Here is a 288,358-nt window from a genome sequence, read left to right on the forward strand (position 1 = left end):
GGTCCATTGGATATCAGAGGTGAATTTATAAAACTATACTTCCTTTTACACTTACTTTGTTTTGTTTTGTTTTGTTTTACTTGAAGTATAGTTGATTGACAATGTTGTGTTTCAGGTGTACCGCCAAGAGATTCAGATATATATATTTCTTTTTCAGATCCGTTTCCTTTATAGGTTATTACAAGGTATTGAATATAGTTGCCTGTGCTATACAGCAGGACCTCGTAGTTTATCTACTTTATACATAGTATACACTTACTTTGTGTGATCCACGCTGGTCAGACCACATAATTATTTTCACATCTGATATAATTTTTTCAGGTCCAACCTCAAATCTTTGATGAGAAGATATTTTAAAATAAGTTTAGCATGTGTGTGCTCTAAATCCAACAGTAGTTATTAGAGATATGATTTTGCACTAGGTATTCCTCTCTTTTTTGTTCTTGGCCAACCAATTGAAAATTAGTTTTTATTTTCTGGTTGGTTTGCTAGATGTTTATGACTATAATAAACGTGTTAAATTTTCTCTCATATCTTAAAGCACAATCTGAATTAGCAATGGATATTGTGCTGTACATAGGGGCTGTGATATAAATATAGTTTCTAACTTCAAAAACATATAGCCTAGAAGGGAACACAGACACATATGCAGCAATTATGGCAACTGCATCTGTTTACTAAGTGAAATAGTACTGAGATGCATAAAGTGCTAGCAAGCCTTGAACAGGCAAATCAGCTTCAAAAATAGATGCGCAGTTCTTTAAAAATCTTTTTAACATTTTTCCAGCTACATGTAGAATATAACTTAGCATAAAAACGGTATGGGTTTGAGGATATGGGGCGGGGGAGGGTTAAGCTGTGACAAAGTGAGAGAGTGGCGTGGACAGATATACACTACCAAACATAAAATAGCTAGTGGGAAGCAGCCGCTTAGCACAGGGAGATCAGCCTGGTGTTTTGTGACCACCTGGATGGGTGGGATAGGGAGGGTGGGAGGGAGACAAAATAGGGAGGGGTTATGGGGATGTATGTATATGTATAGCTGATTCACTTTGTTATATAGCAGAAACTAACACAGCATTGTAAAGCAATTATACTCCAATAAGGACATTTAAAATAAATAAATAAGTAAAAGAAGACTGACTCATGCAATTAAAAAAAAAAACAGAAATTCTCTTGTCCTGGATTCAAGAGAAGGGATGAAGTAAAAGGATGAGGAAGAACAAGAAGAGGAAATGTGAGTGTGGAGAGGGTAGGAGGAAGAGCAGAAGGCAAATAAGTGTATGTGCTTCCCTTGCCATCCCTGACTTTTTTTTTTTTTTTTTGGCGCTTCAGGAAAACCCAAAAGCCAGAGAAGAGCACGGAGGTGTTCACCACTGCATGTGAACAAAAAGGTGGAGAGAAGAGAATGGTGGTAATCTGGGCAGGCAACTGGAGGGTGACCTGAGTGCATCTCACCAGGGAAGAGTCCCGGTTCCATAGAACCCCTGAAGATGCCAGGCTCTTATGTTTAGATGGGGGGCCGAAGGCATCTGTGGGGTCACCACATACATCACTCCTGGAGGTGTTGTTGACATTGTGTTCTTTGTAAAGAGTGTCCCTGGTGAGGTTCCACATCTCCCTCTGCAGGACCCAGCCTTGCCCTCCCAACCCGCCGAGGTCAGCAGGCAACATCCCCAGTAAATCACCAGGTGTGGTGAGATATCTGAAGTGGCCCTGGTGCCCCGAGTTCAGGCGTCCTGGGGAAAGGGTGAGGAGGACAGAGGCACCGGGGCTTCTTCTCACGCAAGCAGACAGCTCACCTGGCCCAGCGCTGCTGCATCCCTGTGGGCACGCGGTAGCCCTGGCATCCGGTAGGGGACACTGCAGGATCCACACCTGGCTGGGATTTGCCCACCCCCTGGGACCCCGCAGTCTCTGTGGAGCCCCACTGAAGAGCCTGGGTCACTTCATGGCACCATTTCTCAACCTGAGGTTCTATAGATTTTCCATAGATGTGTAAAAATTGAATACAACACACACACAAAATGAAGGCAATTCAAAGCAATGCTAATTTAGGATGAGTTAAAGGGCCAGGATTCCAAGTTAATTATGACCTTAAAATTAGATAACAAATACATCTAGTTTTATTACACGCTGAAAAGCAGTGTCTTCTACAAACTTTTCATGTTGGGATACAGCAAAGCTATAGAATTTATGATTCTATGACCACAGCATCAGGATATTTTTAAATTAAAAAGCACAGGCAAGTTTGGCTGGTGTGTTAAAAAAAGAAAAATGATTATTAGGGGAAAAGGGAATATTGCGGTTCTCTGCCCACTTCCACTGTGCTGGTCTCATGATGGGCCGTGTTGCGTGTGGGCTGGAGGGACAGGGTCACTACTCCCACCTGTGTCATCAGACCTCCCACTCACAGCGCCCAGGTGGGAGGGACCCACACTTTTCACCCTGGAGCCCCAGAGCCTCCCCTTTCCTCTGCATCACTTTCACTGTTCAGGGGACCAATCACTTGAACGCCGCCCGGCCAAATGCCCAGGTTAAATCGCCCCTCTAGGACAGGTCTCTCTGCTACCAGAACACACTTGGCAAAGAGCAGCAAACAGGCCCCAGTGCCCTGGGGATGTGAGCCCTGGGGATGTCAGGGCCCAAAGTCACTTGCAGGGTCTGAGTAGCCCCCTGGGTCCCACACACCGACCCCAGGAAGCCCACCTCCCCACTGACTCCAGTCCCTGCCTTTGTGTGGCAGGTTCTGGTCTGACACCTGTGAGGACTGTGACCTGGAGGCCTCAGCCTGAGACTCAGAGGGGATGGAGCTTGTGCACTGTCTGGCAGCTTAAATGAGACACGAGGCCAAGGAAGGAGGGCCGCCTCTCTGCTCCCCCTCCGCTCCTGAGTCAGCTAGTGAGTGCCGGTTAGTTCCTGTCGGAGCTGTACAGATTTAGCATAAATTTTAGATATAGGTCTTATTTTTAACAGTGAAAGGCTGTTACATCAAGCAAAACTGATCTCCTCCTCGGTTTTTTTTTTAAACATTTCTATGTAAGATAACACACAAGTATAGAAAAGCACCCTCCGCAAAGGGAGGGCTCAGTGAATTACAGTGGGCGCTCCACTCTGGGGAGCAGTAGTTTTTCCCTCTGTGAAAGCCCAGATGCTTCTGAGAAGCTCCTCTCAGCTTCCTTACTCTGGCCCGACCTCCACAGCGGAAATCCCAAAGGGACTGGATTCTCCCAGCCCTCCAGCACCCTCCACTACTTTCTGATTGTGCTGCCACACTCATTTTGAGTTATTTGTGTGTAAATCACTGCACTTGGAATATACATGGAGTAACTGATTTCATTCTTATAACTGAATAAGTTAGCAATTATTCTTCTTCCCTTCTACAGGGGGCAGCCAGGGTGCTGGGGACGTCCTGTATATTGAACTGTGTGTTGGTAGCAGATGTGTTTATATTTACAAGAAACCATAAAGCTCTACGCTTAAGATCTGTGCCCTGTACAATACACCAAGTAAACTTCAATTAGAAAGAGATGCCAAAAAAATTTCCCCACAAAACAAACTTCAGGGCCAGGTGGCTTCCTCTGATTTCTACCAAACATTTAAGACAGAAACGATGCCCGTCTCCTACACACTCTTCCAGAGAACAGATACAGAGGGAACACACCCACACTGCTTTCATCGGACCAGGAGAATACTGATGTCGTACCCGCAGCAGATATTACAGGACAGGAGAAATTACAGGCTGAACACTTCTGAATGTCGATGTCAAAATCCGAAAGCAAATACTAGCAGTCTAAATCGAGAGGTTTTCAGAAAGGAAGGAAACGGATTTCGTGGCGGTATTTCCAGTGGTTGATGTGGACAGGATCACTGGGTGTTTGGGCGCTGCCTGGGAACGTGGAGAGAAGGGACAATGCCATCGTGTTAGTGGAATGAACATTTGGTGACAGAGATTAGGAGGGCCTGGGTCATCTTCAGAGACAGTCCTGGGATGGGGTCTCTAGGCTGTGGCTATGGAGGGGTCCCTCTAGAAGGGCATGGGCCTCTCTCCTGTGCCACTGCAGGGTCTAGGGATGGATGAGGAGTTTGTAGGGGCTGGATTTTGATGAGGAAGGATGAGCAGGGAAGGTGCGCCCTCAGAGCCAGTGCAGCCACGGCCCCTCCCCAGCCTGGCCGTAGCCCAGGCTACTCCGACAGTTGCTCACATCAATAGTCAGGCGACAGTGGGGCACGCCAGCTTCACCCACTAAACCACCAAGCACAGCCCAGCAGGCCACTGTCCTCATTAATCAGCACTACCTGTGCATCCAGGGCTGGTTGTTGAAGACCAAGCTAATTTGTTAGAGACGTGCCATGTGGGCAACTGGCTTGGAGAGACCAGGGCTCTGAGCCACGTGGAGACAAGCCGACCACTGGTCAGACCACCAGGAGGCTCACCCAGTGTGTGAAGACGCTGAGGGAGGAGGGACGTAGATGGGACCCCCTGATCCTTCAAGGGACCTTCTTTCAGGGATATTTAAGAGCTGTGGGGTCAGGGATCAACATGTAAGGGAGGCAGCGGGTCAGGCATGGGCCCTCCTGTTGGCTCAGACCCCTCCTGTCCTTGGAGCAACCATGGGGCAGGCAGGAGGATTGGGGTCATGGAGGGAGGGGAGCCCTGGGCTCAGGGGTCCAGAGCACCATCTAGAAGATTCAGGGGTTCAGGGATTTCTGTCCCAGGGAACCAACTACATTCCTGTCCCACATCCATCTGTCATCAGCTTTGCGACTCCGGGAAAGTCACTTACAATCGCAACATTTTCGTGCCATGTACCATAAAATATGGTTCACAGCACCTGCCATGAGTTCCCCACGGGGCTGATGTGGGGATCACAGGAGATGATGACAGATATTCTTCACAAGCTCTAAAGCATCACACCCATAACCTTCCCCACTCCCCTGCCCTGTGGCATCCAGGTCCCCTCTCTGGAGGCAGCACTACCACATTTCTTGCTTATTCTTCCAGACATTTAATATTTGCACACTTAGGTAGCATTTATGAAGTAACCATCATTTTTCATCAGGGTCTACCTGATTTGCTGTATTAAGCTTCATCGTGTAATACTAATAAGTGGGCCCTATTGACATTTCCATTATCACAGAACAAGGAACTGAGGACAGAGGGTCTGCATAACTTTCCCAGGTTCATGTGGCTTCTGGTATGATTTGAATCCAGACCATCAGGCACCAGCCCCCACTCTGTCGGTCACTGTGCTGTGCTCCCTTTCTGTATTAGCTCACTAAATAAAGTCATGTCTCCGTGCAGTCAGCCTGCTGGCTATTTTAAGGGCACACCACATTGCAACACCCTCTTCTCAGCCCAGCTTCGATTCACTTGACTCCCCTAGACTTCCCTAGGAGGCTGGTGAACAAAGAGAAGAGATGTGTGCCCTGGGAATGAATTGACACCTCTGCATGGTCTTCTCCCAGCAACATATCAATAGTTCTCTCAGTTTTTGTTGTGTTTTCCTGGATCATGACTCGGGTACCAAGAAGAAAAGGAAGATTATAAAGGAATCAAACACAGGATGCACAAGAATATCATCTGCGATCAAGATAATCTGCTGGCCATCCGCAGCGGTGGTTCAGGCACATCAGAATCAGCATCTGGCCAAACAACAGGGTAGGGACAAAAATAGCACCCCCACTAACTACTCCATTGAAGGTACTGTGGAAATAATACCAGCAAGTAGATTCAGGAGCAATGGCTGTAGTTTGTACAGCAGAGCCTGGATCTGGCTGAGGGAGGATTGGGCAGGGAAGGTGCCCACTCAGAACCCATGCAGCCCCTGCCCGCTCTTAGCCAGGCCTTAGTCCAAGCTGCTCAGATGATTGGTCAGTTTCTAGTCAGTGAGACCCTGGGGTCCTGTAAAGCTCATCTGTTAAGCCACCATAACAACAGCCCAGTAGACCCTGTTCCCAGCTAATGAATATTAACTGCTCATCATCCAGGTTTGATCAGTTGAAGATGATGCTAATTCTCTGTGCAACTGTCATGTGGGCAGTTGGTTTGGACTGTCCTGGGTTTTGAGTCAGTTAGGGAGTCAAGTAGACTACTGGTCATTCAGGGTGGTCACCTGACCACCAGGAAGTCTCACTGCAAATCAGCTGCTAGAATCAAGTGCTGAGGGGGAAGGGAGGGAAGATGCACACATATTTGGATACCCCGGTCCATCAGGGGGTCTGCATTTGGGGGAAAGACATTGTATTTGGGGTCAGGGATTGAAACGTAGAGCCAGGAGGTGGGTCCAGATTTGAGCCATTCTCTTGGGCCAGGCACCTCCTCCGAGTACCAGCTGTCTCCCTGCAGCATCCTTGGGGCAGGAGGATGTGGGAAAGGGAGTGAGGAGAGCTCTTGGTTTGTGTATCCAGGGCATGATCTCATGTCCATGTGTTCAGGAATCTCTATCCCTCCCCTGCCTCAGACCCATCACTCATCAGTGTTGTGACTCTGGGCAAGTTACTCAATCTGTCTCAATTTCAGTGCCCTGAACCATAAAATATGGGTCACAGCCCCTACTCTGCCCACCCCACAGTGCATCACAAGAAATAATATTCTTTCCATGAGCTCTAAAACTTCTTACTCATGTCATCAATGTGAAAAAGTAGGCTCTATCCTCCTGTTTGTAGCCTCCTAGGTGCCCTTTCTGGAGACGACCTACTTATTCTTCCAGGCATTTAATACTTGAACATTTATGTAGGTAGCACTTATGAAGTACCCATCATTTTTCTTCAGGCTTTATATTTACTAATTTTTAGCCTCAGAACATAATACAAATAAGCAGGTCCTACTAATATTTCCATATCCCTGGCCAGGGAACTGAGAAACAGAAGGGCTAAGTAACTAACCTTCCTAGGTACACGTGGCGTTCAAATAGTCTATCTATCTATCTATCTATCTATCTATCTATCTATATCTGGATATGTCACATTTTCTTTATCCATTCACCTGTTGGACACTTAGTTGTTTTCTAGTCTTGCTTTGCCTTATTTATTTTATTTTTTTACACACACTGCATGACATGCGGGCCTTAATTCCCTGACCAGGGATCAAACCCATGCCCCCTGCAGTGGAAGTGTGGAGTCTTAACCACTGGACCACCAGGGAAGTCCCCTGCTTTGCCTATTTTAGAATCAGATTATTTGTTTTTGTTTGTTTGTTTGTTTGTTTTTTGCTATGGAGTTGTTTGAATTCCTTATAGATTTTGGATATTAACCTCTTATCATACATGTGGTTTGCAAATATTTTTTCCCATTCCTAGGTTGCCTTTTCATTTTGTTGATTGTTTCTTTTGCTCTCCAGGAGCTTTTTAGTTTGATGTAGTCCCATTGGTTGCTTTTTGTTTTTGTTGCTTGTGGTTTTGTTGCCATACCCAAAAAATCATCACCAAGACCAATGTTAAGGAGTTTTCTCTTTATGTTCTCTTCTAGGAGTTTTACAGTTTCAGGTCTTACATTTAAGTCTTTAATCCATTTCAAGTTAATTTTTACAAATGGTGTAAGATAGGGGTCCACTTTCTTTGTTTTGCATGTGGGTATCCAGTTTTGCCAACACCATTTACTGAAGAGACTATCTTTTCCCTGTTGAGTATTCTTGGATCCCTGTCAATTAGTTGCCTGTATGTGTGTGGATTTATTTCTCGGCTCTTGATTCTGTTGCATTGGTGTATGTGTCTGTTTTCATGCCAGTACCATACTATTTTGATTACTCTAGCTTTGTAGCATAATTTGAAATCAGGAAAAGTGTTGCCTCCAGCTTTGTTCTTCTTTCTCAGGATTGCTGTGGCTTTTGAAGTCTATTGCAGTTCCATACGAATTTTAGGATTGTTCTTTCTATTTATGTAAAAAATGTCATTGGAATTTTGATAGGGATTGCACTGGATCTGTAGATTGTTTTAGGTTGTATGGACATATACTCTCCGAGTGAGATGTGCATGTAAATGATTTGCCTAAGACTTATTAAAGCAAAACAAAAAAAGTCAAAGAAACTGCTACATTAGAAAATACTAAACGTGTAGAGTATGGGCGGCTGGTGTGTGCTCGGGATGACCCAGCCCCCTCCAGGCCAGAGAAGTGGGTGGGAAGTAGCAATTACAACAGACAAGGATGACCCTCCCTGTTTACCCCTCCCTCTGGGCCCATTTTATTCCGGGCTGCATCATTTAAACTCAAAACACACTTTTAATATAGGGCCCTTGTAGCCATCTTGTTGTGCTACTCTTCACAACCCATGAGCAGGGTCACAGGAAACTGTAAACAGGTCTGGCTTTCCATGTTACCACTCATACAAGCCAGTGCTTTTCCACACTTGATCTACAGATCACAGACACGTGAGGATTATGCAAAAGAACAAGAACAAAGCTTTATTATAAGTTTCACATCGAAACAGGGTCCACACGAGGCCCAGCCTGGGAGGAGGTGGACACTGATGGCCTCGCCCCAAAATTATTGGCTCAGGCCAACTTCCTCCTCTTAAACCCCAAGGTAATGAATCGCGACCTGGAGGAGAATGACTTGGTCGATGGCCAGTGGTTTTTTGTCCAGCCAAGCCCTGGGCAGGTGATGAGGGGGCCCTAAGAGCAAGGCTGCACCTTGCTGTGCCCACTGCAGAGCTGAGGCTGATAGGAGTAGAGGCCGGAACCGACACACCCCTAAAGTCAGCCTTGGCTGGGCATGGGCTGCACCCTCTGCTGGAAGTAGGGGGGCCCTGCCTGGGTGTGCCCCCAGGGATGTGATGTAAGATGGGGGCAGTAGTGCCTCCAAACCTAGGCTGCTTCTTAGGGCTGGGTCCCATGGTCACCGTGGGGTGGATCTGGTGAGGCAGGCCCCAGGAGTTCAGGCCCATGCTGCCCCCATTGCTGTGTGTGGTGCTCGGGGGCCCCCTCTTTCTTGCCGTAACTCTGAGAGCTGCAAACATGCAGCTCAGATCTGCGGGGCCGCCCAAATCTGGGGGGCTTGGAGCAGAGGCAAAGGCTGGAGCTTTCCGTTTCCTGGGGAAGAGCTGGGGAGAGCTGCCCAGGTCCCCGATGGCATAGGTCTCATCCCGCAGCGCACTGTTGATGCGCCGGAACGCTGCTTCCTTCTCCGAGTCTAGGTCTTCGGCGGTGACCCGGAAACCCGGCTCAGGGGCTGGGGGCAGCCTCAGAGGCTCCCCTCGCCTGTGCGGCAGCAGAGGAATCCTGCGTTTTCGGGGCCTGGGACTGTCAGATGTGCAGGAGCCCTTCCTCCAGGGCCCTTTCTGCCCTCTTGCTGCCTCTGCATTTTTGTCAGGCTGGGTTTTCCTCTGGTAAACCACCGGAGCTGCAGATGGCGATGGAGGGCCCTCCTCGCCCCCTGTCTTTGCAGACTTCTGGGGCAGCCCTTGCGGTATGGCGGGACCCCTCCTTCTTTCCACTGGCAGGAAACCTCGGGTGGAGCTATATGAGCTCGTGATGGCGTTTCTTTGGGGGCAGGAACTCATACAAGAGGTCTGCTGTTTCCTGGCGGATATGTCCTCTGCCCACTTGGCGTGGAGGTCTCTCTGCAGAGGTCCAGGCCTGGGCACGAAGAAAGAGCCCCCCAGGGGCCTAAATGCAGATCGTGCGCCCCCGGTGTCATCGGGGCGGCTTCTCTGGTCTTCGTTCCTCCCTGTGACTGTGGGGACTTCCTCCTGCTCGGCCATCCCTTGCCCGCTCTCTTCCAGGGCCCTCAACACCGTCTTCTCTGTGCTGTAGTTGTAGTTCGGGACACAGCTGGGTGTCGTGGCCGGCACTGGCTGCCCCTGCGCCACACTGACAGTGACTGTGTCCACTGCGGACACTGAGCTGCGGGACGTCGTGGAGGTGCGAGCACCCATCTCTGCCTTCTTCCGATGGCCTCGCCTGAAGATGGAGATAAGGATCCCCATAAGGAGTGCAGCGTCTGCGGGATGGTAGAATGGGGTCTCAGAGACTCTGTGGCAAAGTGCAGATGCAGAGTCACTGGACATTTGTGGGCTGGCCTGCGAGTGGATAGCCGGCCATAGACAGCTGGGTGACCCGGGCCGGCCACGGGAAGTCGGTGGGCGCGGGGAGCGGGCTGGGGGCAGCCGAGCCCTCCTGGCAGGTGCTGGTCCCCCAGTGCCCGGTGTTAGGGTGAGGGGCAGGGCCTACCTAAGTAACTGCTCCTAGAGAACATGGGTGAGGTCGGTCCGTGGATAGAGAGCTGGGCTCCGAGCACTCTCCTTCAGCTGCCAACTCGGCCAAAAGCGGAGTGCGCTCTCTTTGGCCTGTTGCCTTTTTATACTCTGAAACCTGTGAGCGAACAATGGGCGTGCGTTGGCGGGGCGTAAAAGTTTAGGGAGGGGTGGCGCATGCGCAGAGTACACGTCAGGCCCTGGGGCGCACAGGTGAGGATGCGCGCCCCTGGACCGTCTAGCACTTCTGAATCTCCCGGGGGTCTGAGGGCTGGAGGTGTTTGCCTTGAGGGTGATGAGCTTCTTGGCAGGACAGCTGGCCCTTCTCCCCTGGCCGCGCCCCTGTGCTGTCGGGGTAACTAACTGTACTGGACGGGATCCCCGCCCAGCAAAGTGGAGCAAGGTTGCTGGCTGTGCAGCTCCCACAAGAGGCGGCAGCTTTGGCAGCAGCGCCTCTGCGTCCTCCTGCCCTTTCCCTTGCGGCACTGGAGGGGAGAGCCGCTAAGAACGAAAGTGCCCACACCATCCAGATCCTGCTGGGGTGACACCTGAAGTGGTGACCAGGGCTGGCTGAGAGGGCCATACTTACCATATGACCCAAAAACCCACTCCTAGGCAATTAACCAAGAGAAAAACTTTTCACAAAACACATATGTGAATGTTTTAGCTATCTTGTGCACAATTCCTAAATATAGGACTATTGAGGTTATCCAATTTTCTTGAGTTTGTCATTTTTTAATTGTTCTTGGAATAACACTATGTATACGTATTGTTTCACAGTCTAGAGTTAATATTTTACCAATTAAATAAAATTCAGAAGGCTTATATCCATATAGATTCTTTTACCTTCCAATCTTTGTTATAGCTGTCATATGTGTCACATTTATATGACGTCAACGCCACCCTCTGAGACTGTGGTATCCTTTTTTCATACATATACAGGGAATTGCCTGGCGGTCCAGTGGTTAGGACTCAGCACTTTCACTGCTGGGGCCCCGGGTTCAGTCCCTGGTAGGGGAACTAAGATCCCGTAGGCCACGCAGGCGTGGCCAAAAAAAAAAAAAGTCATACATATACAAAATAATGTAAGAGGATAATTTTTCCAGATACTTGCCATTTTTGTTGCCCTTCCTTTGTTCCTGAAGTTGCAAGCTTACTTCTTTCTTGTGTCATTTCACTTCAGCCTGAAGAAGTTCCTTTCATGTAATTATGTTATAGCAAATTGTCTGGTGATGAATTCTCTTAGTTTTCTCTCATCTCCATCAGACTGCATTTTGGCTTTTGTTTGACTTTCAGTCTTTAAGGATATCCTTGCTTTAAGGATATCATATCCTGGTTGGTCTTTTCCTTTAATACTTTAAAGATGTTATTCCATTCTTTTCTGGTCTCTGTTTTCTGATGAGAAATCACAGTCCTTCAAGTTGACATTCTGTGATGTATAACAGGTCAGTTATACAAGATTATTCTTCACCTTGGCTTTTTTATCAGGTTGTGTGTCAGGGTGAGGCTTTCTGAGCTTAGGTCTGTGTCTTGAAATCAGTGACGTTTTCAACTATTCTTTTCCTCATATATTTTCTTCTGCACCTTTCCTTCAGACCCTCCAACAGCACAAAAGTTAGAACTTGCAATATTGTTTCACATGTCTCTGAGACTTAATTTTTGTTCAGTCATTTATCCCCCTTCAGTTGTCACCCCAGCAGGATCTGGTTGGCTTGGGCACTTGTGGGTTTTTTTTTTTTTTTTTTTGCACTTCTGTTCTTAGCGGCTCTCTCCTCCAATGTTACCAGGTGGGAGGGCAGGCGGACGCACAGGCGCTGATGCCAAATCTGCCACCTCGGGCGGCGGCTGCTGAGCCAGGTACCCTGCTCTCCAGCTTTCCTGCTCTGGTGGCCGGGGACCCATCCTGTACAGTTAGAGCCGGCCGGGGGAGAAGGGGCAGCTGCCCTACCAAGAAGCTCATCACCCTCAAGGCAAACACCTCCAGCCCTCAGACCCCCGGGGAGATTCAGAAGCGCTAGACGGTCCAGGGGCGCGCATCCTCACCTGTGCGCCCCAGGGCCTGACGTGTACTCTGCGCATGCGCCACCCCTCCCTAAACTTTTGCGCCCCGCCAACGCACGCCCATTGTTCGCTCACAGGTTTCAGAGCTGCATCCCAGCAACAGGCCAAAGAGAGCGCACTCCGCTTTTGGCCGAGTTGGCAGCTGAAGGAGAGTGCCCGGCGCCCAGCTCTCTAACCAAGGACCAACCTCACCCAAGTTCTCTAGGGGCAGTTACTTAGGTAGGCCCTGCCCCTCACCCTCGCCCCGGGCACTGGGGGACCAGCACCTGCCGGGAGGGTTCCGCTGCCCCCAGCCCGCTCCCCGCGCCCACCGACTTCCCGTGGCCGGCCCGGGTCACCCAGCTGTCTATGGCCGGCTATCCACTCGCAGGCCAGCCCACAAGTGTCCAGTGACTCTGCATCTACGCTTTGCCACAGAGTCTCTGAGACCCCATTCTACCATCCCGCAGACGCTGCACTCCTTATGGGGATCCTTATCTCCATCTTCAGGCGAGGCCATCGGAAGAAGGCAGAGATGGGTGCTCGCACCTCCACGACGTCCCGCAGCTCAGTGTCCGCAGTGGACACAGTCACTGTCAGTGTGGCGCAGGGACAGCCAGTGCCGGCCACGACACCCAGCTGTGTCCCGAACTACAACTACAGCACAGAGAAGACGGTGTTGAGGGCCCTGGAGGAGAGCGGGCAAGGGATGGCCGAGCAGGAGGAAGTCCCCACAGTCACAGGGAGGAACGAAGACCAGAGAAGCGGCCCCGATGACACCGGGGGCGCACGATCTGCATTTAGGCCCCTGGGGGGCTCTTTCTTCGTGCCCAGGCCTGGACCTCTGCAGAGAGACCTCCACGCCAAGAGGGCAGAAGACAGATCCGCCAGGAAACTGTAGACCACTTGTATGAGCTCCTGCCCCCAAAGAAACGCCATCACGAGCTCATATAGCTCCACCCGAGGTTTCCCGCCAGTGAAGAGAAGGAGGGGTCCCGCCATACCGCAAGTGCTGCCCCAGAAGTCTGCAAAGAAAGGGAGCAAGGAGGGCCCTCCATCGCCATCTGCAGCTCCGGTGGTTTCCCAGAGGAAAAACCAGCCTGACAAAGATGCAGAGACAAGAGGGCAGAAAGGGCCCTGGAGGAAGGGCTCCTGCACATCTGACAGTCCCAGGCCCCGAAAACGCAGGATTCTTCTGCTGCCGCACCGGCAAGGGGAGCCTCTGAGGCTGCCCCCAGGCCCTGAGCTGGGTTTCCCTGTTGCCACTGAAGACCTAGACTCCGAGAAGGAAGCAGCGTTCCGGCGCATCAACAGTGCGCTGCGGGGTGAGACCTAGGCCACTGGGGGCCTGGGCGCCATGCAGCCTTCCTGTCCCTTCCTGCTGCCTGCTGCAGGGGCTGCTTCTCCGCAGAAAATGTTTCATAGTTATTTCTATTTTAATATGATCATGGTACATTAAAATGTATTAGTGCTTCCCTGTGAACACTAAGGTCACTTGACTTGTAATTTTCTATATTGTTCTATATTTTTGTGACTAAAGGCATTACTTGGGGGAATTAAAAGAATATCTTGAAGCGATTTTGGCTTTTGATCTGCCACTAATTGCTATTTAACCTTAATTCAGGGGTCGGATTCTTTGACCCAAGGAAACAGAATAGTATAAAAGAATGTGAGTGTCAGATGGTGGCAGTGATTAAGTATAGCGAGATACGCCTTTGCAAAAGTTACTGTTGGTCCCAGAAGACTCTCACTTAGCTGTGTGACGCTGGGCAAGTCACTTCACCTAAATCTCTGAATTATAGGGCTGTGCTGATGATTTAAAAGTGACTGAGCACGGTGGACACTCGGAAATCCTGGGTTCTCAATAAAGCCACTGCCCTGCTCTTTGGTCCTTTGGAATTACTAGATTAGTAAAATTTATACTTGACAGTAATTTTAGCTTAAAGTTTATTTTGTCTATTTCATCTCAGCCTTTTGGCTAAGATCAAGTGTAGTATCTGTTCTTGTCAATTTAAATAGCAAGAGCAAAGAAAGGAAAATAACGGGCATGCCCCCACACTCTTCAGACAATAGGAGCCTCTTAACCTGTTCCTTTGTCCAGAGACACAGGCCATTTCTCAGTGAAGGCCTCTGCCATCACTGAGGTTGCAGGGGAGATGTGGTAACTGGGGAGAAAAAGACCAATGGGGATGACCCCCTCACTCCTCAACATCCAAGCCCCCCACTTTCTCACTTGTCTGGCTAGAAATAAAAGGTTGATCCCATGGTTTTAACTTTCAGCTGTTGCTGGACTTTGCGTGCCTTGCGTAAACTGGGAGACAGAGGCAGGAAAAAACCCCACCATAATCACCCTGTTATGGGCTGTTATTCAACTTTGGACTTCCAGGCCCCATCTGCCTGTTAGCGTTCACTTCTTAGAGTTTCAAGTGCATGCTGTTTGTCCTCTATCTTGCCCCACGCGGCTCTCAAGCCCTCGTAATATGACCACATTTCTCGTGCCACATGTAAAAATTCTAACACTTTGCAGATACTGAATTAAAAATCTATTATTTACATTGACTTCACCATTTTCATTTTCCTGGTGTGTTCAGTAGAAAATTCAAAATTACATATGTGCCTGGCATTATGTATTTTTTGGTGAGCAGTGATCCAGAGGATGGAAATGTATGCCTCCTTCGACTCCTTAAACTTAACCCCACTCTGGGGCAATGTCCCAGCCAGGCAGAAACTGCAGTGTGTCTTGGAGAAGGTCTTTTGCATTGAGATAGTAGGATGCTCTTTTAGCTTCAAGAACTTGGATGTTGTTGAGTTTAACGTGGTATAAATTCAAATTAGAGTGTTTTAATTTTAGGATATTAAAGGTAATCCCCATGGTAAACACAAAGAAAATAGCTATAGAATAGTCCCAAAAGGAAGTGAGAAAGTAATTTAAATATTTTATTGTAAGAAATCAGCTAAACACACACAACGAAAGATAGGAATGCAGGAAATGAGGGGCAAAAAGCTTTGGGCAGATGGAAAAGAAACAGCACAATAGCAGAAATAAGTCTTTTTTTTGTCAGCAGTTACTTTAAATATAAATGGATTAAACTCTCCAATCAAAATACAGAGATTGGCGGAATAGGTAAAAACATATGATCCAACTATATGCTGTCTACAAGAGACTTACTTGAGATCAAAAGACTCAAGCAGGTTGAAAGTTAAAGGATAGAAAAAGGAATTCCAACCTCAGTGAGAAAACTCAAATAGTAACCAAAAGAGAGCAGGAGTGTCTATACCAATATCAGACAAAATAGACTTTGAATTTAAAATGGATGAAAGAGGTAAATATAAGAGTTAAACTATACAAAGTTCTGAAGAAAAAAAGAGGTAAATCTTCATAGTCTTGGATTTGGCAATGAACTCTTAAATATGATAGCAAAAGCACAGGCAACAAAAGGAAAAAGAAATTGGACTTTATCAAAATTAAAATCCTTTGTGTTTCAAAGAACACCATCAAGAAACACATAATACAACCTTCAGAATGAAGGAAAATGTTTGCAAGTCATATATCAGATAAAGCCTAGTATTCAGAATATGTAAAGAACACTGGCAACTCAATAAAATGTCAAATAACCAAATTTTAAGAATGAGAAAAAGAATCTGCATAGATACTGCTCCAAAGAAGAGACACAAATTGCCAATAAGCACATGAAAACATGTCCAAAATTATTAGTCAAAATCATGCAAACTGAAACCATAGTGAGATACCACTTCATACCCACTATTGTGCCATATAATTTTTTTAAAAACAAGGGTTGGCAATGATGTGGGGAAATTGGCACTTTCAAGCATCGCTGGTGCAAATATGAAAAAGAAAATAGTTTGGCCCTTCCTCAAAAAGTTCAACACAGAGATACAGTATGGCCCAGGAACTCCACTCCCAGGTATATGTCCAGGAGAAATAAAAAACATATGTTCACACAAAAACTTGTACATGAGTGTTACATTGTCGTATCATTATTCATAATAGCCAAAAAGTGGAAACAACCCAACTATTCACCAACTGAGAAATGGAAAAATAAAATGTGTTATATCCATACAATGAATATTATTCAGCCATTAAAAGGGTGAAGGACAGATACGTGCTACAACCTGGATGCACCTTGAATACATTTTGCTTACTGCAAAAGTCAGACACAGAAGTCCGTACATTGTGTGGTTCTTTTCATATGAAATGTCCAGCATAGGAAAATCAATAGAGACAGAAAGACCCAGGGCTGGGGTGAAAGGGGAGGACAGAATGAGAATGACTGATACTAGGTATGAGGTTTCTCTTGGGGATGATGAAAATGTACTGGAATTAGAGATGTTCATTGCAAAACCTGAGTACACTAAAAGCAGCCGAATCACACAGTTAATAAAAAATGTGGGGCTTCCCTGGTGGCGCAGTGGTTGAGAGTCCGCCTGCCGGTGCAGGGGACGCGGGTTCATACCCCGGTCCGGGAAGATCCCACATGTCGCGTAAGCGGCTGGGCCCATGGGCCATGGCCACTGAGCCTGCGCGTCCGGAGCCTGTGCTCCGCAACGGGAGAGGCCACAGCAGTGAGAGGCCCGTGTACCGCCAAAAATATATATATATATGAATTGATGGAATATGGATTATATCTCAATCAAAGATAATATGACAACATTTTTATAGTCATTACTCTTGATGAGTTTCAGGATGGAATTCCCACAGTGACTTCAATGGAGTGGCTTGTATGGGATGATAGTTGAGGCTCAACCCTTTGGGACTAGATGTTCATTTTGAGCTGTTGAATGACGGTGAGGGCCAGCCAGTATATTTTCTTCACGGAGGATCAATCCCCATATGTATCCTTGGTTTGAATCCTTGTCTTTTTCTCTTCATATTCCTGAAACAAGTTCCTAGGAAATACATTCACAATAGTGAGAGGTGTTGACATCTTCCTGGCAAAAGTCTTAACTTATTCACAGGTCAAACTTCAGAGCTCCTTATTACTAGCTGCCCGGGGAGTCCCCTGAAGCAAAGTAGGGCTTATGAAGATGGACCTTGCATTTGAGCGTGCACTTAAAATACCCAACAGGCTCATCACCGGGGGAAAATAACTTTATTTACATGAGACAAGTACAAAGTCAGCACAACACAAAGAGGGAGAGTATGGGTGCTGGTGCCTGATGGCCTGAAATCAAATCCTATTTGAACGCCACGTGTACCTGGGAAGGTTAGTTACTTAGCCCTTCTGTTTCTCAGTTCCCTGGCCAGGGATATGGAAATATTAGTAGGACCTGCTTATTCGTATTATGTTCGGAGGCTAAAAATTAGTAAATACAAAGCCTGAAGAAAAATGATGGGTACTTCATAAGTGTTACCTACATAAATGTTCAAGTATTAAATGCCTGGAAGAATAAGTAGGTTGTCTCCAGAAAGGGCATCTAGGAGGCTACAAACAGGAGGATAGAGCCTACTTTTTCACATTGATGACATGAGTAAGAAGTTTTAGAGCTCATGGAAAGAATATTATTTCTTGTGATGCACTGTGGGGTGGGCAGAGTAGGGGCTGTGACCCATATTTTATGGTTCAGGGCACTGAAATTGAGACAGATTGAGTAACTTGCCCAGAGTCACAACACTGATGAGTGATGGGTCTGAGGCAGGGGAGGGATAGAGATTCCTGAACACATGGACATGAGATCATGCCCTGGATACACAAACCAAGAGCTCTCTTCGCTCCCTTTCCCACATCCTCCTGCCCCAAGGATGCTGCAGGGAGACAGCTGGTACTCGGAGGAGGTGCCTGGCCCAAGAGAATGGCTCAAATCTGGACCCACCTCCTGGCTCTACGTTTCAATCCCTGACCCCAAATACAATGTCTTTCCCCCAAATGCAGACCCCCTGATGGACCGGGGTATCCAAATATGTGTGCATCTTCCCTCCCTTCCCCCTCAGCACTTGATTCTAGCAGCTGATTTGCAGTGAGACTTCCTGGTGGTCAGGTGACCACCCTGAATGACCAGTAGTCTACTTGACTCCCTAACTGACTCAAAACCCAGGACAGTCCAAACCAACTGCCCACATGACAGTTGCACAGAGAATTAGCATCATCTTCAACTGATCAAACCTGGATGATGAGCAGTTAATATTCATTAGCTGGGAACAGGGTCTACTGGGCTGGTGTTTTGGTGGCTTAACAGATGAGCTTTACAGGACCCCAGGGTCTCACTGACTAGAAACTGACCAATCGTCTGAGCAGCTTGGACTAAGGCCTGCCTAAGAGCGGGCAGTGGCTGCACCGGCTCTGAGTGGGCACCTTCCCTGCCCAATCCTCCCTCAGCCAGATCCAGGCTCTGCTGTACAAACTACAGCCATTGCTCCTGAATCTACTTGCTGGTATTATTTCCACAGTACCTTCAATGGAGTGGTTAGTGGGGGTGCTATTTGTGTCCCTACCCTGTTGTTTGGCCAGATGCTGATTCTGATGTGCCTGAACCACCGCTGCGGATGGCCAGCAGATTATCTTGATCGCAGATGATATTCTTGTGCATCCTGTGTTTGATTCCTTTATAATCTTCCTTTTCTTCTTGGTACCCGAGTCATGATCCTGGAAAACACGACAGAAACTGAGAGAAGTATTGATATGTTGCTGGGAGAAGACCATGCAGAGGTGTCAATTCATTCCCAGGGCATACATCTCTTCTCTTTGTTCACCAGCCTCCTAGGGGAGTCTAGGGGAGTCAAGTGAATCGAAGCTGGGCTGAGAAGAGGGTGTTGCAATGTGGTGTGCCCTTAAAATAGCCAGCAGGCTGACTGCACGGGGACATGACTTTATTTAGTGAGATAATACAGAAAGGGAGCACAGCACAGTGACCGACAGAGTGGGGGCTGGTGCCTGATGGTCTGGATTCAAATCATACCAGAAGCCACATGAACCTGGGAAAGTTATGCAGACCCTCTGTCCTCAGTTCCTTGTTCTGTGATAATGGAAATGTCAATAGGGCCCACTTATTAGTATTACATGATGAAGCTTAATACAGCAAATCAGGTAGACCCTGATGAAAAATGATGGTTACTTCATAAGTGCTACCTAAGTGTTCAAATATTAAATGTCTGGAAGAATAAGCAAGAAATGTGGTAGTGCTGCCTCCAGAGAGGGGACCTGGATGCCACAGGGCAGGGGAGTGGGGAAGGTTATGGGTGTGATGCTTTAGAGCTTGTGAAGAATATCTGTCATCATCTCCTGTGATCCCCACATCAGCCCCGTGGGGAACTCATGGCAGGTGCTGTGAACCATATTTTATGGTACATGGCATGAAAATGTTGCGATTGTAAGTGACTTTCCCGGAGTCGCAAAGCTGATGACAGATGGATGTGGGACAGGAATGTAGTTGGTTCCCTGGGACAGAAATCCCTGAACCCCTGAATCTTCTAGATGGTGCTCTGGACCCCTGAGCCCAGGGCTCCCCTCCCTCCATGACCCCAATCCTCCTGCCTGCCCCATGGTTGCTCCAAGGACAGGAGGGGTCTGAGCCAACAGGAGGGCCCATGCCTGACCCGCTGCCTCCCTTACATGTTGATCCCTGACCCCACAGCTCTTAAATATCCCTGAAAGAAGGTCCCTTGAAGGATCAGGGGGTCCCATCTACGTCCCTCCTCCCTCAGCGTCTTCACACACTGGGTGAGCCTCCTGGTGGTCTGACCAGTGGTCGGCTTGTCTCCACGTGGCTCAGAGCCCTGGTCTCTCCAAGCCAGTTGCCCACATGGCACGTCTCTAACAAATTAGCTTGGTCTTCAACAACCAGCCCTGGATGCACAGGTAGTGCTGATTAATGAGGACAGTGGCCTGCTGGGCTGTGCTTGGTGGTTTAGTGGGTGAAGCTGGCGTGCCCCACTGTCGCCTGACTATTGATGTGAGCAACTGTCGGAGTAGCCTGGGCTACGGCCAGGCTGGGGAGGGGCCGTGGCTGCACTGGCTCTGAGGGCGCACCTTCCCTGCTCATCCTTCCTCATCAAAATCCAGCCCCTACAAACTCCTCATCCATCCCTAGACCCTGCAGTGGCACAGGAGAGAGGCCCATGCCCTTCTAGAGGGACCCCTCCATAGCCACAGCCTAGAGACCCCATCCCAGGACTGTCTCTGAGGATGACCCAGGCCCTCCTAATCTCTGTCACCAAATGTTCATTCCACTAACCCGATGGCGTTGTCCCTTCTCTCCACGTTCCCAGGCAGCGCCCAAACACCCAGTGATCCTGTCCACATCAACCACTGGAAATACCGCCCCGAAATCCCAGTTTCCTTCCTTTCTGAAAACCTCTCGATTTAGACTGCTAGTATTTGCTTTCGGATTTTGACATCGACATTCAGAAGTGTTTAGTCTGTAATTTCTCCTGTCCTGTAATATCTGCTGCGGGTACGACATCAGTATTCTCCTGGTCCGATGAAAGCAGTGTGGGTGTGTTCCCTCTGTATCTGTTCTCTGGAAGAGTGTGTAGGAGACGGGCATCGTTTCTGTCTTAAATGTTTGGTAGAAATCAGAGGAAGCCACCGGGCCCTGAAGGTGGTTTTGTGGGGAAATTTTTTTGGCATCTCTTTCTAATTGAAGTTTCCTTGGTGTATTGTACAGGGCACAGATCTTAAGCGTAGAGCTTTATGGTTTCTTGTAAATATAAACACATCTGCTACCAACACCCAGTTCAATATACAGGACGTCCCCAGCACCCTGGCTGCCCCCTGTAGAAGGGGAGAAGAATAAGTGCTAACTTATTCGGTTATAAGAATGAAATCAGTTACTCCATGTATATTCCAAGTACAGTGATTTACACACAAATAACTCAAAATGAGTGTGGCAGCACAATCAGAAAGTAGTGGAGGGTGCTGGAGGGCTGGGAGAATCCAGTCCCTTTGGGATTTCCGCTGTGGAGGTCGGGCCAGAGTAAGGAAGCTGAGAGGAGCTTCTCAGAAGCATCTGGGCTTTCACAGAGGGAACAACTACTGCTCCCCAGAGTGGAGCGCCCACTGTAATTCACTGAGCCCTCCCTTTGCGGAGGGTGCTTTTCTATACTTGTGTGTTATCTTACATAGAAATGTTTTAAAAAAAAACCGAGGAGGAGATCAATTTTGCTTGATGTAACAGCCTTTCACTGTTAAAAGTAAGACATGTATCTAAAATTTATGCTAAATATGTACAGCTCCGACAGGAAGTAACCGGCACTCACTAGCTGACTCAGGAGCGGAGGGGGAGCAGAGAGGCGGCCCTCCTTCCTTGGCCTCGTGTCTCATTTAAGCTGCCAGACGCTGCACAAGCTCCATCCCCTCTGAGTCTCAGGCTGAGGCCTCCAGGTCACAGTCCTCACAGGTGTCAGACCAGAACCTGCCACACAAAGGCAGGGACTGGAGTCAGTGGGGAGGTGGGCTCCCTGGGGTCAGTGTGTGGGACCCAGGGGGCTACTCAGACCCTGCAAGTGACTTTGGGCCCTGACATCCCCAGGGCTCACATCCCCAGGGCACTGGGGCCTCTTTGCTGCTCTTTGCCAAGTGTGTTCTGGTAGCAGAGAGACCTGTCCTACAGGGGCGATTTAACCTGGGCATTTGGCCGGGCGGCGTTCAAGTGACTGGTCCCCTGAACAGTGAAAGTGATGCAGAGGAAAGGGGAGGCTCTGGGGCTCCAGGGTGAAAAGTGTGGGTCCCTCCCACCTGGGCGCTGTGAGTGGGAGGTCTGATGACACAGGTGGGAGTAATGACTCTGTTCCTCCAGCCCACACGCAACACGGCCCATCATGAGACCAGCACAGTGGAAGTGGGCAGAGAACCGCAATGTTCCCTTTTCCCCTAATAATCATTTTTCTTTTTTTAACACACCAGCCAAACTTGCCTGTGCTTTTTAATTTAAAAATATCCTGATGCTGTGGTCATAGAATCATAAATTCTATAGCTTTGCTGTATCCCAACATGAAAAGTTTGTAGAAGACACTGCTTTTCAGCGTGTAATAAAACCAGATGTATTTGTTATCTAATTTTAAGGTCATAATTAACTTGGAATCCTGGCCCTTTAACTCATCCTAAATTAGCATTGCTTTGAATTGCCTTCATTTTGTGTGTGTGTTGTATTCAATTTTTACACATCTATGGAAAATCTATAGAACCTCAGGTTGAGAAATGGTGCCATGAGGTGACCCAGGCCCTTCAGTGGGGCTCCACAGAGGCTGCGGGGTCCCAGGGGGTGGGCAAATCCCAGCCAGGTGTGGATCCTGCAGTGTCCCCTACCGGATGCCAGGGCTACCGCGTGCCCACAGGGATGCAGCAGCGCTGGGCCAGGTGAGCTGTCTGCTTGCGTGAGAAGAAGCCCCGGTGCCTCTGTCCTCCTCACCCTTTCCCCAGGACGCCTGAACTGGGGGGCACCAGGGCCACTCCAGATATCTCACCACACTTGGTGATTAACTGGGGATGTTGCCTGCTGACCTCGGCGGGTTGGGAGGGCAAGGCTGGGTCCTGCAGAGGGAGATGTTGAACCTCACCAGGGACACTCTTTACAAAGAACACAATGTGAACAACACCTCCAGGAGTGATGTATGTGGTGACCCCACAGATGCCTTCGGCCCCCCATCTAAACATAAGAGCCTGGCATATTCAGGGCTTCTATGGAACGGGGACCGTTCCCTGGCGAGATGCACTCAGGTCATCCTGCAGTTGCCTGCGCAGATTACCACCATTCTCTTCTCTCCACCTTTTTGTTCACATGCAGTGGTGAGCACCTCTGTGCTCTCCTCTGGCTTTTGGGTTTCCCTGAAGCACCAAAAAAAAAAAAAAAAAAAAAAAAAAAAAAGTCAGGGATGGCAAGGGATGCACATACACTTATTTGCCTTCTGCTCTTCCTCCTACCCTCTCCACGCTCACATTTCCTCTTCTTGTTCTTCCTCATCCTTTTACTTCATCCCTTCTCTTGAATCCAGGATGAGAGAATTTTTTTTTTAATTGGATGAGTCAGTCTTCTTTTACTTAATTTATTTTTAACGACCTTATTGGAATATATTTGCTTTACAATGGTGTGTTAGTTTCTGCCATATAACAAAGTGAATCAGCTATACATATACATACATCCCCATAACCCCTCCCTATTTTGTCTCCCTCCCACCCTCCCTATCCCACCCATCCAGGTGGTCACAAAGCACCAAGCTGATCTCCCTGTGCTAAGCGGTTGCTTCCCACTAGCTATCTATTTTATGTTTGGTAGTATATATATGTCCATGCCACTCTCTCACTTTGTCACAGCTTAACCCTCCCCCGCCCCATATCCTCAAACCCATACCGTTTTTATGCTAAGTTATATTCTACATGTAGCTAGAAAAATGTTAAAAATATTTTTAAAGAACTGCGCATCTATTTTTGAAGCTGATTTGCCTGTTCAAGGCTTGCTAGCACTTTATGCATCTCAGTACTATTTCACTTAGTAAACAAATGCAGTTGTCATAATTGCTGCATATTTGTCTGTGTTTCCTTCTAGGCTATATGTTTTTGAAGTTAGAAACTATATTTATATCACAGCCCCTATGTATAGCACAATATCCATTGCTAATTCAGATTGTGCTTTAAGATATGAGAGAAAATTTAACACGTTTATTATAGTCATAAACATCTAGCAAACCAACCAGAAAATAAAAACTAATTTTCAATTGGTTGGCCAAGAACAAAAAAGAGAGGACTACCTAGTGCAAAATCATATCTCTAATAACTACTGTTGGATTTAGAGCACACACATACTAAACTTATTTTAAAATATCTTCTCATCAAAGATTTGAGGTTGGACCTGAAAAAATTATATCAGATGTGAAAATAATTATGTGGTCTGACCAGCGTGGATCACACAAAGTAAGTGTATACTATGTATAAAGTAGATAAACTACGAGGTCCTGCTGTATAGCACAGGCAACTATATTTAATACCTTGTAATAACGTATAAAGGAAATAGATCTGAAAAAGAAATATATATATCTGAATCTCTTGGCTGTACACCTGAAACACAACATTGTCATTCAACAATACTTCAAGGAAAACAAAACAAAACAAAACAAAGTAAGTGTAAAGGGAAGTATAGTTTTATAAATTCACCTCTGATATCCAATGGACCAACTGAAAGAAAACAGAAACTACAACTTTCTAGGAGACAGGACATGGCCAGCAAACAAGGCCATTACCCTCGGTAACGGTCATACCTGCCAAAAGATATACAGACTAGCCTGCATTCATGAATACATAGGAATTCTTCATTTATCTGGCATTGTTAGGCAATGAGGTATTATATGTTAGGAGAAGTTTTTGTAAATGACAAATTGAAGAGGAGTTATTTTAACCTTCACTCGGTAATTTTTTTCTAAAATTAAGAAATGTATCCACTGGTGTATCATGTTTCCCGTGATAACTCGGGGTCATCAGTTCAATGAAGATTTGCATGAATAATGCAAATGGAAGCAAGACAGGCATGCTTACTGAAACTGAAAATGACATGGCACTGGCTGGAATAACTGATGAGAGAGCAAGAAAAAAGCAAAAATGAAAACAAATAGTGATCAAGAAACAATCAGTCAAGTTCTGACTTTCTGTACTTAGTTTCAAAAAGAGATACCACAAATCCCAGCGAGAGACTCCAGCATCATTAGCTGTCTTTCTCCTTTGTTTCCACCTTCCTTTCCTTTTCCTTCTACCCTAGATTGTTCCAGGCAGTGCTTATAGCTCCTTGCAAAACAATTTCTAATACTTGCTTTCTCTCACACAAACTTCACAATATTTCCATGTGGTAAATGGTGTGGAGGTAAAAGAGAATTCATCACAGGCACATCTCCTATGAAAATAAAATTAGAAACTAGCTTCTAAACATGCAGAGAGAAGGGCGTGGTGTCAGGCACTAATTTCCTTGCGAATTCCTCTCCATTTCTAATAGACGTTCTTCTTTACCAAGATCCCTTTTTATTGGTGTCCCGTTCCAGACTGCTCCACTCCGCCCATCCTCATCCTGTAAAATACATTCACACTCTTTTGTGACCCTATTTATTTTCCCATTAAATAATCACAGAACCGTCGGATTTAAATACAGAGTGAATTTAAAATACTGGAGTCACTTGGAGGGTTTAAGCAGCTCCACCAGAAAATACTGGGCATGGATTTAAAAGAGGCTGCGGGGGACTTGCTCTTGTCCAAGTTCTTTCTCAAGAAGTATCTGAAATAAGCCTAAATTCAGAGTTAATCAGTCTGGCCTGCTTTCTCAGGTGGACTGGAACTCATTGCTCTTTCCCCTCAACTCCCTGATGTCAGTGGCACTTTCCGGAGGGGAGGTGGACTTCTCTGCCTACTGCAGAAGCGCAGTTCCCCCAGGCCCACTCCCTGTCTGAATCCCACACTTGAGGCCAGATGCCAGCCTTCCCAGAACATTCGTGGTTTCCTTTCAGTTTCCGACTTGCTCAGATTGAGTCCCTGTAGACTCTTCCTCAGCTTGAAACCTGATCTTCAACCCCTTCCCTGACCTTGATGGTTACCTTCCTACTTTAGACCTCAGGTGCTTTAGCTATAAAAAGATATAGTTGCCCTTAATTCTAAAGTTTTCTTTCTAAAGCGCTAAAATGTGGTGGCTCTTGAAAATGTTTCTCTTTGCTGGTTTAAATTTTGTAGAGAATTAAAACCCCAGCCACTCTAAAAGACAGTAAGTTACATTGGATAAGGAAAGTGTGCTTTTGTAGTTAGATTAACAGGGATGGAAGATGACTTAATATGTTTTAAGATACTCATGATCCGTTCTTGTGAGAGTCGGGGGAAGAAGGGGAAGAGAGTTAATAAAATACCAAAGGATTGTGACAAATTAAGTTCACCAAGATGTAGCTGATTAGTTACTACTTGAATAAGCCACACAAATCCAATTCAAGTTGTCCTTTAATTTTCTAAGAAGGATCCCAGTGAACTGAGTCCCATGTTCAGTGACTCCACGTTCAATGGCTTAGTCTTTAAAAACTGTTATGTTGCTGGAAGAAGAAATATTGCCCATCAGTCCTAATTGATGTCTACCTATCATGCACATTTGAAATAAATTTATTACTTTGACTGATCTCAGTGTAATACATTCCAAAGGGGCAAAGAGCACATGAAAAGTTATGGAGTCTCCATCGTCTACACTGAAGTGTGCAATAAATTACATATTATTTGGCCGTGAAATTCACAAGCCATAGAAACCACACCATTACCATTATACAGTGGTAAACAGCAGGTAATGCGAATGATATAAAACAAGACAGACTGTGTATGTTGGCACTGCTGCCAATAAAACAATCATTAAATGCATTCATATGCATCTACGCTAGGTAAGCTCTTTAGGGCAATTGCTACGAGTTCTACATACCTGTCAGGATATTATATATAGCCCAGTTTCTATGGCCTTTATTCAAAGACGCTGAGAAAGGGTTACTCTGGGTAAATTCAGACCTTTTCTCAATATAGAATTTGGTCAACATGCGTTCTGAACAGCAAAATTTCACAGTGCTTTCAATTTTCCTACACTAATTCCCACCTCAGCAAATGCAGGATTAAGTATAATGGATTATAAGAAGTTAGAAAGGAAAGATGGAAGAAAAGAAGGAAGGTAGAAAAAAGGTGGGTATGGAGTACTTCAACATTTATGTAGAGTGGAGCTAAAACTAAACTGAGGTTACCCTGAACTATTAGCATACGCTATAGAAACTTAAATGAAAAAATAAAAAAAACCAGCAAGGGAAACTCAAAGATTCTTTGTTTCTTCACTTTACTGCATATACACGTCCATCTTAAACAATCTATATGCTTATATCCAATAAGAGAGCATTGTTTTGCAAGGCTATTTGGGTTCTATCAGCATGTAAAGGTCGGACAACTCAACTTTAGCAGAGTTAGCCTTCAGGTGAATAATTGCTTCTTTCAGGTTGCGAGCAGTTGAATTTTCCAGAAATGTTTCCCAAAAAATGAAAACTAAAAGAAGGGTCCTAGGACAGCGTCCTTTAGAAGTTTTATAGTATCAAGGCTTTTGGAGGAAGAGAATCCTTGTCGATTATCAACACAATGATTCCAAGCAGGTCAATTTTTGCTGAGAATATTATATAACAGAACCCACTTCACCTCCATTATACTGACAATGATCTTTCTTACTTCAACCTTGTGCTTCTTAGTAAAGTTGAAAATACGGAGCCAAGAACAGACAGTGACAATGCCAGAGACTCAGATGTACCTATAGGTGCCTTCAGACAACATCAGCCACCCAGGCCAAAGTCCTGGTTTAAAACATCCCAACATGAATGAATCTCAAAAACCATATGCTGAGCAAGTGAAGCCAGATCAGAAGGGCACCCACTGTATTATTCAACTTACATGAAATTCTAAACTGGGCAAAAGTCATCTCTAAAGATAAAAAACAGATCCGTGGTTGCCTTGGGGTGGGAGATGGGGATACTTTTGCAAAAGCCTAGGAGGAAACTTTCTAGGGTTTTAGGATTGTTATCTATCTTTATGGGGGTGGTAGTTAAACAAATGTATACATTAATTAAAAGTCACGGAACCGTTGACTAAAAATGTCTGCATTTTACTGTATGTAAATGATACCTTAATAAGGTTGATTACAAAATGAACCAAAACCAAAACAAAACTGAAGAAAAACCTCTCAAGACCTCAAAGGAAATACACTGTTTTCTTCCAGGGTACCAGACTGGAAATGAGGCATTGGTCTGTTCTACCCTCAGATTATCCCTAGGATTATCTAGTCTATTTTAAAGCACTAGAGTCCCCTATCAGGAAAACTCACCCCATGTTTAATTACTTTGATTTCTTCTCTGCCTCTTCTCCCAAGACAGTGAAGCCATTCACGGAAGAAAAGCCAGCTTTTTCCAACTTTGCATCACCACATATTCTTTCCAAAGCTATTATTAATGGAATGAAATTTGGCTACACTTTGTAAAAATCTAGCTTTTTGAGCCTTACAAATCTTAACAGTTAACCTATTGCCTCCACTGGAATTTGAAAAAAAATTATTTTGAAAAGGAATAGCAGAGACTTGACATTTTGTGTGTGTGTGATTTTCTCCTCCCCTAAGAGAGAAGTGAGTAGGAATGAGAAACACATACATAAAGAAAAATAAATTATCTTGCTGTCTTTGCATGGTTATAATTTATAGGAGGCCCTTTTCAACAATAATCTATTATCAGAATCAATAAAATATAATCTCCATGAAGGCCAGGCCAGGGTATTTGTCTCTTTTTCAGCAGATTGCAATACAAACTACATTCATGGATATGCTTCTTGATGATCTTTGTAATACTGTAACAGTTGACCATTTCCTCATGCCTCTTCCCCTTAACTTCAACCTGGTTTTTCACCAATGACCTCACATTTCCTTCTCTATCACTTGGTTGTGGGCCTCTTTTCCAACTCCAACTCCAACTTGCATTTCACTCTGGCACCAAAGGAAGACTCACACCTTCCTGCTTTTTAGTGATACCTCAAGGTCATTACCATATTGTGATCACCCTGAAGAATAGCCAGATAATTGTTATTTCAGAGCCATCTGACAGTTTGTAGCTCTAAAAATTAACTAAGGACCGCATTTGTCAAAAATATCCTAGTTTAAGATTTTGGTAATACAGCAACAGTAATTCCGAAGTCATTTATGACAATCAGTGTGGGAAGCACCCTCCTTCAGGAGATCCTTTGCCATACAATATTCTTTCCCTGTAAGGAAGAATGGCCGTGGAAAGTAACCTTTTGTGGAAAGAAATACTTGGCTTTGAGAAGGCTTGAAGTTCATACATTTTTCTTGAATTAGATTCCCCATTAATTACTTTATCCACAAAGAGGTAATTATCAGAGTTATGTAAGCAATTAAGGAGATGCTACTCCACATTCTTTCAGCTTGTTGACCTTTCTCACTTTATTTCATGTGGCCATCTGAAACATCAGTGATTTACATGCCTTTTTTTTTGACAGATTTCCATGTGTGTGTGTCCTCATGATGAAAACATCATTAAAGTAAAATATCATGAATAGACTCTTAAGAAGCAGAGTCTACTTAAAGTCCTGGAAAATATGAAAGCACTAATATTCATGGACAACTCTACACTCTGAATGTTACTCCAAATTTTGTTGACCTCTCTTTTGTCTAGGAGTTTTTCAAATTTTCTACCACGATCATTTGTTAGTTTTATAATTACATAATAAAGGTATTACATCATACAATCTTTTGTTATCCATTGCAGTTTTAAAACTATTCCTTTCCTTTCCTCAGCAGATATGTCATAGATTATTAGTACACAAGCAAAGACTTTCAACGTAACAGTACTTTATAGTGAGAAGAACTATACTGAGCTATCTCTATCCTAAGACAATGCACTAGGAAAGCACTAGGAATTCTTAAGCACTAGGAATACAGAGACGATCAAGGGGCAAGTTCCTTGCCTTCGAGTATACAGGATCATTATAGCAAATGCTTAAATAGCACTTAGTATGTAACTCACCACAGCAGACTTATTATCCTCCTTTTTAATAGGTGAGCAGAGGAAGCCACAGGGAAGTCATAGGGTAAAGCCAGAATTTGAACCTAGGTAGACTAGTACACTCTCCACGGCTTTAACTACTACATTAAATATATATATATATATATATATATATATATATATAATAGTTTCATATATATATATATATATATATATATATATATATATGTATATAACTCCAAGTATTCCAAAGTTACAAAACACTTATCTACCAAAACTCAAAAAGGAGCACACAAACTTGCATAGAAAATAAACATGTGGGCTTCCCCTGTGGCGCAGTGGTTGAGAGTCTGCCTGCCGATGCAGGGGACACGGGTTCGTGACCCAGTCTGGGAAGATTCCACATGCCGCGGAGTGGCTAGGCCTGTGAGCCATGGCCGCTGAGCCTGCGCGTCCGGAGCCTGTGCTCCTCAAAGGGAGAGGCCACAACAGTGAGAGGCCCGCGTACCGCAAAAAAGAAAATAAACATGTAAAACTTCAAAAATAAACCACAATATAACCTGCTCCACATAATATACTGACTGCAGTGTCCAGGGCCTCTCCCATCCTTAGGTAGCTGGAAATTACAACAAAATAATACTTTTCACCTTTGGAAGCCACACCATCTCTCATACCAAGCAACCAATTACTTCCTTAGAATTGGAAATTAACCTGAATATCATAAAATATATGTATATAGCATTAGTAATGTAGAACCTTTGTTTAAAGACAATAACTTCAATAGCAGAGGAAACTTTACCATTGCAGGCTTCAGATAACCTCTATATTTCTCAGATTTCATGCTAAATCATAAAATGCCATATTGTGTCTGAAGCTTTTTTTTCAATAGTCCATTTTCTTAAGTGGACTATGCAAAGCAGTAAATACTGAGGAACATTTTGGCTCCCAAATCCTAAAGCCATTCTGATTATGCCTGGGTGATCATGGGGACGTCATCGGAACTACCAGAGGACTGGCTGAAATACCAGTGTTCTGGCCAGCTTACAAATTAGAAATTATACAGAATCCAATTTTATTTTTTTGTTATGTAATTCCTATGAGGCTTTTGGGATGTCACTGTAAAGTCCTTTCATGTGTAATCTTTATCCATTAGATAGGGAACAATGCCAATCCCCATCATAAATACTGTCACAACCTGACACTGAAAATCCATTGCAGGGCATAGGACCTGCAAATAGGATATGAATCACACACATCCACTCATTCAGACAATCCACAAATACTCATTTTTAAGTCTACTATATGCCAATAATGTACCGGCCTCTCAGATGCTAAACCATGCTAAATGCTGAAACAGACATACTCAGTTCGGGCCCTCCTGGAACTTATTACCTACAGAAGTGCCTTCGTTGTAAATGGTCAGGTCTCAGCCAATGCTATTATCATCAGCAGGTGACCAAAGGATAGAGCTTGCTTCCCTTCAGAGGTACAAAACAGTTCTTACACCTGAATGGGATGCAAAGAATAATCTGACTTCTGTTCACCGGGGGATGAACTGAACTGTCCTTGCAGAAGAGATAACAGATGGTGTGAACCCCACATCCTAGAAAAGGGCCAGGCACACGATAAGTGTTCAGCTTTTCAAAAACAAATGAACAATCACTTCCTCTCCTAGATCTTTACACCCTTCCTCTGCTGGCTACTTTCTCTCAGCTTATAAACATCCTCAAATATACCCACTTAAAAAAACTCTCAGACCTATGATCCTTTGGATATTCTTGTGGATAACCTAAGTCTCTACCATGCCTTCAAACACCTGTCCTCCCAAAAGCCCACATCTGTACCTTGGGCCCAGACCTGTCTACCAGGCCCCTCTAAAGCACTGAAGATGAAGGAAGATCCTCTCGCCACCCCCAATCCCTTTCTACTGTGCTCTGTATCTCTCAAAAAGATGCAGCTGTAAACTGTCACCCACGCTTGCTGCCCTCCCTTTTCTAACTGGTCACCAGGCCTCACCCATTCTCTCTCAGATCTGCAAAACCCGGTCCCAACTTTTATAACTTAAGTGGGACCCTTAGATTACAATTCACCCTGCACCCAATCAACTGCCTTCCACATGGAGGTCCAAGTGAGTCTCTAAACCAGAATTCCATTTCACTGTTCTTTGGTGTTTCCTGCAGCCTTCAGGATAAACATCCAAACTTCTGACAGGACAAACAAGGCGCCTTTCTGTTGGGCCCCACTAAGTTTTCAGTATTAACTCTCATTTCTTTCCCAAACCCTGAGTTCCAGCCCTGTACATTAGTTTTGCCATATTTTCTTACATTTCTCAAACTTCAACACACACTGCTCTCTCCTGCCACCCCAGGAGCTTCTACATATCCTTAGAAAGGATGGCAGTTCCTCCAAGAATCCTACCCTGAACTTTCCCTTCCAAGTTTCTGTGCTCTGCAAAGGGGAAAGATGGTGGGGAGGGATACATTAGGAGTTTAGCATTAACATATACACACGACTATATATAAAATCATCAACAAGGACCTACTGCATAGCACAGGGACCTCTACTCCATATCCTGTAACAAACTGTACGGGAAAAGAATCTGAAAAGGAATGGATATATGTATAACTGAATCACTTTACTGTACACCTGAAAGTAACACAATATTGTAAATCAACTATCCTCCAATATAGAATAAAAATTAAATTAAACAAAAAAGAGGTTCTGTGCTCTGTAGCAGCAGAACTCACTTCTTCCAGAGCACTGACTCCTGTGCTTGTGTTTACTTGCTGCCCAGTAGAAGGGAAGATTACCTAGGGCAGAAGCATGGTCGCCAGCAGCCCTTGGTTCTGACATCTCATTCAAGTGCCAGGATACTTTACACACATAACCTGTTTAATTAATTCTAAGAACCCACAGAAAGAGTGATTTTTAATGTCATTTTACAAGTGTGGGGATTGTAGTGCAAAAGAAACCTGTCCAGGCCACAGAGAGCATCAGCCCTGGAATTCAAACCCTAAGCTGCCTTGACACCGGTGCTCTTTCCACTATATATGATACACCTATTGAAAAAAATTTTTTTTTTCCTGAGCCCTGTTTGAATGGAAAGGAAATGAAGCTGGGATATATCCATTTCCTAATCGCTTTGGTGTGTACCAGGCAAAGTCATTCAACAGACCAGGTAACATCTGTGCAACAATTAACGATGCTCCAAACTGTGCTAAGTGTTCTACTTTGTAGAGTCTAGAAGCATTAACACAGTGCATCCTTGTAACCGCCACAGAGGCTGGGTCCTGTGAAGCCCATGCTACAGATGAGAACACTGAGACCTTGAAGCCTTAAGGCACTCGGCCGGGGTCACCGAGCTGGCAGGAGTCCTAGGCCGCACGCCCCGTCTAGTGCACATACACCCGGGCACTGGGAACCGGTTCTAGTGCCCACCCTCCACCGTTAACCATTTAAAACCCCGCTTCTCAGCGCCCACACAAGGGCCCCTGGAAGCGGGAAGTACAAACCTGTCTCGACAAGCCGTGGCTGGAAGAAGCTCTGGATACAGATCAGGGGCAGAGGGTGCTCAGGAGCGGCGCCCAGTCTACCCGCGGAGGCAGAAGGCGTTAAGTCCAGCAGGCCCTCCCTCAGGGAAGCCCGCACGGAGGGCAGAGGCACCGAGTCCTGCAGCGCGCGCAGGTCCTCAGAGCGCGAGAAGGAGTCGGCCGCGCTGTCCGGGCGCAGCTTCACCGAGTGTTCATGGCCTGAGCGCGGCCTCGGGGACGCTGGCTGCAGACAGGATGCCCACACCCTCCTGTGGGTCCCGGCTCGCCTCCCGGCCCCTCGGGCGCCCACCGCCCGGCGGCTGCGGCCCGAAGACACAGGGCCACGGGCCCCAGCTAGGCCGGGCCCTCCATGCCGCGCTCCGGAGCCCACGCGCGGTCTGGTGTTGGCGCGGGCATCAACGCCCTCCCGAGCCGCGGGGCTGCGGTTTAAGCCTCCGGGCGGGCCCGTGGGGGCGGGGCTCGAGGACTTCTGCGCGCTCGCCGTGCGTCCGCACGCAGACCCGCCTCCCTTGACGACGCGGCCTGAGGAGCAGCACGCAGACCCGCCTCTCCTGACGACGCGGCCTGAGGAGCGGCGTCGGCAGCTTCGAGACTAGGGCAGCGCGAAAGGTAGGAGGTGTGGAGAATTTGGGGTACGTTTGCTGACTGATCCAAACAAAAGTGAGACATGGTTGTATCAGCGCATTTTAAAAGTAGTTAAACTCCCGCAAAGTGTCTGTGCTCACCCCGCCCAGGAGAGAGCGTGAACTCCGTGAGGGACACAGGAAAGGCTGAGTGAACGTCTGCCTGTGGTCCCTTACCTGGTGCACGGGTGTGTGAATTTCTGCGGAGAGCTCTTAATTTCTGTCGTTTCTGCTGACTTGACACGCTGGTTGGCAAACGGTGACGTGTTCCGTGCATTCAGGACATGATCGTGGTTCCTAATAATCACTTTGTTTTGTCCTGACACCTCCACAGAGAATTTACTACTGAATAACCACTTTAGAGAAGAGAAAGTGAGGCGTAGGAAGTGAAGTGACCGAGTAAGAGGAAGGACTCAGACAATTGGTGTTAGTAAATTAACCCTGCAAGGAGGCCGTTAGCCTGCGGTGGCTCTAGCGCTGCGGCCGCCCACTTAAACCAACCCAAATCGAAGCCTGTCAGCGCCTCAGGGTGACGAACACCGCTGAGGACACCCAGTCACAAACCACCAACTAGGCGTTAAAGCCATAGCAAATCACTCGTTTCCTTGCTTTGCTTCTGCCCTTTTAAAATAAACATCTGTGCAGCTCCTGTGGCTGGAGTGCTCCTCACCTCTTCCGCTTTGTGGTGCGTGAATTGAATCTATTTTTGCGCACATAAAGTGTTAAAATTGTAAATATGCCTCAGTTTGTCTTCTAGGATTGGCCGTAGAAGTTGGATTTGTGTCCAGTTTCTAGAGCAGTGGTCGTCCTCTGGTCAGGCCTTAGGCGTTACGTGTACAACGTTCCTCTTCTACCACCACCTTCTGGATGCCTCCACCCACTACCAGCTCCCACGCATCAGTTCCCCTAGATGTGGTCAGCAATGGCTTTTACATGCAGCGTGCTCACATTATAACATCGCAGACACTCCTCCGTCCTCCAGCCAGCGTGTGAAGTGAAACATTACCATTCCTGTTGAAGAGTCTCTGGTGTGACCACTTTCCCAAACACAGCCACTCCCCAGCTGACCCTGGGTAACCACTCTTCTGAACTTGGTCTCCATCAGTGGCATGGATGTCTTTCTATGTAGGCTACATGTTTAAGTATTCTTAAACTGCATATCGTATTCTATTTTGTTTTCTCTTGTTACTTGCTTTATTTAGCGTTATCTTTGCTAGGTTCATCCATGCTGACACGTAAAGATCTGTCTAGTTCATGTACTTTCCTCGCTACGTAGGATTCCCATGTAGGGAAATACAATAATTTATATGTGCATTTTCCTGTTGATGGACATTTAAATTGTTTCAAATTTTAAGTATGATTTCTTTTTTAAAAAATTTTATATCCTTTTTAAAGGTTACTTTACATTTACAGTTATTACCAAATATTGGCTATATTCCCTGTGTTGTACAATACATCCTTGAGCCTGTCGTACACCCAGTAGTTTACATCTCTCACTTCCCCACCCCTCTATTGCCCCCTCCTCCCCCTCTGCACTGGCAACCATTAGTTTGTTCTCTATATCGGTGACTCTCCTTTTTTGCTATATTCGTTCAATTGTTGTATGTTTTAGATTCCATTTATAGGTGATATCCTACAGTGTTTCAGAGTTCAAGACTCTCACGACAGAAGCCAAAAGGTAAGAGCCATTTTACATTGATAAAAAGCATTTTAACTATGTAGAAGCAGAAAATGAAAAGAAAGAACTTTGCATTACATTTAATAAAAGCTTAGGGAGATCTTTGTGGTATATTAGTGAACTTAGTTGTGGAAATTTAGCCATGTACATTGTGTTGGAGAGGCACCAAGAGTTCAAGAACTCTCACAATTTGAGTACACAATTGCCTTACTTGTAGGCATGGTGGCAGCCATTTACATAACAATGATTTGGAGGATGTTGTGTTAGTCAGCTCTTGCTGTGATAATGCTTTGGAACAAATTGACCCAAAACTCAGTTCCATAAAGAAGAATTGATTTTTCTTGGACATATTGGCTAGCTGCAGTGTCTCTCTTTTAGACCTTTAGATGGCTGGGTTTGCTCCATGTTTTGGGTCAGTTTGAGGTCTGTAACACACATCTTCCTCTGGAGCCCAACTGTGAGGCCGCAGCTCCCAGGCCCTGTCTTCTCACAGAGTTCACTGAAACATAAGAGGTGAGCCCAAGTGCACAAGCCCATTTAAGGCCTCTGCTGCTCATTGAAGGCCATCATGTCTGCTCACACTTCATTGGCCAAAACATGTCACAGATCTAAGCTGTATTTAGAATATGTGTATTTGTTTAAAGTTGGGTGCCCTCACAGAAGAATATTGCATTTTGGACAGTGTTACCTTAGCATTTTCATTGGCATTTGCAAACGTGATAAACGCCGTGTGCACTTTTTCACCTTTGAGAACTTTCTGAAATTGTGGGACCATTTCTATTGGAAAAGAGGAAGGTACACTTTAGAACTCAACTCTAGTTATAGCATTGTTGGGAGAAGAATTACTGAGATAAGTTCAATACAAGTGAAAGATTTGGGATCACATATATATTCATCATTAACATTAGCATTCTACAGAACATTCCTGGAGAATTGTGATACTTGCTTTATGTGATTTCTATCATAAATCATTAGAATTTGACCAAGACACTTCAGTGAAACATACATCATACAGCACATCGCATTTTAGTTTTTCCCACCACTCCACAACTTATCATCAATACTTCACCATAACTCAGAAACAGAAACTGAGTGAGTTCATTGTTAGCAGACGGGCTTCACAAGCAATACTAGTGGAAGTTCTTCAAATGATAGCAGACAGTAACTCAAGCCATACAAACAAAACAAAGAATGCTGACTAGAGCAGATGTGGAGGGAATTATAAAAGATACTGTAATTTCAAATTTCTTCTCCTTTTTTCTCTTAACTAATTTTAAAAGTAAGTGCCTAAACGATATGACTATATTTGGATTGTTCTCTATATAACAGAAAAAAATCATATATTTGATGATATGGCACAACGAAGGCAATGAGAACAAAGCTGTGTTAGGATAAAAATGACAGTAGATCATAAGCTGAATCCACAGGAAGAAAGGAAGAGAACCAGAAATGGTAAATAGATTAACCCGACAAACTCAAAAATATTTATTTGCTCAACTTTCTTCTCTAAGCTCTTTGAAAAAATAAGCTTGTGAGAAGTAATTATTATAATAATATGTTGTTAAGTATGTAACATATATAAATGTAATAAAAACAAAAAAGAGGGGAAGGCATACAGCTCTATAAAAGTACAGTTTCTGTTTCTATCTGGAATGAACCTAGCAAAAATCTGAAGAGATTCTTAGATGTATTACATAAGCCCTAGTGCAGCCATTACTCAAACAATGTGGTTAAAAATCATTAAAGGAATTACATGTTACAGTAGAAAATATCTACTTACTATAAAAGGAAACTGGAGGAACAATAACAAAAAAGCAAAAACATGAGACATGTAGAAAACCAAAGGTAGAATGATAGACATAAATAAATCCTACCATATCAATAATAAAAACTAAATGTAAATGAATTAATACAATCAAAAGGCAGATATTGTCGAACTGGGTATTAAAAAATGTTTACTATAGGAGACACTGCTTGGATTCAAAAGTCTAATGTGTACAAAGTAAAAGGATGAAAAAATATATATCATGCAAATAGCAACCGTAAGCATTGCTGAAGTGGCTATACTAATACCAGAAAAACTAGACTTTAAAACAAACAAAAAAGTTACTAGATATGAAAAGGGACATTTTATGATAAAGAAAGGGAAGATACAAAAATCTTTACCCTATTTGCCCTGAATAAGGTAAAACCAAAATACACGAAGAAGAAAATACCAAAATCCATGAAGAATTGAAGGAAGAAATAGATAATTGCACAACATTAGGTAGAGGCTTCAGTACTCCACAGTCAATAATGGATAGAACAGTTAGGCAGAAGATCAACAACGATATAGAAGACTTGGACAAGACTATGAATTAACAAGACCTAATTAATGTTTACAGAACACTCAACCAAACAGTAAAATACTCATCCTGCTCAACTACATGTGAAACGTTTTCCAACATAGATGACATGCTAGGCTGTAAGAGAAGAGATTGAAACGCACATACATTGCTGGTGGGAATGTAAAATGGTGCGGCCATTTTACAAAACAGCTTGAGAGTTCCTGCAAGTGTTAAACATAGAGTTACCCTATGACCCAGCAGTTCCACTACTAAATATATACCTAAGAGAAATAAAAACTTATGTCTGCACAAAAGCTTGTACGTGAATGTTCATAGAAGCATCTTTCTAAAAACAAAAGGTGGAAATAATTCAAATGACAACTGGATAAATGAATAAACAAAATGTGGAATATCCATACAATAGAATAGCATTCAGGTATAGAAAGGAACGATCTACTGATCCATGTTACAACATAGATGAACCATGAAAGCATTATGTAAAGTAAAAGCAGCCACTCACAGAAGATCACATATTGTACGGTCCCATTTATATGAAATGCCCAGAATAGCAAATCTGTAGAGACAGGAAGTAGATGAGTGGTTGCCTAGGCCTGAGAGGGTTGAGGAGATTGAAAAAAGCTTGTTAATGTGTAATGGGTTTTTTGTGGGGGGACAGAAATCTAAAATTGGATTGTTGTGATGCTTACCCAAGTCTTTTAGTGGTTACACTCAGAACCACTGAATTGTATACATTAAAGTGTTGAAATTATGGTATGTAAATTCCATCCCAATAAAGCTGTTTAAATTATGATAATTTTATATTTATAAATTTGAAAATTCATCAAAAATGACAAATTCTTTAAAAATGCAAGCTAACAAGACTAACCCAAGAAAGAAAACATATCTCAAAAACCTATATCTACTGCAAAAGTTGTTTGTATAATTAAGTACCTTTATAGAAAATGATTTCCAGGGATAAATGGCTTTCCAAGTAAATTTCTCCAAATATTTAGGGAAGAAATATTGGTAATCTTACATAAAAATCTTCCAGGAAACAGAAAAGTATATATTGCTCAAATATTTATAAGGCCAACATAAGCTTCAGATCAAAACTAAAAAGAATATTACAAGAATAGAATCACAGGCCAGTTTCTCTTTTGAACATGCATGCAAAATGTGTAAACAGAAGCACAAACTGTATCCATGGTATGTAAAACAATCATATATCACAATCAAAGTAGCTTTATTCTAGTAATGCAAGGTTGGTTTAATGTTCAAACATGAAACTGATCCCAGGAATGAATTAGAGTGGGGAAAAAAGTCATTTAAAACAGAAGTCTTGGGACTTCCCTGGTGGTCCAGTGGTTAGAACTTGGCGCTTTCACTGCTGGGGCCCTGGGGTCCCATTCCCGGTCAGGGAACTAAGATCCTGCAAGCCATGAGGCGGGCACCCCCCACGCCAAAAAAAAAAAGGAAAAAAAGAAGACAACCAGGAGAAGCACAAGATCGAATAAACATAACAGATAACACCTTATGAAAAGTAGGTGAAGATTATGGAATATTCTAAAATTTTAAAACAAAAAGAAACATTTAAAGATTCAAGAGGATGTGACAAATATTGTACATAGGCAAAAAATAAAATAAAATAAAATAAACGGATGATGGGAGCCCAAAAATCCAGATGCCCATGTCCTGTCTCTGAAGATTCTCATTCAATGGGTTATGGATTTCCTCTATGTTTAAAAACCTACAGGTGTTATAAAGCAGAAACTAACACACCATTGTAAAGCAATTATACTCCAATAAAGATGTTAAAACACAACCAAACAAACCTACAGGTGATTCTGATATGATGCACAGACAATGTAAAGCTTCTGCTTTACAGGAAATAATACCAGATTATTTTGTTATTTTATAGTTATAGTAACAGGTTGTACTATTGACCGGTAAGTCTGATGTCAAAATGCACTCCCCACTAGGGATATAAAAGGAACTAATAGTCTGTACGGCTACTTGGTGGCAGCATGCATGTATTGCAAGGGCAATTATTGTAGGAATCCAAATGAGTGGAACATTTTAGAATTGGAAGACTACATACAGATCATCTAGTCAAGCTTCCAACTATTATAGTTGTGAAAACTAAGGCCCATATAAAAGAAATGATTTATCTCCAAAGAGCGTTAGTGAAAGAGTATGAAATTAAAAATATCTCTGAACTTTTAATTTAGTGCTGTTTTTATTAATCTCATGTATTAGCTTAAACTTAAGTGTGACAGATTTGAGATTGAATTCTTGCTCAGATTTACTGATTGCGTGCCTTTTAGTAAGTTACTAAAACACTTTTTAAAAAAAAATATATTTATTTATTTATTTTTGGCTGCGTTGGCTCTTCCTTGCCATGCGCGGGCTTTCTGTAGTTGCGGTGAGCGGGGGCTACTCTTTGTTACGGTGCGCGGGCTTCTCATTGTGGTGGCTTCTCTTTGTTGCTGAGCACGGGGTCTAGGTGTGTGGGCTTCAGTAGTTGTGGTTCACGGGCTCTAGAGTGCAGGCTCAGTAGTTGTGGCTCATGCTCTTAGTTGCTCCGTGGCATGTGGGAGCTTCCCGGACCAGGGCTCAAACCCGCGTCACCTGCACTGGCAAGCAGATTCTTAACCACTGCACCACCAGGGAAGCCCTACTAAAACACTTTTAACTTCGCTTTTCACATATGTAAAATGGTGAGCCTTGGCTGATAGAATATGAGATAACCTAGCACTGTTCTTAACACATACACGTAGTTAACATTTTTTGGCTCTCATCCCTCTTAAACAGCCTCTATCCTCTTAACAATGAAAGTGTGTTTCAGCTAGCAAAGCACCCCAGAGCTGACCACATTCTGGCAAGAGTACAGGATTATTTTTCTTGCTGGTGGTTCTTTATACCTGATATTTGAACTGCACTGAAACATGAACATCTCTTGTTTATACTGTATTAATGGATTTGATAGATGAATTTTAAAAAGTAATATGCAGGAAAAAAAAGTAATATGCAGGAATTGAGCTGCCTTACTCTCAAGAAATATAATTCGATAGTGGTGGCTAAAACGATAAACAGTGTTTGCACAGGGAGTCCATATTGGATGTGAACTACCTGTACTCCCATTCGTCTATTAAGAATAAATAGAATCCTTTCAAAATCTGTTTTAAAGCGCAGTTATTTCCTTCTGACTCATTTAAGTTACCTGCAAGAAAAAGACAATCTCCTGAATCCTTGCTTAAAAGGCTTTTAATATAAAGCAGATAATTTTTTGCAACATTTCCCAAACTTTTCATTATCAAATTGGCTGAGGCTTCTCAAAGATTATCATTTCACCACAATATCTCCCTTTTCACCTTCTTTAAAAGAATTGGCCTCGTAGATGTGCCCTTAAAACAGAGCTTCACTCTCAACTTATTTTAAATTTTGTATTCAAACAGTATGAAGAAAACAGGATCAGGGAATTCAGCCATAAAAGTGAATGGATTACTGATACATGCTACATCATGGATGCAACTAAGTGAAAGAAGTCAGGCACGAAAGGCTCTATATTGTATGGTTCCATTTATATGAAATGTCCAGCAGTGGCAAATCCATACACACGGAAAATATTATACATTAGTGGTTTCCAGGGGTTTGGAAGAGAGGGAAATAGGGAATGACTCCTCAAAATGGGTGTATGTTTCCTCTTGGGGTGATGAAAATGTTTTGTAGTTGGACAGTGGTAATAATTGCACAACATTGTGACAGTAGTAAATTCCACTGAATGGTACAGTGAATTGTAAAATGATCAAAATGGTGAATTTTGTGTTATGTTCATTTTACTACAATAAAAAGGAGAAAGAATTAGGGAAAGACTTAGACTTTGGGAAACTAAGGTGAACTGGTCAAGAAAAAGACAGCTCTACTGTTCAGTGTTCTCTCAGCTCTCCCAGTGCATTAATCCTCAGCAAAAAGTAGCCTGAACTTGTCGATGATAGTCATTCAACACAGTCCAGGGAAAAGTAAATAAAATAAAACCCAACTCTTCTTCTTTAGCACATCTATGAAAGGTTAACTTGCTGCTCAGCCACGTGGACATTCATGAAATCGTTTCACTTTAGGTGTCCTCTACTTCAGTACTTTACTCACAGGTCATTCACACCTGTAGGCAACAGCATTCCTTAATTGGATGGAATCTGCAGTGCTGGTTGTGATCGGTCTCATGAAAAGAAAAGGGAAGGAGGAAAAAGCCTCCACATTGACTTGGTGGTCTTGACGAAATGGATGCAGAAGACAGCTTGAGTGTCAAACTGGAAAGTGTTATTTTCCTTTTCCTTTTCTTTTTATCTTTCCTATGAGGTCTTCTGCCCACTTCCCACCCCCTTCTCTCAAACAGGAAAGACACTAATTAGCTGCTTTTTTGTGTTTTTGGTAAAACACCTATTGTTTTGCGTTTCTTGTTGTTCGGTGAACATTATTGTTTTTACTGCCAAATGAGCTTCAGTGGTTGATGTAGGGGGTCTCTTGGGAACTTAACGTTTTCCAGTTTAAGTGGAAAAGCTTTATTGTTTGAATTGGCTTTTACTGGGTGCTTCAAGGTTTGCTCTTGGCTCTTTGAAGGGGGACTAAACAGCACTGTGTTTCCTTTGAGGTTCCAATGAAGAAAGGATCCTATGTCCTGGGCACTTTTTGTTGATTTTGCTGTGTGTCCTCTCTAGTAGCCAGATGCAGATTCCAGGAAAATGACATATAAATGAATATAAGTAATCTAATATTTTTACAATTTGCTTTGGCCATACTCCTGGTCTTATTCTACTTGTAGCAGATGGCTTTAAAGAGCATTAGCTATGTATATATTAAAAATAATATAAATATACCAATATTAAATATTATATTGATGTATAAATGTAATATACTAATATTTATATTAGTGTATAACAATTATGTATTATATTAATATATTTTTTTGCCTAGCATATATTATAGACAAAATATATGAGTAATGAAATGTATTTCTATCGTTAATATGTTCATAATATTAATATGATATATCCTGTAATATTGATTATAAAACAATTATATCATAATATATAAATATATAATTATTATTATCTGATATAATACACTATAGTTAATATATTCTATATAACACAATATATAATGTATTAGTATAATTGTATTATATAATATAAATATAATACATATATAAAACTATATATCTTTTGGTTATATATTACACATACGAGTATGTATAGCTAATTATAATTTTATTTACATAGGAATCTGGTCATCATAACAATTGATGTAAAAATATACAATATTTTCAATCAAATGGGCCTTAACCTCACTACCTACACATAACTACTTTTAAAATCTTGAACCCTGTCTAACTCATGCTTCCATATCTCTCAACCTGCTTTTCTACACATGCACGTAGACACACATTTCTACACGATATATATGTATACTACCAGTTTTCAGTTCAATGTATATAAATATATAATATATAATTATATTCCTGTGTATGTATACAAATATAAATCAAAGGTATGTGTATAGGTATGTATTTCATATGCTTATATAAATATATCATACAAATAATGTATGTGTATATAAATACATGATTGTATACATACATACACAGAAATACACTTATTTAAACAAAAGGGACCTAAATAAACATAGTTCTCTAAGAATAAAAGGTTATGTCTCACTCTTTCAATAACAGTTTATAGTTTGCTACTGTATGTTCTTCTATAATTGTTATGAACATTTCCCATTTTTGTTGAATGTTAAGTTGTTTTAATTTTTTGCCTTTTTTTGTTTTTTGTTTGTTTTTTTGGTACGTAGGCCTCTCACTGTTGTGGCCTCTCCCATTGTGGAGCACAGGCTCCGGACGCACAGGCTCAGCGGCCATGGCTCACGGGCCCAGCCGCTCCACGGCATGTGGGATCTTCCCGGACCGGGGCACGAACCCGTGTCCCCTGTATCGGCAGGCGGACTCTCAACCACTGCGCCACCAGGTAAGCCCAGTTTTTTGCCATTATTAATGAAGTTCTGAAGAATATGGTGGGCAAGATTACTTGAAAAACTCTCCTAAAAGAAAAGGGTTAGGTATGCTAGGTTAAATGTAAACAACTTATTTTTAAGTGCGTGGTTGATTTTGGAAGTGTGTAGTCGAAATTTCCAGTACACATGAAGGAAGGGTGGTCCATGTGTGAGAGTGATAGCTCTATTAAGAGTGGATTGAAGATCTTGATAGCTTAGAACAGAAGCTGGAACTCCTGTTTTTATGGAGCCAAATGGCAAATATTTTAGGCTTTGTAGACCAAAGAGGCAAAATTGAGGATATTATTTAGGTACTTAGGTAACCATTTAAAATGTTACCAGTTAAAACGTGAAAATTATTCATAGCTCATAGGCCATAAAAAATAGGCAGCTGTCTGGATTTGGAATACAGGCCGTAATTGAATGACACACCCGGTATAGAGACTTGTTTTTAAATGGCCATGACCACATGGGAGGCAGGAGGTAAGACTCCATCCCTACTAGATGGGAAGTTAGAACTAAAGCTATCTATCCCTGGCTTCACCTTTAATGAAAGGGTGTGCCAGGAGAAAAAAATATCTGCTGGCAAAGGGAGACTAAGAGCAAATTCTCTTGGCCTCTGCTCTGGGTAGGAAACAGGTAGGAAATCTTGAGAATTCTGAACCGCAGATCTGTGTTCACAGTGTTTGGGTTGCAAATTTATTTGCGGTCTTGCAAACAGAAGCTAAGAAATTAACTTACAATGCTCCCAAATCGGTGGTATTCCAAACACAAAACTAAACCCTTTCTGGAGAGGTAGACCTTCAACACAGGCCTATAGCGTTCCCACAGATAAAGTTTAGCTAAACGTGAGCTCATGATCTAAATTTACACAATAATGAAGAAATCAGCTACAAGTGGAGAGAATCAGCAAAACCAATCAATAGCAGAATTAGATTCCCAAGGCCATCCATCAGATGTTGGAATAATCAGGTGCCAGGCAGAAAATATACATAAAACTAGAACTGAAACAAGGAGCAAGGATGTTTTAAAAGACTGGGTAGGATCTTTCAAACATTTTTAGAGTACATGTCATTGTTAAAGCTAAAAACTCGAAGGTCGTGTAATACAGCAGATTAATCGTGGAGAAGAGTGAAATTATGCTGTTTTTAAAAATATGGCAGGTCAGATTTCCTGCCTAATTATATAAGTTGATTTATCTTAAAAAATACACAGTATTTTAAAGACTTATTTGCTGTAAAATAAGTTAAGGGTATTTCAAAGGGCTTCTCTACAAAGAAAAGTTAGAAGTAGCAAAACACAGAAAGTCGAGGGGAAAAAATGTCAATATATACATGGCTATAGGGTGAACTAAGCCTTAGGCCAGCAACTATGAGGAGTAGCTGACCCTTAGATACGTACAACTAAGCTGGAACCTTCAAAAAGTTCAACTATTTATAAGTCAAAAGATTTATTAAAATTAATAACCAAGTGTTTTAATTGACATCAGAAGAGTAAAACAATAAACCCTGAGAACATAGAAAAATAGACAGTAAAGATATGAGCAGAACTTAATAAAACAGAAAGAAGTATAAAATTGAGGTGATTTAGTAAGTCAAAGAATATTCTTTGAAAAGATTTAAAAAAACAAACTTTGATTAAGCAAAACAAAAATGTAAGTAAACAATATACAGAAAGAATCAGGACAATGTTATAGCAGAGAGTACAAACAGAGAATATATGAAATGCCAGTAAATTTGAACATTTCTGTAAAGTGGACAATTTCCTAGCTCCTAAAGTTTACCAAAACTGACACAAGAGGAAATTTGTAGCTGGAGTTCTTACACCAGTAAAGGAATTAAGTCAATAGTTTACAAGCTTTCACCAAGAAAATACCAGACCCGGCCAGATCATTTGGGAGGTGAATTCTATCAAACTTCTGTTAAACAGATAACATCAATATTAACAAAGAAAAACTTCTAGGGAGTAGCAAAGGAAGAATGCTCCTTTATTCATCTTATGAAGTCTATATAATCCTAATACTGAAAATAGATTAGGACTGTAAAGAAAAAGAAATTTACAGGTCAAATTTACTTGTAAATATAAAAGGAAAAATTTTAAACTATGCTATTAGCTACCCAAGTTCACTAGAGTAAGAAAAAGCACGAGCAAGTTAGGTCATCCAATGTAGTTTAATGTCAAGAATATATATCAATAGATTGAAATCACCACATTTTATTTCTTTCATGTGTCTCTTTAACAAATTGGGAAGTACTTATATTGATCTCTCTTGTACTAGGCACTGTGCCAAGTCACTTACATATTTACTCCTTTAAACCTTCTATCATCCCTGGGGGAAAGTTCTATTTTGCTTCCATTTCTTAGCTAAGACTCTAACCCCCAGGAAAGTAAAGCAACATTTGTAAGTTTTTGTGGATGGTCAGTGACGGGACCAGTACAGGAACATCCAAAGTCTGTGCTTGGAAACAGTGCCCCATGTTGACACTCACATTACAGATGAAAGGAAAGGAACCATGCACTTACCATATAGATTAAATCTCACATTACAGGTTAAAGGAAAGGAACCATGCACTTACATTATAGATTAATACCCACATAACAGGTTAAAGGAAAAAGAAACATGTGCTTCTCTCAAAAGTTGTAAAGAAGGCATATCCATTTCTAAATATATTTCCCAATTTCTTTTGCTTGTTTTCTGACCTTTGTAGTGCATTTTGCCATGAGGAAAATTTTAATTCTTATATAATTAAATGTATCCTTTTTTTCTTTGTATCTTAGAAAGGTATTCCTCATGAATAATTTATTTCAAGTCTCCCAGGTTTCTGATACTTTTACACTTTCATTATTTTTTAACTTTTAACTGGTTGCTGTATCTAGAATTTAGTAATTCTATGATAGCCATATTTTCCCACTTTTGTTGAATAAGTTTTGCTACTGATCCAAAATGTGAATTTTATTTTAATCTCAATTCCCTTACGCTCTTGCATCTAATTTTAAGATGCTTCCTATTCCACTGGTTGTTTTGTCTATCTAAAACAAAATGCTACCTTAAAAATAATGAAATTATAATATAATAAATGTCATTAGTAAACAGAATACAATATATAATAAATAGCATAATATAAAATAACAAAATATAATTTACCATATAACAAGGTCAAAGGAGAGCAAAAGTATACAATCACTTGAAATATCCCCCAAAAGATATTTTATAAAATTCAATATTCATTTGTAATTTAAAAGAAAGAGTAAAATAGGGATTGATGAATGCTTCCAAAATAAGAAGAAATTATATGTCTAAAAGAAAAAGAGGTAAGTGATAGACTTTAGTAACACTGGCAATAAATGCAGGACAAGATGAGGATGCCTGATATAATGTTAAAGAAAAAGTATTATGTAACATTGTGTTTGCAGCACTGATGAGTTCAGTGAAAAGAGAATCTCATAGAAAAGAGTATCTCATTCTTCTTAATATATGTACACTTGTCCATTGCATGAACATAACAGCTTATTTAACCAATATGTTACTGATCTGCATCTGGATTTCTAGGTTTTCATGGAATTTTATTATGCACAGTTGTTTCAAACACTAGGACTTCCTCTTATGTTTATATCTTTTGAAAGAAACACTATCTGCACCGATGATTTATCTGTGCTGGCTGCTAGCTGACTTTGGGTACTTCTCAGTTCTTCCCTTTACCTTCCTAGTCAATATGAAAAGGGAAGGCAAGAAGGTCTCCTGTTTAGAGACTGTAAAGATGGGTCTTGGTGATAAAGTCTTGGTGGTAAAGGCTAAAAGTATTAACCCAGAACAAATGTTTTTCCAGCTGTAACTGTGTGTGATTCCCTTGGCTTGATTCCATAGAGGATGTAAGACAAGACTGTAGAATCTGTCCTCAAAGTGCTTCCAGTAGGATGAGCTAAATCAAGTATGGTGGCATATCCAATTCAAGACAAAATATCACGTCTCCTTTTCTCTCCTGGCAAAACTTGGTGAAGTGAATGTAGAAGTCACTGTATGCTTTAAATTAAAGCAACACAATAAATCTTGTATTGGAAGGTGATTATTCTGGTCTGTTTGTGGAGATGAATTGGAAATTGTCTAGAAGAAGGAAAATTAGGTTAACCAAAATTAAGCTCATAAAAAATTGAGCATTAATTAAATATCTGTGGTCTATGTTTCTCTTTGATCATAATTTCTCCCAATTTATAGACCTCTTTGATACCTGATTAATCCTTGTCAAAGATGCAGTTAACAATGATTATTACTGTGTATTAGGTTTTGCCTGGGCCCTGAAGAAACTATCCTAAATCACCAGCTATGATTGTCACTTGATTTCCTAACAGAGAACAATCAGAACTCCTTGTCTTAAGTGGCTTGGGATGTGAAACTAGTTAGTCTCTTAGATACTGTTAGAGGACCCTACAGAGCCCATTGGTGAAAGTTTGGAAAACACTGGGCTTCTTAAAATTGATTCTTGTAGTGCTTCAGGAAAGATCACTGAACCAAAAGGATAATGGTGTTTCTGGTTCTGTTGTTAGTGTTCTCCATGGAAACATTGCTGAAGCTTCTGCACTCAATTTCCTTCCCCATGTGTGAATGTCACTGAAAATATCCAACTCCACTCTATCCCCATGTAACTTCAGAAACTAAGCAAAATGAAGACTCAAAATTCATTTCAAATAATGAAAGGAATATATAACGTAGAATGGAAGTGGGAAAATACTTGGTTTAAATTCTGGAAAGTACCAACTATACAATTCTGGATAAGTTGCTTCATCTTGCTTAGTCTAATTTAATGCCCATCTCACAGGATGTTATGATGATTAATTTAATATCTTTGTATAACGTACAGTGTTATGTAATTTCTTCTTGTTTTTCTTGAGTAAATTCATATCCTTAAGCAACTCACTGTAAACAATAGTTAGTTACTTGCTTAAATTACTCTTATCTTCTATTATCAGCTGAATTGTGTCCTGCTCTAGTTGATATGTGGAAGTCTTAACCCCCAATACCTCGTAATATGACTGTATTTGGAGATAAGGCCCGTAAATAGGTAACTGAGGTCAAATGAGGTCAAATGTGTGGGCTCTAATCCAATGACTGGTGTCCTTATAAAAAGAAAATATTAGGACACAGACATGCACAGAGAGAAGACCATGTGAAGACAAAAGGAAAACATGGCATCTACAAACCAAGAAGAGATACTTGAGAAGAAATCAATCCTGCTGACATCTTATGTCAGATTTCTAGCCTCTAGACCTGTGAGTGATTAAATTTCTTTTGTTTAACCTCCTCAGTCTCTGGTACTTTGTCATGGCAGCTCTAGGAAACTAATGCAACTTTTTATGGCCTCCTTGTCTCCAGTTGAAAGTTCAATATTTGGCATCATAGCTAGGAAACAAAAATATCATCTACATTCCTTGTTGTAGTCTTTCTTCCCCATTCTCATTGCTAGTAATTTCCATATTTGGGTCTGTTTTCTGTGCCTTGTAAACAGAGCGTTACGCTCATTTCTGGTTTTACTGCTAATATACAGTAAATGTGCAGATACTGAATAGATTTTGGAGAAGTGCAGCATATAGTTGACACATGTGTGTATGTGTGTGTATTCATATAATTTATACTTTTTCTCTATTTTCTTCCTTTGGTGAGCTAAGATTCTCTGCTTTTGTGACTAGTACTCCTGAATACTAATCCCTGAATTTAATTCACCAAAAATTGCCAAAAATAATAATAATATGGGGAAAGAGAGAGTGATAGAGGGAGAAGAACAAACAATCAGGCAAGGGCAGTACTGTGAATTATTAGGGTCTTATTAATAAGATTATATTAGTCTAGAGGAAATGACCGTAAATATCATCAGTGAGCCCAGTTGGTCTTTACTGACTGCTAGACACATCCCTGAGTTCTGTTCTTAGTCTCCAACTGTGTGATTACTACTGTCTGGAAGTATTATTTGAACAACTAAAGTCACTTAATGGAAAAGGAATATGTCTTTAGAGAATCAACAGTAAGTTTTCTATCTGATTACAAAGGAATGTTGACTGTCTGGAAACCTCAGTCATATTTGTAAGCAGGAAAGCATTGGCTATTAAAAGTGGATGATATAAAGAGATGAGCAGAAACTTTGGCGATAGGTATACCTGGATTTAATTCTCACTCCTACTGCTTGGCAGCTGGATAACATTAGGCAAGTTTCATACCTCCCTGAAATTCACTTAATTCAGTCTGTAAAATGGCATAATAACTTATTATAGCATCCTTTTAGGAATTTTAAATCAGTTATTGAAATAAAAGTACACAATATATAGACAAGTATGGATTCCTCAATAGGTGTTTGACCTTTCATTTCTCCAGTATCCCACCCGCATCAAATAAAGAAAAATACTTTTTAAACTTTACAAATATTTCATTGTTCTAAAGTTAAAGCCATTAAAAATAGAAATAATCAAATGGCCTACTATCATACCATTAGAAGAAAAAAAAAGTGTTCATGAGAGTTCCAGATTAGAATACAAATTTTCCTTAGGCACCTGTTGATGTATGCTATTCTGCTCTTTACAATAAATAATTAAATTTAAAACACTTAATTCCTCACTTTTAAGACCTTATTAGTTTACAAATTACATATTGACCTATGCTAAATTTTATACCGACCCATGCTAATGAATTCAATACAGAAAACAAAAAACACTGCACTCAAGCAAACTACATATATATATATATATATATATATATATATATATATATATATATTACCTAAATACATTTATATCCTACCATATCTCATAAAGCATTGTGGTAACTCACCGGAATACAGACAATCAAATATAATGGCAAAAGCACTTAATATAAACAGGGCCAAGGAAACATAGAAGATGAAGAAAAGATGAGGGAAATGTGAACAGGAGGAAGTGTAGTTAATCGAGTTGTATGTTTTGACCTTAAGATTCTCTGTGTGGGGACTTCCCTGGTGGCACAGTGGTTGGGAATCCTCCTGCCAGTGTAGGGGACATGGGTTCGGGCCCTGGTCTGGGAAGATCCCACATGCCGCGGAGCAACTAAGCCCGTGCGACACAACTACTGAGCCTGTGCTCTAGGGCCACTGAGCCACAACTACTGAAGCCCGCGTGCCACAACTACTGAAACCCTAGCGCCTAGAGCCCGTGCTCCGCAACGAGAGAAGCCACAGCAATGAGGAGCCCGCACACCACAATGTAGAGTAGCCCCCACTCGCCCCAACTAGAGAAAGCCCATGTGCAGCAACAAAGACCCAACACAGCCAAAAATAAATAAATTTATTAAAAAAAAGATTCTCTGTGGATAAAACAACATGTAAATAATTGGTTACAAAGCCACATTATTTGAAGGTGCCAGACTGCACATTAACAGTCTGACACAAAGGGACAGCACAGGAAAACTATTCAAAGATAAAGATTTTTAAATCTTTGCAGTTTGAAACCTTTTAGAGCAAGTATAATGAGCTCGACACACATTTCAACACTCCACGTGTTAATCACATGTTCAAAGCATGTCTCAAAGTCATTGGAAATAGTTGCTGTCTCTGTCTCTGATATGTAAAACAGACCTGTGATGTGTAAAACTCAGGAGGTATTGATATCCACTTTTTGGCATCTGAACAGGAAACAAAGTTGTTTCGCAGTGATAATAAAGAATGAAGTAAATGCACCAGTCAAATAAAAGACAAAGTACTGAGGGAATGTATTAACAAAACGAATCCAACTAAATTCTGGTTACCTGGGGCCTACGATTGTACACACTGCATGGAAATACCCCAGCCTAAATACTGGCATAGGAGGAAGGGTACTGCTAAGCCCATCACAGTATAATCCTTTTAAATGTCCCTTTCAAGGTTGTCTCCACTCAACACTGAGTATAGGAAAACTTCCCATCAGGCAGAAACACTGGCTGTGCAATGATTGACCAAGAAATTAACACACTAATGAATAAATGATGCTAATTTATTTCTATCCCTGACAACGGGAAACAGCACACACTCTGTGTCAATGGTATGTCCTCTTTCCCACTTTTCTAAATGGTCAAGTATGTTTTTCCCTTCATTGCTTTATATCATGTGTGGCAGGCATGATGGGAAATGGCTACCAATGGTTCTGTTATTGATTTCTACCTTCATTTCACTGTGGCTAAAGAAGATACTTTGTATGATTTCAGTTTCTTAACAATGTATTGGTACTTGTATTGTGGCGTAACATATGGTCTTTCCTGGAGAATGTTCCATGTGTACTTGAGAAAAATGTGTATTCTGCTGTTGTTGAGTGGAGTGATCTATATATGGCTGTTAGGTTTAGTTGGTTAAATGTGTTATTCAGTCCCCCTACCTCTCTACTGATCTTCTGTCTAGATGTGTTATCCATTATTGAAAGCAAGGTATTGATCTCCAACTATTATTTTAGAAGTATCTATTTCTTCCTTCAATTCTGTCAATGTCTGCTTCACATATTTGGGGGATGTTTCGTACATATATGTTTATAGTTGTTATATCTTCTTGATAGATTGAACTTGTTATCAACATATAGTGGCCTCCTTTTCCTCTTGTGATAGTTTTTGATTTAAAGCTTATTTTGTGTGATATTAATGTAGCCATCCCAGATCTATCTTCCTTCCTTCCTTCCTTCCTTCCTTCCTTTTTCTCTCTCTCTCTTTCTTTCTTTTTGTTACTATTTGCATGGGATATTTTATTCTGTGCTTTAACTTTCAACCAACTTGTGTCTCTTGAAATCAAGTGAGTTTTTTGCAGACAACAGATACTTGGATTATGGATGTTTTTAAAGTCCATTCTGCCAATATTTATCTTTTTATTGGAGAGCTTAATCCACTCTTTTAAAAATTACTGATGAGGAAGAACTTAATTCTGTCTGTTTCCTGGCTGTTTTCTGTATGTCTTATGCATTTTTTGCCCCTCATTTACTCCATTACTGACTTCTTCTGTGCTTAGCCGATTTTGTTGTAGTGAACTCTTGATTCCTTTTTCATTTCTTTTTGCATATAGTCTATTGATATTTTCTTTGTGGTTATCAAGAAGATTACATTTACCCTTCTAAAGTTCAACCAATATCCTTTGAATTGGAACCAACTTCAATAGCACACAGAAACTCTGTTCCTCTACAGTTCCATTCCTCCTCCTTACATTATTGTTGTCACAAATTACACCTTTATACTTTGTGAGCCCAATAACATGGATTTGTGATTATTTTATGCATTTGTTTTTTCAATCATGTAAGAAATGAAAACTAGCGTTACAAGCCAGTAGCACAATACTGGCTTTAGTATCTGCCCATGGAGATTTCTATTTCTTTATACAGCTTCGAGTTGCTGTCTAGTGTCCTCTCATTTCAAGCTAAAGGTTCAATTTAGCATTTGTCATAGGGCAGTGTTAGGAAGTTGTAAAACAAACGCCCTCAGCCTTTGTTCATCTGGGAATGTGTTAATTTCTCCCTAAGTTTTGAAACCAGTTTGGGCAAATATAGAATTCTTGGTGGACAATTTTTTTCCTTCAGCACTTTAAATATATATGTCTGGCCTCTTGCTTCCGTGGTTTCAGATAGGAAATTAGCTATGAATCTTTTTGAGGATCCCTGCTTTGTAACAAATTTGTTTTTTCTTTCTCCTTTGGGAGTAGAGATTCTTTCTCTGTCTTTTGGCATCTGAGAGTTTGATTATATTGTTTCTTGTTGTGGGGTTCCTTGAGTTTCTCTTAGTCCTGAAATCAGGCAAAGATTTACAGCAACCAAACACATACTGAACCAGGGAAGAGGCAATTTGAAAATGGCAGGAAAGCTTTGTGGCATTTTTACTTGCTCTTGCCCCATCTACTGTTAGTGTAGTGATGGTCTTAAAGTGGTGGGGTCTTAATGCAGTGATAGTCTTAAAGTAGCAGCAGACCATTCCTAGTATGGGACCCTCAATCCTGCTTCAGGAGGGAGCAGAAGAGACCATACTCTCGGATTATTATGTGTATCTGTTCTAACCTGTCTGGGAGCTACCTGAAGGACTGACACAAGATGCTTATCTCTGTCTTAGCTAACCTGGAACACAGTCTGGAAAAGCAGCGGTCATTGCTCAAAAAAAGTGCAAGGTGAACTAACAAAGCACAGATGGCTGGGGCAGAAGACTGTGCATTGAAATACAATAGACCACATAAGATGCAGGAGCAAAAGTTGGGGGAGATTCTTTGGGAACTTAGAACATACAAAAAGTACACATGTGTCCAGAGAAATTAAGAAAGCCGCAAGCATACTCAAGATAAGATGCATGTTCTGAAAACACCAGAGGAGTCTCTAAGCTTTTACCATGGGCTGAGCCCTGAACTCAGTGCAGGTCAGCTAAATGTTGAAGGAGTGATCCAGCAATCTGCACAATGGGGAGAGGTGTGTGGTTTTGAGTGTGCGTGTGGATGTGCTTGTGTATATTTGTTTTTGTTTGTCTTAGGTGCAGGAATTCAAGGACATCTCTGTCAAAACATTAGGTAAACATGAACTAAAGGAACAGAGACTTCAGTGCCTACATACGATAAGGAGTACACTCATTGCAAAACTAGTTTGGAAAGGTCCCCAAACAACGACTACTACAGCCTTCAACAATCCAAAGCCCAGAAAACCCTGGGAAAGTGGGAGAATCTGATTTCCATAGACACCACATTATAATATTTGAAAGCCAAATGTTCAACCAAAAAACTCACAAGGTATACAAAGACATGGAAAAGTTTGGTCCATTTAAGAAAACAAATTAATTGATGAAACCATCCCTAAGGAAGCCCAGAATTTTCTCCATTGCATATTCTTGCCTCCTTTGTCATAGATTCATTGACATAAGTGCATGGGTTTCTTTCTGGGCTCTCTATTCTGTTCCAGTGATGGATGTTTTTGTGCCGGTACCATACTGTTTTGATTACTGTAGGTTTGTAGCACAGTCTGAAGCCAGGGAGCATGATTCCTCCAGTTGTGTTCTTCTTTCTCAAGACTGTTTTAGCTATTCAGGATCTTTTGCGTTTCCATACAAACTTTAAAATTATTTGTTCTAGGTCTGTGGAAAATGCCCTTAATATGTTGATACAGACTGCATTGAATCCGTAGATGTCCTTGGGTATGATGGTCATTTTAACAATATTAATTCTTCCAATCCGTGACCATGGTATATCTTTCCAGCTGTTTGTGTCATCTTTCATTTCTTTTACGCGTGTCATATAGTTTCCTGGGTACAGGTCTTTTACCTCCTTAGGCAGGTTTATTCTTATGTATTTTATTCTTTTTTATGTGATTGTAAATGGGATTGTTTCCTTAATTTCTCTTTCTGATAGTTCACTGTGAGTGTATAGAAATACAAAATTTATATATAGAAATCTATTGTATCCTGAAAATTTACCAAGTTCATGTTTGAGCTCGAATAGTTTTTTGATGGTGTCTTTCAGATTTTCTATGTATCATGCCATCTGCAAACAGTGACAGTTCTACTTTTTCCTTTCCATTTTGGAGTCCTTTTATTTATTTATTTTTTCTTGTCTGATTGCTGTGGTTAGGACTTCCAAAACTCTGTTCAGTAAAAGTGGTGAGAGTGGGCATCCTTGTCTTGTTCCTGATCTTAGGGGAAATGCTTTCAGCTTTTCACCATTGAGTATGTTAGCTATGGGCTTGTCATATATGGCCTTTATTATGTTGAGGTATGTTCCCTCTACGCCCACTTTCTGGAGAGTTTTTACCATGAATGGATATTGCATTTTTTCAAAAGCTTTTTCTGCATCTATTGAGATGATCGTATGGTTTTTAGTCTTCAGTTTGTTACTGTGATGATAAGAGACCTAAGACAGCTACAGAGGCTAAGTGACCTTTCCTTCCCTGAATGGGTAGGTATCCTTGTTCTGCCTTCTAATTGAGTTAGTATCTGAGTAAAGAACTGCCAGGTGTCATTTAGTTCACAATACACTGCTGTGGCAATATAGAAATGAATTTGCCTGAGTCATTTGGCTTTTCTCAATTATAGTAAATGAATAGACTGAATGAATACTTCAACTTAAGGAAATGTTCTTAAAAATATGTTAATGTAGGCAACTTCAGTGGAGAACTGAAATCAAAACAAAACATTCAGGTGAAGGGTTGAAATAAAAGTACACTCAGTTGTATCCAGTTTCCTCTTGTAAATCTCTCTTTTTAATTTGAGTGGACAGTCACTTGAGAATATCTGACTTGGGGCTAAGGAAATCTAAGCCTTCTTGGCCACACTGTATTCTCTTATGTCATTTACTAAAGACACCAGGTGGGCTGCTGAAAAAAGAGTGGGAAAAATCAATCCCTCACATCCAAAGGGCGGCTCTTGAAAATATGTGTGTTGTTGTAGTTATTTTGCTCTTCTGGCCTCAGAAGTTCTAATCTTAACCTTAGCCCCTCATGGAGAGAGACTTTGTAAACCAATTCCCACATTACTCATTATGTGACCGTTGAAAAAGAGAAACCCACCTCTTTCCCTGTGCTTTCAACCAGTTATCTTCTTCAAAAATCTGTTTGGATTGTTATACCTTAATCTTGCCTGGCAAGGGACTTATGGGAAGGTTCTTATTGTTTGAAAGTTTGGTGCCAGTATCTGCAAAGAAAGAAGAAAGATGTGTTTATCAAACATCCCAATAGTGAGGTGTGTGAAAGCAACTTTTGAAAAAGTTAATCTGTCAGAGTTTAGCCGTATGATTACATTTTATTTTATTCATTGAAAATAAATAATTATCAAGGAATCCTTTCTAGATTTTCTAGTTTCCCAAAGTTCCCTGTATTCACATTCTAAGAGGAAAAATGGTATTTTAAGTCACTGCTCTCCACCTTATATTATTTATAATCACTCCTCGTGACTTCTTCCTTCCAAGAAACGTGATCCTGAGAAGTGTCCTTTATTTGTCTTTGTGGAATAAGTGATGAGGATGCGTCCTGGAAACCTGTGAGATGTTTAACTTGTGGTATAGTGAAACTAGGATGGAGAGTTCTGGAAAGATCTGGAAAGGTGGCTGGTAGAGTGTGGCCAGATGTGGGAGAAGAGAGACATACAGAGAGAGGGAGAGGAAATTTTCAGAGGGAGAAAATGAAACAAATAAATAAGTTTTGTTGTGTGGTGTGGGATGCAAGCCTTCCTCTCCCCCTTTCCTTCACAATGTCTTTGTTAAAGACTGTGTTTTTCATTAGTTTTACTAAGATAGGATTTGCCATTTTGTTTGGATACTGAGAATGGACCCATGGAAACAGTTATATTTGGGTTATCTTTGACTGTCTTTAATGAAGAACATAAATATGGGCCCCACTATCTATGCACATGCTATCACCATGCCTTTTTTGTTCTCTGTTCATATATCTAAGTCCTCTTCTTTCTTTAAGGTCAATCTCAAATCTCATCTGAAATGTACATTTATTGATAGATTCAACCCATAATGAACTGTCCCTTCTTTGTCCTCCTTAGGCTCTGATTATTTATAAAAACTCATTTTTGAACTTAGAGACTGTCCAATATGATATATTAGTTATTTCACCAGCATATGTTATATCCTCAACACAATTATACACTTTTGTGGGGCTGGGATCATACATTCTGTAATTTTTCTCAGTACTTACACTTACTTTGATAAAAAGCGCATTCATTCATCTAAACATCATTTATTGGGTGTTAATTACATATCTCAACTCAGTAAATATTGTTTGAATGAATGCATGCATGAATGAGGGAGTATGCAATAGGTAGACTAATGTACCGCCCAATGTGAGAAAACCAAAAACATAAACACAAAAGCAAGCCAAAAAGTGGACCAGGACTTTCTGTAAAATATCCTGCTTTTTGTTGGATGATGCCATGAAAATCTAGATGCTCCTGAAAGGTCTTAATAGCTGATCAAGAATAGTAAACAATTGAAATTCTCTCAGGCTTCTTCAACCCTATCACTGGACACATTTATACCTCTCAGAAATGGTATTAAAAGAAGAGATTAATAAAGCTTTTATAGATGAGTTGATAAATCTCTAAAGATTTAAGTCTTCATTGCCTCCTAGGTTTTCTCTATTTTGGGTTTCCAAAAGATTTCAATAAACCACAGGATAATTAAAAATTAGACATTATCTTTCTTACCTTGACATTTTTTGATGGTAAACACCTTTTTATTGTCTCCATAGTGCTGCCGAATTTCCACCAGTACAGTACTTAAGTGAATTTTGCTCTGGATGGTGGGATATATAAGATGTAAACGAATTGTTTGTATATGTTTTAGAATTCTTCAAAAGGGCCTGGCCATGGAAATGCATTGAATATTACTTAAATAACTAAAGTAACTGCCTCAGAATTATTATTCTATTCTGGTTAGGATATATCTGCTCTGGTTTGTTAAAATTTCCCTTTAGAGTGGTTTTAATTTTGTTTCTGATAGGGTCCTAGGATTTATTGCCACACCCATCCTGCATCTGTTTTTCTTTGAATTACTCTCCTTGCAGTTTCTGATTCATACAGGGCCTTACAGGTTAGTGACAACCTGGCCATCACAAGGCTGGGAAGGAGAGGCCTACTTTTCAGAAGTGTTGATGTCTTCTGTACCTGAAGGTTTTCAAGAGATATCAATCTTCCTCACCACCGCCCTTGGCCCTCTTAATGGACTAAGCAGTTCCTCATGAAATTTCTGTGGGATATCTGTACCAACTTCTCAATATTGTTCCATCCTGAGTCTAAATTCCTGGCCTCAAGGTAATGTTAGATTTCTAGCTCCAGCCCCTATTTACATAAGGCCTATACTAAGGAACGGAACCCACAGACATCAGTCCGCTCTTCTTTCTCTGGATTTAATTTCTCTGTTACTTTCTGAAACATGCAGGTGTTCCTTTCTTTCTTTTAATCTCAGCTATGTGCTTTTAACTTTTTCAAAATTGACCCAGAATTTACATCTGTCTCCAGTAAGAGTACATTAAATTGAGCTTAGTCTGCTATTCTACTGGCGTATTTGAGATCCAGATAATTTGCTACTTAACTGGATTCAATGACTTGTATATTTCAGGCATCTAAAACTCACCATGTTCCAAATTTCCCTCCTTATAGTTAGTAATTTTCTTGGGAATCTGGATGAGATTAAATGGAATAAAGTTAGTGAGTGGCCCAGGAATGCCTGAAAGTTTGTTTGTCAGAGTGGCCAGGGAAAGTTAAGCAAGGAAGAAAAGCAAATGAAAAACAGAATCCCATTATTATGGCTGAGTTTACTCCCAGGATTCCATGCAGAGCTCTCTGTAGAGCTGGGATGGGTTATAACTTATGCCAGAGCTCTATGTGGGGCTGACACCATCTCATGCCAAGCTCTCAGTTCTGGGCTCACGTCATCTCTGGTCCACTCTGTGGAGTGGAAACTTTGGAGGAATGGCCAATGTGTTCCGCAGCGTAGGAAGAGGGAACTTGTGAATGTGACTTTCTAATTGTGGAGGAACTAACCACTGTAAATGTGCCTTGAACTATGTTGTTTAATTTGACCAGTCAGATCAATGACATTCCCCTTGAATGAAATGCTGCTACGTATATGAGCAGAAAAACAAAACTGGTATAAGGAATAGATAGCTAGTGGGAAGCAGCCGCATAGCACAGGGAGATGCGCTCGGTGCTTTGTGACCACCTAGAGGGGTGGGATAGGGAGGGTGGGAGGGAGGGAGATGCAAGAGGGAGGAGATATGGGGACATATGTATAACTGACTTACTTTGTTATAAAGCAGAAACTAACACACCATTGTAAAGCACTTATACTCCAATAAAGATGTTAAAAAAAAAACTGGTATAAGGAGATAGACTGGGAGTCTTATTTTCCCACCAATTAACTTTGCCTCTGACCATGACCTTCCCTTTGAGTCTCCTAGACCTTGGGGATGATCGCAGCCCCTTGGGTTGGGTGACGGCAACCCCATCTTCACTAGAACCTCTATAGTTAACTTTGATTTTTCCCACTCCGTCTATCCATCCCATGTGTGCAGTCAGACATTTGATCTTGGACTTTTCCTGACAAAATGTGCTTGAATATAACCATTTCTTTTCACTCCCACTGCTACTGTTGTCACTGCCTTAACTAGGGCTTTATCTTTAAGTTCTTTATATAAATATATAAATATCTATATATAAATATAATATACAAACAAATAAAATATAATATTAATTCTGATGATTTTAAAGTCTTTTCTTGATAAAGACTTTTCCTGATAAAGATACACAATATCTTATATAAATATTTTTGTATAATCTGTCCTTTTCTTAGAATTTTAGCCATATGATTCTATCTCTTGGTTTGTCTGGAACTTTTTGATTGAATGCTGGCTATTTTATTTGGCTTTTTGTTCTTTTTCTCAGTGGAAACGTTGTTTTGCTTCAAAATATTTTATTCTACCTGGAAGTAGCAAATCTTCAAATTACAATTTTTTAAATGCTTTCAAATATCAATACTATAGGTGTCACAAAATCTAGAAAAATGACATTTAAAAATGAACTACTGCCAGATGTGTCTCTATAAAACTTTTCCCCCACTCTTTCAGCTATATATTCTTTAACTGCCTCCTCATACGACAGTTTATGTATTTTCGAAATCAAATTTTAAGAAATAAAATTTGTAGTTTATAGACATAGATTTCTTGTAACATGGTTGATTAGAATTTGCTTCTAGTTATTAATAGTTTAGAAAAGTTTATTTCAGCTTCACAATTTATTATTGATAATGTCACATTAATTTTCATTGTTAACTTTGAGCAAACCTCTATGGATTACTTCCTCATAAGTATTTACTATTATAAATGCATTACTGATTTCAGTACTGCTATAGGTTTGTGCATTACAGGAATTCTGATAAAATACTCATTCACACCATTCCATTACACACATTGTTGATGGAGTATATTCTTTTATTTATTTATTTATTTATTTATTTATTTATTTATTTATTTATTTATTTCTGGCTGTGTTGGGTCTTCGTTGCTGTGCACAGGATTTCTCTACTTGCAGGGAGTGGGGGCTACTCTTTGTTGCGGTGCACAGGTGCTAGGCACGCAGGCTTCAGTAGTTGTGGCTCGCAGGCTCAGTAGTCGTGGCTCACGGGCTCTAGAGCGCAGGCTCCGTAGTTGTGGCACACCGGCTTAGTTGCTCCGTGGAATGTGGGATCTTCCCAGACCAGGGCTCGAACCCTTGTCCCCTGCATTGGCAGGTGGCTTCTTAACCACGGCGCCATCAGGGAAGCCCCTGGAGTATATTCTTGACAGAAGAAAATTTCCGTTTTGACTAAGCATTGATGAAAACTGAATCTTTGACTTATCTTTCACATGCCTGATGATTGAAATAATTTTCCATAGAATAGCTTCTGGTTTTGTACTTTTCAGTTCTTTTTTTCTTCTTCAAACGCACATGCTTTGAGAGCTGTGAAGTGCAAGACATGGCTATATTGTAAGGTGGTTTTTGTCCTTAAGCTTCTGTGTCTTGTGCTAGTTAAGTCAGTAGAGTAGTCATTATGAGTACTGGAAGTTATTCCTGTAATGGGATAGTATATAGTCAATTACATATGGTGATATCTGAAAATCACATAATAACCTCACTTAAAACATCTCCTTAGGGCTCCCCTGGTGGCGCAGTGGTTGAGAGTCCACCTGCCGATGCAGGGGACACGGGTTCGTGCCCCGGTCCGGGAAGATCCCACATGCCGCGGAGCGGCTAGGCCCGTGAGCCATGGCCGCTGAGCCTGTGCGTCCAGAGCCTGTGCTCCACAACGGGAGAGGCCACAACAGTGAGAGGTCCGCGTACCACAGAACAAAAGAAAATCTCCTTAGCTAGATTTCAAAAAAGCCTGTGGCCATTCCAATATGATCCAACATAGCGGAATATGATAGAAGGAAAATTGGCAAAGAAAGAGACGCTGGTCTTACCTGATGGAAGTTAAAATATCTCACTTTTGACAATTTTGCAAAAACCTATAATTACATGAATTAATTTCTAGGGTTCTTCATAGGACCTAAAAAGGAACCCATAGAGTTGTGGAACAACCATAGAAGCTTCTGTGATGAGAAGCCCGGGCACCGCAACAAAGAGTAGCCCCTGCTCGCCGCAACTGGAGAACGTCTGCACGCAGCATTGAAGACCCAACGCAGCCAAAATAAAAATAAATAAATAAATAAATTTATTTTTAAAAAAGTAATACTCAGGTTTGAGGCATGAGAAATATGATGAGGAGAAATTAGCTAATCCTTTCAGAACTTTTAAAATATCAAACTCAGTCTCTAAGATTTTAGCATTATATACAACATCGGTTACTTATTAGTGGTTTGGGAAGGCCAATTTAAAATTTTCTGATCTTACTGTATTGAAATTCACGGCCCTAATGTTTTCCACATTGACTATATGAATGATGAAGTAAAGTCAATCATGTATTTCCTTTCCAACTGGGCAGAAAACAAAATTTTGAAAAGTGTTTGGACTACTGACTTTTGATTTCTTCTAAAGCAAGTGTATAGGTAATTTTTATTCCCTGATTAAGAGAAAAATGGTGGAAGAGGGCAGGGTTAAGAATGAAGATTTCAAGAGCGTGAGAGTTAGATGACCAACCAGAGTTCCTAAGTTTCGGTGCCTGTAACTGTCGCCGCCGCTTAAGCCTGCCAAAGCAGTGGTATGGCTGCTGCCCTCGTATTTGCTACCTCTAGAAACATTCTTGCCAGTAGTGGCGGCAGCGGGACTCAATTAGCCCCTTTTCTCACTCTCTGCAGACCCTCCAGATGGCGTCTTCTGTGGGCAACGTGGCCGACAGCACAGAACCAACGAAACGTATGCTTTCCTTCCAAGGGTTAGCTGAGTTGGCACATCGAGAATATCAGGCAGGAGATTTTGAGGCAGCTGAGAGACACTGCATGCAGCTGTGGAGACAAGAGCCAGACAATACTGGAGTACTTTTATTACTTTCATCTCTACACTTCCAGTGTCGAAGGCTGGACAGATCTGCCCACTTTAGTACTCTGGCAATTAAACAGAACCCTCTTCTGGCAGAAGCCTATTCGAATTTGGGGAATGTGTACAAGGAAAGAGGGCAGTTGCAGGAAGCAATTGAGCATTACCGGCATGCATTGCATCTCAAGCCAGATTTCATCGATGTTTATATTAACCTGGCAGCCGCTTTGGTAGCAGCAGGCAACATGGAAGGGGCAGTACAAGCTTACGTCTCTGCTCTTCAGTGCAATCCTGATTTGTACTGTGTTCGCAGTGACCTGGGGAACCTGCTCAAAGCCCTGGGTCGCTTGGAAGGAGCCAAGGCATGTTATTTGAAAGCAATGGAGACGCAACTGAACTTTGCAGTAGCTTGGAGTAATCTTGGCTGTGTTTTCAATGCACAAGGGGAGATTTGGCTTGCAATTCATCACTTTGAAAAGGCTGTCACCCTTGACCCCAATTTTCTGGATGCTTATATCAATTTAGGAAATGTCTTGAAAGAGGCACAGATTTTTGACAGAGCTGTGGCAGCTTACCTTTGTGCCCTAAGCTTGAGCCCAAATCATGCAGTGGTACATGCCAACCTGGCTTGTGTATACTATGAGCAAGGCCTGATAGATCTGGCAATAAACACCTACAGGCGAGCTATTGAATTGCAACCACATTTCCCTGATGCTTACTGCAACCTAGCCAATGCTCTGGAAGAGAAGGGCAGTGTTGCCGAAGCAGAAGACTGTTATAATACAGCTCTGCGGCTGTGTCCCATCCATGCAGACTCTCTGAATAACCTAGCCAATATCAAAGGAGACCAGGGGAACATTGAAGAGGCAGTTCGCTTGTATTGTAAAGCATTAGAAGTCTTCCCAGAGTTTGCTGTTGCCCATTCAAATTTAGCAAGTGTATTGCAGCAGCAGGGAAAACTGCAGGAAGCTCTGATGCATTATAAGGAGGCTGTTCGAATCAGTCCTACTTTTGCTGATGCCTACTGTAACATGGAAAACACTCTAAAGGAGATGCAGGATGTTCAGGGAGCCTTGCAGTGTTATACTCGTGCCATTCAGATTAACCCTGCACTTGCGGATGCCCACAGCAATCTGGCTTCCATTCACAAGTATTCAGGGAATATTCCAGAAGCAATTGCTTCTTATCGCACTGCTCTGAAGCTTGAACCTGATTTTCCTGACGCTTATTGTGATTTGGCTCATTGCCTGCAGATTGTCTGTGATTGGACAGACTATGATGAGCGAATGAAGAAGTTGGTCAGCATTGTGGCTGACCAGCTGGAGAAGAATAGGTTGCCTTCTGTGCAGCCTCATCATAGTATGCTCTATCCTCTTTCTCATGGCTTCAGGAAGGCTGTTGCTGAGAGCCATGGGAACCTCTGCTTGGATGAGATCAGTGTCCTTCACAAACCACCGTACGAACATCCAAAAGACTTGAAGCTCAGTGATGGTCGACTGCGTGTAGGATACGTGAGTTCTGACTTTGGGAATCATCCTACTTCTCATCTTATGCAGTCTATTCCAGGCATGCACAATCCTGATAAATTTGAGGTATTCTGTTATGCCCTGAGCCCAGATGATGGCACAAACTTCCAAGCGAAGGTGATGGCAGAAGCCCATCATTTCATTGATCTTTCTCAGATTCCATGCAATGGGAAAGCAGCTGATTGCATCCATCAAGATGGTATACACATCCTTGTAAATATGAATGGTTATACCAGGGGTGCTCAAAATGAACTCTTTGCTCTCAGGCCAGCTCCTGTTCAGGCAATGTGGCTGGGCTACCCTGGGACCAGTGGCGTGCTTTTCATGGATTATATCATCACTGATCAGGAAACTTCACCTGCTGAAGTTGCTGAGCAGTATTCTGAGAAACTGGCTTATATGCCCCATACTTTCTTTATTGGTGATCATGCTAATATGTTCCCTCACCTGAAGAAGAAAGCAGTCATTGATTTTAAGTCCAATGGGCACATTTATGACAATCGGATTGTGCTGAATGGCATCGACCTCAAAGCATTTCTTGATAGTCTCCCAGATGTGCAAATTGTCAAGATGAAATGTCCTGATGGAGGAGACAACGCAGACAGCAGTAATACAGCTCTTAATATGCCTGTCATTCCTATGAATACTATTGCAGAGGCAGTTATTGAAATGATTAACAGAGGACAAATTCAGATAACAATTAATTCATTGAGTCTTAGCAATGGACTGGCAACTACCCAGATCAACATTAAGGCTGCCACTGGAGAGGAGGTTCCCCGTACCATTATTGTAACCACACGTTCTCAGTACGGGTTACCAGAAGATGCCATTGTGTACTGTAACTTTAATCAGTTATATAAAATTGACCCATCTACTTTGCAGATGTGGGCAAATATTCTGAAGCGTGTTCCCAATAGTGTACTGTGGCTGTTGCGTTTTCCAGCAGTAGGAGAACCTAATATTCAACAGTACGCACAAAATATGGGCCTTCCCCAGAACCGTATCATTTTTTCACCTGTTGCTCCTAAGGAGGAACATGTTTGGAGAGGCCAGCTGGCTGATGTCTGCTTGGACACTCCACTCTGTAATGGACACACCACAGGGATGGATGTCCTTTGGTCAGGGACACCCATGGTGACTATGCCAGGAGAGACTCTTGCTTCCCGAGTTGCAGCTTCCCAGCTCACTTGTTTAGGCTGTCTTGAGCTTATTGCTAAAAATAGACAAGAATATGAAGACATAGCTGTGAAACTGGGAACTGATCTAGAATACCTCAAGAAACTTCGTGGCAAAGTCTGGAAGCAGAGAACATCTAGCCCTCTGTTCAACACCAAACAATACACAATGGACCTAGAGCGGCTCTATCTACAGATGTGGGAGCATTACGCAGCTGGCAACAAACCTGACCACATGATTAAGCCTGTTGAAGTCACTGAGTCGGCCTAAATAAGGACTGTGTGCACAGGAGAATTACCCCTGTACCTGAGCCTCAACCTTCTGGGGGAAAGGGAACTACTTTTTCCTTATCTGTACAATACCATGTTGCAGATGGGTGACAGACAATGATAAGAAATAGCACAGCCAGACTTGCTTCCTGCATGATCATGATCACGATAGGGAGAGACACAAGAGATGGGAAACTGCTGTTCCACAAGGAGTCTCCATAGAATTTTGTAGCAGCCAGGTGTCTGGAAGGTCTGGAAGGTAAGTCTGGAAGGTCTGATCTCCCTTGGTCTTCCATAGGATGGATGGTTAGTGTGGAAGGGAGATAGAGATTGCCCAGCCGTTTTGTGATTATCATGGATTGATTGAGTCTTCTGAATTAATATTTTTCTTTATATTTTGGGTATTGGAGCTTTTAAAAATGTTTGGTTTCAGGTATTTTTATTCATGTGAAGTGTATATGATTCTCTTGAGATAAGGTTTTAAGCTAAAATATTCCTTGTTTTAGTTTCTGAACTCTACAGATAAATGGGGATTTTGCTGGTGTAGTCTTTTTATAGGTTTTATAAACCACTTGAGCCTATATCAGTCATTTTAGTGTCTGACATAATGTTTGGAACTATCAGTGCTTTGTTGGTTTATAGATGATGGCTTCAATTCTTTTCCTGGTCCGTTTCCTTCTTCCCGTCCCCCCACCTTAAAAATTCTCCTGTAACTTGGCTAACAAAAAACCAAGTCTGATTCAAAACCTCCCAGAGCGTTTCTCTTAAACGCATCATCTGGTGCCAAATGAAGATCCTTAGGAGTGATTATTAATTCTGAAGGGCACAGTTGTGGTACTGTCACTGATGATAATAATAATGGATTTTTGGCCTAGAGTGTTGACCTATTTCACCAGTGTTTTACCGTTGACTGCCCCTCTATGCTGCTTCCAAAAGTCATAGTGTGTGATAAGATTTTTACTTTCATTTCTAAAGTTTTTTTTTTTTTAGTGAGTCCTGTTCTTCGTTTTTCTTTCAGCAGAAATGAAATCCCAGATAAGTATAAGTATTCAAATATTTGATCAGTAAGTCACAGTTATCTCTAGTACATTAAATAACTTTCATCAAAGAAACATGTTATAGGTAAAATGCTCTGAAGGACCAGCTATGTATATGATAATTATGTTTCAGATCTTCTAGGGTATTATATATAATAACTTGTCTTCTGGACGTGGTCTTGAAGTCTTTATGGATTCAGCCTCGGTAGTAGCGAACTGCACTGCTACTTGGTTTGGAGTACAAATTAGACTTTAGCCCTCCTGGAGGTTGTGTTTTTGGTATTGAAAACCATAGGAATGAAATTATTGTATTTCAGCAAAGGATCAAGGGCTTGAGGCTTAAAAAAGGCAACATATGTGTGGGAAGCAGTCAGCCTTGAAAGCAGGTAAGGACATGCCAGGCATGCGGCCGCTGCTCGAATGGACTATCCCTACTGTTCCCCTCCTTATTCCATTCCATGGGAGATAAATCACCAGGGCCCAGATATCAGAAAGAATGTAAAATTTGACAAGCAAAGCTGTCTCCCCTCTGCACGTGCAGGTTATTTTTGATGATTCTGGGTTTATGGGTTTTCTCCCAGGGAAGTTAACCTTGAGCCGAGACAGTCTGTAGATAATGTAAACCACCATCTGGCAAGCTTCCTTTTTCTAGTCTATTTAATCTGCAACTGTAGCATAATGACTTTGGAATTACTGTTGCTGTATTACCAAAATCTTAAACTAGGATATTTTTGACAAATGCGGTCCTTAGTTAATTTTTAGAGCTACAAACTGTCAGATGGCTCTGAAATAACAATTGTCTGGCTATTCTTCAGGGTGATCACAATATGGTAATGACCTTGAGGTATCACTAAAAAGCAGGAAGGTGTGAGTCTTCCTTTGGTTCCAGAGTGAAATGCGAGTTGGAGTTGGAAAAGAGGCCCACAACCAAGTGTTAGAGAAGGAAATGTGAGGTCATTAGTGAAAAACCAGGTTGAAGTTAAGGTGAAGAGGCATGAGGAAATGGTCAACTGTTACAGTATTACAAAGATCATCAAGAAGCATATCCATGAATGTGGTTTGTATTGCAATCTGCTGAAAAAGAGACAAATATCCTGGCCTGGCCTTCATGGAGATTATATTTTATTGATTCTGATAATAGATTATTGTTGAAAAGGGCCTCCTATAAATTATAACCATGCAAAGGCAGCAAGATAATTTTTTTTCCTTTATGTATGTGTTTCTCATTCCTACTCACTTCTCTCTTAGGGGAAGAGAAAATCACAAAAAACAAAATTGTCAAGTCTCAACTATTCCTTTTCAAAATAATTTTTTTTGCAAAGTCCAGTGCAGACAATAGGTTAACTGTGAAGATTTGTAAGGCTCAAAAAGCTAGATTTTTACAAAGTGTAGCCAAATTTTATTCCATACATAATAGCTTTGGAAAGAATATGTGATGATGCAAAGTTGGAAAAAGGTGGTTTTTCTTCTGTGAATGGCTTCACTGTGTTGGGAGAACAGGCACAGAAGAAATCAAAGTAATTAAACATGGGGTGAGTTTTCCTGATAGGGGACTCTAGTGCTTTAAAATAGACTAGATAATCCTAGGGATAATCTGAGGGTAGAACAGACCAATGCCTCATTTCCAATCTGGTACCCTGGAAGAAAACAGTGTATTTCCTTTGAGGTCTTGAGAGGTTTCTCTTCTGCTTTGTTTTATTTTTGGTTCATTTTGTAATCAACCTTATTAAGGTATCATTTACATACAATAAAATGCAGACATTTTTAGTCAACGGTTCAGTGACTTTTAATTAATGTATACATTTGTTTAACTACCACCCCCATAAAGATAGATAACAATCCTAAAACCCTAGAAAGTTTCCTCCTAGGCTTTTGCAAAAGTATCCCCATCTCCCACCCCAAGACCACCACGGATCTGCTTTTTATCTTTAGAGATGACTTTTGCCCAGTTTACAATTTCATGTAAGTTGAATAATACAGTGGGTGCCCTTCTGATCTGGCTTCACTTGCTCAGCATATGGTTTTTGAGATTCATTCATGTTGGGATGTTTTAAACCAGGACTTTGGCCTGGGTGGCTGATGTTGTCTGAAGGCACCTATAGGTACATCTGAGTCTCTGGCATTGTCACTGTCTGTTCTTCGCTCAGTATTTTCAACTTTACTAAGAAGCACAAAGTTGAAGTAAGGAAGATCATTGTCAGTATAATGGAGGTGAAGTGGGTTCTGTTATATAATATTCTCAGCAAAAATTGACCTGCTTGGAATCACTGTGTTGATAATCGACAAGGATTCTCTTCCTCCAAAAGCCTTGATACTATAAAACTTCTAAAGGACGCTGTCCTAGGACCCTTCTTTTAGTTTTCATATTTTGGGAAACATTTCTGGAAAATTCAACTGCTCGCAACCTGAAAGAAGCAATTATTCGCCTGAAGGCTAACTCTGCTAAAGTTGAGTTGTCCGACCTTTACATGCTGATAGAAGCCAAATAGCCTTGCAAAACAATGCTCTCTTATTGGATATAAGCATATAGATGGTTTAAGGTGGACGTGTGTATGCAGTAAAGTGAAAAAACAGAATCTTTGAGTTTCCCTTGCTGGTTTTTTTTATTTTTTCATTTAAGTTTCTATAGCGTATGCTAATAGCTCAGGGAAACCTCAGGTTAGTTTTAGGTCCACTCTTTACGTAAATGTTGAAGTACTCCATACCACCTTTTTTCTACCTTCCTTCTTTTCTTCCATCTTTCCTTTCTAACTTCTTATAATCCATTATACTTAATCCTGCATTTGCTGAGGTGGCAATTAGTGTAGGAAAATACTGTGAAATTTTGCTGTTCAGAATGCATGTTGACCAAATTCTATATTGAGAAAAGGTCTAAATTTACCCAGAGTAACCCTTTCTCAGCGTCTTTGAATAAAGGCCATAGAAACTGGGCTATATGTAGTATCCTGTCAGGTATGTAGAATTCATAGCAATTGCCCTCAAAGAGCTTATCTAGCGTAGATGCATATGAATGCATTTAATAATTGCTTTATTGGCAGCAGTGCCAACATACACAGTCTTATTTTGTTTTATATCATTCTCATTACCTGCTCTTTACCACTGTATACATTGCTAATGGTGTTGTTTCTATGGCTTGTGAATTTCACGGCCAAATAATATGTAATTTACTGCACACTTCAGTGTAGAAGATGGAGACTCCATAACTTTTCCTGTGCTCTTTGCCCCTTTAGAATGTATTACACTGAGATCAGGCAAAGTAATAAATTTATTTCAAATGTGCGTGATAGCTAAACATCAATTAGGACTGATGGGCAATATTTCTGCTTCCAGCAACATAACAGTTTTTAAAGACTAAGCCATTGAACGTGGAGTTACTGAACATGGGACTCAGTTCACTGGGATCCTTCTTAGTAAAATAAAGGACAACTTGAATTGGATTTGTGTGGCTTATTCAAGTAGAAACTAGTCAGCTACATCTTGGTGAACTTAATTTGTCACAATCGTTTGGTATTTTATTAACTCTCTCCCACGACTCTCACGAGAACGGATCATGAGTATCTTAAAACATACTAAGTCGTCTTCCATCCCTGTTAATCTAACTACAAAAGCACATTTTCCTTATCCAATGCAACTTACTGTCTTTTAGAGTACTGGGGTTTTAATTCTCTACAAAATTTAAACCAGCAAAGAGAAACATTTTCAAGGAGCCACCACATTGTAGAGCCTTAGAAAGAAGACTTTAGAATTAAGGACAAATATATCATTTTATAGCTAAAGCACCTGAGGCCTAAAGTAGGCAGGTAACCATCGAGGTCAGGGAAAGGGGGTGAAGATCAGGTTTCCAGAAAGAGTCTAGAGGGACTCAATCTGAGCAGGTCAAAAACTGAAAGGAGGCCACGAATGTTCTGGGAAGGCTGGCATCTGGCCTCCAGTGTGGGATTCAGATGGGGAGTGGTTCCTGGGGGAACTGAGCTTCTGCAGTAGGCAGAGAAGTCCACCTCCCCTCCGGAAAGTGCCACTGACATCAGGAAGTTGAGGGGAAAGAGCAATGAGTTCCAGTCCACCTGAGAAAGCAGGCCAGTCTGATTAACTCTGAATTTAGGCTTATTTCAGATACTTCTTGAGAAAGAACTTGCACAAGAGCAAGTCCCACGCAGCCTCTTTTAAATCCATGCCCAGTATTTTCTGGTGGAGCTGCTTAAACCCTCCAAGTGACTCCAGTATTTTAATTTCACTCTGTATTTAATTCCGACAGTTCTATGATTGATTATTTAATGGGCAAATGAGTAGGGTCACAAAAGAGTGTGAATGTATTTTACAGGATGAGGGTGGGCGGAGTGGAGCAGTCTGGAACGGGACACCAATAAAAAGGGATCTTGGTAAAGAAGAACGTCTATTAGAAATGGAGAGGAATTCACAAGGAAATTAGTGCCTGACACCACGCCCTTCTCTCTGCATGTTTAGAAGCTAGTTTCTAATTTTATTTTCATAGGAGATGTGCCTGTGATGAATTGTCTTTTACCTCCACACTATTTATCACATGGACATATTGTGAAGTTTGTGTGAGAGAAAGCAAGTATTAGAATTTGTCTTGCAAGCAGCTATAAGCACTGCCTGGAACAATCTAGGGTAGAAGGAAAAGGAAAGGAAGGTGGAAACAAAGGAGAAAGACAGCTAATGATGCTGGAGTCTCTCGCTGGGATTTGTGGTATCTCTTTTTGAAACTAAGTACAGAAAGTCAGAACTTGACTGATTGTTTCTTGATCACTGTTTGTTTTCATTTTTGCTTTTTTCTTGCTCTCTCATCAGTTATTCCAGCCAGTGCCATGTCATTTTCAGTTTCAGTAAGCATGCTTGTCTTGTTTCCATTTGCATTATTCATGCAAACCTTGATTGAACTGATGACCCCGAGTTATCACGGAAACATTAGATACACCAGTTGATACATTTCTTAATTTTAGAAAAAAATTACCGAGTGAAGGTTAAAATAACTCCTCTTCAATTTGTCATTTAAAAGAACTTCTCCTAACATACAATACCTCATTGCCTAACAATGCCAGATAAATGAAGAATTCTTATGTATTCATGAATGCAGGCTAGTCTGTATATGTTTTGGCAGGTATGACCGTTACCGAGGGTAATGGCCTTGTTTGCTGGCCATGTCCTGTCTCCTAGAAAGTTGTACTTTCTGTTGTCTTTCAGTTGGTCCATTGGATATCAAAGGTGAATTTATAAAACTATACTTCCCTTTACACTTACTTTGTTTTGTTTTGTTTTGTTTTGTTTTACTTGAAGTGTAGTTGATTGACAATGTTGTGTTTCAGGTGTACAGCCAAGAGATTCGGATATATATATTTCTTTTTCAGATCCGTTTCCTTTATAGGTTATTACAAGGTATTGAATATAGTTGCCTGTGCTATACAGCAGGACCTCGTAGTTTATCTACTTTATACATAGTATACACTTACTTTGTGTGATCCACGCTGGTCAGACCACATAATTATTTTCACTTCTGATATAATTTTTTCAGGTCCAACCTCAAATCTTTGATGAGAAGATATTTTAAAATAAGGTTAGCATGTGTGTGCTCTAAATCCAACAGTAGTTATTAGAGATATGATTTTGCACTAGGTATTCCTCTCTTTTTTGTTCTTGGCCAACCAATTGAAAATTAGGTTTTATTTTCTGGTTGGTTTGCTAGATGTTTATGACTATAATAAAAGTCTTAAATTTTGTCTCATATCTTAAAGCACAATCTGAATTAGCAATGGATATTGTGCTATACATAGGGGCTGTGATATAAATATAGTTTCTAACTTCAAAAACATATAACCTAGAAGGGAACACAGACACATATGCAGCAATTATGGCAACTGCATTTGTTTACTAAGTGAAATAGCACTGAGTTGGATAAAGTGCTAGCAAGCCTTGAACAGGCAAATCAGCTTCAAAAATAGATGCGCAGTTCTTTAAAAATCTTTTTAACATTTTTCCAGGTACATGTAGACTATAACTTAGCATAAAAACGGTATGGGTTTGAGGATATGGGGAGGGGGAAGGTTAAGCTGTGACAAAGTGAGAGAGTGGCATGGACATATATACACTACCAAACATGAAATAGATAGCTAGTGGGAAGCAGCCGCTTAGCACAGGGAGATCAGCTCGGTGCTTTGTGACCACCTGGATGGGTGGGATAGGGAGGGTGGGAGGGAGACAAAAGAGGGAGGGGTTATGGGGATGTATGTATATGTATAGCTGATTCACTTTGTTATATAGCAGAAACTAACACACCATTGTAAAGCAATTATACTCCAATAAGGACGTTAAAAATAAATAAATAAGGAAAAGAAGACTGACTCATCCAATTAAAAAAAAAAAACGAAATTCTCTTGTCCTGGATTCAAGAGAAGGGATGAAGTAAAAGGATGAGGAAGAACAAGAAGAGGAAATGTGAGCGTGGAGAGGGTAGGAGGAAGAGCAGAAGGCAAATAAGTGTATGTGCTTCCCTTGCCATCCCTGACTTTTTTTTTTTTTTTTTTTTTTGCGCTTCAGGAAAACCCAAAAGCCAGAGAAGAGCACGGAGGTGGTCACCACTGCATGTGAACAAAAAGGTGGAGAGAAGAGAATGGTGGTAATCTGCGCAGGCAACTGGAGGATGACCTGAGTGCATCTCGCCAGGGAACAGTCCCTGTTCCATAGAACCCCTGAAGATGCCAGGCTCTTATGTTTAGATGGGGGGCCGAAGGCGTCTGTGGGGTCACCACATACATCACTCCTGGAGGTATTGTTCACTCTTTGTAAAGAGTGTCCCTGGTGAGGTTCCACATCTCCCTCTGCAGGACCCAGGCTTGCCCTCCCAACCCGCCGAGGTCAGCAGGCAACATCCCCAGTTAATCACCAGGTGTGGTGAGATATCTGGAGTGGCCCTGGTACCCCCCAGTTCAGGCGTCCTGGGGAAAGGGTGAGGAGGACAGAGGCACCGGGGCTTCTTCTCACGCAAGCAGACAGCTCACCTGGCCCAGCGCTGCTGCATCCCTGTGGGCACGCGGTAGCCCTGGCATCCGGTAGGGGACACTGCAGGATCCACACCTGGCTGGGATTTGCCCACCCCCTGGGGACACCACAGCCTCTGTGGAGCCCCACTGAAGGGCCTGGGTCACCTCATGGCACCATTTCTCAACCTGAGGTTCTATAGATTTTTCATAGATGTGTGAAAATTGAATACAACACACACACAAAATGAAGGCAATTCAAAGCAATGCTAATTTAGGATGAGTTAAAGGGCCAGGATTCCAAGTTAATTATGACCTTAAAATTAGATAACAAATACATCTGGTTTTATTACACGCTGAAAAGCAGTGTCTTCTACAAACTTTTCATGTTGGGATACAGCAAAGCTATAGAATTTATGATTCTATGACCACAGCGTCAGGATATTTTTAAATTAAAAAGCACAGGCAAGTTTGGCTGGGGTGTTAAAGAAAGAAAAATGATTATTAGGGGAAAAGGGAACATTGCGGTTCTCTGCCCACTTCCACTGTGCTGGTCTCATGATGGGCCGTGTTGCGTGTGGGCTGGAGGGACAGGGTCACTACTCCCACCTGTGTCATCAGACCTCCCACTCACAGCGCCCAGGTGGGAGGGACCCACACTTTTCACCCTGGAGCCCCAGAGCCTCCCCTTTCCTCTGCATCACTTTCACTGTTCAGGGGACCAATCACTTGAACGCCGCCCGGCCAAATGCCCAGGTTAAATCGCCCCTGTAGGACAGGTCTCTCTGCTACCAGAACACACTTGGCAAAGAGCAGCAAACAGGCCCCAGTGCCCTGGGGATGTGAGCCCTGGGGGATGTCAGGGCCCAAAGTCACTTGCAGGGTCTGAGTAGCCCCCTGGGTCCCACACACCGACCCCAGGAAGCCCACCTCCCCACTGACTCCAGTCCCTGCCTTTGTGTGGCAGGTTCTGGTCTGACACCTGTGACGACTGTGACCTGGAGGCCTCAGCCTGAGACTCAGAGGGGATGGAGCTTGTGCAGCGTCTGGCAGCTTAAATGAGACACGAAGCCAAGGAAGGAGGGCCGCCTCTCTGCTCCCCCTCCGCTCCTGAGTCAGCTAGTGAGTGCCGGTTACTTCCTGTCGGAGCTGTACAGATTTAGCATAAATTTTAGATATAGGTCTTACTTTTAACAGTGAAAGGCTGTTACATCAAGCAAAATTGATCTTTTTTTTTTAAGTATTTCTATGTAAGATAACACACAAGTATAGAAAAGCACCCTCCGCAAAGGGAGGGCTCAGTGAATTACAGTGGGCGCTCCACTCTGGGGAGCAGTAGTTTTTCCCTCTGTGAAAGCCCAGATGCTTCTGAGAAGCTTCTCAGCTTCCTTACTCTGGCCCGACCTCCACAGCGGAAATCCCAAAGGGACTGGATTCTCCCAGCCCTCCAGCACCCTCCACTACTTTCTGATTGTGCTGCCACACTCATTTTGAGTTATTTGTGTGTAAATCACTGCACTTGGAATATACGTGGAGTAACTGATTTCATTCTTATAACTGAATAAGTTAGCAATTATTCTTCTCCCCTTCTACAGGGGGCGGCCGGGTGCTGGGGACGTCCTGTATATTGAACTGTGTGTTGGTAGCAGATGTGTTTATATTTACAAGAAACCATAAAGCTCTACGCTTAAGATCTGTGCCCTGTACAATACACCAAGGAAACTTCAATTAGAAAGAGATGCCAAAAAAATTTCCCCACAAAACAACCTTCAGGGCCCGGTGGCTTCCTCTGATTTCTACCAAACATTTAAGACAGAAACGATGCCCATCTCCTACACACTCTTCCAGAGAACAGATACAGAGGGAACACACCCACACTGCTTTCATCGGACCAGGAGAATACTGATGTCGTACCCGCAGCAGATATTACAGGACAGGAGAAATTACAGACTAAACACTTCTGAATGTCGATGTCAAAATCCAAAAGCAAATACTAGCAGTCTAAATCTAGAGGTTTTCAGAAAGGAAGGAAACTGGGATTTCGTGGCGGTATTTCCAGTGGTTGATGTGGACAGGATCACTGGGTGTTTGGGTGCTGCCTGGGAACGTGGAGAGAAGGGACAATGCCATCGTGTTAGTGGAATGAACATTTGGTGACAGAGATTAGGAGGGCCTGGGTCATCCTCAGAGACAGTCCTGGGATGGGGTCTCTAGGCTGTGGCTATGGAGGGGTCCCTCTAGAAGGGCATGGGCCTCTCTCCTGTGCCACTGCAGGGTCTAGGGATGGATGAGGAGTTTGTAGGGGCTGGATTTTGATGAGGAAGGATGAGCAGGGAAGGTGCGCCCTCAGAGCCAGTGCAGCCACGGCCCCTCCCCAGCCAGGCCGTAGCCCAGGCTACTCCGACAGTTGCTCACATCAATAGGCGATCACGCCAGCTTCACCCACGAAACCACCAAGCACAGCCCAGCAGGCCACTGTCCTCATTAATCAGCACTACCTGTGCATCCAGGGCTGGTTGTTGAAGACCAAGCTAATTTGTTAGAGACGTGCCATGTGGGCAACTGGCTTGGAGAGACCAGGGCTCTGAGCCACGTGGAGACAAGCCGACCACTGGTCAGACCACCAGGAGGCTCACCCAGTGTGTGAAGACGCTGAGGGAGGAGGGACATAGATGGGACCCCCTGATCCTTCAAGGGACCTTCTTTCAGGGATATTTAAGAGCTGTGGGGTCAGGGATCAACATGTAAGGGAGGCAGCGGGTCAGGCATGGGCCCTCCTGTTGGCTCAGACCCCTCCTGTCCTTGGAGCAACCATGGGGCAGGCAGGAGGATTGGGGTCATGGAGGGAGGGGAGCCCTGGGCTCAGGGGTCCAGAGCACCATCTAGAAGATTCAGGGGTTCAGGGATTTCTGTCCCAGGGAACCAACTACATTCCTGTCCCACATCCATCTGTCATCAGCTTTGCGACTCCGGGAAAGTCACTTACAATCGCAACATTTTCATGCCATGTACCATAAAATATGGTTCACAGCACCTGCCATGAGTTCCCCACGGGGCTGATGTGGGGATCACAGGAGATGATGACAGATATTCTTCACAAGCTCTAAAGCATCACACCCATAACCTTCCCCACTCCCCTGCCCTGTGGCATCCAGGTCCCCTCTCTGGAGGCAGCACTACCACATTTCTTGCTTATTCTTCCAGACATTTAATATTTGAACACTTAGGTAGCACTTATGAAGTAACCATCATTTTTCATCAGGGTCTACCTGATTTGCTGTATTAAGCTTCATCATGTAATACTAATAAGTGGGCCCTCTTAACATTTCCATTATCACAGAACAAGGAACTGAGGACAGAGGGTCTGCATAACTTTCCCAGGTTCATGTGGCTTCTGGTATGATTTGAATCCAGACCATCAGGCACCAGCCCCCACTCTGTCGGTCACTGTGCTGTGCTCCCTTTCTGTATTACCTCACTAAATAAAGTCATGTCTCCGTGCAGTCAGCCTGCTGGCTATTTTAAGGGCACACCACATTGCAACACCCTCTTCTCAGCCCAGCTTCGATTCACTTGACTCCACTAGACTCCGCTAGGAGGCTGGTGAACAAAGAGAACAGACGTGTGACCTGAGAATGAATTGACACCTCTGCATGGTCTTCTCCCAGCAACATATCAATAGTTCTCTCAGTTTTTGTTGTGTTTTCCTGGATCATGACTCGGGTACCAAGAAGAAAAGGAAGATTATAAAGGAGTCAAACACAGGATGCACAAGAATATCATCTGCGATCAAGATAATCTGCTGGCCATCCGCAGCGGTGGTTCAGGCACATCAGAATCAGCATCTGGCCAAACAACAGGGTAGGGACACAAATAGTACCCCCACTAACCACTCCATTGAAGGTACTGTGGAAATAATACCAGCAAGTAGATTCAGGAGCAATGGCTGTAGTTTGTACAGCAGAGCCTGGATCTGGCTGAGGGAGGATTGGGCAGGGAAGGTGCCCACTCAGAACCCATGCAGCCACTGTCCGCTCTTAGGCAGGCCTTAGTCCAAGCTGCTCAGATGATTGGTCAGTTTCTAGTCAGTGAGACCCTGGGGGCCTGTAAACCTCATCTGTTAAGCCACCATAACAACAGCCCAGTAGACCCTGTTCCCAGCTAATGAATATTAACTGCTCATCATCCAGGTTTGATCAGTTGAAGATGATGCTAATTCTCTGTGCAACTGTCATGTGGGCAGTTGGTTTGGAATGTCCTGGGTTTTGAGTCAGTTAGGGAGTCAAGTAGACTACTGGTCATTCAGGGTGGTCACCTGACCACCAGGAAGTCTCACTGCAAATCAGCTGCTAGAATCAAGTGCTGAGGGGGAAGGGAGGGAAGATGCACACATATTTGGATACCCCGGTCCATCAGGGGATCTGCATTTGGGGGAAAGACATTGTATTTGGGGTCAGGGATTGAAACGTAGAGCCAGGAGGTGGGTCCAGATTTGAGCCATTCTCTTGGGCCGGGCACCTCCTCCGAGTACCAGCTGTCTCCCAGCAGCATCGTTGGGGCAGGAGGATGTGGGAAAGGGAGTGAGGAGAGCTCTTGGTTTGTGTATCCAGGGCATGATCTCATGTCCATGTGTTCAGGAATCTCTATCCCTCCCCTGCCTCAGACCCATCACTCATCAGTGTTGTGACTCTGGGCAAGTTACTCAATCTGTCTCAATTTCAGTGCCCTGAACCATAAAATATGGGTCACAGCCCCTACTCTGCCCACCCCACAGTGCATCACAAGAAATAATATTCTTTCCATGAGCTCTAAAACTTCTTGCTCATGTCATCAATGTGAAAAAGTAGGCTCTATCCTCCTGTTTGTAGCCTCCTAGGTGCCCTTTCTGGAGACGACCTACTTATTCTTCCAGGCATTTAATACTTGAACATTTATGTAGGTAACACTTATGAAGTACCCATCATTTTTCTTCAGGCTTTGTATTTACTAATTTTTAGCCTCAGAACATAATATGAATAAGCAGGTCCTACTAATATTTCCATATCCCTGGCCAGGGAACTGAGAAACAGAAGGGCTAAGTAACTAACCTTCCCAGGTACACGTGGCGTTCAAATAGGATTTGATTTCAGGCCATCAGGCACCAGCACCCATACTCTCCCTCATTGTGTTGTGCTGACTTTGTACTTGTCTCATGTAAATAAAGTTATTTTCCCCATGTGATCAGCCTGTTGGGTATTTTAAGTGCACGCTAAAATGCAAGATCCATCTTCATAAGCCCTACTTTGATTCAGGGGACTCCCCGGGCAGCTAGTAATAAGGAGCTCTGAAGTTTGACCTGTGAATAAGTTAAGACTTTTGCCAGGAAGATGTCAACACCTCTCACTATTGTGAATGTATTTCCTAGGAACTTGTTTCAGGAATATGAAAAGAAAAAGACAAGGATTCAAACCAAGGATACATATGGGGATTGATCCTCCGTGAAGAAAATATACTGGCTGGCCCTCACCGTCATTCAACAGCTCAAAATGAACATCTAGTCCCAAAGGGTTGAGCCTCAACTATCATCCCATACAAGCCACTCCATTGAAGTCACTGTGGGAATTCCATCCTGAAACTGATCAAGAGTAATGACTATAAAAATGTTGTCATATTATCCTTTGATTGAGATATAATTCACATTCCATCAATGCACATTTTTTTTAACTGTGTGATTCAGCTGCTTTTAGTGTACTCAGGTTTTGCAATCAACATCTCTAATTCCAGTACATTTTCATCATCCCCAAGAGAAACCTCATACCTAGTATCAGTCATTCTCATTCTGTCCTCCCCTTTCACCCCAGCCCTGGGTCTTTCTGTCTCTATTGATTTTTCCTATGCTGGACCTTTCATATGAATAGAACCACACAATGTGCGGACTTCTGTGTCTGACTTTTGCAGTAAGCAAAATGTATTCAAGGTGCATCCAGGTTGTAGCATGTATCTGTCCTTCACCCTTTTAATGGCTGAATAATATTCATTGTATGGATATAACACATTTTATTTTTCCATTCCTCAGTTGGCGAATAGTTGGGTTGTTTCCACTTTTTGGCTATTATGAATAATGATATGACAATATAACACTCATGTACAAGTTTTTGTGTGAACATATGTTTTTTATTTCTCCTGGACATACACCTGGGAGTGGAGTTCCTGGGCCATACTGTATCTCTGTGTTGAACTTTTTGAGGAACGGCCAAACTATTTTCTTTTTCATATTTGCACCAGCGATGCTTGAAAGTGCCAATTTCCCCACATCATTGCCAACCCTTGTTTTTAAAAAAATTATATGGCACAATAGTGGGTATGAAGTGGTATCTCACTTGTGGTTTCAGTTTGCATAATTTTGACTAATAATTTTGGACATGTTTTCATGTACTTATTGGCAATTTGTGTCTTCTTTGGAGCAGTATCTATGCAGATTCTGTGTCTCATTTTTAAAATTTGGTTATTTGACATTTTATTGTTGAGTTGCCAGTGTTCTTTACATATTCTGAATACTAGGCTTTATCAGATATATGACTTGCAAACATTTTCCTTCATTCTGAAGGTTGTATTATGTCTTTCTTGATGGTGTTCTTTGAAACACAAAGGATTTTAATTTTGATAAAGTCCAATTTCTTTTTCCTTTTGTTGCCTGTGCTTTTGCTATCATATTTAAGAGTTCATTGCCAAATCCAAGACTATGAAGATTTATCCCTTTTTTTCTTCAGAAATTTATATAGTTTAGCTCTTATATTTAACTCTTTGATCCATTTAAAATTCAAAGTCTATTTTGTCTGATATTGGTATAGACACTCCTGCTCTCTTGGTTACTATTTGAGTTTTCTCACTGAGTTTGGAATTCCCTTTTCTATCCTTTAACTTTCAACCTGCTTGATTCTTTTGATTTCAAGTAAGTCTCTTGTAGACAGCATATAGTTGGGTCATATGTTTTTACCTATTCTGCCAATCTCTGTATTTTGATTGGAGAGTTTAATGCATTTACATTTAAAGTAATTGCTGACAAAAAAAAGACTTATTTCTGCTATTGTGCTGTTTCTTTTCCATCTGCCCAAAGCTTTTTTGCCCCTCATTTCCTGCATTCCTATCTTTCGTTGTGTGTGTTTAGCTGATTTCTTACAATAAAATATTTAAATTACTTTCTCACTTCCTTTTGGGACTATTCTATAGCTATTTTCTTTGTGTTTACCATGGGGATTACCTTTAACATCCTAAACTTAAAACACTCTAATTTGAACTTATACCAGGTTAAACTCAACAACATCCAAGTTCTTGAAGCTAAAAGAGCATCCTACTATCTCAATGCAAAAGACCTTCTCCAAGACACACTGCAGTTTCTGCCTGGCTGGGACATTGCCCCAGAGTGAGGTTAAGTTTAAGGAGTCGAAGGAGGCATACATTTCCATCCTCTGGATCACTGCTCACCAAAAAATACATAATGCCAGGCACATATGTAATTTTGAATTTTCTACTGAACACACCAGGAAAATGAAAATGGTGAAGTCAATGTAAATAATAGACTTTTAATTCAGTATCTGCAAAGTGTTAGAATGTTTACATGTGGCACGAGAAATGTGGTCATATTACGAAGGCTTGAGAGCCGCGTGGGGCAAGATAGAGGACAAACAGCATGCACTTGAAACTCTAAGAAGTGAACGCTAACAGGCAGATGGGGCCTGGAAGTCCAAAGTTGAATAACAGCCCATAACAGGGTGATTATGGTGGGTTTTTTTTCCTGCCTCTGTCTCCCAACTTAGGCAAGGCACGCAAAGTCCAGCAACAGCTGAAAGTTAAAACCATGGGATCAACCTTTTATTTCTAGCCAGACAAGTGAGAAAGTGGGGGGCTTGGATGTTGAGGAGTGAGGGGGTCATCCCCATTGGTCTTTTTCTCCCCAGTTACCACATCTCCCCTGCAACCTCAGTGATGGCAGAGGCCTTCACTGAGAACTGGCCTGTGTCTCTGGACAAAGGAACAGGTTAAGAGGCTCCTATTGTCTGAAGAGTGTGGGGGCATGCCCGTTATTTTCCTTTCTTTTCTCTTGCTATTTAAATTGACAAGAACAGGTACTACACTTGATCTTAGCTGAAAGGCTGAGATGAAATAGACAAAATAAACTTTAAGCTAAAATTACTGTCAAGTATAAATTTTACTAATCTAGTAATTCCAAAGGACCAAAGAGCAGGGCAGTGGCTTTATTGAGAACCCAGGATTTCCGAGTGTCCACCGTGCTCAGTCACTTTTAAATCATCAGCACAGCCCTATAATTCAGAGATTTAGGTGAAGTGACTTGCCCAGGGTCACACAGCTAAGTGAGAGTCTTCTGGGACCAACAGTAACTTTTGCAAAGGCGTCTCTTGCTATACTTAATCACTGCCACCATCTGACACTCACATTCTTTCTTTTTATACTATTCTGTTTCCTTGGGTCAAAGAATCCGACCCCTGAATTAAGGTTAAATAGCAATTAGTGGCAGATCAAAAGCCAAAATCGCTTCAAGATATTCTTTTAATTCCCCCAAGTAATGCCTTTAGTCACAAAAATATAGAACAATATAGAAAATTACAAGTGACCTTAGTGTTCACAGGCAAGCACTAATACATTTTAATGTACCATGATCATATTAAAATAGAAATAACTATGAAACATTTTCTGCGGAGAAGCAACCCCTGTGGCAGGCAGCAGGAAGGGACAGGAAGGCTGCATGGCGCCCAGGCCCCCAATGGCCTAGGTCTCACCCTGCAGCTCACTGCTGATGCGCCGGAACGCTGCTTCCTTCTCGGAGTCTAGGTCTTCAGTGGCGACAGGGAAACCCAGCTCAGGGCCTGGGGGCAGCCTCAGAGGCTCCCCTTGCCGGTGCGGCAGCAGAGGAATCCTGCGTTTGCGGGGCCTGGGACTGTCAGATGTGCGGGAGCCGTTCCTTCAGGGCCCTTTCTGCCCTCTTGTTGCCTCTACATCTTTGTCAGGCTGGCTTTTCCTCTGGGAAACCACCAGAGCTGCAGAGGGCGACGGAGGGCCCTCCTTGCTCCCTTTCTTTGCAGACTTTTCGAGCAGCCCTTCCGGTATGGCGGGACTCCTCCTTCTCTTCACTGGCAGGAAACCTCGGGTGGAGCTATATGAGCTCGTGATGGCGTTTCTTTGGGAGCAGGAGCTCATACAAGTGGTCTGCGGTCTCCTGGTGGATCTGTCTTCTGCCCTCTTGGCGTGGAGGTCTCTCTGCAGAGGTCCAGGCCTGGGCACGAAGAAAGAGCCCCCCAGGGGCCTAAATGCAGATCGTGCGCCCCCGGTGTCATCGGGGCCGCTTCTCTGGTCTTCGTTCCTCCCTGTGACTGTGGGGACTTCCTCCTGCTTGGCCATCCCTTGCCCGCTCTCTCCCAGGGCCCTCAACACCGTCTTCTCTGTGCTGTAGTTCAGGACACAGCTAGGTGTCGTGGCCGGCACTGGCTGCCCCCGTGCCACACTGAGAGTGACTGTGTCCACTGCGGACACTGAGCTGCGGGACGTCGTGGAGGTGCGAGCACCCATCTCTGCCTTCTTCCGATGGCCTCGCCTGCAGATGGAGATAAGGACCCCCAGAAAGGAGCGCAGGGTCTGCGGAACGGTAGAATGGGGTCTCAGAGACTCTATGGCAAAGCGCAGATGCAGAGTCACTGGACACTTGTGGGCTGGCCTGCGAGTGGATAGCCGGCCATAGACAGCTGGGTTACCCGGGCCAGCCATGGGAAGTCGGTGGGTGCGGGGAGCGGGCTGGGGGCAGCCGAAACCTCCTGGCAGGTGCTGGTCCCCCGAAGCCCGGGGCGGGGGTGAGGGGCAGGGCCTACCTAAGTAACTGACCCTAGAGAACTTGGGTGAGGTCGGTCCTTGGATAGAGAGCTGGGCTCCGAGCACGCTCCTTTAGATGCCAACTCGGCCAAAAGCGGAGTGCGCTCTCTTTGGCCTGTTGCTGGGATGCAGCTCTGGAACCTGTGAGCGAACAATGGGCGTGCGTTGGCGGGGCGCAAAAGTTTAGGGAGGGGTGGCGCATGCGCAGAGTACACGTCAGGCCCTGGGGCGCACAGGTGAGGATGCGCGCCCCTGGACCGTCTAGCGCTTCTGAATCTCCCCGGGGGTCTGAGGGCTGGAGGTGTTTGCCTTGAGGGTGATGAGCTTCTTGGCAGGGCAGCTGCCCCTTCTCCCCCGGCCGGCTCTAACTGTGCAGGATGGGTCCCCGGCCACCAGAGCAGGAAAGCTGGAGAGCAGGGTACCTGGCTCAGCAGCCGCCGCCCGAGGTGGCAGATTTGGCATCAGCGCCTGTGCGTCCGCCTGCCCTCCCACCTGGTAACATTGGAGGAGAGAGCCGCTAAGAACAGAAGTGCAAAAAAAAAAAAAAAAAACCAAAACCAAACAAACATAAAACCCCAGAAGTGCCCAAGCCAACCAGATCCTGCTGGGGTGACAACTGAAGGGGCAGGCAGGGCGGGCTGGGAGGGACATATATACCAGGTCCAAACCCAGAAAGATCTGAAATGCACGAGTCAGAATGAAAGTCCAGAATCATCCTTGGGCTTTGGGCTGAGCTGGAAGTATAGCCAAACTCTTCAAGGTCTCCAGCTCCACCTGCAGTTTCTGCCTGGCTGGGACATTGCCCCAGAGTGGGGTTAAGTTTAAGGAGTCTTAGTTCCCCTACCAGGGACTGAACCCGGGGCCCCAGCAGTGAAAGTGCTGAGTCCTAACCACTGGACCGCCAGGGAATTCCCTGTATATGTATGAAAAAAGGATACCACAGTCTCAGAGGGTGGCGTTGACGTCATATAAATGTGACACATATGACAGCTATAACAAAGAGTGGAAGGTAAAAGAATCTATATGGATGTAAGCCTTCTGAATTTTATTTAATTGGTAAAATATTAACTCTAGACTGTGAAACAATACGTATACATAGTGTTATTCCAAGAACAATTAAAAAATGACAAACTCAAGAAAATTGGATAACCTCAATAGTCCTATATTTAGGAATTGTGCACAAGATAGCTAAAACATTCACATATGTGTTTTGTGAAAAGTTTTTCTCTTGGTTAATTGCCTAGGAGTGGGTTTTTGGGTCATATGGTAAGTATGGCCCTCTCAGCCAGCCCTGGCCACCACTTCAGGTGTCACCCCAGCAGGATCTGGATGGTGTGGGCAGTTCCGTTCTTAGCGACTCCCCTCCAGTGCCGCCAGGGGAAAGGGCAGGAGGACGCAGAGGCGCTGCTGCCAAAGCTGCCGCCTCTTGTGGGAGCTGCACAGCCAGCTCCGCTTTGCTGGGCGGGGATCCCGTCCAGTACAGTTAGTTACCCCGACAGCACAGGGGCGCGGCCAGGGGAGAAGGGCCAGCTGTCCTGCCAAGAAGCTCATCACCCTCAAGGCAAACACCTCCAGCCCTCAGACCCCCGGGAGATTCAGAAGCGCTAGACGGTCCAGGGGCGCGCATCCTCACCTGTGCGCCCCAGGGCCTGACGTGTACTCTGCGCATGCGCCACCCCTCCCTAAACTTTTGCGCCCCGCCAACGCACGCCCATTGTTCGCTCACAGGTTTCAGAGTATAAAAAGGCAACAGGCCAAAGAGAGCGCACTCCGCTTTTGGCCGAGTTGGCAGCTGAAGGAGAGTGCTCGGAGCCCAGCTCTGTATTCACGGACCGACCTCACCCAAGTTCTCTAGGAGCAGTTACTTAGGTAGGCCCTGCCCCTCACCCTCGTCCCGGGCACTGGGGGACCAGCACCTGCCAGGAGGGCTCGGCTGCCCCCAGCCCGCTCCCCGCGCCCACCGACTTCCCGTGGCCGGCCCGGGTCACCCAGCTGTCTATGGCCGGCTATCCACTCGCAGGCCGGCCCACAAGTGTCCAGTGACTCTGCATCTGCGCTTTGCCACAGAGTCTCTGAGACCCCATTCTACCATCCCGCAGACGCTGCACTCTTTATGGGGATCCTTATCTCCATCTTCAGGCGAGGCCATCGGAAGAAGGCAGAGATGGGTGCTCGCACCTCCACGACGTCCCGCAGCTCAGTGTCCGCAGTGGACACAGTCACTGTCAGTGTGGCACGGGGGCAGCCAGTGCCGGCCACGACACCCAGCTGTGTCCCGAACTACAGCACAGAGAAGACGGTGTTGAGGGCCCTGGGAGAGAGCGGGCATGGGATGGCCAAGCAGGAGGAAGTCCCCACAGTCACAGGGAAGAACGATGACCAGAGAAGCCCCAATGACACCGGGGGCGCACGATCTGCATTTAGGCCCATGGGGGGCTCTTTCTTCGTGCCCAGGCCTGGACCTCTACAGAGAGACCTCCACGCCAAGTGGGCAGAGGACAGATCTGCCAGGAAACAACAGACCTCTTGTATGAGCTCCTGCCCCCAAAGAAACGCCATCACGAGCTCATATAGCTCCACCCGAGGTTTCCTGCCAGTGGAAAGAAGGAGGGGTCCCGCCATACCGCAAGGGCTGCCCCAGAAGTCTGCAAAGACAGGGGGCGAGGAGGGCCCTCCATCGCCCTCTGCAGCTCTGGTGGTTTACCAGAGGAAAAGCCAGCCTGACAAAAATGCAGAGGCAGCAAGAGGGCAGAAAGGGCCCTGGAGGAAGGGCTCCTGCACATCTGACAGTCCCAGGCCCCGAAAACGCAGGATTCCTCTGCTGCCGCACAGGCGAGGGGAGCCTCTGAGGCTGCCTCCAGCCCCTGAGCCGGGTTTCCCGGTCACCGCCGAAGACTTAGACTCAGAGAAGGAAGCAGTGTTCCGGCGCATCAACAGAGCGCTGCGGGGTGAGACCTATGCCATCGGGGACCTCGGCAGCTCTCCCCAGCATAGGCAACGGAAAGCCCCAGCCTTTGCCTCTGCTCCAGGCCCTCCAGCTTCGGGCGGCCCCGCACAAGCATCTTCTGGGGGTGGTTCATCCAGAAATTCCACCGTGGGCACCCATGCCAGCACACAGCTGGGTTTTGGGAGCAGAGCGGCTGCCCTAGATCTGAGCTGCATGTTTGCAGCTCTCAGCGTGACATCAAGAAAGAGGGGGCCCCCGAGCACCACACACAGCAATGGGGGCAGCGTGGGCCTGAACTCCTGGGACTCTCCTCACCAGAACCACCCCATGGTGACCACGGGACCCAGACCTAAGAAGAAGCCTGGGTTTGGAGGCACTACTGCCCCCATCTTAATGCACATCCCTGGGGGCCCTGATTGGCAGCAGCGAGGAACCACCGCCTGTGGCAGCTCTCCCCAGCAGAGGAAACAGAAAGCCCCAGCATTTGCCTCTGCTCCAGGCCCCCCAGCTTCGGGCGGCCCCGCACAAGCATCTTCTGGGTGTTCATCATCCAGAAATTCCACCGTGGGCACCCATGCCAGCACACAGCTGGGTTTTGGGAGCAGAGCGGCTGCCCTAGATGATCTGAGCTGCATGTTTGCAGCTCTCAGAGTGACATCAAGAAAGAGGGGGCCCCCGAGCACCACACACAGCAATGGGGGCAGCGTGGGCCTGAACTCCTGGGGCCCGCCTCACCAGAGCCACCCCATGGTGACCATGGGACCCAGCCCTAAGAAGAAGCCTAGGTTTGGAGGCACTACTGTCCCCATCTTACATCACATCCCTGGGGGTGCACCCAGGCAGGGCCCCCCTACTTCCAGCGGAGGGCGCAGCCCATGCCCAGCCAAGGCTGACTTTAGGGGTGTGTCGGTTCCGACCTCTACTCCTATCAGCCTCAGCTCCGCAGTGGGCAGCGCAAGGTGCAGCCTTGCTCTTAGGGCCCCCTCATCACCTGCCCAGGGCTTGGCTGGACAAAAAACCACTGGGCCATCGACCAAGTCATTCTCCTCCAGGTCTCGATTCATTACCTTGGGGTTTAAGAGGAGGAAGTTGGCCTGAGCCAATAACTTTGGGGCGAGGCCATCAGTGTCCACCTCCTCCCAGGCTGGGCCTCGTGTGGACCCTGTTTCGATGTGAAACTTATAATAAAGCTTTGTTCTTGTTCTTTTGCATAATCCTCACGTGTCTGTGATCTGTAGATCAAGTGTGGAAAAGCACTGGCTTGTATGAGTGGTAACATGGAAAGCCAGACCTGTTTACAGTTTCCTGTGACCCTGCTCATGGGTTGTGAAGAGTAGCACAACAAGATGGCTACAAGGGCCCTATATTAAAAGTGTGTTTTGAGTTTAAACGATGCAGCCTGGAATAAAATGGGCCCAGAGGGAGGGGTAAACAGGGAGGGTCATCCTTGTCTGTTGTAATTGCTACTTCCCACCCACCTCTCTGGCCTGGAGGGGGCTGGGTCATCCCGAGCACACACCAGCCACCCATATTCAACATGTTTAGTATTTTCTAATGTAGCAGTTTCTTTGACTTTTTTTGTTTTGCTTTAATAAGTCTTAGGCAAATCATTTACATGCACATCTCACTCGGAGAGTATATGTCCATACAACCTAAAGCAATCTATCCATCCAGTGCAATCCCTATCAAAATTCCCATGACATTTTTTACATAAATAGGAAAAACAATCCTAAAATTCGTATGGAACTGCAATAGACTTCAAAAGCCACAGCAATCCTGAGAAAGAAGAACAAAGCTGGAGGCAACACTTTTCCTGATTTCAAATTATACTACAAAGCTAGAGTAATCAAAATAGTATGGTACTGGCATGAAAACAGACACATACACCAATGCAACAGAATCAAGAGCCGAGAAATAAATCCACACACATACAGGCAACTAATTGACAGGGATCCAAGAATACTCAACAGGGAAAAGATAGTCTCTTCAGTAAATGGTGTTGGCAAAACTGGATACCCACATGCAAAACAAAGAAAGTGGACCCCTATCTTACACCATTTGTAAAAATTAACTTGAAATGGATTAAAGACTTAAATGTAAGACCTGAAACTGTAAAACTCCTAGAAGAGAACATAAAGAGAAAGCTCCTTAACATTGGTCTTGGTGATGATTTTTTGGGTATGATAACAAAACCACAAGCAACAAAAACAAAAAGCAACCAATGGGACTACATCAAACTAAAAAGCTCCTGGAGAGCAAAAGAAACAATCAACAAAATGAAAAGGCAACCTAGGAATGGGAAAAAATATTTGCAAACCACATGTATGATAAGAGGTTAATATCCAAAATCTATAAGGAATTCAAACAACTCCATAGCAAAAAACAAACAAACAAAAACAAATAATCTGATTCTAAAATAGGCAAAGCAGGGGACTTCCCTGGTGGTTCAGTGGTTAAGACTCCACACTTCCACTGCAGGGGGCATGGGTTTGATCCCTGGTCAGGGAATTAAGGCCTGCATGTCATGCAGTGTGTGTAAAAAAATAAAATAAATAAGGCAAAGCAAGACTAGGAAACAACTAAGTGTCCAACAGGTGAATGGATAAAGAAAATGTGACATATAGATATAGATAGATAGATAGATAGATAGATATAGATAGATAGATAGATAGATAGATAGATATAGATAGATAGATATAGATAGATAGATAGATAGATATAGATAGATAGATAGATAGATAGATAGATAGATAATGGAATTTTATTCAACCACATGAAAAGAAGGAAATCTGCCATTTGTGACAACACAGATAGACCTTGAGGGCATTATGCTAAGTGCATTAAGTCAGAGGGCGAAACATAAATACTGTATGAGATCACTTATATGTGGAATCTTTAAAAACAAAGAAGAAACAACTCACAGATACATAGAATAGACTGGTTGCCAGAGGTGGGAGGTGGGTGAAATAGCTGAAAGTGGTCCAAAGGTACAAACTTCAAGTTATAAGATAAATAAGTCCTGGGGATGTCATGTATAGTGTAGTGACTATAGCTAACAATATTGTTGTGTATTTGAAAGTTGCTAAGAGAGTAGATCTTAAAAGCTCTCATCACAAGAAAAAAATAATTTGTTACTGTGAGTGGTGATGTATGAAAAGCCATGGAAGAAGCTTAAATGCATATTGCTAGTTGAAAGAAACCGGTCTGAAATGACTACACACTGGATGATTCCAACCATATGACATTCTGGGAAAGGCAAAACTATGAAAACAAGAGGAAATGTGGCCCCAGTGGACACCACTGTCTCTCCTTTCAGGAGCCTCCAGGTGCTGGAGACCTTCCCTCCTGAGATCCAGGTCTTCATGAAGGACTCCAGTGGCCAGGGCAAGCCTTATGCCATTGACCCTGATGACTCCATCCACGACTTGAAAGAGAAGGTTGAAGAGGCTGGAGGACCTTACATGGAGGGTCCCGGGGCCAGAAACTGTGGAATCAATAGCTTCTCAGATTGCACATCAAGGATTGTGACACCATCATGCTCGTTAAGAGAGGCCCCACATCCCCACGAGTGCCAAGATCAGGCTGTTCATTTTGCAGACTCCTATGGTCATGTCCCCCTAGCTCACCCCTTTCTACCCAGACCACTGTGCTCTTTCTGAAGCATAAATAGAAACAGAATCCTCCCCTGCTTAAAATTCTCCAATGGCTCCTATTACCTACAGAATCAAGTTCAAGTTCCTTTGCTTGGCATTCAGGGTTCTTGACCATTTAGCTCTTGCTGACCTCTCAGTCTCTCCTCGTCACTCTCAAAACATACCAGACGTGGCCAAACACTTGCAATTCCAGAACACTGAATGCTGGCTCACAACTCCATGACGTTGAGTCAACTTTCCTTCTCCCCCATGTTGTCACCATTCAAAGTTCAAACCTCTAAGTTATTGATTCTCAAAAGTACGGACCCCAGACCAGCAGAATCAACATCATCTGGGAACCTCTTTGAAATAAAAATTCTCAGCAGCTAGCCCAGAATTACCTGAGTTAAGTTCTCTGGAAGTAGGACTCAGCAATCTGTGTCTTAACAAGCCTTCCAAGTAATTCTGAGCAAATATGGAAGTTCCAGGGAGTTAACACCCCAGGGGGTAAGCCTTGGCCCATTGAAAGACAGGAACCAGCGAGTGCAGTGAGTGCATACTCCCCTCCTCCACCTCTCAGGTGGATAATTTTGAGGCACCTTCTGCATTGCTCCTTAGAGGGTCCCCAGTGGGATCAAAGCTCAGCTGCCCACAGTAGTGATCAATTTCATGATATTTCTTGGACTGTTTTTTCCTCCTTCTCAATCCCCCACACCTGTCCCTTGGGATCATTTCCCAAAACAAGTCTCATGCAAATCCTTGTCTCAGGTTCTGCATTTGGAGGAACACAAGCTAAGAGAAAACCCACCTTTATGCATCTTCCTCCTTCCTAAAACCCAGCCCACACCCTGCCTAACCACTAGCTCTTCCCCCACCGCCATAGAAATGTGCCCAACTGCGTGGCATTTCTACAAACCATAAAACCAATACACAATCGACTGCATGTTCCCCCCCGCCTTTTTTTTTTTTTTTTTTGTGGTACACGGGCCTCTCACTGTTGTGGCCTCTCCTGTTGCAGAGCACAGGCTCCGGACGCGCAGTCTCAGCAGCCATGGCTCATGGGCCTAGCCGCTCCGCGGTGTGTGGGATCTTCCCGGACTGGGGCACGAACTCATATCCCCTGCATCGGCAGGCGGACTCCCAACCACTGCGCCACCAGGGAAGCCCCATGTTCCCTTTTCAAATCGTTTTTTTTTTTTTTTTCTTTTTTGGCCACACTGCGAGGCCTGCAGGTTCCTAAATACCAGACCAGGGGTTGATCCCTGGTCCCTGGCAGTGAAAGCCCAGAGTCCCAACCGCTGGACTGCCAGGGAATTCCCCCTTTTGAAATCTTGAAAGCTGCTGAACTCCCAGATATCTCATGAAAATGAATAATGAAATGAATCAAAACTAATATGTAAGGTCTATTGAGCAAAGTGGTGGCTACCAGTGGGGAGAAGGAAGTGGGGAGAGGCAAAATAGGAGGACGGGATTAAGAGGTACAAACTACTGTGTATAAAATAGATAAGCTACAAGGACATATGGTACAGCACAGGGAATAGAGCCAATATATTATAATAACTTTAGTTTTTCAAAGGTTTATTATTTATTTATTTATTTAATTTATTTTTGGCTGCATTGGGTCTTAGTTGCGAGACGCAGGATCTTCATTGAGGCGTGCGGGATCTTTCATTGCAGCACATGGGCTCTTCGTTGTGGTGTGGAGGTTTCTCTCTAGTTGTGGCCTGCATGCTCCAGGGCACATGGGCTCAGTAGTTGTGGCGTGCGGGCTTAGTTGCCCTGCCGCCTGTAGGATCTTAGTTCCCCGACCAGGGATCAGACCTGTGTCCCCTGAATTGGAAGGCAGATTCTTTACCACTGAATCACCAGGGAAGTGCCTATAATAACTTTAAATGGAGTATAACCTGTAAAAATATTGAATAACAATGTTGTACACCTGACTGATATAGTGTTGTAAATCAATTATACTTCAAAAAAATGTTTTAAACTAAGATGTAAGGTCTGAATGTTTGAATAACTTTTGTTTGAATAACTTTTATATTGCCTTGAAGCTCATTATCTGTCATTATAAACATAGGACAAATGTTTGGAATCTCACTTTATTGTTGACTTTGGTTTGCAAAATTGCCACTGCTCTTTAAACAGTTATAATATAGGACTGTTTAAGGACCAGGCACTACCAAACTTTGAAAATATGGAGACTTTTAGAATTTATGTAATTAAAAATGTGATTCTTTCCGTTTGGGGTTAGCCAGTTGGAGAGTTTAAATTGAAACGTGTCATGATTGAGGGGTTTTTTTTTCCCCCCAAATGGTATTTAAGACAACAAACACCCTCCACCCCACCACTTCCTCCAGCTAACACCTGGTCTTTCTCCTCCTTTTCACGACAAAGTTCTTAAAAGTGTTATCTACACTCCTGGTCTCCATCCTCCTCACCCAACTTACTCTTCAACCCCGCACCTAAGATCTGGCTTCTGCTCCCAGCTCTCCCTTACATTTCACCCACAATGATCACCAGTAGCCTCTGGGGTGCTTCTCAGACCTATATTCCTGAACTTATCGGAAGCATTAGGCAATGTGGACAACTATTTTAAGCTCTCTGGCTTAAACAGCTACCCTTGTAGACCTCCCCACTTCCCACTCCTCCTTGTATCTTCCTCCCTTTGTTAATAGTACCCTCCATCCATTACCCAGGTACCCAAGCCAGAGAGCTGATAGCCATCCTGTCTTTTCCCTCACCTCCTACCTGTAGTCACCAAGTCCTGTTCACCCTTCCCCCAAGGTAGACCTAGAATCCCATCCCTTCTCCAGCCAAGTCCGGGTCACCTTCCCTCTCATCTGGATCACTGTACAGTGTCCTGACACCTCTCCCTACATATCTACCCCTGCCCCCTGCAATCCATCCTCCCCACAGAAGCAGCCAGACCAATCTTTCCAGAATGGTCATTTCACCTCTGGTCGCTCCTCTGATTTGCCACTGCCCTCAGGACAAAGTCAGCGCAGATTCACCTGATATGTGACCCAGTGGATCACTTTCTCTTTCCTAGAACAATGTTTCCACTTGGCTATCAAAGCACACTCCGGATTTTTCTTCCACCTCCCTGGCTACTCCTTCGCATTCTTGTTTGCCGGATGCTTGCCTCTCCCCAATCACTTAATACTATTAAGTGTTTCAGGGCCCAGTCACTGGTCCTTTTCTTGCCTTGTTCTATACTCACTCCCTTGGTGAACCCACCCAGCCTCATGGCTTTAAATATATCTATGCTGGTCATTTGTATCTCAACCTCAGACTTCGTCCCTGAAATCCAGACTCAAATATGCAACTCCCTAGCCAACTCGGATCTCACTAGACACTCAAGTTTGCTTCCAAAGCCGAGCTCCCGACCTTCATGCCTACACTGTGCCCTGGCCCAGTCTTTCCCTTCTCAGTTAAGCACAATTCTATCCTTCCAGTGCTAAGGCCAAAAGCCTTAGAGTGGTCCTTGACTCTAATTTTTCTCTCACATCACACTCTATCCTTTAGCAAGACCTGTTTATACTCAAAATATAGCCAGTGAAATGATATGAGGTCTGGGATTCACTTCCGAATAATACAGGAGGGGAGATGTGGATGGAGATATCATTGAAACAAGATTGTCTGTAGGTTGGGACTTCCCTGGTGGTCCAGTGGTTAGGACTCTGTGCTTCTACTGCAGGGGGCATGGGTTCAATCCCTGGTTGGGGAACTAAGATCCCGCATGCCGGGTGGCCAATAAAAATTAAAATGGGCAGAAGACCTGAATAAACACTTTAAAAACTGTCTACAGGTTGATAATGGTTGAAGATGGGGGATGGTACATGGAGGTTCATTGTATTATTCTACTTTTGTTCATGTTTGAAATTTTCCATAATAAGAAAATTGAATCATACCACTTCTCCCTACCTTCACTGCTACCATTCTGATCCAAGGCGCCATATCTCTTGCCTGGACTGTTGTAGTAGCTTCTTAACTGAATTCCTGCTTCTGCTCTCACCTCCACTCCCCACCCTCTGCTTTTAATCCAATCTTCCCACGAACAGCCAGTGTGATACCGTTAAAATGAAAGTCCATCCATGTCCCTCTTCTGCTTGGAACTCCCCAGTGGCTCCCCATTTCAATCAGAGTAAAAGCCAAAGTCTTAGTAGTCTTCAAGATCCTACACAATTTGCCCCCTACCCTTGTACTCAAACCTCATCCCCTCCCATTCTCCCCCTTTGATCATTCCATTCCAGTCACACTGCTATTCCTCAATCCCACCAGGCATACTGCCGCCACAGGGCCTTTGCACTTGCTGTTCCTTCTCCCATTCTTCTTTAATTGTTTTTATTTATTTTATTTTTTTTAAATTTTTGGCTGAGCCGGGTCTCAGTCACGGCACACGGGATCTTTCGTTGGGGCGTGTGGACTTCTTAGTTGCCACATACAGACTCTTAGCTGCGGCATGCATGTGGAATTTAGTTCCCCGATCGGGGATCGAACCTGGGCCCCCTGCATTGGGAGAGTGGAGTCTTACCCACTGGACCACCAGGGAAGTCCCACTTTCTCTCATTCTTCCCTCTGACATACATACCGCTCACTCTTCGCCTCCTTCATGTCTTTGCTCAAATGTCTCCTTTTCAGACCTTCCCTAGCCACCTTTCTTGAGACTGAACCCCTGAACATTACCAAGTCTCACCCCACCCACACACACGTAGTCAGTACCTTTTAACCTCTTTCCCTGCTTTATTTTCCTGATTAGCGCTTATCACCGTCTTAATTATTATAATGTTACTTATTTATCCTGTTTATTATCTGTCTCCACCATTAGAGTGTTAGCTCTCTGCAGTCCGAGAATTTTGCCTATTCACTGCTGTATCCCCAGGACACCTGCCTGGCACATAGCGGGCACTCAACAAATGTTTGTTGAATGAATGAATGAATGGCATTCCGAGTTTCAATCCCTGCCCACCTGTCCAGGCACAGCTCTCCCCTCTCCCCTCCCTGCCCTCCATGCCAACGTGGATCTGACAGCCGAGTCCTGGCACATGGCAGGATGATTCACACTTCTCAGCCTTATCCTGTCTTGTGCCCTCTGTCTCGTGGCCGCATTCCCAGTCTTTTAAGACTCATCTCAAGCAGGTGTTCACTGACACCACAGGTGACCCCAAAGAAACTCTTCTGCCTGAATTTCCACCAAGTTTCTGTGCCCTCTTTTCTCCTAGTACACAGGACACTGGACTCTCTGTGTCTCCTCTGTCTCCCCCACTGCTCTGGGAGCCCCTGGGGCAGGAACCACGTCTTACATTGTCTTCTTCGCACAATGTCTGGCACCCAGCCAGCACTCAATAGATGTACAGTGAACGAATAACAATACTTGCATTTACTTAATGTTTTCTCTGCTAAATGTTCTCTTGCTTAATCCACACAACCTATGGGGTAGGTATTATTCTTAAACCCATTTTAAGGATTATTTCTGTGAGAGTCAGAGAGGTTAAGAGTCTGGCAAAGGGCAGACTGGAATTCCAGAGTTTGTTCTGCGGAACCCTAGAATTCCCACTGTTCAGTCCAACCTCCAGCGAGTGCCTGCTCTTACTGAGCCTGTTTTGGGTGACAAGGTTGTGGGGATGGGATTGGTGGATACCATCCAACTCCCATCTCCTGGGGGAGTTGCTTTTCCCAGGGCCATCCTCAAGCCAGTTTCAGTTTCCAAGTTGTAAAAGGGAAACTAAGAGGTGAGAAATGAAACCTACAGCAGAAAGGGTGACTAAAAGCCCCGCCTGTTAAGGTGGTTTCACCCAGTGTTCCTCGGTACCCCAGCTGCAGTGAATGGCCTCCAGGAAGAGGATCCCCTGGTCAGCCAGACACCTCTTGTTTCCTCTCCACTCTGGTCCTTTGTTCCACAGGGTGCTGGAGGTCAGCTGAGGAGGAGTCCCCTTAAAGAAGAGTGTGTGTGCCAGGAGCTGGGTAGGTGTGTGGGTATAGATCTAGCCACCAGTGGTACTCTCAAGACAGAGATGGCAGTGCCCCCGGAGCTCTTTGTCACCCCAGCTTCCAGGCTGAACTCCTTCGTGGCTCACTGCCTGCATCCCAGCCAGAAGTGGAAAAAAGAGGTGCTGGAGACTGTGCAGACCGTGGAGCAGTTCCTGAGGGAGCAGAGCTTCCAGGGGGAGCAAGGGCTGGACCAGGAATCGGGGGTGCTGAAGGTGGTCAAGGTGAGACTGGTTCCCTCCATCCCCAGGCCAGGGCTGGGCAAAATGCAGCTTGTGGGTCTACATCCCTGAGGATGCTGGGACCTGTTGCCTCATTATCTCTAGCCCATGCTACTGACATCTCAAGACACTCCATCCCAATGCACTGCTGCCTTGAGCAGAGCAAGTCCAGTAAGGAAGCTAATAATAATAGTGTACTTTTTAGGATGCACTAGCCTAACCCCTTAACATGTATTATGTCTAATTTGTGTACCCTGTGAGGTATGTACTATTCTTTTCCCATTTTACAGATGAGCAGAATGGAAACTCAGTGATTTAAGATCCATAATGACCAAATGCAATGCAAGGTCTCTGATTGGATCTTGGTGTGAATGGACCATCTGTAAAATATAATTTGGGAACAATTGGAGAAATTTCAATATGGCCAGAATATTAAATAATATATATATATAAGGGAATTGTTTTTTTAATATTTATTTATTTTATTTATTTATTTTCTTGGCTGCGTCAGGTCTTAGTTGTGGCAATGTGGGATCTTTTGTTGCAGCGTGCGGGCTCGGGCTTCTCTCTAGCTGTGGCGTGCGGGTTTTCTCTCCCTAGTTGTGGCGCGTGGGTTCCAGGGTGTGTGGGCTTTGTAGTTTGCGGCACACGGGCTCTCTAGTTGAGGCGTGGGAGCTCAGTAGTTGTGGCACGTGGGCTTAGTTGCCCTGCAGCATGTGGGATCTTCGTTCCCTGACCAGGGATCGAACCCGAGTCCCCTGCATTGGAAGGTGGATTCTTTACCACCGGACCACCAGGGAAGTCCCAGGGAACTGTCTTTTTGAGGCGTAATAGTTTTGTGGTTATGGGGGAAAATGTTCTCTTTTGTTGGACACAAATGCTAAAGTATTTAGGGACGATGGTTCTTAGCGTTTGTAATTTACTTTAAAGTGGCTTAGTTGAAGCAAATATGGCAGAGTTTAGACTTGTTGAATCTGGGCGGATGTATAAGTGTTCATTGTATTCTCTTTCTGTTTTTCTGTTTAAAATTTTTGATAATGGAAATTTTTTTTTAATGGAAGCTCAGAGAGGTGAGGTCACTTGCCCAAGGTCACACAGCTAGTGGTGAAGCTGGGATTTCACCCAGGATCTATCTTACTCCACTCCAGGCTGCCCTCACTGAGCTTTTTTCCCCCAAGCCCTTCCTGCAGCTGCATCATGTCACCTCCTGTCCTAGCTAGGATAATAATGCAAGAGGGTCAAAACTAGAAAGGTGTGATGAGAAAAACAACTTTGAGGAAAAAATTTTGTTTTTCTGAGTGGCTGCCTAGGCATTTTACAGTATGGTGACCCTACTAACACCAAAAGTTCAGAGTCTGGACTTTTAGATAGGTTTAGGGTATCCCCACAGGTTCCTGCTTTGCCTTCCCCGGTGGAACCTTTTAATATAACCACTGAGTGGGCTTCCCTGGTGGTCCAGTGGTTAAGACTCTGAGCTTCCACTGCAATGGGCATGGGTTCGACCCCTGGTCAGGGAAGTTCTGCATGCCACACTGTGTGGCCAAAAAACATAAATAAATAAAATTTTTTAAAAATTTAGAGCTAAGCGGGTTTTAAATAAAATTTTTTAATGTAAATCGATACAGCCACTATGGAGAACAGTATGGAGGTTCCTTAAAAAACTACAGATAGAACTACCATACGACCCAGCAATCCCACTACTGGGCATATACCCTGAGAAAACCATAATTCAAAAAGAGTCATGTACCAAAATGTTCATTGCAGCTCTATTTACAATAGCCAAGACATGGAAGCAACCTAAGTGTCCATCAACAGACGAATGGATAAAGAAGATGTGGCACATATATACAATGGAATATTACTCAGCCATAAAAAGAAACGAAGTTGAGCTATTTGTAGTGAGGTGGATGGACCTAGAGTCTGTCATACAGAGTGAAGTAAGTCAGAAAGAGAAAAACAAATACCGTATGCTAACACATATATATGGAATCTAAGGGGAAAAAAAAGAAGGTCATGAAGAACGTAGGGGTAAGACAGGAATAAAGACACAAACCTACTAGAGAATGGACTTGAGGATATGGGGAGGGGGAAGGGTAAGCTGTGACAAAGTGAGAGAGTGGCATGGACGTATATACACTACCAAACGTAAAATAGCTAGTGGGAAGCAGCCGCATAGCACAGGAAGATCAGCTCGGGGCTTTGTGACCATCTAGAGGGGTGGGATAGGGAGGGTGGGAGGGAGACGCAAAAGAGAAGAGATATGGGAACATATGTATATGTGTAACTGATTCACTTTGTTATTAAGCAGAAACTAACACACCATTGTAAAGCAATTATACTCCAATAAAGATGTTTAAAAAAAAATAACCACTTAGAGTTAAGCCTGTGAAAAGTTAGTAGCCTCTGCCCCAATCACCTTGTAAGGACTAGGTGCTTGCTACCCCGCTCTAGCGCCTGCTGGCTTGTGACCTGGGGTGGAAGACTGCCCTTCCCCCGGCTCACTGTGTCCCCTTGCTTCTGGGATCTGTAAGTAATAAATCATTTTTTTTATTTTTTAAATTAATTTTTGTTGGAGCATAGCTGCTTTACAATGTTGTGTTAGTCTCTGCTGTACAGCAAAGTGAATCAGTTACACGTATCCATATACCCCTCCTTTTTAGATTTCTTTCTCACTTAGGTCACCACAGAGCATTGAGTAGAGTTCCCTGTGCTATACAGTAGGTTCTCATTAGTTATCTATTTTTGAAAGTAATAAATCTTATGACTCTACTCCCTTTGTATGGGTGTATTGAAACTGCACCTTTCCTCCAAATGACCCCGGGGGTTTCATTTCCCCACAGAGGGAGTTTGGATGCTGAGGGAGCTACCTGCCCACACTGTGTGGGCGGCTTGTGCCCCCGGCCAACGAGAAATTAACACTTTATTTGGGCTTTAAACTCTCCCCCAACCCCTGAAAATCTGGTAAGCTGTGCTGGTCCACAAGAGTGAATGCTTGTCCTTGGGTTTGAATAGGTTTGAACTGAAGCAAGTCATGAAGCCTGTTCTAGAACGCTCTTCCCTCTCTGCCTATATCTTACCACTGGAAAAGGTGGGAAGGGCAGCACAGGCACAGCCTTCAGCGGGATGGGCTCTGTGCCATTCCCAGCCCTCTCACATAGGGCAGAAACACCCCGCCCCTGCCAATTCCTGAGTTAAAGCACTCACCTCTAATGTGACTGTATGAGGAAATAGGGTCTTTAAATTAAGGTTAAATAAAGTCATAATGGTGAAGCCCTAATCAGACTGGACTCGTGTCCTTATAAGAAGATAGAGACATCAGCGGCCTCTCTCTGTCCATGCACACACACAGGTAAGACCATGTGAGGACTCAGTGAGAAGGCAGCTGTCTGCAAGCCAGGAAGAGAGGCCTCAGAAGAAAGCAACTCTGCTGGCATCTTGATTTTAGACTGCAGAATTCCAGAACTGCGAGAAAGGAAATTTCTGTTGTTTAAGCCTCCAGTCTCTAGTATTCTATTATGGCAGCCCAAACAGACTAATGCACCATTTTATGTTGGCTTTTTTCCCCTATAACAGTAGACTAGCATCCTGGTCCCCAGGCCATTTTGGTTCAGTTAAATTCTTAAAGTAGCACTTACATCTTACCTCACACTGAAATAAATCCTTTTGTAGCATGTGAGTGGCACAGAGTGGAGCTTAAAAGATTTGGTGGGCCATCAGGCTCTCTCTAACCCACCCCTCGAACCTGTCTTATACCATCTTCTTTGCTTCCCAGTCCAAACCGTGTGTTCCAGTCTTTTCCCTGTCCCCCATTTATAGTGCCCACTCCTTCCTTGCCCAGTTGGAATTTTCTCTAGCTTCCATGCCGACTGCCCAAACCCCATCTCTTCTTCAGGGTCATCCTAAGCCTTACATCTTTGGGGCCTCTTCTCAACCTTCCAGCCAACCTCTGCATCACTCTGGTACTTCCTGCCTTTGCAGAAATTTAACAGAAAGAGAGGAGGGGATTGGAGGCACTGTGCCTAAGATCTCAGGTGGATGAGATTCTTCCCTGCAAGCCAAGTGTCTGGCTGTAAACAATACCTTCAGGGCCTAAACAGTGAATAGAGGGATAGAAAGTGACTTGACTTTGGTGTATGTATGTGTTTATACCCATATATGTGAAGTCTGTGCTCTTGGAGTAGAGTCCCATTCATTTAGAGAAAAAAGAGCCTGCTCCAAATTCCCCATCTGGAACTAGCAATTTGTCCTTAATGAGGCACATGTATAACACAGGTTATAGATTAAGACTGACCTGAAGAGAGCACACTGACTTTCGTCTAAGCACCTCAGCTAGACAGCTAGACGTGGAAGAAACCAAGAAATCAAGTGTAGGATTTCCCAAACTGCAGTCAGTTACTAGCCACATTAATAACTGTTTTAAACCTTATTCACATTGCATCAAAGGGATGCTTTGATGCACTGCTGAGGTCTTCTCAGCAAAGCTCACGGGAATTTGGTATATGAGGATCCACAATAGCGATCCATTTCATCGGTGTCAATCTTTCTGGACAGTTTGGGTGGAAAGGACAATTCCTGAAGGTGCGATACCTTCACCGCATGTACTAGCATTGGGTCTTGCTTGTGTGTGTGTCACCGACTTCAGCCTTGCTGTAGCAATAATAGCTAAGATACTGTAGAGCTGAGAGGCTATTTAAGTATTTATAGATATATACATAAGGTAAAAGCACCTAACTTTTTTCTACCTATTGCTTACCCTCCACAGCGGTGTACACACCACACTTTAGGAAACAGTGATGTTGTCCAATTTGTCTTCTCATTTGAAGATGAGAAATGAAGGTCTGGAGACCTTTCATTTCTCAAGGTCATTCGAGTGTTTAAGGGCAGGATGCTGGGGTTCCTGACTTCCAGGGAACCTAACTTTTCTCTGAAATTATACTGCCCCTTAATCTCTTAGCAGTACATAAAACAAATATTGGTGACCTCGTGACATGCCAGCCCTTGGGTGAAATGGAGATCTGTGACTGGCTCTCAAACTTTTAAGAAATGGGAGTCTAGAAAAAAAAAACCCAAAACAGTCATGCAAAGACTCACTGGGCTGGAAGGGGAGCCCGTGGTCGTCTAGCTCAGTGCTGGGCTGAACCCTGGATCGTCCAAGGAGGGTCTTGGAGGCCTCTCTGGAGGCCAAGAAGTCAAGGCATAAGGGGGAATAAGGCAGGTTTGCTTCTGTGTCTTCATGTTATTTTCATGTAAGATAGCACTGAAAATTTCAAAAGTAACACTGGAAATGTTCTGTGCTTGTCCATTTTCATCGTATAGATAATGACATGAAGGCTCAAAGGGGGATCGTGTTTTGCTAGTTAATAACAGACAACATTCCTCATCCAGCATTCCTATAGCTTAAAAAAGCAATAGAGGCAAGTGGGTCCATGAACGTGGGTTTTGTGGTCATGCAGATTTGAACTTGCATCCCAGCAGGGCTTGAATGGAGTTTTTCTCTCCAAATTAGGCAAATTGTTTCTCCAAGGCTCATGGGGTGGTCAGTGTTGTTATAGGGGAGTGAGGTAAAAGCATTTTCCTCACCATATCCTGCCCCAGACATGTTATCTGAAGGGAAGGAAAGAAGGGAAAATGGGAGGGATATATGGAGAAAGAGGGAGGAAACTAAGGTGGCAGAGAACATTCCTAAAAGTCCTCCATGTTACTTCTGCTGTGCTTCCACACGCTCCTTGGGACCTCGCTTGCCAACAGAAATGTTGATTAAGCACTCTGGTTCTTATGTACGTTCTGCATTGGGAACACTTATAGTTAGGTTTCAGGGCTCTGAACTCCCCAAACTGGGGAACTTGTCATTAAAAGGCCCTTTTAAAAAGCACAAGTGCCCCAAAGTTTAATGGCATTAGATTTTGGCAATGATTTCTTGAATATGACACCGAAGGCACAGGCAACAAAAGGAAAATAGAGAAATTGACTTCATGAAAATGTTTAAAACTCTGTGCATCCAGACCCTATCAATAGAGGAAAAGGGCAATCGCAGAATGAGAAGAGATGTTTGGAAATCACATATCTGATAAGGGATTAATATCTAGAGTGTACAGAGAACTCCTAAAACTCAACCACAAAGCAAACAACCTGGCTAAAAAATGGGCAAAGGACTTGATTAGACATTTCTGCTAAGAAGATACATAAATGGCCCATAAACACCTCAAAAGACGCTCAGCATCAGCGATCATTAGGAAAATGCAAGTCAAGACTACAGTGAGACACCAGCTTACACACATTAGGGTGGCTACTGTGAAAAGAAAAAATAACAAGGGTTAATGAGGATGTAGGAAATTGGAGCCCTGTGCACTACTGGTGAGAATGTAAAATGGTACAGCCATTGTGCAAAATATCATGGTGGTTCCTCAAAATTAAAAGTAGGATTACCATATGGTCCAGTTCCACGTCTGGGTGTATACCCAACATAACTGAAAGCAGGTTTTGCAAGATACTTTGTATACCTATGTTCATAGCAGCATTGTTCACAATAACTAAAATGTGGAAGGAACCCAACTGCCCACTGACAGATGAATAGATAAGCAAAACGGGATGTATACACAACAGAATATTATTCAGCCTTAAAGAGGAAGTTCTGACACAGGCTACAACATGGATGAATCTTGAGGACATGATGCTAACCTACCAGTCACAGAAAGACAAATGCTCTCGATTCCACTTGTATGAGGCACCTAGAGTGGTCAAGTTCATACGGACAGAATGTCGAATGATGGGCGCCAGGGGCTGGGGGTAACAGTTGCTGGAGGGCAGAGAGTTCCAGTTTTTCCAGAAGAAAAGAGTTCTGGAGATTGGCTGCCGCACAACGTGAATCTCCTGAACGTTTCTAAACTCTACACTCATAAGTGATACGATGATACAATTTTATGTGCATTTCACTACAATTAAAAACCAAACATGGACTTCCCTGGTGGCACAGTGGTTAAGAATCTGCCTGCCAATGCAGGGGACACGGGTTCGAGCCCTGGTCCGGGAAGATCCCACATGCCGTGGAACAACTAAGCCCGTATGCCACAACTACTGAGCCTGCACTCTAGAGCCTGCGAGCCACAGCTACTGAAGCCCGTGTGCCACAACTACTGAAGTGCATGCACCTAGAGCCCGTGCTCCGCAACAAGAGAAGCCACCACAGTGAGAAGCCCACACACTGCAACGAGGAGTAGCCCCCGCTCGCCGCAACTAGAGAAAGCCCGCGCACAGCAACAAAGACCCAAAGCAGCCAAAAATAAATTAATTAATTAATTTAAAAATTAATTTAAAAATTATTAAAAAAATAAAACACCAAACACAAGTGGCCCTCGGAGACACAGTAAATATTTTTGCCATTCACAGTTCAGAGCTGCCTCATTGTCAGGGTGCTAGTCTTCAGTCAACTAGCTGAGAACTGGTACGGAGGGGGTGGGAACTTCCATGAAAGAGCTTCTGAAGCTAAGTAGCCTGGTCCATTTCCTAATTTCTTCAACGAATATCTGAGTGCTTGCTGGAGCCAGTCACTGTACTTGGTCCTCGAGATAGACAGCTGTGAAAAAATTATACAGAGAGCCTTGCAATCTGGGAGTGAGAGGTGGGGTAGGGAAGGACCCGCAAATGAAAGCATGGAAGTTTTTAGCATGTTACCAGATGATGCAGGTTACGGGAACAATAAAGCATCAAAGGGAAAGAGGGCTACCCTAATTAGAAGGGGACATGTGGACAGACCGGAGAGAGCAGCCCCTGTAGATACGGAGAGAAAGAACATTCTAGGCAGAGAGAATAGTAAGTGCAGGAGGCTATGGGGAGGGAGCTGCTAGGAACAGCCAGGGACAGCGTGCCAGTGTGTCTGGAAGGGCTTGAGGGAAGGGGAGGGACGGTGTGTGTGTGTGTGTGTGTGTGTGTGAGAGAGAGAGAGAGAGAGAGAGAGACAGACAGACAGACAGACAGAGACAGAGACAGAGGGCGGGGATGGGGAGGGGGAGAGAGGGAGAAGACTGCTTTTATTCGAATCCAGATGGGAGCTTCTGAAGGGTTTTGAGCTCTGAGCAACACGATCTGACTTGGGACTTACCAGGATCACCGTGACCACTGTACCTAGAACGGATTGAATGGGAGGGGGCAAAGCAGAAAAACGCATTTGAAAGGGGTGCACAGAAGGGGAGAGCAGGGCTGGTGGGACCTGAGGGGAGAGGTTTTCTGTCTCTTGCAGGGTGCCGGGTAGGGTTTAGTCTGGGTGTGGCCGCCCCGCTCCCCGTCTGCAGCACTCTGCCCTCCTCACCTCCTGTAAACGGAGGCTAAGTACATCCTTGAGGCTCTCCCAGAGAGTTGATGGCCTGCCTGGGACAGTCCTGAGTCACAGCCCCTTGGCTGTCGCCAGCTCCAGGGATGCTCCTGTCCTGAGCATTAACCTCCCTCAGCGGGAGTCCTCATTCTCCAGGGAGGAAATGGATATCTCACTGCTGCGGGCTCTTAACTCCTATAAAGCTGCAGGACAAATGACTCACTGAACATGCTTCATGCAGGGAGGAGTGGGTAATCTCAGAGAAGGGAATAAAACTTCTCAAAACTCCGAACCGGGGGATTGCGGAGAAGCTCGCTGTCTTCTCTCTTGGGTGCGTGTGTGTGTGAATCGGGGAAGGAGAGGGCGGGCACCGACTTGGGTCTCGGTTCGCCCCCGCGGACCATTCTTCCAGGGCAAGTTTTTCTTAGTGTCACTCGATTTCCTGAAGTGGGAGAATGAATACCCAGTGTAGAAAAGTGGGAAGAAAAGCGTGTTAGTTAACATGAAATATGGTCATCTGATGACTTGTCCATTATGTATTTGAGGAAGCGGAGATTCTGAAGACCTTCACCTACCCAAGGAGAGGAAATTGCCTCTGTCTAGACCAGGACCTCTTACTTTTGCCACTGGTGACATTTTGTGTCCGATAATTCTTTGCTGTGGGCTGTCCTGGGCATTGTGGGATACTCCTACAGTATCCCTGGCCTCCGCCCAGCGGACGCCAGCAGTCCTTCCCCAGCTGTGACAGCAGAAATGCCTCCTGAACTTGTCAATTGTCCCGGGGGCGGGGAGCTGGGGGGAGGGCGGCAGAGTTGCTCTGGGTTGAGAGCCCCTGACCCAGGCTCAGCAGGCACATGGGTGAAGTCAGGACTGTGTATGTCATGTCCTCTCTGGCTAACAATAATTGATGGAGTTAAAACTAATAGTGGCTTCTGCTTGGTCACTGGGACAGCAGAGCATTCACTGCTCTGCCTTGAGAGAACAATTTTCCTGTGTTTTAACTAATAAGGCCGTTGTGACGGCTGGATTCTGGGCACCCCAACTAATAAGCGTGCCGATAAGGCAAAGACACCAAAACCAACGTCCTCCCTGATTGCCAGGGAGGGGGCATGTTTTCTTTCCCCTCCCTCTCCTGGATCCATGCAGTAATTAGCCAAAGTAAAATGAATTTTAGCTCATGCTTAATTGCCTTTACAGCGTACTCGCCAGCACGGATGCAGTAGTGCTAAACTAATTTTTAAAATAAATTTAAAAAAATTTATTTATTTTTATTTTTGCCTGCCTTAGGTCTTTGTTGCTGCGCGCGGGCTTTCTCTAGTTGCGGTGAGCAGGGGCTACTCTTCGTTGCGGTTCGCGGGCTTCTCATTGGGTGGCTCCTCTTGTTGCAGAGCACGGGCTTTAGGCGCGTGGGTTTCAGTAGTTGTGGCACTTGGGCTCAGTAGTTGTAGCTCGCGGGCTCTAGAGTGCAGGCTCCGTAGTTGTGGCGCACGGGCTTAGTTGCTCCGTGGCATGTGGGATCTTCCCGGACCAGGGTTCGAATCCGTGTTCCCTGCACTGGCAGGAGGATTCTTAACCACTGCACCACCAGGGGAGTCCCTAAACCAATTATTTTTTTAACTTTATGGCTTTAAATAATCCTTGGCTCTGAAATTCCCTGTACCCCTCAGCTACGTAACCACAGACCCCTCTGCCCTAAATCCTTTTCTTATACTTTTGTAGCTTTGTAAGCAAGGCCCCTCTTTAGGAAGACATAATCCCTTCTCTGTAGAAAACATGAAAGACCTGAACAAATCAAGATTTCTCCATGGAGAATTCAGCTAGTCCTGTGCTTAGCTCCAAACAAGGAAATCCATCTCTCTAGCAAGCATGCCATTACCCGGACTAATGCCTGACTTGAATAACAAGCAAATTGTTGTGCTTTTAATTGTACCCTGCTGGGTCACAAAGCTTGTGAGAGAGGAATGTGCCCAGCTTCTGCAGGAGAAGCAGGTCAGGCCTCTAATCCTCCTTTTCTGTCACCTTCCCCTCCCCCTTTCCAATCCTTTCTCTTCCCAGCAGAGCAGAGGGACAAGAAAGAGACAGCTAAATTATGTTTAAAATGGAAGAGTCTAAAAGAAGAAAAACGGTGGTCAGTACTGACTTGGGAGAGGATGCATTATCTATCCACAGCCTCTGCAGTGTGGCCCATTTGAGGACAATCAGTGTTCTCACCGGCTTGCTGGAGGGCGATATCTGAGAGCGTAAACCAGGCTTTCTCAGCCTCAGCACGACTGCTGGGTGGGGTTGGATGCTTCTTTGCTGTGGGCCTGTCCTGTGATGGAAGGACATTTAGCCTCGCGTAAGCTGTGACCATCCAAAGTGTCCCAAGACACTTTCAAATGTCTCCTGGGTGCAAAATTGCCCCTGTTTGAGAACCACGGCCCCAAGCCCTTCCATATTGGGATGGACTTGCTCTCGCTCTCAATCTCCCCCCCCACCAGTACACAAAACCCAAGAAAATCATGGTTCCTGTGTTAAAACTGGGGAGATCAACGTGCTCTTCATGTGGGTAGAATGAGTGGAAAGGAAAAAGACGCTGACTTGTGTGTAGGCAGGGGACAGAGTGGGAACCCCCTCAACACCGAGACTGAAAAGAGTCTTAGGATGTGGGTGTGTTTGTGGCTCCCGCTGGGAAGTGGCAATTCCCCTGGTTGAACAAGCCAACTTTCGAACGCCTCTACCCTGTGCACTTTGGAATAGGGCTTGCTGTGGGCGAGATGAGGAGTGATGGCGAGGCTGCAGAGATGAAGGCGCCTCTGAAGGTGCTGACTGTCTCCTCCCACACTACTTGGGACAGGGGAGAACTACCCAGCTTCACAGAGATACCCATTGCTCAGACAATGACAATCCTGTCTTGGACCTAAACATCGGGATGAAAGAGGGCTACTGACAAGACAGACGTTGTGCAAACATGGGGTTGCACTTTCATTACAGACATCGAGGCAAACATTTCACTCCTGGTGATATAATGAGACCTCCCTATTTTTAGGAATTTACAAGAAGCATTATTGCTTGTCCGTACCGGCCAGAAGGAAAGGCGGGAGAGCGAGCACACTGCAGTGAGCCCCCATATCCACTAGATGGCGGTGTACATCTTCCTCAGAAGCCAGGCGGGCAGCGCTCCGGGCAGCTCGTTGGCCTAAGCAAGACAAGGGCTACTCTTCTTTTGGGAGACAGGCGTCTCCTGTCATTGTCGGCACAAACAGCCCCAAACAATTGCACTGACCACTCAGCTCTAAGCCATGTTCCAGGGCACTGCCGTCTGTTCAGGAGTGAATGCTGGGGAAATGAACCACGCTGCTAATTTGCTTGATTGGGGGCCAAAATAAGATCTCAAGTGACAGTGGGTGTGATTTATTTTTCCAACAAGAATAGGGGCAAAGCCATTTCATCCCACCCCCCCCCACCCCCGCCCCAACTGCTACCATAAATGAAAGCAATCACCTAATTAGTCCTGAATTACTAACTGGCAGGGTAAAGATCTGCTGGAATTCAAGCTGAAGTGGGGAGTCTGGAGAAAGGGATGTGATTTCTGCAGGGGAGGAGGGGAGGGGTAGGGCAGGGTGGGAGGGGCGGGAGGGGAGGGGAAGACCTGAAGCCCATTGTGAGGTCCTGCGCCCCTGTGGTCTGGGGGCCGTGCTGGCCCTGACCCTGGGAGAAAAAGAGGCTCAGTGATGTCTTCAGGCCGTTCATTTTGTGCAGGAGAATGACTTTATAAACTGAAGGAAAAAGAACCTGTTGGAGAAAACCTAGCCGAGAGTTTCTCTGAAAATGCTACAGATGGAGATGAACTGGCTTGGGAAGGAGAGCACAGCCCTGTGGCGCCTGGCCACCCCGCTGCTGGTGGACCCCCCACGAAGGTTCTGTCATGGAAACGACAGGCATATCTAAAACCAAGTTGGGCTTTACGTCATTAAGAAATCCCCCAAAGGAATGGAATAAAGGCCTCCTTTCACACTTTGGGTTTTGCATGTGTCCTGAGGAAGCGCCTCTTCCCCAGCTGAGACAGCGCGCTGTCCCCGCGACCCAGTGAGCGGCCCTCGTCCTGCGGGGAAAGCAAAACAGCAGCGGGGTGGGTGCGCGCCCAGAGCTGCCCCTCTCGCAATTGATTTGTTCAGGGGTAACTTCTTGCGTTCTATTTAGATGTGACTTTAATCGAAGTGCTTTCCTAAGGCGATTTATCACAACTGTGAACGGTCAGTTTGCACAGCTGCTGCTCTTTTAGGGAAACGCACAGGCTCGGGAGGCGGAGGGGCCGGCGCGGGCTCTCCTCTTTCCCACGGACCGACCCGCGTGCCCCTCGCCCACCAGAAATATGTGCACCGCGTCTTCAGAGGCCGCCGCTTCTGTGCTCGGGCTCCTCTGCTGTCTCTGGCTGCTGAACAGCCATCTCCTCTCTCCTGGGAGGAGCAGCTGGTTTCCTTTTGGGGCGCTCCCCTTCTCCCCGTCTCAGCTCCTGCAGCGGAGACGAGGCTGCCCCTCTCTCCCTGCACGCTGTGGGCTGGGTGTGCAACCCGGCTCGGGCCACAGTCCCCGTCCCCGCCGACCCCGCTCGGCGCCCACCGCAGCCGGCAAAGCCCACACGGGGCGCTCAGTTAAAGCTGAACCTTAGGTGAAAACCACGACTTTTTAGGGTGTCTTCAACATTGCATGCAACATACTTCTACTAAAAAAATTACTGTTTATCTGAAGTTCAGCTTTAACGAGGCGGGCATCCTGTATTTTGTCTGGCAGCCTTCTAGGTTCTAGAGAAAATGTTTGTCCAGAGCAGATCAAATTGGAATCAGCCTAGGACTTTTAACTGGAGCTTTGGGGAAAAAATACTTAAAAGGTATCTGTTGGGACTGCTAGGCTGGTAGGATTCATGCTTGCAACCGCTGGGAGCCAGCTTTGCTATCATATGGGGAGAGCTGCTTGAACTAGAAGCCAACACCACAGAGAGCAGACCTGTTTCACTTGAACAGGTGGATCCAGCTGTTCTTGAAGCTGGCCCGGTGGGTGGTAGAGGTCAGGGTGCTGATGGCCAGGAGGGATAATAATTTCCTACCCCTCAAATCTGGGAAGTGAAAACAGCAGGGCTGAATGTGCCCACGGGGCATGGCTTCTGTTCAACTGGAAGAGTGGTGAATGGCTATTGGGTGACCAAAACAGTCGGTCTACTATATTCTTACTTTGTTTGCTAATTGTTTTGCTGCATGTAAACTCTTTGTTGCATTAGCTCTTGTTCGTGACATCATGTCTGGAGGCAGGGTCTGATAGACTTACATGTGGAATTGGAGACTTAAATTTCAAATCTGCCTCTGTCTGGTTGAGTGGCTTTAGGGTTCTCGTAACCTCTACAAAGTTGAGTTTCTGGGTCTGAAACCTAAGGACAGAGGTTATCGTAATCCATTTGGACTGCTATAACAAAATACCAGAGCCTGGGTAGCTTATGAACAACAGAAATTTATTTCTCATAGTTCTGGAGGTTGGAAGTCTAAGATCAGGGTGCGAGCAGATTCACAGTCCGGTGAGTCTCCTCTTCCTGGGTCACAGTTGGCGTGTTTTCTCTGTAACCTCCCATGGCAGAAAGGTCGAGGGACCTCTGCGGGGTCTCTTTTATGAGGGCACTAATTTTGTTCATGAGGGCTCTACCCTCATGACCTTATCACCTCCCAAATGCCACACCTCCTGATACCATCACTTTGGGGGTTAGGATTTCAACATATGAATTTTGGGGGAGGCAAATGTTAAATCTATAGCAGAGGTACTTTCCCCATAGGATGGGGGAGAGGGAAAGTATGTAAGCACCTGTCATAGGGCCTGGTGTGGAGCAGGTGCCCCATACAGATGTTACTACAAAATATTGAGTATAGTTCCCTGTGCCATAGAGGAGATCCTTCTATCTATTCTATGCCTTCTTTGAATGACCGTAGCACTTGTTGTATCATTTTTATGTCTGTTATTGCTTTGTGACTGAAAACGAAAAATTTCTTTTTGTCCATGTCCTGGCCCTTACATAAAAATGTGTTCATTTATCTATTTCATATTTATTGACTACATCTTAGACACCGTGTTAACTGCTGGTTCTAGATGTTAGTAAAATATAGACCTTCCTGCTCAAAGGGTCACAGTATTTGTGGGAAAACAAAAAAATGAACAACTATGTCTCAAAGAGCTTTGTACTTCCCAAAGAGAACACACCTCGTAGGTACAATAAATACATGTATCATATGTAAATGTATAAATAGTTAATGGGATTATACACCTGAGATAACTGCTTTTCGATTCTGACGAAATGATGATTATATTTCACCAGGAGCTCAATACCACTCTGAGAATGAGGGCTTAACCCCCGACTTGACTCACTGCATCGCTTTCCTATATAAAAATACACAAGTCTGTACATACGCTCTAGAAAAAGGCTTATCTGGCATGAATTTCAGATAGCAAGAAGAAAACTTCAAGGGGTTCAGAGAAGCATCCAGAAGCTCAGATGATTGTCTGGCACTAATACAACTTGCTTGACAGGGAAATAGAGCTGTAAATCTCACAAAATCAGATGATCTTTCAAGAATTTCAAAACCTCCTGCTATTAATTGGAAATCCTAGAAGAATAGCTTCTTTTAAAATGTACTGATAATATGCTTTACAGCTTAATATTCAGAAGCCTATGTTTTGGCTAAGTGAGCTTCAGGAAGGAAGGAAATTTGCGGTTTACCTCCACTTACTTTGGAACTGCTGGTTCCAAACATCTACTTCTATGCACAGTCATCTTATCGCTGTAAAATGGAGGCAACTCTAAGACAACAGAGTTACAGAGATGTTGCACAGCTCCATGTGTCATTGTCGTCATTTGTTTCAGAATACCAATAACATCTAAGCGACTAATGAAAGAGTGCTATATTATTTGGGGTCATCTAGTGCAGCTCTGTCAAAGTAAAGAAAAGGGACCTAGAATGACTATAATTTTCCCAAGAGGACACAATTATTTTATGGTAAATCTGGGACAAGAACCCTGATCTCTTGGATCCCATTCCATTGTTCTTTCATTGGGTTCTGAACAACCCAGAGAAATAAAGAGAAATAAAACTCCTGTGTGCTGTGTCACTGGTACTGGACATGGCACGATTGGAATTGGAGCACTACATATTAAGAGGTATCTGAGAAATTCTTCAAACTAATTGAGATATATACCAGGTACATAGAAAACAGTATATTTTATGATGATTCTGTGCAATGAACAGAACTGGTAACACACACTGGAAGGTGAATTCTCATTTTCTGGCACCTTGAAAACGCCCCCTCAACATACACGTTAAAATAAACATTTGAACTGGGTCATATTTAATTCTGCATGCTCTTGTAAGTCAGCAAAATATTCCATATATCATTTAAGTTGTCATTCACTTTTTAACTTGACTTTCAATTTCTAAAAGTCTTTCCAAACATAAAACAGAGGTGGGAAAATGGTATATGGGAAGCTGCAGAGATGAAATAAGCTTATTTCATTAGGCATAAGGATGAATATCCAAACAACTTCTTCATGGCTGAAAGTGTGCAAATCTACTGTCTTCATTTTGTAGTCAAGGCTTCCGGAAAAATATGCTAATGGAGTCCTTATTACCCAAATGCCCCATATCAGTTTCAGTAGGTATCATTATATATTATGGAAATTTTTCTCAGTGACAGTGAAAGACACCCTGACTGAACATCCCCCTGCCCATGACACAGAGATGATGGTCTCAAGCTATCTTGAAGGCATTGGAGCCCACACTATCCGTTACTAATATTAATGGAGGATAAAACTTCATATTCTGTTTGCTCTATATTTGTTCAATCACTTCTTCCCTTCATTAAACTGGATGGCCCATAATTGAGTCTGTAGTGTGTCTATCATTGGAAACTGAACAAAGTTTTGTTGGTTTTATTAATGTCATACGTTCCTAGGGAGGGTCTATTCAATAACTAAGTCTAGTTTCACAGTTACAAATAAATTATGATGTAACTTTGAATAAATTAAGTTCATCATAAAGGAAGGATACTGAGAGTTGCTACTACTCTTTCCTTGCGGGGCTCTCGTAAGGCGCTAATTAAAGTAACAGAGGTGTATATGTATGCATATATTTTCAATGATATTTGTACAGACTTAAAAAGAACTCTACAGAATGCATTATAAAAACCTTAATGCTGTGTGTCCCTGGTTCCCAGCTCTCTCATTAGAACTACTTAAATGAACACAATCTTATCTGTTAGGATAGCTATCAGAGTACTCCAAATACTACTTCTTGCAGTACCCTGTCCCAACCATTTGCCATCCTCTTCCCATTAGTCCTCAAGTCAGAAGCCCCGAAGATCTGTTCATTAATTTATGAACACATTTCTTCATCCAGCCAAGAAAATTGATTGATCCCTTACCAAATTTCAGGCACCATTCTTCAGTATGATTTATAGGCATGTTCAGGAAACACAGCAGTGATTAACACAGATGAATATAGTCTCTCTTGAGCTGAGTGGGGAGACAAAAGTAAATCAGCAAATATAAAATCATAAGTATAGGGCTTCCCCGGTGGCGCAGTGGTTGAAAGTCCCCCTGCCGATGCAGGGGACACGGGTTCGTGCCCCAGTCCGGGAAGATGCCACATGCCGCGGAGCGGCTGGGCCCGTGAGCCATGGCCGCTGAGCCTGCGCGTCCGGAGCCTGTGCTCCGCATTGGGAGAGGCCACAACAGTGAGAGGCCCGCGTACCGCCAAAAAAAAAAAGCTATGAAAACAAAACCTATGGATGGAGACCTACATGAAAGATGGAAGAGTATAATAATGGCCAGAGTACATTACTGTGGCAGAAGCAGCAGCCCTTAAGGAGGACAACTTTATAAATTACAAATTGGATTTAAATAGACAGGGAATTGAAAGTGGAGACATTATTTTCTGCAGAAGATGATGGACAGGGGAGAACAAAGAAAATAAAACTGAGATTGTTAGCAAAATACAATGCTAAGCATGTAAGTTAGGACTGAGTCCTTAACTTTCATTTTTATTAATGAGTGGGTGAGTATAGATTACTGACTACACAGAACCAAGCCTGGGAACACATTTTATATTTATGATCTTTGTGCCTAAAACTAGATTCACCTGCAATTTAATATGACACTAGGACAATGACTGGCCAAGTTTTAGATTAATCACTCTTACACAAAGATTTTTCATTCATATAATCTCAAACAAATACTGCGTCACCAATTAAGTTCCAGATCCTATGCACTCTGGCTGAAGATAGAAATATCTTGCAAGCCCAGCGTCACTTTCCTCTTTCTCTGGTAACAAATCACACTTTCTATTATGACAATGGCCCCAGTTATCGGCCCAGGAATAAACACTTGACTCAGGAAGAGCCAATTAAAGCCCTCCTTTACAGTTGATCGAGAGCTTGAAGGTTAGAGTATTTCAATCTTATGAAATTTTTGTAAAACAAAATTATTTCAAAATCTACTAATTATTCTTTAAGTTCTAGAAACTGCATTCTGTGACTAAGAGGACAATTTATTTGCCGTCGGTTCTGCTCTGCCCACTTTATGTTTCTGTTATTGTGAGATAAAGGCAGTGGGGAATGGCAAACCAATTCTGATTCATTCAACACATGAGTGCTTCTTAGGTACAAAACACCATTCTGAACATTGTCCGAGGTAAAAAGATAAATAATACCTAGCCCCTTACCCTCAAGGATCTTCCAGCTTAGCAAGGGAAATAAAACATGCACACAGATGACTGCAACAAAAAGAAGATAATGATTGCTGCCAGACGTTTGGGGAGAATGAGTAGAGCAAAGAGAGAACACAGAATAAGGCAACATTCAACAGTCAGCCAAGAACTATTTGTTGAGCAATTGCAAGCTGTGACCTGGAAATGGAAGAGGAGAACATAGATCTTCACATGGGCAGGTGAAAAATCAAGTGTTATTACTTGTAACACAGCTCTTCAAATATATTTTTTGGCACCAAGTGCCTACTAAATAGCCTTAAATTAAAAACTAAATAAGGATACAGTCTCTATCAAATATAGCCTCAGGTACTGATGCCTAAATACTAGGATCACAGTATTTGTGTTCCCAAGGATGCCTTTCTATTGCTTTGCTTCTTTCCCCTTTCCAAATTAGCTAATGCTGCCTTACCAGGATATCTATTTCACTTGTTCCAGCCTTTTTGATCCAATGTATTGAATAGCAGAATAGGTGAGTTACAAGAGGATATTTTGACTTCAAACAACAGAAATAAAATACTATATAATTGAAAAAAAAGAGGCACATGTGGATCCAGGAGTTCAGGCACATGTGGATCCAGGCACATGTGGATCAGGCACATGTGGATCCAGGAGTTTCAGGCACATGTGGATCCAGGAGTTCACATGTTCTAACCAGGTCCCTTTCTCTCTTCCCCACCCCTTCTTCTCTCTGCCTTTTCTCCTCTCTGGTAGTTCTCATTATGGGATTCAAATATTTCCCTGTTTATGTGGGAGCTTCTGGCACAGCTGCAGGCTTATACCCTCACAGCTCCAGGGCTGGCTGGAAGGGGCGGGCGCATCACAGCATAAGGTTGCACAAGGTGTGCACTTATATAGCAGGGCATCACATCTATGAGTGATTGATGATCACATTGTATACAGGGGTAGCTTCGCATAGTTTTTACATCACTTTTCTTGAAGATGGCAGTAAAATGGTATGTTTTTACAAAATCAAATAGTGTAACGTTGTCCAAAAGATATACATAAAGCATTTAGAGGAAGGAGGCTCCTTTTTCTTTTAACTCCGGCACGGATTGTCTATTGGACAGTGGTAACCCTATGTCATCAACCTCGTTACTCCAGCAGAAGTCCAGGGATTAGCCCTGCATAACTCTTGTTAGCCTCTATTCCCTTCCTTGAACACTGTAGCCAGAAGGTTTTTTTCCTCCTCAAACCTTAAGTATTGAAACCTGGAGGAGGGGCATGTCTGAAAAGAAAATGATGGACTGGACTCTCCCTAGAAGGAAGATAAATGGGTGGTCAAGAAGAAAAAAAATAAAATCCTCTGTACCAGGAAATGTTTGGAGTGTTTTTTGGGTATCAAAAAACGGGTGCCCTACACATAAAGCAACAAAGGATATTGGTCTAAAAAGAACACCATGGCCAAAGGTGCATGACCTATTTCAACAGAGGATTTGAAAGTTAAAAGTTAACCTGTAAAACATTCAATTCAATTTCATCATTTTACAGATGGGCAAAGTAAAACTCAGGCACAGGAACAGAAGTGCCAAGGTCATACAGGTGGTTGGTGGAAGAGACAACCAACTTCCCAACTTCTGACTTTTTAGGTGTGTGTGTGTGTGTTGTTTTGTTTATGTGCAAGGACATTTTTCTTTAGTACACTAATATTACAACAGAAAGTATAGTCTTGTTTTGGTTTTCTCTGCGCCCTCAATTCTGTATAAGACAGTTTCGCTGCCCTCCAACAGAAAGGCTCAGCAAGAGTAGAGACCACCATAAGCAGTACACGTGGGCACCAAGGGCAGATACATTGCCCTTCCTTGTGTAGGAACTAGGGCCACTTGTTGCTTTAATGGGCCAAGTTTGGGCTGGACCTGCAGGAGGGGACACCTTTGAAAAACAGCTTCCTAACTGCACTACAACCTGCTCTGGCATCCTGGTTCCACTCCCCAAACCCCCCAAATCTTCAGCCAGAAAAAAAAAAAAAAAAGAAGAATGGATCACTGGATCGATGGGGAGATTTCTGTCTGCTCCTCCTACTGCCACCTCTTTCTTGCTATTTCCTGCCCGAGGAAACCTGACATCAGCCCAAAAGCATCTCTGGAAATGGGTAGGAAGGAGCCTTACACCTGTCAGCGCCAGAGAGGAAAGGGCGCTCTGCAGAGTTCTCAGTTGTTCCATCTCTTGCGATGAAAGGAAGAAAAGGAGCGAATCCGCCACAGATTTACTGGAGACCAGGGTTACTTCATCCGGCTCCGGCCACAATAACCCCTGAAGACCAAAGATGCATTTCCATTCCCAGCATTTCTTGTTGGCGTCTTTCCCTACAGGCTAGCCCAGTGCCTGGCCCCGGAGAAGTCTCTGCGTAAAGGTTCTTTAGGTCATAAATCAGGCTCCTGTGTGTATGTGTGTTTTTCTTAGGAAAAACTGGCACAGACGAATTAGCAGTACAGACTGGGGTCTCCCTACTACCCTTCATGCTTGGCGGCATCACCTTCGACTACCTCGCATTCTCCCGGCGCTGACAGTCCGGGCTCCGGACCTCAGGGTTGGAAGCAGTCAGCCCCAGCTAGAACCGCCCTGTCCGGGGCTGATGCCACCCTGTGCCTAGAATGTGCGTGTGGGTGCAGGCGGGCGAGCGAGCGGCTTCTACAGTGAGACCGAAGCAGGAGCTCAGCCTTCGCCTGCGACCTGCAATCCCCAGATTCCCTGGGGACCTCGAAACTCCCAATCGGAAGTACTCCCCCCCACACACAGCCGCCCACCTATTCCCTCCCCTCTTACCTCAGCACGCAGCCCCCTCCCTGCGTGATGATGCAAAACCGTGGGGAGGGTGGGCGCTGGGAAGGGTGGGGAGAGCCTGAGAGCGAGCGAGGGTGGGAGGGAGTGGGCGGAGGAGGAGAGGGAGCCGAACGCGCATTTAAAGCGATAGCCATGCTCGCTCTCTCCCCAGTGCTGGGCTGTTGGAGAGCTCGAGCTGCAAGCCACCGAGCGCGAGCTCGAGCGCGGCGCGCTGGCCGGGGAACCCAAGAGCGCACGGCGCCCCAAGATGGCAGGCGCCGCGGGACCCCCCACCCTCGCCGGCTGCCCTTTCCCGGGCGCCCCTACCCTCCTCGCCCGCAGGAGACCCTGGGCTTCCCCGGAGGAGCTCACCCCAAGGGGCCAGGACTCCGGCGAGCCCGCCACCGTCCCCTCGAGTGCCGCCGCCACCACCGCAGCCGCGGGAGCAGCATGGTCCAGCTGGGGAAGCTGCTCCGCGCCCTGACTTTGATGAAGCTTCCCTGCTGCGTGCTGGAGGTGCTTCTGTGCGCGCTGGCGGCGGCGGCGCGCGGCCAGGAGATGTACGCCCCGCACTCCATTCGGATCGAAGGGGACGTCACCCTCGGGGGGCTGTTCCCGGTGCACGCGAAAGGTCCCAGCGGAGTGCCCTGCGGCGACATCAAGAGGGAGAACGGGATCCACAGGCTGGAAGCGATGCTCTACGCCCTGGACCAGATCAACAGCGATCCCAACCTGCTGCCCAACGTGACGCTGGGAGCGCGGATCCTGGACACTTGTTCCAGGGACACTTATGCGCTCGAACAGTCGCTCACTTTCGTCCAGGCGCTCATCCAGAAGGACACCTCCGAAGTGCGCTGCACCAACGGCGAGCCTCCGGTTTTCGTCAAGCCCGAGAAAGTAGTTGGAGTGATTGGGGCTTCGGGGAGTTCGGTCTCCATCATGGTAGTCAACATCCTGAGGCTTTTCCAGGTAGGGGGGCGCTCCCTCCGGGGCAGAGCGCGCCGTAGCTCCCCGCGCTCTTTATCCTGAAGGCTGGCTTGGACTCCAGGGGTGCGGGGTCTGGTCAGCCTTCGCTCATTTCCACCCTGGAGATCCTGCCGAATCCCTCCCACCTCACCCGAGGAGGTACTTTCCCTGCTTGATTCATTTCCCTTCCATCTCTCCCCTGTCCGCGCTCCACTCCATCCGGCTTGACATTCTGGATTTATGGCCCCATTGACAAGAAACAGTCTCCGAAAAACAAGGCGATGATTTAAATGGGTTTGCATTCGAGTGAAATATGGTTCCAAAACAGGCTTGTAAAAGTGCCGGGCTCCTGTGAGAGCCACTTAGGCGCAAGGAATATGAAAGATGAGAAGACGCCTAGAAACTAGGCATTTCTCAACTCCCCAGCTTCCCTGCCCCAAGCCGCCCGACAAGCTGCAGCTCCCTTGGAAAATTTCCAGAAGAGCTTAGGGAGGCAGTTCTTAAACCGAAGGCTAGGTCTTCACCTACATTTGGACGTGAATTGCCCATTTCGCTCGGGTTGGATTTCCCGACCTGTAACCTGTCTCTGCGAGGGCATGGGGCGGAAGGCGTGGGGACTGTCCTCAAGCGGGGAGAAGCCACCCGCAGACGTGCCCCCAGGTGATTTGCTCTGGGCAGTTGTTTGCACCGTCTAAACTGCCTTTGCGATCCGGCCACTGGCAGGAGCCGGGCGATCAGCTTTCTACTCCTGCCAGCTCAGAGCCCGGAGGTGAGCTCATGCTAACTGCGAAACACAGTCGCTTTGTCTGCACCCACCCTGTGCCCATCCTTTCCCACGACCTCTCTAACGCAGCCCCCAACCCCAGTCCTGGGTTTTGAGGACGATTCTCAGAGCCAGACAAGAAGGCGCCTGGAGGGAGGCAGTAGGGTGCGCTGAGCAAGGCCGGGCGGTCCTCTAGCTCCGGGTGCAGGCGGGCAACGGCGGAAGAATGCGAGGACGGCGGAAGATGCGAGGACGGCGGATCGGGCCCGCTGAGCGGTGGGCGGTGCTGCAGTGCTCTCTCACCGCCTGCTCCCGCAGCCTCGGCCCCAAGGCTCCTGTGCCGCCCTGGGTATAGATGGATGGCTTCTGGATGAAGAAATTGAGTTTCAGGGTCTGCGTGACTATGGGTTCTCTTGTTTCTCTGTCTTTCTTCCTGTGTGTCTCTCTCCTTGTGTCTCTTTCTCCCTGCTTTTTTTTTTTTTTTTGGTCTGTCTGTTTTTATGTTCTCCCTTTCAATTTCTGCCTCTCTTTTCCTTCTCTACCCCTATCTCCAAGTTTTTTGTTCATCTCTGTCTTGAAGTGATCCTTTCCTAATGCACAGCTCTCTCCCTGCCTGGTAGGACCCAAGCTCCGTTAGTCCCTTCTCCAGATGTTCTGGCTGACCCTTATGCTCCCCGTAGCTAAAAAGTCGGCTCCCTCTCAAGTGCCTTTCCTGAAGCATGTTGGGTTTCTGGAGGGGACTCCTTGTGAGATTCAAGCTGTCACTACATCAGCACCCAGGGGTATGAAGTTTGTGTTTGTGCCAGAAGGAGGGGTGCCTGTCTAAAGCTGCAGCCTGGTATGGCCCCTCTGAGCCTCTGAGCATCCCTAGCACCTGTTGAGTATGCCACCTCTAGATGTTTGCAAGGCCAAAAGTGCTTCTGGGCAGCCTTCACTTTGAGGTAATGCTTTCAGGAAGAGCCTGGGTTGTTGGAAGCAAAACCCAGAAGCACTTCCTTTACCTCTGAGCTTAAACTAGAGAACCTGAGGAGGCAGCGCTGCAGGGAGGATGAGGCCAGAGGTCACCTGAGAATCACAGGGGCAACTCACAGTATTTTTACTGGAGCTCTGGGGGTTGAAGGCACATTTGCTGTTTGACATTTTAAAAATTATTTTGGTGCCTTCACTTGGAGCTTGGGAGCTTGCAGATGGGCCTGCCTGTCGAAAAAAGAGTGAAATCTTAAAGTCAAGAGAGAGCTTGCAGACTAGGTGAAGGATTGTGTTTGCTGAAAAAGATTCCAGGGGGAGCTGATTCCTTCTCTGGTATGTGGATCTGAGGCACTTGCAAGAAAAGAGAACGCTTGCCTTATGCTTAGTTCCCCCGTTCCCTGGGCTGGGAAGGAAAGGAACTGAATGCCAGCATTAGCAGTGTGCGTTGGGACCAAAACCATTCAGAGAAAACACTGTCATTTTCCTCTAATTTGCAAATTGCAGCTATTCATGTTGGATTGAACAGCTGAGGGAAAAGAGCCCCCAGTTTTCACCTGCATTTATTGAGAAGAGGCTGGTAGTAGGAGGGATGCACCAACTTGTGGCTTGTGCTGCAAGCTGGATATAAGCTTGGTGTGAGCATCCTGGTTAACCACTGCCCATGTTCAAATATACAGAGAGAGATTCCAACAGTCTCTTCCAGTAGCCTTATTTTTGCGTGTGATCTTAGAAGCTCCTGGCATGTAAGTCCAGCCCCCAGTTTCCAAGCCTCTGTAAACCTGCAAAATGAATAGAGAGAATAGTGGAACACAGACCCCTTGTTCAAAGACACAGTCACTTTAGGGAAAGAGGAAAAGAACGGGTAGGTGAATCTTCTCTGGGATTGCAGGGTTCAGCTCAATGAAGACTGTCCTGGATAAAAGAAACTCCTCTAAATGGTTGAATTCTTAGCTCTCCAGAGATTTGAGTTTTCTTTTCCCCAGTCCCTGTGGGTTGCTGTGGGGAATGTGTCAAACCTATCATTTGAGATAAAAATTTACGGTGAGGTAAGCTTCTAGGCTGGGGGAAGGAAGACTTAGTGACTGAAATGGGGGATGCTAAGCACTGGGGGGCAGGAAGGAACAAGGAGCTAGTAATGGATGTAACAAATGCTGCAGCTGCCAGCAAAGCCTGGATTGAACTTCCTTCCTGAAAATGAGGACCCGGGCAAGAATGACCGCTCAGATGTAAACAGTGTCTCTGACGGGGAATTCTCATCTGCCTGCCGGTGGGCCAGAGCTGAGCAAGTCCTTTCTGTCTCCTCTGTATGCACACTGAATTGGTTAGTAAGTGACATGTCAGAGGACAGGAATCCTATTCAGTGGATCTTTCAAATCCAGGAGTTTGAGGCTAATGAAATTAGTGTGAGGCCAGGGCTCTGCCAACTAGAATTAAGTCACTGCAGCCACCCTGCAATGCATTTTCAGCCTGAAGGGAGCATCAGGGAGGAATTTCGGGAGATTTGTTTCGGAGCCTGTACAAAATAATACTCTCCTAATGCTAAGAAAGATTAAATGTAAATTAATATTGACTACGAGTAACATATTTAAAAAATAATCGCCGAGTGGGGGATGGCTTAAAGTGGAGAGATTATATAATATGGTATCCAAAGAATAAATCTCCTCTGACCACTGTTTCATGGGCTATAAGTAAGATCTATCACAATGGAAAGTAATGGGAACGTTTTTATTCAAGGCTTCTCTGCTATTGACTTGAGAGCAAACACTCTGAGAGTATAAATTACTCTTGCTATGTGCTGACTCTGAATGAACAACATTTCATGTGCAGTGACATGGTCTAAGCTATAGACTTGGAATTGAATGGCATCTGTTTCAATTGTTTTGTTCTCTCAAGAGCAACTAGATAGAAAAAAGTGGTCAATTTGACCCTTGTGGGAGCGTGTTGCAAATCTAAAGCTGTGTCCCTCATACCATAAATGAAATACATTTGTAAATTTGTAAGTGTTTTCCTTCTGTTCATTGATGCTTGAGTATAATCTCAAACTTTGGCAGCAACATTTTATACATAAGTACTTGGTTTTCTTCCTTTCTTCTTTCTCTTCCTCCTCTCTCTCTCTCTCTCCATCTTATGTAATTGAATAGAATTGGGCACCTAGGATGATGTGGTGTTACTATAGTGGGATTTTTTTTTAAAAAAAAAACAACTCTAACTTACCCTTTTAAACATTTCATAAATACAGGTGTCAGTGCCATTTGGAATAGTCTCTATAACAATTTCTGTCTCCACATTTACTGTGTTTCAGCAAATTTACCTAACAGATGGTGAGTGGGCAATTTTTAAAGGGGCATTTTTTAAAAGAGCGGAGAGGGAAGGAATAGAGACAGGCACATACTATATTTGAAGTTGCCTCCACGTGTATTTTATGTATGTATAGCCATACAATTAAGAAGTCTTTGGATGTTTTATCTTCAAGAATAATTCAGATAATGGATTACTTGACTATCATAAACATTTAGGGTTTAACAGATTCGTTACATATAGACGTTGTATCATGGATTTAAAAGACCGTAGCTAGCGGGCAGCGGCGGGCGGAGCGACCGAAGGGCGGCGCGGGCTGGGCGGCGGGTGCGGGGGTCCGTGCTTCCTCGCGGTAGATGGCTGGGGTTCGCCGGAGACGCCGGGTTGCTCCGCGTTGCCAGGTTACCGAGCGCGTGCCCCGCGCCCACTCTTCCGCCCGGGCCGCCCTCGGCGCCGCCTGAGCCGCGGTGCGGGCTGCGCGGGGCGCCGGGTCCGCGGAAGCCTGGGTCGGGGGCTGCGTGAGGGACTCTCGTCGCGCGTGGACGCTGCGCGAGCGCGCGGGGGACGTAGGGCGCCGACCTGGGGCTCCCCGGCGCTCCGGCTCTGCTCCGGGCGCCCTCTCAGGGGCCTCCGGCGCGAGGCCCCCTTCGTGGTAAAGATGGCGGCGCCCAGGCGGGCCGCGCCGAGGTGAGCTGGAGCCGGGCCCGGAGAGGGGTGAGTCTGTCACGCCCAGGCCTTGGACCCCGGGCTGGTCTCCCGTCTCCCGGGGAGCGGCGGGTGAGTGGGCGCGGCCGCGCGTAGGTCCCTCTCGTGGGGTGGTTAGCTCTTCGTGCGTCCGCAGACTTCTGTCGTCTGATAATCAGATATGGGGTGGCCCAGGTTGGAGGCGAGGGTGCTTGATTGGGGAAACCTGAGGGGTTTAAGGACTCTGTTGGGATCGTTTCAGACCCCAGCAAGAAGCTGAGCAGTTTTCTCCTCTCTTCCCGGCTAAGTGTTCTCCCTTCTCTGAAGACGCCAGCTTTTCTGAATCACCTTGTTCCTCGGGGGGATACAGTTGGTGGTTCTGACCGTGGAACGTAGGACCCGGCGCGGGGAAGCCTGAGCTGGTTCTAGTTACTTTGTTTGCAAAGCACTTGTCTTGTCTTTGGAATCTTTGTGTATGTAATCAACGTTGGGAAGAACCAGCGTTTTCTCCTCCAAAACACTGCGAGGGGTAACTTTATACGTAAGAAACAAGTGGGCGTTCACATCCATCTCTTTTCCAACCACTGAGTTTTGGTTGTGTTTCCTTTCTTTAAGTTTGTCTCGTTTTGAACTGATAACCAAGCAACCAACCAAACAAACAAACCATAGCCAATTACACAAAGTATATACTCTAGTCTCAGTCCTGCCATTAATTAGCTATGTTACCTTAAGTCATTTATTTTTTCTAGGTCTCATTTTTCTCATGTGATGTTTTTTCTATGAAAAAGTATAGTTTCTCGAAGTCGCTAATCTCTGTGTCATAGTTCAGCTTGGAGAAAACCTGTTCTTATCCAAACTCCATGACATTGTATTTCCAGCTCCAACTTTGGACTTTGAGTGAGTTGGGGGCAACTTTTTAAGGATATTTTCACACAGCTTTTTTAGTTAGTATCAGTCTAGCTGACTTGTCATACTCAGACTTTCTCCCATATTCTTTTACCAGTGTGTTCCTTAGTCATATATATAAAGGCTGTTGTGGAAAAATGACCTCCTGGGTCAGCTTACTGCATGGTCATCGACACAGGGCAGGGAGTAAGATTCTGTGGATTTTACAGAAGCAGATACAGGTTTCATTATCCATGTCCTCTCCCCTTTCATCTTACAAAAACAGCAGGCTTTTCTTGGAGAACTGCCAGATAATGCCATCCTGCCTCCTCACGGCCCCGGGGATGAGTCGCCCAGGGACTGAACTCCAGTAAAGCAGGTGATTGGCTCATGGGTAGGCATCTGACCTCGGCTAAGTCTATCAGACTGCTCCCCAGGACTTTTCTCTCAGAGCAAAATGGAAGAATTGTCTTTTCTCTCTGGAATTTCTAAGCTGGGGAGATATGACTCTGGGACTCCCAGTGACCATCCAGCACAAGAAGAGACTTTCTGTAAAATAAAGTCTTGCAGAGGTAAGCAGGGCTGAGCGATGGAGAGAGAGCTGGAACCCTGCTAATACTCTGGAACTTCCATATCCAACTGTATCTGAATATGGCTGCATCCCTGAATTTCTAGTACTTGTTTGTTGAGGTGGTTGTTGTTTGGTTTTTGTTTTTAAATTTCCTTTGACTATTTTGAATTTGTTTTCAGCCATGTGCATTTGAAAGCATCATAGCTAAAAGAGCTAATTTCCTACATTAATGTCAGGTTTGCTTCCTTAAGTGAAAAATAATATCCGCTATTTTCTTTAAATAAAATCCTTCTAGCTCAGGTTTGAGATATTCAAAACTCTGCCTCCTACCCCCCTCTTTTCCAACATTTACTATATCACCTTGAAGCATTTATGACCACATCTTTCCCATCTAGACGCAGTTGAGAGAGAGAGCAAAGACTTCTGATATAAACTGCAACCTATACGCCTCCTACCTGGAAGCTTTAGAACATACTTGATTCTTGTCATTAAAGCAAATCTTTTGTTGTTGTCTCCAGGGCACAGAAGCATTTTCATGGCATAATGGAGTACGAAGTACATTAAGCCTAACTCTACTTCTCATCCTCTTTAACTTTAAATAGGCAGAAAAGAACAATCTCAAACACATTTTCCCAACAAATAAAATACATATACGATTATGTTTAGAAGACGTTTATGCAACATATAGTTAGACTGATTAATTAATGGACCTTTCGCCAATTGGCACAGTAAATATATATGTTCAATGTGCTCAATTAAAAAGAAGACAGTAACATATTTTTACAGGTTAATTATCTGAGAAGAGTATTGTGCCAGCACACTTGATACTACAGTATTTCATGTTTGACAGGTAATCTTCTTTCAGTTATATTTACTGCTAAATGTTTCTTGGATCAAGCTATTATAAGGTCAAAAGTAAAATGATATGAAATTACAATGATACAGGGACACATATCCCACTTTATGAGAATAGAAGTTCTAATTTCTTTTCAGTACTACTAGTAGTGACCACAATACTAATTTGAGCCCTTACTATGAGCCACTGTGCCCATATACATTTAGTTCTTACAGTAGTTCTGCAAAGGGCATATAATAATCCACACTGTAAAGCTGAAGAAAGTGATTCTCATAGCTGAAAGTCACATAGCTGGTGAGTGGCAGTCTAGATTCAAACTTAGAGTCGTCTGACAATGCCCAGGTTGTTGACCACTATGTACACTGCTCAGTTGTTGCACCAGTAAAGAAGTGCTTGAAATAATTATAGATTTGCCTACCCTGAAACTGCAGTGATTTAAAGACATCAAAGTTGCCAGTTGCTTAACCACATCTACTTACAGTAAGAAATTACATTTTATTTCATTTCTAAAACAAGATTAATTCTGCAGGCCCATCGAAACTTGAGCACACAAATCCTACCTCCAAATGAAAGATGCTTGTTTTCCATTATTCAACACATGGCCCTGTACAGCGGCAATAAATATATAGTAGAATTTTCTTTTTTTTTTTTTTTTTAACATCTTTATTTGGGTATAATTGCTTTACAATGGTGTGTTAGTTTCTGCTTTATAACAAAGTGAATCAGTTAGAATTTTCATTCAAATAAGTGAGAAGAGAGGTTTCTTCTTGTCCTGATTCAGTGCCCATCATTATGGATTATGATGGCTCTTCCCAAACTTTACTTCATTCACTCCACTCTTTCTACAAAACTCCAGTAATGGAATCCATCATTCAGATATATGTGCAAAGCGAAAGGACTGTATTAATACAGTTGCTGAAAGTCAAGTTGATAGAGCACAGGAAATACATCCTAATAAATGCAACATTAATGTTTGTGTGGGCCTTGGAGTGAGGGGTAGAAGAATTTTCAGTTTAATGGAATATTTTGCCTCTTGCTGTGAAAGTGCGGCTTAATAGTCTTGTAATTGGTCATTTACAGAATCCTCCATCTCTGGGTTTCATGCTTTCTTTACTCTGCAGCTGTTGATTCCTTCTCTTGTTCTGGATGGAAGAGAACCACTTCAAAGGGCTCAGCCTGCCTTTTTGTGTTATTGTTGAGATGAAGATATTTCCATTTATTAAAGCACACTATTTAAACATTTTTATCATGTTTTAAACTTGACTGTGTTCTGAAGGTATGAGCACAGGCAGACATAATGGGGGATGTTTTCCAGGAGAAAACATACTCTTATCAAAGGAATTATCAGAATTTTCATGTATGGATTGAGAATCAAATTCTGGAGTTAGACCTGAATTTAAATTTATACTCACAACTTATTACCAGTCTCATCTTGATCAAACGGTTACCACACTTCTCATCAATTTCCTTATCTTTGAAAGCGGAATAAGAGAAGTATGCCTGGTGGAGTTACACATCAAGCTCATCTGATAGAATATTCATAAGGATTTTGCAGAAAATATACATGGAAATATTTTAGCACCGAGTTTAGCATGCGATTCGTCTTCAATACATTTAAGAGCTATTATTTTATTATTATTATGCTATCACTAAATATCACTATTACTTAAATGTCATTATTGCTAACATTGCTGTAAAACTACCGGAATAACCCATGATGAATTCCCCTCTTCTGTTTCCTTTGTTTAAATGGAAAATATATATATAAATCTAGACAGAGAACACTTTAGTGATCCTATTCAGTGGAGTGAGAATTTCCATGGCACTGATTAAAACAAATCCTGAATTGCATGGACTTAAGATAGCAGAGAGGGGCTTCCCTGGTGGCGCAGTGGTTGAGAGTTCGTGACCCGATCCGGGAAGATCCCACATGCTGCGGAGCGGCTGGGCCTGTGAGCCATGGCTGCTGAGCCTGCGCGTCCGGAGCCTGTGCTCCGCAACGGGAGAGGCTGCAACAGTGAGAAGCCCGCGTACCGCAAAGAAGAAAAAAAAAAAAAAAAGATAGCAGAGAGGCTAAGAGATTTGAAGTTAGACATCCCCAAGTGTGAATTCTACTGTGACCCTCTTCTAGCTCTAGAACCTTGAGGAAGTTACTTAAACTTTCTGAGCTTTACTACTAGTTTCCTCTTCTGTATCTTTTTCAGGACTATTTATCAAGCATCTTCCTGTTCTCTATGGTTGGACGTATCAATGAATAAATCAGACAAGAGCCTTTGCCTGCGTGCTCCTTCTTGCATGCTTTCTCCCTCCTTACACTCTCGTGTGGAAACGGATGTTATAAATAAACTCTATGCTTTGTCACAGGTTGATGGACGCTACGGGAGAAGGAAAAGGATGTGAAGCTCACTGAAGAGGCTTGGGTTGGGAGTGCTGGAGGAGTGTACAGGTAGGTTCTGATTTTAAATAGGGTAGTCAGGGTGGATTTTATAAGTTGACATTTGAGCAAAGACTTGAAGTGAGGGAGTTGTCAGAATGTATGAGGGGGAGACCACTCCCTGGGAGCAAGAATAACCAGTCCCAACACTCTAAGGCAGAAATATGCCCGGCAGCTTGGAGGAATATCAAGGAGGCCACCCTGACTGACTTAGTCAGTGGGGAGGAAGAGACAGCAGGAGGGCTGGAGGTCGGATATGTGATGGGATGGATTGGGTAAGTCCTGGGAGGCCATCACATGCATTGTGTCTTTTACTCTAAATGTAGGCAGCCAGGGGCAGGATTTTAGCCGAGGTGTGGCATGAACTGTCTCTTTTTTGAAAAGCATAGCTGTATCTGTGGTCTTGAGGATGTGGGGAGAGAGTGGAGTCAGGGAGAATCTCGGGAGGCGACTACAGGATCCTCGAGGTCTATGTTGTTGGCCTGCACCAGGCTGCTAGCGGCTGGTAATTCTCAGAAGTGGCACATTGGAAAGGTTGTGACAGCATTTCGTGGTAGATTGAATGCAAGAATGGAAAGGAAGAGGGGGTCAAGGGTGAATTCGAGATTTAGGGCCTGGGGAACTGGAAAGGTGTGGTTACTGTCACCTAAGATGGAAAAAGTTTGGGGTAGAGCATGTTTGGGGGATTAAAGACCAGTTTTGGAGGTATAAGATTTGAGATGTTTTCGTGACATCCAAGTAGAGGTGCTGAGTACACAGTTGGATACACAAGTCTGCAGTTCTGAAGAAAGGTCTAAACTAGAGATACACTTTAATACAATGGAGATATTAAGAATAATTACATGGAAGCGCTATTTTAAAGATAAAATGAAGTAATGCAATTAGCACTCTGTCTTCTCAAAACATTTAATAACTGTTAGCTAAAATAATTACCTGAAATGAAAAAATACCTATAGTTTCTTTTGTTGTTTGCAGTAAAAGTGAATAAAATGTCACAATTATTTTAATAGTATTTGTGACATAGTAGTTTTAGTTAAGACACCATGACTACAAACATTTACAATAAACCTTTCAGTCTCCGGCTTTTCACTCTGATAGGGTACTTGGAACCATATTTTGTAAGGTTTAAGTTAGTTGTCATAGGGTACCTCTTTAATTAGAAGTAATTCTGAACTGCCTAGTTCCATGCAGTTTTATATACATATATGTATAATTATTATTTTATGATTTATCAAACTCAGTTGAAAATTTGCATCACTGATATACATTAGAATTTAAGCATTTACCCAGGTACTCAAGGAAAAAAATGTACTTGTCTTGTAATTTCCATAGGGGTACTTGCTTTCACATCTTCCCTTCACTTTGCAATTGCAAACGTGGCAGGGGAAATATTATCTTACTGGTCTTTGAGTTCCCCTTAGCTATCTGCAAGTCCTTAAACAGCCTTTGTGGCTTAACCAAAATTCTCTTGCATCTTCATTCCGCTAACAGATATTGGTCTAAGCATGTACTTATACTAAAAACTGCATGACCACGTTGTCTCTACACATCTATAATTTTATGTTAACACTATCATTATGTAAGCTATACTTTAATTGTAATTAAAACAGATTTTATGTCAACACACATCCATTTCTAGTGTTCATCTGGTGTTCAAGGGGAGAGCAGCATGTCGTAAATTTTATCAAAATATAACATCTGAAGAATAGAACAGAGGGTAATTGTGTAATTCTGTATTCACTCTAATTAAGTTCAGTGGAGTTGGCATAATAGAATTAAGATGAAAGAAAAAGACATCGAGGTACCATGGCTCCCTCTCCTAACACACCCTTTTCGTATCCGAGAGCAGAGACTCAGCACCTTTCTGTACAGAAATGGAGACAGGAAGAGGCCAGAGGATGAATGACAGGCACGAATGAGGTGGAACTTTGAAGAGCAACATGGAAATAAAATACTTCTTTTGTATTTGGTAGGTGGGGAAAATGTACCAGCGTGTATGCCTACTGGGACCACGTTTTCCAGAACAGTTAAGCCCAGTGTCCACTGTGCTGTCCCACCTTCCTCGTAAGTAGGAACATCCTGTTACTTGAATCTTTGCTTCCTGTTTCTTGATAGCTGGTTGAGAAGATTATCACAGGAACTGCATCTTGTTAGCAAACACACTGTTTTGAAATGATTGACCCTCACTGAAGAGTGGCAACTCCAAGCTTGCTCTCTCTTGATCTTGGACTATTTAAGTCTGGAGTGCAGGAGTGGGTTACGGGGAAAGACCATTGGAATTCTTATGTCTTCAGCATAATGGTTATAGCATAATGGTTAGGAGTGTAGGTGCTGGTTCAAATCTCTGCTTTCCACTTGCTAACCATATGAGCTTGGGCAATTTACCTGATTACCTGAACCTTAATACTCCTGCCTATAAAATGATGTTAATAATATTTCATCCCCATAGACTTGTTTTCAATGTTAAAATGAAGTCACTTACACCAAGCACTTAATACAATGCCTAGAGCATAGTAAAGTCTATTATTACTACTACTACTGCTACTAATACTATTATTATTATTACTGTCACGACGCCAGGTGCTAATTTTCCTATGCCTTATTCCATTATCTTCTGCCCTGTCCCCCCATTCTGTCTTGTTTCTGTACAAGGGTAGGTTTGTCACAGAGCATTTTCTTTCCCTAGTGTCTGACTCTTAGTCATCAAGGTGACTGGTCCACGACCTGGCATTCATTGCTGCTCGTTGAAGCAACCCATTTTGAGAAGGGGAGTTGGATATTGATGCCAAGTTGGGTCAAGGAGAGAGAATTTTCTCTCTTCTGCACTCAGAGAGCTAAGTGAAATATTCAGGCCTCAGAAGGAGAATCAGGCAAAGGGCAACATGCTTAATTTCATACCTTAGTGATTAAGAACAAGTCAGACAGGCTGGATTTGAACTCATTTCCGTCATGTACTGACAACGGGATCTTAGGTGCTTTTGTAACCCGTCTGAGGCTCAGTCAACATCTGAAAGAGACGAATAACATTATCAGGACCTGGCATATAGCCTCGTTGTAATAAGTGAGTAAATCCTTTTAAAACGTTCAGCACATTGTTTGGCATATAAACACGTAATAAAATTTAGCTTCTTTGACTACTACCGCTGCTAATATTATTAAGTAGCTGAGCAGATCCGAGGCCCATTTTTTTCTTAGATTGCACATAATCATTTGGACAACCAGCTCACATTGATCAACCGTTGCTTATATATAAACCCCCATGAACCCAAAGGTGCTTTAACTCTCTCCCAGTCAGAGCCTGTTCTGGGGGCAGAAGCAACACCGGCACTACCCCCGTCATCTTTGCCTTTATTGTCACTACACTCGCCTGCCGTACTGAGCACTTTCTGTTTGCCAGGCACCAAATTTAGCCCTGCGTATGCACTATATCATGTAGTTCTCACACTCAGGTGGGAGACATTATCATCATCCCCAATTTTCCGATAAAGACGCCGAGGTGTTGGAAAGGTAAGAAACTTGACCCACAGCAAGAGATGGAGCCGGAGTATTCAAACCCTTCTCTCTGACCTCAAGAACCCTTAAATATTAGCATACTAGTACATCCTGGTAAGAAAATCTGCTTCCAGCCACTCTGGTGAGAGTAGAAATGATTCTCAGTCCCCACATTCCTCTATTGCCCATGCCACCCTAGCCTCAGGACTAGGTGGGAAAGGAAGTGATCTCTTCAAAGAGCAGCCAAAGGGAACCTACTCCCTTCTGCCTTTTCGTAATCAACTAACCAATATTTTATTTCCTTCTTAAGAGTCCCCACGTGTTCCTTTTGGTACTTAGCTTGGCCTTTTAGAATTCTGACATTCTGTACATGACTCATCCACTGTATTTCATGTTACTTTATTGAGGTCAAGTATAGGGTCTTACTCATCCTGAAGTCTAGTTATCCCCTGTCACATCTAACTCTGTTCTTTTCTTCTTGTAGGACATCTGCAGATATTTATTTGAATTTTGTTGAATTGTTCTCATCAACAGTACATTAAAAGTTATACAGAAAGTGCTTTCTTATAAGGAAAACCATCTAAATAGATTTCTAGCTCTTTACTTTTTATAGCACTATTGTAGAGATTATAGATCTCCAGGTAATATTTTTTAGACTGAGTTCTTCATATCATCTTATTTTTACATATAATGATAAATCTGAATTTTCTCTATCAAAGCTCTGAGACTTCACTGGCTTGTAACTTAGCTTGTTGATATGTGTTGTTGACTTTTCCATTTTCAATGATGTTTGATCGTGGTAAGGATGGGGCTGGGTGGGAAGGTACATCTTAGGGCCATCAATTGGTTTTGTAGAGAACTAACAGAAAGATCTAAAGTCTCATCATATTTCTGCAGAACTCATGAATCATTTTATTATAATTCCATTCATTCAGGGAGTATAAAACCATTTTCAAATTGTTATTCCTAATTTGTTCATCTTCTCTTCCTTAGTCTTAGTGAGAAGAGAGCAGGCTGAATGGAAGACAGTCATTATGACCACTGGGGCCACTAAGGTAGGCCTCAGTCCCAGAGTTTTGTTTTCATCTCTCCGCTATTAATATTGGCTAATGTCTTGAGTGCTTACTTGGTGCAAATTACTTAGCCGACCATGGCAAATGGGTTGTGTCATTTCATCCCCTGATAGTCATACAATTAATGTATGTATTATTATGATATCCCATAATGCATACATGGAACAGAGCCTCAGAAGTAGTTATTTGCTCACCAAAATATGGTAGATGTGGAATTTGGACTGAGGTCTGATAGACTCCTAAATCACTCCTAGTGATTTTTACCACTGAATTAAAGTTGTATACCTCTGGAGAGTAGACAGTTTCTAAAATTTCCTCAGCTCTAATGTTTTATAATTAAATTTTTGTCTGATGGCAAGCTTAACAGTTAAGATGGGTAGGAAGGAATGCCAGCCTGTTGAATGGAATTTCCCTGAAATGAGCCAGTTCACTGATTCATTCACTCAGCATGTATTGAATGTTTGCTCTGTGCAAAGGCATTTTAGGCATCACAGTGGAGTGAGCGCCCCTTCCATAGACTCTCCTGCAGCACTCAGAGAAGTCTTGGACTGGTTTGCCTGTTATGGAATGGGGCTTGGTGATAGAAGCCTGGTTTGTCCTCCACTGATAAAACTAAGACATACTCATTTGAGTTTAGAGGCATCTTGAAGCCGTGGGATAGTAACACATATGAATCTTACCATTTTTGCCTGGGATTAATGATATAAAGGTTTTGGATTTGGGTATGGAAAATGGGTGTTGGTTCTACATATATATGGACATCACGTGTCATCAGCCTGCAGCTACCTGCCATTCCTCACTACTTCTTTTCACAAATCAAAGAAGTACCTTCTTATCTCTCCTGTGGATAAGCTCTTGACAGTGGCACTAGGGCCTCCCTCAATAAGTACATCATTGGCTAAACCAGTGGTTTCTCAGATATGCTCATTGAACAACCCTTAAGGTGGATTGACATTCCACTGCCGAGAATAGAATATGGTGTTCTTTAGAAATCGGGGGGAAAAAATAGGCCACCAGATGTACTTTCTTTAATTTAAATTGTTTATATATATGAACAATTATTATATATGTGTATGTATACTTGTTCATATATATGAATGATTTAAAATTGAAGAGATAGATATATACACACACACATATATATATGTATATTTAAATTTTGGCTTCTGTTAGCAAGTAGTAAATTAAATTATTAGCAGATCCATACTGCAGGGAAATAACCAATCAGATTTCATTCAATAGCTTGCTTTTTTGTAGATTTATGGTTGTGATTTTATATCTGCAGGTATGTTTGCTGAAGAAAATATTTCTGCCACTTTACACAAAATTAAATTCATTTAATACCAATGCGGCATGTCTCAACTGTCTTAATACAGTTTTAATCTTGAATCGCATCAGAAGTATGAAATTAGAAACATACCCCAAAATCATTTGAAGATATAATTACTTTCATTTCCCTTATACTTTTGAGACTTTTGAAAAATAAGTTTTTAGTTGTACTTATCTGTTTCTGTCTCTCTACGGATAGGAAACACTGAAACACAATTCTTTTTAAAAGTCAGTATTAAAAATATATTGTCCAAGATGATCAAAACTAAGGAAGTGGCAAAGAAATTCAAAAATTTAAACTTTCAAAGGGTGCTTTTTTTGTGAATGTGTAGTACTTGTTCTTCTGAAGGAATTAATCTTTTTAAAAATTTAATTAACTTATTTTTTATTGAAGTATACTTGGTTTACAGCGTTGTGTTAATTACTGCTGTACAGCAAAGTGACTCTGTTATACATATGTATATACATTCTTTTTCATATTCTTTTCCATTATGGTTTATCACAGGATATTGAATATAGTTCCCTGTGCTATATAGTAGGACCTTGTTGTTTAGCCAATCTATATATACCAGTTTGCATCTGCTAATCCCAAACTCCCAGTTTATCCCTTTCCCACCTGCTTCCCCCTTGGCAGCCACCAGTCTATTCTCTATGTCTCTGATTCTGTTTCTGTTTCATAGATAGGTTCATTTGTGTCATATTTTAGATCCCACATATAAGAGGTATCATGGTATCTGTCTTTCTCTTTCTGACTTACTTTGCTTAGTATGATAATCTCTAGTTGCATCCATGTTGCTGCTGCAAATGGCATTATTTCATTCTTTTTTTTAATGGCTGAGTAGTATTTCATTGTATATATGTACCACATCGTCTTTATCCATTCATCTGTTGATGGACATTTAGGCTGTTTCCATGTCTTGGCTATTGTGAATATTGCTGCTGTGAAGATCAGGGTGAATGTGTCTTTTTGAATTATAGTTTGGTCTGGATATACGCCCAGGAGTGGGATTGCTGGATCATATAGTAGGTCTATTTTTAGTTTTCTGAGGAACCTCCATACTGTTTTCCACAGTGGCTGCACCAACTTACATTCCCACCAACAGTGTTGTAGGAGGATTCCCTTTTCTCCACACCCTCTCCAGCATATGTTATTTGTAGACTTTTTAATGATGGCCATTCTGACTTGTGTGAGGTGGTACCTCATGGTAGTTTTGATTTGCATTTCTTTAATAATTGGCAGTGTTGAGCATCTTTTCATGTGCCTATTGGCCATCTGTATTTCTTCTTTGGAGAAATGTCTCTTTAAGTCTTCTGCCTATTTTTTTGATTGGGTTGTTTGCTTTTATTGTCATCAAGTTGTATGAGCTGTTTGTATATTTTGGAAATTAAGCCCTTGCTGGTCGCATCATTTGCAAATATTTTCTCCCATTCTGTAGGTTGTCTTTTCATTTTGTTTATGGTTTCCTTTGCTGTGCAAAAGCGTGTAAGTTTGATTCGGTCCCCTTTGTTTATTTTCATTTTTATTTCTATTGTCTTGGGAGACTGACCTAAGAAAACATTGGTATGATTTATGTCAGAGAATATTTTGCCTGTGTTCTCTTCTAGAAGTTTTATGGTGTCATGTCTTATGTTTAAGTCTTTAAGACATTTTGAGTTTATTTTCGTGTATGGTGAAAGGATGTGTTCTAACTTCACTGGTTTATATAAGGCTGTCCAACTTTACCAACACCACTCGCGGAAGAGACTGTCTCTTTCCCATTATATATTCTTGCCTCCTTTGTCAAAGATTAATTGTCAAAGATTAACTGAGGTGTGTGGGTTTATTTCTGGGCTCTGTATTCTGTTCCATTGATCCATATGTCTGTTTTTGTGCCAATACCACGCTGTTTTGATTACTGTGACTTTGGAGTACTGTCTGAGTCTGGGGTGGCTATGCTGCCAACGTTGTTCTTTTTCTTCAGGATTGCTTTGGCAATTCTGGGTCTTTTATGGTTCTGTATGAATTTTAGGATTTTGTTCTAATTGCGTGAAAAATGTCATGGATAATTTGATAGGGATCGCATTAAATCTGTAGATTGCTTTGGGTAGTATGAGCATTTTAACAATGTTAATTCCTCCAATCCAAGAACATGAGATGTCTTTCCATTTCTTTGAATCATCTTCACTTTCCTTTATTAATGTCTTACAGTTCTCCGCGTATAAGTCTTTTGCCTTCTTGGTGAGGTTTATTCCTAAGTATTTTATTTTGAGGGTTGTGATTTTAAAAGGCATTGTTTTTTTACATTCCCTTTCCGATATTTCATTGTTGGTATAAAGAAATGCAACCAATTTCTGTATGTTAATCTTGTATTCTGCTACCTTGCTGAATTCGTTTATCAGTTGTAGTAGTTTTCATGTAGAGTCTTTAGGGTTTTCTCTGTATAGTATCATATCATCTGCATCTAATGACAATTTTACCTCTTCCTGAAGGAATTAATCTTGAAGTTCTACTAAGACTTCTGGAATACCTGTTTTAATGAGCCACTACTTCCTGCCTGAGATTGCACTATGCACCAGAGATTCTAGAATTAGCATAATAAAACTAATAATGCAAACAACAGCAACAAATCTTCACAAACCTTCCTTGCAAGGAAGTAAAGTCCACTGGAAAAACAGACAAGTGAAACACACATTCAAAATGGCAGTGATTCTCAAACATTTATGTGCTGAAAAATCATGACAAGCATGATAACCAGGGCAATTACTAGACCCCTTCTCCAGCTGGACAGGTGTAAGGTCCTGTAACTCTATTTTTGGTGAATGCCTCCAGGAGAGTGTGAGCCAGATGTTCTCAGTTGTCGTCAACCTTTAGTGTGCATCAGATTTGCCTGAGAATATTGTTAAAACACAGATTGCTGGGCTCCAGTGCCAGAGTTCTAACCAGTTCCCAGGTGTGGCTGATATTGCTGGCCCAGGGACCACATTTTGAGAACCACCTTTCAAAACTCTGCAGTATGCGGTTGTGTGTGTTGTGAATGAGACGGGCCCAGAGAACCAAAGGAGGGCAAAGGGACTCTGCCCTAAATTAGCCAAAGGTAACAATAGCAGCTAGAATTGATTGACCCAAGAAAAAATTATAAGAACTTTACCTACATTTGCTCATTTAATCCTTTCAGTAAGGTACGTAGGTGCTACTTAGTGTTCCTCTTTTACAGGGGTGTCCAGAGAAGGCAACTACTTTGCCCACGTCCTAAACTGGTAAGTAACATTAAGAATTCAAGTCTAGGAAGTCTGATTCCAGAGCCCACACCTCTACCCTTTCTGCATGTAGAGAGGAGTAAAGGGTTGTCAGTGAAGCCTTCCTGGGGGCCCTGGCCTCTGAGTGTAGATAGAAGGATGAGTGGACATAAAGATCATTATTTGTGTGTGGTGGGGGTAGGGGAGGAAGTATGAGGGCTTCCAGAAGAGCCCGCCCTCCCCATACATCTGCTGTAAGCAAGTCTGATGATCAGGAGTCCGGAACATGAGTATGACTATGGGATACTGAGAAGGGTTCTAGAACCCTGAGGTTAGAGTTCTGGATCAGTTAGTAGGTAACAGAAAGTGAATGAGTGATTTACCTTACTTTCCACGGGTAGCAGGAAGTTTGGAGATAGTCCCTCTAGCGTTAGTCCAGCTGCTAAAGGGCATCACCAGGGGACTGGGTTGCTTCGCTCTTCCAGCTTCCACATCTCTAGCACGTCCACATAGCTTCAAAATGACCCCAGAATCTCCAATAGTGTTCCAACAATTTGGGCAGGAAGAAAGAAAAGGAAAAAAAAAAAGAAATTAAGTAAGAAAAAAAAGGCAGTGTCTAACTCAGAGAGCAAATTTTTTACCACAGATGGTCAGCAGACTTGCACTTAGATCTCATCAGCTCGGATTTTAAACTGGCCGCCTTAGCCTTAAGGATAATGGGGTCTTCTAAACCAGGGCTCTGATAGTAAGGAATAAGGAGAGAGTGGTACTGATTAGCAGTGCCTGCTGTCCCAAACAAATATTATCCCCAAACTATTTTTTTTTATCCTATATTTTACTTTAAAGAATGGAGGGGAAACATTATGTATCTGTAAATAGCCTTTTAGAAAGGGTACAATTATATAGTTATACAACCCCCTGGAGGGCTCCTTTCTTCTAAAATCTCTTTAAAAACTGCTCAAGGTTAAGGACATTTTTATCTTAATTTAGTCACTTGCAGTCGATGATCTTGGAATGACATCCTCTCTCTGCAGATGTTCTGTCAGGCTTTAGAAAATTCTAGAAGTGGACAGAGAAGTGTTATGGTACATGTATTTGCAATATGCACGTCTTTGAAATGAAATCCATTTAGGGACCAAAAGGCATTTCATGTCTTTGCTATACATTTTCACATGTTTGCCTTTCCAGAATTCCTTTGAGCAAATCTGTTAGATGTAACCCATCCGTTTCTCCCATCTGAATTCTTTATTACTAAACATTCTTCAGTATGCTCTCACTCCCCTCTGTCAAAGGCGTTTCTCTGGGTCCTCACCCTTCTTATCTCATATGTGAATGCGTATCTTAAACTGAAGCAACAGTCTGCTATGACTTCTCCATAACTTGAAGAACCCGTCTTTGTGGGAAAAAAAGTAGACTTACTAACTTAAAAGGTAAAATGCGCGCAATGTTTCTGAGAATTAAAAACTAAGGTAAAAACATAAGCAAGGGAAAAAACTTACAGTGGATCCTTTTCAAAGACTTTATTTTACAGAGAAGGCAACTGAGGTTTAAAGAAAAAATGCATTAGTTAAACACTAAATAATAAACCTTAAACCTCAGTGGAGCAACACATGGACAGTTCATTTCTCACTCACTCAGGAGTGTAGTATGGACTTTGGTGGTCTGTGGGTCAGTTTTCTGCTCAGTTATTCAGGGACCCACCACCTTCATCAAGTGGCTCTACGTTTGTCCTAAAAAGGAAAGGAGAGAGGAAGCTGCAAGCTACAATTATCAACTCGTTATGCTTCAGACATAAACTCTTCAGGTCACCTCTGGTCACATTCTTTGGGATAGAACCATACCCAGATGCAAGCGGAGATGGAGAATGTTGTTCCTATCTTGGTCCTAGTGATGCCTCTACAGGCTGGAGGAGCTAATTAAAGTGTAGTCAACAGCTCGTTTCTGCCACAGTGAGTGATTAGCCTAAGACTGGATGTGTGTGTGTCACATATACATATAATACACACAAACATATATATGTGTGTGTATATATACATTCTTTAGCATGAGTTGACACATGGGGCTTCTGCCGTATCAAAAGAGTACAAACTGCCTCTTGTTGCTTTTTCTTAATTGAAGTTGACTACTACTATCTATTTCCCTTCATTTTGCTACCTCTCCCCCTGCCGCCTGTCAGTATTATATGAAAATTCTGAAAGAAATAATTTCAAAGTTTCCAGTGCTTTTAAAGGTAATAGAATACTCAGACCTTAACAATTTTCCTGTGTGAAACTTTTGCCAGACTAAAATAGTTAACTTACGAAAAGTAAATTTAGATTGATACAAAAGAGAAAATAAGCTGATTTTTTTTTTCTTACACAAATACCCTGAGCCAGGATGGAAAATAAATGGAAAACTGGAGGAATTTAGATCCTTTTGTTGTAAATTTAAATATTTTTAATTGTAAAAATAATACAGGCTCATTGCAGAAACTCCAAAATTGAAAGGATTTAAAGAAAAAAAGAAAAATAACTCAAAATCCCATTTCTGATAAATCATCTCTGTAACATTTTTGAGGGTATCTTTTGAAACTTTTTTGTGACGGGGTGCATATAAATACAATGCAAGTATAAAATACCTTTAATTATTATATCAAACTACAAAACAGTTCTATAACATTTTTATTTAGTAATATAAGTATGACTACTCATCACCTAATAAAAATCTGCAGCAGCATTTTTAATGGTTGAACAGCATTCTATTATTTATTTAACCAGTCCCTACTGTTCAACATTTAGATTATTCCTGTTTTGCTTTGCTAAACAATGAGACAAGCATCCTTGTTCATATGTCTTTGAGCATTTGTTTATTTCCTTAGAATGGACTTCTAGAACTTGAATGGCTGGTTGTCAGTTCTGGTACATACTGACATATTGTCTTCCAGAAAGGTTACCGTGCTTTTTATTTCTACCAAGAGTTTAACATCCAATGTGATTTCTTACACACACTCATCAGTACCAGTATTATCAATATCAATACCAGTATTATCAATAGCAATACCAGTATTATCAAGTTTTTTAAAACTTTGTCATTCTAGTCAGTAAAATATGACACCTGAATTATTTTATTTGTATTTCTTTGATTAATAATAGCAAGGTTGAACATATTTTCATATCTTTATTGGCTGTTAATACTTTTTAGTTTGTGACTTTATGGCATCCATTTTTCATTGATGTATAACAACCTTTTATATATCAATGTGTTTATTTTGTTGTTTGTTGTAAATGCAATTTTTTTCTCTTCATTTATTAATTTTTATTTTGTGTGTGTTGAACTTCTTTAATACTGTCAAGTCTATTCAAAAACCCTTTAATGAACACAACAAATGTGGAAAATCAGTCATTCTCCTGCATTTTGTAATCAATGTATTTCCTTTTGGGCAGTATGGAAATGTAGGTTCTTATTTCATCTTATGGTTGGAAAGAATCTGTTCCCTCGGAAAGGGATTATAGTCTCCATGATGCAGTAATGGGAGATTTTATAGGGTAGGCAGGGTCTACAGAAGAAAAAACCCTAAATCACACTCCATTGGTGGTTGCCTTATTTATAAAAATGGCATTTGAGGTTGTGTGACTGCCATCAGGTAAGCAAAATTAATTTTTAGCATGAAGTACTCCTATCAGCAAGAACAGCCTAGGATAGGCTAGCAGTAAGAAGTGAGGGGTTATGGGATTGGGGCATAGCCTCTGTTTCCTCCAATGCAGCTGGAAATTTAAACTCTGGGGCTCCTGCTTGATCCAATCAGCCCAGCTAGTATGTGTTGCCAGGTAGGGTGAATAGACTCAGAAGTACAAGAGCTCATCCTTGGTCCCCTCTGGAAATGAGCAGAGAATACTGTGTCAAGCAGAGGTGATCAGTCCATGGTCTGGAGACTTGGATCTCCCCACATAGTCCTTAAAGTCAGGGTGAGACAAAATGCCAATACAAATTATATTGATGACAGTATCAATGAGGTGACATTGAGTCCTTTGACCCAATGTGTGTCTGCAGTGTGCCATCCATTAGTAAATGGGCAAAGCCATTTGACAGATCTATCTGATACAATGAATGAATCTGACACTCATAGTTTGAAAAACTGAAACTGTATCCATTTGTCAAGAACAGTGGCTACTTGTTCTGCTTTATTCCCCCTGGTAGAACTAGGTAAAATTGCAGGCAGTAAGACGTTCCGGCATTTCACCCTGGAGTAGCCCCAAAACTGAAGAAGCTGTCTTATCAGTAGTTAGCTCCTTGTCACCAAGAATATTAAAGTAGATTTGTATGATTAGCAAATTAAAGAGACTATAGTGCCTACCACTGCTGTATTCACTAAGGTACCCAAGTTATTCTAAAGAAATCCTAATAATACATTAGGACCGTTTTGAATATTTTTATTTGATTAGCCATAATCTTCTAGGTATAACATCCATCACCATTTTGGCCTTCTTTTCTTACAGCCTAGCCCTGTGGTCTTGGGCTAATCACTAACTAATTGCTTAGATACAATTTTCTTCTCTATGAAATAGAAACATTATTATATGCTTTGAAGGACTGCAGGAAGATGAGCTGTAATGTTTATCAAGTGCCTAGTAAGTAGCCTGGCCCATAATAAATACTTGGCTAATTGTAGATGTTAGTTTCATTTTTAGTTTTATTTCCAAACATTGCTCTTTACTTTTGGAACTCTAAAATTTGTTTTGAGAGTGGAGGACTTGTTGTTTGGATTCCTCCAACACTCTCTGTATATTCTGTACTTCTATCCCTACATCATTTATATAAATGGAATAAATGATCTTTGGTCTGGTGATTCCAAGGTGACGAGGAGCTAAGTGGAGGTTCAGTATACACCTGGAAGTATGGATTTTCATGCCCAGTGCAAATGTGGGAAAGGCATTATTCCCACATTATAAAGGGGGTAAAGACCTCCAACTTGAGGAGACTCTGGGTTGAGAGATGAGAGATCCTACAGGGTACCACAGGGGCTTTTATGTTCTGTAGCAAGAATTTGCACCTTATACCCTTGTAGTTAGAAGTAAAGCATACCACATAACTAATATGTAGTAAGCATTAGAGTTAGAATAAATACCATTTATTTAATGTTTCCTTTGTGTTAAGCATTTCACAGTTACAACATATGGATGGATACTATATTGTAATGGTTAAGAGTGTAGTTTTTTGAGCTGGATAATCCTGGATTGGAGTCTCTTGTTTATTACCTCTTTTTTTTTCTGTTTTATTGAGGTATAATTGACAAAATTGTAAGATAGTCAAAGAGTGTATCATGATGATTTAATATACATATGCGTTGTAAAAGGATCCTTCCCATCACGTTAATTAATACATCTAACAGCTCATGACACCTTTTTCCTTTTTTTCTTTTTTTGGTGAGAACACTTAAGTTCTATTCTCTCAGAAAATGTTAGTTATACAATACAGTATTATTGACTGTAGTAACTGTGTTATACAGTAGATCCTCAGACCTTATTCATCCTGCAGCTGAAAGTTTGTACGCTTTTACCAGTCTTCCCCTCTTTTCCCCACCCACACCCCAACTCCTGGCAACCAGTTTTCTACTCTGTTTCTATGAGTGTGGCTTTTTTTCTTTTTAGATTCCATATATAAATGATAGAATTCGTATTTATCCTGTCTGGCTTATTTCATCAGCATAATGCACTCCTGTTTCATCTATAATGTCACAAATGAAAGGATCTCCTCCATTTTTTTAAGGCTGAATAATATTCCATTACCTCTTAAATGAGTGACTTTTGGTACATTGTTTACACTTTCTAAGCCTCAGGGTTTCTTTTCTTCTGTAAAAAAAATATATATATATATACACAAACAGGTTATTTTCTGATATGTGGAATGTTTGTTGAATCAACAAATAATTAGTTGAGATCATAAATGTGACACTTAGCATTGTATTAACATTTATTAATACTCTCCCTGTTAATTTCTACAATAAACTGTATAATAAGTAACAATAATAATAGTACTACTAGTAGTTTTAGCAAATGCATAGGATGTGCCAGGCATCATATTACTGTACTACCCTCCTTCATGTGTACCACAAGTTACATGTGGATATCATCTTCCACGTTGTTTCCTTTAAAGAAAATTGAAGCTCAGCAAGATTGAGTAGCTTGCTCCAGATGTGAACTCAGGTCTGAATCACTCCACATATAGGTTCTTAATGACTCCATGTCTTTAATTCCACATCTGCATTTGTTTGTTGTTGTTTTTAACTTTCCAAGCATCTGATCTGAAATTCCTTTCTCTGGGGAATTTTCCACTTTGTGGGTCTTGGTGAGAAACAGAGCCTTCCTCTCGTTATACAAGCTGAACACGTCAGATACACTGTTTACTCACATGCTCAGTCTCCCTTACAGATGGAAAACAGTCGGGCGACCTCGGGTTGGCCAACTGCACCCCTCTCTTGGATTTTGAATGACAAATAAATGATGTAAAGAAGCAAGGCCAGCAGTGCTGGGTCAACCTCCTGTTTCCTGTTCCTGCTTGGTAGCAAGGCCAGCTAGGACTTATAACATCACTTTGGCCTGATCCTGTAATTGCAATAGCATAGGCTTGGCTTTCGGTTGTTTAGTCTAGTTACTGAGACCTAACCATAAACTTCCAAAAGTTTCCTTTTCTGCTCAAATTAGCCGTATCTGGTTCCTGATGATTACAAATAAGACCTTTCCTGATATACAATGGTGACCTACTTATCCAGGCAGATGTAACATCGTCCTGGCAGGGACAGAGGGCAGGCAAGTTCCTTGAACAGCTGAACAAGAAGAAAAAGACCTAAGAAGGAAGAATTGAAGCCAGTTCTGCTTGTGTTATAATTCTACCCGCAGCTGCCTCTGTTTCACAGAGCACATGCTAAGGACCATGTCCCTTCCCCTGTAACAGACGAGCAAAGTAGACCCAGGCCTTCCAACCCAGAGACCAGCTGAGCTGTACCATGGGCAATCTAGGATGTGAAAGACTTCACTCAATGTCTTTGTCACTTGACACATTGTTCCTCTCTTTGGGAAGTAGCTTCTTTGTGTGACAAGAATATGCTAAACCAACACTTAAGTGGACAGAGGTGAAAGATGCCAAAATTAGCTACAGAAAAAAAGGCGTAAAGACTTGTATTTTCTGTTATTTGAAGGTGTTAAGACCCCACATAGAATATGAGTCCTTTAAAGGAGAGTTGTGAATGGCCCAGGGAATGTTGAATTTCCATGTGGCAATATGTTCTTGATCAGTCATGATGATGATGATGGTAGCATCAGTAGCATTTATCAGTGTTTCCTGGGTGAGAGGCACTTTATCCTAATGACCTTTTATCCCCATGACGACCCTGTGAAGTAGGAAATACTGTTTCAGCATCTTCAGGGTTTTTCTTTCTTTTTTTTTTTTTTAATCAGGAATTTACCCTAGATCACAGTTGGGTGGTAGAACGACCAGAACTGGACACTAGCCTTTCCTGAATTCCCAGAGTGTGATCTTAGCAGTTGTATTGCCTGATGCAGAGCCATGTAAATGTTGCCAAAGCAATGAAACGTGTACCTATTTCTAACAGATTCTAACTCAGAAGCTCTGGGGTTAAGTGCAGAGCAGTTGAGTGTGATTGTCTTTACAGACAGTAGATAACTTAAGAGAAGTTGTTAAAAAGTATATTTGCATATTGCACTACACTGTCATATCTGTGATTGGTTAGCTATTGAGTAACACAAATCCCAATCCCATCTCTAATCTCATTCATCTCTTGTATGATATTTGACCTAATTGAGGCAGGTTTTTTTTTGTTCTTTCCCACAAACACACATCGAACATCCAAAACATGCTTACCATTTGTGAGCATATTCTCTTAGTTATTTAGGAGTTGAGTAAGAGTGAGAGAGAAGGGCTTCCCTGGTGGCGCAGTGGTTGAGTGTTCTGCCTGCCGATGCAGGGGACGCGGGTTCGTGCCCCGGTCCGGGAAGATCCCACATGCCGCGGAGCGGCTGGCCCGTGAGCCATGGTCACTGAGCTTGCGCGCCCGGAGCCTGTGCTCCGCAACGGGAGAGGCCACAACAGTGAGAGGCCCGCATACCGCAATAAAAAAAAAAAAGTGAGAGAGAAAAAGACACATAAGTATGAAATATGGTGATCATTTTTTTAATATCCTTTATGTTGTTAATCCCTCTTAGCATTTACTGCCATTCACTCATTTGTATTATTTGGGGTATAGCAGTTTATTCACACAGCATTTTTACATATGGCTTATCATTTGTATTCTATTTTAATAACACTAATAATTATAGACTATTGACAAACTCATCAGACCCTACATATTCATTTCAAAATCATGAAAATAAGGTGGAAAATGAGGTGTAAAGTGGAAAATCTATGTGTACGTTTTCATTGGTGGAATGAGGAGCTACCTGAATATCACTCCTTTAGCTTTTCCTTCAAATGGTGCACTTTTTCCTCCATGCATAGGAGTCCCTTCCATTAGGTAAACAGTAATCTTGAGGGCAAACCTCAGAAGTAGAAACAGGAGAACTTTTCAGTTATGGTAAAATCAAACATATTTTTCTTCAGTAGTGAAAAAAAATTCTTCATGAGAAGTTCAACCACCGTGAGTTCCATGGTGAAAAACTTTCCGCTTATAGATGCAACTTCCCCCAGAATTCTGAGAAATGTCGGTAGTAGAGAGGGGTGTTGCATACACCTGTTTCATTTCCCTCTGACTTTTCCTTCTCCTTTCTCTATTGACATTAAAATCGATAGTGAAAGCACATAGTAAGCAGTCTAGGACAATTGATATGACATTTGATCTAAATCTCCAAAGTCTGTTTTAGATGCGGATGCTATGAGAGTCACAGGAGGGGAAAAAATCTAGAATTATTCTTATGGGATCAAATGTACTAAAATAACAAAAGCAAATCTTATTTCTAGCTAATAACATAGCATTCCTTATATGATGTCGTATTATGGCAGAAAAGAAATATATGCGTCTATTTTCTTCTATATTAAAACTGCTAAGGAGTGGGGACCAATGAACTAAATCAATTGTTTTGGGTTCAAGTTGTAGTTTTTAGTAGCCATCCTTCTTAGCAAGTTTTCAGAAGCAAATGTAGTTTGTTTACTATCACCACTAAATGTGCAATTGTGTAGATTTGTGGAAAAAAGTATTGTCAAATATATATACTTCAAAATGATTTGTGTACATTTATCTATTCTTTTTATTATTATTCTCCCCAAGTAAATCAAAATCTACTATATAGTGTGTTTTTCTTCTATAGCTTAAAAGGGGAATGTATGTTGAAACTTATTGAAATATTTATTAGGTGTCTACTAAGTGCCAGGCACTCTACTAGGCAGTAGAGATGTTGTATTAGAGGTGGAAAATGTCCTTGACCTCCAGAACTGATACTCTTGTAAGAGAAATACTGGGTCAAACTAAGTCAACAGTTTCTTTGCTACAGAGCTTTTTACGAGTCTTGTGAATTATGAGTCTCTGATAAGGAGATGTAGTGGACAACAGATCCCAAATTTATTTGAAATCTTTTCCTTCATGGACTGTCTCATAGGATTTATGATCCACTGAACACACCTTGAGAGACACTAGTATTCTGCAGTGGTTAGTTAATTGTTTTCTATTAAACAACTATATACTGAATCCATGATATTATTATCTGGATTTTTTGGAGGATACAATGATGTACATGGCCTCTGTGATGATAAGGGCGTCCAGTTTAGTTAAGAAGAGAAACCACAGAAGCTGTAACTTAATGTAACAAAGAAATACAGACACATATACATATATTTATATGTAAATTACTATTTATATAGTATACAGTGTCTTCTGAAGATGATAGAGTTGTTTGTAACTTGGGATCTCACAGGAGGTTTCACAGAGAAGGTAGACCCTGAGCTGGGCAGAATTTCAGTAAGTTAATTTGGTTCTGACCGTACGATAAAATCAGGTATTTGCACTGGTCAATCTGACCTTGATGGAACAGCATTCCATTTGCAGGGAATGGTGTGATCAAACATGCAGTGGTGGAGATTGCCAGCTTGTAATATTCCAGTACCTGGAAAGTGTTGGAACATCTGCTTTCTCCACGGTCTAGAAAAGTGAATCTCAAGTGAAATGCACGTATAATGGAGGCCAGTGCTCTTTGCTTTGTACACTGCTTTGATTCTACAACATGAACAATGTAGCGATCTGTTTCAGATTGTCATTATTCGAGAGGGTTCTTAGTAACAGGAGTGGAAAAGGAAGACCTCTCTTCCTGTGTTTCTGCCCTATGCTCTTTTTTTTTGTTGTTGCTGTACGCAGGCCTCTCACTGCTGTGGCCTCCCCCGCTGCCGAGCACAGGCTCCGGACGCGCAGGCCCAGCGGCCATGACTCAGAGGCCCAGCCGCTCCGCAGCATGTGGGATCTTCCCGGGCCAGGGCACGAACCCGTGTCCCCTGCATCGGCAGGCGGACTCTCAACCACTGCGCCACCAGGGAAGCCCTGCCTTATGCTCTTAAGCCAGAAAAGGTACCAACATCACTGACCTGACCTTGTCTCAGGTATCTATCAGGATCTACTAGAATCATTCTAGTGAAAGGTAACTAGACGTCCAAAGGACTTAAAAGATACACTATAACCTTTGTATACTTTATATACCTGGTGAAACAAAAATGTCACCTGAGTGGTCCCCTTCCCTAGAAATACCAGTATGTTTTTCCAGTGCATGGCAGAACTTTGCAGGTAAAACTGGGATAAAGGTGAAGAACGGTCTTAAAATTCTAGTCCTTGAACAGCACCTAACACACAACAGGTTTTCAATAATCTGAGCAACAGTATTCACAAATAATGACCATCAGCGTAACTGCTCTTTTGTGCCAAAATACATTACCATATTACTTTTTTTCCTTCAGCTTTACAACTTGGGTTCTATTATTGTTTCCATTTTGCAGATTAGGAAAGTGAGGCTCAGAGATGCTAAGTCACTTGGGCAAGGTCACAGAGCTTGTAGGAGATAAACCTGCAGGCTTACTGTTGGATCCTACAAACCAGACCATAATTTAAGTCCTTCAAAATATACCTCAGAACATTTGAGTAAATTAATGAATAAATCCTCCTAGTCAGACTGACCAGATCATTATATTAGGTTCAGCTATAAGTGGAGGAAAGTCATAATCATAGTTGGACAGTTAATACAGTAATTTACTTGCTTTGAATTTTCTAAATGATATTTAGCTGGTAGTTTCATGATGATAACCATCGAATAAAAACAGGCATATTTTGGTGTTTGGAATAAGATCTCATATTGAGTAAAATACATATTGATTTCTAGACCTATATGATGTGAGTAACAGATGACATTGAGATGTCATCTAGAAGTACTCCTGTGCAGTTCATCATGTCAACCCAGCTAATAATTTTAGAATGTTCAGAGTGAATAATATATGCAGCCATAAAGCATATTTCTAATCAATGCAAATAATATTTTTCCTATGCTAAACCCAGAGTGAAGTTATAACACGCATCATAAGATTAATGGGCCATTTTTTCTTCATCACTTTGCTAAATTACTTAGTCTGGAAACCATTCAGAAGGTTGCGAATTGGAGCTGAGCAGTAGTAGTGAGACTGTGCCTCTGATGATGAAACTATTTCCACCCCGACCCCTACTGCTCCCTTCTTGGAAAAGAAGGCAACATTTCTCCTAGAAAAAGTCACAGGTTTATAAGCTGGCTTGAATAATACGTTTGGAGGAATAATGTCTTTTAAGCAGAGCCTATCTCGGCATATAAAATAATTTTTACCTACCATTTAATGAAATTAACACTCACTTTGAGGCTAGGTCTTTTGCCATTTGACTCCTGGATCACGTCTATGGATATATGTTTTTCTTGAGACAAAGTGTGAACCCAATATAGTATCCATCATTCAGTCTATCTAGCTGAGGTACATCATCTGAAGCACAAGCTCCCTGAGGCCAGGCACTTTATCTGCTCTATCAGTGTAGCCCTGATGCCTAGTGTCTAGCTTTTGGAGATTCTTAATAAACATTTGTACTGAATACGGTATGTATATGGTGAGCAAAAGTTGGCTTCCCATTTTCCAGTCAAGGGTATCCCACTCATGTTCTGTGAACACTGGATAGCAGAATCTTACTATGTTATTTTTCTGTTCCCTTTGCAAGTTTCCTGAAAGGGCATTCCTGTCCTTAGAATGTCCATCTCCTCCCATCTTCCTGGAGAATAACTCTTCTTTCTTAAATACTTAGCCCCATTATTGACTCTTTAAGATTGAATGTATTACCTCCTTACAAACAGGAAAATGCAGTGCTTTTTTTTCGACATTTATCACCAGAAAATTATTCTAACACCTGAAATTCTGGACCTAAAATGCTTGGACTAGTGGTTCTCAAAGTCTGGTACCCAGACCAGCACATCAGCTGCACGTAGGAATTTTTAGAAATGAAAGTCTTGGGCCCTGCTCCAGACCTACAGACTCAGACAATCTGGGGGTGGGGCCCACTGCCTGTTTCAGCAAGCTCTCTTGGTGATGCTGATGCATACTCAAGTTTGAGAGCCACTGCTTACACCTAGAACTTAAGGTTTAGGCTTTGGACAGATCTGAGTCCTAAACACTACTGAGACACTGGGGTGACCATGAGCAAGTTACTTCTGGGAACCTCTTAGCATCTGTGTGCCTTGCTTAGCTAATAGTGATTTTAATTAATTAGAAGAATGCACACGGTGTACTCAAGAGAGTAACCAAAGCATACTTTATGTTCCATAAATTCTAGCTGTTTACCATTATCATCAATCAGAGCTTACTGACACATCCTGAAGACATTCTTCTAATAAGTGTAATAATGTGGTTTGTAAAATTAACAGCTTAGAAGAGCATATTACGAAGTTCATCAGACAGGGTCTCAGCAGGAAATCAGGGGTACATCAATAAAGATAAATTGAGCCCAATGTAGAGAATCAAGAGATAGTGTAGTGCCCTGGGTTCAGTAAAAGTGTGGCTACTTTATAGGAGATGAAAGAGAAAGGAAGCCTTGCTGGAGAGAGAGTCCTCCCCAAAGATGCTGTGATGCCCCACAGAGAAGCACTATACGTTAGTTGGGGGATGCAGCCAAACTCCCAGCAATTTGGCAAGAATTAATAAATACCTAACTTCACTCCCCTCCTTCATTCCCTACAATCTTCTATTGGTACTCTTCATTGGTGAGCCAAACAGAAGCCAGAGCAAGGACACTTACTAAGATAGGCCATGCAAGCCATCCATATAGAGTTGGGTGGAGAAAGGATGTGGAAGGGCAAATAGGACATATTTCCCGCAGGTGGTGAGCGAGCTGTAAAATCACTCGCCCTTCTAACATCATTGCCATTGCAGGAGCACGGAGGAGCAAGTGGTTAGTTCTGACTTGGCAGATCCAGGCGACTGCAGGACAGAACTGGTATATGAGTTGGGCTTTAAAGGTAGATTTGAATTTTAATGGAGAGTATGGAGTAAGAAATGGTGAAGAACCAAGGGAAAGGGAGATTCATTGCAAATGGAGAAAAGAAAAGTGGCATAAAGACAAGAAAAGTCAAGACTTACGGAAGAGATAGCAAATACTCTGCGTGTGACTGGAGCAGAGAATGGGCAGACGAAGGCTGGAAGTTAAGATGAAGTCATCCTTGAATAACATTAAAGTTTCCTCCTTTAACCTCAATTTCCACCTTCTACTCCCTTCATTAACATTGGAAAATTAAAAGTGAATTTGACTGGGCTGGTGACAATGGCAGTATGAAGCAAAGAGAGGAGAATAAGAGTAAAAAATTTAGTAGTACCTTGGTGAAGCTGGGTAAATGATGGGTGGTGGTGTCACGTCAAAGCATGGGCAAGTGATTGTGACAAATATAGGCTTATTTCTTGACTATATGACTTCAGTTAAGGTACTTAAGCCCTCTAGGCTGCAGTCTCCCAACCTGTAAAATGGGGATAAAACCTCGCTTCCTCCAAGGTTTCTGTGAGGATCTAATGAGCAATGGAAGTAAGAGTTGAGTCCAGTAATCAGTTTTTAATACATATAAACTAATGTGAGGATAAGGGTAAGAATACTTGCTATGATTTATTGAATACTTATTATGTGTCCAATATTGTGCTAGTCTATTTACATATCTTTTCTCACTTAGCTTTCTTTTCTCTTATCTGCCTTTCTATAGGCAAGAGATAACTGATGGCTCAGTTATGAGGAAACGCAGTTGTGAGGAAAATGTCAGAGGGAAAATGTACCAGAAAGTTAATTCCTAATGGATCTGTCAGCCTTAAACAGAGCATGTCTGTGCTAAACTGTGTAAAATATCTGTGCTAAAACTACTCAATTGGACAAGTTTTGATAAAGTATTAACTTAATGAATAGGCATAAACAGCTTGGAGCTTTTCGGAGGGTATGTGGTAATATTAGTATTGGTGTGATGACTTTTCAAAGTTCTATGGCGTATAGAAGTCAAAAAGAAGACCCGGAAAGGGGCAAAACTCTCTCTGAAAGTTATTGGGGAAGTCTGGCTAGTAAGACTCCAAAAGGGAGAATCAGTAAGAGGCCAGGTTATTCATAGGCCTTCTAAGAATGTGTCCATGAGAAATATTTACAATGATTGGATGCCGGAATAAAGGAGAACACTGGCTCCATAAATGGTAACTTATTTTACACAAACAGGCTAATGATAAAAATAATGAAAATCTGATGGATTTTTGAGAGTTTCATTGACCAAACTGAGACAAAAGTGCATAACAGCTAGATGCTCATAGTTTTAATCAGTTCAGTTTGGAGTCAAGCAAAGATAGCACCTGAAATGGTAAGGGACGTTTATGCAAGGTCACAAAGATTTTTGGTGGTGCATTTGGGATATAAACCCATTTCCATAAGAATTCTTTCAGAGGTCAGATGTTTGCTTGTCAAAAATAGCATGAACTTACTTCCAGGAAAAGTTCCTAAGAAAAAATAATTTGAGTAATGAAGAACACTGATGTAACAGTTAATTTAAGAACCCAGAAATAGAGGTAAAGAGTAAAGCAATTATGGGTTAAGAGTCTGCATAAATTCCCCTGGAAGGGGGATATGGTCAGAGATGGCAGTTTGAAAACAGTGAGTCACCAAAAGTAAAAGTTTAAATTACAAGCTGCTTTGGGGGTCTTCAAGAGAGATTTTATAGATTGAACAACAACAGCAGCAAGGATAAGGTATAACGCTGTCATGTAGACTGCAGCCTGAAAAGAAAGCATTGCAGAAAAGCCACATCATCCTGAATTTATATTTCCGTGCATTTGAACAGATTGGAGAGCAGTAAAGTTGTTTTAAGAGCGAGTGATTTAAGTCAGCCAGCTTGTGAATAATAGGAGATATTTTTGCATTTACATTAACTTATGTCCGTAAATAACGAACTTTAACAATGAACAAAATCCATAATCCTGATAATGCTAAGAAAACTGGAAAGATACCTTTACCTTGAAAAGACAGGATAAAGAAGACAGCATAGAAATTTAGGGAGATTGCAGTTTTGGAAAAATCATATTAACATTTATTAGCTGCTACAGCTTTGAAATGTGATGATTTAAAGAAAGAAGTAGACTGTTGATTTCTAAAAGGTAATGTGTTGGCTGAAAGAGAAGAGAATCTTGTTGAGACCTAAAGTGTTCTTTTAAGGATATATTTCAATGTCATTTCAAAAAATAAACGCATTTCCCATAACAAAACAGTGAGGTTAATGTAATACAAGTGAAAGCTTTTTGGCCCGAAGGAGTTCCATCCTTTGGAACAAAGTTTTATTGTTGAACACACCATGACCCAGGCCTGTGAGTGCCAGCACAGTGACTGTTTTTACAAGATCTGGTACAATATGCACAGTAGTTCTGGCCTTAGCACTAGGCAAGGATCATTCTTTTTGTATCTTCCTGATTGCTTCCTCTACAAAAATGGGATAATCCCTCCTCTTCTAAACTGGAAAGTAGTTTCTTCCCTCAATAAAACTAGTTTCTTCTCCAGGTTGAGCTTTTCCAACTCTTAGAGGTCTAAAATGAATGATATGAAACATACTATATTTGCATCTATTTTTATTTAAGAGTTATCTAAGGAGATTTATCTAATTAAATAGGAATTTCCTAAGAGATGCCAAAATAAACAATCAACAAGTTTTCTTTAAAGATCATATATATTATATAACAAGATCCACCTAAGAGTTAAAATATAAGTAGGTATACAATTTAACTATTTGAAGATAATTTTTCTTCTTACCACTGAAGCAGTAAGCAGGTAGTAGTACAATTTGGGGAAAACAATATTTCTGGCTTTTGTTTGTTTTATTTTAATTTGTGATATTCATGAGATCTTTTGTGAAGCCTTTGGGTATATAGTAAAATTCATGGGTTTTTAACTTTGTATTGACTCGTATTTTTGTAGGTTTTAAATTTTCTTCTGGCTTTAATTTATACTATCTCCTTTTACTTCTTCATTTAGAAATAATGTATTTCTCTCAGGATTACAATCTCAGTGCAGTCCTCTACTTTTCTATTTGTTGGACGTTCTCTTAGACATCTACATTTTTGTCTAGTTAGTACATTTCTAGTTTTTTATACAATTGATAAGAAGTCTTTAATCTTATGAATTCTTTATATTTTCTCTTTGGAGACAAGATTTATAGGGATTTCCTTGGGCTTAAACTAGAAAGAAAAACGAATTTGCATATGAAATGTTGAAGGCTTTGTTACAAAGTGGATTAACATTATATGTGTGTTTGAAATAAACTACTTCAACCAGAGCACCTAGCTGTTAACCTCCAGATTAATATCTATCATAAAATATGTGCATGCTTCCAACACATGGCATTGCCTCCTATTACTGCATGTCCAGGAGAAGTTGTTTTGTCTTGTAGCAAAAGGCATTAGCTCTTTGCACATATTTTTTTTTTTACTGACAGCTATCCAGAAATCAAGCTGAACCCTTGTATGTGAGGACAGAAAAGGACAATTTTTAGACAGGTCTAATATGCAGTTGTACCTTTCAGTCACTTAGAAGACTTAGACCCCTGAAGCCCAGAGTCACAGGTTTTTTAGGATTATGGTGGTATATACCTCCAGTTTATAGTAAAAAAATGCATTGCAGAAAATCCAAGTTAAATTAGGATTAAAATCCAAGTTAAATCTAGAACTAAAGTTTTACTGCCCCAAATACTTGTAAACTCTAGGTTACTGCTCTGTTGTCCGTTTCATCAGTTGCAGAATATTCAAGTTAGTCTTTCAATGCTAACAAGAACATAAAAATGCATTATGTCTAAAAGCAGAACATGATTGCCAAGCCAGATCTGCACATTACCTGAGAGTTTGGGGGGCCACCCAAGCGGCATCTACTTGTTTGCTACTGACCTTCAAATAGACTTGCTCAAGAATTACAATGTAATAACATACACCCTTATGTACTCTTGAGTTTATTGAAAACACACAGCAAATGTGCACACACACACACATACACAGCAGCACACCAGCACGCACCTACTCTAGAGCCTAGAATTTTAAGAGTCAGAACTTTTTATTTGCTTCTGGATTAAGATGGACCCTGTATTTCCTCAGCATGCTAATTAGAAACTCGTTTTAAACAATTCAAAACCAGCTTCTTAAAATTCTGTTTTACAAAAATTGATGTTAAATATTGTCCTCAGAGAGTTCTACTCTGACTTTTCAAATTGTTTTTTTCTCCCTTCATGGGATAAACAGGGTTTCTTTTTGTTTGTTTTTTATCTCTCATTGTAAAAAATTCTATCTTAAAAGCTGATTTATTATTTCTTCCTTAGCATGGATGACGTGGGAACAAAGATGATATTTCATCAGTCTTGTTTTTATTTAAGTTGAAAGGTTATATATTTCTACTATCTACTGCAATACTGCTAAATATTTTTATAGTGCTTGTAAATCTTATGACATTTTTTTTTTAGTTTGTATTTAAGGCATTTACTCAAAAGGGACCATATGCCTCAGTTCATGTCACTCTATCATCAGTGTGTATGGTCACTCTATTTTCTAATACTTTTAAGATTGGTTTTGGCCCCGACGTTCCTCTTCCAGATTTATTTCCTTTATTTTCCCCTATATAGCACCATTTGGGCCATTTAATATGTAATTTCCCAACTCACCTTTCATAGTTATTTTAAACATACGTATATATTTGAAATACCGAATTGTTTTGTATTTTCTAATTTTTGCAAAAGTAGTATCGACTAAAAATCACATCCTATTCTTTCATTTTTTCTACACAAAATTATTGTTTTAAAATTTGTCTGTGTTGCTCCATAGAAATTATTGCTTCTGGCCACTGTCTAATATTCCACCATATGTTGATACCATGTTTTGCTTATCCATTACCCTGGTGATACATACTTAGGCTATTTTCAACACTTTATGTCCACCATAAAGCATTAATACACTCTTTCCACATGTCCCCTTGAGTAACAGTGCAGAGTAACAGTACAGCCGTGGAATGGCTGAGGTAGAAGTCATATATATGCCTTATTTCACAGATTCCTCCCCGGAATAGCTGTACCATTTTCCCCTCACCAGCAATACTTGGAATTTCTCTCTTACCATATCCTTTGTCACCACATGCTGTTAATCTGCATTTTTTAAAATTAATCAATTTATTTATTTGTGGCTGCATTGGGTCTTCGTTGCTACACTCAGGCTCTCTCTAGTTGCAGTGAGCTGGGTCTACTCTTCATTGCGGTGCGCAGGCTTCTCATTGCAGTGGCTTTTCTTGTTGCGGAGCACAGGCTCTAGGCGCGGGCTCAGTAGTTGTGGCTCCCAGGCTCTAGAGCGCAGGCTCAGTAGTTGTGGCGCGCAGGCGGAGTTGCTCCACAGCATAATTTGCACTTTAACTTCTGGAAATTTGGCATGTGCGGATTCATATGAAGTAAGGTGTTTTAATTCTGCATTGCTCTGATTCTAGAAAAGTTAGGTCTTCATATGCTTTCTTGCTATTCATGTTTTCCATTCTATGAATTGCCTATCATGACCTTTGCTCATCTTTCTATTGAGTATTCTGTGTCTTTAGAGATGTAGAAGTTTTTGTATTCAGATGTTGAGTCCTTTGTTGGGTTTTAGATAATGTATATGTCTTCTACCCATCAACTGTTTTTCAGTCTGACTTTGGTATCCTTTATTGTATATAAAATTCTAATTTTTTATTAAAGTATAATTGATTTACAATATTATGTTAATTTCAGGTGTACAACATGGTGATTCAATATTTTTATAGATTATGCTCCATTGAAAGTTACTATAAAATATTGGCTATATTCCCCATGCCCTACAATATATCCTTGTATCTCATTTATTTTATACATAGTTGTCTGCACTTCCTAATTCCCAGCCTGTATCTTGCCCCTTTCGCTTCCCTCTCCCCACTGGTAACCACTAGATTGTTTTCTATATCTGTGAATCTCTTTCTGTTTTGTTGTATCCATTCATTTGTCTTATTTTTTGATTCTACTTATAAGTGATATCATTACAGTATTTGTCTTTGTCTGACTTATTTCACTAAGCATAATACCCTCCAGGTCCATCTATGTTGTTGCAAATGACACAATTTAATCATTTTTTATGGCTGAGCAGTGTTCCATTGTGTATATATGGCACGTATTCTTTATTCATTTATCTGTTGATGGACACTTAGGTTGCTTCCATATCTTGGCTATTGTAAACAATGCTGTTATAAACACTGGATGTGGGTGCATGCATCTTTTCAAATCAGTGTTTCTGTTTTCTTCAGATATATACCCAGGAGTGGAATTACTGGATTATATGGTAGTTCTGTTTTGTTTTTGTTTTTATTAACATCTTTATTGGAGTATAGTTGCTTTACAATGCTGTGTTAGTTTCTGCTTTATAACAAAATGAGTCAGCTATACATATACATATGTCCCCATATCTTCTTCCTCTTGTGTCTCCCTCCCACTCTCCCTATGCCACCCCTCTAGTGGCTACATCAGTTAACATTCCCACCAACAGTGTACCAGGGTTCCCTTTTCTCCACATCCTCGCCAAGGCTTGTTATTTTTGTTCTTTTTTATGATAGCCATTCTGACATGTGTGAGGTGATCTCTCATTGTGGTTTTGATTTTCATTTCCCTGATGGCTAGTGATGTTGAGCATCTTTTCATGTGCCTGTTGGCCATCTGTATGTTTTCTTTGGAAAAATGTCTATTCAGCTCTTCTGCCCATTTTTTTAAATCAGATTTTTTGTATTAATAAATTTATAATTTTAATATATAGTTAAATTCATCACTTTTGCTTCATACAATGTATGCTTCTTTATTTTTCAAAGATCTATTTCATCTCTTACCCTGAAATCACAAATATATTACCTTGCAATTTCTTTTATTCTCTCTAGATTTTATATTTCACATTTAGATATTAAAACTATTGTATTTTAGTTTTGTACATTAGGTGGAATTATATAACATAATGGTTAATAGAATGATTTCTGTGGGGTTTAAGTTCCAGCTCCACCATGTACTTTTTAGGCTAGTCATTTTATCTCTCATACTTCAGTTTTTCCACCTGTAAAATGAGGATAATAGTTTATGCCTTGTGGATTTTTTTATGAAGATTAGGTGAGCTATATAGGACTGGGTACAACATAAGTGATATCACTAGGTTAAGATCCAGTCTCATATCTCTTTTGAAAATGAGACTGTTTCCCCAAAAGCTGTAATTCAACTTCCTCCATTGGACTATGATTCCATCTCTTTCATGTGCCAACTTCCTATCTGTATGTAGCTCTATTTCTAGGCCACCTGTTTGATTTGTTTTCTTGTTTGCCATTTCTTCCAAGGGCATCACACAGTTCTTATCTATCATGACTTCCCAATATATCTTAATGTATAGGGCACATTCTCCATTTTGAGCTTATTTTTCAAAACTACCTTAGCTGTATGGAGAACTTTATTCTTCCAGATACATTTTATTTTATTTTATTTTAATTTTTTTATAGAAGATAGAGCAATCTGCTCTTTTTTTTTCTTTTTTTTTGGCTGCATTGGGTCTTCATTGCTGCATGTGAGCTTTGTCTAGTTGCAGCGAGGGGTGGGGCAGGAGGCTACTCTTTGTTGTGGTGCACAGGCTTGTCATTGCAGTGTCTTCCCTTGTTGAGGAGCACAGGCTCCAGGCTCGTGGGCTTCAGCAGTTGTGGCTCGTGGGCTCTAGAGTGCAGGCTCAGCAGTTGTGGTGCACCAGCTTAGTTGCTCTGTGGCATGTGGGATCTTCCTGGACCAGGGATTGAACCCATGTTCCCTCCATTGGCAGGCGGATTCTCAACCACTGCGCCACCAGGGAAGTCCCCCAGATACATTTTAGAATCACTTTTTTATGCTGTCGCTCAAAAAAAAAAAAAAAACAGACGAGCTTGGCCTTTTATTACAGTTGCATTTAATTTTATAGATTAATATAAGGACATTTATATTATTATAGTAAGTCAACTCATCCATACCTGTGATATATATTTCTTTTACTCATGTGTCCTCTAATAAAGTTTTCATTATGAAGATTTTCTGCATAATTTATTAGGTGAAACCCCATACTCTCTATAGGTTTTGTTACTATGGTAAATTCATCTTGTATTGTATCTAGATATTGATGCTATGGAGGAACACAATTGATTTTGGTGTATTAATTTTTTTTCAGCCCCTATGTTGAGCTCTTTTCTTAGATTTAATAGCTTATTGATTTTCCTGTGTTTCCAATGACATACATAATCAAAACAATCTATAAATATGACATTTTTATCTATATTCTTCTAAACCTTCTCTCTTTCTATTTCTCTCAATACACAGCTCCAAAAAGGTCAGTTCCAATAGACCAGTAATGTTAGAAATCTTTATCTCAATTCTCTCCTTAAAGGAAATGCTAATTTTTAAAAAAAATTAGTAGTATAATTATTTTTGTTAATATATACATGTGCCATGTATTTTTGGTCTATAGCCTTTATCAAGGAAAGATAGTTATTATTTGGATCTAGTTTTATAAAATTTACCCTACCCAATAGATTTTGAACCTCATGGGATGCTTTTTATCTCCTCTATCTAAAAAGAATGATGATATGATTTTCTGCTTTTGTTTAACTAATACAGTGAATCACATGAATTGATTGGCTGATACTGAACCAACCTTGCATTCTCAAGGATAAACCCACTTGACCAAATTGTATTATAGTATAGATTAGCTTTTGCTGTATTACAAACCACCTCAAAACTGAGTGGCTTAGGGAGATCAGCTTGGTGCTTTGTGACCACCTAGAGGGGTGGGATAGGGAGGGTGGGAGGGAGGGAGACACAAGAGGGAAGAGATATGGGAACATATGTATATGTATAACTGATTCACTTTGTTATAAAGCAGAAACTAACACACCACTGTAAAGAAATTATACTCCAATAAAGATATAAAAAACAAAACAACAACAACAAAAAACTTACTGGCTTAAAATAGCAATTACTTGGCCATTTGGGACTGGATTCATCTGGGTAGTGTTTTACTTTTGGTTTTATCTGGGCTCCTTCATGCAGTTTTAGTCAACTGATGGATCAGCTGAGTGAGAGCTGGTCTGAGACAGCCTCACTCACAGGTTCGGTGGTTGGCTTGGACAGTGGGAGCACCTGGTCCACTTGTCTTCAGAACCTAGTGGGCTAGTCCTCGGCAACTGAGCCATCAAGCTCTTTTGCTATTGTCTCATCATGTGGGTTGAGTATGCCAAAGCCCAGTCCTGCTGAAGTGGTGACTCAGGAATGAGGGTGTCAGAAGGGGATTGCACCATAATTTTTGAAACATCCTATCACAGTGATTTTAATATACCCTAAAACTCTGTGGAATAATAGTGTATTTAGGTTTTTGACTTATATTTTTAATAAGGAAAATTTGATTGTAATGTTTTTTTTATATTGCCCCTGTTTGGTATAATATTCTTCTTGCACCTCTAGCCCCATTATTCTAGCTTGGGGTACTTAAAATGTATTGAAGGGAATAGAAATGAGTATTGCATCTTAAATAAAATAGTCTTGGACAAGTGGTTCCCACTTATCACTGAGGTTGTTCAAAAGGCTGCACTCTCACAGTGGACTATTGAAGCCTTATGCACACCAAGCATTACATCTCACTCATACCTTACTAGCATTCTTGTGCTGGTTCCTTGATTTTAATTTAAAAAGTAATAAGTACTTGAAAAAATACAAAGTAAGAAGCAAAAACCCTCCATCACCCTAGTCTCTTTCCCTCACAGGGGAAGCAACTATAAAGTTAAGATGTCAATTTAAAAATATTTACAAGATGAAAATGATTCCTAAAAATCCCTGGGGGCATTTAATCATTGAAGGGTATGCTGAAGAAGGTAAGTGACAGTTTGACCTCCAATCCAGAGACTATTGGCAATAAGTGTAAACAGCGCTCTAACAACATGGCCTAATAGAACTATAGAACTAAAGAAAAAGCTAGGATTAGGATTATTGGGCCCAAATTCACATTTTTCATAATGAAGAACCTTAAAATCATGAAATATTGACTGATCTCTAATTCTAAGTCATTCCAGAATGCTATTTTCTATGTCGAAGAGTGGAGTTTGAGAGAGACATAAGAAGGAATAAAGTCCAATTTGGTTTTAAAGAATCATGGAGAAATGAAGATTATTTCTTTCATAATTTCCCCATAGATAGAGCTCTTCTATGACTGACTGTTTCACTAAAGCAGGGAAATACAGGGTGTTATCCAGAAAATCATATCAGTTTACTTCAAGTCAGTCCTCTTCTGGGCAAACACATCTTTAACTTCATTTGTATTATATAGTATTTTAAATTATGAATTGTTTTGTCTTCTCAGGTCAGTTTCTTCTAGCCACGTGGGTTTGTTCTCTGCTTATTCCTTCCTCCTTCCCTCTCTTCCTTCTTCTCTCCTGTACTCCCTTTTTTATTAGTGAAGTGGAAAGACGATTTCCTTATATATGCTAAACTATGCAATAGCAAAACACCAAAATATAACTAACGTTTTATGAAGAAGACAATAATGAAAAAAAATTATAGTGGAAAAATCTTAGGAAACTGGAAGGAATTTGGGGGTCTTTCTGTCTCGAAGTAGATTTGGAATGTGCATTTCAGGTTCTCTTTTTTAATGCAGGGTTGCTAGTTGAGCCTTTATTTTGTTTCCAGAAAAACAATCAGCTTACATATTTTTTTTAACAAGGTTTTCTTCACCTTTGGAAATTAGTAATGATTAAAAAGAATATTATATAGTTAAGTGATGTCTAACATTTTTCCTCATGGGGTCACCGTAGTTCAGGTTATAGCCCTGATCTGTTTAATCCTCCAAGAATCCTGAGAGGGAGCAAAGGGGCAGATGTTCTTTCCTCATTTCACAGATGAGAAAACTGAGGTTCAAAGATTCAAAGTGAGGTTAAGTGCTTCTGCCAAGGTCATTATCTGAGGTGAAGCTGGAGCCAGGAATAGCACCTCATCCTCTTGTTTTCTCTCATGTGATTCTCCATCCGCTAACCCACTCTGACTATAAAAATGCACTGTACCAGGCCTCACACAGTCCCTGAAACGTCCTTTTAGTAGGACACTATGGTAGTGACAAGATTGAACAGATATAAAGAATGCTGTAAAAAAGGACCTGTCTTTTTTGTTGACTCCATCCCATAAAATTCCACAGCCACACTGCATGAGAAACATGAGACATCCATTAAGATCATGTTCCCATTAGTTCCCAAAATTCAGCTAGAACTAGATTTTGCAGAAATTGAAGACACATCTTGTGGCCTGACTGCTGAAAATGAGTGTCTCAGGAGTCAGAGAGGCATTGCTGCTCAACGCAGTCAAGAATGCCCTTTGCTAATTATTTCTCCTCCATTTCTGAGGGAATTTAAATTCATGATCGGCACCATATATTATACTTCAATACTATTCATCATCCATCTTGTACGTATTTGCAGGAAAGAATGTTGCCCAAGTCATTATATCCCGCCATGATTCACAGTCGTATGACCTTAGGTGGCAGCTCAGCAGGAGCTTACCGGTGCCTTAAATCATCCCTGTTGTGGACATACAAGAGCATGACCGCTGACTTCCCAAGCTGTCTCTTCATGAAATGAAAATGGAACTGAGAGTTTAGGGGAAAGTGTCTGGCTCTTGTAGTCATCTAATGAGGTCCTCATTTCTAGCTGCTAAGCATGCCCTTTAATTGGCGATCACTCGAAAATCAATGATAATATAACTGTCCAACTCTTTGGAGCTATTTTTCTCTCTGCTTTCTATCCTGCAAGTACACGATAAAAGAAACCACCCATTCAGCCATTATCTTGTGTCACTTACTATTCAGAGATCAGTCTTCCTTTATGTGCTCCTTCAGGAAAGACCTGGGTTGTATTTTTCACTTGCCTTTCAGGCAGAGAGTAGAGTCCTTGGCACAGATTAAGTCCTCAAAAATGTTAGATGGGTGGATGGGTGGGCAGTGGATTGCAGCACATGAGCAACTACAGTAGCATTGTGATACATGACAAGGAAATGACCTCAGTTGGGGAAATAAATGCCTAACACATATGCCACCACTTTCCCCTTCCATCTTCATTACAGTCCTTACTAATCTATTATGACATTTTTTCCCATTGGGTCTAGACGTGACCTCAGGATCCTTGTAGAATATAAACAGTCCTGTGCAATGTAAACCTTGTATAATGTAAACAATGCTTTACTGTTTGATTTGAGTTGGGACACGAGAAGAATCCTATTTTCCGTCCATAACATAGACGTTGGGAATAATAGCTAATGCTTATGTAAACATAGATTCATAGGATAGAAAAAATAAGTTTTAAGAAATGACCTAGTACAGACTCAGGGGGAAAATATATGTTAACTTGATTATAGAAATTTGGTTCAACCACTCAGCTTCAACCTTCAAAAATCATGTCACTTTTAATTTTAAACCAACATATGAATCCAAGGTATAGCAAAATAAACCATAAACCTTGCAGAACAGGGCCCTTCTAGATACGATCTCGTTAGGACCTGATCCTCCATGGTTGTATCTACACAGAGGGGTAATGCCAGGTCCCCTACTGGGAAGTTGAATTGGAGGAAGAGATAGACATAGAGGTACTATGGATAATTCTAGACTGACATGGTCATCAAGAAGTCCTATGAAAAATAATTTCTGGTGAGTATAGAGTAAATCAGCAATGAGAAATGGAGAGGATTGGAATTAAGTAGACTCATCACTAGTCCGTGGTTATTACCAGTGTACCAGTTTAGCAATGAATTACTCAAGGTAATTGATGCTAGGTAGTCTAACAAACACTCCTGAAAGCCAAGTGTCTTAACTTAATAAATGTTTATTTCTCTTGTCAGAGACCAGTGTGAATTAGGTGGTTCATTCTTAGCAGATTGCTTTCAAGTAGTGAATCAGGAACCCATGCCCCCTCCACCTTGAGGTGTTGTCTTAAATGCATGACTACCTAAACTACAGCAGAAGGGAACATGGGCAATCATGCATAATATCTCCTGGCCAGGCCTGAAAGTGGTAGACCCATACCCTTTCAACAAGAATGCAAAAACTTGACCTCTGCCTGGCTCCAAGGGAGGTTAGAAAAGGTCATTGTTCTGTGTGTCCAGGAAGAGGAGAATGGAATGCATCTCACTGTCTCATCCATAGCTGAAGGCAGGTAATCTGTGAGAGAGAGCAATGTTTGCAGATGGTGATACGTGAAGATTGAGGAAGATTGATTTCTCAATCATTGAGGAGTACTGTTCCATCTAACTGAGTTCTGAATGGTAATAAAGTCATCCACTGAAAACTTACCAATCTAGTTTGTGTGCAAGATATTATGAATTATAGTCTTACCGTTAATTTAGCAGACCCACAAATATTTACATCTACCAAGCACCGTGCTGGCAACTGCAGCTTACCAGTCCTTCTTTCCTGGGCCCTGGATAATTTCCAGTAGTTGGTATCGGGATCTAAGCTATCCACTTGATGTGGACACTAGTCCCCTTGTAGCCCTCTCACAGGAGCCTTTAACCATTCGTGGCCAAAAACAAAGGAAATGGGCAAGAGTTACTGCTCTACTTATCAGAAAGTGTCTCCTAAAGTCTTGTCTCCTAAATCATTTTTCTGGCCCCTTTATAGTAATTCTTTCTTTATTCACATTTCTTGGCCTACTGAACACTATAATCAAATCCTCCTTCAATTTTCTTTTTTCTGAAGTATATAAAACTACATTTTCTTCAGCCTTTTTTTAAAAAAATGATAATTATCTTGTTTATTTGTAGTTGGACAATCTAATGAGATCACGTATTTAAAAATCACATACTATCAAAAGGTAAATAGTAGTAGTAATACCTTCTGGAATATTTTTGCCCCTCATCCAACCAACGTTAGGTCCCTTACCCCCTTTCCTAGCAACTTTTATTAATTTCTTATGTGTCTATCAGAAGTTTTTTGTGGCAGACGTACATGTGTATGTTTCAGAGGTTACTGTTGTCATGAATTCACAGAAGCCAGAGCCTGGAAAGCATTAAGTGGTCCTGAGCACCCCATTTCCAATGAGAGAGCGTAGCAGTGCTCAAACGGCTGGGTGTCCTATAATTCAACTCAATTCTGGCACTATCTACCTGTAGATAGCATCAGATCTCACATGTGAAGGAAGGGCTCAGTCCAGCAGGAATGCACACACACACTTCAGGTGCCAGCCACCAAGTATATGTTGTCACCTGTGCTTCTGACCCTTGTACCACAGATCAGAGGTTCCAACGACCCCCTTCTTATTAGCTTTAATTAATTTGCCCAAGTGACTCATAGAACTCACAGAAATATTCTATTAACTAGATTAACGGGTGTATTATAACATGATAAAACTCAGCAACAGCCAGATAGAAAACATGTATAGGACGAGGTATGGGGAGAAAGCATGAAGCCCACTCTCCCCAAATCTCCATGTGCTCACCAACTGGGAAGCTCCCTGAACCCTGTCCTTGGGGGTTTATGGAGGCTTCAGTACACAGGCATGTCTGAATAACTCATTGGCCATGGGCGATGAGCTCAGTCTTGAGTGGCTCTTCCCTGCCCTGAGGGCAAGGGGGTGGGACCGAAAGTTCCAACCTCTAATCACAAGGTTGGCTCCACAGGCTGCCTGCTCCCATCCTTAGGTGCTTTCTAAAGATCACCTTGTTAACATAACAAAAGACACCATTATCATCTCATCACTTACGAAATCCCAAGGGTTTTAGAAACTGTGGCAGAAACTGGGACAGAGACCAAAAATATAAATCTTATTACTCCTGAAGCACAGTTATCTAGGTAAATGTTTGTATCACCCCAAATAGGCAGTAGTCACCAGGGAAAATAAGTTAATTGCCAGTCTTTTCTATTAATTTTTAAAAATCAGATTTAAGAAGAGAATTTTTTGAATGGCCAGTGAAAATGTCTCTTACTTTAGCTCTTGCCCTTTTCTACTTATTATTTATTTTTTCAATTTTTAGTTTAGTTTTGAAAACTGTCTTTAAGTTATTTTAAAGTTAGAACCGAACCTTCCAGGGTTAAAAAAATATTGCGTCTCTTGAAAGAGATTATTTTAGACTTAGTGAAATGGATTTGATGCTAGAGAACATGTGACATCATACATTTGACCTTTTTGAAATGATTTACATTATATCAGCTACATTTTAAGTCCAGCAACTGTAACCAAAAAAAAAAAAAAAACACCCTACTAATTAAGGCAACTTTGCAGATTGATGGCATTAGATTATCAATTAAGATCTCAGTTTTAAACCAGATTTTTCCTCTAAATAGTGATCCAAAGAACACTAGTTTTACGGTCATTCTAATTAGTCAGACAGCCTTCTGATTGTTTAGTGCCTTCACTTGAAGTTTGTTAAATATTTTTGAATAGCACCTATGCTCCCATGGGACATTAGTGAATGTGAAGTCAACAAAAAAGAAAAAAAAGTAAGAAAAAGGATTTTGTAGTAAAATAAACTTGAGAAATCCTGGGTTCAGGAAATTTAAACATGTTTCGTGACTGGAGGACTTTTGAGATGTGGAATGAGCTATAATGTGCTCTGTGAATTTCACTGTTAAGTAGAGTTTGGTCTGAAGTGTTTTTAAACTTTATTTGGCTCTACAACCCTTTGTCAGTGGAACATTTTAAAGGACTCTTTGTTTCTAGCAACTTTGGAAAATGCTGTTCTGGTCTCAGTTAAGCCCTTGAAATCTTAGCATTTGGAAGGAGATCCACACACAAGCTCATCCAATTTCTGGTACAGAAATCTACCATGTATCCATGCTATAGGCTCACTCAGCTGTGGATGAGTATTTTGATAACAAAATGCTCACTACCCATAAATCAGCTGATTCTGTAGTCGGAATGCTGGTCTGTTAGGAGGTTTTAACCTTTTAAGTGCCTTTTACTCTTAGAAAATTTTAAGTTTTAAAATTTTGTCTGTTGGACCTAGATCTGATCTCTGGATTAAGATAAGTCCTACTCAAGTAAAAGAATCCTCATTTTTCAAGGATGATTTGTACATGAAAAAGAAAATCCATATACTTCAAATCATCTGTAAATAGTGACTGAAGAGTAATTGAAAATACATTTGAAAATAATTTTCATTTGAAATTTATGTCAAAATATGTTATTATATAAATGAATCCAGTATATTTTCTCTTATCGCCAGTAAAATTTAGGTTAAATTTTAATTAAGCACAAGTGCTACAATTAAAAAAAAGAATTACATTTTGTTTTGAGTGATTATTTCAGCAAAACTGGTTTATGGGACAGTAAACTCTCCTTCCCTGCATGTTCAATGTTAGCAGCTCAAACAGGCTAATTCTGGTAAAAATTCAACAGTTTTCCAAGGCCTTCTCTTAATTATTTGATACTCAATTGTTTCTTCTTTTACTTCTATTGTATCTCTTCTTTAAATTGTTAACTGCACATCCTCATTTATCAATGGCTTTGTATGTTTAACCCAGCAGATCTCTGGTATTATTTACAATGGCTTCATGATATTATATCTTTAAAATTCAGAATCTCACTTTAAAGTTGATTTGAATTTTATTTCTATTATACGGTATTATGTTTATGTTATGAATCCATCAGTGAGTAATTTTCTGAAAGAGGATGAGCAGTTTGCTGACTTAGAAGGGCTGGAATCTATAGACACCTTAACATTAGGATGTAGATAACAAATAGTTGGATGACAAGAAACCCTGTTATATGAAAACAGGAATAATAATGAGTGTTCCAAATCTTATCTTTTCTGTTCTTACTTTTCTCCAAAGGTTAGTTCTAGAGTCCTTAATTCTCCATTCAGTATTAAATGATTGACTATTTGCAGCCTTCCCACCATTCTCCCCACTTCTAGGTCTGAGTTGGATAAACCTTTTGGTTTCATCCTTTCTTTGTGAAGTAGTGTTCCTAGTCAAGCCAGAAGGCTGTTCCATTAAAGGTTTAGCATTTTAGTGATTTTAGTAGTAAGGGTAAGGATAAGTGGTCTTCAGCCCGTCATAGTCTTCCACCCAACCTTTCTTCAGATGAATTTCCTGCAGTAGAAAAATTAGACAACCAGGCTGAATGATTGAGTCCCTGACTATGACTAGCAATGAACTACTCAGCCCTGGCTTCCTGAGCATGCCATCCTTCAAAAACAGCCTGCCAGATGGAATCTCAATCCCCTAGCTTGGCATTCAAGATACTCATACTCTAATCCACCAAAATCCAGTTCCAGTAGTTCTCCCCACTTCTTTCATACAGCAAATATCCATTCACCCAACTGCATTCACTCATCTGGAGTACAAGTTCTTTTCCTTATATTCCAATATATCCCTATTTCATCTGCCTAGGAAGTCTTTCAACTTCTTCACAATCTTAAATCCTACATGGTCTTTACTTTCCTACCTTTACAACTTGACCTTAAGAAAATTTTTGCTTTCCAAGATGTATAAGTCAATCAATCAATAAACCATTAATAAGTTCATAGGCTGCTTCAATACAGTTCTCCTCAATACAAATATAGTTGTCAATCCTTAATAATTGACAGCTTATATTTGATCACATAGAAATGTATTTTAACTCACATATTTGTTATCTAAAATGATAGTATAGCACTCTTCATTTTGTTGGTTATTTTCACATGTTTTAATGTCAGTATCACCTCTTTGAAGACTTAAAGTATATGTTGTCCATTTTTTCAGTATTTTAGTATCCTGCCCTGTTTTACACTTAGTGGGTGTTCAATAAATGACGTTGACACTTCACAGAATGGAGAAAATTTTCCCTAATCCTACCTAATCCTACAAGCGTTGACCCTCTCTGACTTTGCACATCACTTGTTAATGGCAGCTGGGTAGTTGTGTTTGATAGAAATTCAAGAAAAAATTTCTACATGTTTCAAGACCAAAGCCACAGTCATATGAGGACCTTAGTCAGCATCATGAATATATTCTTAAACATATACAATGGAGAATTGCACTTTTATGATTTTGTGATGAACCACATGTAAAACAGTCATTCACATTTTATTTATTTATTTATTTATTTATTTATTATTATTTTAAAATATCTTTATTGGAGTATAATTGCTTTACAATGGTGTGTTACTTTCTACTTTATAACAAAGTGAATCAGCTATACATATACATATATCCCCACATCTCCCTCTTGCATCTCCCTCCCACCCTCCCTATCCCACCCCTCTAGGTAGTCACAAAGCACTGAGCTGGTCTCCCTGTGCTATGTGGCTACTTCCCACTAGCTGTCTATTTTACATTTGGTAGTGTATATATGTCCATGCCACTCTCTCTTTGTCCCAGCTTACCCTTCCCCCTCCACGTGTCCTCAAGTCCATTCTCTATGTCTGCATATTTATTCCTGTCCTGCCCCTAGGTTCTTCAGAACCATTTTTTCTTTCTTTCTTTCTTTCTTTTTCAGATTCCATATATATGTGTTAGCATATGGGATTTGTTTTTCTCTTTCTGACTTACTTCACTTTGTATGACAGACTCTAGGTCCATCCACCTCACTATGAATAACTCAATTTCGTTTCTTTTTACAGCTGAGTAATATTCCATTGTATATATGTGCCACATCTTCATTATCCATTCATCTGTCACTGGACACTTAGGATGCTTCCATGTCCTGGCTATTGTAAATAGAGCTTCAAAGAACATTCTGGTACATGTCTCTTTTTGAATGATGATTTTTCAGGGTATATGCCCAGCAGTGGGATTGCTGGGTCATATGGTAGTCCTATTTTTAGTTTTTTAAGGACCCGACATACGGTTCTCCATAGTGACTGTATCAATTTACATTCCCAGCAACAGTACAAGAGTGTTCCCTTTTCTCCACACCCTCTCCAGCATTTATTGTTTCTAGATTTTTTTGATGATGGCCATTCTGACCGGTGTGAGGTGATACCTCATTGCACTTTTGATTTGCATTTCTCTAATGATTAGTGATGTTGAACATCCTTTCATGGGTTTGTTGTCAATCTGTATATTTTCTTTGGAGAAATGTCTGTTTAGGGCTTCTGCCCATTTTGGGATTGGCTTGTTTGTTTTTTTGATGTTGAGCTGCATGAGCTGCTTGTATATTTTGAGATTAATCCTTTGTCAGTTTCTTCATTTGCAAATATTTTCTCCCATTCTCAGGATTGTCTTCTCATCTTGTTTATGGTTTCCTTTGCTGTGCAAAAGCTTTGAAGTTTCATTAGGTCCCATTTGTTTATTTTTGTTTTTATTTCCATTTCTCTAGGAGGTGGGTCAAAAAGGATCTTGCTGTGATTTATGTCATAGAGTATTCTGCCTATGTTTTATTCTAAGAGTTTTATAGCGTCTGCTCTTACATTTAGGTCTTTAATCCATTTTTTTTTTAACATCTTCATTGGGGTACAATTGCTTTACAATGGTGTGTTAGTTTCTGCTTTATAACAAACTGAATCAGTTATACATATACATATGTTCCCATATCTCTTCCCTCTTGCGTCTCCCTCCCTCCCACCCTCTCTATCCCACCCCTCCAGGCTGTCACAAAGCACCGAGCCAATATCCCTGTGCCATGCGGCTGCTTCCCACTAGCTATCTACCTTACTACGTTTGTTAGTGTGTATATGCCCATGACTCTCTCTCGCCCTGTCACAGCTCACCCTTCCCCCTCCCAATAACCTCAAGTCTGTTCTCTAGGAGGTCTGCGACTTTATTCCTGCTTTACCCCTAGGTTCTTCATGACATTTTTTTCCTTAAATTCCATATATATGTGTTAGCATACGGTATTTGTCTTTTTCTTTCTGACTTACTTCACTCTGTATGACAGACTCTAGGTCTATCCACCTCATTACAAATAGCTCAATTTCGTTTCTTTTTATGGCTGAGTAATATTCCATTGTATATATGCGCCACATCTTCTTTATCCATTCATCCGATGATGGGCACTTAGGTTGTTTCCATCTCCAGGCTATTGTAAATAGAGCTGCAATGAACATTTTGGTACATGACTCTTCTTGAATTTCGGTTTTCTCAGGGTATATGCCCAGTAGTGGGATTGCTGGGTCATATGGTAGTTCTATTTGTAGTTTTTTAAGGAACCTCCATACTGTTCTCCATAGTGGCTGAACCAATTCACATTCCCACCAGCAGTGCAAGAGTGTTCCCTTTTCTCCACACCCTCTCCAGCATTTATTGTTTCTAGATTTTTTGATGATGGCCATTCTGACTGGTGTGAGATGATATCTCATTGTAGTTTTGATTTGCATTTCTCTAATGATTAATGATGTTGAGCATTCTTTCATGTGTTTGTTGGCAGTCTGTATATCTTCTTTGGAGAAATGTCTATTTAGGTCTTCTGCCCATTTTTGGATTGGGTTGTTTGTTTTCTTGTTATTGAGCTGCATGAGCTGCTTGTAAATTTTGGAGATTAATCCTTTGTCGGTTGCTTCATTTGCAAATATTTTCTCCCATTCTGAGGGTTGTCTTTTGGTCTTGTTTATGGTTTCCTTTGCTGTGCAAAAGCTTTGAAGTTTCATTAGGTCCCATTTGTTTATTTTTGTTTTTATTTCCATTACTCTAGGAGGTGGGTCAGAAAGGATCTTGCTGTGATTTATGTCATAGAGTGTTCTGCCTATATTTTCCTCTAAGAGTTTGATAGTTTCTGGCCTTACATTTAGGTCTTTAATCCATTTTGAGCTTATTTTTGTGTATGGTGTTAGGGAGTGATCTAATCTCATACTTTTACATGTACCTGTCCAGTTTTGCCAGCACCACTTATTGAAGAGGCTGTCCTTTCTCCACTGTACATTACTGCCACCTTTATCAAAGATAAGGTGTCCATATGTGCATGGGTTTATCTCTGGGCTTTCTATCCTGTTCCATTGATCTATCTTTCTGTTTTTGTGCCAGTACCATACCGTCTTGATAACTGTTGCTTTGTAGTATAGTCTGAAGTCAGGGAGCCTGATTCCTCCAGTTCCTTCTTTCGTTCTCAAGATTGCTTTGGCTATTCGGGGTCTTTTGTGTTTCCATACAAATTGTGAAATTTTTTGTTCTAGTTCTGTGAAAAATGCCAGTGGTAGTTTGATAGGGATTGCATTGAATCTATAGATTGCTTTGGGTAGTAGAGTCATTTTCACAATGTTGATTCTTCCAATCCAAGAACATGGTATATCTCTCCATCTATTTGTATCATCTTTAATTTCTTTCATCAGTGTCTTATAATTTTCTGCATACAGGTCTTTTGTCTGCTTAGGTGCCGGGGACCAGCCCCAGCTGGACAGGATTCACCCAAAGGGGAAGACGGAGTCGGCGTGGACAGAACTCAAGACACCTCTTCTTGGATGCAAGGATCTGACAAATTTATTTTCAAGATTCCAAAAGCTTTTATATTATAAAGTGATCTCATTTTCAAATTCAACATCCTCATTCCCACGCCAAAAACTCCCCCACATAGGTCACAAAACAAAGGTAATTTACATCAGCAGATTGATTAAAACAGGTTAGGTAATTTTCCCATCGCCCAGAGTCTCTTTCATCTCCTGTGGTTAGGTACATGTTGGTCACATCTAGGTCAGGAACTCTGTTTGTTCTTCTCAGGAGATTAAAGTGTTCTTGTACTTGCACATTCTGCTTGATCAAGCCATAAACTTAAACATATAATTCTATTAGTGATTAACAATATTCAAATAACATTTCATCTACAAATTTCCCAACCCTACCATAATAATCAAAACAATACACATTATTTTTATGCTTCTAAAAAACTATGGGAGCGGGCATTGTACCATAAACTCATTGATTAAACTCACTGTTGCATAAAAACTCGCCACCATACCCAGGTATTTTCCAACATGTTTATAACTTCACTGGGAGGCCATGACTCTTACAATTTTTCTTTTAAAATCAAAAAGCTACTGCAGAAATATTCTCACCATTGTATTTTCCCAACAAATATAATCATTAAAGGAGCCGAAGTAGTTACAATTCTCCTCTTGATTTTTACCCTAACTTGGGGTTTTTCTTAAACCCCTGCATAAAAACTATACATTTTTCCCAACACCAATAGCAATCCTATAAAAATCACCTTAGGCAAAGGCAGGGGAAGACAAGGGGAGCCACACAGAGGAAAGCTTTGCTTCCACACAGAGAAAAGCTGTGGTTCACGGAGGAAATGGGAAACAAAGCCCTGCTGCGGTGGAAGAGCAGTTGCCATTGGCCAGGTCTCTGGTCTGCTACCTGGGTTCCCATCTGAGCTGGGCGTGGGAAGCGAAGCAGCCATGGGGACAAGAGACCTCTCTCAAAAGGGGTGAGGGTTCAGGCTCCTGCAAAGTTGGGGGGGTGAGGATCTATGCCCCACCTCTGTTGGCCCCCAAGTTCTCTCCTGATGGCCCCTCTGCGACTGTGCCTGTCTTAGGTTGTTCCTTCCCTGAGGAATCTTACCCGTCTCTGGCTAACCAGCCATCCTCCGGGGCCAAGCAGGGAGATGTGAGGTGTGCGAGTGAGCGAGGTGCAGCGCCCCCAGAGAAGGTCAGTTCTCTGTCACCTTGGTAGCCTATGCCCCCGTGGCCTCCACGCCCAGCACCTGCCCTGGGATTCCCTCGCCAACTGGCGGGGCCCCGGCTCTGATCACATGTCTTCGGGAACCCAGGTTTCTCCTCCAGAGAGGGCCCAGCTTACAGCACTGGGCAAGAGAGACCAATTACACGGCACCAGCCACCAGGAGGCCTCAACCTCAGTGTGGGCAGGAAAGCCCAGGCACCAGCCCTGGGCAAGGAGATTGTGAGAAGAGAGCGCCTCTTGGCAAAAGGGCAAGAGGGGCCGTTGCAGGACAGAGGAAGGAAGAACTTTCATCAGCAGGAAGTCCCAGGGAGGAAGGGCTTTCTCTGCCCAGGGATACCAGGCTCTTGGCTCAAAGCAACTCCATGTATGGGGCATGATATAAAGATATGCCCCCTAGCCACGGTAAAAAAGGGAGCTGCTCTTCATGGAACAACAGGGTAGGGGGAATGTAAAAAACCCTGTGTTCAGGAAGCTTTGCAAACGAGAACTTTGCTTTTCCATATTTATACCTGACAGCACCAGCTTTGCTTGGCACTATGGGTCTCGTCCGTGCTGAGACTCAAAGGCTCGTCCGTGCTGAGACTCAAAGGCACTTCCTATACGGCTCCCGGCACTTAGGTAGGTTTATTCCTAGATATTTTATTCTTTTTGTTGCAATGGTAAATGGGAGTGTTTTCTTGATTTCACTTTCAGATTTTTCATCATTAGTATATAGGAATGCCAGAGATTTCTGTGCATTAATTTTGTATCCTGCCACTTTACCAAATTCATTGATTAGCTCTAGTAGTTTTCTGGTAGCATCTTTAGGGTTCTCTATGTATAGGATCATGTCATCTGCAAACAGTGACAGCTTTACTTCTTCTTTTCCGATTTGGATTCCTTTTATTTCCTTTTCTTCTCTGATTGCTGTGGCTAAAACTTCCAAAACTATGTTGAATAAGAGTGGTGAGAGTGGGCAACCTTGTCTTGTTCCTGATCTTAGTGGAAATGCTTTCAGTTTTTCACCATTGAGGATGATGTTTGCTGTGGGCTTGTCATATATGGCCTTTATTATGTTGAGGAAAGTTCCCTCTATGCCTACTTTCTGCAGGGTTTTTATCATAAATGGGTGTTGAATTTTGTCAAAAGCTTTCTCTGCATCTTTTGAGATGATCATATGGTTTTTCTCCTTCAATTTGTTAATATGGTTTATCACATTGATAGATTTGCGTATATTGAAGAATTCTTGCATTCCTGGAATAAACCCCACTTGATCATGGTGTATGATCCTTTTAATGTGCTGTTGGATTCTGTTTGCTAGTATTTTGTTGAGGATTTTTGCATCTATGTTCATCAGTGATATTGGCCTGTAGTTTTCTTTCTTTGTGACATCCTTGTCTGGTTTTGGTATCAGGGTGATGGTGGCCTCGTAGAATGAGTTGGGGAGTGTTCCTCCCTCTGCTATATTTTGGAAGAGTCTGAGAAGGATAGGTGATAGCTCTTCTCTAAATGTTTGATAGAATTCACCTGTGAAGCCATCTGGTCCTGGGCTTTTGCTTGTTGGAAGATTTTTAATCACAGTTTCAATTTCAGTGCTTGTGATTGGTCTGTTCATATTTTCTATTTCTTCCTGATTCAGTCTTGGCAGGTTGTGCCTTTCTAAGAATTTGTCCATTTCTTCCAGGTTGTCCATTTTATTGGCATAGAGTTGCTTGTAGTAATCTCTCATGATCTTTTGTATTTCTGCAGTGTCTGTTGTTACTTCTCCTTTCTCATTTCTAATTCTATTGATTTGAGTCTTCTCCCTTTTTTTCTTGGTGAGTCTGGCTAATGGCTTATCAATTTTGTTTATCCTTTCAAAGAACCAGCTTTTAGTTTTATTGATCTTTGCTATCGTTTCCTTCATTTCTTTTCCATTTATTTCTGATCTTTTATGATTTCTTTCCTTCTGCTAACTTTGGGGGTTTTTTGTTCTTCTTTCTCTAATTGCTTTAGGTGCAAGGTTAGGTTGTTTATTCGAGATGTTTCCTGTTTCTTAAGGTAGGATTGTATTGCTATAAACTTCCCTCTTAGAACTGCTTTTGCTGCATCCCATAGATTTTGAGTCGTCGTGTCTTCATTGTCATTTGTTTCTAGGTATTTTTTGATTTCCTCTTTGATTTCTTCAGTGATCACTTCGTTATTAAGTAGTGTATTGTTTAGCCTCCATGTGTTTGTATTTTTTTACAGATCTTTTCCTGTAATTGATATCGAGTCTCATAGCATTGTGGTCGGAAAAGATACTTGATACAATTTCAATTTTCTTAAATTTACCAAGGCTTGATTTGTGACCCAAGATATGATCTATCCTGGAGAATGTTCCACGAGCACTTGAGAAAAATGTGTATTCTGTTGTTTTTGGATGGAATGTCCTATAAATATCAATTAAGTCCATCTTGTTTAATGTATCATTTAAAGCTTGTGTTTCCTTATTTATTTTCATTTTGGATGATCTGTCCATTGGTGAAAGTGGGGTGTTAAAGTCCCCTACTATGAATGTGTTAGTGTTGATTTCCCCTTTTATGGCTGTCAGTATTTGCCTTATGTATTGAGGTGCTCCTATGTTGGGTGCATAAATATTTACAATTGTTATATCTTCTTCTTGGATCGATCCCTTGATCATTATGTAGTGTCCTTCTTTGTCTCTTTTAATAGTCCTTATTTTAAAGTCTATTTTGTCTGATATGAGAATTGCTACTCCAGCTTTCTTTTGGTTTCCATTTGCATGGAATATCTTTTTCCATCCCCTTACTTTCAGTCTGTATGTGTCTCTAGGTCTGAAGTGGGTCTCTTGTAGACAGCATATATAAGGGTCTTGTTTTTGTATCCATTCAGCTAATCTGTGTCTTTTGGTGGGAGCATTTAGTCCATTTACATTTAAGGTAATTATCGATACGTATGTTCCTATTCCCATTTTCTAAATTGTTTTGGGTTCGTTATTATAGGTCTTTTCCTTCTCTTGTGTTTCTTGCCTAGAGAAGATCCTTTAGCATTTGTTGTAAAGCTGGTTTGGTGGTGCTGAACTCTCTCAGCTTTTGCTTGTCTGTAAAGGTTTTAATTTCTCCATCAAATCTGAATGAGATCCTTGCTGGGTAGAGTAGTCTTGGCTGCAGGTTTTTCTCCTTCATCACTTTCAGTATGTCCTGCCACTCCCTTCTGGCTTGTAGGGTTTCTGCTGAGAGATCAGCTGTTAACCTTATGGGGATTCCCTTATGTGTTATTTGTTGTTTTTCCCTTGCTGCTTTTAATATGCTTTCTTTGTATTTAATTTTTGACAGTTTGATTAATATGTGTCTTGGCATATTTCTCCTTGGATTTATCCTGTATGGGACTCTCTGTGCTTCCTGGACTTGATTAACTATTTCCTTTCCCTTATTAGGGAAGTTTTCAACTATAATCTCTTCAAATATTTTCTCAGTCCCTTTCTTTTTCTCTTCTTCTTCTGGAACCCCTATAATTCGAATGTTGGTGCGTTTAATGTTGTCCCAGAGGTCTCTGAGACTGTCCTCAGTTCTTTTCATTCTTTTTTCTTTATTCTGCTCTGCAGTAGTTATTTCCACTATTTTATCTTCCAGGTCACTTATCCATTCTTCTGCCTCAGTTATTCTGCTATTGATCCCATCTAGAGTACTTTTAATTTCATTTATTGTGTTGTTCATCGTTGCTTGTTTCATCTTTAGTTCTTCTAGGTCCTTGTTAACTGATTCTTGCATTTTGTCCAATCTATTGTCCATTCTATCTCCAAGATTTCGGATCAACCTTACTATCATTATTCTGAATTCTTTTTCAGGTAGACTGCCTATTTCCTCTTCATTTGTTCGGTCTGGTGCATTTTTATCTTGCTCCTTTATCTGCTGTGTGTTTTTCTGTCTTCTCATTTTGCTTATCTTACTGTGTTTGGGGTCTCCTTTTTGCAGGCTGCAGGTTCGTAGTTCCTCCTGTTTTTGATGTCTGTCTCCAGTGGCTAAGGTTGGTTCAGTGGGTTGTGTAGGCTTCCTGGTGGAGGGGACTAGTGCCTGTGTTGTGGTGGATGAGGCTGGATCTTGTCTCTCTAGTGGGCAGGTTCACATCTGGTGGTGTATTTTGGGGTGTCTGTGGCCTTATTATGATTTTAGGCAGCCTCTCTGCTAATGGGTGCGGTTGTGTTCCTGTTTTGCTAGTTGTTTGGCATAGGTTTTCCAGCACTGTGGCTTGCTGGTCGTTGAGTGAAGCTGGGTGCTGGTGTTAAGATGGAGGTCTCTGGGAGATTTTCGCCGTTTGATATTATGTGGAGCTGGGAGGTCTCTTGTTGACCAGTGTCCTGAAGTTGGCTCTCCTACCTCAGAGGCAGAGCCCTGCCTCCTGGCTGGAGCACCAAGAGCTTTTCATCCACACGGCTCAGGATAAAAGGGAGAAAAAGTAGAGGGAATTAGTAGAAGTATGAGGAAAGAAAGAAGGAAAGGAGGGTAGGAAGGAAGGAAGAAAGAAAGAAAGAAGCAAAGAAGGAAAGAAGGCAAGAAGGAAAGAAAGGAGGGAGGGAGGGAGGGAGGGAAGAAGGAAGGAAGGAGGGAAAGAAGGAAAAAAGACAGAAAGAAAGAAGATACAGTAAAAATAAAATAAAGTATAATAAAGTTATTGAATTAAAAAATTCTTATTTAGAAAAAAAAAAAGGGACGGATAGAATCTTAGGACAAATGTTGGAAGCAAAGCTATACTGCCAAAATCTTACACAGAAGCATACACATACACCCTCACTAAAAGAGGTAAATGGGGAAAAATCATAAATCTTGCTGTCAGAGACCACCTCCTCAATTTGGGATGATTCGTTGTCTAAAGGAGGGAAGGAAGGACGGAAAGAAAGAAAGGAAGAACGAAGGTAAAGTATAATAACGTTATTAAAATTAATTATTAAGAAAAAAAATTTTTAAAAAATGGACGGATAGAACCCTAGGACAAATGGTGGAAGCAAGACTATACAGACAAGATCTCACACAGAAGCATACACATACACATTCACAAAAAGAGGAAAGGGGAAAGAATCATAGATCTTGCTCCTAAAGTCCACTTCCTTAATTTGGGATGATTGGTTGTCTATTCAGGTATTCCACAGATGCAGGGTATATCAAGTTGATTGTGGAGCTTTAATCCGCTGCTTCTGAGGCTGCTGGGAGAGATTTCCCTTTCTCTTCTTTGTTCTCACAGCTCCCAGGGCTCAGCTTTGGATTTGGCCCTGCCACTGCGTGTAGGTTGCTGGAGGGCGTCTGTTTTTTGCTCAGACAGGATGGGGTTAAAAGAGCCGCTGATTCGGGGGCTCTGGCGCACTCAGGTCGGCGGGGAGGGAGGGGCACGGAGTGCGGGGCGGGGCTGCGGTGGCAAAGGCCGGCGTGACTTTGCACCAGCCTGAGGCGCGCTGTGCGTTCTCCCGGGGAAGTTGTCCCTGGATCCCGGGAACCTGGCAGTGGCGGGCTGCACAGGCTCCGCGGAAGAGGGGTGTGGAGAGTGACCTGTGCTCGCACACAGGCCCCTTGGTGGCGGCAGCAGCAGCCTTAACGTCTCCCGCGCGCCTCTGGGGTCCGCGCTTTTAGCCGCGGCTCGCGACCGTCTCTGGATTCCGCGCTTTCAGCCGCGGCTTGCGCCCGTCTCTGGGGTTCGCGCTTTTAGCCGCGGCTCACGCCCGTCTCTGGATTCCGCGATTTCAGCCGCGGCTCGCGCCCGTCTCTGGATTCCGCGCTTTCAGCCGCGGCTTGCGCCCGTCTCTGGGGTTCGCGCTTTTAGCCGCGGCTCGCGACCGTCTCTGGATTCCGCGCTTTCAGCCGCGGCTCGCGCCCGCCTCTGGGGTTCGCGCTTTTAGCCGCGGCTCACGCCCGTCTCTGGAGTTCCTTTAAGCAGCGCTCTTAAACCCCTCTCCTCACGGCCCAGGAAACAAAGAGGGAAGGAAAAGTCTCCTGCCTCTTCGGCAGGTGCAGGCTTTTCCCCGGACTCTCTCCCGGCTAGCTGTGGTGCACTAACCCCTTCAGGCTATGTTCAAGCCGCCAACCCCAGTCCTCTCCCTGCGTTCCCTCCGAAACCGAAACCCGAGCCTCAGAGCCTCAGCTCGCAGCCCCGCCCGCCCAGGCGGGTGAGTAGACAAGCCTCTCGGGCTGGTGAGTGCCGGTCGGCCGGCACCGATCCTCTGTGCGGGAATCTCCCTGCTTTGCCCTCCGCACCCGTTGCTGTGCACTCCTCCGCGGCTTCGAAGCTCCCCCCTCCGCCTCCCGCAGTCTCCGCCCGCGAAGGGGCTTCCTAGTGTGTGGAAACTTTTCCTCCTTCACAGCTCCCTCCCACTGGTGCAGGTGCCGTCCCTATTCTTTTGTCTGTGTTTTTTCTTTTTTTCTTTTGCCCTACCCAGGTATGTGGGGAGTTTCTTGCCTTTTGGGAGGTCTGAGGTCTTCTGCCAGCCTTCAGTAGGTGTTCTGTAGGAGCTGTTCCAAGTGTAGATGTATTTCTGGTGTATCTGTGGGGAGGAAGGTGATCTCCGCGTCTTACTCTTCCGCCATCTTCCGCCTTCTCCTTTAATCCATTTTGAGTTTATTTTTGTGTATGGTGTTAGGGAGTGTTCTAATTTCATTCTTTTAAATGTAGCTGTCCAGTTTTCCCAGCACCATTATTGAAGAGGCTGTCTTTTCTCCATTGTATATTCTTGCCTCCTTTATGAAAAATAAGGTGACCATATGTGCATGGGTTTCTCTCTGGGCTTTCTATCCTGATCCATTGATGTATATTTCTGTCTTTGTGCCAGTACCATACTGTCTTGGTTACTGTACCTTTGTAATATAGTCTGAGGCCTGGGAGCGTAATTCCTCTAGCTCTGTTTTTCTTTCTCAAGATTGCTTTTGGTATTCAGGGTCTTTTGTGTTTCCATACAAATTGTGAAATGTTTTGTTCTAATTCTGTGAAAAATGCCGTTGGTAGTTGGATAGGTATTGCATTGAATCTGTAGATTGCCGTGGGTAGTATTGTCATTTTCACAATGTTGATTCTTCCAATCCAAGAACATGGTATATCTCTCCATCTGTTTGTATCATGTTTAATTTCTTTCCTCAGTGTCTTACCGTTTTCTGCATAAAGGTCTTTTGTCTCCTTAGGTAGGTTTATTCCTAGGTATTTTATTCTTTTTGTTGCAGTGGTAAATGGGAGTGTTTCCTTAATTTGTGTTTCAGATTTTTCATTATTAGTGTATAGGAATGCAAGAGATTTCTGTTCATTTATTTTGTATCCTGCTATATAACCAAATTCATTGATTAGCTCTAGTAGTGTTCTGGTAGCATCTTTAGGATTCTATATATAGTATCATGTCATCTGCAAACAGTGACAGCTTTACTTCTTCTTTTCCAATTCGGATTCCTTTTATTTCTTTTTCTTCTCTGATTTCTGTGGCTAGAACTTCCAAAACTATGTTGAATAATAGTGATGAGAGTGAACAACCGTGTCTTGTTCCTCATCTTAGAGGAAATGGTTTCAGTTTTTCACCATTGAAAACGGTGTTGGCTGTGGGTTTGTCATATATGGCCTTTATTATGTTGAGGCAAGTTCCCTCTATGCCTACCTTCTGGAGGATTTATATTGTAAATGGGTGTTGAATTTTGTGGAAAGCTTTTCCTGCATCTATTGAGATGATCATATGGTTTTTCTCCTTCTGTGTGTTAATATGGTTTATCACATTGATTGATTTGCATATACTGAGGAATGCTTTCATTCCTGGGATAAACCCCACTTGATCATGGTGTAGGATCCTTTTAATGTGCTGCTGGATTCTGTTTGCTAGTATTTTGTTGAGGATTTTTGCATCTATGTTCATCAGTGATATTGGCCTGTAGTTTTCTTTCTTTGTGACATCTTTGTCTGGTTTTGGTATCAGGGTGATGGTGGCCTCGTAGAATGAGTTTGGGAATGTTTCTCCCTCTGCTATATTTTGGAAGAGTTTGAGAAGGATAGGTGTTAGCTCTTCTCTAAATGTTTGCTAGAACTCGCCTGTGAAACCATCTGGTCCTGGGCTTTTGTTTGTTGGAAGATTTTTATTCATGGTCTCTATTTCAGTGCTTGTGATTGGTGTCTTTATATTTTCTATTTCTTCCTAGTTCAGTCTCAGAAGGTTGTGCATTTCTAAGAATTTGTGTGTTTCTTCCAGGTTGTCCATTTTATTGGCATAGAGTTGCTTGTAGTGATCTCTCATGATCCATTGTATTTCTGCAGTGTCTGTTGTTACTTCTCCTTTTTCATTTCTAATTCTATTGATTTGAGTCTTCTTCCTTTTTTTCTGAATGAGTCTGGCTAATGGTTTATCAATTTTGTTTATCTTCTCAAAGAACCAGTTTTTATTTTTATTGATTTTTGCTTTCATTTCCTTCATTTGTTTTTTTTTTTTTAACATCTTTATTGGGGTATAATTGCTTTACAATGGTGTGTTAGTTTCTGCTTTATAACAAAGTGAATCAGTCATACATAAACATATGTTCCCATATGTCTTCCCTGTTGCGTCTCCCTCCCTCCCACCCTCCCTATCCCACCCCTCCAGGCTGTCACAGAGCACCGAGTCAATATCCCTGTGCCATGCGGCTGCTTCCCACTAGCTATCTACCTTACTACGTTTGTTAGTGTGTATATGCCCATGACTCTCTCTCGCCCTGTCACAGCTCACCCTTCCCCCTCCCCATAACCTCAAGTCCGTTCTCTAGGAGGTCTGCGTCTTTATTCCTGCTTTACCCCTAGGTTCTTCATGACATTTTTTTTCTTAAATTCCATATATATGTGTTAGCATACGGTATTTGTCTTTTTCTTTCTGACTTACTTCACTCTGTATGACAGACTCTAGGTCTATCCACCTCATTACAAATAGCTCGATTTCATTTCTTTTTACGGCTGAGTAATATTCCATTGTATATATGTGCCACATCTTCTTTATCCATTCATCCGATGACGGGCACTTAGGTTGTTTCCATCTCCAGGCTATTGTAAATAGAGCTGCAATGAACATTTTGGTACATGACTCTTTTTGAATTTTGGTTTTCTCAGGGTATATGCCCAGTAGTGGGATTGCTGGGTCATATGGTAGTTCTATTTGTAGTTTTTTAAGGAACCTCCATACTGTTCTCCATAGTGGCTGAACCAATTCACATTCCCACCAGCAGTGCAAGAGTGTTCCCTTTTCTCCACACCCTCTCCAGCATTTATTGTTTCTAGATTTTTTGATGATGGCCATTCTGACTGGTGTGAGATGATATCTCATTGTAGTTTTGATTTGCATTTCTCTAATGATTAATGATGTTGAGCATTCTTTCATGTGTTTGTTGGCAGTCTGTATATCTTCTTTGGAGAAATGTCTATTTAGGTCTTCTGCCCATTTTTGGATTGGGTTGTTTGTTTTCTTGTTATTGAGCTGCATGAGCTGCTTGTAAATTTTGGAGATTAATCCTTTGTCGGTTGCTTCATTTGCAAATATTTTCTCCCATTCTGAGGGTTGTCTTTTGGTCCTGTTTATGGTTTCCTTTGCTGTGCAAAAGCTTTGAAGTTTCATTAGGTCCCATTTGTTTATTTTTGTTTTTATTTCCATTACTCTAGGAGGTGGGTCAGAAAGGATCTTGCTGTGATTTATGTCATAGAGTGTTCTGCCTATGTTTTCCTCTAAGAGTTTGATAGTTTCTGGCCTTACATTTAGGTCTTTAATCCATTTTGAGCTTATTTTTGTGTATGGTGTTAGGGAGTGATCTAATCTCATACTTTTACATGTACCTGTCCAGTTTTGCCAGCACCACTTATTGAAGAGGCTGTCCTTTCTCCATTGTACATTACTGCCACCTTTATCAAAGATAAGGTGTCCATATGTGCATGGGTTTATCTCTGGGCTTTCTATCCTGTTCCATTGATCTATCTTTCTGTTTTTGTGCCAGTACCATACCGTCTTGATAACTGTAGCTTTGTAGTATAGTCTGAAGTCAGGGAGCCTGATTCCTCCAGTTACTTCTTTCGTTCTCAAGATTGCTTTGGCTATTCGGGGTCTTTTGTGTTTCCATACAAATTGTGAAATTTTTTGTTCTAGTTCTGTGAAAAATGCCAGTGGTAGTTTGATAGGGATTGCATTGAATCTATAGATTGCTTTGGGTAGTAGAGTCATTTTCACAATGTTGATTCTTCCAATCCAAGAACATGGTATATCTCTCCATCTATTTGTATCATCTTTAATTTCTTTCATCAGTGTCTTATAATTTTCTGCATACAGGTCTTTTGTCTCCTTAGGTAGGTTTATTCCTAGATATTTTATTCTTTTTGTTGCAATGGTAAATGGGAGTGTTTTCTTGATTTCACTTTCAGATTTTTCATCATTAGTATATAGGAATGCCAGAGATTTCTGTGCATTAATTTTGTATCCTGCCACTTTACCAAATTCATTGATTAGCTCTAGTAGTTTTCTGGTAGCATCTTTAGGGTTCTCTATGTATAGGATCATGTCATCTGCAAACAGTGACAGCTTTACTTCTTCTTTTCCGATTTGGATTCCTTTTATTTCCTTTTCTTCTCTGATTGCTGTGGCTAAAACTTCCAAAACAATGTTATAAGAGTGGTGAGAGTGGGCAACCTTGCAATAAGAGTGGTGAGAGTGGGCAACCTTGTCTTGTTCCTGATCTTAGTGGAAATGCTTTCAGTTTTTCACCATTGAGGATGATGTTTGCTGTGGGCTTGTCATATATGGCCTTTCTTATGTTGAGGAAAGTTCCCTCTATGCCTACTTTCTGCAGGGTTTTTATCATAAATGGGTGTTGAATTTTGTCAAAAGCTTTCTCTGCATCTATTGAGATGATCATATGGTTTTTCTCTTTCAATTTGTTAATATGGTTTATCACATTGATAGATTTGCGTATATTGAAGAATCCTTGCATTCCTGGAATAAACCCCACTTGATCATGGTGTATGATCCTTTTAATGTGCTGTTGGATTCTGTTTGCTAGTATTTTGTTGAGGATTTTTGCATCTATGTTCATCAGTGATATTGGCCTGTAGTTTTCTTTCTTTGTGACATCCTTGTCTGGTTTTGGTATCAAGGTGATGGTGGCCTCGTAGAAGGAGTTTGGGAGTGTTCCTCCCTCTGCTATATTTTGGAAGAGTTTGAGAAGGATAGGTGTTAGCTCTTCTCTAAATGTTTGATAGAATTCGCCTGTGAAGCCATCTGGTCCTGGGCTTTTCTTTGTTGGAAGGTTTTTAATCACAGTTTCAATTTCAGTGCTTGTGATTGGTCTGTTCATATTTTCTATTTCTTCCTGATTCAGTCTTGGCAGGTTGTGCATTTCTAAGAATTTGTCCATTTCTTCCAGATTGTCCATTTTATTGGCATAGAGTTGCTTGTAGTAATCTCTCGTGATCTCTTTTATCTCTGCAGTGTCAGTTGTTACCTCTCCTTTTTCATTTCTAATTCTATTGATTTGAGTCTTCTCCCTTTTTTTCTTGATGAGTCTGGCTAGTGGTTTATCTATTTTGTTTATCTTCTCAAAGAACCAGCTTTTAGTTTTATTGATCTTTGCTATTGTTTCCTTCATTTCTTTTTCATTTATTTCTGATCTGATTTTTATGATTTCTTTCCTTCTGCTAACTTTGGGGTGTTTTTGTTCTTCTTTCTCTAATTGCTTGAGGTGCAAGGTTAGGTTGTTTATTCGAGATGTTTCCTGCTTCTTAAGGTGGGCTTGTATTGCTATAAACTTCCCTCTTAGAACTGCTTTTGCTGCATCCCACAGGTTTTGGGTCGTTGTGTCTCCATTGTCATTTGTTTCTAGGTATTTTTTGATTTCCTCTTTGATTTCTTCAGTGATATCTTCATTATTAAGTAGTGTATTGTTTAGCCTCCATGTGTTTGTATTTTTTACAGATCTTTTCCTGTAATTGATATCTAGTTTCATGGCGTTGTGGTCAGAAAAGATACTTGATACAATTTCAATTTTCTTAAATTTACCAAGGCTTGATTTGTGACCTAAGATATGATCTATTCTGGAGAATGTTCCATGAGCACTTGAGAAAAATGTGTATTCTGTTGTTTTTGGATGGAGTGTCCTATAAATATCAATTAAGTCCATCTTGTTTAATGTATCATTTAAAGCTTGTGTTTCCTTATTTATTTTCATTTTGGATGATCTGTCCATTGGTGAAAGTGGGGTGTTTAAGTCCCCTACTATGAATGTGTTACTGTCGATTTCCCCTTTTATGGCTGTTAGTATTTGCCTTATGTATTGAGGTGCTCCTATGTTGGGTGCATAAATATTTACAATTGTTATATCTTCTTCTTGGATCGATCCCTTGATCATTATGTAGTGTCCTTCTTTGTCTCTTTTAATAGTCCTTATTTTAAAGTCTATTTTGTCTGATATGAGAATTGCTACTCCAGCTTTCTTTTGGCTTCCATTTGCATGGAATATCTTTTTCCATCCCCTTACTTTCAGTCTGTATGTGTCTCTAGGTCTGAAGTGGGTCTCTTGTAGACAGCATATATAAGGGTCTTGTTTTTGTATCCATTCAGCTAATCTGTGTCTTTTGGTGGGAGCATTTAGTCCATTTACATTTAAGGTAATTATCGATATGTATGTTCCTATTCCCATTTTCTAAATTGTTTTGGGTTCGTTATTATAGGTCTTTTCCTTCTCTTGTGTTTCTTGCCTAGAAAAGATCCTTTAGCATTTGTTGTAAAGCTGGTTTGGTGGTGCTGAACTCTCTCAGCTTTTGCTTGTCTGTAAAGGTTTTAATTTCTCCATCAAATCTGAATGAGATCCTTGCTGGGTAGAGTAGTCTTGGCTGCAGGTTTTCTCCTTCATCACTTTCAGTATGTCCTGCCACTCCTTTCTGGCTTGTAGGGTTTCTGCTGAGAGATCAGCTGTTAACCTTATGGGGATTCCCTTGTATGTTATTTGTTGTTTTTCCCTTGCTGCTTTTAATATGCTTTCTTTGTATTTAATTTTTGACAGTTTGATTAATATGTGTCTTGGCATATTTCTCCTTGGATTTATCTTGTATGGGACTCTCTGTGCTTCCTGGACTTGATTAACTATTTCCTTTCCCATGTTAGGGAAGTTTTCAACTATAATCTCTTCAAATATTTTCTCAGTCCCTTTCTTTTTCTCTTCTTCTTCTGGAACCCCTATAATTCGAATGTTGGTGCGTTTAATGTTGTCCCAGAGGTCTCTGAGACTGTCCTCAGTTCTTTTCATTCTTTTTTCTTTATTCTGCTCTGCAGTAGTTATTTCCACTATTTTATCTTCCAGGTCACTTATCCGTTCTTCTGCCTCAGTTATTCTGCTATTGATCCCATCTAGAGTACTTTTAATTTCATTTATTGTGTTGTTCATCGTTGCTTGTTTCATCTTTAGTTCTTCTAGGTCCTTGTTAACTGATTCTTGCATTTTGTCCAATCTATTGTCCATTCTATCTCCAAGATTTTGGATCAACCTTACTATCATTATTCTGAATTCTCTTTCAGGTAGACTGCCTATTTCCTCTTCATTTGTTCGGTCTGGTGCATTTTTATCTTGCTCCTTTATCTGCTGTGTGTTTTTCTGTCTTCTCATTTTGCTTATCTTACTGTGTTTGGGGTCTCCTTTTTGCAGGCTGCAGGTTCGTAGTTCCTCCTGTTTTTGATGTCTGTCTCCAGTGGCTAAGGTTGGTTCAGTGGGTTGTGTAGGCTTCCTGGTGGAGGGGACTGGTGCCTGTGTTGTGGTGGATGAGGCTGGATCTTGTCTCTCTAGTGGGCAGGTTCACGTCTGGTGGTGTGTTTGGGGGTGTCTGTGGCCTTATTATGATTTTAGGCAGCCTCTCTGCTAATGGGTGGGGTTGTGTTCCTGTTTTGCTAGTTGTTTGGCATAGGTTTTCCAGCACTGTGGCTTGCTGGTCGTTGAGTGAAGCTGGGTGCTGATGTTAAGATGGAGGTCTCTGGGAGATTTTCGCCGTTTGATATTATGTGGAGCTGGGAGGTCTCTTGTTGATCAGTGTCCTGAAGTTGGCTCTCCTACCTCAGAGGCAGAGCCCTGCCTCCTGGCTGGAGCACCAAAAGCTTTTCATCCACACGGCTCAGGATAAAAGGGAGAAAAAGTAGAGGGAATTAGTAGAAGTATGAGGAAAGAAAGAAGGAAAGGAGGGTAGGAAGGAAGAAAGAAAGAAGCAAAGAAGGAAAGAAGGCAAGAAGGAAAGAAAGGAGGGAGGGAGGGAGAGAGGAAGGAAGGAAGGAGGGAAAGAAGGAAAAAAGACAGAAAGAAAGAAGATACAGTAAAAATAAAATAAAGTATAATAAAGTTATTGAATTAAAAAATTCTTATTTAGAATAAAAGGGACGGAAAGAACCTTAGGACAAATGTTGGAAGCAAAGCTGTACAGACAAAATCTTACACAGAAGCATACACATACACCCTCACTAAAAGAGGTAAATGGGGAAAAATCCTAAATCTTGCTGTCAGAGACCACCTCCTCAATTTGGGATGATTCGTTGTCTAAAGGAGGGAAGGAAGGACGGAAAGAAAGAAAGAAAGAACGAAGGTAAAGTATAATATTGTTATTAAAATTAATTATTAAGAAAAAAAATTTAAAAAAAACATGGACGGATAGAACCCTAGGACAAATGGTGGAAGCAAGACTATACAGACAAGATCTCACACAGAAGCATACACATACACATTCACAAAACGAGGAAAGGGGAAAAAATCATAGATCTTGCTCCTAAAGTCCACTTCCTTAATTTGGGATGATTGGTTGTCTATTCAGGTATTCCACAGATGCAGGGTATATCAAGTTGATTGTGGAGCTTTAATCCGCTGCTTCTGAGGCTGCTGGGAGAGATTTCCCTTTCTCTTCTTTGTTCTCACAGCTCCCAGGGCTCAGCTTTGGATTTGGCCCTGCCACTGCGTGTAGATCGCTGGAGGGCGTCTGTTTTTTGCTCAGACAGGATGGGGTTAAAAGAGCCGCTGACTGGGGGCTCTGGCGCACTCAGGTCGGCGGGGACGGAGGGGCACAGAGTGCGGGGCGGGCCTGCGGTGGCAGAGGCCGGCGTGACTTTGCACCAGCCTGAGGCGCGCTGTGCGCTGTCCCGGGGAAGTTGTCCCTGGATCCCGGGAACCTGGCAGTGGCGGGCTGCACAGGCTCCGCGGAAGAGGGGTGTGGAGAGTGACCTGTGCTCGCACACAGGCCCCTTGGTGGCGGCAGCAGCAGCCTTAACGTCTCCCGCCCGCCTCTGGGGTCCGCGCTTTCAGCCGCGGCTCGCGCCCGTCTCTGGATTCCGCGCCTTCAGCCGCGGCTCGCGCCCGTCTCTGGATTCCGCGATTTCAGCCGCGGCTCGCGCCCGTCTCTGGATTCAGCGCTTTCAGCCGCGGCTCGCGCCCGTCTCTGGATTCCGCGCTTTCAGCCGCGGCTCGCGCCCGTCTCTGGATTCCGCGCTTTCAGCCGCGGCTCGCGCCCGTCTCTGGAGTTCCTTTAAGCAGCGCTCTTAAACCCCTCTCCTCACGCCCCAGGAAACATAGAGGAAAGGAAAAGTCTCCTGCCCCTTCAGCAGGTGCAGGCTTTTCCCCGGACTCCCTCCCGGCTAGCTGTGGTGCACTAACCCCTTCAGGCTATGTTCAAGCCGCCAACCCCAGTCCTCTCCCTGCGCTCCGGCCTCAGCTCGCAGCCCCGCCCGCCCCGGCGGGTGAGCAGACAAGCCTCTCGGGCTGGTGAGTGCCGGTCGGCACCGATCCTCTGTGCGGGAATCTCCCCGCTTTGCCCTCCGCACCCGTTGCTGTGCAGTCCTCCGCAGCTTCGAAACTCCCCCCTCCGCCTCCCGCAGTCTCCGCCCGCGAAGGGGCTCCTAGCGTGTGGAATCCTTTCCTCCTTCACAGCTCCCTCCCACTGGTGCAGGTCCCGTCCCTATCCTTTTGTCTCTGTTTTTTCTTTTCCCTACCCAGGTACGTGGGGGGTTTCTTGCCTTTTGGGAGGTCTGAGGTCTTCTGCCAGCGTTCAGTAGGTGTTCTGTAGGAGTTGTTCCACGTGTAGATGTATTTCTGGTGTATCTGTGGGGAGGAAGGTGATCTCCGCGTCTTACTCTTCCGCCATCTTCCGCCTTCCCCCTTCATTTGTTTTTCATTTATTTCTGATCTGATTTTTATGATTTCTTTCCTTCTGCTAACTTTGGGGGGTTTTTTGTTCTTCTTTCCCTATTTGCTTTAAGTGTAAGGTTAGATTGTTTATTTGAGTTGTTTCTTCCTTCTTGAGGTAGGCTTGTATTGCTATAAACTGCCCTCTTACAACTGCTTTTGCAGCATCCCGTAGGTTTTTCGTCATCGTGTTTTCATTGTCATTCATTTGTAGGTATTTTTTGATTTCTTCAGTGATCTCTTGGTAATTTAGTAACATATTGCTTAACCTCCATGTTTTTGTATTTTTTACAGTTTTTTTTCCTGTAATTGATATCTAGTCTTGTAGCATTATGGTCAGAATAGGTACTTGGTATGATTTTAATTTTCTTACATTTACCAGGGCTTGACTTGTGACAATTCAATATATGATCTATCCTGGAGAATGTTCCATGAGCACTTGAGAAGAAAGTGTATTCTGTTCTTTATGATGGAATGTTCTATAAATATCAATTAAGTCCATCTTGTTTAATGTGTCATTTAAAGCTTGTGTTTCCTTATTTATTTTCATTTTGTCCTTTGGTGAAAGTGGGGTGTTTAAAGTCCCCTCCTATGATTGTGTTACTGTTGATTTCCCCTTCTATGGCTGTTAGCATTTGCCTTATGTATTGAGGTGCTCCTATTTTAGGTGCATAAATATTTACAATTGTTATATCTTCTTCTTGGATTGATCCCTTGATCATTATGTAGTGTCCTTCTTTGTCTCTTGTAATAGTCTTTATTTTAAAGTCTATTTTGTCTGATATGAGAATTGCTATTCCAGCTTTCTTTTGATATCCATTTGCATGGAATATCTTTTTCCATCCCCTCACTTTCAGTCTGTATGTGTCCCTAGTATGTGTCTGAAGTGGTTCCTTTGTAGACAGCATATATAGGGGTCTTGTTTTTGTGTCCATTCAGCCAGTCTATGTCCTTTGGTTGGAGCATTTAATTCATTTACATTTAAGGTAGTTATTGATATGTATGTTCCTATTCCCATTTTCTTAATTCTTTTGGGGTTGTTATTGGAGGTTTTTTCCTTCTCTTGTGTTTCCTATCTAGAGAATTTCCTTTAGCATTTGTAATAAAGCTGGTTTTGTGGTGCTGAATTCTCTTAGCCTTGGCTTGTCTGTAAAGGTTTTAATTTCTCCTCGAATCTGAATGAGATCCTTGCTGGGTAGAATTATCTTGGTTGTAGGTTTTTCCCTTTCATCACTTTGAATATGTCTTGCCACTCCTTTCTGGCTTGCAGAGTTTCTGCTGAAAGGTCAGTTGTTAACCTTATGGGGATTCCCTTGTATGTTATTTGTTGTTTTCCCTTGCTGCTTTTAATATTTTTTCTTTGTATGTAATTTTTGATAGTTTGATTAATATGTGTCTTGGCATGTTTCTCCTTGGATATTTCCTGTATGGCACTGTCTGCGCTTCCTGGACTTGATTGCCTATTTCCTTTCCCATATAAGGGAAGTTTCCAACTGTATTCTCCTCAAATATTTTCTCAGTCACTTTCTTTTTCTCTTCTTCTTCTGCGACCCCTATAATTCTACTGTTGGTGTGTTTAATGTTGTCCCAGAGGTCTCTGAGACTGTCCTCAATTCTTTTTATTCTTTCTTCTTTATTCTGCTCTGCAGTAGTTATTTCTACTATTTTATCTTCCAGGTCACTTTTCTGTTCTTCTGCCTCAGTTATTCTGCTATTGATTCCTTACAGAGAATTTTAAATTTCATTTATTGTGTTCTTCATCATTGTTTGTTTGCTCTTTAGTTCTTCTAGGTCCTTGTTAAACGTTTGTTGTATTTTCTCCATTCTATTTCCAAGCTTTTGGCTCATCTTTACTATGATTACTCTGAGTTCTTTTTCAGGTGGACTGCCTATTTCCTCCTCATTTGTTTGGTCTGGTGGGTTTTTTCCTTGTTCCTTCATCTGCTGTGTATTTCTCTGTCTTCTCATTTTGCTTAACTTACTGTGTTTGGGGTCTCCTTTTTGCAGGCTGCAGGTTCGTAGTTCCTGCTGTTTTTGGTGTCTGCCCCCAATGGCTAAGGTTGGTTCAGTGGGTTGTGTAGGCTTCCTGGTGGATGGGAGTGGTGCCTGTGTTCTGGTGGATGAGGCTGCATCTTGTCTTTCAGGTGGGCAGGACCGCATCCTGTGGTGTGTTTTGGGGTGTCTGTGACCTTATTATGATTTTAGGCAGCCTGTGTGCTAATGGGTGGGGTTATGTTCCTCTCTTGCTAGTTGTTTGGCATAGGGTTTCCAGCACTGTAGCTTGCTGGTCGTTGAGTGGAGCTGGGTGTTAGCGTTTAGATGGAGATCTCTGGGAGAGCTTTCGCCTTTTGATATTACGTGGTGCTGGGGGGCGTCTCTTGTGGACCAATGTCCTGAACTTGGCTCTCCTGCCTCAGAGGCACAGGCCTGACACCCTTCAGAGCACCAAGACCCTGTCAGCCACACGGCTCAGAACAAAAGGGAGAAAAAAGAAAGTAAAAAATAAAATAAAGTTATTAAAATAAAAAAATATTAAAATTTTTTAAAAATTAAAATAATTTAAAAAAAGAAAGAAAGAAGAGAGCAACCAAACCAAAAAAGAAATCCACCAATGATAACAAGCCCTATAAACTATACTAAAAAGCAAAGAAACAAAAGACGTACAGACAGAACCATAGGACAAATGGTATAAGCAAAGCTATACAGACAAAATCACAGAAAGTCCACCGCCTCAATTTTGGGATGATTCATTGTCTATTCAGGTATTCCACTGCTGGGATAGATTTCCCTTTTTCTTCTTTGTTTGCACAGCTCCTGGGGCTCAGCTTTGGATTTGGCCCCGCCTCTGCGTGTAGGTCACCTGAGGGCTTCTTTTCTTCACCCAGACAGTACAGGGTTAAAGGAGCAGCTGCTTCGGGGGCTCTGGCTCACTCAGGCCGGGCGGAGGGTGGGGTACGGAGTGCGGGGTGAGCCTGCCGCAGCAGAGACCAGCGTGATGTTGCACCAGCCTGAGGCACGCCGTGCGTTCTCCCGCGGAAGTTGTCCCTGGAATTCGGGACCCTGGCAATGGCGGGCTGCAAAGGCTCCCGGGAGGGGAAGTGTGGACAGTGGCTTGTGCTTTCACACAGGATTCTTGGTGGCTGCAGCAGCAGCCTTAGCATCTTATGCCTGTTTCTGGGGTCCGCGCTGATAGCCGCGGCTCGCGCCCATCTCTGGAGCTCGTTTCGGCAGTGCTTTATTAATCTCCTCTTCTTGTGCACCCCGAAACAGTGGTGTCTTGCCTCTTAGGCAGATCCAGACATTTTCCTGGACCCCCTCCCAGCTAGCTGTGGCACACTAGCCCCCTTCAGGCTGTGTTCACACAGCCAACCCCAGTCCTCTCCCTGGGATCTCACCTCTGAAGCCCGAGCCTCAGCTCCCAGCCCCCACCTGCCCTGGCAGGTGAGCAGAGAAGCCTCTGAGGCTGGTGAGTGCTGGTCAGCACCGATCTGTGCGGGATGCTCTCAGCTTTGCCCTTCGCACCCCTGTTGCCGTGCTCTCCTCCATGTCTCCAAAGCTTCCTCCCACCCACTGCTCCCTGTCTCTACCAGTGAAGGGGCTTCCTAGTGTGTGGAAACTTCCTCCTTCACAGCTCCCTCCCAGAGGTGCAGGTTCCATCCCTATTCTTTTGTCTCTGTTTTTTCTTTTTTCTTTTGCCCTACCCAAGTACGTGGGGAGTTTTTTGCCTTTTGGGAAGTCTGAGGTCTTCTGCCAGTGTTTAGTAGGTGTTCTGTAGTTGTTCCACATGTAGATGTATTTCTGATGTATCTGTGGAGAGGAAGGTGATCTCCACGTCTTACTCCTCTGCCATCTTGAAGGTTCATTCATATTTTAAATACTCTTCAGAGCACAATTTTTTAACTTTTGTTTCTCTAAACATAATTATTTAATAATTAAGAGGTGTCAAAATATTACAGTTGGTTTTTCTTGTCATTCTGTTTGTTTGATCCCATATTGTATCTTGGAGATTTGGGGGCAACTTATATTCTGTAGCAGTATACAGTATATATGCACAATGTTTTAAAAATCTGATGTATAAATATTGAGTTTTACTGTCACCTAGATGGCAGATATGCAAAAAATAAATTCATTAAAATATTTCTAATGTCCTGGTTTTAAAATAGGGAGCACTTTCTCAATGTTCATATCCTCACATAGTCATAAAATTTCCTACTTTAACAAAAGTCACTTGGTTCTCTGCGCACCAATGAACTTGAATGTCAAATTTACAAGTTCATGCTAATGTGTTCTCTGCTAAATTTGGGAAATTTTCTTTCTGTGTATCCATTGATATTTCACTATTTATCATGGTGGTGTAAATGCTTGGGTTAGCTTGACCTAAAGGCATCCAAATTCATGGAAATGAATGTGGAAATGGGACAATATAATTAAATATCGCAATTAATGGGCTTGATGCTCCTATTTCATTCTTCACACAAACATATTAAAAGTAGGTTTTTTTTTTATTACGTAAGACTTGGTTCTATATATAGTTCAGCCAGAAGTAAAATTATTCCTAAATCACCCTGTCTCTCAGCCTAATGCATCAGCTTCAGCCTGTACACATAATGACAGTCAGACCTTGATTGGCTTTTTTCTCTTCCAACTGGTGGTGTAGACAGCAAACAGGAACCCTGTCTGAGAAGAGTTTGTGTATAGACCCAAGAAAACTTTTAACATGGCACTGTTGTTTATGTTATGATCAACCAAATTTATTGATCCAGTCATTTATTTATTTGTTCTTACAAAGTCCTGTATTCATCCATCCATCACATTTCCTGAATACTTACCATGCACCAAATACTGAAAGTACAGTAATAAGCAAAACAGACATAGCCCACGTAGTCCCGGATTTCATAATTTGGAAAGCACAGCTGGACTAGAGTTACCCTTAGGAAAAATACGTTCAAATATAATTAGATAATCACACAAATATGTGAAATGAATAATAAACATATGATGCTGTAAAAGCAATGAGACCCAGTATTTTCAGGAGGTCAAAGAAAGGCTTTTTTGTGTCAGTGCCATTTGAACTGAGATGGGAAGGACGCATTAACTAAACAATGGCGGTGATGGGGAAAGTAATCACTAGCTATCTGACCTCAGACAGGTTACTTAACTAGTTTATGCATCAGTTTTCTCATCTATCAAATGACAAGGTTAATAGTACCTACTTTATAGGGTCTGGTGAGGATTTGGTAAGAGTTTAGGACTATGTTCACTACATGGGCTCTATGTAAATATTACATATTGTTGTTACATGGCATTTTTACCCATAGTTTGCTAAGTTAGAAACATACTGAAGAAAATAAAAATAAATAATACTGAATGTTGATTTCAGATTTATTCAAAGTAAGATGCAAGTGATAAATAAAACTTTCCATACAAAAAGTCACAATTCAGGTAGGGAGACAACATGGAAAATGTTGAAAGTGATGAAAATGATGATGTGAACTGCATACAATATATGCATTATGAAATGACACCTAGGAAAACTGGAAATCAATGAAGTTGTGTTAATTGCTATTTTTTCTGGAAAGGGAAGATGGATGCTTGCAATAAACTTAAATGAAAAATTTTTAAAAATGGTGCCCTGGGAACAGAGAGGCACAAAAGCATGCTCATAATTTTGTGGCTTGGGCTGAAGCATTTCTCAAATGTCCTTGAAAGTTTCCAAAGACAGTCTTTCCTCAGGAAAGTATTTCTCCTGTGAGTAAATAATGTTCTTGCCTAGAAATGAAATGCAGTAATATATTACATTGCAAGTGAACTGTTAGCAAGACTGGCAGCAGAAGTTCAGAAACAAATGTCGCATTGCAATCTAGAGTTTGAGGCTCTGTATCTGAACTTCCATAACTTCTAAAGGGATGCCCTTTGTATGAAATCAAAATAGTCCAGAGAAGAATTTTGACTTCTCTTTACTTAACTATTAGAAGGATTTATTTGGAATTATTATTGTGTCATGCATGTTCCGCCTTAAATTTTCTGTGGTTGCGTTGCACAATTGATAAGCTAAGGTTTCTTTTCACCATAAAAAGGCTCCTTTTAAGGAGTCCTATAATAATGACATTTAAAGTACTTGCTTGCTTTTGAAGAAAGCTTCATGCTTGGGCTTCCCTGGTTGTGCAGTGGTTGAAAGTCCGCCTGCCGATGCAGGGGACACAGGGTCGTGCCCTGGTCCGGGAAGATCCCACATGCCGTGGAGCGGCTGGGCCCGTGAGCCATGGCTGCTGAGCCTGCGCATCCGGAGCCTGTGCTCCGCAACAGGAGAGGCCACAGCAGTGAGAGGCCCACGTACCGAAAAAAAAAAAAAAAAAAAAAAAGAAAGCTTCATGCTTTCCAAAGTGCTTTATAAACGCATTTCTATGAGGCAGGTGGAACATGTCCTGTCAACAGTATTTTACAGAAAAGAAAATGGAGGCTGTAAAGGAAAGCTGCTTGGTCAAGGTCATTCAGTGCGTTAGGCGCGTTTTCATCACAGGAGTACTCACAGTTGAGCAGGGAATCCAGCAGGGAAAGCTTAAGGCTTTAGTCTATCTTTACACAAGTATTTTTGCATAAATGAAAAATTTACCCAAAATGAAGTGCATTAGGTGCCTAGTACTGCCTTCTTGTTCCTTAGCGTCTAGTGAGGGATATAGACTGAGCATATTCTATCCCAATGAAGATAACTTAGATTATTCTGAGGGTGATCACTTGGGCTTCAGAATCTGAATTCCAGCTTGACCCCTTACATGAAGGAAATTACTTAATCTTTCAGAGGCTGTTTCTCCATCCCTTAAATGGTAATTTTAATGTTCTCTTATATGTTTATTAACTCATTCACTTAACAAAGCACCTGCTAGATCTCAAGTACTCTGCTAAGAATGGTGAAGCTTTTCTAGGAAGCCAGAAGGCATCCTTCAGTGGATAGCGGAGGTCAAGAGAGGTTAGAGTTAACACTTGAATTTGACAGTGGGAGAAGATGAAAGGTTCACACGGCAAGGAAAAGAGAAAAAGACTATTATATAGGTTAAAGAGCTAGACCTGGATATATTTGGAGTGACAAAATTTCTGAATTTTGATGTACCATACTTCCTGCCTCAGTTCCCACATCTTGGAAATGGGAATAATGATTAAACATGTTTCACAGTATTCACTTGGTAGAGATTAAATGAGGATTAAATAAGCATGGAAAGTGGCATAGGACAAATTTGATAAATTATTATGTATGAAAGTGTGTATAAATAAAATCAATTGCCATGACCCCTCTTCGTACCGAGTGATCACAGCACGCTTTAATTTTCTAGCTGAGTCTGGATATGGATTCGTAACTTTATTCAAACAGTGTATCAGGCACCACTTAACCTTTGGATTGGCTGGAAATTTTTGCTCCTCTGCTCTAATACAATTTAATTTTAATTTTGGTTTTTCAGGTACATGGGTATAAGTAAGAAGAGTGTTAAAGAAATGTATTTCAGATTTTAAATTCAAAAATGTAGAAAAACTTTCTTTTACTATTTTTCATTTTACCTTTGGGTGCACTGATCAGCTACTTTTTCTTCTGCACCCAGGCAAAAGGGATTCTGAAGAAAACACTTTAAAATTTTGATTTCATATATAAGCTAGTGGGAGCCTCTGCCTGCTTGATTTACATTTGTGCTCACCTTCCACTTTATGCGGGAGGGGCATACGAGTAAAGGAAACTTTTATATGATTTCAAGTTATTTAATTCCTGATATTATATTTAGCCATGAGAGAGTGTTATGATTTGCCTACAACATCCATCCTTCCTTTTCTTGTACCTTACCTTGTTCAGAGAGGACTTGTGCCTGTTCTGCTCTGAATTTCTCAACCAGTTCAGCTGCTAAAATCACAGGTGAAGCTTAGTTTCTGCTGATTTAATCCACCCAATCGAGATAGAGTTTCTCATTTTATTCAGCAAATATTTACTCTGCCTTAAAAAGAGATTTTTTAAAAAATGCATGGTCTTATTTGCTAATGCTGCTGGGAATTAATTAAGTTTTAGGTTCACAGTAAAATTGAGCACAAGGTACAGAGATTTCCCACACATTCCTCTGGTGGGAATGTAATAAATTGGTACAGCCACTGTGGCAAACAGTACGGAGGTCCCTCAAAAGCTAAAAATAGAATTACCATATGATCCAGCAATCCCACTCCTGGGCATATATCCAGACAAAACTATAATTCAAAAAGATACATGCACCCCAATGTTCGCAGCATCATAGAGGCGTTATTTACGATTGCCAAGACGTGGAAACAACCTGAGTGTCCATCAACAGATCAATGGATAAAGAAGATTTTATGTATATATATATATATATATATATATATATATATATATATAAAATTTAAATTTATATATTTGCATACATATATATATAAGTACTACTCAGCCATAAAAAAGAATGAAATTAATTTTGCCATTTGCAGCAACATGGATGAACTTGGAGGGCATTATTCTAAGAGAAACAAGTCAGACAGAGAAAGATAAATACTGTATGATATCGCTTATATGTGGAATCTAAGAAATAAAACAAACTGGTGAATATAACATAAAAGAAGCAGACTCACAGATATAGAGAAGAAACTAGTAATTGCCAGTGGGGGAGGGGGGAAAGGCAATTTAAGAGTTGGAATCGGGAAGTGGGAAGTACAAACTATTGGGTGTAAAGTAGGTTCCAGGATGTATTATACAACAGGGGGAATATAGCCAATATTTTGTAATAAATGGAAAGTAGTCTTGAAAATTGTATAAAAATATTTTCTTTTTTAAAAAAGATACTTCTTAGCTGATAGAAGCTTTAGAAGTCTACAGAGGCAGATAATTTTAAAATTGCAGCATATAACTTCTGGAGCCTGGCTGACATTCTCATAGGAAGCCGCATGAAAATTACTTTCAAAGGCATTCATCACCTTAGCTTACAGGAGTCTGTTCCTTCAGTGTGTATTAGTCCATGGTGCATCCTTACTTTGACTTATCTGTGAGGTTCACCTCTCGCCCCCAGGAACAAAGCCTGCAGAGGGGCAACTTGTTTGGCTTGGGAGCCTGCCCAATATGAAAAGTTTGCAGGCAAAATCAGAAAGAACAGCTGCAGGAGGAGAGATGAGGGTTGCTGACAGCTAACGATTCGGAAAGCAATTTGCATGAGAGCCTTCTGCTTAACAGGAGGCAGCATGTGCTGGGCAATGGTTTACCATCCACTGCCAAGCTGGTTTCTACACCCTGAGTCCTCATTCCATCAAAACACGTGTCCTGAGGGAACGCCCAGCCACCAGCTTCCACTTACCTGAGTTAGCATGACCTGCCATCTAGAATTTCAGAGAGCTTTTCATTTATTAACTCACATGAATCTACTTTATCCTGAGGCTCTGGATACTAGTCCCATGCAAACTGATTTAATAACAAACATTTAAGTGCAAATCCAAGGTCATCTAGATAATATTCTTTGACAGCTTATTGCATATGAGGCACTGCACTGTGCACTTTTTATACCATATCGGACTTCATAACAGACCTCTGAAGTGGGTGGTTAAGTTTCCTGCCAAGGGATCCATACACAAGAAACGATAACCAGAAAAGACCAAAGTATTACTTATTACTAGTGAGCTAGCCGCTGTTCCTTCATTTTGGAATTCTAATTGAGGCTTTCCTTCTCTCTCTCTCTTGCCCCCAAATCACAGCTGACTAGGTCATGGGACAAGCTTAAGCTAACATGCCTTATTCTGTGAATCATAAGCTGAGCTACTGGGACAGAACCATGTGACACGTTTGTCCCTTTCAAATGTAATAATTCTACCCATTGCTCCATGGATGTTCTGGTTACTGACCAATAACATTAACAATTCCTCTTCCAAGAATAGGATAGAGGGGAAAGGCACTGGATCTCCTATGCCTCCCAAACATGTGAAGGCCAAAGCATGGTGGGAGGAGAAGCATATCTCTTTGTAATATGTTTTATTCCCTGTTTTATAGATGTGCCTATGGAAGATTAGAAAGGCTGAGTAACTTGTCCATGTCATGTAGCCCATGCTTTTAACTTTTTTATTATACCACTTACCCTTCTCACCTATCAATTTGCCTTTTATACTGATGTCCTGAGAAACAGACCACTGTATGGTATAGAAATGAACAACCATAAATAAGCTGGAAATGCATTTCTATTTACATTAACTAAGATAGTCACTTGTTTCTTTTAAGTGAGGTCCTTCGCCTTTTTAGGGACCTGAGTAAACTAACGATGTGCTTCCATTGATTAAACAAGAATCTCCAGTATTCCATAGAAGAATCATACATTTCTTTAAGCCCTGTGTATGCTTCTAGGGTTTAGATTCTAAATCAAATAGGTTTCTGTTTTTCATTAAAAAAAACGAACACAGGATTTCACTTGTAAATTTATTAACTTTTTCTTTTCTGTCTAGCAACAAGCAGTGACTGTTGTTGGGTTGGTGGACATAGTAGAGATGGCCATTCAGAAAATCACAAATTTTAGGAACTCTAGCGTTCATGTAGCTCAGAACTGTAAGAAGAGACCAGAGGAAGATCAACATGCTTTAAAGTATATTACAAATCAATATTGAAATAGAGCTTAACATATAATTCATCTGGAAAGAAGCTCAGAACATGATTGCCAGTTATTTCATATTCTGGTCAAAGACAATGGAAGCACTATTAAAGTATGGCATTTTGACTGCCATTGGAAAGGTCAGGTTTCAAACAGCAGTGCACTAGTTGTGCTCAAAATGACTAAAGAATGATGAATAATTAAGTGAAGAGGAAATGGGAGACCTGCATTCTAATCTTGTTTTGGCCACTGATGGGAATCATGTGGACTTTAAGGCCATCACACAGTCATTTACTACCTTGGTTTTCTCACCTGTAAAATGAGGGAGTGACTATAGTTCTTTAATAATCCTTGATGATCTTTAGCGCTATGATTCTAGAAGCATCTTGATTTAATACAGTTTGAGGATTTATGTCTAAACTCTAGCAAGCAGAAAAATGTTCTTTTATTTCTAAAATGGACTTGACATTGCGTTAACAGAGCAAATGAAATCTTTTGAAGATTGTTCAAAGAATCACCAACTTAAAATTCATCGCCATTGTTGGTTTTTATTGTCTGTTTAACTCTTACTAGATCTATAATAGTTTTATTTATTTTCCTTTGCACCTGGACTGGCAGCCTGTGTGGTTGGAGAAACACATCACCACTTATTTTAGATACTTTGTTATCAGAGCCAACTCTGTAATCTTCACTCTGCCTGTGAATTATTTATTTAATTTGATGTGTTTTCTCCTGGATTCATAGAATTTCCTTTTGTCATGATGGTTCTTTCCATTTATGGGACTGTAAATACAGCTGACTAAACCTCTCTAGTGGCCGAATACGTATCAGGTCTTTTGTGTGAAGGATGCTAGCTAATCTTCCCGTTCATAGGCTGACTACATTTTTATTCATTTGCTTTTATTCTACTCACCCCTGACAGTAGTATCTGTGGAATAAATAAAATAATGATACCTACTACTTATTTAACTCGGATCAGAAAACTTGACCTTTTCCTAATTTTTTACATTTGCTAGCTTTGTGGCAATATGCACCCCTATTTTTCTCTGAATCTCAGTTCACCCTCTACATGGGAATAATTATGCCTACCATATACAACGTGGTGATCATAAAAGAAATTCTACCCATCTACTACCATATTGGGGAAAAATATTTGGATTGACTTTTACCAGACTTGGAGGCACATGTTTGCAGTGGCCTGTTTGTAAATACTGACTACATGGGGTACAGTGGGATACTCTGAAGGCACCTTACAGAGGTAGATAATATCTCTCCCAGGGCATCAACGCTAAAAGTGAGAAGCATTTTGATTTCTCATCAAGAAAGAAATGTTCTATGATGTTAATGGTTCTTAACTTTTGGTGATTCATTAAAATCTCCTGGGGAGATTTTGATAATCTTAAAGCCCAGCCTGTAATTTATACCAATTAAATATGAATTTCTGGGGGTTGGACTGAGGCACTGGTATATTTTAAGGTTTGCAGAATGTAATGGTTAATATTTAAGTGTCAATTCAACTATATGCTGAGATACACAGATATTTTGCTAAACATTATTTCTGGGTGGGTCTGTTCCCAGATGAGATTAGCATTTGAATTGGTAGATGGAGTAAAGCAGATTTCCCTCCCCAGTGTAGGTGGGCCTCATCCAATCTCGAGGGCCCCAAAAGAATAAAAAGTCAGAGGAAAGGAGAATTTGCTCTCTCTGCCTGAGTGTTTGATCTGATCCCCTGCCCTCTGACTGTGGCTTACGTCAGTTCTGAAAACTACACCCCTGGATTTCCTAGCTTCCAGCTTATATTTCATATACAATATATTTAATATTTAATATGTTTAATATCAATTACATATGTTAAAGCAATTACATATATTACATTATATTTATTATATATCTCCTATTGGTTCTGTTTCTCTGGAGTACCCTGACTACTATGGTGCTTCCAATACACTGTAAATATTGAGAACTACTATATATGTTAAAATACTATGGCTAAGGTATTACAAAAGTGGATACTCTGACAGTGTAGTTCTGCTTCTTAAATGGGCAACTCAATGAGGATAAGTAGCAATGTAAATTATTTTTTTCATTTTAAATGGTGGCCAGTCATATATATATATATAAACACTTTGGGAGGCTATAAGACACTAATTAAAAGAACTTATAGGATATAAGCACTAAAACCACATCGACTCACCACTCAGTAGAAGGAATTCTAGGCCCAAGATACAGAAACCTCCATACCTGAATCATTGGAAAAGATGTAGAAAAGACACTAAAACTATTGAAATTTTCAGAGATCCCTTGTGACCCTTTTGGAGGTCATGATATCAGGACTCACTGTCTCCTGAGTCTTGTTTTGTAATACAGAGAGGGACCCACAGTTACATAGTAAATTGACACCTGAGACTTGTTTTTTTTTCAGCTAGAAGTGGAAAGGAGAAATATCTTTCACTGAAGCAGAGAGTAGAGGTATAAGTGGGGAAGACAAGGTAAAGAAAGAGAAAAGAAAAGAATCCATTTAGAGAAGACTTGCTCTTGGGGCAAGCCCTGGACATATAGTCATTTATATATCCTATTTCAGGATACATTGCATGCTTTACTGTAAGTAAGCATTTAATGATTTGTCTTCCACATACTTTGTTTCATTAAAGAGATTCACTTCTGCTGGCATTTTGTTTCATGGGATCCCAGGCCCTTAGCATAGTCGCTTAGTAAAGTATTTGTAGAATGAATCAGTCAATATGTCCTCAAACTCAGTACCCTTCTCAAATCAGTTACCTGCTTTATACCATAACTGAGATGATATTATCATAGTGTTAGGACTCAAAGGGAAATATGATCTCGATTTTAGGGTGAGCGGCGAAGCTGCCGAGCGCCCGCGTCGCTGCCGCGGCCGGAAGACAGACGCCCCCCAAAGCCCCTTGCCTGGCTCGGACCAACGGAGCCGGCAGCCCAGCACTCCGGTGAGTGGCGCCTCCTCCCCAGCCCTAGACCCCCGCTGGGGACCGGCCGGCCGGGCTCTTTTGTGCAGCGCACCGGGGGTGCTCTGCGCCCCCTCCGCGCGCCCGGGTCCGGTCCGCCGGACCCCGTGGCTGCGGTGCCCGCGGTGCGATCGGTCTTTGTTTCCACCGGGGCCCGAGGCTCGGCTGGGCTCGGCTCGAAGCCTGGCAGGCAGCGCCGGGAAGGGGGAGGAGGAGGTGGACGAGAAGGGGGCGCGGGGAGGGGGGGTTCCCGGGTTTCCTGGCCGCCCCGCGGCTCCCCCGGCTCGGGGGCGAGGTGCGCGCCCCGCGCTGCCGCGCGCCCCCTCCTCCTTCCCCCTCCTTCCGCCTTTGGATTTAAAACTGCAATTTGCTCTCCAGCTTGCTGAGTGTGTGGCGGGGGTGGGTGAAGGGGGGGACCGTGGGACCGGAGAACAAGGCTGGATTTTAGGAACGGCCCTGGGAAAGGGGGAGACTGCGGAGGGAGGAGCCCCTCCCCTTCAACCCCCAAATCCCAAGGTTCTGCTGGTGCTCTGGGAGTTGAGAGGCGGGGACCAAATGACCCGGAGCGGGTGTGGGGCGGAGGAGGGATTTGGGGGCGGCCAGGGCCGTAGGGGTTGGGCCGCGTGCCCGGTTACCTGGTGAACAAAGTCGGCTCACTTTTGCATAAATAAATAATCGCCTATCAATGCGTTTCCTCTGAGGCTCTGATTGAATCGGCCCCCTCTTCCCCAGGGGGTGGGGTGCTGAGTGACAGCTGTCAGCCCCCTGGGCCGGTAGCTGGGGGTGAATTGCAGAATCCCTCTGCTTTCTGGCTAAGGGCGCATTCCCCTGCTGGGTCCTGGTCCCCAGGCAGAGCCAGAGGGGCAGAGGGCTGGCTCTGAGTCTAGGAAATAACCTTGTTTCCTGTTCTACAGGAAAAGGGACAGCAACCCAGAGTTTGGGGGCTGGGGATGAAGACTGATGGGAGCTGGAGGGGTTCCCCAGCAGCCTGACCCCCCCAGCCTCCTGCCAGGCGAAGGGGCCAGCTGAGGGAGGAAGGATGTGGGCCTTGCTGGCCGGAGGCGGGAGCTGGGGCCGTCCCTGAGACGGGCAGCGGGCACTGAGAGGGAGGAGGGAGAGAGAGAGAAGCGGGGGCGGGAATTCTCTACCGCACACCCTGGGGGCCAGGGCCAGATGTGGAGGGGTGGGGAGTCCCCCCTCCCTCCTAGCTTGGGGGCCCTGGGGCTGGGCGGGGCTGAGCCTGGTGCCCTCCGTTCTGCTCCAGTGCCTGACTGGCAGGGCCAGCTGAATTTGGGCCCAGGCGTCACCCTGGGAGGTAGGGCCAGGCTGCACCAGCCTGGCCCCTGAGCACAAGGAGGGACCCTTGGGGGGCCTGTGCCTGTCTGGCTGGGCAGGCGTTTCCCGCCGGACCAGTTGGTGTCAGGCGGGACTTGGCCCCAGTTCCCTGGGCAGAGCTCAGGGTGTGAGGACAAGTTTGCCTCCGGGTCAGGGTGGCCACATTTCGTCCGCTGCTGCCGCCGGCGGGGCGGGGGCATGCGCCCGGGCCTGGGCAGAGTCCTGCCAGGAGCATTTGGGGTGTTGCTATTGTTGGCTTGTTCCTGTTCCGTGTGGTCCGGTGTGTGTAGCTGTGTGAGCTGGGGCTGTAGGTGACAGATTACCAGTTGGTCCGTCCCCCACCCACACACAGCCCCCACCCCTGCCGCCTGGAGGGGCAGGCTGGGTTGTGGTGGTGAGCTGCAGGGGGACCCCCCAGGTGGCATGTGCCTGCAGCTTGCCATCTCCCTCCTTTGAGCAGATGTATATTTTTATAGTAATGGAAAATCAAACTGGATAGTAAGTTGAATTCATTTTTTTCTTCTGCTGTGTCAATAGTTGGAATAACCTCTAGAGACTAGTGAACTTCTTGCCCCAGAGCTCCTACCCTCCAGAGGTTGCAAAGATCAGTGAGGGCATGAGCTTTGGGGGTCCAGTTCAAACCAGTGACTCTTGTCCCTCTTGGTCTGGCATTGGGGCAGGTGCCCAGGTGGGCGGGCATTGCCCCCTCCCCAGGCATTCCCCCCACACCCCACCCCAGCCCAGGTGTAGTCTGTCCTCTCAGCCACCTCCTTGGTCAGTGCCTAAGCTGTGCCCAAGCCCTCAGGGACCTTCTCCTGGTGGGCTCTCTCCCCCTGCCTGGGCTCCCAGCCCACGTGTTGATATTTATTTTCTGTAGTAAAATCCATTTTTAATGCCGTTACTATTGAAATAATATAGAGAGAAACAAATGTGATGTGTTTAAGTTGCCCTCTGTGAGTTTTTAATGTGATCTATGGCTGAGGTAGTGATGGAAGGAGCTGTTCGGCTTGGAGGAATTTGGTGTCATAAAGAAAAAGAGCTTGCTGTTTATTATTGTTGCTGGGCTGGGGGGTCTGGAACAGGGTCGTGGGGGCAGGGAGCCCCAGCACCCCCAGGTGCTGTGGATGGACAGGGTTGCTTCTCGGTTTGAAGGTGCGTGGTTTCCAGGATTGTTTTGCATTGTTTCCCAGCCCTTGATGGGGCCTTTGGTGAGGGGGCTTGGGAGCTGGGGGGCTTTGTCCCCTCCCATTCCAACTGGTTAGATTGGGGCAGGGAGGCTTATGGAACCCCCTGCTGAGCTAAGTGGAGGTGTACTGTAGGGAGGATGGATTTGGATTCTAAAGGAGATTAAGAGACAGAGACGCGGGATCTTTACCTGCTTGGTGTGGCTGTGCTGGAGGCTTGGAGGGCAAACTGTCCCTGGCAGAAGACCTTTTTTTTAGGGGGGGCTGATCTGGACCGGCAGAGCCCCAGAGGGACATTGCTTGTTCTCAATCAGCCTGGAGCGCTGGCTCGAGCCACTACCTCCTCTTGCCTCTGTTCCCCATTGGACAGGGGCTTCCTCCAGGCAAACCTGATCCCCCTCACTTCCCCTCTTCTCTGCTCTGCCCCACCCCAAGTCAACTTCTTTTTTTTTTTTTTTTTTTGGTTTGTGGAATACAGAGCTCTGTGCCTCAGGCCAGCCACCCAAGACCACAGGGTGCCATGCCTTCATACCAGATGCCCAGGCACTTCTGGTGTGATTAGTGAGGTCAAGCAGACTCACCATTATGGGATGGAGCCCAGCTCTGCCTCTGGGTCCCCTGGGTCTCTTGGGACAGAGCCGGGGAGGGGGAAGCCAGGATGGGGTGGAGCTGGGAACTGAAGGGGGGGAGCAACAGTAACATTGTTGCTAATGTCAGCAGATGGGACCCCCAGGGAGAGAGCAGGGGGAGGTGGGGAGGAAAGAGACCCAGAGAGCCCAACTTGAGGTGGAAAGAGGAAAAGATGGTGACAGAAGCCAGTGATGAGGGGGTGAGAGAGAAAACGGTCAAGAAGAGCCAGGATCACAGCCCCTGGAGATGGCATCCAGGGGACCAAGAAGGCCTAGGCATGTGCCACTCCCCACCCCACAGCCCAAAATGAGCGGGCACTGAGAGCCTCTCACCCAAGATCAATTGCTGCTAGGATAGTATCTGAAGGAGAGACAAGCAAACGTCTCTGGGAAAAGGGAGGAGGACAGGTGGGAGAGAGAGAGAAGGAAGCTCTCCCACAGGAGGAGGGAGAACGGGGAGACAGGGGGATTCCAGGGGTCACTTGACTAATGCTCCTGCCCCAGGGCAGCGTCTCCCCACTCCCCAAATGTCTGGGAACAGAGCCGACCTCTTCTTTGGACCTGGGGGCGGAGCCTGAGGCAGGTACAGCACCCCACAGGTTGTGGGCGCTCTGTCAGGAGGCACCGGGCTTTTAAAAGCGGGGAACATTAGGACTGTTAGAGACACCAGGGGTGTCGTCCGGTTGGATGCCCCCCACCTTGTTTGACAGGAGGAAATCCAGTCTAGAGGGGCCCCCTCCCCTTGCTTGCCTGGGACCTAGGCTCTTTCCGTCCACCTCTCTGTAGTTAGAGAGCTGGAACAGCTGCAGGGGGCCTCCTGGGTGCGGAGGGGGCCAGAGCTTGAGGAGAGGAGCAGGCGGGCACCCTTGTGGCCAGAGCCCCCCCAGGGGAGGGGGAGGCACCGCTGCTGGGAGAGAGGGAGGGAGGGGAGAGAGGAGGGGAAACAGTGAGTCAGGCTTCCAAGAGCTGAGGATGAGAGAGCCAGAGCTGGGAGGGAGAGGGTAGGGAGGGCTGCTCAGAAGTGAGGAGAGGGAGGGGGCCCAGCCAGGGGCAAGGAGAGCTCTAGAGGGAGGGAGCCAGCCCCTGGCCCTGGCCCAGCGGTAGGGCTGTGCAGGGCTGTGCAGCCAACATGGGCTTTGCCCGCGGCAGGTCAGGAAGGAGCCAGATTCTGCCCCTGCGGCGTCCTTTTCATTCCCTATTCCTTATTTATGATCCCACCCCAGGGTCTCAGGAAGAATGACTGACTGTGTCATCCCATCCCTTCCTCAGTTTCCCCATCTATTGTGGGATTTGGACTGTGAGCTCTTCTTAGAGAGGGAGGAACAGAGCCTCCTGGGAAGTGTTGGGGGGTACTTTCTCCAGCTGCTGGCTTTGTGCCGGGGGCCCTGCTGGAGGCTGCCACCAGTCAGTGTAGGGTGCAGGTCTCCGCGGTAGGGCTCCTCTTGAGCCCTCAGAGTTGCTGGGCCAGGGAGTGGCGGTGGTGGGCCACAAGTGCTGGGGTGCAGTGTGTGTGTGTGTGTGTGTGTGGTGCCGGGCTGGCAATGGTAGGTGGACTGCCTGGGGCCTCTCAGGATGGCCAGGGTGTAGACAGGGCCACGAACTCCAGATGTCCAGAGCCAACCTCCATTTGGGGAGGGAGGAGACACCCTTGTGATCCACCCCCCTCCGCCTTATCCCTGTGGGTCAGAGGCTCTGGGGCAGCTGGGAGGTAGGAATGGTCCCTGTGGGAGCTGGTGAGAACTGCCTATGGGGCCCCTCATGTCCGGAGCTGGGACCAGCACTGGAGGGATCCCCAGGGACTGCCTGGGAGGGAGGAGGGAAGGAGCCCCCCTCCCACCCATCTGACAGGAAGCTATGGCTTCGTCCAAGGCCTGGCATCCCCCAGTCCTTCCCTCCTGGATCCCCAGCATCTCTTCCATTGGTGAGGGGATGAGGGAGGTGGGCACTGAAGCTTCCTCTCCTACAGGGCCTGGCTTTGGGGGGAACGGTGAAGTGAAGGCATAGTGAGGCCCCCTGCCTCCCCCTACGTGCGCACACACAGACTCAGCTGCAGTGAGGCCCTGCTTTCTCCTCTCTCTGCTCTGAGGTCCTTGGCTTGGGAGCCCAGGGGAGGGGCCACTTCTGCAGCTGGCTGGCCCTGAACTCCCAGCTCAGCCAGCTGCTACTGAAGCTTCCAGAAGCTGCAGCTCTGCACCCCCTCCCCGCCCCCTGAGCCAGGAGAGGCCTTTGCTGACCTGGGGGAGGGTGTCTTGGTGAGCGAGTGGGCACCCTTAGAAGGACTAGCACAGACAACCAGACAGATGGGTGGCGGAGCAGATGGACAGAGACACCCACGCACAGGCAGACGGAGAGAGACAGATGGACCAGGACTGGGAGAGACGGACATACAGAGGTGCTGGCAGAGACAGGAGTCAGAAAAATGGAAGGGCCTGGGGAGAGAGTAACAGACAGGCAGAGACAGAGACTTGGAGACAGGGAGATCCAAGGGGGGAGACAAGGTGACTGAGATGGGAGAAGGAGAGATACAGGGTAGAGAGGGAGGGGCAGGAAGAGATAAAGAAAGGGGGAAACCCAGACTGAGAGAAAGAGAGAGGAGAGACTGAAGGCTACAAACCACAAACAAGGATTTGATGAGAATCTGGAAGGTGTTTTCTCCTGCTTCCCTCCCCAAACCCCCAGGCCAGCCAAGTCTCCATTCCTTCCACCCCCGGCTCAGTTTCCAGCTGCTAAAGAGGTCAGGGAGAAAGAGAGAGAGGAAGACACACACACACACACACACACACACACTCCCCCAGATCCCAGAGACCCCTTTCCCCTGATCTCTTTGTAGGGGGAGGGAGTTGCGGAGGGTGCCTCTCCTAGCCCTGACCCCTACTCACAAATGTACATACCCCTTGTCTCAGAAAATATCCCAGAATACTTCCCACTCACTCCCCACTCACACTCACTGTGTGTCTCCTTGTGTAAGTGCACCCCCCCATACTCATGCCTGTCCACAGGGGCCTGGCCTCACACACACTCACAAATACACATTTTGTGGCATACATGTCTCTGCTCTCACACTCATCTTGAATCTCACAAACATAACCGGTGAACCTGTCCCTATGCTTTCTTACCCATACAGGCAGTGACACACAGGCCTCATCGTGGCTTCTCAGAACATGTTGATACACACACATACACAGTCACACTCTCACACAACAGTGGCAGACACCCCAGAGCAGAGAGAGGACTCTTTCTCTCTGGAGGAGAAGATCAGGGTTCCCAGGGAGCCATGGTGGGGGGGTATGCCCCCCACTCTGACCTAGCTGGCAGGGCAGGGAGGCAGGAGACACTTTCAGCCGGTGGCAGCCTTCCTGCAGGGCCTGGCCTGGACACAGAGAAACTGGCTGGTGTGAAAGAGCTGAGAGCTGGTGAGAGTGGGTATGCACGTGTACAAACATGTGCACGTATGTACAGGTATAAGGGATGATGAGTGTCTGTTACAATGTGTATGAGAGAGACTGAGTGCATATGAGGTGGGATATGGGTGTGACAGGAAGATCCACTCCCCAAGGTGTGTGGAGTGTGTGGGTGTGGGTGTGACAGCTACTTGTCGGGTATGTCTGTGTGGAGGCATGCATATGTGACAGGTGCATGTGGCTGTACCTGGCTTTGCAGTGTGCGGGTGTGTGTCATGGGCGTACACATGTGAAGGACTGGGACTCTGGGGCTGAGGGGCATGTGTACCAGGGTGCAGTGTTCTGCAGATGTGAAGGTGTGGGAGATGTTTGCGTATGAGTGTAGTGTAGGCAGGGTGCATGGATGAGGGGGTAGCTGTGTGAGGCTGTGAGCTCGTAGCCTGGGTTGGAGGGCTGTTTTCCAAGGCAAGGATGCTGCGTGAACAGAGGCCACCGGCATGAACACATGCGAAGGGGCTCCAAGGCACACAGTTGGGCGCTGACCCACACGACGTACGAGGACAGACAAACCCGCCCCTGTCCTCCCTCTTGGTCTCTCCTGGCGTCAGTGGTTTTCAAAGGAGCCTCCACGAGGACTGTTTGCTGTGCAGTTCCCCCCACCCCCCAGCCCGTGCCTCTTCAAACACAGGGATGCCCCCCAGGCAGCTTTGTGGAGGCTCCTGCCTCGACCATCTGAAGGCAGATGGGTGGGCTGGGATCTGCTGCCGCCCCCCCAGGGAGCGAGGAGGCGGCACTGCTCCTTCGGCCTGGGCACAGGAAGAGACAGATGGACTGCCTGTCTCGACACCCGGACGTGGGGTCTGGGGGTGGGCGGGCACCACCGGCAGAGGGGCTCTAGCGGGCAGCCCCCAGGTGGGCCCGAGCAAAGGCCAGGACTCTGCCCTTCACCTCCTCAGAGGGGCACCCGCCCTCACCCCGCAGCCCCATCACCTGTCTGGGCACAGGGGCCCAACTCCAGCCCCTTGTACCTCCTAAATACACAACCACTTCCCCACTCACAGCTCCAGCACCCCTAAACACACAGCCCCAGCACGCCCCCAAACACACAACCACCACATGCCTACCCACCCAAACACATATTACAGCCCTAGTACTTAACCAAAACCCAGATGTTTATGACCCCCAATATACCCCCAGACACCCCAACACACACACAAGGCTTCTACCACATCCTGAAACAGATCAACTCTTCCTCCAGTCCCAGCACCTCCCCAGATACACCCAGGACCCTACTGTAGCCCTAATACCTTCCACACACCCAGGTTCTCAGAGTCCCAGCACCTAACCAGACACCCACAGACTCTCCCGACGGCCCCAGCGTTTCCCTCCGCTGCAGCTCATCACGTCCCCAGACACACCGATACAGCCCCCTACACCTTTCCAAACTCTCCCCGCAACATACACGTACACACACCGCCTCAACACCCACGCAGAGGAGGACACCCCTGTAGCCACACCATTTACCTCAAACACACAGACACGGTGCATCTTTGAACAGTAATGTCCCCTCAGCTTCTCGTACCTTCCAGGCCGTGCACGTGCATGTGCATCCCGCACACGCACACACCCCCCCCCCCAGATCCCAGCACCTCCGCAAACAAGCAGTCCTCTGTGTGTTCCCCAGCAAGCTGCAGCTCCAGTACTTTCCTCAGCCATCCAAGGGCCCAGGGACAGCCCCCACCCCTCTCCAAACACCAGTCCCGCACTCATACACAGACACACAAGGCCCCAGCCCAGTCACCCCTCAGAGCAGCTCCGCCCTGCGCCCACACCTCACACTGCAGCCGCACTCCCACCATCACACGTTCCAGCACAGCCTCCCTCCTCAGCGCTCTCCATCACCGCTCCCCCACCCCACCTTGTCCTCCCCAGCCTCCCTCCCCCAAACTCCCCCCAGATAGCCTCAGCCTTGCAGACACACTGGCCCACTCTTCCGTGCTCTCTCTCATTCTCGGCTGCCTGGTCCTCCCCCACTTCCCAGAGCCTCCTCCGCCTGGGGAGGCATCTCCACGCCCCCTCATTGCCCCAGGCCTTTCATTCCTGGACAGTGAGGCTGTACATCTGGTTCAAAGCTGCCCCACCCAAGACCCTGTGCTCTGGGCACCTTGGCCTGGGCTTTGGGGGTTTGGGGCCTCTTTGGGGGCTCTTGGCACCTGGTCATCCTGGTGTGTCAGCCAAGAACTCTGAGTACCCAGCCATGCCCTGACTCTGTCGTGTATGGGTGGGGGTGGGGGGGTCTGGGCAGAGGGATTTACCCCCAGCCTGCACATTCTCAGGTGCTTGCCAAATCCCCCTCTTCTTGGGCTCACCTGAGGGGGACATTGGGTCTGGAGCTTCAGGAAAAAAAGATGGAGAAGGTGCTGGCTTGATATGCTTCCCCTCCCACCCCACCCCACCCCCAGATCCGGGCTTGGGGCTTGGTCTCCCTGGGAGTCAGTTCCAACAGTGAAGGTTACTTTACTAGATGCATGATTTTAAATGGAATCTCCACCATCTGTTCCACCCCCTAATTACAGATGCACAGAATCCGCCTCAGAGGGCAGCGTGAGGGGAGTGATTTAGAGGCTGAGCTGCTTCTGCCTGCATTAGGGCTGGGGAGACTGGGGGGGGCCTCTGGGTATTGCTCACAGCCCCCCAATCCCATCTCTTTCCCAGGGGCCCCTCGTGCCTCTTCTCTTGTTGGGGGAAAGGCTCCTAGAAAGGTGCCCCGACCCCCTAGAGCTGAAAGAGGAAGCAACTGCAATGCTGAGGGAGGGGTCCCTGAGAGATCGCCTGTGTCCCAGGCCCCAAGTCTGGGGAGGCAGGCTCCATTAGAGCCTTAAAAAATTCAGTGGATCGATCTCTTGCCTGCTTCTTGTGCCCTGGGGAGCCACAGGCGCTGGCCTGGCCCAGGTGTCTGCCCACCCCAGGGGTAGCAAGGATTAGTGAGGTTAGGGAGGGGGCGGTTAGAGCAGAGGTGGGGACATCCAGGTTTTGGCAGCAGAGGATGTGGCCAGGCACGCCAGGACCCACCAGGTGTGTTTGCACGTATGTGTCGGTCCTCCTTGGCGCAGCTGGCAGGCCCGACCCCAGCTTGAGCCTTGCCCTGTGGGGCTGGACGGGCACCAGGGGCCGGAGGGGATGGGCCAGGGCCTGGGCCTCAGAGGGTTCCGAGGGACACCCCGAGGATGGGTCTACCTTTGCCTGTGGCTCCGGGGACCTGGGGCCCCGGCCAGCTCGCCGGTGGTGGTGGCGGCCGCGGGCACGCTGCGGTAGAAGCTGGAGCATTCACTGTGGGGAGAAAGGGAGAGAGGCCGGGCTACAGGAATTTTAAAGATTGCTGCAGGCAGGAGGGTCTCTGGAACCTTGTGGAGCGGGCAGTCATGCAGAAGTAATCCTATCGCCGCCTGCCTGCATGGAGGAGAGGAGAGGAGAGGGGGCTGGGAGGGGAAGGATGGCGCAGCCGCCCCTTTCCCACCTCAGCCCCTGCCCCAGCCAGCTGTGGAGGGAGCCCGGGACCCCAGGGGGCTCCCCCGGGGAGGCACCACCCTTCCACCGCTGCCTGTGCCCCCTGGAGGGGCGGCACCGCAGCTGTTGCTCAGCTAGGAGCTCTGGGTTTTATAAATAATGCAGCTTGGAGGTGGGGGCCCACTCAGCCTTGGGTCACCCACTGTGGCATCATCTCCAGCTGGCAGTCCTGTGGCAGAGCCCCTCTGCCTTCCAGCCTGCTCCTCCTCTTTTGCTATGTGAGTTTGGGCCAGAGGCCCAGCCTGTGTGAGCTGGGCCAGGGCAAAGGAGTGTGGAAGAACCCAGAACCCCCTGTCCTTTTGTACCCCGCCCCCACCAGCCTTCACAGGTTAACTGGCCACTGGCTCAGCAAATCCAGGCTGGGAAGGGATGACCCGCTGTACAGGGGCCTCCCCAGTTCCAGCCCCTCCATTTTGCAGATGGAGTAACCAAGTCCAGAGAGGGCAGGGATGGCCAAGGCCAGCCAGCTGATGAGCAGCTCCTTCCTGTCCCATTCTGCTGTCAGTCAAGGCTCTTCTCAGCCTCAGCTCAGCTAAGAGCAGGGCCTGGAGGGCGGGGGGGATGTTTGGGAAAGTGGTTGCGGCTGAGACGTTGCCATGGCGATGCTGCAGGATGCTGAGCTGAAGTGGGGGTCTTACAGGGTCTCTGGGGCCCCCAGCTCCACACCCCTGTGGTCTTCTCCTCCTCATCTCCTGTCCCTCACCCAGAGGCCTGTCAGGCAGCTCCGGTGACAGGCTGGGTGGGTGACAGGTGGTGCAGGTGATGGGCTGGGTGGGTGACAAGCTGGGTGGGTGACAGGTGGTGCAGGTGATGGGCTGGGTGGGTGACGAGCTGGGTGGGTGACAGGTGATGCGGGTGCGAGGCAGGCAGGTGACAAGCTGGGTGGTGACGGGCCCTGCTGATGACAGGCAGGGGGTGTGGTTGGCGGGGATGCTGTCTCCTGGCTGGTGGCCTGTCGCAGCCCCCAACCCTCACGCGTGTGCACATGCACAGACTCTGGGCTCAGAGCTTGGGGCTAAGATACTAATGAGGCTTATTACATGTGGGGGGGCAGGTGCCCAGGCTCACTAATGAGAGGCCTTTAACGAAGAGGGGAGACAGCTGGGGGGCTTTGAGGAATTCGGCTGGCCCTCCTGGTCTGGAGGATAAGCCAGGTCGGGGCCCCACCTACCCTTTCCCCCGGCCACTTGGCTTTGTGTTAATACTACCCACAGTCATGATAGTTACCATTGTCCAAGCGTTTGCTACACTGGCTGAGCCCTTTACATGCGTTTTCTTATTTCAACTCAGCAGTCGTAGGAGGGAGGCACTATTGCCCATTTTATGGATGAGGAATCTGAGGCTGAGAAGGCAAGGGACTTCACGTAACAAGTTTCTGTTGCAGCTGACATTTTAATCTTAAGTCTTTCTGTCCCCAGAGCCCGTGCTCTTAACCATCCCACCAGTAACACTCAGGTCTTGGCGCAGACCCCGACCTTCTCTCAGGGCCTCGGTTTCACTCTTCTGGAAAATGGATGTGCGGTGGAGGAGTGAGCACCATACATGCTTCAGCTCTGACTTGGGTGGCTTCAGGGGCTCCTCCAGTTAACTGCCAAAGCCTCACCCCATCTGGCCCAGATTCTAGGTGACACCCCTGGACTGGAGAGAGGGCAGGGCTTAGTACTGAGGGAGCGGAGCTGAAGGGGGGATACCTGGGGTATCCAGACCACTTCCTGCATTGTGTGGTGGGGAGGCTGAGGCCTGGAGAGGAGCAGCAAGGGCCCAAGGCCACACACCCTGTAAGCTGTAGGGCCCCGTGGGATCCCAGGTCTCCTGGCCTGTTGGAAGGGCGGGGCTGGGAGTGGTGCCAGAGCTGGAGGTCACCTCCTCCTGGACCCCACCCACCAGCCTAGCTTCTGCCCTGGAGGTTGTGAGCCCCTACATCCTGGGAGGGGGCAGGGGGCTGTTGGCCACCTCTTTAGGGCCATGCCCCTTCCCCGTCAGTCTGGGCCCCTAGTGTCAGTTGATCTCCTCCCTTTGGGACCCATTGGGGTGGAAACTCCCTGGCAACAGCTGATGGATGGGTTAAGGCCTTGACATTGGCCTGGGGCCACAGCATGACCCTGGAGCGACCAGGCTAGGGCTGGGGGGCTTGGAGGGGAATTAAGGGAGAAGAATGAGGTCATAAATCTTGGAGCGTCTGGGTTCTCTTCTCCTCGACCTTAATCTCTTACCAAACCTGCTCTCCGGCTGCTCATCCAAGTCTGAGGGTTGAGGGGGGTCCACCTGCCCATTCCCCTCTCCCTCCAACTGATGCCTCCCCCCACCCGAAATTGCACCCCCTATGGGGAAGAACAAGTTGCAGCCACTGCCGCTGGACAGAATTAAGAACTTGTGTGTCTAGACTACTGGATTTGGCCTCTGATTCATAACAGTAGGCAGGGCAGAGAGCTTCACTGCCTCAGTGTCCCCAGCCTTGGGTTTGAAATCCTCTCCTGATGCCTGACTGCTCAGTCAGGAAGGAGTGCTAAGACCAAGAGGGATTTCACAGCTGCAGGACACATGGCCCTGTCCTCAGAAGCCCCATTCTGAGATAAGCAGCACAGTCCTGGCCTTGAGAGCCCTCAAACCCAGAGGTGAGGTCTTGAACTCAGGCTGGGTGTGCGCTGAGGCTCAGGTAGGGATGGGTGGTGCTGGGTGGCTGGTCTGTTTTCTGAAGCAAAGGCCGAGGCTGGGGAGAGGCCAGAAGAAGGGTGGAGGTTTGCCTGGGGGCCTGAGGAGCCGTCTGTGGTTGGGGGTGGGAGCCTGGAAGGGTCTGGCTTTCCCATAGTCCCGGGCAGCTGTAGCCTGAAGTTCTGGGGCCCTCCTAGCTCCCCAGGGAACCCGCTGCTGCCCGGCCCTGGGGACCCAGGCGTCCTGGCGGGTGAGGGCGGGTCTCCGGCAGGCGCCCTGCCAAGCCTCGCAGCCTGCTCACCAGGAATCTTGTTGCTGAGAGATGGAAGATCCAGGTCGGGCCTGCAGCTCATCTCTCCCCTCCGGGAGGAGGAGGGGCCCAAAGATTCCTTCCTGCACCTGCCCTCCCATCTGGGGCAGGGCCCTCCTCAGCAGTGGGTGGGGCTGGGGGGCCCAGGACAGGCCTCTAAGGCTCCGTCACATGTCCTGGAGCCTAGCCCAGCCAGCAGTGGGCACCGGGGCACTCTGGAGGCAGAATGAGCCTGGTGTGGCAGAGGAGAGGTGGGGGTAGGGTGCTGAGGCCACAGGGGGCCCTGCATAGGGGCCTAAGCCTGGCCCTGGCCCCCACTGGCTCCCCCAGGGCACAGGGTGAAGAGTTGGTTCTCTTCCATTACGGGAGCGTGATTTTATTCCACGTGTCACGGAGTCTGAGATTAACTTGCTCACCAGTCTGTGACAAACCCCTCACACCCAACACACACATACACACAGGCAGAGACACACGGAGATCCTTGGTCTCACAAACGCACCTTCCACAGACACACATAAGCATTTCCATGCTACAACGCATGGCAGACTCTCACATGCAGATGCACAAGCACACACCGAGATACAGTGTGTAAAGATACACCGAGACCTAGATCCACAGTCTCCAAAGCACAACGTTCTCCCACTCACACTAAGGCCACACAGACAGAGATACAAACAGGCGGTCCAGGGGGATGCTCGCAGCCCTACCTAGACATGCACAGATCAAGGACGCCCGGTGCCCCACAGGCACAGATACACATAGACACACACAACCCCAGACACAGTCTTGTGGGCAAGCCTAGACCAACCGCCACACACACTGAGACAAAGGCCCAGATACATACAGAGACAAAGACAGGCACAGACACACAGCCGGCAGCACGCACACAAGCACAGGCGTGCACACCCGGACACAGACAAAGACAAATAAATGCCCAGAGGTTTTGCTGTGGACAAAATGTGAGGCGCACACACACATCTGGGCCTCCTGCTCGACCTCTCTACCTGGGGACGTGGTGATCTGGCGCCCGTGGCTCCAGGGAGAACTCTGAGGAACCTTCTGCTTGGTCAGAGCCCCCCACCCTGGGCCCAGGGCCAGCCCCCACCTCTGGCTCCCGGCCCGTGGCCGAGGCCATGCAGCCACACCCTCAGCAGCGCCCTGACATCCTACCTTACCCTCCACGTCGTGCACACTCACGGTCACACCGTCTCCTCCTGCACGTGCTCACGACACCCTCCACGCCCGCACACTTATGGTTTCTCCCTCACACCCCCCTCAGGTGTCCCCTCCTTGTTGTCTTTCTCAATCACTGTCCCCACCCCCTCGCCCCGCAGACATGCACAACCTCCAGCACAGCCTTCGTGGCCCACACCCTCGCCTTCTCACGCAGACCCCCATGCACAAATAGAACGCACGGGCTCTCCGCCACAGACCCACAAGCCACGTACACGCGCTCCTTCACATACTTCCTCAGCACCGCTCTCACAGACTGATTCACAAATGCAGCACACTCACACACGCACACTCCCCCGCATACATCCCCACCGCCTTCTCACATGCGCGTGTGCGTGCACACACACACATACTTTCAGAGCCTCCCTCACACCATCACTTTCCTTCCTCTGTCTCTCACAAACACTCCCTCTGCCAAGAGCGTGGCTCTGCTGCAGAGCAGCCCCTGAAGTACTTGTCACTCTACTCCACCACGTCCTTGGCCTTCCTGGCCTCAGTCTCTTCCCTTCCACCTCCAGCCCTGCATACTGTGGCCTTGTATTCTTTTGCCATTTCTCCGTTTAGTCAACAAGAATATAGAGAGTATTCATTTATTCATTCAACAAATGTTGACTGAGCACTGATTATGGGTTAAGCATTGGGGATACTATGATGACACAGGTCCTTCCCTCGTAGAGCTCTCAATTTTGTGTCCAATTCGTTTGCTGCTTGTCTCATCTGACTAGAATGGAAGGTAACCCTTGATCTTGGATGTTGAGAGATGTGTAGGAGTTCACAGGAGGAAAAGTAGGGGAAGGGTGTTCTAGGCAGAGGGCAAAGCATGTGCAGAGCCTACAAGTAAATCAAGGTACAGTAGGCTGGAAACTGAGGTGATGCTCAGAGACTAGAGGAGAGGCTGCAAAGAGGGAAGAAGCCAGATGTCACAGAGTTTCGATGCCATGCTCAGGGGTTTAGATTTTGTCTAGTGGGCCACAAGGAGTCATGGGAAGTCTTTAGTGACAGGACAGGGTGAGGAAATGATGGTGGTCTGACCTAGAAGAGGTGAGTGGGAAGGAAAGGAGACTCATTTAGGCACAAGAACCAGTGGGGTTCCAGTTCCAGAGCTGTGACCTCAGGAAAGTCACACAACCTCTGTGACCTGGGTCCATCACATGAGGATGGGAGACAGTACCAGAGCCGGGCTTATGGTATATGCTCGGTAAACAATAGGCATTATTGTCAGTTATCGGTAGGACACGGCAGGGCATCAGATGAGGAGGAGATTTTACTGAGCACCTACTGAGTGCTGGGTACTGCGCCAGGTGCTGGGGCCCAGAGGGGAGGTGGTCTGCGGCTTCAGGAAGCTCACACACCGTAACCACAGCTCACGTGGACAACAGAGTGCGGGGTGTGCGGGTGGAGGCAAAGCACCTCGGAAGGTTAGAGGAGCATGAGGGCTCTGGGTGGCTCACGAAGGAGCTGGCATTGAGCCGGACCCTAAAGAGGCTGGTTGAACTTGGGCAGGCAGAGGTGGGAGAAGGAGCTTCGGAGAGAAGGAGCCCTGTGAACGACAGCCTGAGGGCAAGGGGTCTAATCCGGCTGTTGTGCGGGACACAGGAAGGGGGTGTCGTGGGATGGGATTATGGAGGCGAGACCTTGGTGGCCAGGCTAAGAGGGGGGGTCAGCACGGGCTGAGCTGCACTCTAGAAATCCCATGTTTTGGTGGTAACATGGAATGTGTCCATTAGAGACTCTGCTCCAGGCTCCGCCAGTAAGCCGTTGCCCTCTTCGACCTCAGTTTCCCCATCTGTGTGATGAGTTCAGTCTTGTTTAGGAGGGAGTTCCGGTATCATGTCCTGGGGCTGGCCTAGCCTACTTCGTTGGGCATCTTCTGGCCTGGGATTCTGGGTCTCAGCAGTGCTTCCTTCCTGAGCACCCTCAGCCAAAGAAAGGAGCAAAATGAGGGGTTCCCCAGAGGCAGGTTTTGGGCGCTGCAAATGAGGGGCCAGGAGCTCCACACGGAAGGGAGGGGTCTTTGCCTGGATCTGACTCCAAGCCCTAGAGGGAAACCAGAAGAGAATGTCAAGGTCCCTCTTCCCTCTCGCCCTGACCCGTGTGGTGGCAGATGTGGGCCATGTGCCCAGTCCCTGGTCCAGGGGGTATCAGGACTATTCTGCCCACTGACAGAGGAGCAGGGCTTGGGTTCAAGAATGTGGCCCAGGGCTTAGAGTCCCCTGGGGTTAAGGAGCCAGGAGGCCAATCTTAGGGTGGCAGAGCCAAGTAAACGCCCATGGGTAACAGGGTTCATTTATATTTGGTGTTGCCAGGAGTTGTGGTCTAAGGCAAGTCCTGGTGACACCCAAAAAAATAAAAAAAGAAAAAAAATGCTGATTTTATAAAGACTGCTTTCTTCCATAGTTGACAAACTTATGATGGTACTGATGGTTGGATACTACTCTTAGAGATGAAAAAGGTCTTAAGGAATCTTCCATATTCCACTCACCAATCTGTGTTCTTGTTCAAAGCAAAATTAATTCCTCTCAAAATTAACGTATTAGCTTAATAATAATTTTTAATCTTCAAATAATCTATCTGTGAGAATGGGAATTTTGGGTAGGAAAAAGTGACAGAAGATGGGACAAAAAGAGAATTCATAGAAAGACAAAACAGAATTTTTTAAATGGTGGGTACAAACTTCTGTTTCCAACTATATCAGTTTACCTTAGGAAAACATACTAGAAAGGCCAGATAAATCATAAGCAACATTTGACTGTGAGCGTTAGAAAGCTACTGAGGTAGCCATGACCTAGAAAAGTAAAATAGAGAAAGAAACTCACTGAAGTGAGAACAATATTCTGCACATGCGTTTCTAGCCCAGTCATTTAGAAACTACTGATGAAGAGCAAAAGTCTGAGAAACCAAACGTGGCTCCTAAGAGGTAGAAAAGCCAGTAGAACGTAGGACAATGTCATAGGACTAAGGAAACCAGAGTTGGAATTGAGAAATAACAAGGCAGCTAGAATTTTAAGGACCAAAATCACAGAGAGAGTAAAGATTCAGAGAACGGAGCTGCATTCAGCAACAGTGTTCCCTTGCAGTATTTTCCATGTATAAAAGGTAGACAAGACAAGATGCTAAGAAGTCAAACAAAAGCTAACTGAAGTCAAAGCAAAGACTTAGTTGGCTCATAATGCTGAAGAGACAAAATTGGGGTTCAGAACCTATGAAAGATTTGTGGCCCAATGGAAAACTAATGATACGAATTAGGACACTGGAAGTCTCTACATACGTGTGTGTGTGTGTGTGTGTGTGTCTGTCTGTCTGTGTGTCTGTGTGTTAGGAAGGTTGATGCAACATCTACATTGAACCTTATAAAGAAGGAAAATGAGTATGAAGTTGGTCCAGGTGACTGAGGTGATCTTCCCCTACCTAAGAATAGGAAATTCTCTCCTCAAGAAAATACAGTTGACCCTGGAACAATGTAGTATTTAGAGCCGCTGATTCCCTGTGCAGTCAAAAATCCACATACAACTTTATGGTCGGCCCTTCTTATCTGTGGTTCTGAATCTGAGGATTCAACCAACCACAGCTCATGTAGTACTGTATTACTTATTGAAAAAAAAATCCATGTATAAGTGGATCTGTGCAGGTCAAACCCAGGTTGTCCAAAGGGCAACTGTAATGTCATTCAGATTCTCTACAACTTGTCATATCCCAAGTCTGGTATTCACTGAAGAACCACCAAGACTACCAAGAAAAGGAGAATTTGAATAAAAAACAAAACAGAATCAGAATCATAGATGACCTAAACATTAAATTTCATACATATTTTGGTAAATATTATCAAGTTCAAGAAAATAGATGACAAGGTGAAGAATTTAACTTGACAACTAGAAACTAGAAACTGATTGAAGTTGAACTGATAGAGTTAAAAATTATACGAAATTTAAAACTCGGTAGTGGATTGGACACAGGTAAAGAGAGGTAAGTGAACTGGAAGATAGAGAGTAGTAACAATATAAAGACTAAAGCACGGGAAACGAAAAGAATAAAAAGTACACATACGCGCATTTGAGACATATGGGCCACAGTAAACATTTTTATCATATGTGTAAACTGGAGTCCAAAGAAAAAAGGAGAGAGAGATTGGGATGAAAACAATATTTCAGAAATATTAACAGCTGAGAGTTCTCTAAAACTAAAAGGAATCTATGGAGCCTTAAATTCAACAAGCACTAAAAAAAAAAGCAACAAGAACAAATACAAAGAAAACCACACCTAAGATCACCACAGTACAATTCATGAACAGCAAAGAAAAACATGACATCTTAAAAGCAGCCCGACGAAAAAGAGAGAGATTACTTTCAAAGGAACAATAGGATTAAGATTACAGTTTACTTCTCAGCGAAACTGAATGGATACTAGAAAATAATGGAATAACATTTTTAAGAGCTAAAGAAAAGAGCTGCCCATTGGGAATTCTAGAGGCAGAGAAATTGTTGTTTGGAAGGAGAGATGCAATAAGGAAATTTGCAGACAAACAAAATTTAGAAAATATTTTCTCATCAGAACTGACTGAATTAAATTATAAAGGGAGACCTGCAGGCAGAAGGAAGATTATCACAGATGAAAATAAGGACTTTATAAAGAATTATGTATAACAGAAAGGATAAATAAGTGGATAAACCTAAATAAAATCTAACAACACAAAAGGGTAATAAAATATATCAAAAATTAGAATGCATTAAAACAAATGGAAGAGGAAAATATAGTAAAAGAAATTTAAGATCTCAGCATTGCCTGAGAAGCAGTAAAAGAGCTAATAAGTCATGGTACATGTGTAACTGCTACTTATATAAAAATAACAAGCTAATACAAGGCAAAACGGAATTTGAAGAAATCTCAAAGGAAGAAAGAAGAGCAAAAGGAACATAACAAGGTGGGACAAATAGTAAACAAGGAGTAAACGGTCTGTAAGAAAATACATTAACTGTAAATACTCAAATGACAAGGATTATTGAAACAAACAAAAAACCTAATTCTGTGCCACCTACAAGAGACAAGAGTCAGATTCAAAATGAAAGGATTCAACAATTATGTCATAACAACAATAAGCAAAATTGAAGAAGATTTTTTAATGTTAACATAGATTTGAAAGCAAAAAGTATCACTGGCGATAATGCAGGATAATAAAACCCACTGTTACTTTACAAGGAATATATTATAAATCTAAACTTCAATGCAATATATGAAGGGAAATTCCAAAAATCTAAGTAGAAATAGAAAAATCTGAATTACCTAGATCAGTAACATAGAACCACAACAATAAATCAGCAGATTATAGAAGATCTGAATACCATCATTAAAAACTTTGGCCTAAATTTATATAAAACACTGTACCAACAATGATGGAATATATATATCCCGCAGAAATTTTTAGGTGCACGTGGCACATTTATAAAATTGACTGTATTCTGGTTATAAAACAAGACTCCGAATAAGCAAGAAATTTAAAACTATATAACCAATATTTTAGCAAATAGTTGGATATTAAAGACATACTTCTGATCATTATGTAGGTTAAAGATAAAGTTGCAATGGGAATTAGAATTTTATTAATTGAATGATAATGAAAACATGCCATAACAAAACCTGTGGGTTGCAAATAAAGCTGTGGTCACAGAGAAGTTTATGTATTCCAATTATACTCTCTAAATGTAAAAGGGAAAGGAATAAAGCAACTAGAAGATAACCTATCACCCTGAGGTAGGCAGCTCCTGAACTGTACCTGATGGGGTAGGCAGGGCAGAACTTCAGGAGGCCAGCTGAGAGCACGGTGAACACCATGTCAGGAGCAGTCTCCAAGAAAGAGAATTTAATGTACAAAAGGATGACTAAAATATATTTAAGAGCTAGCACCCTGACCCCTCTTAAGGATGACTTACGTTGCTGGGGAAAAAATAAGAAGTGCTCGATGTAGCAGGTGAATAGCTTTATAATTCCCAGGAGAATCTTGGTACCAGGACCACACAATGAAGAACTTGGAGTCCCCATGGCTAATCCAGCAGAGAAAAAAGGAGGAACAGAGATGCGAGAGAAAATAAAGGGAACTCTTGGTGCAATCCGGTGCTGCTGCAGGCCCAAGTCCAGGTATGTGCTCTGTATCTCCACATCTTAAATAAAAGCCACCATGTTCCTCAGTCTTTCAGGTACTTAGAATTTCTCTTTAGAACCTGAAAATGGGGTCAGGTTTCCGGTCTGCATTGCTAGAGTACAAAATAGAGGCAGGATGTTTGAAATAGTTCTCCATCTGGCAGAGGAGGCCTTGAAGCTGTGAGCCACTCGCTGCAAACCAGCAGGACATGAAGGATTCTTGAGCAGATCTGAAGCTACTGGGAGGCCTTTGAGGAGTTAAATCCCATAGTAAATACTGTACCTTCAATGGCCCCTTCTCCCTCTCTGTCCAGTCTTCCTCCACTCCCGTGGGGGCCCAAAGGGGTTAAATGAGCACTCTTTGACTTGTACTTGGTGGTCCCAGAACTTGACTTGGGCTTGGAGACTTCCAGGAAAAGTCTGCCTTCCATCTACTGGCTTGGGTTTCTTGGTCTCTCTGCTCCAGGCTAATCCCTTCAACCTGCTTTTCCCATTTCTGCCAATAATCCCCCTCTCCAGACCTTCCTAATGCTCTTCTGGGGCAGGGGGGAGACTTACTGAGGGCAATGTTTATTTCTAGAGGGAGAGGTGACCACATGACTTCACACTGGTCGTCCCCTTGATTATTCAGTTTCTGTCTAGATTAGTCGTGGGTGTTTGTGCACCCCAGCCTCACCCCCAGGAGGCTTTAGAACACTGTCCTTATCTCAGCACTGAGCCTCTATCTAGCCTCCTTCCCTCTCTCTCCTTACCCATCTTTACCCACAGACTCGCAGGCTTTCTGGACCTCAGAGGAAGATAAGCACTTCACAGAACCTCTGCTACAGAACCAAACATATTGAAATGACTCTACGAAGATACTGAAACAACAGAAAAAGAATACATGACAATTGTTTCTCCTGAGGGTTCAGTTACCTAGGGGGCCTTTAGCAAACTTTGACTGATAAATCTAACCTTTCCTTCCTTGGCAATAGTTGATCACACTGTGAGGAAAACAAGTTAGAGAATGGAAAAATAATATTTGGATTTCAACGAAATAATAAAGATGCAGGGACTATCTTTGACTTTTGCAAGGTAAGAAGAGAGTTTACATTTTGATTATTTGATGGCAGGAATCCCTTTTACAACACGGCCAGTCTGCATGATGCATTTAAAAATCAACCTTTTCAAATATAGCCATAACCCCCACAAGATTTCTTGATTTCTCTGGGGTCAGATAAACCATCACATCTCACAGTGGTGCCCTGTACATGAAAATGATAAACATAACCTGGAAGCACGGCAGTGGCTAAAACTATGGAGCTGGCAGCCATTCACTGAAAGGATTTTTTGCTTTCAATTCATTGCATAAAATGCTAATGTCCAAATTCAGGCAGGTAGATCTTACCAACCATCAAGAGCTTCAACCCTGCTAACAGCTAAGTATGCACTTTTAAACCCTACTTTGACTGCCCCACAAACTTACTGGGTTTCGTTAATGCCTCTGTTACTATTTCCTTTGTGTCGTTTTCTTTTTCTTTAAAAACACAGCTGTGTGATCTTGGGGAAGTTATATTATTTCCTTGAGACTTGGTTGCCTCCTCTGTGAATATCTGGGTATAATTTTAGTATTGCTCAATAGAATTTTTGGTGATAATGAAAATATTCTATATCTGTACCATGCAATGCAGTATTCAATAGCTACATGGAGCTAATAAACATCTTTGAAATATGGCAAATGCAACTGAGGAACTGAATTTTTAATCTTATTTTTAAATTTGTTTAAATATAAATAATGCCATGTGGCTAGCATCTGTTGACAGTACAGATCTACATAATATTTTAAGGACACTCTCCACTCAAAAACTCTACCATTCATTAACTCAACCTAAATATTTTTGCCCTCTGACAAACAAAAAATAATTTATGCTTCCCTTGAAATTTTCTGTCAAGACCTTTATCAGTTTGGGGACATTATATTCTTAAAATTGACTTTGCTTTATGAAACTTTAATAATGCTGGAGTTTCCTGCCCTTGGTAACACCTTTGTGTTGATGGGAAATACTGTGGATGATCAAGGACCATTTCAAGAGATCATGGAGAGAAACCTCCTTCTGGATTTAATTTCATTATGAGGATGTCAAAATGCTACATTACTTAAAACCCGTACCGTTTTTATGCTAAGTTATATTCTACATGTAGATGGAAAAATGTTAAAAAGATTTTTAAAGAACTGCGCATCTGTTTTTGAAACTGATTTGCCTCTTCAAGGCTTGCTAGCACTTTATCCATCTCAGTACTATTTCACTTAGTAAACAAATGCAGTTGCCATAATTGCTGCTTAGGTGTCTGTGTTCCCTTCTAGGCTATATGTTTTTGAAATTAGATACAATATTTATATCACAGGCCCTATGTATAGCACAATACCCATTGCTAATTCAGATTGTGTTTTAAGATATGAGACAAAATGTAAGACTTTTATTATAGTCATAAACATCTAGCAAACCAACCAGAAAATAAACGCTAGTTTTCAGTTGGTTGGCCGAGAACAAAAAAGTGAAGAATACCTAATGCAAAACCATATCTCTAATAACTACTGTTGGATTTAGAGCACACACATGCTAAAAAATATCTTCTTATCAAAGATTTGAGGTTGGACCTGAAAAAATTATATCAGAAGTGAAAATAATCATGTGGTCTGACCAGCGTGGATCACACAAAGTAAGTGTATATATAAAGTAGATAGACTACGAGGTCCTACTGTATAGCACAGGCAACTAACTATATTCAATACCTTGTAATAACCTATAATGGAAAAGGATCTGAAGAAGAAATACATATATCGGGATCACTTGGCTGTACACCTGAAACACAACATTGTCAATCAACTATACTTCAAGTAAAACAAAACAAAACAAAAAACTAAGTGTAAAGGGAAGTATAGTTTTATCAATTCACCTCTGATATCCAATGGACCAACTGAAAGACAACAGAAACTACAACTATCTAGGAGACAGGACATGGCCGGCAAACCAGGCCGTTACCCTCGGTAACGGTCATACCTGCCAAAAAATATACAGACTAGCCTGCATTCAAGAATACATAGGAATTCTTCATTTATCTGGCATTGTTAGGCAATGAGGTATTGTATGTTAGGAGAAGATTTTTTAAAATGACAAATTGAAGAGGAGTTATTTTAACCTTCACTCGGTAATGTTTTTCTAAAATTAAGAAATGTATCCACTGGTGTATCTAATGTTTCCTTGATAACTCGGGGTCATCAGTTCAATCAACGTTTGCATGAATAATGCAAATGGAAACAAGACAGGCATGCTTACTGAAACTGAAAATGACATGGCACTGGCTGGAATAACTGATGAGAGAGCAAGAAAAAAGCAAAAATGAAAACAAACAGTGATCAAGAAACAATCAGTCAAGTTCTGACTTTCTGTACTTAGTTTCAAAAAGAGATACCACAAATCCCAGCGAGAGACTCCAGCATCATTAGCTGTCTTTCTCCTTTGTTTCCACCTTCCTTTCCTTTTCCTTCTACCCTAGATTGTTCCAGGAAGTGTTTATAGCTGCTTGCAAGACACATTCTAATACTTGCTTTCTCTCACACAAACTTCACAATATGTCCATGTGGTAAATGGTGTGGAGGTAAAAGAGAATTCATCACAGGCACATCTCCTATGAAAATAAAATTAGAAACTAGCTTCTAAACATGCAGAGAGAAGGGCGTGGTGTCGGGCACTAATTTCCTTGCGAATTCCTCTCCATTTCTAATAGACGTTCTTCTTTACCAAGATCCCTTTTTATTGGTGTCCCGTTCCAGACTGCTCCACTCCGCCCATCCTCATCCTGTAAAATACATTCACACTCTTTTGTGACCCTACTTATTTGCCCATTAAATAATCAATCATAGAACTGTCGGAATTAAATACAGAGTGAAATTAAAATACTGGAGTCACTTGGAGGGTTTAAGCAGCTCCACCAGAAAATACTGGGCATGGATTTAAAAGAGGCTGCGTGGGACTTGCTCTTGTCCAAGTTCTTTCTCAAGAAGTATCTGAAATAAGCCTAAATTCAGAGTTAATCAGACTGGCCTGCTTTCTCAGGTGGACTGGAACTCATTGCTCTTTCCCCTCAACTCCCTGATGTCAGTGGCACTTTCCGGAGGGGAGGTGGACTTCTCTGCCTACTGCAGAAGCTCAGTTCCCCCAGGACCCACTCCCCATCTGAATCCCACACTTGAGGCCAGATGCCAGCCTTCCCAGAACATTCGTGGCCTCCTTTCAGTTTTTGACCTGCTCAGATTGAGTCCCTCTAGACTCTTTCTGGAAACCTGATCTTCACCCCCTTTCCCTGACCTCGATGGTTACCTGCCTACTTTAGGCCTCAGGTGCTTTAGCTATAAAATGATATAGTTGCCCTTAATTCTAAAGTCTTCTTTCTAAAGCGCTACAATGTGGTGGCTCCTTGAAAATGTTTCTCTTTGCTGGTTTTAATTTTGTAGAGAATTAAAACCCCAGCCACTCTAAAAGACAGTAAGTTACATTGGATAAGGAAAGTGTGCTTTTGTAGTTAGATAAACAGGGATGGAAGACGACTTAGTATGTTTTAAGATACTCATGATCCGTTCTCGTGAGATTCGGGGAAGAAGGGGAAGTGAGTTAATAAAATACCAAACAATTGTGACAAATTAAGTTCACCAAGATGTAGGTGATTAGTTACTACTTGAATAAACCACACAAATCCAATCCAAGTTTTCCTTTAGTTTTCTAAGAAGGATCCCAGTGAACTGAGTCCCATGTTCAGTAACTCCACGTTCAATGGCTTAGTCTTTAAAAACTGTTATGTTGCTGGAAGCAGAAATATTGCCCATCAGTCCTAATTGATGTTTAGCTATCACGCACATTTGAAATAAATTTATTACTTTGCCTGATCTCAGTGTAATACATTCTAAAGGGGCAAAGAGCACAGGAAAAGTTATGGAGTCTCCATCTTCTGCACTGAAGTGTGCAATAAATTACATATTATTTGGCCGTGAAATTCACAAGCCATAGAAACCACACCATTAGCAATGTATACAGTGGTAAACAGCAGGTAATGAGAATGATATAAAACCAAACAGACTGTGTAGGTTGGCACTGCTGCCAATAAAGCAATTATTAAATGCATTCATATGCATCTACGCTAGTTAAGCTCTTTAGGGCAATTGATATGAGTTCTACATACCTGTCAGGATATTATATATAGCCCAGTTTCTATGCCCTTTATTCAAAGACGCTCAGAAAGGGTTACTCTGGGTAAATTCAGACCTTTTCTCAATATAGAATTTGGTCAACATGCATTCTGAACAGCAAAAGTTCACAGTATTTTCCTACACTAATTGCCACCTCAGCAAATGCAGGATTAAGTATAATCGATTATAAGAAGTTAGAAAGGAAAGATGGAAGAAAAGAAGGAAGGTAGAAAAAAGGTGGATATGGAGTACTTCATAATTTATGTAGAGTGGACCTAAAACTAACCTGAGGTTTCCCTGAATTATTAGCATATGCTATAGAAACTTAAATGACAAAATAAAAAAATCCAGCAAGGGAAACTCAAAGATTCTTTGCTTTTTCACTTTACTGCATATACACGTCCATCTTAAACAATCTATATGCTTATATCCAACAAGAGAGCATTGTTTTGCAAGACTGTTTGGGTTCTATCAGCATGTAAAGGTCAGACAACTCAACTTTAGCAGAGTCAGCTTTCAGGTGAATAATTGTTTCTTTCAGGTTGCGAGCATTTGAATTCTCCAGAAATGTTTCCCAAAACATGAAAATTAAAAGAGTCCTAGGACAGCGTCCTTTAGAAGTTTTATAGTATCAAGGTTTTTGGAGGAGGAGTATCCTTGTCCATTATCAACACAATGATTCCAAGCAGGTCAATTTTTGCTGAGAATATTATATAACAGAACCCACTTCACCTCCATTATACTGACAATGATCTTCCTTACTTCAACCTTGTGCTTCTTAGAAAGTTGAAAATACTGAGCCAAGAACAGACAGTGACAATGCCAGAGACTCAGATGTACCTATAGGTGCCTTCAGACAACATCAGCCACCCAGGCTAAAGTCCTGGTTTAAAACATCCCAACATGAATGAATCTCAAAAACCATATGCTGAGCAAGTGAAGCCAGATCAGAAGGGCACCCACTGTATTATTCAACTTACATGAAATTCTAAACTGGGCAAAAGTCATCTCTAAAGATAAAAAACAGATCCGTGGTGGCCTTGGGGTGGGAGATGGGGATACTTTTGCAAAAGCCTAGGAGGAAACTTTCTAGGGTTTTAGAATTGTTATCTATCTTTATGGGGTGCTAGTTATACAAATGTATACATTAATAGTCACTGAGCCGTTGACTAAAAATGTCTGCATTTTATTTTATGTAAATGATACCTTAATAAGGTTGATTACAAAATGAACCAAAACCAAAACAAAGCAGAAGAAAAACCTCTCAAGACCTTAAAGAAAATACACTGTTTTCTTCCAGGGTACCAGATTGGAAATGAGGCATTGGTCTGTTCTACCCTCAGATTATCCCTAGGATTATCTAGTCTATTTTAAAGCACTAGAGTCCCCTATCAGGAAAACTCACCGCATGTTTAATTACTTTGATTTCTTCTGTGCCTCTTCTCCCAGCACAGTGAAGCCATTCACGGAAGAAAAACCAGCTTTTTCCAACTTTGCATCACCATATATTATTTGCAAAGCTATTATTTATAGAATAAAATTTGGCTACACTTTGTAAAAATCTAGCTTTTTGAGCCTTACAAATCTTAACAGTTAACCTATTGCCTCCACTGGAATTTGGGAAAAAAATTATATTGAAAATGAATAGCTGAGAATTGACATTTTTGCTTTTTGTGATTTTCTCTTCCCCTAAGAGAGAAGTGAGTAGGAATGAGAAACACATACATAAAGGAAAAAACATTATCTTGCTGCCTTTGCATGGTTATAATTTATAGGAGGCCCTTTTCAACAATAATCTATTATCAGAATCAATAAAATATAATCTCCATGAAGGCCAGGCCAGGATATTTGTCTCTTTTTCAGCAGATTGCAATACAAACCACATTCATGGATATGCTTCTTGATGATCTTTGTAATACTGTAACAGTTGACCATTTCCTCATGCCTCTTCACCTTAACTTCAACCTGGTTTTTCTCTAACGACCTCACATTTCCTTCTCTATCACTTGGTTGTGGGCCTCTTTTCCAACTCCAACTCCAACTCGCATTTCACTCTGGAACCAAAGGAAGACTCACACCTTCCTGCTTTTTAGTGATACCTCAAGGTCATTTCCATATTGTGATCACCCTGAAGAATAGCCAGACAATTGTTATTTCAGAGCCATCTGACAGTTTGTAGCTCTAAAAATTAACTAAGGACCAAATTTGTCAAAAATATCCTAGTTTAAGATTTTGGTAATACAGCAACAGTAATCCCGAAGTCACTTATGACAATCAGTGTGGGAAGCACCCTCCTTCAGGAAGATCCTTTGCCATACAATACTCTTTCCCTGTCTGGTAATAAGGAAGAATGGCCGTGGAAAGTAACCTTTTGTGGAAAGAAATACTTGGCTTCGAGAAGGCTTGCAGTTCATATCTTTTTCTTAAATTAGATTCCCCATTAATTACTTTATCCACAAAGAGGTAATTATCAGAATTATGTAAGCAATTAAGGAGATGCTACTCCACATCCTTTCAGCTTGTTGACCTTTCTCACTTTATTTCATGTGGCTATCTGAAACATCAGTGATTTACATGTCTTTCTTTTTCTTTTAACAGATTTCTGTGTGTGTGTGTCCCCATGTAAAATATCATGTAAAATATCATGAATAGACTCTTAAGAAGCAGAGTGTACTGAAAGTCCTGGAAAATATGAAAGCACTAATATTCATGGACAGCTCTACACTCTGAAAGTTACTCCAAATGTTGTTGATCTCTCTTTTGTCTAGGAGTTTTTCAAATTTTCTACCATGATCATTTGTTAGTTTTATAATTACATAATAAAGGCATTACATCATACAATCTTTTGTTATCCATTGCAGTTTTAAAACTATTCCTTTCTTTGTCCTCAGCAGATATGTCATAGATTATTAGTACACAAGCAAAGACTTTCAACGTAACAGTACTTTATAGTGAGAAGAACTGTACTGAGCTATCTCTATCCTAAGACAATGCACTAGGAAAGCACTAGGAATTCTTAAGCACTAGGAATACAGAGACGATCAAGGGGCAAGTTCCTTGCCTTCGAGTATACATGATCATTATAGCAAATGCTTAAATAGCACTTAGTATGTAACTCACCACAGCAGTCTTATTATCCTCCATTTTAATAGGTGAGCAGAGGAAGCCACAGGGAAGTCATAGGGTAAAGCCAGAATTTGAACCTAGGTAGACTAGTACACTCTCCACGGCTTTAACTACTACATTTATATATATATATATATATATATATATATATATATATATATATATATATATATATATATATGTTTTATATATATATGTTTTATATATATGTTTTATATATATATATATATATATATATAAACTCCAAGTATTCCAAAGTTACAAAACACTTATCTACCAAAACTCAAAAAGGAGCACACAAACTTGCATAGAAAATAAACATGTAAAAGTTCATAAATAAACCACAATATAACCTGCTCCACATAATATACTGACTGCAGTGTCCTGGGCCTCTCCCATCCTTAGGTAGCTGGAAATTACAACAAAATAATACTTTTCACCTTTGGAAGCCACACCATCTCCCATACCAACCAACCAATTACTTCCTTAGAGAGAATAGGAAATTAACCTGAATATCATAAAAATATATATATATATAGCATTAGTGATGTAGAAGCTTTGTTTAAAGACAGTAACTTCAATAGCAGAGGAAACTTTACCATTGCAGGCTTCCGATAACCTCTATATTTCTCAGATTTCATGCTAAATCATAAAATGCCATATTGTGTCTGAAGCTATTTTTTCAATACTCCATTTTCTTAAATGGACTAGCAATGCCATAAATACTGAGAAACATTTTGGCTCCCAAATCCTAAAGCCATTCTGATTATGCCTGGGTGATCATGGGGACGTCATCGGAACTACCAGAGGACTGGCTGAAATACCAGTGTTCTGGCCAGCTTACAAATTAGAAATTATACAGAATCCAATTTTATTTTTTTGTTAAGTAATTCCTATGAGGCTGTTGGGATGTCAATGTAAAGTCCTTTCATGTGTAATCTTTATCCATTAGATAGGGAACAATGCCAATCCCCGTCATAAATACTTTCACAACCTGACGTTGAAAATCCACTGTAGGGCATAGGACCTGCAAATAGGATATGAATCACACACATCCACTCATTCAGACAATCCACAAATATTCATTTTTAAGTCTACTATATGCCAATAATGTACCGGCCTCTCAGATGCTAGACCATGCTAAATGCTGAAACAGACATACTCAGTTCGGGCCCTCCTGGAACTTATTACCTACAGAAGTGCCTTCATTGTAAATGGTCAGGTCTCAGCCAATGCTATTATCATCAGCAGGTGACCAAATGATACAGCTTGCTTTCTAAACAAGCTCCACACTGTTTGCTTTCAACATATTTGCTTTCCTTCAAGGCACATAATCCAGTGGTCAGTTTCTCCCAGTTAGTGAGGTTTGGGGAAAAGGTACCCAGTGAACAATTCCTTGTGGCCTCACTCTTTCCTCACACTCTCCTCTGTGCTTTTGAGCTAAAGAGACGTGGATTAAAGTCATTTGTTCTAACCTTATTATTTTAAAATACGGCTGCTCCTGCTTTGAGGATTTCCACTGGACCAACAGAGCAGCAAAGCAGCACTGAATCAGAAGCAGGTAAATTTCAAAATGACAGCTCTAAACATATCCACTCTCCTTTTGTTCTCCTCCTATCCCTTTGCTCTGAACACCTCTGCCCTGAGGCTTTGCCTTTACCCTTCTCTGATTACTGCTCCAAAAGGGTTTCCAAGAACAGGGAGTATTTATGGCTTCATTTGCTCCCAAGTCCTTGGTGGAAAAGGATGCTTGCTTCCTGATTCTTACTAATTCCACACTCACATCATCAACACAAAAACCATCATTAAAAAGAAATTTCCTCAGCTTCATATTTCTTCTGGGCCAACACTGAAAGAATATTTTCAAAGAAACAATATCCTCTCTCCTTTGCTCTTCTGAGTTTCACGTTCTTACCTCCAGTCTCATTTTCAACCCTTATTATGGGATGCATCACAAAAACAGAAGAAAGTTCTTTGTGCTTTCCTGTACCAGCTAATTATTCTAATTTGTTCTGTCTCTACCGAACAGAATGCGAAATCAACACAAAGCCTGATTGTGCGACCTCTTCCAAGGGAATGGTCTGAGAGTTGTCTATTTACTAATGAAGCTCAGTGTGTATTAAGGGTTGACTGAAGCAATCATCAGGAATTTTCATCCCTTAAATTAGTCTTTTCTACCAGATGCACATCTTTCATTTCGGATAATATAACTTTTAAGTTCAGGATACAACTGGACAAAAGAAAAGAAAAAAAGGTAACCAACACAACATTTGCAGTAATAACACAGTAACAGCTATCATCCTTCCCTGAGGAATTCAGCCTACTTTATGGACACAATTTAGTACAAACTCATAAGAAAGCTAACAAAGCCCCAAACCACTTCACAAGAGCGTAGAGAGGTAAAGGTCAGAAATTATTACTGCCAGACCCAGCAGACAATGGCACCTACCGGAAAGAGCACAGGACAGGAAAACCTGGAAGCCTGTGTTCCAGTTTCGGTTATTCCTTTAAGCACTAGTACGATCTGAGTGAACTCAGCCTGCCCTGCTTTTTCCGTTTATAAAAACCTACATCATCCTCTCAGTAGAATGAAATGCCACATCTGAAAAGTTGCAGATCTCTTTAGGAAAGAAAAAAGCTCATGCTTTCCAACCAAAATGGAATAATTCAGTCAATGGAGACTTGATAAAAATTTGCCATAAAGCAATTGTTTACTTGAAATCTATCTTTTGTGGTATATTTATTGGGGTAAGGAGTGTAAGCAAATCATAATTAGAGTTACCGATTATTCCAGAAATCAAGGTCATTGAGTTCAGATTCCAACTTTGACCCTGACCCAGGCTTACAGAGATGTAAGATGTCCCAATACCTCATACCCACCATACATGGGAGAAACAAGGTATGCAGACAGATCCTCTTATAAATATCCCATATGTAGTGGTTTTAATACAGGGTCTCAGATTCACTGCCATTCTTCGCATCCAGATGTGGGTGTTTTCCCTTGAATTTAGGCAGGCTTTCCATGGCTTCAAACAATAGAGCAGGGGTCAGTAAATTATGGCTGGTGGGCCAAGTCTAGGCCTCTACCAGCTTTTATAAATGAAGCTTTATTGGAACACAGCCATGTTCCTTAGTATATGTATTGTTTATGTCTGTTTTCACATCACAGCAGCAGAGCTAAGTAGTTGCAAAAGAGACTGTATGGCTTGTAAAGCCTAAAATATTGACTGTCTGACACTTTATGGAAAAAGGTCTCCAACGCCTGCAATAGTATATAATGAAAGTGATGCTATGTAACATCTAAGACTAGGTCATAAAAGGTCATGCAGCTTTTGCATGATTCTCGTGGAATGCTTCAACCCTGGACACTCATTCTCTTGGGATACTCTATCTTGAATCCTAACTACCACGTTATGAGAAGTCCAAGCCACCTGGGCAGCCATCTATAGGCACTCCAGTCAACAGTTCTTGTTGGGCCCAGTCTTCAAGGGCCAGACATGTGAATTAAAATTATCTAGATGATTCCAGCTCCAGCCATCCGAATCCTCATGAGCTGAGGTTCCAGACATCAGTCATGGAGTAGAGACAAGCCATCTCCTCTGTGTACTGTTTGAATTGCTGACCCACAAAATCTGGGCACATATTAAAACTTTTGTTTATTTCACCACTAAGTTTGGACTTCTTTATTATGTAGCAATAGATAACTATAGCACTGTGTCTGTACACAGGATATCTACAGAGCACAGATTTTTAGATGTGAATGTTGACTGCTCAATTTCTAAGAAGAACGTATACACACACATAGGTACAAAATGTTTATGCATATGTAAATATTAGACCTATATAAACTAATCTATATTATCCATAAAATGAGGGGGCCTTGATAATGGCTAACATTATTTTTCAGTATTTATTGTGTTCCAAGAACTGATAAATTCTTGCATTGTATGAATTTTCTCTTTCACCCTCATAGCAACTCCCTGAGAGAAGTAATGGTATCTCTATTTTATAGATGAGAAAACTGAGGCAAAAACAGATAACATGCTCAAGAGTACTCAACAAGTAAATTTTAGAGTCAAGATTTGAACCCAGGTTCTCAAGTTTTAGATCCCTTACTCATACTCACCAAGCTATATACTGAGGAAGGGGATGAAAGCTGACACCATTACCTCATGCTCAAGAAGTTAGACAGAAACTTAGCAGGTATGGTTGAAAGAAGACAGAACTTGGAGTCGTAAGTCCAGAGCCTGAGTTATGAGATGAATTCTCCTCTCATCTAGATATAGGTTTGTTTTTAGAAAATGAAGAAGGTCACTGCATATTTTGATTGTTAATTTCTGTACTTAATGATTACCAAAGAATGGAATTTTACCAGGGAGCTATTTTGCAATGACATAAATTATTGATTCAAACTCAAACTTTTATTATAAATTATTGATTCAAAATCAAATCTTTATTAAGTCTCCCTTGCATCAGAAGTTTTTCCCACTCTTCATTTCTTTGAAACCCTTTCCTGTCTACTCTTGGCCAAAGCTTGAAGCCTAATTTAACACTTGGAAATAAAATAATGAAATAGTCATAACACAGCAATTCCAATGCCTACTGAAATGGAAGCTCTAAATAATTTTTCAGATAATTTAGGAGATTAAAAATATTTACATCATAGATGCAAAGACAGAAGTTACTTGTGTAATAAATGGTGAGACAAAAAGTTTCTGGTCAAGTAGATTTGTTTATATATGATCACTAATCTGAGTTCTACCCCTGTGCTAAAACCCAGTGACAGGTTGCATACAGCTTCTAAAGGGATAGTTCAGTGCATTGGGTCAACTTCATGCCATAAAATGTGGTATTAATAGTAGTACTAGAAGACAGAGTGACTGTCTTCTTTGGGACATAGATGAAGACCCCAAGATAGACAATATCAAGGACAAATTATGTAGAATAAGATATTATCTCAGTCCTTGGAACATGTCATCCAGGATAGAACAAGAAGGAGATTTATTATCAAGTACATGAAGCCAGAGACAGTAAGCAATGAGTGGTAGTTGGTTAAAATAGACAGGTTTTAGAAGTAGAGGCACGGATGTAGAAAACAAACTTAGGGTTACCAGGGGATTGTGGCGGGGAGGCTAAATTGGGAGATTGGGACTGAAATATACACACTACTATACATAAAATAGATAACTAGTAAGAACCTGCTCTTCTTATTAGCCCAGGGAACTCCATTCAGTACTCTGTAATGGGCTATTTGGAAAAGACTCCAAAAAAAAAATAAAAGTGGGGCTTCCCTGGTGGCACAGTGGTTGAGAGTCCGCCTGCTGATGCAGGGGACACGGGTTCGTGCCCCGGTCCGCGAAGATCCCACATGCCGCGGAGCGGCTGGGCCCGTGAGCCATGGCTGCTGAGCCTGCGCGTCTGGAGCCTGTGCTCCACAACGGGAAAGGCCACAACAGTGAGAGGCCCGCGTACTGAAAAAAGAAAAAAAAAAAAAAAGTGGATATATGTACATGTATAACTGATTAACTTTGCTGTACACCTGACACTAACACAACACTGTAAATCAACTATACTCCAATAAAAATTAAAAAAAAAAAAAAGGTTTTAAGAACCATAGTCACGGAGCAGTGTGGATTGGAAAGACCTGGCAAGAAAAATTTCTGCATCCTCAGACAATGCTCCCCAAGCTAGCTATTGCAAGGGTGAGCATTTAAGAGATCTTTGACCTAAGGAGGACATGAGATTAACAATCTATCCCAATGTGCATGAATTATTCTCCTTGGTGCTATCAGAAATCAGATGGCATCCTAGAGCAGGGGTCAGCAGATCTTCTTTGTAAAGGGTCAGATAGTAAATATTTTGGATTTTCTGTACCATACGTCTCCATTGCAACTGCCCATCTGCTGCTGTAGCACAGAAACAGCCATGCACAATACGTTAATGAATGAGTGCGGCTGGGTTCAAGCAAAACGTTATGTACAAAACCAGGAGTCAAGCGAGATCTGATCAGTGGGCCAGAGTGTGCGGACGCCAGTTCTGGGTCAGTGTTCACAGCTGAATGAGTCATGAGGCCTTAAGTTCCAGTTCTCATTGTACTACTTTCTACCTGGGTGAACTTGGGTTCATCCTTTTATTTATATGGGCCACTGTATTAGTCAAGGTTCTCCAGAAAAACAGAACCAACAGCATGTGTATACAATGTGCCCATATATACTGACAGATATAGATCTAGATATCGATATTGATACCTAGATCTATATCCATATCTATATAAAGATAGAGAAAGAGAGAGAGATTTTAAACAATTGGTTCACACAATAATAGAGGCTTGGTAAATTCAAAATCTGCAGGTTAGGCTGTCTAGAGACTCGGAAGAGTTGCAGTTCAATTTCTGTAAGTCTTCTGGCAGAATTCCTTTTTGCGACAGGGAGGTCAGTCTTTGTTTTATTAAGAGCTTCACCTGATTGGATGAGGCCCATGCATATTATGGAGGATAATCTGCTTTACTCAAAGTCCACCACAAATTTAATTATGAATTTCATCCAAAAACACCCTGGTGGCATAGTGGTTAAGAATCCGCCTGCCAATGCAGGGGACACGGGTTTGAGCCCTGGTCTGGGAAGATCTCACATGCCATAGAGCAACTAAGCCCATGCACCACAGCTACTGAGCCCGTGCACCTAGCGCCCATGCTCTGCAACAAGAGAAGCCACCGCAATGAGAAGCCCGCACACCACAACAAAGAGTAGCCCTCGCTTGCTGCAAATAGAGAAAGCCCATGTGCAGCAACAAAGACCCAATGCAGCCAAAAATATAAATAAATAAAACATAAAAATTTTTAAAAACACAAAAACACCATCACAGAAATATCCAGAATAATATTTGACCAAATAACTGGGCATGGTGGCCCAGACAAATTGACATGGAAAATTCACCACCTAAGCCATAGTTTTGTCACCTTTTACTGAGAAATATGACTTATCTGAGCTATTTTGATACCTAGAAGATACCTTCTAGAGGTAATACCCTCAGTATTTTACATGGTAGGCAGTAGAGGGAATGAGCCCATTTGCCCAGTCATATGACACCTAAAGGATAAAATTCTGTCTTCTCTCTCCAACCCACAAGGATGAATGCCAAAAATACATCACTTATATCTGCTTTAGCTAACATAGGATAGGTCTGGAACAGACCTATGCTCCCAGTAAGTCTCATGAAATGCTGTTTCATTAAGGAGAGACTTTACTTGCTAAGATTAGAAGCAAAAGAGGGTGGTGGATGAAAAACTGCCCAAGGATATAAGCTCATGCAAGGAAGCAGGAGAGAGAATGGGGATCCGAAGATGTGCGCTCTGAGCCAACACTAATTCCACAGCATCAGGTTATAATTCAGGGAGCCCAACCGCTGGGGTTTTTTTCCCCTTCTTCTTTTCCCCCAAAGAGGGACAAGCATACTGACAAAGGAAGAGCATCAGTCACCACAGATAAATTGCTTTTTAGAGCTGATCTCGCAAATGATTTGGCTCAGTGTAGACTATGATTTGGCTCCCAAAACCATAAACTAGAGCATTTCATTCCAGGTCTCTCCTCAAATATCCATGATAGGTAAAACTCTGGCATCAAGTAGGTCTTGAAATCTCCCCAGGTGATTATAATATGCAACCAGGGCTGAGAATCTGGAGAGGTAGAGCAAATTTAAATTGAACTTTAGTTAAACAGTAAAACAAGCTCTGACTCTACTGGCTGGAGCTAGACAAGGGATATGGATTTAGTGGGATGAGAAGATAAAGGACACCAGGGAGTAAATCAAATGCTTTACACCTGTGCTTAGCTAATTGTTACTCAGATAATTCAGACAATCTTACAGCACCTGAACCCTGAAATTCCTTAGTTCTGTTTAAAAAAAAGTAACTCTTCAAGTAACTGAACTCTGAGAATCATGCCAATCATAAAGAAAAAGAAGAAATCTTATTTTTTGAATTAGTTGATTTCATATATACTGTTTCACTTTCATGATATTACCTAGTTATCTTTCTTTCCATTTTATGTTTGAGGAAAGTAAGGCTTTAAAGTCTCAGTAATTTGCTCAAGGTCACTTGTTAAGGGTGTGGTAGGCAGCATATTGGCTCCTAAAAATGCCCTCACCCTAATCCCTAGAACCTAATAATATGTTACCTTACATGGTAAAGAGGACTTTGCAGATATGACTGAAGTTATAGGCCTTGAGATAGAAAGATTATCCTGGATTACCTCATGGAACAAATCTAATTGCATGAGTCCTTAAAAGCAGAAAACCATTCCCAACTGTAGAAAGAGAAAGAGAGAGATGTCCTAATAGAAGCAGAATCAGAGAGATGCAACATTTTGGGGTTTGTAGGTGGAGAAAGGGGACTCTGAGTCAAGGACTACAAGTGACCGCTGGAAGCGGATAAAGTCCAGGGAACAGAAACACCCCTAAGAGCCTCCAGAAAAGAATGTAGCTCTGCCAACACTTTTTTTTCTTTTTTAACCATCTTTATTGGAGTATAATTGCTTTACAATGGCGTGTTAGTTTCTGCTTCATAACAAAGTGAATCAGCTATACATATACATATATCCCCATATCTCCTCCCTCTTGCATCTGCCTACCACCCTCCCTTCCCTATCCCACACATCTAGGTGGACACAAAGCACAGAGCTGGTCTCTCTGTGCTTTGTGGCTGCTTCCCACTAGCTAGCTATTTTACATTTGGTAGTGTATATATGTCCATGCCACTCTCTCACTTCATCCCAGATTACCCTTCCCCGTCCCTGTGTCCTCAAGTCCACTCTCTATGGCTGCGTCTTTATTCCTGCCCTGCCCCTAGGTTCTTCATAACCATTTTTTCTTGTTTTTTTAGATTCCATATATATGTGTTAGCATATGGTATTTGTTTTTGTCTTTCTGACTTACTTCACTCTGTATGACAGTCTCTAGGTCAATCCACCTCACTACAAATAAGTCAATTTCATTTCTTTTTATGGCTGAGTAATATTCCATTGTATATATGTGCCACATCTTTATCCATTCATCTGTTGATCCTGCCAACACTTTTACTTAATTGAGACCAATGTCAGACTTGTAAGGCAATAAATTTATGTTGTTTTGAGTCACTAAATTGGGATAATTTGTATGAAAGCAATAAAAAAAAAACAGAGGTCCTACAAGAGCCAGGCTATATATTTATACTTAAGTATTTCTGAAATGAATTTAACCTTGTGATTGACAGCAGTAGCAGCAGCAGCTTCCAAGGGATCCCACCACACACCTGAGGCAAAAGGAGCCTAATACAAAGCAGTGACAGCAGCAGGTCACTGCCCCACACTTGGGGTAGAGGGGGACTTGATCTACTGTAGCAGCAGCATAGCCTGAATGGGAACCCATCCTCCTGTGGCACTAGTCCCATCAACATTAGTCTAATCTGCTAGCATCTGCTGTGCCAACAGGCCCAATGTATACAAACCCTCCAACTCAGTAGCATTAAGTGAGCCAGGCTCAGTGTTTCCTGAAACTCATATCCAGTTGCACTGGAAATCCAAAATATCACCTACTGTTATGAAAACATAAACAATAACAGAAGACTGGGAACTTCAGAAAGAAAAGGGGAACAATGGAATGGGTGAAAACAAATGGGGTAAATATAAGAGACTATCATTAGCCTCATGAGTTTCTTAAATTCTATATGATGGTCAAAGCAAAAATGATGACACCATCTGATGGGGTTCTCAATGTAGAGAAAGGAAATACTACAGAAAATCATACTTTAAAACTGGGGAATATTAAGAGACCTAAATGGAAGTAAAATTTTGAAACTTCACTTGAAGTAATGAAACGCTGATTCCAGTAGGCTATGATAAGTTACATATGTATACTGTAATGCCAAAAACAACCACTAAGAAAACTATACAAACAGTATACACAAATGATTATAAATGAATTAAATTAAAATGGACTTATTAAAAACTGTTTAAGTAACCCACAAGAAGGCAAAATAAGGGAAACACAGGATTGAGAAACTAAGGTAAAAGACAAAACAAAAAATAACATGGTAGACCAAATCTTTGACATGGCAATAATTACATTAACGGTAAATGATCTAAATAACCAAGTCAAAGACAGAGATTGGAAGAGTAGATTAAAAAATCGCAAGCATGATCCAACTATATACTGTCTATAAGAAGCTTACTTTAAACATCATGATATAGGTAGTTCAAAGTAAAAGGATGAAAATGATATATCATGTGAACATTAATCAGAAAAAGCAGGAATGGCTATATTAATATCAGACAAAGTAGACTTCAGAGCAAAGGAAATTATTAGGGGCAAAGAGGGTCATTACATAAAGATAACAGGAATAATCCACCTAGATGACCTAGTGATACTAAATGTGTGTGCACCAAACAACAGAACTTCAAAATGCATGAGGCAAACACTGAAAAAGGTAAAAGGAGAAAGTTTTAAATCCACAATTATTATTTGAGACTTCAACACAGCAATTTATACAACTACCAGAGAGAAAAATCAGCAAGGATATGGAAGAACTGAAAACATCATCAATCAACAGGATATAACTGACATTTAAAGAACACACTCAGTAAGAGCAGAATACATATTCAAGTGTCCATGGAACATTCACTCATATACCATATACTGGGCGATAAAAAAAATTAGCAGATTTAAAAGAATTAAAATCATAGAGAGTATGTTCTCTAGCCATAATGGAATCAGACTAGAAATCAATAAGAGAAAGACAACAGGAAAACCTTCAATCACATGAAAACTAAACATCACACTTCCAAATATCTCATGGGTAAAAAAGACAGCATCAAGGAAAAAATTTTTAAATGCATAGAATAAAAGAAAATGGAGATATAACAGATCAAAGTTTGCGGAATGAAGTGAAAGCAATGCTGAAAGGGAAGTTTATAGCACTAAATTAGGAAAGAAAATATTTCAAAGCAATAATCTAATTTTCTATATTAAAATAGTAAAAAAGGAAGAGGAAAAAACACTAAACAAGCAGAAAGAAGGAAATAATAAAGATGAAACAGAAATCCATGAAACTGAAAACAGGAAAATAGGGGGGGAAATCAATGAAACAAAAGGCTGGTTCTTTGAAATAAGCAATCTAACCAATAAAGATCTAGCAAGACTGATAAAGATAAACAGAGAGATGGCACAAATCACAGATATCAGAAATGCAACCAGGGATACCATGACATATCCTGCAGGTTAATGAGGGACAAGTTACTATGAACAAGTCTACACTATAAATTCAAAAATGTAGATGAAATGGGCTAATGTTTCTACACCCAAAACTCAGCCAAGATGAAATAGATAATCTCAATTTTCCTGTAACCATTAGAAACACTGGTTTTTCATTTAAAAACTCCCAAAAGAAATGTTCAGGCTTAGATGTTTCACTTTTACCCAAGACTTAAAGAATTAACACCAATTTTACATGATTTGATAAGAAATAGAAGTAGAGGGAACAGTTTCTAATTAATTTTATGAAGCCAGTATTACCTTGATACCAAAACCAGACAGGGATAGTATAGAAAGAAGAAACCTACAGACCAATATTTTTTATGAAATTGGCTGAAAAACCCTCAGCCAAATATTAGCAAATTAAATCCAGAAATATATGAAAAGAATAATATACCATGACCAAGTGGGTTTTATTCCAGTTATGCAAAGTTGGTTAAATATTTGAAAATTAAACAGTGTAATCCACCATATCCAATAGATTAAGGGGGAAAAGTCATGTGATCCTATCCATTAATGCAGAGAAAGCATTTGACAAAATCCAATCCCATTCATGATTTTAAAAAAAGAAGAAAAAAAAACTCCAAGCAAACTAGGAATAGAAAAGGAGCATACTGAAACTCATAAAGATGATCTACAAACAACCTATACCGACCTGATATTTAACTGTGGAAGACTGGATGCTTTCTCTGTAAGATCAGAAACAAGGCACCAATATCTGCTCTCACCACTTTTATTAAATATATCACTGGAGGGTCTAGTAAGAAAATAAAGCAAAAATAAATAAATACATAAATTTAAAAGTTAAATTTTTAAAAAGTTTATTTAAAAGATAAAAGGACTATTCCTACTACGTTGCATAGGAAGGAACATATCCTACTGAATGTTGAATAGTAATATATCCTATTATACTGAATAAGGAAAAGTAAAACTGTCTGTATCTGAAGATGAGATGATAATCTAAATGGAGAAAATACCAAGGAATCCACAAAAAGCTTGAGAAATAATATTAGTTTGTAAATGATTTAGAGTACAAGATCACCACAATTTTATCAAATTATATATTAATAACAAATGTGTAGAAGCTTAAATAAAAATATGTGATGCCATTTACAACTGACCTAAATAAATACCTAAATATAAGCCCAATAAGACATTTATAGGACCTCTATACTGAAAATTACAAAATGCTGATGAAGAAAAATTTTTAAGTCCCAAACAAATAGGGAGACATACCTTGTTCATGGATTAGAAAACACAACATGGTAAAGATGTCAATTCTCCCCAAGTTAAGAGGCTTAACACAATTACTCTTAAAATGCCCTCAAGGTTTCTGTGGATATAGACAAGCTTATTCTAAGATTTATATGGTAAGAAGAGGCTGAAGAATAGCTAAAACAACTTGTAAAGGAAGATGAAAATGGGAGGAATTAATCTACCCAATTTCAAGATTTTGCAGTAATGATGGAGGGTAGATACATAGATCAATGGAATGGAATAGAGAACCCAGAAATAGACTGACATAAATACATATAACTTGTTTTTGACAGCAGTGCAAAAGCTATCAAGGAAGAATAGACTTTTCAAAAAATGGTACTGAAACAGTTGGACATCCCTCGACAAAAACAAACAAAAAATGAACCTTAACCTCCACACCTTACACAAAAATTAAATCAAAGTGGATCATAATCTTAAATGTAAAAGCAGGGCATTTTTAGAAAAAAAATAGGAGAAAATGTTTGGCATCTAGAACAAGGGGAATAATTCTTAGACTTGACACCAAAAGTATGATCAATAAAGGCAAAAACTGATAAATTGGATCTCATGAAAATGAGTTAAAAATGCTTCATAGAAGATCCTTTTAAGTGGATGAAAACTCAAATTACACAGTAGGAAAACATATTTGAAAATCCCATATGAGACAAATGACTTGTATCTATAATATACAAAGAACTCTCCAAACAACTTAAAAAAATCCAACTAGAAAATAGGCAGAAGACAGGAACAGACATTTCATGGAATAGAATATACACACGGCAAAGGAGCACATGAAAAGATGCTCAGCATCATTAGCCATTAGGGAAATACAAATTAAGACCATAATGAGATGTCAGAGAGTAACTAAAATTAAAGTATAGTGACAACATCAAATGCTGGCGAGTACATAGAAAAATTATATCACATCACTGGTGGGAAAATAAAATGGTTTAGCCACTCTGATCAAGAGCTTGACAGTCTCTTTTAATCCTAAAAGTAGATTCACCCTACAACGCAGTAATTGTACTCTTGAGCATTTATCCAAAAGAAACAAAAAATTAACTAAGTTCCCACAGAAACTTACACATAAGTGTTCATAGCAGTTTTATTTATAATAGCCAAAAACTGGCAACTACTCAAATGTCTTTCAGTGGATGAATGTTGAAACAAATTGTGATAAAATCTGATGATAGAATACTACCGAGCAACAAAAAGGAACAAATTATTTTTTTAACATCTTTATTGGAGTATAATTGCTTTACAATGGTATGTTAGTTTCAGCTTCACAACAAAATGAATCAGTTATATATACACATATGTTCCCATATCTCTTCCCGCTTGCGTCTCCCTCCCTCCCACCCTCCCTATCCCACCGCTCCAGGCGGTCACAAAGCACCGAGCTGATCTCCCTGTGCTATGTGGCTGCTTCCCACTAGCTATCTACCTTACGTTTGGTAGTGTATATATGTCCATGCCTCTTTCTAGCTTTGTCACCGTTTACCCTTCCCCCTCCCCATAGCCTCAAGTCCATTCTCTAGTAAGTCTGTGTCTTTATTCCTGTTTCACCCCTAGGTTTTTCATGACATTTTTTTTTCTTAAATTCCATATATATGTGTTAGCATACGGTATTTGTCTCTCTCTTTCTGACTTACTTCACTCTGTATGACAGACTCTAGGTCTATCCACCTCATTACAAATAGCTCAATTTCGTTTCTTTTTATGGCTGAGTAATATTCCATTGTATATATGTGCCATATCTTCTTTATCCATTCATCCGATGATGGACACTTAGGTTGTTTCCATCTCTGGGCTATTGTAAATAGAGCTGCAATGAACATTTTGGTACATGACTCTTTTTGAATTATGGTTTTCTCAGGGTATATGCCCCGTAGTGGGATTGCTGGGTCATATGGTAGTTCTATTTGTAGCTTTTTAAGGAACCTCCATACTGTTCTCCACAGTGGCTGTATCAATTTACATTCCCACCAACAGTGTAAGAGGGTTCCCTTTTCTCCACACCCTCTCCAGCATTTATTGTTTGTAGATTTTTTGATGATGGCCATTCTGACTGGTGTGAGATGATATCTCATTGTAGTTGTGATTTGCATTTCTCTAATGATTAGTGATGTTGAGCATTCTTTCATGTGTTTGTTGGCAGTCTGTGTATCTTCTTTGGAGAAATGTCTATTTAGGTCTTCTGCCCATTTTTGGATTGGGTTGTTTGTTTTTTTGTTATTAAGCTGCATGAGCTGCTTATAAATTTTGGAGATTAATCCTTTGTCAGTTGCTTCATTTGCAAATATTTTCTCCCATTCTGAGGGTTGTCTTTTGGTCTTCTTTATGGTTTCCTTTGCTGCGCAAAAGCTTTTAAGTTTCATTAGGTCCCATTTGTTTACTTTTGTTTTTATTTCCATTTCTCTAGGAGGTGGATCAAAAAGGACCTTGCTGTGATTTATGTCATAGACTGTCCTGCCTATGTTTTCCTCTAAGAGTTTGATAGTTTCTGGCCTTACATTTAGGTCTTTAATCCATTTTGAGCTTATTTTTGTGTATGGTGTTAGGGAGTGATCTAATCTCATACTTTGACATGTAGCTGTCCAGTTTACCCAGCACTTATTGAATAGGCTGTCCTTTCTCCACTGTACATTCCTGCCTCCTTTGTCAAAGATAAGGTGACCATATGTGCGTGGGTTTATCTCTGGGCTTTCTATCCTGTTCCATTGATCTATATTTCTGTTTTTGTGCCAGTACCATACTGTCTTGATTACTGTAGCTTTTATTATAGTCTGAAGTCAGGAAGCCTGATTCCTCCAGCTCCGTTTTTCGTTCTCAAGATTGCTTTGGCTATTCGGGGTCTTTTGTGTTTCCATACAAATTGTGAAATTTTTTGTTCTAGTTCTGTGAAAAATGCCAGTGGTAGTTTGATAGGGAATGCATTGAATCTGTAGATTGCTTTGGGTAGTAGAGTCATTTTCACAATGTTGATTCTTCCAATCCAAGAACATGGTATATCTCTCCATCTATTTGTATCATCTTTAATTCCTTTCATCAGTGTCTTACAATTTTCTGCATACAGGTCTTTTGTCTCCTTAGGTAGGTTTATTCCTAGATATTTTATTCTTTTTGTTGCAATGGTAAATGGGAGTGTTTTCTTGATTTCACTTTCAGATTTTTCATCCTTAGTGTATAGGAATGCCAGAGATTTCTGTGCATTAATTTTGTATCCTGCTACTTTACCAAATTCATTGATTAGCTCTAGTAGTTTTCTGGTAGCATCTTTAGGATTCTCTATGTATAGTATCATGTCATCTGCAAACAGTGACAGCTTTACTTCTTCTTTTCCGATTTGGATTCCTTTTATTTCCTTTTCTCTCTGATTGCTGTGGCTAAAACTTCCAAAACTATGTTGAATAAGAGTGGTGAGAGTGGGCAACCTTGTCTTGTTCCTGATCTTAGTGGAAATGCTTTCAGTTTTTCACCATTGAGGACGATGTTGGCTGTGGGTTTGTCATATATAGCCTTTATTATGTTGAGGAAAGTTCCCTCTATGCCTACTTTCTGCAGGGTTTTTATCATAAATGGGTGTTGAATTTTGTCAAAAGCTTTCTCTACATCTATTGAGATGATCATATGGTTTTTCCCCTTCAATTTGTTAATATGGTGTATCACGTTGATTGATTTGCATATATTGAAGAATCCTTGCATACCTGGAATAAACCCCACTTGATCATGGTGTATGATCCGTTTAATGTGCTGTTGGATTCTGTCTGCTAGTATTTTGTTGAGGATCTTTGCATCTATGTTCATCAGTGATATTGGCCTGTAGTTTTCTTTCTTTGTGACATCCTTGTCTGGTTTTGGTATCAGGGTGATGGTGGCCTCGTAGAATGAGTTGGGGAGTGTTCCTCCCTCTGCTATATTTTGGAAGAGTCTGAGAAGGATAGGTGATAGCTCTTCTCTAAATGTTTGATAGAATTCGCCTGTGAAGCCATCTGGTCCTGGGCTTTTGCTTGTTGGAAGATTTTTAATCACAGTTTCAATTTCAGTGCTTGTGATTGGTCTGTTCATATTTTCTATTTCTTCCTGATTCAGTCTTGGCAGGTTGTGCCTTTCTAAGAATTTGTCCATTTCTTCCTGGTTGTCCATTTTATTGGCATAGAGTTGCTTGTAGTAATCTCTCATGATCTTTTGTATTTCTGCAGTGTCAGTTGTTACTTCTCCTTTTTCATTTCTAATTCTATTGATTTGAGTCTTCTCCCTTTTTTTCTTGGTGAGTCTGGCTAATGGCTTATCAATTTCGTTTATCCTTTCAAAGAACCAGCTTTTAGTTTTATTGATCTTTGCTATCATTTCCTTCATTTCTTTTTCATTTATTTCTGATCTGATTTTTATGATTTCTTTCCTTCTGCTAACTTTGGGGGTTTTTTGTTCTTCTTTCTCTAATTGCTTTAGGTGCAAGGTTAGGTTGTTTATTCGAGATGTTTCCTGTTTCTTAAGGTAGGATTGTATTGCTATAAACTTCCCTCTTAGAACTGCTTTTGCTGCATCCCATAGATTTTGAGTCATCGTGTCTCCATTGTCATTTGTTTCTAGGTATTTTTTGATTTCCTCTTTGATTTCTTCAGTGATCACTTCGTTATTAAGTAGTGTATTGTTTAGCCTCCATGTGTTTGTATTTTTTTACAGATCTTTTCCTGTAATTGATATCGAGTCTCATAGCGTTGTGGTCGGAAAAGATACTTGATACAATTTCAATTTTCTTAAATTTACCAAGGCTTGATTTGTGACCCAAGATATGATCTATCCTGGAGAATGTTCCACGAGCACTTGAGAAAAATGTGTATTCTGTTGTTTTTGGATGGAATGTCCTATAAATATCAATTAAGTCCATCTCGTTTAATGTATCATTTAAAGCTTGTGTTTCCTTATTTATTTTCATTTTGGATGATCTGTCCATTGGTGAAAGTGGGGTGTTAAAGTCCCCTACTATGAATGTGTTAGTGTTGATTTCCCCTTTTATGGCTGTCAGTATTTGCCTTATGTATTGAGGTGCTCCTATGTTGGGTGCATAAATATTTACAATTGTTATATCTTCTTCTTGGATCGATCCCTTGATCATTATGTAGTGTCCTTCTTTGTCTCTTCTAATAGTCTTTGTTTTAAAGTCTATTTTGTCTGATATGAGAATTGCTACTCCAGCTTTCTTTTGGTTTCCATTTGCATGAAATACCTTTTTCCTTTTTCTCTACGTCTGAAGTGGGTCTCTTGTAGACAGCAAATATATGCGTCTTGTTTTTGTATCCATTCAGCCAATCTGTGTCTTTTGGTGGGAGCATTTAGTCCATTTACATTTAAGGTAATTATCGATATGTGTGTTCCCATTCCCATTTTCTTAATTGTTTTGGGTTCGTTATTGTAGGTCTTTTCCTTCTTTTGTGTTTCTTGCCTAGAGAAGTTCCTTTAGCAGTTGTTGTAGAGCTGGTTTGGTGGTGCTGAACTCTCTCAGCTTTTGCTTGTCTGTAAAGGTTTTAATTTCTCCATCAAATCTGAATGAGATCCTTGCTGGGTAGAGTAATCTTGGTTGCAGGTTTTTCTCCTTCAACACTTTCAATATGTCCTGCCACTCCCTTCTGGCTTGCAGAGTTTCTGCTGAAACATCAGCTGTTAACCTTATGGGGATTCCCTTGTGTGTTATTTGTTGTTTTTCCCTTGCTGCTTTTAATATGTTTTCTTTGTATTTAATTTTTGACAGTTTGATTAATATGTGTCTTGGCATATTTCTCCTTGGATTTATCCTGTATGGGACTCTCTGTGCTTCCTGGACTTGATTAACTATTTCCTTTCCCTTATTAGGGAAGTTTTCAACTATAATCTCTTCAAATATTTTCTCAGTCCCTTTCTTTTTCTCTTCTTCTTCTGGAACCCCTATAATTCGAATGTTGGTGCGTTTAATGTTGTCCCAGAGGTCTCTGAGACTGTCCTCAGTTCTTTTCATTCTTTTTTCTTTATTCTACTCTGCAGTAGTTATTTCCACTATTTTATCTTCCAGGTCACTTATCCGTTCTTCTGCCTCAGTTATTCTGCTATTGATCCCATCTAGAGTATTTTTCATTTCATTTATTGTGTTCATCATTGTTTGTTTCATCTTTAGTTCTTCTAGGTCCTTGTTAACTGATTCTTGCATTTTGTCTATTCTATTTCCAAGATTTTGGATCATCTTTACTATCATTATTCTGAATTCTTTTTCAGGTAGACTGCCTATTTCCTCTTCATTTGTTAGGTCTCATGGGTTTTTATCTTGCTCCTTCATCTGCTGTGTGTTTTTCTGTCTTTTCATTTTGCTTATCTTACTGTGTTTGGGGTCTCCTTTTTGCAGGCTGAAGGTTCGTAGTTCCTGTTATTTTTTGTGTCTGTCCCCAGTGGCTAAGGTTGGTTCAGTGGGTTGTGTAGGCTTCCTGGTGGAGGGGACTAGTGCCTGTGTTCTGGTGGATGAGGCTGGATCTTGTCTTTCTGGTGGGCAGGTCCACGTCTGGTGGTGTGTTTTGGGGTGTCTGTAGACTTATTATGATTTTGGGCAGCCTCTCTGCTAATGGGTGGGGTTGTGTTCCTGTCTTGCTAGTTGTTTGGCATAGGATGTCCAGCACTGTAGCTTGCTGGTCGTTGAGTGAAGCTGGGTGCTGGCGTTGAGATGGAGATCTCTGGGAGATTTTCGCTGTTTGACATTATGTGCAGCTGGGAGGCCTCTTGTGGACCAGTGTCCTGAAGTTGGCTCTCCCACCTCAGAGGCACAGCACTGATTCCTGGCTGCAGCACCAAGAGCCTTTCATCCACAGGGCTCCTTAATTTGGGATGATTCGTTGTCTATTCATGTATTCCACAGATGCAGGGTACATCAAGTTGATTGTGGAGCTTTAATCCGCTGCTTCTGAGGCTGCTGGGAGAGATTTCCCTTTCTCTTCTTTGTTCTCACAGCTCCCAGGGGCTCAGCTTTGGATTTGGCCCCGCCTGTGCGTGTAGGTCGCCGGAGGGCGTCTGTTCTTTGCTCAGACAGGACGGGGTTAAAGGAGCCGCTGATTCGGGGGCTCTGGCTCACTCAGGCCGGGGTGGGGGTGGGGGGGTAGGGAGGGTCACGGAGTGTGGTGTGGGCCTGCGGCGGCAGAGGCCGGCGTGACGTTGCTAGCCTGAGGCGCGCCGTGCGTTCTCCCGGGGGAGTTGTCCCTGGATCCCGGGACCCTGGCAGTGGCGGGCTGCACAGGCTCCCCAGAAGGGGGTGTGGACAGTGACCTGTGTTCGCACACAGGCCTCCTGGTGGCGGCAGCAGCGGCCCTAGCGTCTCATGTCCGTCTCTGTGCTCCTCACTTTTAGCCGCGGCTCGCGCCCGTCCCTGGAGCTCTCCCAAGCAGCGTTCTTAATCCCCTCTCCTCGCGAACCAGGAAACAAGGAGAGAAGAAAAAGTCTCTTGCCTATTCGGCAGGTCCAGACCCCTCCTCGGACTCCCTCCCGGCTAGCCGCGGCGCACCAACGCCCTGCAGGCTGTGCTCACGCAGCCAACCCCAGTCCTCTCCCGGCGCTCCGACAGAAGCCGGAGCCTCAGCTCCCAGCCCCGCCCGCCCCGGCGGGTGAGCAGACAAGCCTCTCGGCTGGTGAGTGCCGTTCGGCCCGATCCTCTGCGCTGGAATCTCTCCGCTTTGCCCTCCGCACCCTTGTTGCTGTGCTCTCCTCCGTGGCTCCCAAGCTCCCCCACTCCGCCACCCGAAGTCTCCGCCCGCGAAGGGGCTCCTAGTGTGTGGACACTTTTCCTCCTTCACAGCTCTCTCCCGCTGGTGCAGGGCCCGTCCCTATCCTTTTGTCTCTGTTTAGTTTTTTCTTTTGCCCTAACCAGGTACGTGGGGGGTTCCTTGCCTTTTGGGAGGTCTGAGGTCTTCTGCCAGCGTTCAGTAGGTGCTCCGTAGGAGTTGTTCCACGCATAGATGTATTTCTGGTGTATCTGTGGGGAGGAAGGTGATCTCCGCGTCTTACTCTTCTGCCATCTTCCCGGAAGTTTCTGGAACAAATTATTAATATATGCAAAAATTGAAATGAACTTCAAGGGAATGATGCCGAGGGAAAAATTTTGAAAAGCCGATCTCCGAAGATTAAGTAATTCATGATTATGTTTACATATTTTTCTTAAAATAACAAAACCGTGGAGATGGAGAACAGTTTAGAAGTTGCCAAGGGTTAGAGATGGGGGTAGAAGGTACAGCGGGGGAACTCTGTGAGGTTTTTGTGGTTCCAGTACAAATAATACAGCAATCTTGGTTTTAATCCCTAAAGATTTCTAAAAGCAATTCCTAATAAGAGGTGTCCAGATATTTAGTAATGGCAGATTAGAGGTATAGCTCCCCAACATAACAACTTCAAAAGAGAACATACTAATTCAATGCATATGTTAATTTCAAAAAAAGGCCAGTCACAATACTTAAATGGTATATATCTTAACTATATTATTCTAAGTATCCAGCTATACCAGATGGACTAGCAAGATTTTCTGTACATTCAACCTTATTTAAGACAGTAAATCTTATAAGACAGTTAGAAAAAGAAAAAAAAAAAACAAACCTCAACTACAGTTGGATATTCTCATAGGAAGATGAGGTGCAAATATGCAGCAGCGGTTCAAAAGCTTAAGCAGTGGCACCTAAATTTGGTTGTGCATTAGAATCATCTGAAGCACTTTTTAAAAACCCTCACACTGACGGTTGGTCATCGTAGACCAATAAAATCATTTTAAATCTCCTCAGACGATGCCAATGTCTAGCCAGAACTGAGAACCAGCGGACTAAGCAGAAGGGGATGTTTCTACAAAGATCTCTCAACAATAAGTCCTTTCACCCAATCAGATTTACCTCCCCGCAAAGGGCTAAAGAACGCTAGTGTTGTCCATACTTGCTTAGCTTTAATTAGCACTTGTGACTTGCCCAAAACCTAGATCATGTTTCCCCTAAATTTCATGTTATTCCCTACGTTTTTCAAACCCAGGGCTAAGGGGTTTGCCAAGATGAGATTTTAAGTGCTCACACAGGGGAAGTCCCTGGCAAACCAGGACAGCGGTCCCTCTACATTGAAATGTAAAGCATCCTAAATAACCCTGCCACTGCTCCCAGATCCTAGTCTGTGCCAACCAGTGGAGAAAAGGCATTCTCCATTACTACCACGGCAAATGCTGCTGTACTTGCCTTGGCTGGTCCCTATCTTTTCCAGGCACCAATCCCCTTCACCTGCTGGTGGACGCTTTGGCCAGCTGACAATGCAGATATTTTCAAACTTTAAGGTGAATAAAAATCATCTGGAGGGCCTGTTATAACAGAGATCACTGAGCCCCACCAGAGCTGCTGATTCCATAGGGCTGGGACAGGGCCCTAAAACTTGAATATCTGACACATTATCAGGGGACGCTGGTAAAACTGGTCAGGTTGTTACCGAATGCAGGTTCGTCTGTCTGAAGCACAGTGAGGCCAAACAAACCTAAAGGCTGGAGTCTGGAGCAGAGAAAGGTTTATTGCAGGATCGAGCAAGGAGAGGGGTGGCCCGAGTTCCAAAACACCCTGAAATCTCCAAAGGATTTCAGCAAAGCATTTTTAAAGGCCAGGTGAGGGAGGGACGTCCCAGGGAATGTGATCAGCTCGTGCACAATCCTCTGATTGGTTGATGTTGAGGCCACAGGGCAGGTAACATTATCCATCCTTAGGTGCCAGAAGGTCTGGGGGCTACGTGCTCATGATCATCAAGGAGTTAATTTCTTCCATTGGGTGGTGGTTTTTAGCATCTGAAAACTCAAGAAATATGCCTGAGATACTATTATCGGAGTACTTCAGAGAGGAACTACAGCAGAGGATATGGGGGATGGGTCTGTCCTAGGAAGGCCCCATAGGGTACTGCTTGGTTACAAGGTGACCATACTTTGAGAACCACTGCTCTAGTGGCTTGGAATGTTCAGAAAGTAATGGAAGAATCCCTTCCCAGGTCTAGATTCTAGTATCGCCAGCTATTTTGGTGGGGGGAAGGGTAAGTTTTGTCCTTGCTTGGACTTCTTGTTCATTTATATCAAAGCCTATTTGAGGCAGTGCGCTCGGCAGTCCTGCAGTTCTGTCTTTTGCTTCAACAGTGTTTGGAATGAACAGACCCAGGGACGCTCCTTGCTCCAGCCCCTGACCACCCTCCAACCTTTCTTCCTGTCGCAACCTTTGGAATCAGCCACTCAGCTATCCTCAGCCTCCAGGACAGGCCAACACCGTTTTTTGAGCTTAGCTCTTTATCACTGATCAACCACGAGTTTCCCAGGTTCGTCAGAATTATTCCATCGAGGTGGAGGCCGCTGTCCACCGCCTGTTCAACATGCATCTGGGGACACTTACCTCTCTCTGAGCTTCTATTTCGACAGCAACAATGGGACTCTGGACAGTGTGGGCCACATTTTTCGCCAACTGGCTGAGGAGAAGTGTGAGGGCGCCCAGCGTCTCTTGAAAATGCAAAACCAGTGCTGTGGCCGCGCCCTCTTCCAGGATGCGCGGAAGCCTTCTCAAGATGAGTGGGGTAAAACCCAGGACGCTGTGGAAGCTGCCATTCTTAGGGGGAAGAGCCTGCACCAGGCACTATCAGATCTGCGCGCTCTGGGTTCCGCCCGCGCAGACTCCCACCTCTGTGACTTCCTGGAGAGCCGCTTCCTGGAGGAGCAGGTGAAACTCATCAAGAAGATGGGCGACCACCTGACCAACCTCCGCAGGCTGGCTGGTCCGCAGGCTGTGCTGGGCGAGTATCTCTTTGAAAGGCTCACCCTCGAGCACAAACAGGAGTCTCTGAAGTCCAGCGGCCTCTGAGGAGCCCCTCTGGCATCAGAGCTTCTGCCTGAAGCCCTGCTCTGCAGCTACTAGGCAGCTTTGTAACCGCCCTGGAGCCCTCTCCCAAGCCTTGGACCAAATGGAAACAATAACGCTTTTTGCAGAAGGAAAAAAAAAAGCCTATTTGAAACACAAACAGAATAAAGAGGAAAAAAAGAAATATATATATATATCTATAAGTATATATATATATATTCATGTTTTTTTCCTTTTTTAAAAAATTTATTTTACTGAAGTATAGTTGATATACAATGTTGTGTTAGTTTATGCTGTACAACAAAGTTATTCAGTTATACATATATATAATTTTTCATATTCTTTTCCATTATGGTTAATTACAGGACATTGACTATAGTTCCCTGTACTATACAGTAGGACCTTGTTGTTTATCCATCATATATATAATAGGTTACCTCTGCTAATCCCAAACTCCCAATCCATCACTCCCCCACCTCCCCCTTCCCCTCGGGAACCACAAGTTTGTGTGCTATGTCTGTGAGTCTGTTTCTGTTTCATGGATAAGTTCATTTGTATCATATTCTAGATTCCACATATAAGTGGTATCATATGGTATTTGTCTTTCTCCTTCTCACTTACTTCATTTAGTATAATAGTCTCTAGGTCCAGCCATGTTGCTGCAAATGGCATTATTTCATTTTTTTTTATAGCTGAGTAGTATTCCATTTTATATATATCACATCTTCTTTATCCATTCATCTGTGAGTGGACATTTAGGTTGTTTGCATGTCTTGGCTATTATAAATAGTGCTGCTGTGAACATAGGGGTGCATGTATGTTTTCGAATTATAGTTTTGTCCAGATATTTGCCCAGGAGTAAGATTGCTGGATCATATGGTAGCTCTATTTTTAGCTTTTTGAGGAACTGTCATAGCGTTTTCCCTAGTGGTTGCACCAATTTACATCCCCACCAACAGTGTAGAAGTCAGTCAGAAAGAGAGAGACAAATACTGTATGCTAACACATATATATGGATTTAAGAAAAAAAAATGTCATGAAGAACCTAGGGGTAAAACAGGAATAAAGACACAGACTTACTAGAGAACGGACTTGAGGATATGGGGAGGGGGAAGGGTAAACTGTGACAAAGCGTGAGAGAGGCATGGACATATATTCATGTTCTTTTAACATATGAATTGCCCCACTTTATCTGTGTGAAATAAGTTTGTTCCCGTTATTGGGCTGCTTCTCAAGCTTTGCTGCTCATTTGAATTACCTAAAGAGCTTTTAAGAAAAACATTGGTGTCTGGGTCCCAGCCCCAGAGATTTTGATTCAGTAGGTCTAGGGAGGAGCCTGGGCACAGGGAGGTCTCAGAGTTCCCCAGGTGATTCTAGTGTGCAGCAACTTTGGGAACCACCTCTTGGCTTCAATCCAGCTAGTGATCAGATATTAAATCTAAGACACATGGGCTAGTGCGTGAGCTCTAGGAAGATTTGTGCCAGGGAAAATGATCGATAGTTGTGTTACTTCTCTGAAATGGATTGAAATTTCCAATTAGCATGAACAGGGGAGGGTGAATGGGTGAATGCAATAAGGTGTATCATTTACGTATTGCCCTATGTGTATGGCTAGAAGCTTTTGCAACTGAGGTCTGCCCTACTTTTCATGCTAATGGTAATGCTTGTCCTCCTAATGCAGCTGTAAACTTTATAAGCCCATAGGTAGACAGCATCACAAAATATTTACCCCTCCCCACTGGCCCACTCTCAAGCTTCTCTCCCCTTCCCCAATACACAAATGTACATCAATGCTCTTGACCAATATCAACATATTGACCTTCAATTCTTCTACTTTGCAGCTTCCCTCTTATCAGGACATGTCAGCATTTAGTGCAAGGACAAATGCTTGCCTCTTGGTGAGTAATGTGGACAATGCCTCCAAGAGACAAACAGCCCTTAGGGAGGGGGAAAAAGTCTTTCAAAAATGTTGATGCCCAGAGGAGGCATTTTCAGTCATCTCAGCTTAGAGGTCAAATATCCAAAATTAAAAAGGTTAAAAAAAAGAAAAAGAAGAAAGCAAGGAAGAAAAGAAGGAAACAATTCTCTTATCTCATAGTAATAAGGCAGTTTTCCTTAAAAAAAAAAGACTTAAGCCTTAAATTCTCTTTCCTAATCAAAATGTGCTTTTCCGTCTTTAGACTATTCCTCTTATATCCTGTATTATTCATGACGTTTAATTCTTGAAATAGCACATGGCTGAAAACAGAAGCTAACCTCTTGTCCACTATGAATTAAATCTTCTTTTCCTAGGACCTGTCTACAGTGTACAATTTGGGGTTTGCCAACATAATTATTTTTTCTGAAATAAGTTACAGCATTTTGCCTTTTCAATATATAGTTATACAATATATTGTTAACACAACATAGTTAATATAGTCAATATAGTAAATACAACTATAACACACGTGATATGATGCCACTGGTGATTTTCTTCATCCATGTAATTCTGAAATTTGACAGTATAGTTTTCATATTCTAATGGGCTGAGTATTACCTTTGCAAGGATAGAACAATAAAAGAAATTCATAATATTCTCGTGTGGTTTGCCCCTGGGGTGGATTACCATAATGGGGGGATATTTGAGCCTTTCCCCAAGTCATTAAAAAACCTCCAGCGAGCAGCCCCTTGTCCTCTCCAGGGAGTGGGGGGAAAGGATCTTTAATCATAATAATCCTGGGGGGAGAAATCTCAGAAATAAGACATCTGCTTCTGTGCCTTGTTGTTTTGCAGAATAGCAATGATTGCTTTAGCAGCTTCTATTGCCATGTGTGTACAATAAGTAAATGAACATAAATTGAATGAACGCATAAAAGAAGGATAAACCCACCCAGCTTAACAAATCCACTCTCTCACCTGCTGTGCCCTGAAACATGAAAGAAAGAATCACGGGATCATAAGGATTAATAAAATAACAGTCTCTGTTAACAATATTGACAGAAGGTATAGGAAAATTTGTCTGATGTGGGACCAACAGCTTAACTGCTTAATCCTTTTTTTTTTTTTAAGGGCAACTCATTCATTTATTGTTTAAAGATTGCAAGACAACTTCTGAATTTCTGTAGCACAGTTTAAATGTTTTACTGTTTTGATAAATCAGAGTATAATAGAAAAAACAATTAGTTTCCAGTAATATCTATATCTCTATTCAGAATTAAGTCTTCCACAGACATGTAACCTGGAAACAAAATCCTGTTACAATAAGCAAAGCTTCAACAGAGCTGCTACTTTTCGGGCCAGGGAAAGGTTCATCCCTATAGGAGGAGGATGTGCTATGTAAAATGGCTGCAAGGTCACAGCCTTGAGGGCGCTGGAAGTCTATTATCCTATCCCACATTAAGTAGTTTGGTGAACTTCAAACGTCCGTTCATCTGCAACCAAGCTGGCAAACTTTAACTGATATTTCAAGCAGGTAAAAAATAAATTAAAAGAAAGCCTTACACTGATGTTCCTTGATTCACACTGTTAAATGGTTCATTAACATGTAATTCTGGCTAAGAATTACATTTGAGACTCCTTGCTCAGATTTTGGTTAACAGTACAAATCTTTGAGAAATTCAAGTTCTTATTAATCAATAATTTGTCAGCTAGGCTACATTCAGGCATCAGCTGCAACTACAGAATAGGTGCACTGCCTCAGCGCTTTGGAAAGACATAATCTAGAACACTACTAGCAGACAAAATATCTGTTACTAGACAGCACAGGTGCAGTACAGCAAGACAAAAACATATATTCATGTGTGCCGCGGACCAGCCGGAGAAAGAGGATTTCACCGCCCAGGGTCAGAAGGGAAGGGGTAAGGAACTGAAGTAGCACCGAAGAATGGGGTCAGAAGGACCAAGACAATTGATGGTTGCAAGGCAAATTTTATTGCGCTACAGTTGCAGATTATCTAGACTAGAAATCGGAAGGTTGCCAGATGGTGGTTTACATTACCTACAGACTGTCTCGGCTCAAGGTTAACTTCCCTGGGAGGAAACCCATAAACCCAGAAGCATCAAAAATAACCTGCATGTGCAGGGGGAAGACAGCTTTGCTTGTCTCATTTTACATTCTTTCTGATCTCTGGGCCCTGGTGATTTATCTCCCATGGAATGGCACAAGGAGGGGAACAAGTAGGGACAGTCCCTTCGAGCAGCGGCGGCATGCCTGGCATGTCCTTACCTGCTCTCAAGGCTGACTGCTTCCCACAGGTCTTTTTTATTTTTTAACTTTTGCTGCAAAATAATTCCATGAAGTTTAGTGCCGAGAGTAGTGTACTGTTGCATGAGGATACGAAACAGACATGAGAAGATTATTATCAATAATAGGCAAATTATGGCCAGGGTAATAAATCCTGACAACCTTCCAGTAATCCAAGACTGAGGGTTTAACCACTTTAAATGATCCAGTAAAGTTTGAATTACATCTTCTGGCGAAACATCATCAAGATGTGTATTTTGTATATCCTGAATTTCAGCATTTAATTTCTTAAGATCAAGACTAATATTATTATCTGACCAAACACTCAGCAGATGCATTTTTACTTTTTCCCATTCCCAAATACAGTCACTGTACTTTTAAGGAGTAACACACATCCATGTATACTTTGCATGACAAGCTAAACGCATCCTCAATTTTAATGCTGCCATCTGATCTCCAATCCCCAAAATTGCGTTTTTAAATTCATCTAACTTGTTATTAATCCATAAATATATGTGACTTTGTAAAGATAAAGCAAGACTGGTATGTTGAGATAACTGATTAGCAAAGTGAGCATGATTAATACTCTGTGAAAGAGCAAGACCGGCAGTAGCCACAGTAGCAGACAGAGCAGCCGACGCAAGTAAACTTACTATTAGCCACCCAAGAAAGCGTCTCCTCTGCAAGGCTTTAGAGACTTCCACCCATGCCTGTACTCCAGTATCTTCATACCAAGGTTCTCTCAGATGTACAGGCACCATAACATACATGGGTTGCTTTAGTATAAGCACAGATTGCGTTCCTGCAGAAGGGAACATACAACTGCTAAAAATACAATTAACACAGCTAATATTATATCCTCCTTTGGAAGAATTACCAATGTTAATAGAACCACACAAACGTGTATATGGAGGAGCAACACAAGTTATAACAGGTGTATTGGAATAAGTTAGAGCTAGTTTCCATATATCCCAGTTCTTTTGAAATGTGATAAACCTATCTATGATGGGAAAAGAAGAGATAAGAATTGACACCTTGGTATAATCTATAGTACACCATATTTGGTTATTATTCCCAGATGCATTGCAATGTTCAAAATTGGATCCAGGAAAGTTAACGGTCGTAAGGGGAGGCAATTGATTTTTTGATTTTCTGTTAAGCATAGTAACCTTACGTCCAGCTATAAGTATCCCTTGTCCTCCAAGTAAACACTTCATACAGAAATAATTTCCTGAATCTTCACCTGTAACCTTGGCTATAGTAATAGCGGAATCCCTAAGTGGTGAGGCGTATGAGATTTGACCTCTAATATTAATAGCTTGCCCATTTTATACCAAATGATGGTATCCTTAAGATCCTCTCGTCGGCTGGTAGCCGGGCATGTAAGAGTAATGTTGGTTCCTGTAAAACGAAGGATGCCTGGAGAGCCTGACAAACTAATTGATTGATCCGTTCCCTCATAAACATCTGTATGCTCATAACTAATAGCCTTTACACATCCAGTTTCCAGATTCAATGGGCTAAGACAGACAGGATGGGTACTAAACCAGTTAGTATAATTTACAGACATATTGATTTGTTTTATATTCCCAATAAGAGGCCCATAAACACTTATCATTGTAAAATACAGGAAACTCTGCTTCAGACCAAGATATGGGTTGTAATAGTGGAGGATAAGGTACATAGGCCCAGTAAGTTGCTGCATTAACAGAGGGAACACATGAAATGGTTGCCAACATAACCAAAAATAAAGTTACAGGTGTAACAGGATTATTCTGTTGTTTCACTGACTCTTGAGCTCATGAAACCAGTTGTTTAATTTGTCCCCAAGTTGGAACAGCACTCCTTTGAGTCGTCCTGGCAAGTGGTCTCCTCTTCTTCTTCTTCTTCTGAATCAACACTGTCAAATTTTCAGGAGAGGTGCAGAGCTTCTTCATCTTCTGAACTAGGTGAGCTATGGCGAGCCATCTATTTGCTTGACTAAGCGCTCAGGAAGCCAGCAAAGTCCAGGCACTGATCTGGGAAAGATACACACGTGACCACGTCCCCAAATCAACACAGGATCAGGACCACGCCAAGTGCTGGTTGACGGATCTTTCCAGAGGACCTCCGGAGATTGAGAGGCCAATCTTGGCTCAGCCACCAACCTTCCCCCTGCAGAGCAGCCAAATTTGTCAACAGTGAGAACATTTAAAATAAACAGAGCATGATTTATAAGGTTCTGTGGTGTTGTTCTATACAATTCCCCCCTTTTTATTTTTTCAGTAGTTAGCTTTAAAGATCTATTTGCACGTTCTATAATACATTGTCCTTGAGGGTTATATGGAATGCCTGTAATATGGGTAATTTTGTAATGAATTACAAAATGTTGCAAAAGCAGCGGGCCCATTATCTGTTTTAATAATTTTGGGAAGGTTCATGAAAGCAAAACAGTGTAATAAATGAGTGATAACATGTTTAGTAGCTTCTCCGGTCTGTGCTGTAGCACAGAGGAAACCAGAATAAGTATCGATAGTGACATGAACAAACTGTAATTTCCCAAAAGACGGAATACAAGTAACATCCATTTGCCATAAATGTCTAGGTAATAATCCACGAGGATTAACAACATAATGTGGAACAGGAAGGTGAGGTAAGCATTGTGGGCATTGCTTAACAATTTGTCGGGCGGCTTCACCAGTAAGGGAAAATTGTGCGTGTAATGTAGCCGCCGACTGACGGTGTAAAGCGTGCAACGGCTGTGCTGCTTGTGAAGCAGTTTGATCATAACTTACCATAATATGAGGGTGTCCAGGACATGGACCATGAGTATCAAGAGTATGAAGATAATGAATGCAGTACATTAGCCATTCTTGACAGCATGATGAACGGAAAGGAGGAGTACGGTAAATTGGGACCTGTCCTGCTTTAGGGAAAAGAGATTGAGGAGGAGGAGTAACTTCAACTCTATTCTTGGGAGGAAAATGTACAGGATAAAGATCACGTTTAGATCGAGTTAAAACATCTGCAGTCGCATTAAGTTTAGTCAATGGACCAGGCAAGTTAGAATGAGCACGGATATACAGACCTGCAACAGGACCATCATGGGAACGAATAAGCTGTTGAAGCAAACAAAAAGAGGATGATAATTCAGGGTCATTAGTATGTCCTATGCTCTCAGTCTCCAGAAGAAATCACAAGCTAATAAGATATTTACTATCAGAAAACAAATTAAAAGATATAGAAGGCAAATGTTTAAAAGACATAATGACAGCATACAGTTCAACACGTTGAGCTGAAGTCAAGGAAGTTTCTTTAACGAGGTTTGTTCCGTGGTCAGTGATTACAGTAGCCACTCCTGAAGAAGAACCGTCCGTAAAAACCAAAGGTACATGAGGAACAGGCTGTTGCCTAATTATAGAAGGAAAGATATGAGTTAAGTTTGCTGAATTGGATCAATTTATCAGCAGGGTAATGGCGTTCCAAGGTACCTGAAAATCCTGCAAGAGCAAGACCCCATTCATTATTATGTTGAAAAAGTCAATTTTGTTGACTAACTGAATAAGGGATAATAATTTGAGAAGGTTCTATACTTATAGGTTGTAAGCATCTAGTTCTACCTTGCATTATTAAATTACTAATAAGTTCATAATAAGGGTTAATAACTTTAGAGGGTGTAGATTTCATATGAATCTATTCAATAATTCCAACAGTTTGCCATAAGACGGCAGTAGGCACATGAGGAGTTGGACAAATTATTAAGAAAATTGGAAGGTGAGTATGAATTCTAGTTAATTGTGTAGAACTGATAGATCTACTGACTATTTGTAAAGCTTGAAATCCTTCTGGAGTCATAGAGCGTGAAGAAGAAGGATCTGAGTCACCTTTAAGATTATCAAACAAAGGCTGTAATTGAGCAGTAGTAAGTTTTAAGGAAGGCCTTAGCCAATTAATATCTCCAAGTAATTTTTGAAAAGCATTTAATGTTTTTAAATTATCAACTCGAATTTGCAGTTTTTGAGGCCTAATAGTAGTGTTATCAATATATTTTCCCAAATATAAAAATGGAGATTGTCTTTGAATTTTTTTTGAGGCAATGACCAAGCCAAATGATTGTAAGGACTGTTGTAAAAATTGAAAAGCAGTCTCTAATAAAGAAATATTATCAGTGGCTAAAAGTATATCATCCATATAATGTATGAGATATAACGATGGAAACCTTTTTCTCACAGGAGTCAAGGCCTGAGCCACATATTTTTGGCATAATGTAGGACTATTTGCCATGCCCTGAGGCAATACTTTCCATTGAAATCTCCTCATGGGTTCCTTAAAATTTAAGGAAGGCAAGCTAAAAGCAAAATGTTTTCTATCTTCAGGAAACAAAGGAATAGTGAAAAAACAATCTTTTAAATCTATAACTAAAAGATGATAATTGTGTGGTATGGCTGTTGGAGAGGGTAGGCCTGGTTGAAGAGCTCCCATTATTAGCATAGTTTTATTAACAGCTCTTAGATCCTGTAATAACCTATATTTTCCAGATTTTTTCTTGATAATAAAAATAGGAGTATTCCAAGGACTACTGGAAATTTCTAAATGCCCTAATTGTTCCAGTACTAATTGTTCTGCAGCTTCTCATTTCTCCTTTGTGAGGGGCCATTGGTCCACCCATACAGGGTCATCAGTCAGCCAAGTAATTGGATCAGCAGTGAGTGGAGAATCCAAGGCGCCTAAGAAAAACCCAAACCTTGTCTATCACTTTTTATTTTCACATCAATAGGACAGACAGTTCCTTGTTGATTTGTTCCCAGCCCTTTTGTGGGAAGAAATCCTTGATACAACATCATATTAGAGACTTGAGAGTTTGGACTATAAAGTAATACTCCCATTTCTTTTAATATATCTCGGCCCCAGAGGTTTAAAGGCAGCCCAGGCAAAACATGAGGCTGGAAATATCCTGAATGGCCCTCACTATCTTGCCATTAAAAAAAACTGACTACTTTGCATAGGAGAAGAACTTTGTCCTATTCCGTGAAGTTCTGTAATAGTAGGACTAATGGGCCAACGTTTAGGCCAGTGTACCTGCGTCATAACAGAGACATCAGCTCCAGTGTCTAACAAACCTGAAAAAACCTTTCCATTAATGGTTCATTTCATTTCTGGACGTTCTTTCCCTATCTTCTGAATCCAGTAGGCAGCATTAGACGATCCAAAAGCCTTTGTTTCTCTCTTTTGATGTTGTAAAATTTGTCCATGAGGTACAAAGGGCAAAAGTAGCAATTGTGCAATTTTATCACCAGGAGAAATAGTTATTATATTTTTAATAGTTTGTGCCATGACTTTTATTTCTCCTTCGTAGTCAGAATCTATGACTCCTGGCATAACAGTTAAACCTTTCATGGCGACACTACTTCTTCCCAATAATAGTCCCATCAAACCCTTGGGTAAAGGTCCACAGATGCCCGTAGAGAGGGCCTGAGGACCCATTTCAGGAGTTAATACATATCGGGCGGAGGTACTGAGCTCCAGTCCTGCGCTTCCTGGTGTTGCTCTGGAGAGCGAGGATATTGTATGTTTCTGTTTTTGGTTAATGTCTGATTGATAATTTGAGGAGGATACACAGACATTGCCCTTATTATTTGTTGGGGCCGGGGAAGGCCCCGGGAGGAGTTCCCCGACAGTGGTGGCCCATCCTTGTGGGCCACTGAGCAACAATCTTGTGCCCAATGTTTCCCCCTATTGCATGTAGGGCATAAACCAGGGATTTTCTGACCATCTGGAGGTTTCTGAGTAGGGAAGGAAGGACTAGGGTTAGAATTAAAAGATCTACATTCTCTAGCAAAAGGACCTGCCCTTTCCGCATTTAAAACAAGTCTTTGTTTTCTTTTGATTGTTTTTAAACCCCACGTTAGTTAATGCTGCAGCCACAGCAGCACCCTGTATATAAGTAGGCCCAATGCCTGCACAAAGGCGAATATAAGCCTCCAATGTTCCCCGTTTTCTCCAAGGTCGAATCGCAGCCTGACATGCCTTATTAGCATTCTCAAAAGCAAGCTGCTTAACTACAATCGTACCAGTGAGTCCGTCCGCAATGAGTCTCCCCACCGCCTGTGACAACCTATCTACAAAATCAGCGTATGGTTCATCAGGTCCCCGTCTAATTGTTGAAAGGTCCTCAGTTTTGTGTGTAGAAGGACATTTCCTCCAGGCTTGTAATGCCAAATGATTTATTTGAGGATAAGCAACAAAGGGATAAGTTAATTGATCTTGTAAAGAAAGATATTGTCCTTCCCCAATCAGCATATGATAATCAACTGGAATATTATGGGCAGCATTCTTTTCTGCTTGTTCAGCAGCCCGTTCATAAAAATCAAACTTCCATATTAAATAATCTCCACCATTTAAACAAGCTCGTGCAATAGACTTCCAATCAGCGGGGGGAAGAGCTTCTCCTGTCAACCATAGCAGCAGTAAAAGGAGCAGTGGGCCCATATTGAGCACAGGCAGATTTTCAATCTTTCAAAACTTTAAAAGGGAGAGCCTGATGCTCCCTAGTAGCTTGTTGAGGATTATTAGGATCAGGTCTCTCTATGACGGGACAACAGAAAATAGGATCTTCTCCTCGTTTTATGGCTCCTTGTACAGCGTGCTGCAAGGGACTGAGCATTTTTACAGATGTAGATTTTTGAGGAAGACAGTCCTTATTAACCTGCAGCTTTCTCACTGACTTATCTATCACAGCCACTAGAAAATCATCCTCAGGACATTTCTCTCTTTTATGTTTACAAGCCTCATCTGTTAAGTCAAAATGTTCCTCTTCATCTAAAATATTTAAATTAATTAGCTCTTTCGGTTTAGGAAGCGGCGACACAGTAGCTGATAATACAGTCTCTCCTTCTGTCAGAGGCTTATGTTTTTCTGACTTTACATTCAAATCAACACTATCATGAGAAGAATCTAAACATATTTTTATCAGATTCCACAAACTATATGTAACAACAGGAGTATGAGTAGGCCCTCGAGACTCGTAATAATTTTTTAAATCTTCTCCAACTTTCTGCCAGATTTCTATGTCACCAGAGCCACCATCAGGAAACCAGGGAGATACACCATGGATATGCTGTAAAAATTCAGTCAACAATAAAGTTCAGAAACTTTATTACCCCGAGCTTTAAGCATCAAAAGTAAAACCTGAGCAAATAATTCATACATCTTTGAGCCCTTTTGCCCCATCTTATTTTACTTCTGACTATTGCCTTATGCCTCTATTCGTTTCACTTTTACTGGTGGCCACACATATTTTGCATAAGGGTTCTCTTACCTGCACTTTCTTTTTCTTTTAACTGCCTTCACGCTTCAGGTCCCTGTTCGAGTGCCACTTGCCGCGGACCAGCCGGAGAAAGAGGATCTCACCCCCAGGGTCAGAAGGGAAGGGGTAAGGAACTGAAGAGGCACCGAAGGGTGGGGTCAGAAGGACCAAGACAACTGATGGTTGCAAGGCAAATTTTATTATGCTACAGTTGCAGATTATCTAGACTAGAAATCGGAAGGTTGCCAGATGGTGGTTTACATTATCTACAGACTGTCTCGGCTCAAGATAAACTTCCCTGGGAGGAAACCCATAAACCCAGAAGCATCAAAAATAACCTGCATGTGCAGGGGGGAGACAGCTTTGCTTGTCTCATTTTACATTCTTTCTGATCTCTGGGCCCTGGTGATTTATCTCCCATGGAATGGAACAAGGAGGGGAACAAGTAGGGACAGTCCCTTCGAGCAGCGGCCGCATGCCTGGCATGTCCTTACCTGCCCTCAAGGCTGACTGCTTCCCACACGTATGTTGCCTTGTTTAAGCCTCAAGCCCTCGATCCTTTGTTGAAATACAATAATTTCATTCCTATGGTTTTCAATACCAAAAACTCAACCTCCAAGAGGGCTAAAGTCTAATTTGTACTCCAAACCAAGTAGCAGTGCAGTTCGCTACTACTGAGACTGAATCCATAAAGACTTCAAGACCACGTCCAGAAGACAAGTTATTATATATAATACCCTAGAAGGTCTGAAACATAATTATCATATACATAGCTGGTCCTTCAGAGCTTTTTACCTATAACATGTTTTTTGATGAAAGTTATTTAATGTACTGGAGATAACTGTGACTTACTGATCAAATATTTGAATACTTATACTTACCTGGGATTTCATTTCTGCTGAAAGAAAAAGGAAGAACAGGACTCACTAAAACAAACAAACATACATTAGAAATGAAAGTAAAAATCTTAACACACACTATCACTTTTGGAAGCAGCATAGAGGGGCAGTCAACGGTAAAACACTGGTGAAATAGGTCAACACTCTAGGCCAAAAATCCATTATTATTATCATCAGTGACAGTACCACAACTGTGCCCTTCAGAATTAATAATCACTCCTAAGAATCTTCATTCGGCACCAAATGACGCGGTTAAGAGAAACACTCTGGGAGGTTTTGAATCAGACTTGGTTTTTTGTTAGCCAAGTTACAGGAGAATTTTTAAAGTGGGGGGAAGGGAAGAAGGAAACGGACCAGGAAAATAATTTAAGCCATCATCTATAAACCAACAAAGCACTGATAGTTCCGAACATTATGTCAGACACTAAAATGACTGATATAAGCTCAAGTGGTTTACACAACCTATAAAAAGACTATACCAGCAAAGTCCCCATTTATCTGTAGAGTTCAGAAACTAAAACAAGGAATATTTTAGCTTAAAAGCTTATCTCAAGAGAATCATACACACTTCACATGAATAAAAATACCTGAAACCAAACATTTTTAAAAGCTCCAATACCCAAAATATAAAGAAAAATATTAATTCAGAAGACTCAATCAATCCATGATAATCACAAAACGGCTGGGCAATCTCTATCTCCCTTCCACACTAACCATCCATCCTATGGAAGACCAAGGGAGATCAGACCTTCCAGACTTACCTTCCAGACCTTCCAGACACCTGGCTGCTGCAAAATTCTATGGAGACTCCTTGTGGAACAGCAGTTTCCCATCTCTTGTGTCTCTCCCTATCATGATCATGATCATGCAGGAAGCAAGTCTGGCTGTGCTATTTCTTATCATTGTCTGTCACCCATCTGCAGCATGGTATTGTACAGATAAGGAAAAAGTAGTTCCCTTTCCCCCAGAAGGTTGAGGCTCAGGTACAGGGTAATTCTCCTGTGCACACAGTCATTATTTAGGCCGACTCAGTGACTTCAACAGGCTTAATCATGTGATCAGGTTTGTTGCCAGCTGCGTAATGCTCCCACATCTGTAGATAGAGCCGCTCTAGGTCCATCGTGTATTGTTTGGTGTTGAACAGAGGGCTAGATGTTCTCTGCTTCCAGACTTTGCCACGAAGTTTCTTCAGGTATTCTAGATCAGTTCCCAGTTTCACAGCTATGTCTTCATATTCTTGTCTATTTTTAGCAATAAGCTCACGACAGCCTAAACAAGTGAGCTGGGAAGCTGCAACTCGGGAAGCAAGAGTCTCTCCTGGCATAGTCACCATGGGTGTCCCTGACCAAAGGACATCCATCCCTGTGGTGTGTCCATTACAGAGTGGAGTGTCCAAGCAGACATCAGCCAGCTGGCCTCTCCGAACATGTTCCTCTTTAGGAGCAACAGGTGAAAAAATGATACGGTTCTGGGGAAGGCCCATATTTTGTGCATACTGTTGAATATTAGGTTCTCCTACTGCTGGAAAACGCAACAGCCACAGTACACTATTGGGAACACGCTTCAGAATATTTGCCCACATCTGCAAAGTAGATGGGTCAATTTTATATAACTGATTAAAGTTACAGTACACAATGGCATCTTCCGGTAACCCGTACTGAGAACGTGTGGTTACAATAATGGTACGGGGAACCTCCTCTCCAGTGGCAGCCTTAATGTTGATCTGGGTAGTTGCCAGTCCATTGCTAAGACTGAATCCATTAACTGTTATCTGAATTTGTCCTCTGTTAATCATTTCAATAACTGCCTCTGCAATAGTATTCATAGGAATGACAGGCATATTAAGAGCCGTATTACTGCTGTCTGCGTTGTCTCCTCCATCAGGACATTTCATCTTGACAATCTGCACATCTGGGAGACTATCAAGAAATGCTTTGAGGTCGATGCCATTCAGCACAATCCGATTGTCATAAATGTGCCCATTGGACTGAAAATCGATGACTGCCTTCTTCTTCAGGTGAGGGAACATATTAGCATGATCACCAATAAAGAAAGTATGGGGCATATAAGCCAGTTTCTCAGAATACTGCTCAGCAACTTCAGCAGGTGAAGTTTCCTGATCAGTGATGATATAATCCATGAAAAGCACGCCACTGGTCCCAGGGTAGCCCAGCCACATTGCCTGAATAGGAGCTGGCCTGAGAGCAAAGAGTTCATTTCGAGCACCCCTGGTATAACCATTCATATTTACAAGGATGTGTATACCATCTTGATGGATGCGATCAGCTGCTTTCCCATTGCATGGAATCTGAGAAAGATCAATGAAATGATGGGCTTCTGCCATCACCTTCGCTCGGAAGTTTGTGCCATCATCTGGGCTCAGGGCATAACAGAATACCTCAAATTTATCAGGATTGTGCATGCCTGGAATAGACTGCATAAGATGAGAAGTAGGATGATTCCCAAAGTCAGAACTCACGTATCCTACACGCAGTCGACCATCACTGAGCTTCAAGTCTTTTGGATGTTCGTACGGTGGTTTATGAAGGACACCGATCTCATCCAAGCAGAGGTTCCCATGGCTCTCAGCAATAGCCTTCCTGAAGCCATGAGAAAGAGGATAGAGCATACTATGATGAGGCTGCACAGAAGGCAACCTATTCTTCTCCAGCTGGTCAGCCACAATGCTGACCAACTACTTCATTCGCTCATCATAGTCTGTCCAATCACAGACAATCTGCAGGCAATGAGCCAAATCACAATAAGCGTCAGGAAAATCAGGTTCAAGCTTCAGAGCAGTGCGATAAGAAGCAATTGCTTCTGGAATATTCCCTGAATACTTGTGAATGGAAGCCAGATTGCTGTGGGCATCCGCAAGTGCAGGGTTAATCTGAATGGCACGAGTATAACACTGCAAGGCTCCCTGAACATCCTGCATCTCCTTTAGAGTGTTTCCCATGTTACAGTAGGCATCAGCAAAAGTAGGACTGATTCGAACAGCCTCCTTATAATGCATCAGAGCTTCCTGCAGTTTTCCCTGCTGCTGCAATACACTTGCTAAATTTGAATGGGCAACAGCAAACTCTGGGAAGACTTCTAATGCTTTACAATACAAGCGAACTGCCTCTTCAATGTTTCCCTGGTCTCCTTTGATATTGGCTAGGTTATTCAGAGAGTCTGCATGGATGGGACACAGCCGCAGAGCTGTATTATAACAATCTTCTGCTTCGGCAACACTGCCCTTCTCTTCCAGAGCGTTGGCTAGGTTGCAGTAAGCATCAGGGAAATGTGGTTGCAACTCAATAGCTCGCCTGTAGGTGTCTATTGCCAGATCTATCAGGCCTTGCTCATAGTATACACAAGCCAGGTTGGCATGTACCACTGCATGATTTGGGCTCAAGCTTAGGGCACAAAGGTAAGCTGCCACAGCTCTGTCAAAAATCCGTGCCTCTTTCAAGACATTTCCTAAATTGATATAAGCATCCAGAAAATTGGGGTCAAGGGTGACAGCCTTTTCAAAGTGATGAATTGCAAGCCAAATCTCCCCTTGTGCATTGAAAACACAGCCAAGATTACTCCAAGCTACTGCAAAGTTCGGTTGCGTCTCCATTGCTTTCAAATAACATGCCTTGGCTCCTTCCAAGCGACCCAGGGCTTTGAGCAGGTTCCCCAGGTCACTGCGAACACAGTACAAATCAGGATTGCACTGAAGAGCAGAGACGTAAGCTTGTACTGCCCCTTCCATGTCGCCTGCTGCTACCAAAGCGGCTGCCAGGTTAATATAACCATCGATGAAATCTGGTTTGAGATGCAATGCATGCCGGTAATGCTCAATTGCTTCCTGCAACTGCCCTCTTTCCTTGTACACATTCCCCAAATTCGAATAGGCTTCTGCCAGAAGAGGGTTCTGTTTAATTGCCAGAGTACTAAAGTGGGCAGATCTGTCCAGCCTTCGACACTGGAAGTGTAGAGATGAAAGTAATAAAAGTACTCCAGTATTGTCTGGCTCTTGTCTCCACAGCTGCATGCAGTGTCTCTCAGCTGCCTCAAAATCTCCTGCCTGATACTCTCGATGTACCAACTCAGCTAACCCTTGGAAGGAAAGCATACGTTTCGTTGGTTCTGTGCTGTCGGCCACGTTGCCCACAGAAGACGTCATCTGGAGGGTCTGCAGAGAGTGATAAAAGGGGGTAATTGAGTCCCGCTGCCGCCAGTACTGGCAAGAATGTTTCTAGAGGTAGCAAATACGAGGGCAGCAGCCGTACCACTGCTTTGGCAGGCTTAAGCGGCGGCAACAGTTACAGGCACCGAACCTTAGGAACTCTGGTTGGCCATCTACCTCTCACGCTCTTGAAATCTTAATTCCTAACCCTGCCCTCTTCCACCATTTTTCTCCTCATCAGGGAATAAAAATTACCTATACACTTGCCTTAGAAGAAATCAGAAGTCAGTAGTCCAAACACTTTTTAAAATTTTGTTTTCTGTCCAGTTGGAAAGGAAATACATGATTGACTTTACTTCATCATTCATATAATCAATGTGGAAAACATTAGGGCCGTGAATTTCAATACAGTAAGATCAGAAAATTTTAAATTGGCCTTCCCAAACCACTAATAAGTAACCAATGTTGTATATAATGCTAAAATCTTAGAGACTGAGTTTGATATTTTAAAAGTTCTGAAAGGATTAGCTAATTTCTCCTCATCATACCTCTCATGCCTCAAACTTGAGTATTACTTTTTTAAAATTAAATTTATTTATCTTTATTTATTTATTTTTATTTTGGCTGCGTTGGGTCTTCAATGCTGCGTGCAGACTTTCTCTAGTTGTGGCGAGCGGGGGCTACTCTTTGTTGCAGTGCCTGGGCTTCTCATCACAGCAGCTTCTATTGTTGTTCCACAACTCTATGGGTTCCTTTTTAGGTCCTATGAAGAACCCTAGAAATTAGTTCATGGAATTATAAGTTTTTGCAAAATTGTCAAAAGTGAGATATTTTAATTTCCATCAGGTAAGACCAGCGTCTCTTTCTTTGCCAATTTTCCTTCTATCATATTCCGCTATGTTGGATCATATTGGAATGGCCACAGGCTTTTTTGAAATCTGGCTAAGGAGATTTTCTTTTTTCTGTGGTACGCGGGCCTCTCATTGTTGTGGCCTCTCCCGTTGTGGAGCACAGGCTCTGGATGCACAGGCTCAGCGGCCATGGCTCACGGGCCTAGCCGCTCTGCGGCATGTGGGATCTTCCCGGACTGGGACACGAACCTGTGTCCCCTGCGTCGGCAGGTGGACTCTCAACCACTGCGCCACCAGGGAAGCCCTAAGGAGATGTTTTAAGTGAGGCTATTATGTGATTTTCAGACACCGCCATATGTAATTGACTATATACTATCGCATTACAGGAATAACTTCCAGTACTCATACTGACTGCTCTACTGACTTAACCTAGCACAAGACACAGAAGCATAAGGACAAAACCCACCTTACAATATAGCCGTGTCTTGCACTTCACAGCTCTCAAAGCATGTGCGTTTGAAGAAGAAAAAAAGAACTGAAAAGTACAAAACCAGAAGCTAATCTGTGGAAAATTATTTCAATCATCAGGCATGTGAAAGATAAGTCAAAGATTCAGTTCTCATCAATGCTTAGTCAAAACGGAAATTTTCTTCTGTCAAGAATATACTCCAGGGGCTTCCCTGATGGCGCCGTGGTTAAGAAGCCACCTGCCAATACAGGGGACAAGGGTTCGAGTCCTGGTCCGGGAAGATCCCACATTCCACGGAGCAACTAAGCCGGTGTGCCACAACTACGGAACCTGTGCTCTAGAGCCCGTGAGCCACGACTATTGAGCCTGCGAGCCAGAACTACTGAAGCCTCTGTGCCTAGCGCCCGTGCTCTGCAACAAGAGAAGCCACCGCAATGAGAAGCCTGTGCACCGCAACGAAGAGTAGCCCCCAGTCCCTGCAAGTAGAGAAAGCCTGCGCACAGCAACGAAGACCCAACACAGCCAAAAATAAATAAATGAATGAATGAATGAATGAATGAATGAATATACTCCATCAACAATGTGTGTAATGGAATGGTATGAATGAGTATTTTATCAGAATCCCTGTAATGCACAAACCTATAGCAGTACTGAAATCAGTAATGCATTTATAATAGTAAATACTTATGAGGAAGTAATCCATAGAGGTTTGCTCAAAGTTAACAATGAAAATTAATGTGACATTATCAATAATAAATTGTGAAGCTGAAATAAACTTTTCTAAACTATTAATAACTAGAAGCAAATTCTAATCAACCATGGTACAAGAAATCTATGTCTAAAAACTACAAAGTTTATTTCTTAAAATTTGATTTCGAAAATACATAAACTGTCGTATGAGGAGGCAGTTAAAGAATATATAGCTAAAAGAGTGGGGGAAAAGTTTTATAGAGACACATCTGGCAGTAGTTCATTTTTAAATGTCATTTTTCTAGATTTTGTGACACCTATAGTATTGATATTTGAAAGCATTTAAAAAATTGTAATTTGAAGATTTGCTACTTCCAGGTAGAATAAAATATTTTGAAGCAAAACAACGTTTCCACTGAGAAAAACAAAAAAAGCCAAATAAAATAGCCAGCATTCAATCAAAAAGTTCTAGACAAACCAAGAGATAGAATCATATGACTAAACTTCTAAGAAAAGAACAGATAATACAAAAATATTTATATAAGATATTGTGTATCTTTATCAGGAAAAGTCTTTATCAAGAAAAGACTTTAAAATCATCAGAATTAATATTATATTTTATTTGTATATTTATATATAGATATTTATATATTTATATAAAGAACTTAAAGATAAAGCCCTAGTTAAGGCAGTGACAACAGTAGCAGTGGGAGTGAAAAGAAATGGTTATATTCAAGCATATTTTGTCAGGAAAAGTCCAAGATCAAATGTCTGACTGCACACATGGGATGGATAGACGGAGTGGGAAAAATCAAAGTTAACTATAGAGGTTCTAGTGAAGATGGGGTTGCCGTCACCCAACCCAAGGGGCTGCGATCATCCCCAAGGTCTAGGAGACTCAAAGGGAAGGTCATGGTCAGAGGCAAAGTTAATTGGTGGGAAAATAAGACTCCCAGTCTCTCCATCTCCTTATACCAGTTTTTTTTGGTAACATCTTTATTGGAGTATAATTGCTTTACAATGGTGTGTTAGTTTCTGCTTTATAACAAAGTAAATCAGTTATACATATGTCCCCATATCTCCTCCCTCTTGCATCTCCCTCCTTCCCACCCTCCCTATCCCACCCCTCTAGGTGGTCACAAAGCACCGAGCGGATCTCCCTGTGCTATGCGGAAGCTTCCCACTAGCTATCTATTCCTTATACCAGTTTTGTTTTTCTGCTCATATACGTAGCAGCATTTCATTCAAGGGGAATGTCATTGATCTGACTGGTCAAATTAAATAACATAGTTCAAGGCACATTTACAGTGGTTAGTTCCTCCACAATTTAGAAAGTCACATTCATAATTTCCCTCTTCCTACACCACGGAACACATTGGCCATTCCTCCAAAGTTTCCACTCCACAGAGTGGACCAGAGATGACGTTAGCCCAGAACTGAGAGCTTGGCATGAGATGGTGTCAGCCCCATGTAGAGCTCTGGCATAAATTATAACCCAACCCAGCTCTACAGAGAGCTCTGCATGGAATCCTGGGAGTAAACTTAGCCATAATAATGGGATTCTGTTTTTCATTTGCTTTTCTTCCTTGCTTAACTTTCCCTGGCCACTCTGACAAACAAACTTTCAGGCATTCCTGGGCCACTCACTAACTTTATTCCATTTTATGTCATCCAGATTCCCAAGAAAATTACTAACTATAAGGAGGGAAATTTGGAACATGGTAAGTGTTAGATGCCTGAAATATACAGGTCATTGAATCCAGTTAAGTAGCAAATTATCTGGATCTCAAATATGCCAGTAGAATAACAGACTAAGCTCAATTTAATGTACTCTTACTGGAGACACATGTAAATTCTGGGTCAATTTTGAAAAGGTTAAAAGCACATAGCTGAGATTAAAAGAAAGAAAGGAACACCTGCATGTTTCAGAAAGTAACAGAGAAATTAAATCCAGAGAAAGAAGAGTGGACTGATGTCTGTGGGTTCCGTTCCTTAGTATAGGCCTTATGTAAATAGGGGCTGGAGCTAGAAATCTAACATTACCTTGAGGCCAGGAATTTATAGACTCAGGATGGAACAATATTGAGAAGTTGGTACAGATATCCTACAGAAATTTCATGAGGAACTGCTTAGTCCATTAAGAGGGCCAAGGGCGGTGGTGAGGAAGATTGATATCTCTTGAAAACCTTCAGGTACAGAAAACATCAACACCTCTGAAAAGTAGGCCTGTCCTTCCCAGCGTTGTGATGGCCAGGTTGTCACTAACCTGTAAGGCCCTGTATGAATCAGAAACTGCAAGGAGAGTAATTCAAAGAAAAACAGATGCAGGATGGGTGTGGCAATAAATCCTAGGACCCTATCAGAAACAAAATTAAAACCACTCTAAAGGGAAATTTTAACAAACCAGAGCAGATAGTATCCTAACCAGAATAGAATAATAATTCTGAGGAAGTTACTTTAGTTATTTAAGTAATATTCAATATCCAGAGCAAAATTCACTTAAGTACTGTACTGGTGGAAACTAGGCAGCACTATGGAGACAATAAAAAGGTGTTTACCATCAAAAAACATCAAGGTAAGAAAGATAATGTCTAATTTTTAATTATCCTGTGGTTTATTGAAATCTTTTGGAAACCCAAAATAGAGAAAACCTAGCAGGCAATGAAGACTTAAATCTTTAGAGATTTATCAACTCATCTATAAAAGCTTTATTAATCTCTTCTTTTAATACCACTCCTGAGAGGTATAAATGTGTCCAGTGATAGGGTTGAAGAAGCCTGAGAGAATTTCAATTGTTTACTATTCGTGGTCAGCTATTAAGACCTTTCAGGAGCATCTTGATTTTCATGGCATCATCCAACAAAAAGCAGGATATTTTACAGAAAGTCCTGGTCCACTTTTTGGCTTGCTTTTGTGTTTATGTTTTTGGTTTTCTCACATTGGGCGGTACATTAGGCTACCTATTGCATACTCCCTCATTCATGCATGCATTCATTCAAACAATATTTACTGAGTTGAGATATTTAATTAACACCCAATAAATGATGTTTAGATGAATGAATGCGCTTTTTATCAAAGTAAGTGTAAGTACTGAGAAAAATTACAGAATGTATGATCCCAGCCCCACAAAAGCATATAATTGTGTTGAGGATATAACATATGCTGTGAAATAACTAATATATCATATTGGACAGTTTCTAAGTTCAAAAATGAGTTTTTGTAAATAATCAGAGCCTAAGGAGGACAAAGAAGGGACAGTTCATTATGGGTTGAATCTATCAATAAATGTACATTTCAGATGAGATTTGAGATTGACCTTAAAGAAAGAAGAGGACTTAGATATATGAACAGAGAACAAAAAAGACATGGTGATAGCATGTGCATGGATAGTGTGGCCAATATTTATGTTCTTCATTAAAGACAGTCAGAGATAACCCAAATGTAACTGTTTCCATGGGTCCATTCTCAGTATCCAAACAAAACGGCAAATCCTATCTTAGTAAAACTAATGAAAAACACAGTCTTTAACAAAGACATTGTGAAGGAAAGGGGGAGAGAAAGGCTTGCGTCCCATACCACACAACAAAACTTATTTAATTATTTGTTTCATTTTCTCCTTCTGAAAATTTCCTCTCCCTCTCTCTGTATGTCTCTCTTCTCCCACCACATCTGGCCACACTCTACCAGCCACCTTTCCAGATCTTTCCAGAACTCTCCTACTTTCATTATGCCACAAGTTAAACATCTCACAGGTCTCCAGGATGCATCCTCATCACTTATTCCACAAAGACAAACAAAGGACACTTCTCAGGATCACATTTCTTGGAAGGAAGAGGTCACGAGGAGTGATTATAAATAATATAAGGTGGAGAGCAGTGACTTAAAATACCATTTTTCCTCTTAGAATGTGAATACAGGGAACTTTGGGAAACTAGAAAATGTAGAAAGGATTCATTGATAATTATTTATTTTCAATGAATAAAATAAAATGTAATAATACGGCTAAACTCTGACAAATTAACTTTTTCAAAAGTTGCTTTCACACACCTTCACTATTGGGATGTTTCATAAACACATCTTTCTTCTTTCTTTGCAGATACTGGCACCAAACTTTCAAACAATAAGAACCTTCCCATAAGTCCCTTGCCAGGCAAGATTAAGGTATAACAATCCAAACAGATTTTTGAAGAAGATAACTGGTTGAAAGCACAGGGAAAGAGCTGGGTTTCTCTTTTTCAACGGTCACATAATGAGTAATGTGGGAATTCGTTTACAAAGTCTCTCTCCATGAGGGGCTAAGGTTAAGATTAGAACTTCTGAGGCCAGAAGAGCAAAATAACTACAACAACACACATATTTTCAAGAGCCGCCCTTTGGATGTGAGGGATTGATTTTTCCCACTCTTTTTTCAGCAGCCCACCTGGTGTCTTTAGTAAATGACATAAGAGAATACAGTGTGGCCAAGAAGGCTTAGATTTCCTTAGCCCCAAGTCAGATATTCTCAAGTGACTGTCCACTCAAATTAAAAAGAGAGATTTACAAGAGGAAACTGGATACAACTGAGTGTACTTTTATTTCAGCCCTTTACCTGAATGTTTTGTTTTCAGTTCTCCACTGAAGTTGCCTACATTAATATATTTTTAAGAACATTTCCTTACGTTGAAGTATTCATTCAGTATATTCATTTACTATAATTGAGAAAAGCCAAATGACTTAGGCAAATTCATTTCTATATTGCCACAGCAGTGTATTGTGAACTAAATGACACCTGGCAGTTGTTTACTCAGATACTAACTCAGTTAGAAGGCAGAACAAGGATACCTACCCATTCAGGGAAGGAAAGGTCACTTAGCCTCTGTAGCTATCTTAGGTCTCTTATCATCACAGTAACAAATTGAAGACTAAAAACCATACAATCATCTCAATAGGTGCAGAAAAAGCTTCTGAAAAAATTCAATATCCATTCATGGTAAAAACTCTCCAGAAAGTGGGCATACAGGGAACATACCTCAACATAATAAAGGCCATATATGACAAGCCCATAGCTAGCATACTCAATGGTGAAAAGCTGAAAGCATTTCCTGTAAGATCAGGAACAAGACAAGGATGCCCACTCTCACCACTTTTATTGAACAGAGTTTTGGAAATCCTAGCCACAGCAATCAGACAAGAAAAAATAAATAAATAAAAGGACTCCAAAATGGAAAGGAAAAAGTAAAACTGTCACTGTTGGCAGATGGCATGATACATAGAAAATCTGAAAGACACCATCAAAAAACTATTCGAGCTCAAACATGAACTTGGTAAATTTTCAGGATACACTAGATTTCTATATATAAATTTTGTATTTCTATACACTCACAGTGAACTATCAGAAAGAGAAATTAAGGAAACAATCCCATTTACAATCGCATAAAAAAGAATAAAATACATAAGAATAAACCTGCCTAAGGAGGTAAAAGACCTGTACCCAGGAAACTATATGACACGCGTAAAGAAATGAAAGATGACACAAACAGCTGGAAAGATATACCATGGTCACGGATTGGAAGAATTAATATTGTTAAAATGACCATCATACCCAAGGACATCTACGGATTCAATGCAGTCTGTATCAACATATTAAGGGCATTTTCCACAGACCTAGAACAAATAATTTTAAAGTTTGTATGGAAACGCAAAAGATCCTGAATAGCTAAAACAGTCTTGAGAAAGAAGAACACAACTGGAGGAATCATGCTCCCTGGCTTCAGACTGTGCTGCAAACCTACAGTAATCAAAACAGTATGGTACCGGCACAAAAACATCCATCACTGGAACAGAATAGAGAGCCCAGAAAGAAACCCATGCACTTATGTCAATGAATCTATGACAAAGGAGGCAAGAATATGCAATGGAGAAAATTCTGGGCTTCCTTAGGGATGGTTTCATCAATTAATTTGTTTTCTTAAATGGACCATACTTTTCCATGTCTTTGTATACCTTGTGAGTTTTTTGGTTGAACATTTGGCTTTCAAATATTATAATGTGGTGTCTATGGAAATCAGATTCTCCCACTTTCCCAGGGTTTTCTTGGCTTTGGATTGTTGAAGGCTGTAGTAGTCTGTTTGTTTGGGGACCTTTCCAAACTAGTTTTGCAATGAGTGTACTCCTTATCGTATGTAGGCACTGAAGTCTCTGTTCCTTTAGTTCATGTTTACCTAATGTTTTGACAGAGATGTCCTTGAATCCCTGCACCTAAGACAAACAAAAACAAATATACACAAGCACATCCACACGCACACTCAAAACCACACACCTCTCCCCATTGTGCAGATTGCTGGATCACTCCTTCAACATTTAGCTGACCTGCACTGAGTTCAGGGCTCAGCCCATGGTAAAAGCTTAGAGACTCCTCTGGTGTTTTCAGAACATGCATCTGATCTTGAGTATGCATGTGGCTTTCTTAATTTCTCTGGACACATGTGTACTTTTTGTATGTTCTAAGTTCCCAAAGAATCTCCCCCAACTTTTGCTCCTGCATCTTATGTGGTCTATTGTATTTCAATGCACAGTCTTCTGCCCCAGCCATCTGTGCTTTGTCAGTTCACCTTGCACTTTTTTTGAGCAATGACCGCTGCTTTTCCAGACTGTGTTCCAGGTTAGCTAAGACAGAGATAAGCATCTTGTGTCAGTCCTTCAGGTAGCTCCCAGACAGGTTAGAACAGATACACATAATAATCCGAGAGTATGGTCTCTTCTGCTCCCTCCTGAAGCAGGATTGAGGGTCCCATACTAGGAATGGTCTGCTGCTACTTTAAGACTATCACTGCATTAAGACCCCACCACTTTAAGACCACCACTACACTAACAGTAGATGGGGCAAGGGCAAGTAAAAATGCCACAAAGCTTTCCTGCCATTTTCAAATTGCCTCTTCCCTGGTTCAGTATGTGTTTGGTTGCTGTAAATCTTTGCCTGATTTCAGGACTAAGAGAAACTCAAGGAACGCCACAACAAGAAACAATATAATCAAACTCTCAGATGCCAAAAGACAGAGAAAGAATCTCTACTCCCAAAGGAGAAAGAAAAAACAAATTTGTTACAAAGCAGGGATCCTCAAAAAGATTCATAGCTAATTTCCTATCTGAAACCACGGAAGCAAGAGGCCAGACATATATATTTAAAGTGCTGAAGGAAAAAAATTGTCCACCAAGAATTCTATATTTGCCCAAAATGGTTTCAAAACTTAGGGAGAAGTTAACACATTCCCAGATGAACAAAGGCTGAGGGCGTTTGTTTTACAACTTCCTAACACTGCCCTATGAAAAATGCTAAATTGAACCTTCAGCTTGAAATGAGAGGACACTAGACAGCAACTCGAAGGTGTATAAAGAAATAGAAATCTCCATGGGCAGATACTAAAGCCAGTATTGTGCTACTGGCTTGTAACGCTAGTTTTCATTTCTTACATGATTGAAAAAACAAATGCATAAAATAATCATAAATCCATGTTATTGGGCTCACAAAGTATAAAGGTGTAATTTGTGACAACAATAATGTAAGGAGGAGGAATGGAACTGTAGAGGAACAGAGTTTCTGTGTGCTATTGAAGTTGGTTCCAATTCAAAGGATATTGGTTGAACTTTAGAAGGGTAAATGTAATCTTCTTGATAACCACAAAGAAAATATCAATAGACTATATGCAAAAAGAAATGAAAAAGGAATCAAGAGTTCACTACAACAAAATCGGCTAAGCACAGAAGAAGTCAGTAATGGAGTAAATGAGGGGCAAAAAATGCATAAGACATACAGAAAACAGCCAGGAAACAGAGAGAATTAAGTTCTTCCTCATCAGTAATTTTTGAAAAAGTGGATTAAGCTCTCCAATAAAAAGATAAATATTGGCAGAATGGACCTTAAAAACATCCATAATCCAAGTATATGCTGTCCGCAAAAAACTCACTTGATTTCAAGAGACACAAGTTGGTTGAAAGTTAAAGCACAGAATAAAATATCCCATGCAAATAGTAACAAAAAGAAATAAAGAGAGAGAAAGAAGAAGGAAGGAAGGAAGGAAGAAAGGAAGGAAGGAAGGAAGGAAGGTAGATAGATCTGGGATGGCTATGTTAATATCACACAAAATAAACTTTAAATCAAAAACTATCACAAGAGGAAAAGGAGGCCACTATATGTTGATAACAAGTTCAATCTATCAAGAAGATATAACAACTATAAACATATATGTACCAAACATCCCCCAAATATGTGAAGCAGACATTGACAGAATTGAAGGAAGAAATAGATACTTCTAAAATAATAGTTCGAGATCAATACCTTGCTTTCAATAATGGATAACACATCTAGACAGTAGATCAGTAGAGAGGTAGGGGGACTGAATAACACATTTAACCAACTAAACCTAACAGCCATATATAGATCACTCCACTCAACAACAGCAGAATACACATTTTTCTCAAGTACACATGGAACATTCTCCAGGAAAGACCATATGTTACGCCACAATACAAGTACCAATACATTGTTAAGAAACTGAAATCATACAAAGTATCTTCTTTAGCCACAGTGAAATGAAGGTAGAAATCAATAACAGAACCATTGGTAGCCATTTCCCATCATGCCTGCCACACATGATATAAAGCAATGAAGGGAAAAACATACTTGACCATTTAGAAAAGTGGGAAAGAGGACATACCATTGACACAGAGTGTGTGCTGTTTCCCGTTGTCAGGGATAGAAATAAATTAGCATCATTTATTCATTAGTGTGTTAATTTCTTGGTCAATCATTGCACAGCCAGTGTTTCTGCCTGATGGGAAGTTTTCCTATACTCAGTGTTGAGTGGAGACAACCTTGAAAGGGACATTTAAAAGGATTATACTGTGATGGGCTTAGCAGTACCCTTCCTCCTATGCCAGTATTTAGGCTGGGGTATTTCCATGCAGTGTGTACAATCGTAGGCCCCAGGTAACCAGAATTTAGTTGGATTCGTTTTGTTAATACATTCCCTCAGTACTTTGTCTTTTATTTGACTGGTGCATTTACTTCATTCTTTATTATCACTGCGAAACAACTTTGTTTCCTGTTCAGATGCCAAAAAGTGGATATCAATACCTCCTGAGTTTTACACATCACAGGTCTGTTTTACATATCAGAGACAGAGACAGCAACTATTTCCAATGACTTTGAGACATGCTTTGAACATGTGATTAACACGTGGAGTGTTGAAATGTGTGTCGAGCTCATTATACTTGCTCTAAAAGGTTTCAAACTGCAAAGATTTAAAAATCTTTATCTTTGAATAGTTTTCCTGTGCTGTCCCTTTGTGTCAGACTGTTAATGTGCAGTCTGGCACCTTCAAATAACATGGCTTTGTAACCAATTATTTACATGTTGTTTTATCCACAGAGAATCTTTTTTTTAATAAATTTATTTATTTTTGGCTGTGTTGGGTCTTTGTTGCTGCACATGGGCTTTCTCTAGTTGGGGCAAGTGGGGGCTACTCTACATTGTGGTGTGCAGGCTCCTCATTGCTGTGGCTTCTCTCGTTGCGGAGCACGGGCTCTAGGCGCTAGGGTTTCAGTAGTTGTGGCACGTGGGCTTCAGTAGTTGTGGCTCAGTGGCCCTAGAGCACAGGCTCAGAAGTTGTGGCGCACGGGCTTAGTTGCTCCGCGGCATGTGGGATCTTCCCAGACCAGGGCCCGAACCCATGTCCCCTGCACTGGCAGGAGGATTCCCAACCACTGTGCCACCAGGGAAGTCCCCACACAGAGAATCTTAAGGTCAAAACATACAACTCGATTAACTACACTTCCTCCTGTTCACATTTCCCTCATCTTTTCTTCATCTTCTATGTTTCCTTGGCCCTGTTTATATTAAGTGCTTTTGCCATTATATTTGATTGTCTGTATTCCGGTGAGTTACCACAATGCTTTATGAGATATGGTAGGATATAAATGCATTTAGGTAATATATATATATATCTATATATATATCTATATCTATATCTATATATATATGTAGTTTGCTTGAGTGCAGTGTTTTTTGTTTTCTGTATTGAATTCATTAGCATGGGTCGGTATAAAATTTAGCATAGGTCAATATGTAATTTGTAAACTAATAAGGTCTTAAAAGTGAGGAATTAAGTGTTTTAAATTTAATTATTTATTGTAAAGAGCAGAATAGCATACATCAACAGGTGCCTAAGGAAAATTTGTATTCTAATCTGGAACTCTCATGAACACTTTTTTTTCTTCTAATGGTATGATAGTAGGCCATTTGATTATTTCTATTTTTAATGGCTTTAACTTTAGAACAATGAAATATTCGTAAAGTTTAAAAAGTATTTTTCTTTATTTGATGCGGGTGGGATACTGGAGAAATGAAAGGTCAAACACCTATTGAGGAATCCATACTTGTCTATATATTGTGTACTTTTATTTCAATAACTGATTTAAAATTCCTAAAAGGATGCTATAATAAGTTATTATGCCATTTTACAGACTGAATTAAGTGAATTTCAGGGAGGTATGAAACTTGCCTAATGTTATCCAGCTGCCAAGCGGTAGGAGTGAGAATTAAATCCAGGTATACCTATCGCCAAAGTTTCTGCTCATCTCTTTACATCATCCACTTTTAATAGCCAATGCTTTCCTGCTTACAAATATGACTGAGGTTTCCAGACAGTCAACATTCCTTTGTAATCAGATAGAAAAATTACTGTTGATTCTCTAAAGACATATTCGTTTTCCATTAAGTGACTTTAGTTGTTCAAATGATACTTCCAGACAGTAGTAATCACACAGTTGGAGACTAAGAACAGAACTCAGGGATGTGTCTAGCAGTCAGTAAAGACCAACTGGGCTCACTGATGATATTTACGGTCATTTCCTCTAGACTAATATAATCTTATTAATAAGACCCTAATAATTCACAGTACTGCCCTTGCCTGATTGTTTGTTCTTCTCCCTCTATCACTCTCTCTTTCCCCATATTATTATTATTTTTGGCAATTTTTGGTGAATTAAATTCAGGGATTAGTATTCAGGAGTACTAGTCACAAAAGCAGAGAATCTTAGCTCACCAAAGGAAGAAAATAGAGAAAAAGTATAAATTATATGAATACACACACATACACACATGTGCCAACTATATGCTGCACTTCTCCAAAATCTATTCAGTATCTGCACATTTACTGTATATTAGCAGTAAGACCAGAAATGAGCGTAACGCTCTGTTTACAAGGCACAGAAAACAGACCCAAATATGGAAATTACTAGCAATGAGAATGGGGAAGAAAGACTACAACAAGGAATGTAGATGATATTTTTGTTTCCTAGCTATGATGCCAAATATTGAACTTTCAACTTGAGACAAGGAGGCCATAAAAAGTTGTATTAGTTTCCTAGAGCTGCCATGACAAAGTACCAGAGACTGAGGAGGTTAAACAACAGAAATTTACTCACTCACAGGTCTAGAGGCTAGAAATCTGACATAAGATGTCAGCAGGATTGATTTCTTCTCAAGTATCTCTTCTTGGTTTGTAGATGCCATGTTTTCCTTTTGTCTTCACATGGTCTTCTCTCTGTGCATGTCTGTGTCCTAATATTTTCTTTTTATAAGGACACCAGTCATTGGATTAGAGCCCACACATTTGACCTCAGTTACCTATTTACGGGCCTTATCTCCAAATACAGTCATATTACGAGGTATTGGGGGTTAAGACTTCCACATATCAACTAGAGCAGGACACAATTCAGCTGATAATAGAAGATAAGAGTAATTTAAGCAAGTAACTAACTATTGTTTACAGTGAGTTGCTTAAGGATATGAATTTACTCAAGAAAAACAAGAAGAAATTACATAACACTGTACGTTATACAAAGATATTAAATTAATCATCATAACATCCTGTGAGATGGGCATTAAATTAGACTAAGCAAGATGAAGCAACTTATCCAGAATTGTATAGTTGGTACTTTCCAGAATTTAAACCAAGTATTTTCCCACTTCCATTCTACGTTATATATTCCTTTCATTATTTGAAATGAATTTTGAGTCTTCATTTTGCTTAGTTTCTGAAGTTACATGGGGATAGAGTGGAGTTGGATATTTTCAGTGACATTCACACATGGGGAAGGAAATTGAGTGCAGAAGCTTCAGCAATGTTTCCATGGAGAACACTAACAACAGAACCAGAAACACCATTATCCTTTTGGTTCAGTGATCTTTCCTGAAGCACTACAAGAATCAATTTTAAGAAGCCCAGTGTTTTCCAAACTTTCACCAATGGGCTCTGTAGGGTCCTCTAACAGTATCTAAGAGACTAACTAGTTTCACATCCCAAGCCACTTAAGACAAGGAGTTCTGATTGTTCTCTGTGAGGAAATCAAGTGACAATCATAGCTGGTGATTTAGGATAGTTTCTTCAGGGCCCAGGCAAAACCTAATACACAGTAATAATCATTGTTAACTGCATCTTTGACAAGGATTAATCAGGTATCAAAGAGGTCTATAAATTGGGAGAAATTATGATCAAAGAGAAACATAGACCACAGATATTTAATTAATGCTCAATTTTTTATGAGTTTAACTTTGGTTAACCTAATTTTCCTTCTTCTAGACAATTTCCAATTCATCTCCACAAACAGACCAGAATAATCACCTTCCAATACAAGATTTATTGTGTTGCTTTAATTTAAAGCATACAGTGACTTCTACATTCACTCCACCAAGTTTTGCCAGGAGAGAAAAGGAGACGTGATATTTTGTCTTGAATTGGATATGCCACCATACTTGACTTAGCTCATCCTACTGGAAGCACTTTGAGGGCAGATTCTACAGTCTTGTCTTACATCCTCTATGGAATCAAGCCAAGGGAATCACACACAGTTACAGCTGGAAAAACATTTGTTCTGGGTTAATACTTTTAGCCTTTACCACCAAGACTTTATCACCAAGACCCATCTTTACAGTCTCTAAACAGGAGACCTTCTTGCCTTCCCTTTTCATATTGACTAGGAAGGTAAAGGGAAGAACTGAGTAGTACCCAAAGTCAGCTAGCAGCCAGCACAGATAAATCATCTGTGGAGATATTGTTTCTTTCAAAAGATATAAACATAAGAGGAAGTCCTAGTGTTTGAAACAACTGTGCATAATAAAATTCCATGAAAACCTAGAAATCCAGATGCAGATCAGTAACATATTGGTTAAATAAGCTGTTATGTTCATGCAATGGACAAGTGTACATACATTAAGAAGAACGAGATACTCTTTTCTATGAGATTCTCTTTTCACTGAACTCATCAGTGCTGCAACACAATGTTACATAATACTTTTTCTTTAACATTATATCAGGCATCCTCATCTTGTCCTGCATTTATTGCCAGTGTTACTAAAGTCTATCACTTACCTCTTTCTCTTTTAGACATATAATTTCTTCTTATTTTGGAAGCATTCATCAATCCCTTTTTTACTCTTTCTTTTAAATTACAAATGAATATTGAATTTTATAAAATATCTTTTGGGGGATATTTCAATGATTGTATACTTTTGCTCTCCTTTGACCTTGTTATATGGTAAATTATATTTTGTTATTTTATATTATGCTATTTATTATATATTGTATTCTGTTTACTAATGACATTTATTATATTATAATTTCATTATTTTTAAGGTAGCATTTTGTTTTAGATAGACAAAACAACCAGTGGAATAGGAAGCATCTTAAAATTAGATGCAAGAGCGTAAGGGAATTGAGATTAAAATAAAATTCACATTCTGGATCAGTAGCAAAAATTATTCAACAAAAGTGGGAAAATATGGCTATCATAGAATTACTAAATTCTAGATACAGCAACCAGTTAAAAGTTAAAAAATAATGAAAGTGTAAAACTATCAGAAACCTGGGAGACTTGAAATAAGTTATTCATGAGGAATACCTTTCTAAGATACAAAGAAAAAAAGGATACATTTAATTATATAAGAATTAAAATTTTCCTCATGGCAAAATGCACTACAAAGGTCAGAAAACAAGCAAAAGAAATTGGGAAATATATTTAGAAATGGATATGCCTTCTTTACAACTTTTGAGAGAAGCACATGTTTCTTTTTCCTTTAACCTGTTATGTGGGTATTAATCTATAATGTAAGTGCATGGTTCCTTTCCTTTAACCTGTAATGTGAGATTTAATCTATATGGTAAGTGCATGGTTCCTTTCCTTTCATCTGTAATGTGAGTGTCAACATGGGGCACTGTTTCCAAGCACAGACTTTGGATGTTCCTGTACTGGTCCCGTCACTGACCATCCACAAAAACTTACAAATGTTGCTTTACTTTCCTGGGGGTTAGAGTCTTAGCTAAGAAATGGAAGCAAAATAGAACTTTCCCCCAGGGATGATAGAAGGTTTAAAGGAGTAAATATGTAAGTGACTTGGCACAGTGCCTAGTACAAGAGAGATCAATATAAGTACTTCCCAATTTGTTAAAGAGACACATGAAAGAAATAAAATGTGGTGATTTCAATCTATTGATATATATTCTTGACATTAAACTACATTGGATGACCTAACTTGCTCGTGCTTTTTCTTACTCTAGTGAACTTGGGTAGCTAATAGCATAGTTTAAAATTTTTCCTTTTATATTTACAAGTAAATTTGACCTGTAAATTTCTTTTTCCTTACAGTCCTAATCTATTTTCAGTATTAGGATTATATAGACTTCATAAGATGAATAAAGGAGCATTCTTCTTTGCTACTCCCTAGAAGTTTTTCTTTGTTAATATTGATGTTATCTGTTTAACAGAAGTTTGATAGAATTCACCTCCCAAATGATCTGGCCGGGTCTGGTATT

General features: G+C 42.3%; 2 protein-coding genes and 2 pseudogenes across 5 annotated transcripts; 3 read left to right on the plus strand and 1 right to left on the minus strand.

Annotated features, from left to right (window-relative positions):
- Nucleotides 1–62,549: 62,549 nt before the first annotated feature.
- LOC309960279 (UDP-N-acetylglucosamine--peptide N-acetylglucosaminyltransferase 110 kDa subunit-like) lies at nt 62,550–65,862 on the plus strand (the record flags this gene model as incomplete). The annotated part of the gene is made up of 1 exon (XM_082836955.1): nt 62,550–65,862. Exon 1 carries the CDS (start codon nt 62,722–62,724, stop codon nt 65,860–65,862), a length of 3,141 nt encoding a protein of 1,046 aa, XP_082693081.1. The 5' UTR covers nt 62,550–62,721.
- Nucleotides 65,863–118,339: 52,477 nt separating this feature from the next.
- On the plus strand, nt 118,340–224,012 carry LOC309960021 (uncharacterized protein). Of its 2 annotated transcripts, XM_082836573.1 has the most exons (6): nt 118,340–118,355; nt 127,743–127,824; nt 129,786–129,876; nt 132,298–132,359; nt 202,613–202,724; nt 223,039–224,012. In XM_082836573.1, exons 3-6 carry the CDS (start codon nt 129,795–129,797, stop codon nt 223,134–223,136), a joined length of 354 nt encoding a protein of 117 aa, XP_082692699.1. In that variant the 5' UTR covers nt 118,340–118,355; nt 127,743–127,824; nt 129,786–129,794; the 3' UTR covers nt 223,137–224,012. The 2 variants fall into 2 exon arrangements, 1 of the variants encoding a protein (XP_082692699.1); XR_014326112.1 differs by lacking the exons at nt 118,340–118,355; nt 132,298–132,359 and having other exon boundaries at nt 127,708–127,824.
- A 29,528-nt stretch (nt 224,013–253,540) lies between these two features.
- LOC309958868 (ferritin light chain-like) lies at nt 253,541–255,034 on the plus strand (annotated as a pseudogene). Its single transcript has 2 exons — nt 253,541–253,546; nt 254,399–255,034. The product of its transcript is annotated as a ferritin light chain-like (transcript).
- A 13,305-nt stretch (nt 255,035–268,339) lies between these two features.
- LOC309959062 (UDP-N-acetylglucosamine--peptide N-acetylglucosaminyltransferase 110 kDa subunit-like) lies at nt 268,340–271,496 on the minus strand (annotated as a pseudogene). The gene has a single exon. The product of its transcript is annotated as a UDP-N-acetylglucosamine--peptide N-acetylglucosaminyltransferase 110 kDa subunit-like (transcript).
- Nucleotides 271,497–288,358: the final 16,862 nt, after the last annotated feature.

This window comes from Leucopleurus acutus, assembly GCF_964270905.1.
Source record: "Leucopleurus acutus genome assembly, chromosome: 3".
Lineage (NCBI taxonomy): Eukaryota > Metazoa > Chordata > Mammalia > Artiodactyla > Delphinidae > Leucopleurus > Leucopleurus acutus.

Bases quoted from the DNA above. Each gene is read 5' to 3' on its own strand.
- LOC309960021 (XM_082836573.1), top strand. From the start codon at position 129,795: ATGTACCAGCGTGTATGCCTACTGGGACCACGTTTTCCAGAACAGTTA. The intron at 132,360-202,612 runs GTAGGCCTCAGT...TCTCGATTTTAG, and splicing joins TGACCACTGGGGCCACTAAG to GGTGAGCGGCGAAGCTGCCG. The intron at 202,725-223,038 runs GTGAGTGGCGCC...TATAATTCCCAG, and splicing joins GCCGGCAGCCCAGCACTCCG to GAGAATCTTGGTACCAGGAC.